Source organism: Stegostoma tigrinum, chromosome 11, assembly GCF_030684315.1.
Source record: "Stegostoma tigrinum isolate sSteTig4 chromosome 11, sSteTig4.hap1, whole genome shotgun sequence".
NCBI classification, from domain to species: Eukaryota; Metazoa; Chordata; class Chondrichthyes; order Orectolobiformes; family Stegostomatidae; genus Stegostoma; species Stegostoma tigrinum.
The window spans coordinates 26,090,123-26,378,480 of NC_081364.1; the positions used below are offsets into that span (position 1 = coordinate 26,090,123).

Genomic DNA, 288,358 nt, shown 5'->3' on the forward strand with positions numbered 1-288,358 from the left:
CAGTCAGGAGAGATGGTATCTTAGAACTTTCTGTAATGAGGCCATGTGGGAGAACATCAACACAAAATGAGGGCCATCAGTTTACTGGGAATGTATTCTAGACCTGTAGTCAGCGAGATGTAGAAACACATATGTAACCAAGTGTCAGAGAAGTGTTAAAATTATAGGGTCATTATAACAAGGGGATTCCCCCAAAGTGTGAAGATCTGGGATAGAGGCTAATTGTTTAAAAAGCTCTCCTGAACACATTTTAAGACCTACAAGGGAAGTGACATGCTGGAGCTGGTTTTAGTGAACAAAGCACACGAGTGATAGGTATGGCAGTGGAGGAGACTTTCAGTGATCGTGACCATAATTCAGCACAATTTAAAGTATTTCTTGAGAAGGACAAGTATGGAATGGAAATAAAGGCCAATTTTGATCTAACATAGGATCTGGTGAAAATAAACTGGGAGCAATGATACTTTGTCATTATCTACTGATTCACTGAACTTAGGGTTTGACCACTTGCCAGGTTCATCCCAGGCTCCCATTACTCTCTCTCTGTCTCCTCCCCATCACCCCAAGTGAATCACTTGGTTTGATCATAGTGCTTAGAAGAGTTACATGGCGTGGGGATGGCGGTGTTATGTGCATTTTCTGTTGTCTGCAGGAGTCCATGCCCGCAGATAACAATCATTAAGTCCATTTGCATGAATAATTCCATCTGATCTGTGATTTTTCAAAACAGATAATGGAGATCTTGCAGGGCCAACATGTTTCCACGAAGCTGAAAGGTGAGGACCGACAAATCCAGAGAACCCTGGATTTTAAGTGATACACAGAATGGTTAAGGGAAAGGAAGCTTATAGCAGGTGAGGTCTCAAAACAGAGAGCAGTACAGAATGTGCAAGGGCTTACCTAAAAATGAAATTATGTGAGCGAAGAGGGGACTTAGAAAACACTGGCAATAAATTTTGAAACTCTGAAGGCAACGTAGAATTATATTAGAGACAAGAGAAAAACCAGGAAACATGTAGGGATCGAAGTGGCAACCTGTGTGTGGATCAAGACGAGATTTTAGATAAATATTTTGTAGATATTCACAGTAGAAGTCAACATAGGTATAGAAATCAGGGGCAGTTTTAGCAGGCTTAAAAGTGGATTAATCCCTAGGCACAGATTAAATGTATCCTAGGGGTATCAAGGGTTATTTGAAAAGTGCAAGAAAGTGAGGAATGCTAGATCAGCCATGATCCTATTGACTGGCAGAGCACTGAATGACCTACTCTTGTCCCTGTTTCTTATGGACATGCTGTGAGAGGTATTAGAGGAGAATGAAAGGGCTTGGACATTAATTTCCAAACTCTGAGAATTAAAAGAATATCTTCCTGTATTACAATAAAGGATCCTTAAGGAGAAGGCCTGATATTCAAACTTGAAATTGAAAGGTCTAAAAAGGCGAAGGAGTACACATTGAATGGTAGGAAAGGAAGTGCAGAGGAACCATATTATGCATGTCTACAGACCCTTGAAGGCAGCGGGACAGGTAGGTAAAGTCATTAAGGCAATGGGATACTTACCTTTGGTCAAGACATTGACTGAAAGAAGGGTTATTATGATGGAACTGCATGTATCATTAGGTCAGCTGGAGTATAGTCAACAGTTCTGTTGCCACAACATAGGAAGGATTGCACAAGAGATGGTGCAGAGGACAATCACTAGGATGTTTGCAGAGTTCAAGTGATTGAGCTGTGAAGATAGTCTGGGTGGTTTTCCTTTGGATAGAGAAGGCTGAAGAGAGGGGTATTGTCAAGGTAGATAGGGAGAAATGTTTTCCTTAGATGGGTCAATAACAAGAGTGTGTGGTTTTAAGGTCAGGAGCAGAAGATTTAAAGGGAATTTGAGGAAAACCTTGCTCAGCAAGAGCATGGCGGGGAACCCAATCCCAAAAAAGGGCAGTAGATGTGGGAACCCTCAAATCATTTAAGTATTTAGATGAGCACTTGAAATGCCATATCATACAAGGGTGTGCAGGATAGTGGCTAGCATTCACATCAACAGCGACGCAGGTTTGATTGCGACTTTGGGCAACTGTGTGTGTGGAGTTTGCATGTTCTCTCCAGGTGCTCTGGTTTCCTCCAACTGTCCAAACGTGTGCAGGGCAATTCAAAATTGCCTGTACAGTCCAGGGATGTGCCGGCTAAATAGAATAGCCACGCAAAATGTAGGGTCACAGGGATAGGGCAGCATGTGGCTCTGGGTGGGATGCTCTTTGGCAGGTTGTTGTGGACTCAAAGGGCCAAATGGCCTGCTTCCACACTGTAGGGATTGTATAAGCTGGAAAATGGGATTTGAATAGATAGATGTTTCAGGACCAGCAAGGACATGATGGGCCAAAGAACCTTTCTCCACCCTGCAAAAGCTTCATAATATACATTAACACTATAAAAGTATCGTGTGGATTCTTATTTTGTTGTTTAGCAAAACTGCTTGTAATAACTAAAATTTTAATGATGTACCAGTTTCCAACTAAAGACCGGATACTGTCCATGAATGTTTAATTACTTGCTCTTGGGACATCCACTAGGAAGTATCTAAGAAAGTGATTGATATGCATGCATCTTCAACAAACCAGAGAAAGTACACAAAAATGTCTTTGGTGACATTTATTATTTGACAATTTTTTTTAAAAAAGACAGTGCATCCTTTGAAAACAAACAAAATACATTAGCAGTTTCACAACAATATCTCCTTATCACTCGTGTTAGTGGTTTTTAAGGCATGTCAGTGATAAACTGAAAATCAGATTCACATGAACAGGTAAATGGGTAGATTAAATTATCCATTATGCCAAGTGTGGTCTTTTCAAGTAAACTTAGCATTTAAGATATGGTACATAATCTTCACATTGTATTTATCACATTTCAACTATAAGCACAATTTTGGATCAGCTGTGCTGAGGTATTATGTCAGTCATAGAAAAGTAAAACTTTACATTTTTACACAGGACCATAATTAACTGTCTGAAAAAGAACAAATGAATGGATGCAATAAATTCACAATGGTTGTATATTTTCCAAATCATACATTATTAAAAAAGATTCTATTTACTGAGGTTGAAGGCTCTTGATCTTCTCTGCAATAATGTAAAAATAAAAACCACAAAATCATCATTTGAAAAAAGCTCAATTTTAAACATTAGCAAATAAAAACTTCTTTATCCATACAATTTCACAAAACTGCAATTTAGTCTTTCAGCTGCTTGAAACAAATATTACAAAATATGCAAATATTTTTAGTTTTGTAAATAAACAACTTCAAAATATGGTCACATATAAAAGGCTTCTGGTGCTTACACCACAAAGAAAATCCAAATTCGCACTGCAAAATTATTAACTACAAAGCATACTTATTTTGAATTCAATTGTTTACAACTAAAGGTAATTTGGTCAAAATGACATTAAACACATTCATCTACCATAAGGTTATTTTTTTTCTATGTGCGTATTCACATATTTTAAAAAAATCATTCATTTCAACATTGAGACAATTTCTTAACGGCTCAAAAGTGTGTTTATTTTTTAAACTGTGGCGTGCAGAACAGTTAAGTACTGGTCTGTGCTCAGTTATCTGCTCGAAGCTGGAATGACACTTTAGCATTCCAGCTGGTCTCTGTGCTCCTCAGTTGAACTTAAAGAAAGTAATTGGCGCTGCACCATGACCCTTCGAGTCATCATGCATAAACACCAGGTCAGGGCTACGCACTATATTGTTATGATGCCCCAATGATTGAACTTCTCGCTGACACAACGATCCGAGCATCATGAGCTATGCAGGATATGCAACACTGAACGGTGCTTGTGCTAACAGAGTAATAGGGGATCAAATGACTTCAGGAGGTAGGGAGTCAAAGAAATTTACAAAACAGAAATCAAGGCACTATAGTTGAGAAAGATTGATAACAGATGCTCCTGAGCTGCATTGTCAGTCCCTTTTTGCCCCTGTCCCCTATCAAGTGCTTCCTGAAGATCCGTTGGATGGATAACCTGTACTCCATAATCTGTTCCGTGGGCTGCTTTTACCACAGGAGTGCATGCTTGTATTGAAATGAGTAGGAGATGGAGAAAACCCTACAGAGAATCAATAGCATTAGAACATTAAATACACTTACATTTTAATATGATAATTCATAAAATGACTGGGTAATTTTGGGTGCATTCATAGAGATATTTATATTCAATTGGTTTGTCATAAGTTAACCAGTGTGACATTATGTGATGGCTTATAAATGGGCAGACATAAAGCGACAAGGAGTGTTGAACCATAACTGCAACATTTAGAGATTAACATGAGTGTCCAGGAAAACTGATTTCCAGTATAGCGCAGATGAGGGTGATAAATATCAATTTTTCTAGCAGATGCAAGATTAGACTGGAAAATAAGTTTTGACTCAGTGGTGGATTTTTGACAAAAACACACGATCAACTTGAAGTGCTAATGTAGTCATAGAATGCAAGGATTCAAATTATTCTCGAAGAGGAGTGAGTGAGCGAGCGAGCGAGTAACACTTGCAAATTGGAGGCAAGGCTGAGATAAAAGGGGAACAGCTTTTCCCACCCTAGCTGCTACTTTGTGATGAAAATGAACACAAACTACTTTTAAAAGTGCAGAATGGTATCCAGCCCTTGCCCCAATTCTTGATAAATAATGGAGTGAAAGTTTTATCAGGGATAGATAGTCATGTGCAACAATCAAATCTACCTTGATCTTCTTGAATGGTGGCAGAGGTTCAAATGACCTATTCACGCTCCCAGTTTGCATATTTATATTTTTCTCTACCAAAGCTTCTTTCAAAGAGGGCGAATCAATTATTTACTCTTTACTAAGGTATTGTATTGAAAGTCATTGACATTCTATCAACTGAATTCCATTGTCTACAAAGCAGAAATTTTCCTTCATAAAAATGTTTTTAACCAATAATGCCAAAAATTAATTTTGTATGGAGCTCTGCAAGTGCTAAAAATGCAAATTCTAAACATTTGCTCAGAAAATAATTAAATTCATAAAATTCTTCATAAAGAGTGGTGAGTTATAATTAATTCTTAAATACTTACAACTATCATAATTATAAATATTTTCCATAATTCACATTTTCCTAACAGGAGTTGTATGTCAATAAAAAGTACAAATTGATGTTGAAACCATTCCATGTAAAAGCAAGAAATTACGACAAGATTTTTCTACCCATCTTAGTCATCTTGCATTTCGATTGGACAAATCAGCTCAAAGACAAGGAGCTCAAAACAGTACTTTTTCAGAATTAATGTTCAAATTAAGAATCTGATCTACAAATTAAACAGTTACCTAATATAAATTTCACACTTTTACAGAAACCTATAATCATAAACATACAGAAATAAGAAGCACGTTGATAATGTTTACCTCCACGAGGCGGGGTCCGAGTAATAAAAGCTGAGTGATACATTGGCTCCTGTGGTGAGACGAATGCATGATAGGCTGCAAACGAAAATTAGTAGTTACTGTACAGATTGTAAAATCATATCACAAAATTTTCAAGCTAGCAGTACTTACCAATAATCATAATAGCAGTCACAGCAAGCAGCGCAAAGAGCGTGAAGAACATAACTTGGTAAGACTGAATGAATTGCTGGAAGAAACCAACACCTTCCCAGTGAGTTGCTGTGCCATCAACTGAAAAAAGGACAAAGTTTAAATATTAAATTTCACCTTTTTGTCCAGTTTGTAACACTGAATTACGTGATAAAATTCACAGATTCCAAGACATTATCATCAAAAACATTTAAAGTTTTGTTTTCATTCTTGCGGTGCACTTAGGCGGCCTCCACTGTTGAAAGCAATACAACGTGGTTCTAAATCAAACGGACACACAAAGGTCTGATCCCTATCAACTAGGCAGTAATGATACAGCAGATCTCAGCTAAACTGATGGTAGAGATGCTGCCATTGGCTTAACGGACCTGGACAAACTTTCCAGACTTATCCCCATTGTAACTTGACAAAAAATATTGGTATGAATATTAGAAGCAGCTTTGGATGTATTTCTGTTCCTGATTTTCCAGTTAAATTGCTCAATGTGCATAGACTATGCGAAGCAACTGGATTAATACAACAGTGACTGGCAACCATGGAATTATCAACTCAAATAAAAATAAATTACCACAGGTGTTGGAAATCTGAAACAAACAAAATGTTGGAGAAACTCAGCAGGTCCAACACCATCTCTGAAGAGAAACTGAGTTAATGTATCAGAAGTGGTGTGAAAGAAGTTATATTGGATTTGAAAAATTAACTCTTTTTCTCTTTCTACTGATGCTGTCAGACCTGCCCATATTCTCTAGTATTTTGCTGTGTTTGTCCCATAGAATCAAACTGTTCAATGCTTACTGGCTACAAGGTGGAAGATAACGTAAGAGAATGTCATTATTAAAATTACTTTTCTCTCTCTCTTTTCCCCTTTTTCCGGTCATCACAGTTTAAGCAGAAACTTGGCAAACACAAGTTCTGAAAAAGTTAGCAACAGCTCCTTTCCTTGGTAACAATTACTCAAAAATAAATGTGACTATACAGTTGGCACATGCTTGGTGGCTGAAGGGCCTGTTCACATCCTTTATTGTATTGCATAAAATGAGAGGTCTGGATTCAATTGCCTGGATCCAGTTAATATTCCTATTGTACAAAGTAACAGACTGCAGAAATTGTTGAGGAGGAATTATGACAGGGTGGCCATTGTTTCAGGACACAGGATCCACGGATAAATTCTCAGTACTTTAATTTATAATTCAGTGACTGGTTAAGTGATCAGCTTGGGGGAAAAAAAATGGATCAACCGACGACCTGGAATTTAACTGGTTAAGACATGTAGTGGGGTTTACGTTGCCAAAGAATTGTAAAAGGAAAACCCAATACAAGACAATAAACGGCAACAAAATTTGGCAGGTGAAGTTTAATCAAGATATTTGCCCGATAGCATTATGATAGTGGCTAGTTCATATCAATCTAAGAAAACAGGGTGCATTACCAAGGGCAAGTCAGTTATACCTCTCAAGCAACATGCAAATTAGACAGCAATGACTCAACCTTGAAGATCAATACATTGTAAATCTTAATCATTTCCTAACTGAAAGGGTGCAGCATTCAGGCTGGTTGGTAAGCTTAAGTCCCATCAATGCAATATATCAAGACAAAATCTTGCCAAACTGTTTATATAACAATGAATGTAGAAAGTGCCCAAGACTGAATATTAATACAAAGGAAAATATAAATCAGGTTCCCATTCATTGCTTCAGTTCAAACTCTGAAGCACTTACTTTACTGTGTTCAATTATATATTCTTGACACCTGCAGCCACAAATCAACATTCTAAATGCACAATCTGAAATGATGCTACACTTTGAACAATTGCTTCAGTTCACAGTTTTATAATTTTGGCTTGTTTCCTGGAAAGGCAGCAGGTTCTAAGTTCCTATAAAGGAACCAAGAAATTTAATTTCTTGAAAATCCTGGTGAGAAAAATAGTAAGTTTCACTCCACCCCACCTTTTCAACTAGAGCACCTGAGCTCCTTCTGTTTATTTCATGATTCCTTCTCTCTCTCTCTCTCTCTCTCTTCCGCCTGCCACCCCTGCCGCCACCACCCCCTCGCCCCCCCCCAACCAAGGTTTTTCCTTCTTGGCATTTTTCCAGATTCAGAGTGGGCAGAAGGCATGGATGATCGCCCATCAGGCTGGAGGCTCAAGTGGAGCAGGGAGTGTATAACTGGGGACCGTTGAGAGCAACGGGCAGACCTGTGTGGATCATCACTGCACTGATCTATTGCAGGCCCCTTAAAAGGCATTGGTCTTTCGAACTTATACTATGAACAACTATATGGTAATGTAGCTTTTTTACTTTTTCTCCTTTATTTCTATACTTTGTATCTAGGATTTATACCTAGCTACTTTGTACCTAAGATGTAACCATGTGGGGCAACATTGTGAACTTTTAACTGTACTCCTGCGCTGGAGTACAAGACAAAAGATTTTCTATTCTGTTTAATTCAGCAAATCAAGGCTCCACTTATCTGAAGAAAAACAAAAATCAGATGCAATCCCTCATTGAGAACTCACTAATACCAGAAAGGTTTGTGAGAAGTAATTATTTAGGAGTCTTAAAAGTAGATAAATCGCCAGGCAGCTCCTGGAGGTGAGAGTCACTGGAGGACAGCTAATGTGATATCATTAACCAAGAAGTGATGAAGGGATAAGCCTGAAAACTAATTGCAAAGGAGGCAAACATCACTGGAAGAGACACTGTTGAAACTATTGTGAGGCACAGAATTAATCTCTACCTGAATTCAAATATAGTCAGCTGGACTCTATCAAAAATAGAGGATACTGAGATTAGCAGGATGTTGCAGAGTGATTCAGCTATGGAGAGATTAGACAGACTAGCATTGCTTTTCTTATAGCAAAGTGCGGGGGGGTGGGGGTGGGGGGAATGGTATTCACTTGATTGAGGTGTACCAAGTTTTGAGGGGCATATGCAGGGTATATAGCGAGAAACGTTTCACCTAGTACAGGAGTCAAAAACCTGGGGCATAGCTTTCAGGTAAAGAGCAGGAGGTTTGGAGGGAACGTGAGGGAAACATTTTACACCCAGACAATGGTAGGTATCCGGATCTCTGCCTGAAAATGGTAGTAAGGTCAGGCCCCATCGAATTATTACAAAGTATTTAGATGACTTGAAATGCCATAGCACGCAAAGGCCAAGTGCTGGAAAATGGGATTAGAATGGATAAACGCTGACCAGATGAGGACACAATTAGTTGGAGTTTAGCACGTTGCAAATCACCTCCAGAGAGAGTGCCTTTTTCTTACTTTTTCCAAATGATCTTAGTCTTGTGTTTTTGTATAATAAAGCATGCACTGAGATTGGCAGAATAGATCAGAGAAACCATGTGGCTTGCCTGTAACATACTGTAGAATCAACTTTTGTCAGAGTACTGCACTTGTAGACTAAATTAGACTAACTTTTAATCTCTAGTTGATCAAAACTTATAAGCTTACATTGGGCTTCTGTACTTTTATCAACAGCGTGCAGGACTTTCACTGGAATGGAGAGATACTGGTCTGTCAATGAATTGGTAATGACAAGAGTAGTTGATATTGGTCCCCGATTTATTAGCCTAGTATCAGACAAGGATACTGTAAACTTCACATAGCTCTGTAGTCCATAGGATTTTTCCTTTTCTTGAATGATTAGGAATGGTGATCCTGGTTTAACCTAAGGGAGAAAAGAGAATATTCCTAAATCTTTAATAAGTAGATTACACACTCATAGACTAAGTATAGATGATAATTTGTCAATCATCATACATCACAGAATCCCTACAGTGCGGAAACAGGCCTTTCAGCCCAACAAGTCCACACCAACCCTCGGAGCATCCCATCCAGATCCATCCCCCATAACCCACCTAATCTACACATCCCTGAACACTATGGGCAATTTAGCACGGCCAATCCACCTAACCTGCACATCTTTGGACTGTGGGAGGAAACTGGAGCACCCAGAGGAAACCCACACAGACACAGGGAGAATGAACTCCACACAATTGCTCAAGGGCGGAATCGAACCCAGTTCCCTGACGCTGTGAGGCAGCAGTGCTAACCAGTGAGCCACCGTGCTGCCCCAAAGAATGATAATTCCTACAAATATGAAGCTGAAAAGCAAGCCTGTACTTGTTTACAATGCAAGCCGTATGGGCAGCTAAACAAAATCCCCTCAAAACTTGCTACACCTCCATCAAGCAAATCCGACATTTTGCACATTTAGGGCTGGATTTCCAACCTCCCATTTCATTTTATGGTCAAAAGCTTTCTAGATAGCTCAGTAAAGGGGCAACTCAGAAACATGGTGCTGGAATCTCTTCTGGAATCCTCCAATCTGTGGAATGGGCAGAGGTTGATAGTTACATGACCAACTCAACAGGGCACATAAATCAGACAAGAATTTTGCCAATGAAAGAGAACAGAGGAGGCAGGAATGTGACTCGTTCAAGAATTTCCATATCACTGCTGTCAGGTGTCCCTCAGTTTCAGGTTGATGCCTACTCAGGGTTGGAAGCTCCTGTCATAGATCTTCACATGGCTGAACAGGCAATTTTGACCAGACCTTTGACCACATGGAACACAATGCCTTAAGATAGTGGGATCTAGACTGCAGATATGTCTCCTATTGATTTTCTGCTATTGCTCTGCATCATGTCCAGACTTGAAGAATGACGCAGCTTGATGACCAAGTTACCATTTCAAATAACTATTAGGGGTAGCACGGTGACTCAGTGGTTAGCACTGATGCCTCACAGCACCAGGGACCCAGGTTCGATTCTACCCATGGACGACTGTCTGTGGAGTTTGCATATTCTCCCCGTGTCTGCACGAGTTTCCTCTGGGTGTTCCAGTTTCCTCCCACAGTCCAAAGATGTGCAGGTTAGGTGGATTGGTCATGCTAAATTACCCATAGTGTTCAGTGATGTGTACATTAGGCGGGATGCTCTGAGGGTTGGTGTGGACTTGTTGGGCCAAAGAGTCTGTTTCCACACTGTAGGGAATCTATTATTCTAACCTTCTCTCAGTAGTTATCATCAGTGCTGCTGTAACTCAAAGAGAGCTTTAAGACTGTCTTTGTACCATTTTATTTACCCTGCCCTGGTACACTGGTTGTTTGAGAATAGAGAAAACAGGACCTGGCAGGGAGACTCTTTACAACTATTTGGACACGCTGTGGGGCAGCACAGTGGCTCAGTGGTTAGCACTGCTGCGTCACAGCACCCGGGACCCAGGTTTGAATGCAGCCTTGGGTGACTGTCTGTGTGGAGTTTGCACATTCTCCCTGTGTCTGTGTGGGGTTCCTCCAGGTGCTCCAGATTCCTCCCACAGTCCGAAGATGTGCAGGCTAGGTGGATCAGCCATGCTAAATTGCCCGTAGTGTTTAGGGATGCCTAGGTTAGGTGGGTTATAGGGGGATGGGTCTGGGTGAGATGCTCCGAGGTTCAGTGTGGACTTGGTGGGCCGAAGGGCCTGTTTCCACACTGTAGAGATTCATTGAGCATCCATCTACTAGTTGATCTAGCAGGAGTTTTGCTTGAATGATCCTTCCATTGAACACAGAATGTGGTGGAAAGCCTTCTTGTGTAATTACTTTGGGGCTTTTACATGGACAACAACACAGGCCAGATCTTACTGCAGTACAGCAGAGTTTGTCAACAATTTCAGTGCACTTAGCATCTTTGGATCTGTGTACCAGGACTCCATGGATCATCACTTTGACATAGCGGAGCAGACTTGCGTGCTCTTAACTTATGCCATTGGAGCTTGTGGCCAGAACAACCACAATGGCAGTAGGGAAGAGTCAGAGAAAATGTAGTTATCAACAGCAGAGCAAGTGAAGAAACACTCTCACCACCTGGGCAGGAGGAAGTCTTCCAATGTGGCACACAAGAAAAGTCATGGCCTTGCCTGTGGTAGGATTCGATAATTGTATCTGCACCTTCACACACTTCAGTCTCCACTGCTCAAGTTTCTGATGGGCAGGTATTGAAAACTGCCAGGCTACTTCAATGGTAGCACCTCCTCTCACCCACTCTCCTGCAAGAATGCAATCCTTTATTCCCAGTTCCTCTGTCTCTACCACATCTGCCCTCCCAAGATGGAGTGTTTCACTCCTGGACATCCCAGACATCCTCTGATTTCAAGGACTGTAACTTGCCCCCCCTCTGGCTATCAAAAATGCCCTCAACTGCATCGCGTCTGTTTCCCACACTTGTGCACTCACACCGCCTCCCTCAACAAAAATAAAGACGAGTCCACCTGGTCCTCACCTTCCATCCTGCCAACCTCCACAACCTCCGCCACTTCCCACACCTACGATCCAAGCCCACAACCAGAGATATATTTCCCTCCCCACCCATCTACCTTTTGTCCCTCATTCGCTCCACATTCCCCACCACCCACAGCACCATTCCCTTCAACCACAGGAAGTGCTATATCTGCTCCTACACCTCCCCCCGCCAAGGCCCAAAGCAATCCTGTCATATCTTACAGGGGTTTACCTGTACATCCGTCAACTCTGTCTAGTGTATCCATTACTCCTGATGTGGCCTCCTCTACATCAGTGAGGCCAAGTGTAGACGTGGCGACCGTTTCATAGAGCATCTGCGCTCTGAACACGACAAGCATCACCAACTTCTGGTTGCGAATCATTTTAATTCCCCTTCCCACTCCCCGAATGACATGTCCATCCTGGACCTCCTCCATGGCCACAATGACACCACATGCGAACTGGAGGAGCACCACCTCATATTCCGCCTCAGCAGCCTACAGCCCAATGGCCTAAACATTGAATTCACCACTTTTAAAATCTCCCCACCACCAGCCTCATGCCATATCCAACCCTGCCTCTCATTCCTGCCTCCCTGACCTGGCACAACCTGCCCATCATCTCACCCACCTATCCGCCCAACCCATCCCACTGACCAATCCCCACCACTCCCTACTTGTATTCACCTCTCACCATCCTACCTACCTTCCCCAGCCTGACCCCTCCTCTCTCTATTTCCCAGCTCCCTTTCCTGTCCCCATTTCTGAAGAAGGGTCCCAACTTGAAACGTCAGCTTTCCTGCTCGGCATGCTGTGTTGTTTCAGCCTACTTCACATGACAATTTTGCTGCTGCTTCACTAGGACAAAGTTACTTCAGTGAGATATAAAGAAACCCAAAACTCTCGCACTTCGGGAAAACAGTACAAATAAAAGATGGGTGCAGAGAGTTAACTATTATTTGTTAATTAATATCTTAACTCCAGCATCAAACAAGTGCACTGAGACATACACATGGAAATAAAGGAACTAAAAGCTGAAGGAAATTCTACAGTTCTGCATACTGATTTTAGATGTTTAGCAAAGTCACAATTAACAATGGTATAAAATGCTTACATGTATAAATTACATACTTATACACCAGTTCCTTACTTCTAGATTCCCAAGGATTTCAGGAGTTCCAAACACTGTGACTTCAGCAGCTGTATATACGTTGCTCAAAACGATCTCCGAGTGATCAGTGTAAAAACCAGGTAAAAATGGAACGTTAGCACCAATTTGTTCGCCATTGAAATGAGCACCAAGTATCGAAGCTTTCACACTGATGGACGTTTTGGCCTTGCTAAGTACTTTCAGTTGGTGATCAGTCAATTTCTGCATTGTAATAGAGCAAGTATAATGTCCTAACAAGGAAAGAAAACAATTATTCAAGTGCAACTGCTTAAAAAAAATAAACAAACTTCTTGTCCCAAACAAAGTTAAGATAGGAAGTTAATGCCAAAACTGTCTGAAAATAAACCTTAATGTTATTTCATAAGCCAGTCAAAAGCCCTTGCTTTCATAATATACATCCTATTTATTACACATGCTAATAAGCTACTTACATGAAAAATGAAATTAAATACCTGCATGTGTGTCAAATCCTGTCTTAACGTGAAACAAATCTTCAGCAGGGATTTCTACTGCACCATTATTGAAATGCAAATTGCAAGTGATACTGGATTCAGGATGCATTTCATCAATTGCTTCAACATGTGCAGCTGTACAAGCTCCTGAAAGAGGACAAAACAAAATTTAAAATGATTCAGACAAAAGACAGCTTATTTGTTTTAACGCGTGAAACATTTCATGATATTTGGTAACTCATTTCATTTACGAAAAATCTTAATATTGTAGAGTCAGAGGTCTACCACCTTCAGCCCAACTTGCCCAGTTTTTCACAATTAAACTAGTCCCATTTGTCTTTGTTTTGATCATATACTTCCATACTTCTCCCATCCATATACCTGTTTAAAATGTTTCTTAAGTGACAAAATTGCACTTGCTTCCACCACTCCCATTCCAGATGCACCACCCCATGGGGAGAAATTGCTGCTCTGGACCCTTTTGTACTTTTCTCCTTTCACCTTAGGCCTATGCCCTCTTATGTACCTCATCAATGCTCATCTCACCCCATTAATGTATAGACCGCTATTATGTCACCCTCGGTCTCCTTTGCTCCAGGGAAGAAAAATCCCAGCCTATCTGACCTCTCTTATAACGTAAACCTTCCAATCCAGATAGCATCCTAGTCAATCTTTCCTGCACTTTTTCTTGTTCAATAATATCCTTTTATTCTAGCTAATTCTTTAACTTAAAACTTGAGTACACTTGGTGTTCCCGCTTGTATTCTCCCAAAGGACCATCCTCCTCCAATAACTGTCCCATAGGGCCAGCCAGCTGAATGACACTGCACTCATCTGATTCTATTCTTAAGTATCAAATAGCCACCAGAGAATAATCTGCAAAGGCTACTCTTCCTGCCCTTGATGTCCAACAAGAATGTAGCTTGGCCTGCCCTTTTTATCTGTGCCTGCCTGTTTGTAAAATCACAGATCACAGCTTGCACATGGCACTAGTGAAACTTGGCTTACTGCCACGTCTCAAACTTGCTGCTTTCTCACAAGTGGCAGACCAGATGCACAGAACCGTGATCTGTTAAAAAATTAGAAAAGGCCGAAGATGTTGTCTTTCATTCCCACCACAAACTGCACTGCTTAGTCTGACACTCCAATACTTTCCCTAGCAAATGATCTAAGATAGTTCAGAATCTTGATTTCATAAATATCCTCAAGATGGGTTTTCACCTGTATCAGGGCACTATCTCAATTGCCAGTCAATTATATCACTGGCCTCTGCTAATCTGCAGTTGAAATCTTCATCCACACCTGTTACATCTAGACTTCATTATTTCAACAAACTGGAGGTCAACTGCCCACATTCAAATAGCTGTTAGACTTGGTGCATCAGGAAACATTAGTAACACTCTTCCTTCAGCCCACAAATTGTGGCTTACAGTTCAACCCCAATCTATCAACACAGTACATAGTAGTCATTAAGATTGGAAAACAAGGCAAACTGACCTGCAATCTAAAAATCCACTAGAAAAATAACCATTTACCTTTTAAATTAGTGCTGCTATCTCCTATGGTAATAAAGACTTTAAATGGTGCAGTATCAGATTGGCTTGTTAGAAAAGCATCACCCTGCACTTGTGCAACAGTCTTCCAGGCACTCTTAACCACCAGCTGAAAAATAGATCAGCATTTAGCTAAGTTAATATTTATAAGAACTATGAAAATGATCAGCTCTTTGAGACACTTTATCTCCAACACCATCATGTCTGGTATTCAACTGTAACTCTATCATTCCACAGAGGTGTTAGGAAGCACTTCTATACACAAAGGGTGGTAGAAGTTTGGAACTGTTTTGCACAAACAGGAGCTGATGCTAGATCAGATTAATTTTAAATGTGAGATGGATACATTTTTGTTAAACAAAAGCTTTAAGGGATTTGGACCAAAGCTGGGTATACGAATTAGGCCACAGAGCAGCCACGATCCCACAGAATGGGAGAGCAGGTTTAAGGGACTGAATGACCTGCTTATGCTTCTATCCCTATATACTCAAATATTAAAATCTGTTGACTTTCCCAGAGAGGGGGAAGGTTGAGCCCAGCATGTCACGGCGCTTACGGACTGTGGTGTTGAACCGTTTCAGTGTTTTTATTTTTCTACATCTTGAACTTTGTTTTCTTTGTTTTTCTACTTCGTGCCAAGATTCTGTACCTAGGTACCTTTCTACCTAAGATGGCACTGTAAGGAGCAACTTGTAAATTGATCACTGTACTCATGAGCACACGTAATGACAAACCCAATTCAATGTATCTATGTTGTATCTGTCAAAGCCAAAATATTCTTTGTTGGGCAAACAGCCCAAAATTGTACCCATTCATGTCACTGAGAACTTAGCTGATTGTAAAATTTCCTTTCATCTTATACTTAAATCCCTTTATAATAAAGGAGATGTGTAACTTTCCAATCATTAGCTTTAAAACGTTAACCTGCAAGTATGGCAATGTACAAGAACACAGAGTTCCAAAATATATATATAAAAAAATTCTTTTCTATTCTCCTGCAAAGTAAATACTTTCACACATCCTCACGGTAATGGGAATGATTTTAATAGAGAGATGTTCAGTCCTGTTTCTCTTGCAGATGGGTGTTGTCACAGTGGTGCCAAAACTACATCCTGCAGACAGAGAGTTGAGAAACTGCTTTGAGCTCTCCCTGGGTGATTTTTTAAAAAAAAAGTAGTAATGTCAAAATATCATGACCGGGCAGGGTCAGACTCTCTCAGACTAAGATGACTTTTAGTTTAGTTTTCAGATAGTCGAGTACGATTTTGTTGGCTGCTGGACCTGAAAGCTCAAGGTCTCTCCTGCTAGGGTGAAGTCTTAGTCAGAGGCATCCGCTTAAAAAAATCAAAAAGGGGCAGATGATTTCTTTAATTCTTTCTCCTGGACTGGACAGACCTAGCATGCGAGAATGATAACTATGTTACTGAATTGCCTCTGCCAACGGTGTGTTTATGGGATGCTGCCTATATTGAACAGTTGATGATGAGTAGAAATCAATCCTGAGGAATAAATTATCTCTAATCTCATGAACCTGGTGCACAATTATCTCTTGCACCTCATGAGATTTTGTTTTTAGTATATTAGAAATCACAAGCAAGGTAAGTGTGGTAGATTTTCAGCTAGTATAAAGTATCTAAACTATATAGATATCGGTAAGATAATTATGTACCTATTTCACAGCTATAGTACAAACACATCCAGGATATATATATTTGAAGATGATGTGTTTTACAACAAAGAAGCCAAGACAGCCATTGGAGAATTGAACAAATCAAGTTGGTAGTCTTAAGCATTTAACACCATCTTAATGCACATTTTCAGGCTGGAATTTTAATCACACGGCATGAAGAATGTTTTTTCAACGCTGTTCTATCACTTCAATTATCTTTTGTTGCCTTTCTTAAAAGAATATAGTTTGCCACTGGTTTTACTTGTCTACATGGCTGGTTCTTGTGTTGGGTTTAGGTGTGAAGAGGCAAGTGTAGGAATCATATATTACTTGTGATTTTATGATGAAATTGATTCCTATTGAACAACAGAAGCCCAAAAAAATTCAGAACGTGACAAATTTACTACTTGCCAATCTTTGAATTGCAAGAATAATCCAACATGTAAAAAAGTATATAAAAATGCTTAACATTTACAAGACAGAACAACCAGGTGTTTTAGTAGTTTTTTTAAAATAAATGACCATTGTTACGGTTTTCGTATTGCTGAAGAAATAAATATGCTTTAAAATGAGAGCAGAATGAGCACTGGTTATATTTCTACGCTCGATAACTCTGCTACTCTATAATTCTGCAGGTTAAGTGGCAGTGATCTATGACCTACGTCAAAGGAGATGGTTTAAGGGGCCAACCAAATGTTTCGACTGCTGAAAGTTAGCTCACCAAAATTAATGCAAACAAATTACTTTAAAGCACTCTTTTCGTCAGAAAGGACATCAGCCAATTTGGTAATGATCACTGATCATACTCTAAATGCAACTTGTCAGTTTGATTGAATCTTCAGTATTTTGAGTCATTAAAATTGCATGTCAAGCAAAATTACATTGAAATTAAACAGTTTGTTCAGTGAGGTCAATGCTAAGCATCCAGCAAGTAGGCCCAAAGTTTGGTAGTGAAACTGTTAACATTTGTCATCATTATTCCACTAACATTAATAGCACATCTTGGGTCCCCACATGCACAGAATGATGTGGCAGCCCAGAAGCTACAAGTGAGTCTAGGCTTCTCTAGAGTTTAGACTGACAAAGTCCCCATCCACCTGTAAAAGACTGTAATATATGGGTGTAAAATTATGAGAACTTTCATTTACAATATTTGATTTGCTGTCACAACCATTTCCAATGTTGCATTTAGGTGAATAAGGTGTAACTGGGTGTTACTGGATGCACTCTAACTTCATTATTACAGCTAAATGCCCTCAGTAGTTCCGAAAAATTAATGCCATATACATCAATGTCAAGTTTCTCCACAAATGATTTTTTTAAAAAAATAAGTTTTCATAACTGAGGCTAATCCAACAATTTCGTTCAATTTCTGAAATTTTAAATTAAAAAAGTGAAGGACATCAAACCTTTTTCACTTCCTGATTTGTTGTACGCAAATACTTTAATGACGATTAGCTCCTTAACTGCTTGCTAACATTATTTCCTCTGCATTAAGATAGCCCCTCAATTCAGTGCAAGGTATAAAGTGCCATTGTGGAAAGTTAACCAAATCAGCGTTTAGTGAGTTTTGATAAGATTTGTAGCTCAGGTTGAGTTTCTGGATGCGAGTTTGCTCGCTGAGCTGGAAGGTTAGGTTTTCAGACGTTTCGTCACCATTCTAGGTAACATCATCAGTGAGCCTCCGACGAAGCGCTGGTGTTATGTCCCGCTTTCTATTTATCTGTTTAGGTTTCCTTGGGTTGGTGATGTCATTTCCTGCGTTGGTGATGTCATTTCCTGTTCTTTTTCTTAGAGGATGGTCGATGGGCTCCAAATCAATGTGTTTGTTGATGGCGTTCCGGTTGGAATGCCGTGCCTCTAGGAATTCTCGTGCATGTCTCTGTTTGGCTTGTCCTAGGATGGATGTGTTGTCCCAATCAAAGTGGTGTCCTTCCTCATCTGTATGTAAGGATACGAGTGATAGTGGGTCATGTCGTTTTGTGGCTAGTTGATGTTCATGTATCTGGTGGCTAGCTTTCTGCCTGTTTGTCACAGTTTTTGCAAGGTATTTTGTAGATGACGTTCGTTTTGCTTGTTGTCCGTTCGAACAGTCAATGGGGAATTTCAAACCAGCGTCTACAGGAAAACAACACATACGGACCAAATACTGAACTACAGGAGCAACCACCCCAACATCCACAAACGAAGCTGCATTAGAAAATTATTCCAACGAGCACCACACACTGCAGCACAGAAGAAAATCACCTACACAGCGTATTCAAAAAGAACGGGTACCCAATGAACACAGTCCGCCGATTTCTCAGCAACAAACCAAAAGAAAACAGACAAAACGGGCTCAGAAATCATAACCACTTTCCCCTACATTAAAGACATTTCCGAAATGACGGCCAGACTACTCGGACTACTTGGCATCAGGGTAGCCCACAAACCAACCAACACACTAAAACAGCAGCAAATGAACCTAAAAGACCCTATACAGATAACAAGCAAAACGAACGTCATCTACAAAATTCCTTGCAAAAACTGTGACAAACAGGCAGAAAGCTAGCCACCAGGATACATGAACATCAACTAGCCACAAAATGACATGACCCACTATCACTCGTATCCTTACATACAGATGAGGAAGGACACCACTTTGATTGGGACAACACATCCATCCTAGGACAAACCAAACAGAGACATGCACGAGAATTCCTAGAGGCATAGAATTCCAACCGGAACTCCATCAACAAACACATTGATTTGGAGCCCATCGACCATCCTCTGAGAAAAAGAACAAGAAATGATGTCACCAACGCAGGAAATGATGTCACAAACCCAAGGAAACCTAAACAGATAAATAGAAAGCGGGACATAACACCAGCGCTTCACCGGAGGCTCACTGATGTTACCTAGAATGGTGACGAAACATCTGAAAACTAACCTTCCAGCTCAGCAAGCAAACTCACATCCAGAAATCAGAGTTTGCTCAGTTTTTATGGACAGGTTTCTTTGAAGTCTGTGGCAAATATTTTTACTTTGTTGCTGACCACAAAATCCCAAAACTGTCATCTACCACAAGAATTTCTATCTATTAAAAAAGATTCATGGAAGAATGATCAAGATGTTCCAGCTCATAGGTGACAAATACAAGGGTCAAGCAAATCTAATGTGTTGGAGGTAAGATTAAGGGAAATCATACTTGACATGGTTAGAGTTAGTAAAATTCCTTCTTCTTGTAAGATAGTCATTACATAGTGCACACTCCAAGATGAAATAACTGATTTGGAGTCAATTAGCATCTCTAAGTACATGAAGGAAGAAAATTAAGGATTATAAAAATATTCACATTGCTTTACTGACAACATAGTCAAGAAAAATAAAAATCTTATAAATTAGGCAAGGAGGGACATTCAGTATAAAAGCTTGACTTTGACACTTTTGTAGCACCCAAAACACTTTAGGACATGGAGGAACCTTGGAAGTGAAGCCACTGGAGTCTTACAGCATGGAAACAGAACCTTCAGTCCAACTAGTCCATCCCAACCATGTTCCCATTGGAACTAGTCTCACTTGGGTGCATTTGGTCCACATCCCTCCAAACCTTTCCTATTTATGTATTTATCCGAACGTTCGAACTGTACCTGTGGCCACCAATTCCTCTTGCAGTTCATTCTACTAATTATTCTGTGTAGATAGAATGTGCTTGAAAACGTGACTGCCTTTTCACCCCACTTGATTGGATGTTTGTGTTAAGTAAACTCCCCCTGCTCCTGTTATTCGTGGCTGAACTCAGTTGCAAGTTCCATGCTGCGTTATTCACCATTTCAAGATGCAAATAGTTCATATAAATTATGCATATTATTGGAAATTCACAAGTACAGTATCAAAATATATTTCCTGTTAAATTGGCTGGGAATATGCCAATTTAAAAGCGAGTAATCTATAAAAGATGGTCAAAACAAAGCAAAACCCATTCTCAACATATGTCCCTCATTACCAAGTGTTTTTTTTTACCTCTTTGTAGGTTTTAAGATGTCCTGGTACTTCATAAAACACAGTGACAGATCCAGAATCTCTTGCAACTGCTGTGCCAGTCTTTGGGTTAATCTGTAGAACATTACTGGATGATGAACTCCAAACTCCTAACTGAACTGCAGGAACAGACAAAGTTCTGATTTTCATCCTGTACTTGTATATTAAGTATACACATGATCTCATACAATGTTTAATGTCCTTACCTTCTTGATTAACCAGATCACTGCTAAAACAGATGACATCACCGACCACAATTTCTCTCAGCAAGTTCGGATAGATGAAATGCTCAACAGGCAGAGGAACATAATCCGCTATTCCGGTATGCTCAGTGTCCCAGACTCTCAGCAAAGTGAGCCCCACATTCACAGTCCTTATTGTAAAAGTATTATTACTGGTTCCTTTGCCAATTTGCAATAGGTCATCCCTTCAGAAATCAAAATCATGAGAAAAAAATGCAATGAAATTAATACATTGTATTTATATTTCGTGCTTGCCATCATTTTCAAGAAAAGTGATTCATCTTCTGCAGTATCAGTTTGAAGTTTGTGTTCAAAAGAATCCCGAGACTCAATGAATTTGTTGGAAGTGTTCAGGAACAGGAACATGGTTTGAGCCAATGACTGACAGGATTAACAGAGACTTAGAGTTTAAAAGGCTTAAGGCAGAGGAACATTGTAAAAATAAAGTCAATCAGACCTTGATCATTTTCCAATCATCGGGCAACATCAACTACTATATTCATTGCCAGTCAATTCCTCAGTTAAAGTATTTGGGGAGTTTGCTGACTTTTAGCCTTTAGTAAACAATAACTACCAAACACAATGAAAAATTACCTTATAAATGCATGACATTAACCTTTTACGCAGGTTCCAAGTTTACATTCAAAACAGAAACATGTACATTAAGTTAATAACTGATGCGATCAATTAAAAACAAACTAATCATTCAAATTGCAGGGCATGTGCCTTTGGTTGGGTAAAGATTATTGGAAAGAAAAATACCATACCTGGAAAACATATACACTTGTAGAAAATGAGAAAGCTTGGTTGGAGGAAAACAATGGCAGAAAGAAAAACAAATAGGTCATTTGACCGTTCAGCTCTCTTTCACCATTCTTTAAGATCATGGCTGATCAAACTGTTCCTGCTTCTTCCCCGCATCCTTTGATCCATTTAACCCTTGGTTCTGGAATCCCCATTCATCAGGAACATCCTTCCTGCATCTACCCTGTCTTGTCCAGTTAGAATTATCAAGGTTTCTATGAAATTCCCCTCTTATTGTTCTGAACTCCAGCAAATAGAATCGTAACTGATTCAATTTTTCTCACGTGTCCGGGAGGGATGCCGGTAATATCTGGTAAACCTCCATAGCAAGAGTGTCCTTTCTCAGATTAGGACACCAGAACTGCAAATAAATATTCCAGATATGGTCTTAGCAAGGCCCTATATACTTACTGCAAGCCATCCCTGTTTCCATACTTCTATCCACTCAGTATGAAGGCCTACACACCAGATGCCTTCTTTGCTGCCTGCTGCACATGCATGCTAACCTTCAGTGGCTACTTTGACGACACCTCGGTCTTGTACATTGACTGAGAATCATTGTCATACAACATGGAAACAGACACTTTAGTCCAACTCGTCCCACTTTCCTGCATTTAACCCATATCCCTCCAAACTATTATCCAAACATCTTTCAAATGTCATAACCGTGCCTACATCCACCACTTCCTCTGGCAGTTCGTTTCTCACAAGAACCACTCTGTTTGAAAAAAAACCTTCCCCTAACATTCTTTTGAAATTTTCCCCCTCGCACCTTAAAAACATGCCCCTCACAATTTTATAAACCTCTAAAGTCACCACTCAACCTTCTACACTCCAGTGAATCAAGTCCAAGCCTAGTCAGCCCTTCCTTACAACTCAAATCCTCCATTCCTGCCAATATCCTGGTAAATCTTTTCCGAACACGCTCCAATTTAATAATATCCTTGCTATGGCATGGTGACCAGACCTCCAGAAGAGGCCTCAATGTTCTGTACAACCTCAACATGACATCCCAACTCCTAAACTCAAACATCTGAGCAATGAAAGCAAATGTGCTAAACGCCTTCTTAACCACCCAGTCTACCTGTGATGCAAATTTCAAACAAATATGTACCTGGACCCCTCAGTCTCTCTTTCAAGGGCACGACCCAGGGCCCCATCATTAAATGTACAACTCTGCCCTTACTTGTTTTACCAAAATGCAATACCTCTCATTTACCCAAATTAAACTCATCTGCTACTCCTCAGCCCATTGACTCAATTTAGACAATAATTCACCTTCCTTTTTGCTCCTTAAGTGAATAACCTAACATTTATTCACATTATTCTGAACGTGCCACACATTTACTAGCTCACGCCACATTCTCAAAATACACTGAAGCATCTCTGCATCCTCCTCTCAGCTTTGTGTCATTTTCAATTTGAGATATTACATTTAATTCCCTCATCTAAATCATTAATACATATAGTGAATAACTGAGGTCCTGGCACTGATTCTCACAGTACCCCACTAGTCTTTGCTTACCATTTGGAAAAAGACCAGTTTAACAATACTTTGTGTTTCCTGTCTGCCAACACAGTTTTCTATCCATTTCAATGCACTACACCCAATTCCATATGCTTTAATTTTTCACGCTAATCGTTTGTGAGAATTTGTTGAAAGCCTTCTGAAAGTACAAATAAGCCATACCCACTTTCTCTCCCTCATCAAATCTACCAGTTACATCCTTGAAGATTTCCTGTAGATTTGTCAGGCATGATTTCCCTTTGTAAATCCATGCTTTGTCTGATCCTGTCACTGTTTTCCAAGTACTGAGCTATTAAATATTTTATCATGGACTCTAGCATTTTATCCACTAACAACATCAAGTTGATCAGTCTACAATTCTCTGTTGTGTCTCTGCCTCCCTTTTATTTTTAGAAAAAAAGAGAGGGGTTGCATTAGCCACTCTCCAATCTGTAAGAATTCTACCTGAGACTAAAAAATCTTGGATGATGACCACCACTGCATCCAATTTTTTCAAGCCTGCTCCCTCATGGACTCTCTGGTATAGATTATCAGAGCCTAGATCTTATTGGCCTTAATCCCAATAATTTCCCCAAGCATCATTTCTCTACTAATACAGATTTTCCTTGGTTCCTCTCTCTCTCACTAGACCGTGTGTTTCCAAGTGTTTTCTGGTATGTTATGTGTCTCCTATTATTTAGCATGTTGGCCGTTAACAAATTCCCCTCTTTCTGACTGCAAGGGACCTGCATTTGTCTTCAATCTGTTTTTCTTCACTTAGAAACTTTTACAATCAGTTTCTGATATGTCCCCACAAGCTTACACTTGTACTCTATCTTCCCTTTCTCAATCAATCCTTTCGTCCTCCTTTACTGAATTCTGAACTGCTCCCACTCCTCAGGTTTGTTGTTTTTACTTACCAATTCATATGCCTGTTCCTTGGATCCAATACTGTCCCATTTTACTTTTGGGACAAAAACAATTAACGTTCATCCATTTCTTCTTTGAAAGTTTGCTAACGTCTTTCTGCTAGCATTCCTTTAAATAACTTCTGTAATCTATCATAGCCAACTCACACTTCGTACCACTGTAGTTTCCTTGATTCTGATTCAGGGACCTCGTCTCAAAATCAACTATGCCACTCTCCATGTTGATGAGGAAATCTATCATAATATTATTGCTTACCCCAAGAGACCTTTCACAACCAACCAATTACTTCTTTCTCATTACATAACGCCTAGTCTAGAAATACGGTGTTCTCCAATTGGTTCTTCAATATATTGATCCAGAAGAAACATCCCATATACAGGAATTCTCTTCCATGGTATTTCTACAAATTTGATTTGCTCAAACTACCAGAATAAAGTTATCCATAGTTGCAAATGTTTCCTTATTGCATGCATTTCTAATTTCCTGCTTCATGTGGTTTCCAACATGATCCGTATTGTTTGCGGGTCTAAGTCTAAGACAAGAAGCCAATTAATAAAAAGTGGTCCTCAATCCACTTCATTTTTCCCTTAGTAGCTGCCACAATAACATGTTAAAATGTAGTCAGGGAATTGCAGACAAGTCAAGTCAGAGAGAGTGTTTGATGGCAAGGTATGGGGCTGGTTTATTGCAGCCTAATGATTCATTACTGGCCACTGAACATATGGGTTCCATTCTTTGGCACAGTCCTCCCGCTCCTGTAGGGATTAAATGCTGCCACCTCCAATTGTGCTAGATCCCAGCAACCAATAATACCATATATTTCCAATGCTCCAATATCAAGTTTAATCCTGGTGGAACTGAGAACTACTAGTGTCCTCACATCCTACCTAATGTCCACTATCAAACTATGACCAAAAGCTAGAACCCAGGTCTCCCACATGCTCACTGATCCACAAAACAGAGTCTAGTAACCAATCATCCCAAAAAGCATGCCCAATCTTTTAGACTCTGAAAAACTCTATTCCCACTGCTAACGGATTCCATTATCTTAGATATGAGGAGCTCCTCTCCATACCTTAAAGAACTTTGCTGCTAGACTGGGTCTGCAACAGGTGATGAGGGAACCAATGAGTGGGGGAACATGTTTATAACTTCATCCTCAATTTGCCTGCCACAGTTACATTGGTCTATGACATTTACAGTGAGAATGACCACCACACAATCCTTGTGGATGACAAAGTTGCACCTTCACATTGAGAATACCCTCCAAGTTGTGTGGCTCTATCAGCTTGTTAATTGGAAAAGACTTTGCACAGGTCCAACAACTCACGACTGGGCATCCACAAAGGTGCTGAGCCATTAGAAGCAGCAGCAAAGTCATACTCCACCAATAATCTGCAACCTTATGGCCCAGCATATACCTCACCATTATACCATTACCATTAAGCTACAGGATCAACCCTTGTTCAATAAGAGTGCAGGAGGACATGCCAAGAGCAGCACCAAACATACCTAAAAATGAAGTGTCAATCTGGTGAAACTACTAACAGGACTACTTGCATGCCGAACAACCTGAGCAGCAAATGATACACAGACAAGTGATTTTAGAATCAATGGATCAGCTCTGTAGACATGCCACATCCAGCCAAGAGTAGCGGTAGACAATTAAACAGCTCACTGGAGGTCCAGATATCCCTATCCTTAATAATAGAAGAGCCCAGTACATCTGTGCAAAAAATAAGGCGAAAGCATTCGCAGTAATATTCAGGTAGAAGTACTGCATAGATGATCCAAATCACCCTCCTTTAGAAGTCCCCAGCACATAGATACCTGTCTTCAGCTGATCTGATCCACTCCACATAATATCTAGAAAAGATGGAGGCACTGAACATGCAAAGGCAATGAGACTTGACAACCTTCTGGTAATAGTACTGAAGACTCATGCTCTTGAACTTGGTGCATCCCCAGCTAATCTGCTCCAATACAGCTACAACACTATCAAGAATCTGATACTGTAGAAAATTGCCCAGGAAAAGCTGAACAAATCCAATGTAGCCAACTGCTGCCCCAGTCTACTCTTGATCATCAATAAAAGGATAGAATGTATCAACAATGCTGCCAAGCAGCACTTGCTTAGCAAACTGCTCACTGATGTAGTTGGAGTTCTACCAGGCCATTCAGTTTCTAACCTTATTACAGCCTTAGTTAAAACATGGACAAAAGAGCCAAATATCAACGGTAAGGTGATAGTGACTGTCTTTAACATCAAGGCTGCATTTGACCAGTGTGGCATTTAGGAGCCCCAGAAAAACTGACATCAGTGGGTATCAGTGGGATAACTCTCCACTGCTTGGATTCAATTCTCACACATCGGAAAGTTGGTTTTGGTTGTTGGAGGTCAGTCATCTCAGCTCAAGGACATCTCTCAGATATTTCTCAGGGTAGTGTGCTCAGCCCCACCATCTTTAGTTACTTCATCAATCTTCCCTCCATCATAAATTCAGAAGTGGGCATGTTCACAGATGATCGTATGATGTTCAGCGCCATTTGCGGCTCCTCAGATACTGAAGCAGTCCATGTTCAAATGCAGCTAGATCTGGATAATAGCCAGGGTGGGGCTGACAAGTGGCAAGTAAAGTTTGTGCCACACAATTGCCAGGCAACAACCATCTGCAACAGGACAATCTGGATATTGCCCAGTGACACTCAATGGCAGTATCACCATGGAATTCTACATTATCAACATCGTGGGGATTATCATTGGCCAGAAACTGTACTGAATTAGCATTATAAAAAAATGCTTAAAAGAGCAGGTCAGAGACTAAGAATCCTGGAGCAAATAACTCACCTTCCTAATCCCCAAAGCCTTTTCACCATCTACAAGACAAGCCAGAACTGTGACGGAGCACTCCCCAATTGCTTGGATGAGTGCAGCTCCAGCAGAACTCGAGAAACTTCACCATTATCCTGGACAAAGCAGCCTGGTTGACTTGCATCAATCCACAAACATCCATGGCCTCCATCACTGATGCTCAGTAAGAGCATACACCACTTACAACTGTACTGCAGAAATTCAACAAAGCTCCTTACAACCACTTCCACCTTGAAGGACAGGGGCAGCAGATACACAGGAACATGAATTCAAAATTCCCCTCCAACCATTCTCAGAAGAAAATATGTTGCCATTGGGTCAAAATCCTGGAATTCCTTTCTTAACAGCATTGGGCTGTACCCACAGCCAATCGACTGTAGTGGTTCAAGGTAGTAACTTATCACCATCCTCTGAATGGCAATTAGTGACAAGAAATAAATATTGGCCTAGCCAACAGCAGCCACATCCGATGAGTGAATACAAAAAGAAAGTGTGTCCCTGGTACTATGTAAGAGGCAAGACTCCACCTCAGTAGAAGACTTTCCATCACTCGTATGGCCAATCCCAATACTGTTGTGTTGGTGACCCAGTAATACTGCCTTCTTGACATCTTGGACTCATCATGAGCAACATCGTGACAGACCCAACAAACTCCCAGAACAATATGTCAAACATACAAAAACACAAAATGATCCAATTTCACAAAGTAAACACAACTAGAGTACACAAGTTGCTAATCCTGTGGTTAACATTGAATTTATGTATGACTCTGAGGTTCTGAAATAAGTTAATTTTTAAATCCACGAATACCACAAATATTAGCTATCAATGTGTTTTAGTTTAATTTAAACATGGGTAGCTAGTAATGACAATCATTTGCTTACCTGTTCGTAGCATAGTTTATTATTATATTCTGTGCATGGAAGATGTCACCAGAATGGTCATGGAAATGAACAGTCAGAGTCAGAGTTATGCCCACGGGTATGGCTGATGGAGGTTCCTTGTTAAGTGTATGTATTGCTGGACTTGTGCTGATTCTTAGGTAAGAAACAGGTGCAACCTATACAGATGGGCATCACAAAAAAAAAAGTGAAAAGAGGGCATCTTGTGGCACATTAGTTATGTCCCGATCTCTGAGCTACAAGAGCCAGGTTCAAGTCCCACCTGTTTCAGAGGTGGTGAATAACATTTCTGGTCAGGCTGATTAGAAAGTCCTAAAAAGTGAACACTTTACACAACACCACAACTTAATTTGTCATGGTACTATTGAAGGTAAAACAAAGCTTAGGATCAGCAAAGTGGAGTTACAGACCTGAGGAACAAAAGCTGTCTGTCTAATTTCTAAAGGTTCTATCGCTTCAAAAGTGTTCTAAATTGTGAGGTTCTAGCAGAGATATTTGTATCATTGATAGCCACAAGTGAGGTGCTGAAGGACTGGACAGTGGCTAATGCTGTGCCTTTACTTACAAAAAGCTGCAAGGAAAAGCGCGGGAACGACAGACTGGTGACTCTGACGCCAGCGGTGGCTAAATTGTTGGAGGGGATTCAGAGACACAGGATCTACATGTGTTTGGAAAGACAAGGACAACATGACAAAGTCAACATGGCTTTGTGCATGGCAAGTTGTGTCTCACAAACTTGATTGAGTTTTTCTGAAGGCGTGACCAAAATGATAAATGAATGCAGAGCAGTTGACATCTACGTGGAACTTAGAAAGGCCTCTGACAAAGTTCTGCAAAGGTAGACTGATCAGTAAGGTTAGATCACATGGGATCCACAAGAGCTAGCCAATCGGATAGAAAATTGACTTGACAGGAGGAGACAGAGGGTGGTGGTGAAGAGTTGTTGGTCAGACTGGAGGTCTTTGACCAGTGCAAGGATTACTGCTGGGTCCACTGTTATTCATCATTCATATTCTCACTAAAATTGATGATCGAAGAGACACGGTTTGTAAGTTGGCAGATGACACCAAAATTAGTGGAATAGTAGACAGTGAAGTTTAGTTAAGCATACAATGGGATCTTTATCAACTGGACCAATGGGCCGAGGAATGGCAGGTGGTGTTTAACTTAGATCAATGGGAGATGTTGCATTTTGGTCAGACAAACCGAGGCAGGACTTATACAGTTAATGGTAGGGCCCTGGGGAGTGTTATCAAACAGAGAGAACTAGGAGCGCAGGTACACAGTTCCTTAAAACTGGCATCACAGGTAGGCTGGTGAAATGCATTTGGCATGCTTGCCTTCATTGGTCAGAGCACCGAGTATTGGAACTGCAACATCATGTTAAAGCTGTGCAATGCAAGGCCATATTTCATGTACTGCATACAGTTCTGGTCACCCTATTGTTAGAAGGATGTTATTAAACTGGAAAGGGTGCATAAAACATTTGCAAGGATATTACCAAAACTGGAGAATTTGAATTATGCGGACAGGCTGGGATTTTTTTTTCCCCCTAGGAGAGCAAGAAGCAGAGGCAGAGGGGTGGCCATATAAAAAGTTTATAAAATCATGAAGGGCATAGATAATGTGAATAACAAGGGTCTTTTCCCCAGGATAGGGGAGCGCAAAACTAGAAGGCACAGGTTTAAGCTAAGAACGGAACAATTTGGAAGGGAATGGAGGGGCAACTTCTTCACTCAGAGTGGTGTGTGTATATATATGGAGTAAGCTGAGAGTGCAAGAGGTAGAGGCAAATACAATTACAACATTTCAAAGACATTTGGACAAGTACATGGATTGGAAAGATTTAGAGGGATCTAGGCCAAATGCAGGCAAATGAGATTATTTCTGTTTAGGAAGCCTGATCAGCAGAGAAGACCCGGGGTGCAGGGTCTGTTTCTGTGTTTATACCTCTATGACTCTAATTTTCTATTGCTCCACCAATTTTATCTTTGCAAAATTATGAAGATCATCATTGCCTCAAATAATTTGGAAAGTCTTAAGCAGAAACTAAGAATATTTCTCAAAAATATTGAGTTATTGAAAAACAGTTCATTTTGTACATTTAATCATAATATATTTACCTTAACAGCAACCGTGATTGTCTGGTTTATTCCAAACTGCTCTTCAGAGATCACTTCAATTGTTGAAATCCCCGTTATAGGACCAGATGTCAGAAGTCCATTTTCGTCCATTTGTACCACAGGAGTTTTTTCCAAACAGTCTTGTACTCGATAACTGAGAAAGGCCACACCATCTCTGCCAATCAACAAACATTGATATAAGGAACTAAAATTAATTCCAAGTTGCTAAACAAAGGTGATTTTTTTTTAAATGTGAAATTCACTTATTTGCAAACTTCCCATTTAAGTATTCACCATTCATCTATGATAATGCACAGTCATACACATTTTCTTCAAAAATATACGCATAGAGTAAGATGTGGTACACAAGTTTTGGAACCTCAGAATTGTTACACTGCAGAATTAGACCAGTGTGTCTGCAATAGCTGAGCATTTCAAATCAGTGCCAATCTCCTGCCTTTTGCTAGTAACCCTTCACATTATTCAAATAGAAACCATTAGTCAATGCACTCAAATGTTATTAGCCTTCATTCAAAGGGCATGAATGACCAAGAAAATTAGCAGTATGTGACAGACAGAAATAATCTGTTTGTTCTGTGCAAAGTCCAGACTTTTGGGAATTTATGTTTGTTAAACAGTATCAGCATTAGAGTCTGGCAATGGGTCTGTTGCCCAGTCTGTCACAGCATAGGAGCAACCTTTGGGAGGCAATAAATTTCAGGAGACAAGCAGAGTTCAGGCATGTGGTAATTTATTCAAGCATCTAATGGTACAATGCAGGAAGAGGCAAAAGATCACCCCAATCTGGCCTCAAACCAAGGGTTCAATTACTCCCTTAACCTGCGGCTCAGATCGGAAGAAAAGTCAATGACACTATCATTTTAAATACAAGCAAACTCTTTTTTTAATACATACTCTCTCCCCCTGTATACTACTGGCTGGGTTGTCAAACTTAGATTGGATTTTTAGTACTAACATAGAGTGATGTAAGTGCATAGTACTGTGATCTGATTGGGCCAATTTGGTATGAGAGAAGTTGAACATTTCATGGTCACCTGTGACTTTTGTCTCTCAATTATGACATCTTTGCCTGCAACAGAGGCTTCTTTGAGATTTCCCATCATTCAACTCACTCAGCAGCCATCTTTGTTGAGAGATAGCAAGGCCTCTCTCAATTACTCAATTAGAAAGAAACGTTTTACAAATTAGTGTTTTGTTTAGTGATTTTTATACTACATACAATATATAGTGTGCATGTGCACTTGTGTTTAATTCTATAATTTATTTGGAAACTATACGTTGAAGAATCTTAATTGATTAGAAAAAAACTTGAGAAACAACACTGATGTGAAATGTTATCTAGGAAGGCAGCACTTAAATCTTACTTAAGCAGACAACTATTGTTTTATGTGCTGAGAACACAAGTCTTTCCCACACACGCTAATTTCTGTTAAACATGTACTACAAAGCTTTTTGAGGTTTTCATCAGCCATTTTATGCTGTTCTGTCATGGGCAGCCTTAACACCTAGAAATTGTCCTGAGGAAGGTATTTAAGTATGGCCTTACAATCCCGCCAGTGAATAATGCAGCTTTATTCGTAAATATCAGGAGATACATTTCACTACTTAAAACTGGAGCTCACCATTTTGGTCATGGGCTTGCCATCTCATTAGCATTCCTTCCTGATCTGCTGAGTATCACAACTGTTGCTCTGGAATTTTCTAATGATCATTCAAACTGGTACTCAAACAATTCTGTGAATTTTAAGTCTAAACTCCTTTCTTCGGAACATGAATGAACTAGCTGACATGAAGTAATGAGGTTGCTGCACAAATAAGTGTTTGAGCATCAAGGTATATATTAACCTTACAAAGGATGGATATTATCCAACAGTTGAAGACAGTCAATATCAATAACTACGTGCTGAACCCAACCGCTTCCTGTATGCCCAAATCATCTTTGCAAAACTGCACATGTATACATTTAAACCACATACTGCATCTGCCAAACCTTCAGCAATTGGAGCATTCAGGTAAGTGTACCACCCTTAATAGGACACTCATTTGCAATTTTTTACTTAATGACCAATGTCGGCATTCATAAACCTTTAAGCCAGTTCCTGCTCTGTGTTCTTAAATCCTTTTCATTGAGAGCCCTTACAAAATTTGATTTACAAGTTTTCTATTTTCTACTTTGAGTTCAATAACTCAGTTGATCGATTGCTTTGTTCTCACATTTCTTGTTGCTCAGGCCCAATTCAAATTTTTGATTTTACTTTTGCACTGGACAGAAGTGAATAAGTGTGCTCTTGCCGGCTTTATTCTATAGCACAGCAAATAGTCCTTAATGTTTCTAGTATCACTAGGCTCAGAGTTTTACTCGTTCGATTTCAGACAGAGAATGCCACCTATGAACAGCAGAGTATGGGCATCTTTTCCACACAGATTGCTAAAGTTGAAGGGGTGAACCACAATATTTTCTCAACAGCAATCACATTTAAGCAATAAGCAGTTTTCTTGTTATGTCTAAATTCCAAGAATGAATTTTTAAAAATTATTTCTCATTTTTGTAATGAAGAACTTAGGAACAGGAGTAGGCCATTCAGCCCTTCGAGCCTGCTCCACCATTCATTAACACCATTGCTGATCTGTGGTCTTACTCTGTATGCCTGCGTTGGGGCCTGTATCCCTTGATGACCTTACCTGACAAATTTTTGTCGCAGGCTTAAATTTCACAATTTAATTTGCACTGACCAAATTACAGTGGATGCTAGATCAGTTGGCGATTTTAAAACAGGATCGATAAATTTTTGTTAAGGTATTAAAGGATCTGGAGTTGGATTATGGATCAGCCATGGTCTTATTGAATGATAGAAAAGGCTCAAGGGGATGAATAGCCTATCCTGTTCAGGTGTTCCTATCCATGGAGAGAAAGCAGAGTTAACACTGAGTCCAGTGACCCCTCTTAAGAATGACTTCAGATGTTCCCCCTCTCAAAAAAAATGCATAGAAAGCAACTAATCAGCCTCAATACCGTGAGTCAGTGTGACAATAAGTGGTGTAAGCCCTGGCTCCCAGTCACTGGGAAGGCGCTCCACCGTGCCAGGTGCTGCCAGACGTGAGTTTCTCCAGCAATTCCTGTTTTTTATTTCAAATTTCCAGCACCTGCTATTGTTTGTTATTTCACATTGTCCATTTTGTCTTGTCATTCTGAGACTCTCCTTCACATTCTAGCTTCCAATCTGCTATTGTAACTGCAGTCTTTGTGTGTGCGCACCAGTCCCCATTCTGGCCAGTGGTAATCCCTGCAATGTGATAGTGGGGAATTCACCAATAGAAATGCTGATGAATGTCAAGAGACATTCTTAGATTCTCTCTTGTTTGAGACAGTCATTGCTTGGCACACGGATAGTTAAACTTGAATGCTGTCTTGGCCTTACTGCATAGATTAGGGCTATTTTCCAGCAGCATTGGCAGCTGAGGGATGATCTCAAAGAAGTTTATAAAATCATGAGGGGCAAGGATAGGGTGAATAAGCCAATTGCTTTTTCCCAGGGTAAGGGATTCCAAAACTAGAGGGCACAGGCATAAGGTGAGAGGAGAAAGGTCCCTTTTAATCTATGGGGCAACTTTTTCATGCAGACGGTGGTGCAGGTATGGAATGAGTTGCCAGAGGAAGTCATGGAGGCTGGCAATAACAACATTTAAAAGACATTTGGGAAGGTACATGGATAGGAAGGGTTTAGAGGATATGGGCCAAATGCTGGCAAACGGGACTAGATTAGTTTAGGGTATCTGGTCAGCTTGGACAAGTCGGACTGAAGGGTCCATTTCGATGTTGTTCAGCTCTACGACTGACTGCCATTTGAAGAGTTCCAAACCTCCACTAATCTTTGTGTGTAGAACTGCTTTCGAATATCTCTAAATGCTCTGGCCCTAATTCTTCGAGCGTGCTCCCAGTTCTAGAAATCTTTATCCACCCTGCCTTTCCCTGTTAATATCCTAAAATTATTAATTGGAATCACTACTTAACCTTCTAAATTCCAGAGAATAAAAGCATAATTTGTGTAATCTCTCATCATAACATAACCCCTAAAGTCCAGGTATTATCTTTGTACAGCTGTGATGAATTCCATGTGGGGCCCAAACATCCTTTCTAAGGTGTCACACCAGATCTGCTCACAGTACTCAAAGTGGGATCTAACTAGCGTTTTGTATCACTGCAGCATAGCATCAGCTTTACTGTACTGCAGCCCTTTAAACACAGGAAAGGTAGAGTGGATTTGCTCCACTATACCATGCTCCAACATAATCTAACATAATCATATCTACACTATAAGATTCACTCTGGATAAAACTGCCTCCTCAACAGTTCATCATTTTCATCTCAGTTTTAAATTTAATACTGTAATGAAGTCTTACGTATCTGCTTGATAGAGGTTTATAGCAAGATTAATCTGATTATAGGTTTACAAGAGTTATTGACCTGTTGCCATCTTACGTTAGGCTCTAGAAAATGTACCAACTTCATTTTTTTTTAAAATGGGCAGCAAATGGAAAAACAATAATATTAAGTGTAAGATAACAAGGTGTCGAGCTGGATGAACACAGCAGGCCAAGCAGCAGCATAGGAGCAGGAAGGCTGACTTTTTGGGCCCAGACCCTTCAGAAAATCCCGAAAAGTCAGCCTTCCTGCTCCTGTGCTGCTGCTTAGCCTGCTGCGTTCATCCAGCTCTACGCCTTGTTATATTAGATTCTCCAGCATCTGCAGTTCCTATCTCTGAAACAATATTAAATGTAAATAGGCAAATGTCAAAGTGACAACCCATATTCTGTTTTTATAGCCCAATAATTTATTTCTGCTCTTTGAAAATGTGTTTTCTTTCCACCGTGAATCTTTTGCTCTTGTTTTTAGTAAAACAAAGAGGTAGATTAAGATTCAGATTTGGAAAAAGTACGAAAACAGAAATTACAGACAATAATTTCACAAACAGCAAAACTGTTATAATTAGGTAAAGCTCATTGACAACCTTTAGCAAATTCACTTAAATAGATAAAATGGAATCCATAAATAGTCACTAAAGGTCATTGATCCATGTGCCCTAATTGTTGTAAGGGAAAAGAGTTGGAAAAAGTTACTTTTATTTCATATAATGAATTATTGGAAGTTTAAAAAACCAAGTTGAATCTGAAAAGGTGGTGATCTGGCACCATTAGTTTCCTCAATATATAAATTTAAAGGCCTGGCTCAGTAATTTACGAGCATTTTGATATCACTGCACAGGAATATTTTGATTTTTTTTTGACTGGGATCATAAGTGAAGCAGAGAAATCATGCTTTACTAACAGTGTATGACATACAACAGAAGTTTGACTCAGGCAGGAAAGCTCAAAAAAAATCCAAGAATCCAAGTTGAAAAGAAAGAAGGGTTCTGTTTGTCATTTAGCTATTGTGTTTAATGCAAATTGCACTAATTGAACCAAAATAACCTGGATCTTAATTAATATGTGGCACATTTAACTCCATGTAAGGAAAAATAAATCAAAAGTCATCTGAAATAATTTTGTAGCATCCAATGTGAACTTTGCTTTCAAAAAAGATGCAAGTGAAACATGTTCAAAATACAGAAACATCTGTTTCAGGTTAAAGGGGTTTCTGTCATAATATCCCAGGTCCTTCTCTCACACAAGGTCATACAGCAATGTGAAACAATTTTCATATATACGTGACACATCAAGGCAGGATACAAGAAAAACTTGTATGAGACCAAACCCAAATATATATTTACGGCAACTCTCCAAGTAATATTTTGAGAAGGAAATAGATTGCTATTCTAATTTCTCCCCCCACCCCACCAATTGCTGTACATTTAGATCATAGAGAAATAATTATAATTTGTTCGTACTTAAACCTTACCGATTTGTTTGAAGTTTCAGGAAAGAATTTGGTGACATTAGTATCTGTTCTGCTTCAACTTTAGGATTGAGCAATTGCAATTTTTCAAATACCTGAAAAGTTAAAGCAATTTTTTTTAACTGACGCACTGTAACACCTAAAACCTCAAGAAGCTCATAGCAAGAAATGCTGTAAAAGTAGAATTGGAGTCAGAGCAGCAGTGCAGACGGACAAGTAGAAAGTAGACTGAGTAGCAATGTTAAAAATATTAAGGAAAATAGCAAGAACTGATCCTGGAATGGTGTTCACTACCATGTACCCCTCGCCAGTCAAAAGAATACCTATCCACTACTGCCCTCTGCCTTCTACACCTTCCACAATTGTATATTCAGTTTTCCACTGACCTTCTAATTACAGGCACCTCACCGTTCCAAATAAATCTATGATTTTGTACTTTATTGTATGCCTTAACTCAGTCCATAAAACCTGCTGTGCAATCTTCATTAACTAGATTTGTCACTTCAAATAGTTCAAAAGAGACACAATGTGATTTTTGGAAATCCATGCCAATTGCCACATAGTTAATTCCTATTAGATGAGACTAGATTACAGTGTGCATGATAACGCTCTTGCAAGAGGAGCTCATTAGGTTAGGACCCCACATCAGGCAGTTAGCAACCCAGACAGAAGAATAGTCCAACAATTTGATGAATGAGAGACTTCAAATAGCGTGACGGAAGGAGTCTGCGCAGGGAGGTGCCTCCTGAAATTGGCTCAATTTAAATTAATTTGTTGGATGTGGGCATCGCTAGCTGGCAAACATTTAATGTATTTCCCTAGTTGCCTGTGAAGAGACTTTGTAGCAATTGGTGCAACTGAACAGCCCTCTAGACCATTTCAGAGGACAATTAAGGGGCAACAACGTTGTTATGAGTCTGGAGTCACATGTAGTCCAGATCAGGTGAAGATGGCAGATTTCCTTCACTGAAAGACATTAGCAAGCCAGATGGGTTGTTCCCAACAAACTACAGATGTTTAATTCCAGATATTTTTTCTGAATTCAAATTCCACCATCTGCCCTGGAGGAATTTGAGCGCAGGTCCCGACAACATTAGCCTGAGTTTCTGGATCAATAATCTAGCAATAATACCACTAGGTCACTACCTCCCCTACTTCAATACAGGGAAGAAGCTGATTTGTGAGCACTGATAAATTTTACTACAACTTTAGCTAGAATAATTTCTTTCCTCCCCATGTTTTAGGAGTTTAGCTTGGCCAAGTGATGTGTACATTCTGCAATGAGTGGGCTCATGGACACATGTGTCCCAGATGAATAAATCTGTTTTCAAGAATCTATTTCAACAGTGAGAAAGGATGACACAGTAAATGAAGCATCAAGTGAAGCCATTTAGGTTTTGGTCAGAAACCACAAGTATGATTCCCACTGTTGGGGGTGTGTGAGGGGTAGAGGAACAAACTGATAGGTACATTCGAATGCAAAAATGATTGCGGAATAATATTTGGGGACTTCAACCACACAAATATGAACTGGGAGATACAGACAATGTGAAAGGCAGAGGGGACAAATTTCTTGATTTGCATTCAAGAGAACTTTAAAAAGAACTTTTATAGCCAGCACATGACACGCCCAACAACAGCAAGTACAATTCTAGATTAATTTTAAGGAAATGAAACTGGACAGGAAAATGAAAGGAAGTGGGTGACCATTTTGAAGACAGCAGTCATAGTACAGTTAGATTCAGCATCATCATAGAAAAGGATAAATACAGAACAGCAATAAAAATTCTAAATTGGGGAAGGCAACTTTTACAAAGCTGAGAGATGATCTGCTAGAAGTGGACTGGTTACAGCTACTTGAAGGGAAGTCAGTGGAAATCATTGAGATCGTTCTCATTTAAAGGGAGGGCAGTCTAATCATATACCAGCAAAAAAGAGAATGGTACTGCTAAATCTAAAGACTTGGTTTTCCAGAAGGGTAAGGTAAAGCAGCAAAACAAAAAAGCAATGTCAATCTCAAAAAACGGTGATACTTTAGAAGCTTAGAGGAGTATAGGAGGTACAGGAGGGAAAGAAAAGAAATTAAGCAAGAAAAGAAGATACAAAAAGATACTTGCAGGTAAAATTAAGGAAAATCTGAAGATGTTTTATCGGCATATCAGAAGCAAAAGGATGACTAGGAAAAGGGGCTTGATGTATAACGATGATGTGCATGGATGTAGATAACATTGGCAGGGTTCTTAATGAGTACTTTGTCTCAGTCTCCACAAAGGAGAGAGGAATTGCTGAAATTTAGTTAAAATAGTGTGAAATATTAGCCAAGTATGCATAGCAAGAAGAGAGGTAGTGAAGGGACTGACCTTCTTGAAAGCGAATAAATCACCAGAGACAGATGAATTGTATTCTGGGCGATTAAAAGGAAGCCAGGGAGGAAATAGCAGATGCACTAAGATTCATTTTCCAATCCTTACATACTTACTTGAGATACCAGTCAATTGGAAGTCAGAAGAAGTTGTACTATTATTCAAAAATGTAAGGGATAGGCCAAATAATTATAGGACAGTCAGTCAGTCAGTCTGACCTTAGTAGTGGGCAATTTACTGGAATTAATCTGGGGAGAGTGGATTAAATGCTATTTGGAGAGGTTCAAGGGAATCAGGGATAGTCAGAATGGATTTGTGAAGGTAAGGTTATGCCTCACTAATGTAATTCAAGTGTTTGAGGAAGCAGCAAGTAAGGTTGACGAGAGTTAGACAGTACGTATTCCTACATGATTTTAGTAAGGCATTTAACAAGGTTCCACAGAGCACACTGCAGGAGTTGGAAATTCTCCCTGCTGCCCTACCTCTCTAGCCATGCATTCATCTCCAGTATGTTGTTTCTGTACTGAACACCACATGGTATTGGGAGCAATCTAGAGATCATCATCTTTTGAGTTTCTGCTGTTTAATATTTTAACCAAACTGCTGGAACTCTATCTGGTGGGCTTTAATCTTATTACTTTGTTCATTGTTTCCAATGTGAAATATGGGATGGCCCACTTCCCCTCACATAATATTCTGCAGTCTTCAGATGATGCATTTTATCCTGGCACCAGAGAGGCAACACACCATTCAGGACAGCGGAAGCTCCTCTTCCTACAATCAAGTCATTTGTAACAAGTGCATCATTTCAGTAGCTCTCGCTTGTAAATAATTAATACTACTTTAGATGCTTTGTATCAGATGATGATAATTTAAACAAATACACCCTTTCAGAGCTTCCCATACCTGTAATATTAGGGTAACTTCTTTTTTTGAAAACTAATATGTATAAAACAATTAATTTAGGATGAATGGTATACCTTCTGTATATAACCAACAAAATTTGAAGTTGTGTAGCACTTTGCAGCAAGAGGTCCTCCAGATTGGTTGTCACTTGCCTTCTATTCCTGCTCAATACTTTGTGTGCCATGACATCATGAATAGTAATGACAAAAAACTGACAAGTAAATCGGAGCAGTACCTGGATCTGCATTTCATCCGATAATTCTCTGACATTACTTTCAAACTGTCCACCTGCTGGATCTGTAGTTTTTACAACTACCTTCAACCCAGTTCTGCCTTTCATGCGACTGTATACATACATTGCAAAGTTGTTACTTGCAGCAAGTTGAATAGATGCCTAGAAACACAAATGCATAATACAAATGTGAAATTCTACTTAAGCATGCCACAGCAAAAAAATTAAAAGCAAATGTTTCAATGTGAGTATATATGTTCCTTGACGATTATATGCAGTTACATGTACATACCAGTAAAACAGTATATAGAGATGTATGCATAAAATAACAACAGCTCAATTTACCTCAGAATGCCTGGTGTCAAGGTCAATAATGTCCCTTTTTGTGACTGACCAATGAAATGTTAGCCCTGGTACTGCATTACCAAATGCAAATGGTGTCTGGTTGCTTGTAATTCCCATTACATAGACAGGCATCTGTGAACGAATAAAATTCATCAAAACTGATGTCACATCAATCACTGTTACCAAATTCAAATAGAGTGCAGATGTAGGCAACTGTATGGATTACTGAAATTTCATTATTTTGAATTCATCAACTTGCTAACTGCATGCATTAAGGTTCAGTCATTCAGTTCATTCGGTCATGGCAGCCTTGAGGAGGGGTTCATCGAATGCATCTGCAATAATTTCCTTGAACAATATGTAATGGAGCCTACGAGGGAGCAAGCTATCCCAGATCTAGTCCTGTGTAACGAGAGAGGAAAAATGAATGATCTCACAGTTCAGGATCCTCTCGGAAGGAGCGATCACAGTATGGTCGAATTTAAAATACAGATGGAGTGTGAGAAGGTTAAATTCAGTACCGATGTCCTATGCTTAAACAAAGGAGACTTTGGGGGGGGGGGGGGGGGGGAAGAGAAGAGAAGAGTTAGCTAAGGTAGAATGGGAGCAAAAACCTTATAGTGGGTCAATTGAGGAACAGCAGAGGACTTTCAAAACAGTGGTCAGCAGAACTATATTCCAATGATAAGGAAGAACTGTAGGAAAAGACAGAGCCAGCCATGGATGTCTAAGGAAATAAGAGGAAAGTATTAGATTGAAATAAAAACATACAAAAAAGCAAAGAGTTGTGGGGAAACTACTAGACTGAGAAATCTTTAAAGGCCAACAGAAAGCCACAAAAAAGTTTTAAAGAAAACTAAGATAGATTATGAGATTAAACTAGCTCAGAATATAAAAAACAGGCAGCAAAAGTTTCTCTCAATATGTCAATCATAAAAGAGTGGCAAAGGTAAACGTTGGTCTTATAGAGGATGAGAAGGCCAATTTAATAACTAGGAATGAGGAAATAACCAAGACATTAAACAGTCATTTTGTGTCGGCCTTCACAGTGGAAGACACAAATAACATGCCGAAAACTAACGGCAAGAAGGTTATAACAGGCAAGGAACTAGAAACTATCATTATCACTAAGGAGGCAGTGCTGGGCAAGCTAATGGGGCTAAAAGGTAGACAAGTCTCCCGGCCCTGATGAAGTGCTTCCCAGAGTACGAAGAGAGATGGTGGGGGAAAGTAGCAAATGCACTAATCATTAAGCAAAATTCACTGGACTCTGGGGCAGTTCCCGCAGATTGGAAAACAGCCAATGTGATGCCACTGTTTAAAAAAGGAATAGACAAAAAGCAGGTAATTTTGGGCCAGTTAACTTTGGTAGTGGGGAAAATGCTTGAATCTATCAATCATTAAGGAAGAAATAGCAAGACATCTGGATATAAACTGTCCCATTGGAAACACGCAGCATGGGTTCATGAAGGGTAGGTCATGTTTAACTAATTTGGTGGAATTCTTTGAGGACATTGGATGGAGGACAATGGGGATCCTGTGGATGTGGTGTTTCTGGATTTCCAGAAGGCATTTGACAAGGTGCCACAACAAAGGCTGCTACATAAGATAAAGTTACACAGTATTACAGGTAATGTATTGGCATGGATAGAGGATTGGTTGAACAGTAGTAAACAAAGAATAGGGGGTAAATGGGTGTTTTTCTGGTTGGTGGTCAGTGGCTAGTGGTGTGCCTCAGGGATCAGTGTTGGCACCGCAATTGTTTACAATTTACATGGATGATTCGGAGTTGGGGACTAAGTGTGGTGTGTCAAAATTTGCAGATGACACTAAGGTGAGTGGTCGAGCAAAGTGTGCAGAAAACACTAAAAATCTGCAGAGGGATATAGATAGTCCGAGTGAGTGGGCAAAGGTCTGGCAAATGGAGTACAATGTCGATAAGTGTGAGGTCATCCATTTTGATAGGAATAACAGGAAAATGGACTCTGTTCTAAATGGTAAAAAACTGCATCACGTTGCTGTCAGAGGGCCTTGCGTGTCCTTGTGCATGAATCGCTATAAGTAGGATTGCAGGTGCAGGTGATTAAAAAGACAAATGGAACTTTGTCTGCCATTGCTACAGGGATGGAGTTTAAAAACAGGGAGGCTATGCTGCAGTAGTATAGAATCCTGGTGAGGCCACACCTGGAGTACTGTGTGCAGTTTTGGTGTCTTTACTTAAGAGATATATTAGCACTGGAGGGGGTGCAGAGGAGATTCACTCAGACGATTCCAGAATTGAAAGGGTATCAGAGATAATGGGAACTGCAGATGCTGGAGAATTCTAAGATAATAAAATGTGAGGCTGGATGAACACAGCAGGCCAAGCAGCATTTCAGGAGCACAAAAGCTGACGTTTCGGGCCTAGACCCTTCATCAGAGAGGGGGATGGGGGGGAAGGAACTGGAATAAATAGGGAGAGGGGGAGGCGGACCGAAGATGGAGAGTAAAGAAGATAGGTGGAGAGAGTGCAGGTGGGGAGGTAGGGAGGGGATAGGTCAGTCCAGGGAAGACGGACAGGTCAAGGAGGTGGGATGAGGTTAGTAGGTAGCTGGGGGTGCGGCTTGGGGTGGGAGGAAGGGATGGGTGAGAGGAAGAACCGGTTAGGGAGGCAGAGACAGGTTGGGCTGGTTTTGGGATGCAGTGGGTGGAGGGGAAGAGCTGGGCTGGTTGTGTGGTGCAGTGGGGGGAGGGGATGAACTGGGCTGGTTTAGGGATGCAGTAGGGGAAGGGGAGATTTTGAAACTGGTGAAGTCCACATTGATACCATATGGCTGCAGGGTTCCCAGGCGGAATATGAGTTGCAGGAACAGCAACTCATATTCCGCCTGGGAACCCTGCAGCCATATGGTATCAATGTGGACTTCACCAGTTTCAAAATCTCCCCTTCCCCTACTGCATCCCTAAACCAGCCCAGTTCATCCCCTCCCCCCACTGCACCACACAACCAGCCCAGCTCTTCCCCTCCACCCACTGCATCCCAAAACCAGTCCAGCCTGTCTCTGCCTCCCTAACCGGTTCTTCCTCTCACCCATCCCTTCCTCCCACCCCAAGCCGCACCCCCAGCTACCTACTAACCTCATCCCACCTCCTTGACCTGTCCGTCTTCCCTGGACTGACCTATCCCCTCCCTACCTGCACTCTCTCCACCTATCTTCTTTACTCTCCATCTTCGGTCCGCCTCCCCCTCTCTCCCTATTTATTCCAGTTCCCTCCCCCCATCCCCCTCTCTGATGAAGGGTCTAGGCCCGAAACGTCAGCTTTTGTGCTCCTGAGATGCTGCTTGGCCTGCTGTGTTCATCCAGCCTCACATTTTATTATCCAGAATTGAAAGGGTTTGTTTATGAGGAGAAACTGAGCAGACTGGGATTGTACTCATTGGTGTTCAGAAGAATGAGGGGAGATCTTATAGAAACATACAAGATTATGAAGGGAATAGATAAGATGGAGTCAGGGAGGTTGTTTCTGCTAGCAGGAGAAACTAGGACTACAGGGCATCACCTCAAAATAAAGGGAAGCAGATGTAGGATTGAGATAATGAGAAACATCTTCACCCAAAGGGTTGTGAATCTGTGGAATTCCCTGCCCAGTTAAGCGGTTGAAGCTACTTTGCTGAATGTTTTTCAGGCAAGGCTAGATAAATTTTTGAACAGTAAAGGATTTAAAGGTTATGGTGAGTGGAAGGGTAAGTGGAGCTGAGTCTCAAAGATCAGCCATGATGTTATTAAATGGCAGGGCAGGCTTGAGGGGCCAGATGGCCTACTGCTGCTCCTAGTTGTTATGTTGTTAAATGCATAGGATAAATGACTGTAACAAACTTGTTCAAGGATCCAGAAAAATTCTGGTTTTGTAATTCAGAGTACAGAATTACCAGAGTGCCTGTCTTCATTCTTGTAATGGGTCCATGTATTCTCACAGCTTTAAGCTGAACCACTTCCACTTCTACTTCATCCTTTAAGGAAATAAAAGTATATTATATACTATTGACCTGTATGAGCCATCAAACAAACTTTTATTACTAATTTGCTGCAATAGTGATAAGCTAAGTGGTTACATCATTACAAAGGTTTTTGTTAAGACAAAACACTATAGCAATATATTCACCTGCATGACTGGCTTCAGACTAAAAAGAATTATACATTTACAGTAGCAATACTGTATCCAAGATCAGAAATATATCTCAACTACGATTATAACGGGAATATGATCAAAATAATATACATAACAGGAGCCAGTTAACTTGGTTGGCTGGACAGCTAGTTTGCAATGCAGATGATGTCAACAGGGCAGTTTTAACTCCTATACTAGCCAAGGTTACAACTGCTTTCTTAGCCTTGTCCCTCACCTGAGGTGTGATGACGCCCAGGATAAATTCACCACCTCAGAGTCATTTCATGGTACTTTGGTGACTTTACCCTGTTATAGTTATAGCTGGGCTTCAAATAGAAGTTAACGTAAAAATCAAACAAAAGTCAGTTCAGTTCATACGACATGACCACTTCCTATGAGATCTTTCCTTCGTGGTTTTGAAGAAGGAACTATTTTGGTCTGCTTTATTGTTGCATCTCTTTTGTTGTCTACTGTAGTTTTTAGCTGAAGTGATATGGTGACCAGACTTAGAACTGTTTGAATTCTATAAAGAGATTGGTGCTGGCAATTCCGCAGTCAGTAGTGAAGCAGCCAAAGAACAACTTTAATTTGGGTCAAGTATCTTCTAACTAAGTTGTATACTTTTACTGTAAGATGGACCGACTGGAACAGACAGCAGACATTCAAAGTGGAGGGTCCAGAATGCATTACAGATGACAGTACTGAATGAGGTTCTGGTGGTAACCATTCAGCAGAATAAAAAATCAACATATTGTTCAGAAAATAGCGTGACGTAGTTTAAACACTTTGCAGCATGATGAGATTGAAGAAAATAGCCTCAGATGGTATTATGTAGCAGAAAAGTAATCAAACGAAAATCAAAATGTTTCCTTCACTTGTATCTTCTATTGATTTACCTCCAATGGCAACAAATTTGTAGAAAAATATATGAAGTAGGCTTTGATTAAAAAATAGTTTACAAATGTATAATATCTTTCATAACCGAACAGAGCTCAAAATGCTTACAGGGAGTTTGTTACTTTCAGTGCAGTCTTTTCCTATCCAAATACAACAGACAACCTATATGCACTACCAGCAACATGACTATTTAACTTTAGCCAGGACCAGTTGAGCATTCCAACTTTTTCAAATATTGATCAAGGAATCTTTTATAAGCACCCAATCAAGGCAGAAAGACAACATGCATACGATAATGTCTACTCTCTCAGTACTACACTCCAAACTTTAATTTTACGCTCAAGCCCAGCAAGGGGTCTGACTCCACAAACTTATGACTTAGTAGCAAACATGACATCATTTAAACACTTGCTAACTGCATAAGACAGCAAATTCAACAAAGTAAACAATACTGCCGACATAACTGACTCAGTAGTTTAAAAAATAAAGGCAGACACCATTGCAAACAAAATTAAAAAGTAATGCACGTGTTCTGATATTGTCTATTAGTTTCAACTTCGGGAGGTCAAAGCTGGGATAAGATCCAAGCATGATTGCACACAAAAGATCTGAATTGATGCTTATTCACAAAGTGAATTTGGTTAACTTTATTAATCTTGAGGGGAGAATAGGAGGGGTGTTCAGAAACTGCACTTCTCTACTCCATATCAAGCATCCCAGCAATTTCTGTTAAGGACAGTTGGATCAGACAGTTAATGGCCAAGGTCAAGAAAACAGACTGGAAGTGTGTACAAAGATGTTGCATTTGTCAGTTGACAGCTTGGTTTGGTGAATTTGTTAAAAACAGTCAGTCAAATTGGAAGAGGTCAAAGTAAATCAATTCCCTGATCAAATCTTCAGAGTGAGGGGAGGGTGTCCACAACGAAAGGAAAGCTTCAATAAACTTAAATATGGAAAAATAATCAAAAATGACCATCAATAATAAATCAAAGTTTTGAGCTGGCTGATTCATCTGGATGAGCCTGAAGGACAACATATGGTGCAAGAAGAGGAAGCAGAGCAGAGCAACGACTTGGCAAAAGCATCACTCAAATTTTCAAACAGGGTGAAAAGAACAAAGAAACCTACAGCACAGGAACAGGCCCTTCGGTTCTCCAAAAAATGGCCATCAGAATTATAACTTCACCAGGAAAAATTTCAGAAGTTTTAACAGCATGCAAGAAAACCCAGAATGCAGAAACTGTGTGGCATTTTTTGTACAACAATCAACTCATTAAAACAAAAAATGATACCTAAAACAATTATTTAAAGTCCTGTTGGGAACCAAGTTCTGACTCATTCTTGCAAAGTACATGGGCTGAAGTTCTCAAGTAAAGATGATTCCAACTGTTCAGGACAGTAAGCTACACTGAAATAAGTTGATCCTTGCCTTATTCTACTTACGTAAGGAAGGAGAGGTAAGTATGTTCACTTTATACTCAGAGCTGTTACTTCCTCCAACCAGTCACATTATTGCCCGTATCACTTATCAAAAAGACATTGTCTTTCATTGTCAGTAGTGTGAATCTGTGAAATTCGATCCCAGAAAACTGTAGAAGTTCATCTGATGAAGTTAGATATGTCTGAATGTGAGTTTCAGACAATTAAGCTTCAGTTTCATAGAGTCAGACAGCATGACAAGTCGCCAGGCCCGGACCAGATTTGTCCTCGGCTGCTTTGGGAAGCGAGAAATGCAATTGCTTCGCCACGTGCGGAGATCTTTGCATCCTCGCTCTCCACTGGAGTCGTACCTGAGGACTGGAGAGAGGCAAATGTAATTCCTCTCTTCAAGAAAGGAAATAGGGAAATCCCCGGCAATTATAGACCAGTAAGTCTCACGTCTGTCGTCTGCAAGGTGTTAGAAAGGATTCTGAGGGATAAGATTTATGACCATCTGGAAGAGCATGGCTTGATCAAATACAGTCAACACGGCTTTGTGAGGGGTAGGTCATGCCTTACAAACCTTAGAGTTTTTTGAGGATGTGACTAGAAAAGTTGATGAGGGTCGAGCTGTGGATGTGGTGTATATGGACTTCAGTAAGGCATTTGATAAGGTTCCCCATGGTAGACTCATTCAGAAGGTCAGGAGGAATGGGATACAGGGGAACTTACCTGCTTGGATACAGAATTGGCTGGCCAACAGAAGACAGCGAGTGGCAGTAGAAGGAAAATATTCTGCCTGGAAGTCAGCGGTGAGTGGGGTTCCACAGGGCTCTGTCCTTGGGCCTCTACTGTTTGTAATTTTTATTAATGACTTGGATGAGGGGATTGAAGGATGGGTCAGCAAGTTTGCAGACGACACAAAGGTCGGAGGTGTCGTTGACAGTGTAGAGGGCTGTTGTAGGCTGCAGCGGGACATTGACAGGATGCAGAGATGGGCTGAGAGGTGGCAGATGGAGTTCAACCTGGATAAATGCGAGGTGATGCATTTTGGAAGGTCGAATTTGAAAGCTGAGTACAGGATTAAGGATAGGATTCTTGGCAGCGTGGAGGAACAGAGGGATCTTGGTGTGCAGATACATAGATTCCTTAAAATGGCCACCCAAGTGGACAGGGGTGTTAAGAAAGCATATGGTGTTTTGGCTTTCATTAACAGGGGGATTGAGTTTAAGAGTCGTGAGATCTTGTTGCAGCTCTATAAAACTTTGGTTAGACCGCACTTGGAATACTGCGTCCAGTTCTGGGCGCCCTATTATAGGAAAGATGTGGATGCTTTGGAGAGGGTTCAGAGGAGGTTTACCAGGATGCTGCCTGGACTGGAGGGCTTATCTTATGAAGAGAGGTTGACTGAGCTCGGTCTCTTTTCATTGGAGAAAAGGAGGAGGAGAGGGGACCTAATTGAGGTATACAAGATAATGAGAGGCATAGATAGAGTTGATAGCCAGAGACTATTTCCCAGGGCAGAAATGGCTAGCACGAGGGGTCATAGTTTTAAGCTGTTTGGTGGAAAGTATAGAGGGGATGTCAGAGGCAGGTTCTTTACGCAGAGAGTTGTGAGAGCATGGAATGCGTTGCCAGCAGCAGTTGTGGAAGCAAGGTCATTGGGGTCATTTAAGAGACTGCTGGACATGTATATGGTCACAGAAATTTGAGGGTGCATACATGAGGATCAATGGTCGGCACAACATTGTGGGCTGAAGGGCCTGTTCTGTGCTGTACTGTTCTATGTTCTATGATGAATATATTCAAGGCTGCAAATCAACACAGTTGCAGGCACCATGGGAAGTCAAGTGTGTAGGGATTAGGTGGGCACGTAGAAGTCAAAGCAAAGAATGTCAAGCAGCCCTATGGTCTCCTCAAGCTTATATATTTATACAACAGTCTATGCAAACTGTCTTGACAAGTTACTTATGCTATCATCACCCCTTTTGAATTGTAGAGTCATCACTTTGCTGTTTAATCTTTCCCATCTTTCACCCTTTCCTAAACCTTGTCTTACTTTTTCCCCTCTCCTCCCACCATTCCTGAGGTGAAAAAGTGGTTGTCTCTAAATATTTCTAAATGATTTTTCAACAGAGCAATCTGAAGCATTAACCCTGTTTCTCTTCCACAGATGCTACTTGTGAAGCTTCTCTAGACATCTACAGTACTTTGATTTTCTTAAGGTTAGAAATAGGTCAGCTATGTAAAATATAAGTTTATTAAAATTTAGGAAAGTAATGCCTCCATGTATTGAAACCTGCAACAATGTCCTGAATACTTGGAGGTGATAATGTAAAAGCCATTGGCTGAAAAATAAGGTGCTACTTTGGATATTATTCATAATATGCATTAAATGCATGTTGAGAAGCCACAGACTAGTGTTTCAATGTACCAAGTTTGACAAGTAAAACTGCAAAATCAAGTGTGAATTATAAATCATCACAAATGTACTGAGAATTACACTGCAATTAATTGTTCATTATGTAGTCAGTCTATATCACAATTAAATTATAGATTATAGACATGGGTTGAGGAAGCAATTCCCAAATGAATTTTGGATAACTAAGTATAATGCCTAGATTGCCAAAAAGGCATTTGTCAATATCCACAATAAAAAGGTTAATTAACGTCAAAGGTGTGGGGATCCCTGAAATTACCTGAAGCAAAATAAACAATTGAAACCTGAAGCAGGAATTGTCAAGGGGTTGCAAAACGAGGGGAATTGGAGAATGAATGAGATGTCGGATTACTTTAATTCACAGTCAATAACTGAGGGGCAATGGAAGCTTTAGAAATAAAACACATGAAATACATGTGAGCAGGCAAAAGACTTTCAGTCTTATGATATTCAGTACTTATGATATGTGCAAAGAAAGGGAATGACAAGCATTTTTCAAGATTGAAATTACCAAGACTGAGGTAGAAAAAGACCTAAAAGACGTAACTATGATCATTTGTATGCTCAATTAAAATGTATAACAAAACAATAAAAACAAGTCAGATGAGTTTTTACAGAAAAATAATCAAATAGGCTCGTGAACAGATTTTGGACATTTTACACTGTGTCCATGTTCTGCAGTTGAGAAACTGGAAAGATACTGAACAAAACATTATGCAGAAGACAGCCAACGGGCTGATAGCTAGTAGTCTCAGAGAATCTGAAGAATGATGAAACATTGGAGAAACATTTCTTTCTGGAGAGGAAACAATGGTACTTCAAGGCCATGTCACAAGAGTGACGAGTATGAAAATAGTAACCATGAAATATAGTTTATGGCAACACTAAGACAAATGGGACAACATTTCACTATTATAGCAAGCAACTATCAAACTGATGATCTAAACTAACCCTATCAATGAACCTTTTTCACCTTGTGTAATCAGCACAGGGAACAGATTTCAAGATTAGGTAGTGGAGCTAAAAACCATTGAGCAATCAAGATATCAAAATATAAGAACTGTAATGCTTTTGTGGAAGAATTAAGGAAGGCTGGCCTAAAATGGCATATCTTGTGATACAATCATGAACTGTTTTGGGTCAAATGTTAATACTTTTTCTGAATAATGATGGTACCATGGCAAAATGGAAAAGTTACTTCATGGCTATTACAAGTGACACAAAATGAATGACACTTCATTAAAATTAGTTTTTCAGCTATGGCATGTATTTACAAAAACTATAGGTTCCACAAATATTTCTAAATTAACATACCTGAAACTGAGAGAAAATTCGGAAAGTAAAATTCATAAAGCAGAAGTACAAAGGGATCTGGGACTGTTGGTCCAGGATTCTCTAACAGTTAACTTGCAGGTAGAGTCCGTGATTAAGAAAGCGAATGTAATGTTGTCATTTATCTCAAGAGGATTGGAACATAAAAGCAGTGATGTACTTCTGAGACTTTATAAAGCTCTAGTTAGGCCCCATTTAGAATACTGTGTCCAATTTTGGGGCCCCACAGCTCAGGAAGGACATACTGGTCCTTGAGCATGTCCAGCGGAGATTCACACAGATGATCCCTGGAATGGTAGGTTTAACGTATGATGAACGGCTAAGGATCCTGGGATTGTATTCATTTGAATTTAGAAGGTTGAGGGAAGATCTAATAGAAACTTACAAGATAACGTATGGCTTACAAAGGGTGGACGCTGGGAAGTTGTTTCCGTTAGGCGGGGAGACTAGGACCCGTGGGCACAGCCTTAGAATTAGAGGGGGTAAATTTAAAATGGAAATGAGGAGACATTTCTTCAGCCAGAGAGTGGTGGGCCAGTGGAATTCATTGCCACTGAGTGCAGTGGAGGCTAGGACGTTATATGCCTTCAAGGCAGAGATCGATAAATTCTTGATCTCACAAGGAATCAAGGGCTATGGGGAGAGTGCTGGGAAGTGGAGTTGAAATGCCCATCAGCCATGATTAAATCGCAGAGTGGACCTGATGGGCCGAATGGCCTTACCTCCACTCCTATGTCTATGGTCTTATGGTGAATAACTTTAGAGAGAGTCACTTGTGTATCTTTGTATTTACATGTCTGATATCTTCTACACTGAGTAGTACTGATTTTTTTTTTAGTGGAAAAGATTTAGCTAATATTTTCATGTGAAGGCAAAAGTTCTTTCCAGTGAAGTAAAATACATATATATATACATAGGCACTGATTTCAATTTTTCTCTTACCTGAGAAATCACCACTACTTTGCCACTTTCGGCATCAACAGCTTGAACTACACCAGTCACTTTGCCATTTCCAACTCTGAGCCCTTTTACATGCCCAATGTTATTTACAGTGGCAAGGTTTTCATCATTTATAGAAAACAGGATGTTGGACTGTGGCTGCGGACCTCCTTCAGAAGTAATCTAAAACACAGTAATGGGTTGAAATAAGCATTTTAAACTAAAACATCAAGCTTGTGAATTAAAAATGCTTTTTAACATTCAAATTTTTGCTCCACAAAACTTGAGTGCTTCCATAGATTTTTGTTCTCAAAGCTCGGTGACAATAAAAAAAAATCTCAGAGCAACTGTAACCTAAGCAGCTTTCTCATCTTGTTAATTTGCTACTTGGCAATACAAGAATGCTATTAGGAAAATTGAAAAGAAGTTTTCTCAACTGCTATCTGACATGTCATGGAGTGAGACAAAGTTTTTTGAAGGTCAAATTTCAGAAATTCCTTCTAGTGACTGCTCAAAAAAAGCATTGCTTTGCATATTGGTCTGGGCATGTACAGTTTTCCTTTACATATCTAATATTGTGTTATTACACTAAACAATGTGAATAAGTTGTAATGTTATGGTAATGTAAGATAGCAATAACATTATTTCTAACATGGACACATTCCAATTTAGGAATTGTTAATATTAATATAACTGCTGACGCACAAACACAATGCGACCAGATTTGGATATCATTTTAACCACAGATTCATCAATATTCTTTAAAGAAAGCAACAGAAAATACAGGCAAATACGACCATTTTGAGGAAGTGCCTGCAGACCCGAAATGTTAACTGATTTCTCTTCACAGATTCTACCAAATCTGCTGAGCTTTTCTGTTTTTGTTTCAGAAAACACATGCACAATTTTGATAGTGCAATTTCAGTTAATTTCAGGGAACTGAACCTAATATTTTCCGATAGATCCATGGTAACTATTTAAAGCAGGGTTTTTTTTAAAACTGTTAGAAACAAATCGCGTCCTTGACACAACATACCTGCATCATTGCGCCCACAATGAGTGTTACTTTTTTTGGAATCAATCGAAAGGGGTGAAATACCTACAGACAGAACATAGTCAAACTGATGTAAAATTATGCTTTTTAGCAAAACCAAAAATTCCAACCACACCACCACCCCCACCTAATTTTTAATCCTAACATTAACTTTTGACAGTTCTATGCATTTTTTTATGCAACCGTGATAAATGAGACATTTTGCATTATTCACATTGCTTGAGAAAACATACTCAACTTACTTCAACTTGCTGAGGTGCAGAACTTAGTTTTCTCCCATCCTTATTCATTACAGTTGCTGTCAAACTGGTCTGCCCTATTGCTTTACCCTGAACCGTAAAACTAGCAGTGTAATCATCAAGGTTTTCATCAAGTGGCCTAAAACACAAATACATATGGTCAAGAAATAAACTATAGCAAGTCAAGCTTTTAAAATTATGAAGGATGAAAAATGAGCTAGCAACTCACTGACATCCATAGAACCCCATCTCTCATCCAAGAATTTTAAAGGCATTGAGCCAATCAATCTTACAAAACTGGAAAAAGCTACTTACTCTAATGAAACTATTTGAGAAGCTGCCTTCAGCTTTAAATTCATGAATTTGAAGTATTTGGAAAAGAAAGGTTTTCTGGAATAATCCAAAACTCGCACATAGGCTTTAACGGTGTTCCCAATCTCCACCTGTGGAAGACAAAATTATGAGAGCATTTTGCATTAAATATTTAAATACCTATTACAATCTCATTTTACCCTATAGTGTCATCCTTTTGGTTTCTGAAACTTTCACCTTCTACATGATTACAGGTGTTCCCTTTTATTCCTTTACCATCCTTCTTTCTCTGCTTTTGCACTTAAGATCTGTTATATTACAAAGTTTTCCAAAACCCATGTATTGCCAACATAATTTTTATTTCACATTTTCCGAACCCATACTATTTTCGTACCTATTCAATACCCCGAATCACTCCCTGTAATATTCCTCCACAAAAAATTAACATAAATTTTCACCTGAAAGTTTGTCTTAGCTATTTGCAACAGAGAACTACTACATTCTCAAACTGCATATTATACAATCAAACTTCTCCAATTGGTTTTCCTCACCTGTGAAATACTGGTAATCTCTTACTATCTCCAGAAGCAGGGAGAAGTTCTATTCTCTAATCAAACCCAGCAAAATTATCATTATTTCCAAACACACTATTAAATCTCTTTCAGCTTCTTTGCTCCAGTGGAACTAATCTTATTATCATATTTTCTTCCCATAACTATAGCTGCTATCTTTATCATTAGTTGAAGGTACACTTTATAATTTCCCTGGCTTTAATGTTCCAATAAAGTGTTGACCAAACCTGCACCTTGACTGTGCTTTAACAATTATCTTCTGCAAATTGAAGCCTATTTGTGTTTATTAACTTTATTTATGAAACTTATTTCTCAATTGCCCTTTTAATTATCCACTTATCTGCATTTAAGAAAAAAAAGCTAAAATAAATTTAATCATTAAGCTAATATCCTTCAACCAACCTTATCCACAACTCGTACATACAATTCCAGTATGTCAGACACATGTACTTCAGCTTTAGCAGATCCCAAAAAAGCAAGACACAAATCATGGACTAAAACAGTCAAAATTCCTGGATGAATTGGAAGCACCTGTTAGAGACAGAAAATAATACTCTTAGATGAAAAGTCTTAAACACTCATGTCAGCCAGAAACTATCTGCGGGTCATGATTTCACCAGTTTAGCTGGTGGGATAACAAATACTAGTGGCCTACACTGCCACCTGTTCGACAGCACGTAGGATGAGTAAGAAGAGGCCATACTTGCATGGGCCCAGCCAATACCCACGTCTTAGGGACAACATATTCAGTTTACCATTTGGAGACAATGGAGCATTTGTCATCAAAATGGCAAGGGGGAGAAAACAAAAAGTGGACTTTATCCTTCCCAGTTTGTCCTGCCTCTGAGATCATTAATCCTGTGCCACAAAGACTACTTTGAATTGTGCCTTAACATTTCTTTGAAGTGTCAAGACTGTTTCATTGTGGAGAACCTTCCATTACCCCAACAACTTGCTATTTCTAATCATCCAACATAAAGAATCTAATGGAAGTCTGGAGATACGATAATTTCTAGCATTGGAAGGTCCTGCCCTCATTATCTACACCTCCAATTCTGTTGCTTTTTTGAGACATGAAGGCTTTGCTCCCAAACAAAAATCACAGGAAACATTCAGTACTTAAAGCATCCAAGTTCTTGCAGTATTGGCTAAGTCACAGTCATGTTGTCAATGTGAAATAAACAACTAATATAAAAACTATTTTAGGCCAAGATGAAATCGTACCCAAAGAAGATATGTGTAACTCAATAATTTTGTCACAGGAACAAATTGTATGCACAGACAAGAATGCAGCTGAATGATTGTTTTTAATCCATATCCATAGATGTTACTTTGAACTCTCATAGAATGAGGAACTTGAAACTTATTGTTAGGAGAGAAGAATTGCACGTATATTTTAGAGATATTACAGGATATTGCAAATGTCATTTTGCAATTCATTCTTCAGTAGTGATGAGTTCATCAGTTTTCATTTTGGTTATCTTGTTGCTGATTGATCCTATGCAAATTGCTGGCTTGAACTTCAAGGTCTTACTGATCTGATAAATGATCTAGCAAAGCTCCAGGCAAATTCCTCGACCTCCTTTCAGTAGTTAAATATACATGGATTGCCTGGCTTTGCTTGAACTCGAAATAAAGCTTGCAGCTTAAAATGGAACTGCTACGCGTTGGTCAGGAGCAAAAAAGTGGCAATTGCTGCTGTGTTAAATTCATATATTTCTGGCACAGTCTGCAGCTGCTGCAACTCAGAACCCGTACTGAAGCTAAATTAAATTAATGGCTGCCTTGTCCATGTAACAGGAGATTGGGTGGAGGGCAGGGAATGTAATTCCACATTGCTAAAAGTAAGTAGCTTTCATGAATTTATTAGTGCAGAACATCAGAAGGAAAGCTACTTAGCTTTCTAGAGTACTGAATTTTCCTCCAACTGTGTTAAACTTAGGTTTGCACAAGCTTTACACCAACCACTATACTAATCTTTAAAACAAATTTTATGTAAGAATTTTCAATTCCTGTAAAATAAGCCATGTTCTTAAAATTAACGTTTCACACCTTAAAACATTTCATATAACTTTGGCCACTGCATTTTAGCCATCCAGTGCTTTCAAGACTACAGATCCAAGTAAACAGAGCTGACGTTTCGGGTCCGGTGACCCGTACTCAGAGGAAGGGTCACCGGACCCGAAACGTTAACTGTTTTCTCCTTCACAAACGCCGACAGACCTGCCGAGCTATTCCAGCAACTTTGTTTTTGTTCCTGATTTACAGCATCCGCAGTTATTTTAGTTTTTATTAAACCTTGGAAGTTCTCCCATCCCCCACACTATCGTATAAATAATGATTCACTCACCTGAGCAATTGCGTGAGCCTCCTGGTAGTTGATCGTTGCTAGATTTGTTGCAGTTGTATTAATGAAAAAATATCCTGATCCTTCCTTGAGTGAAAGCTCTGCCTTTTAACCAGAAAAAGATCGAAAACTCTAAAGTTAACAAAAACAGATCTTATTTGAGCATATATCTCAAAAAGAAAGTAACATATCTTTACCTTAACGTTAGGATGGTTGTAAATGGTGACATTGTCCGGGATAACTTTGACATCTTCCACAAGCAACAATTCAATTGTGGCAGATACAGGGATCAATGGATCATACTATTATAAAAAGAAAGAATCAATAAAGTTAGAATACTCAATATTCGTTGTTTTTAAACTTCTAACCGGATAACAAGTAAACAATGACAATACAATACTAGGGTTTAAATGATTCCTCATTAAAGAAAATACTCAGTTGCCCAAGTCTGCACTGAGTTATTTTACTCCAACTAGTTAACATACCATAGATTTAACATTAGCTGCATTGAGATGTTCCTGCTGATAGCCTGTTGCAGTTGCAGTAATAGACGTAGTCCCAGATTCATGATGAACCAGCACAGTTTGTAAACCTGATTAAAAAGATAAAGTAAAATGCACCATCCAACTAAACAAACTATTCCATTTTAACAATATATACCAACAAACTTTTAATCATGTCAATACCATGTTGTTTCTTTTGTCCATTTCCATGATCTTTTTCATTCATTTGCATAGGCATACTGAGTTCAATGCTGGCTAGGGAAAGTTTTGATGATTCCCAAATAATGCTAAGGGAGGAAAAGTTATCAAATCTACGTCCTTGCTGATCATATGCTTCCAAGTCGAGGACTGGGTTACGATAGTTTGATACAGGGACCTAGAAGATAAAAAGTATTACAATGTAATATTTTGAAACAATTTGAAATTAAAAAGGTCCAACAGAAAAATAAAAGTCCAATTAACTGCACTGACTTGACATGCATACAGCAATTGCAGTTGGCTAACAGTATTGTGACTTGATTAGAAATCAAGAACCTACAGACATGTTTGAATCCTATCATGTGGATGGTGAAGTTTTAGTTCAATCAGTATCCAAAATTAAAAAGCTAACCCAAATGACTATGTAACCAAGGTTGATTATTATAAAACTCATCTGGTTTACTAATTTGCTTAGTGAAGGAAGTCTGACATCCCTCCCTGGCTTGGCCAGGCCTACATGTGACTCCACTCAGCAATGTGGCTGACTCATAACTGCCCTTTGAGAAATTAGGGATGAGCAATAAACTCCGGCTAGCCAGTGACACCCATTTCCCACAAGTGAAAAAAGTAAAAACCAAGTGTATTAAATATCTGATTGGAACATGGTAACCATTTTAGAAATATAAACAAATATTCCCCCCCCGGCCCTTTATTCATTCCGTGGTGTTGGCTGGCTGGACAAGCATTTATTGCCCATCAGTCATCATTAGACTCTCAATTCCAGATATTTATCAAGTTCAAATTCCACCATCTGCCATGGTGGATTCAAACCCAGGTCCCCAGAATATTACCCGGGCCTCTGGGTTGACAGTCTAGCGATAATGCCACTAGGCTATTGCCTCCCCACCATTGCAGTCAAACATTCATTTTTCAATTTTACAGAACATCGAATAGAGACTTACAACTTGTTTATTTTGTTGAAGCAAAGGACATGATAAATCCAGTTGAGGATTCAGATATATCGGAGTCAAAGTGATCCTAGATGGGGGAGCACAGATAAACTTGACAACAGCTGGTTCCACTGCAGGCAAAGTATTTTTTAAACTAGGTTTGTTCCCCACTGTCAAAGCCAACACCTAGGGGAGAAGAAAATACATACAATACATAGTTTAGAGTGACAAACATGAACTAATGGATCTGACATATTCCTTACATCAGGAGGAAAACAGCAGCTTTCCTCAATCAAAGATCGCAAAGAATCAGATAGTACACAGACCAATTAAATTCAGCACTATTTGTACGTGCAGACATTTTCCTTGTATTTGGTCACGAGATGTGAACATTGCCGAAAAAACCCAGCATTTAAGTCTTATTCCAAAAGTTTCTCAAGGCAGCAGCAATGAGTTGTCTTTTCGAATCATATTGTCAGTAAAAACTACAGTATCATTAGCTCCATGGTTTTGACCCAGCCAAAAATCACACAACATTCTGACATGGGAGTGAGACACATTTTGGAATCCTGCACATGGTTTCCATGAGATTTCACAAAATCAAAGAAATTCAACCCAACTTTTTTCCACAGTGGTGTTTTTGCTGAGAATTTCCACCCAATTTTCCTTACTTATATCTAACAATGCAGCCCTTTATGCACTCAACACTTCCGATGATGATTTAAAGAGATGGTCCTTCCCTTGCTCTTTTATATGGCAAACATTGCAAGTGTCAAAGCTTTTGTTGAAGAGCCATTTACCAAGTTGCTATAGTGCATCTTTATATGATATACACTGCTTTCACTGTGCACTGATGCTGTGAGGGAGGAAATTAATGATTAACTAGTGGACAGGGTACCTGTCCTTTTAATAATCCTATAAATATGCCTATTCAATGACAACTGCCTTGGGCTGTGTTGTGCTGCTCTCATTCCAGCAAGTGGAAAACGTCCATTATTCTCCCAAGCTGTACCTTGAAGATTGTGGACAGGCAGTGGAATAGGGAGCAGATTAATTTACCTCAGAATTCCCAGCAACTGATGTGTGTTTATAGCCAGAACATTTCCAGTCACACTTCTGGTCAACGGCAACACTCCAGGATCTGATGGTGCAGATTTATTAATTGTAATTGGCATGGAATAAAAGGGGAAGGTAATCATATTGTTTCCTGTTGAAGACAGTAATTGCCTTGCATTTGTGTGTTGGCAATGTTACTTGCTACTCATGAGCCCAAACCTGTATGATGTGATAGGACAGCACCCCAAAGAATTCCTACAATGTCCTTTGTGCTACTTAGGATTCCAAACATTCGAGGGCACTCTCGCAAAAAATAAATGCAAAAAGACTGAATATAGTCAGCATATTAGTGTATAATTTTACAGCACGGAGGAAACTGCTGTACAGCTTAAGTTTACTAATACAAAATACAGAGAAATATTTTTTCTTACCTGCTCTCCCAATGCTGTACAAGTAGCTCTCACTACATGCTTAGGTTGATTTCTAAATGCTGGGGAGGTAATCAGGTGAAGAATAATACTTCCTTCATTTTCAGCTGTAAGGTCTCTAAAGAACTTTGAGGGTTCCAAAACCCAGGGCCTGGGACCTCCTTCAAACAGCATATCCTTTGAGGATCCCAAAGTTACCAAGGCAACAGATACTGGATCAACAGCCTGAATTTGTTTTTAAAAATAAAGGGCAGATAAAAATGATATGGGTTATCACTGTTTCAAAATTCAAATTTCTGCAAATTAGTAATATGAATGCAAATTAAGTTTTGCACTGAAACTTTATTTCAATGCATTTTTATTTCAAAACCATGGTTTATGAATTACAACTAATGGAAAACCATTGCAGAAATACAAGTTCTGGTCATTTGAATATTTTAGAATAACGCAATATCATGCAAAAAAAACTAATGTTGAATCTAGCAGAGGTAACTTCTAAATATGGCATGTACTGTATAATACACAAAGGTCAGTCCAAATAAAAGAGGACCATGCATTTATCATTCACAATGATAACAAGTAATGTTTCACATTAGAGTTTGTGGAAATTAACTTGACAATAAAGTGTACATGTATGTTAGGAGCTTGCAGCTGTAGAAGCTTTTCTTGTTGTTGTTGACGGGGAGGGATTTAGAAGAAACAATGTTGTGACTTTCAAGTAGAGCAGTCAAAGGGACCAACAGTAGGCTAGACAGCACCTCCAATTGTTTGGGCCAAATAATTTGATCATGATTTGTCTGTTCCTTTGAATATGCAGTTATTAAGAATTGGCAAGTGCCAATGTTTGTATTCCTTCCGTGTTGCTTGCATCCAAAAATCAAGAGGAGTTGCTATTTAATATGGCAAGAGCTTACAGACATGCGAGTAATATTTCTACTCATTCCCTGCATGGATTTCAGTTAGGCAAGTGATGTATCACTAAATTTTGCCTGAACTAGGTTTTGTACTAAGTTGACTGCAGGATTATTTTAGAACTCCACAAAATATAGGTGCAACTGATTGTTAGATACTACTACAAGTCTGAATTTGGAATTCAGAACTGTTTGTTCCAATCATAAAGACACTGGTAACTTGATGCGTTACAATGGATTTACATTCAGTCAATTTTCTTCAGTGCCCTTGGTTATTATTTTGTAATCATGTTCTTAAGCTCTTCCCAATGCTTTCAAGACAGTCCAAAGATGTTTTTGAGTACTTTCTCTGAACTAAACGTTTAAAATTCTCTTCATTGGAGTGTGAATATATGAGCAGTCAACAAGTCCTCTCTTAGTTGCTTTGACTAAGATACATGTATGCATTTAAGATACATTTTATAGAGCTGTTTTAACACAGATCACTAAACACTAGCCAAGTTGATCAATTGTTACAAGTATACTAATTTCAACATATTTAATGGATTAATTACTTCAAATAGAACATTAATGTTAAGTAATCAATAAAATAGTTTTCCTCCATGCCATAATGTATTCTTTTCCTATACAATGATGTTATCTAAATGGAAACCCTTTCCTTGACTGCATACATTAAAAGGTGAACAAAATTAAATCATCTATCACACAAATCAACTGTTAAATCACTTGCACACAGCAAATAAATAGAGGCCACTAGCAAAAAAACTCCTTTACTACTGCTTTCTGATTTGTGCTCCAGACATTGGGTCAGCACTATCTGGTCAAAACATTCACTTCTTTTTCTGTCTTCTAGATCTCTACTTCACCGAAATTAAAGCAGTAGCTGGTATTTCAAATGCTTCCTCTATTACCCTCAATATATGCCCATGCTACATCATAAGCTGTATTATTGACTTAGCAGTCTATGACAGCTATGTTTTTAAGAGGTCCACGTAACAATGAAGGAGTGATCATGTAACGCAACGTCATAACAGAAATCAGTATGCAAATTTTTACCTTCCATTACATGAGTTCTACATAAAAGACATGTTGATCCAAAAAGTTGTCCCACAGTAAACCACAACACTGCAGGTGGTTATTTTTCATAGTACTCTTAATTCAAGATGGGTTAGAGAGCTCCTTGAAAATCCACAAATATTTGTAAAACTGTAAATTTCTTCATGAACATTATGAGCACCATTTCGGATTCAGACTGTTCAGAATCTTGGTGCCCTGATTATTGACATACCGAGCTTTCAACTCGGTATCCGCATCCTCACTCAAGACTTCCCACTTCCAATTCTCTAACAGTAGATACCCTTTCCTCACTTCTGTCCATCGGTCCCTGAAAAAAACCTCAACCTGGTCACCTCCAGACAAAATTAATCCATACTATCTCAATCAGTTCTCCATTCTCCATCAATTATCTCTGCAACTTACAATCCATTTCATGCCAAGACCAAATTACCCTTTGTCTTGGTGTTATTTTGGCTTACTATTTCCGAAGGATTTGAAATTTGTGGTCCACTTTTCAATTTTGAATGGGTTCACCTTACCCCTCATCTCTAACCTGCTCCATCTTCATAATCTCTTCCAAACTTAGTGGCTCTGGCTAGTGACTGATGAACCTGTTATTATCAGCCGTGCTTGAACCTCATGATACTATACTTTAGAACTCACCCCTGCAGCCTCAATTGTACTGGTTCTTTGTTTTTTTGTTGTCACAGCCCTTTTAAAAATAAGGTTTTCATTTTTAAACTTCTTTCCTAACGCCTATTGAACTGGCTAACAGTTTTCCTGGCACCTCAGGATTTGCCTTGGGAGAATAATAAAACTTGATAAACAAAAGATGTGTAAATTTACACAAATGGCAACACTAAAATGACTGCACCTGTGGAGCAACTCAAACATTAGATTATCATGATTTGTACAGAAGAGCAACAGTTGAGGGAGCTGGGCACAGCCATATATACAAACTTTGTATTGTTAACACTTACTTTGAGTGGCACATATGCAACAATAGTGATGGAGGTTGTAAGGTACACATGACCATGACTATAGCTAACCACAAGAGTTGTGTAACCCTGAGCCTCCGCTTGAACTCTTATTCCACTGCAGTGTTTAGGGCCTGGATCCAGTCTCCCTGGTAACAAACAAATTTTATAAAAATAGCCTTCATAAAAACTTTAAAAACACAAATATAGATGTACAACCTTGAGATTTATATGACAGAGGCTGGAAAAGCACAGCAGTATCAGAGCTGTCTGACCTGCTGTGCTTTTCCAGTTTCACACCTATAGACTCTGGCTTCGAGCATTTACAGTCCTTTTGACTCCAACCTTGAGATGCTATGTAACAATACTAAATCTGATCATTTGTTCTAATATTTGGATCTGAGTGTTGAATAAACAGAACACATTTCCTTTTGAGCAAAAGTAAACTCTTCCCATTCAAGAAGATAGGTAATGCTGAATGAAAACGTTGTTTGAATATTCAAGCCCAGTTGCTCCATTGAGCCTACATAAGTCACTCCATGATGGGTAGTATTAATATCATTTAAACTGTAGGAAATTTTTAATGGGAATTTTCTATCCTGCCATAAATTTCCCAAGTATGAAACTGTACAAAGTAAACAGATTTGTACTGATTAAACATGGGTCTTTTTCACATACATCCACCTTGGTTAAACAAGTATGCACAAATTAAACTAAAAATGAGCTCTGTGACTCAAGTCACTGGATGTTAATAGCCAGGGTTAAGCAAAAACACATACTACATTCTATATTGGGAATACTGCTTCACAATTTAGCTATGAACTTTATGATGCAGGTTTCAAAAAATGAAGTAGGTTGGTACTAACCAACAATGGCAAAGAAACTTTACAAGCAGTCTTCAAAAGTACATCTTCCCCTCCTGATAATCCAAATCAATATTTCTTCCTCCCTGCTGAAATACTAGAGCTCTTTGGGTGGGATATGAATTTACAAACAGCAGCACCTCCAAGTACTTCACTGTAGCTAAAAGTTATTTGTATGTTTTTCAGAGTTTCTCAATGAGCTATTTCAATGGGGTTGTTAGTTGGGGAAAGAAGGGAGAAAAAGGATAGCATTGACACCAAAACCAGTGCTCAGTGCAGCCTAGAAAGTCAATAAACAATAAAGATTCTTGGCTAACCTTTGCCTCCCTAAGTTGGGAGCAGGTAGGTCAACTGTCCTGAGAAAGGGTCACCAGACCTGAAACGGTAACTCTGATTTCTCTTCACAGATATTGCTGAGTTTTTCCAGCTACTGCTGGATTTGTTTCTGATTCATAGCATCCACAGTTCTTGTGCTTTTTTAAAAAAAAACTGTTCCTTCATAGTGGTGGCTAGCAATAGAAGCTGGGACCTTCCTGGTTTGCAGGGTTCAGTGGCCTGCTAAGTAAACTTCCAAACACCCACAAAAATAGTTTTCCTTGAAGATACATTGTCAATAAGATATTTTACTTTGTCATCAAGAAAATCATGTAATTAAAACTAATGCTAAACAAACTTACATTACAAATTTAAGTTCTACACAATGGTGAGTTACATTGTGAAAACAGAAAAGATCTAGATGGCATTGACAAGGATGATTCCTAACTTGATGAATATCTGCTACTCCAAAAGCAGCAAGGATCCTGGAGCTGTTTATGTCCCTTTTGTCTGGTTTCAGGAGGTATAAATAGGCTGAATTACAATTACACCTCACTTTTCAGCTCAGTCCAGACCATCAAAAGAACAATACAAATCAGAAATTACATTTTGTGCAGCCCATTACAAAATATATAAAAGGCTGCATTAGTGCTCCTACTGATAAACTTTTCCAGACTTGTAAATTGGGAGTACGGGGGACACAAAATTAAACAATGTCAGATTAAGACTGGACTGAATGAGAAGCTTCTTTCAAAGAGTCGTGAAACTCTGTAGTACGTTACTGGCTGATGTGGTGACTGTGGACTGTGTGCGTCTTTGAGGCTTACATACTTAAAACTCTTGCAATGGAGGGCAATATACCATTTGCTTTCCTTACGCACCGGTGTGCTTGTTGTGTTTAAATACTTGCTCATCAGATGTGGGCACTGTTGGCACTTACTGCCAAACAGTGCAGTTAAGAGTTAACCACATTGCTGTGCGTTTGGAGTTACATAGATTAAACCAGGTAAGGATTACAAATTTCCTTCCCTAAAGGGACTTTACTGATGTTTACAACTGACAAACACTACGTAGTCACCAGTACACTAGTATTTTATTCCAGACTTTTACGGAATACAAATTTCACTGTCTACCATGCTGGGATTCAAACACCTGTCCCCAGAACATCAGACTAGGGCTAATGGTACTTGTCTAATTACTATTATCACTACATTGCTGTCTCCTTGCAATTTGATCAGCAATGACTTTATTAAATGGTAGAGCAAGCTAGAGGGGTTGAATGGCCTACTTCCACCTTATATTAAAATGCATGTACTACACTTCCTGCACAATCACTATTTGGTTTTCCAGTCGCTGTAACATTCATATGGCCAATGATTTACTCAACAGTAACTTTATCTCAACCATTGATATCTTAGTCCTAAATAAAGCCATTACTCACTCAGCTTGGTTATTCCCAGCTATACGACTCACCCCTGACTCCTTAAGCGTTGCATTATGATCCTAAAAGTATCTAGAGATGGTGGATGCACTGGTTGTAATTTTCTCCAGAATCCAATGATTTTTTGGAAGTATGAAACCTGAAAACTATCAACGTGGCACCCCTATTCAAAAAGAGGGACAGCAGCAAAAACCATTAGCTTAACATCTATGGATGGGAAAGCGTAGGTATAGAGTCTCGCAGTGGATTTTCAGAGTATGTACAAGGCACCTCACAAACGTTTAAGACATTAGAGCCCATGCTGTTGAAGGTAGTATATTGGCATGGATAGAGAGTTAGCAAATGGGCAGGGAACAGACAGGACACTAAGCGGCTCTTTTTCAGATTGGTGATCTGTGCCCAGTGGGGGTCCACTAGGGCAGCAACAGTTTACAACATACATCGGTTACTTGGAGGAAGGATGCAAATCTACACAGCCAGATTTGCAGACAACACTAAAATAGATGGGAATTGCGAGAGGCAAGAGAAACAGCTTAGAGAGATATTGATCTGTTAAGTAAAAGGGCAAAAATTTTGCAAATGAAATACAACGTGGGAAAATGTGAAGTTATTCATTTGGAATAGAAAATAAAAAAAGATTATTATTTAAAGGTTGAAAAACTACAGAAAGCTGCAAAGCAGAGCAACTTGGGAACAGTTGTGCATCAGACACAAAGCTAGCATGTAGATGCAGATAATCAGGAAGGTGAATGGAATGGAGGCCCATATTTCAACAGGCACTGAGTGTAAGAATAGGGAAGTTTTACAGCAAATCCACAAGGTTATGGTGAGACCACATTTGTAGTACTGTAAGCAGTTTTCATCCCCTTATCTAAAGGTGTCATTTTGTTGGAGGAAGTTCAGAATGATTCCCAGTATTGAGGGGCTGTCTTAAGAGCAAAGGTTAAAGTTGTTCGAACTATACTTACTGGAATTCAGAATAATTAGAGGTGACCTCATTAAGACATATAGGATTCTTAAAGGGCTTGACAGGCTAAGTGCTCGGACAATGTTTCCTCTCCTGGGAGAGTCCTGGACCAGGGGACATCGTCTCAGAACGAAGGGGGCAACAATTTAAGATCCATATAAGGAGGATTTTCTTCTCTTAGGAGGTTGACTGTGTTTGGAACTCATTACCACAGGGAACCGTGGCACAGAGTCCTCGTGTATATTTAAGCTGAGATGGAGAGAACAATAGTCATGAGAGGAGTCCAGGGTTGCAAAGGAAATAAAGGAAAGTGGATGTGAGGCATGTCAGATCAGCCATTATCCTATTGAACGGCACAGGAGCTCAAGTGGCCAAATGGCCTTCTCCTGTCTTTATGACATATGATCTTATGTTCATAGGTCCAACAGTCATAAACTCAATGGATGTAGTAGACAACCCTTTCAGCCACTCAACTAGATCTGACTGGACCACGTAGAAATGTAACTGAAACCTCCTTACTATTTTCTAAGCATTCTGGGTGCAAAGAAAACCCTGGTTTATTTTTCGACTGCAAATTATCTTAATACCTGCCCACATAATATGCATGAAGAGTTCATGCATTTCTTTGATACTAAAATGAAGATCATCCTACCAACTACTGGACCAGTCTGATTTGGCTGCAGCCTTCAACGTGGTTGGCCATGACATCCTCCTCCAAGCCTCTCTGAGTTGGATGAGATTGCTTTTACCTTATTCCACTTATAATCTCATTGCAGCCATTAAAAAAAATCACCTGAAATAGCTCTCTTCCAGTTTCGACATTGTTAGCTCTGGTATCCCTCAAGACACTATTTCTCATCTACAATCTGCTATGATAATATAAGGCGGCACAGTTTTCATTTTCAAAGTTAAGACATCCAACCTCCCTTGCCATGACCCCTTGACTCCTTTTTTTGCTGCTAAATTAACAGTGTTTGTGAGTCATGCAACACAGGATACAGTGAGCAGAAATTCCTCTTATTGAATACTGCGAAGATTTAAGTCATTGCTATCAGTGCTTGGATAAAATGCTTTTTTGATACTAATTCAAATCATATCCCAGGCAACAGTCTGAGATCATAAATTCACCTGCTGAAATACTCTACCGTGCCTTCGTCCCCTCTAAACCCTGGTTATTTCAACATAACCAGAGCTAGCCTCCCACATTTCATACTCTAAAAACTTGCAATCATCAACAACTCTGACACCTGTGTCTGAGCTCATCAAATTTGTTCACCTTTCTCCTGTGCTCACTGAGCTACACTGGCACCCTAAAGAAATACCTTGCTTTAAACTCCTCACCCTTTCCAACCTCAAATCTCTTACAGCTTCACAGATCCCAGTGCTAGTTTAATTCTGGACTTTATGACTTCAACTGCTCCACTGATGGGCACACATTCAGTTGCCTGAGCTTCGAACCATGAAATCACGAGCCCATCTCTTGGATCATGCTCTGGGACTTAACATTTTATTACATGGTCTGTTGCCATACCTTGTTTTATAAAAGTGCCTCTGAAGTGCCTCGAGACACATTCCATTAAGAGAGCTACATAAAGTATATTATTACTGTGAAGTACTTTACAGCCCACTCCTGTACTTCTTGAAGATTTGTTGTTAACGTGTGGTATTATTGCTGGAGGGTTAATCCAGAGACCCAGACAATATTATGGGGACCTGGGTTCGAATCCTGCCATAGCAGGTAGTAGAATTAAGAATCCAATGATGACCGTGAAGCTACTGTCAATTGTTGTAAAAACCCATCTGCTTCACTAATGTCCTTTAAGGAAGAAAACTGCCATTCTTACCTGGTCTGGCTTACATGTGACTCCAGACCCACAGCAATGTGGTTGACTCATAGCTGCCCTCTGGGCAATTAGGGGTGGGCAATAAATACTGCCTAGCAGTGACAGCCTCATCCATTAAAAGAAAGAAGAATAAAGCCTGAAAAGAATCTAAACAGATATTAACACTTTTCTTTCATTGTTCTTAACTCATTAGAGAAAATGTTTCTCATTACCTTCTACAGTTTTGAAAATACCACGATTTTCAATTTCCACCACGAGATCAAAATGGGAGCAGTCAGTTAACATAACTTTTTCTTCAGTCTCCTCATTCATGAGACCGTAAATTTTGAGTGGTAAATCCAATATTTGTCCTACTCGAGCTTCTACCTGGCAAGGTTCAAATTCCATCTGGATCGGCTCAATTACATAAACCTCAAAAAGAGAAACAGCATTAAAAACTGAAATCAAAAACATCACAACTAAAATTTATCACAAGTTATTATCCAGCAAAGCACTGAACTTTTTTTTAGAAAAAACGAGCACAGCATTACTGGTATTAACTTCACTAACCAGGCAATTGTCTGGAACTCGGTTCATATCTGAATAGGGCCATGGAATTTCATAGTCACCAAGCAATCAGACAGCTGCTGTGTAAATATCTCATCCCAAAGATGATTTATCCAATATAGCTTTGCTTGTATCAACCGATAATGAGACTAGTCTGAAATGGATATTGCACTCAACTCCTTCTGACTCAACACTGATTGCATGATGTAACAAAAATTCAGCTTAACACATTGGTAAAACAAAATTGTGATCACTATTTTATACACAAATATTCAGTTTGAAGTTTATTGAAATCATTCTCATTTTAGTGCCAGTAGCACTTTTAACTTAGTAAAAACAATGAAACAAAAATCTGATACTTATTCTAAAATAAGTGCAAAATCACGTGCTACCCATAACAAATCTCCTAATTTTTGTAAGCTTCATTTGTTAGTCAAATGTTTCAGACTGCTACACCAAAATAGCATACTTTCCTCCTTTAAAAGAGAGACATTTTGTAGGAGGACCTAAACAAACAAACTAAAAATTTTATCATATTGCCAATTTTAACAGTCTGGTTACATTTATCCTGAAAAAAGTGATTAAACAATGAGAACCAGATACACAATAAGCTAATTTTGCAGCACTTTGAGCACAGTTCAAGGTGATGACAAAACTGAGGTAAAGTTTTACTTTTTTTCTTTTAAAAGGGGCTATGCAAGCCTGGTAAAATCTTGGACCATGGAGTATTTTTACAGAATAATGCACATCTCAATCTGAACACCTATTTATTATCCAACATCAATCATTTGAGTATGTTTTTAGAAAATTGAAGTGCACGCATGATTTTTAAGTATTAAAGACACCAATCTTATCATCAGTTTATTATGTTTCCATAAGACCATAAGACATAGGAGTGGAAGTAAGGCCATTCAGCCCATCAAGTCCACTCCGCCATTTAAATCATGGCTGATGGGCATTTCAACTCCACTTCCCTGCATTCTCCCCCATTTCCATTAGTTCAAACTTAGAATGATTTTGACACTGGCCTGCATTGTATTTTAAATTGAAATAGCAGTGCATCACTTTAATAAGAAAAATCGGAGAAGCTCAACGGAAGTGGAGTTTCACCGAGGAACTGTCAGCGTAGTTAACTTGACACAATCCATACACAGAAGCAAAACGATCAGATTGAAACAATGGATTGAAAGTTTGTGCATGCATTTATTTATCGTTTCAAACAAATTTGAACATCTTTAGGAACCAGATTCTGCACTTCAATACAAAGGTCATTCTGCTTGCTTGAGAATAATTAAGATCCATGTCATTAAGAGATAACACGGTGTGAAGCTGGACGAACACAGTGGGCCAAGGAGCATCGGGGGAGCAGGAAAGCTTGACGTTTTGGGTCAGGACCCTTCTTCAGAAATGGGGGACGGGAAGGGATTCTGAAATAAATAGGGAGACAGGGAAGGCGGATAGAAGATGGATAAAGGAGAAGATATTGGCCTGCTGTGTTCATCCAGCTTCACACTGTGTTATCTCAGATTCTCCAGCATCAGCAGTTCCTACTATCTCCATATCATTAAGAGTTTACTTACACTGGCATCTAACTTTTTTTGTCAAATTTAGTTGGGTACCTATGATGCAAGTATTGCAACTTTACATGTTTCAACAATGATTCTCTTAATGATATACTGTTGAACTACAGCTACCAGAGGAGCACAACAAACTATATAGCAACTTGCTACTTTCCACACTTAATTGTGGGAGTCATGGGCAGAAGTTGATGTTCACCGTTACTGAAAAGTAAATTGAGCAAAGTGTTACTGGTTTCGCTTTTGCAGCCAAACTAAATGCTTTACTGCTTCAATTTCATAGAGTCCCTACAGTGCGGAAACAGGTCCTTTGACTAAACACATCCAACCCTCTGAGCTTACCAAATCCCTATAACCCACCTAATCTACACATCCCTCAACACTACGGGTAATTTAGCATGGCCAATCCACATAGCATGCACATCTTTGGACTGTGGGAGGAAACTGGAGCACCCGGAGGAGACCCACGCAGACACGGGGAGAACATGTAAAGTCCATGCACCCAGTTGCCGCAGGGTGGAATTTAACCTGCGACCAGTTAACCCAGTTAGCGGTGCTAACTAGTGAGCCACCATGCCCAAAAACTGAAGATAAGCAATCAGGGCTTGTCCAGGGTTTCAAACTGAGCTCTCTCGCACATCTGCTACATGCAATCCCCAAAGCAAGAATCATACCCCGAGACTAATAAGCCATTGCCACAGTGATTTACATCATTGAATCTCTACAGCATGGAATCTGACGATTCTGCCCAAGGCCACACCGCCCTTGGAACCCATCCCACCCAGACGCACCCACCTCCCCGATAACCCTGCATTTCCCAAGGAAAATCTACCTACATGTCCCTGCACATTGGGGGCAATTTAACATGGCTAATCCACCTAGGCTGCACATGTTGAGGGACTGTGGAAGGAAACCACACAGTCACAGGGAGAATATACAAGCTCCACACAGTCACCCAAGGCTGGAACTGAACCTGGGTTCCTGGTGCTGTAAGGCAACAGTGCTACCCATTGAACCACCTTGCTACGAGAAAGGGAGCCAGTGGGATTCGAAGCTGTGCAGAAAAACCCAAATGAATTTCAAACCCATCACCTTAATGGCTCAGCCACGACTATAGGCCCCAAGCCTACTGCACCCTACCTTCCCAGGCGGTCTCCCATTCAAGTACCAACCAGGCCTGAGTCTGCTTAGCTTCCAAGATCAGACGAGATTGGGCATTTTCAGACTAGGATGGCCGTAGATTAATCAAAATACCTAATTTTCTCAAAACACAAACATTTTCAATTTCATAATTTCTCAAAAGGTAATGAACAAAAGTATTTAAAAATTTTAAAAAACACTTTACCATCATTTGTCCATAGTGTAATGGATTTTGAACATCATGTGCTTGTATTACGCTCAATCCTATATCACTTCCAGTTGTCATAATCCCTTTAACTGTTACTGTTGCCACAGCCTGGTTTGATGATGACCAGGTAAAATTTCCACTCCCGCCTTTAGCCTGTGCGAAACAAAAATTAAACATGTAGCAAAGGAATTATTGTATAAAGTAATTAAAATATAAAACAGCAACTGTGTTCAGAATAATCTCATTTTAATACTTGGCAAAAATTTCTTGGATGTTATATCGCATACACCTTTGTTGAAACAAAATATCAGGACATTTTAACCTTGCCACAAGCACAAAAAGAACTGCTAAATGCCAGACTGACAGAAAATTGACTGCCCTTCAAAGTAAGGCACCAGTCAATCAACTATGGCATGAAGGTGTTTTGGTAACATTTGCTTCAGAAGGGATCAGGGTGAAACTCTCTAGTGCCATACAAAGCAAATCGTTGTAATTGTTGGAGGCTACATCTTTATAGGGTTCATCAAGCTGTGTGCTCAGCCCAAACTATCTTCAGCGGCCTCAGTTGTCTTTCTTCACCATAAAGTCAGAAGTGAGAACGTTTGTCCACAACTGTAGTGTTCAGCTTCATACAGTAAGGCTTGAACAATATCCATGTTTGTGCTGATGAATAGTATACAGGATTTGCATCAAGCATTAGACAATGATCATTTCCAAGATGACGGTATCTCTCTACATTCTCCACCCACCACCGCCCCCCCCGCCAGAAATTCAACAGCATGGTCATAAGAATCCCCCATCATCATCCTGGGCTCACCATGGAACAGAAACCCGACTATACTGGCTGCATCATGGTGTGGATTCTACAGGAGGTCACGGTCCAAGAAAAGTGTACAATTAGACAATAAATAACTACCACGAATTGTTTGAGTAACTAAGTCCCATTGTCTTTTATTAAAGCAAATCAAAAACCCTTCCAAATACAAATTATTGCCTTCTGAAGGTAATGTACGCTATGTCGTATAGTCCTCTGCTGTGTTCCAATGTGATGGTGAAGCCCAGCAGCATTGCATTCCACAGTGTCAGCAAGGTTGAATTGTCTATTTTTTTTGCATAATGTTTATTCTAGTTTACCTTTGTCCTAGCTGCTCAAGGGAAATAATCCTACTACTTGAGATTGTTCTCCAGGTTATCTTGCTCATGTATTTATTTCTCACTGTGATGGACAAGCCACATTTCCTGAGCTTTACTTGCAATGAATCCTCTAACCTTAATCGCATCCAACTTTGCAAATTATATCTAAGTTTAAACAGTAAATACATTACTTCTTAGAGATTTTACCATCATGCATCTGTGCTACATGTCCGTGCCATTTAAAATAGCCTGAAGAGCAGTGCTTCAATACCAGACAATTATGTTCTTCAAAGGACCTCTGCGTAGGGCACTTTAAACTTACATTTAACGCCTATGATGTTCTGGAAGTAACTTGGGAAAATGGATAAATGATGAGCATGCTCTGGCAATTCTATTTAACAACTCTCGATTAATACAAGCATTTTAGGTGTGTGGGCTTCTAAGAGGAAGCTATGTTAAACAAAAGCAATTTCATTTTGCAAGAAACAAAATAAACTCTCAATTGATTTCTACCTGGAACACGGTAACACATTTCATTGAGAACTATTCAGCATGCAAGGAATATCAAAAAGCAGATCACATTAACAGAATGAAACGCACCTTTATTGCATACTGATAAGTTCCAGCCATCTGTTGCCAAGGAAACGTCAAAATACTTGGAGAGAGCACTATTGGATTATAAATTTCGACTTCCTGTTGGTTCCGCACAGGGACGGGCAGGGCATATGTTATTCCATTCTAAAAGATAAAATGAAAAAAAATTGAAAATATTTAGCAAAATTATGAACAAAACTGAAATAACTGAGGGAAAAAAATACAATTTCAGAAAAAGGCGGCAAAGAAAGAAACATCTACAAAGTATTTTTAAAAGTTGCTCCGAGTGAATGAAATCAAAACGTCCAATGTTTACAACATCACTGCAACATATGGCTATGTACTGACATGCAAGCAGATTGAGTAATTTATACAAAAAAAAACTTACTGTGCAACAACCTCAAAACTAATACTGAACTTTCACCAAATTAAGTTTTTAGTAAAGACACTTGGAATCTTAGTATTCAGAATAATAGCCCTATTTAAAAAATGTTTCCAATATTTCATATACTTGCTCATAACTTAATTAAAAATCTTACGGCCTTCATTTAGATGAGATGCCCTCAAAAATTTGAAGATTACTTATCCTTGCTTTATTATGGATACATTAGGAATGTATTTGTTTAAGAATAGCTTAACTGGATTGTACTGAATAAAACATCAAATGAACTACACAAATAATTATCAAAACAAAATGCGAAATAAACTGGGAAATGTGAAATAGCATGGATTTATTAGCATTTCTGATTTATTTTTCTTTATTCATTCATGCGATGAGGGAAATCGCTGGCTAGGCAACATTTATTGCCCATCCCTAATTGCCTAGAGGGCAGTTAAGATTCAACCACATTGCTGTGGGTCTGGAGTCACATGTAGACCAGACCTGGGAACGGTGACAGTTTCCTTCCCTAAAGGGCATTAGTGAACCAGATGGGTTTTTCCAACAATCAACAATGGATTCATGGTCATTAGGTTCCTAATTCCAGATATTTATTGAATTCAAATTCCACCATCTGCCATGACAGGGTTTAACCTAGGACCCCAGCACATTATCTGGGTCTCTGGATGAACAGTCGTGATAATACTAGGCCATCACCTCCTAGTTATACAGCTAAGGCATCATTTCTCTTTTTAACTTCACTTTATAATGGCAAAGTAATACACAAAAAAATTGCATTCAAGTAGTTTAAGTATGAGAAATTCAAATCTCTGATGAAATGCTAATTGATGTAGAACTTAGAGTAGATGGAAGTTTGAACCATTAAAAGGTACACCAGCACAATAAATATCGGATATGTGTAATCTCTTTTGAATGTCAAGGAGCTTCAAAGAGCCACAGCTGAAAAAAATCTATATAAGAGTTGTATATTTTAATTATGAATTTATGGATAAATGGTGGTCAGAACACCCCATAGGTAACTCCTATGCTTTTAGCAAATGAAGTGTGCACTTTTACGCAGTACTTTTCACAACCACATAAGCTTGTTCACATGCAATGTAATAGTGTTGATGTGCAACATTGTTGCAACGTACAAAACACAGCAGCCAATTTTCACCAAGTCTGACGTGCTACCATTAAATAAATGGCCAGGTTTCCTTTCCAACCACTGATTGGGGGATAAAGGTGGATTAAGACACCAGGAGCACTCCTTGAATGCTACTGTGGGAACTTTTACCTCGACTAGGAGGAGGAGAGGTGGGCCTCAGCTTAAGATTTAAAGCCAAAAGGTGATATCACTCACAATTCAGCACTTTCTCAACACTACACTATAGGTCAGCCTACATGATATACTCATTTCAAATGGGGTTTTATCGTGACTCAGAGGCAAAAGAACACTGAACTAAATAAAAAGTGAAACAACTGCGGATGCTGTAAAAAAACAAAGTTGCAGTAAAGCTCAGCAAGACTGGCGGCATCTGTGAAGAAAAAAAAAATCAGAATTAACACTTCTGAGGAAGGGTCACTGGGCCCAAATTGTTAATTCTTTTTTCCTTCACAGATGCTGCCAGACCTGCTGAGTTTTTCCAGCAACTTTGTTTTTGAACAGTGAACTAAGACTGACAACTATGTGTGGAAAAAAAATGCTCGCAAGTCCCACAGAAAAAGTCTTTAACAGCAAGTTTCTTTTAACTCAACATAGAAACACTACAAAATATTTTATAATTTTATATTTTAAGCTCAAGAAAGGCACAGGAATTTAAAGGTGCTTTAAACTGGCACCCGAGAAGTGACAGGTCACAATTTTAAACATTTATTGTTCTACACTAGTATGGAACACATTTTATTATCTAATCTTCAGTATGTATGAGGCATCAAATTTTATTATGTATATTGAGTTGATGCATCTGGATTTGGTGGCCTTCTGCACATTCACAGTATATAATCATAGAAATATCCAAGTTCTAATGTGAGCGATGGATTTAGTGTTTTTGATTGAAGTTTTTTTTGTTAAGAGAAGAAATGCATTTTGCTCTAAAACAACAGATGCAAAACAGACTTGTGATCATCTCACTAATTACAAACAAAAATAGCAGGTCTGACAGCACCCGTGAAGAGAAATCAACGTTCTCATTTTTGGGTCCCATGACCCTTCCTCAGAACTGATGGAAGCTGGGACAATGTTGGCTTATGTGCACAAGATGGGGTGGGGGAAGAAAGAGGGTAAGAAGTAAACGATTGGTGGGGATATAGCCCAAAAGAGAGAAGAACAGTTAGACAGACAAAAGGAGTGGGTAACAATCCGGCTAGGAGGGTGAATAGCTGTTAATAGGGACTGTTAGTGACTAACAAAATTGTGTAATGGCGGTCCTGTGTGATAACAAGGCCTGGATTTTGGGTGTGGGGGGTGGGCTTGGGGCCCAGGACACGGGAGTGTTCAGATCCTAAAATTATTGAACTCAACATTGAGTCCACAGGACTGCAGCCTGCAGCATCCTCAAGCAGAAAATGAGGTGCTTTCCTTCCAGCTTGCATTGAGCTTCGCTGGAACACTGCAAATCTGTAAATGTGCAGAAGTTACATCTTTGGCGAATGCAGGGTAAGTTATCATGGGGCTGTTGGGGGTGGGGGGGGAAGTGAGGGAAAGAGAGATAGAGATGCTGGGGGTGAAAGAAGAGACCAGGGTGCCCCAGTGGGAACAGTCTTATGATCTTCTGGGTGTGGATGCTGGTGGAATGGTAGGTAGGGACAAGGGGCGTCCTATTGCTGTTGTGAGAGGGAAGACAGGGGGTGAGGGCAAAAGTGCAGGAGAGGGGGCAGACCCAGTTGGCAGCCCTGTCAACAAAGGTGCTGGGGAATCCTCGAGTGAGGAAGGCAGTGGATATTTCAGAGGCTCCCTTGTCAAAGTTGGTCCCATCGGAACACATGCGACAGAGATGGAGGAACTGGGAGAATGGAATGGAGTTTTTGCAGGAAGCAGGGGGTGAGGATATATAGTCCAGATAGCTATGGGAGTCGATGGGCTTATAATGGCTATTAGCAGCTAGTCTATCCCAAAAAGTAGAAACAGAGATGTCAATGAAGAGAAGGGAAGAGTCAGGGGTTGGGGTGTTGGAAATTGGAAACAGGAAACAAAATCAAATCAACCTTTCCAATTCTGGATGAGTGGGGGAAGCAACACTGATGATATCGTCGCGAAATCAGAGAAAGAGTTGTGGGTCAGGGCCAGAATTGGACTGGAACAAAGAATATTCCCCCACATACTTCATGAAGAGGCAGGCATCACTGGAGCCCATGCGCGTACTCATGGCCAACCCAATGATCCGAAGAAAATGAAAGGAGCTAACAGAGAAGTTGTTCAGGGTGAGGATGAGCTAGGCCAAGCAGAGGATGGTGGTGGCGGGTCTGAACGATTCAGGCCTTTGCTCCAGGAAGAAGCAGAGAGCCCGAGACCATTTGGGTGGGGGTTGGACATATAAAGGCATTGCATGGCCATACTAAAGAGGAGGTAGCTGAAGCCTGCCAACTGGAAATTCCAAATCTGGCGTAAAGAATCAGAGGAATCATGAATGTATGCGGGCAGGGACTGGACCAGGGGAGAAAAGACCAAGTCAAGGTAGGAAGACACGAGTTCTGCGGGGCAGGAGCAGGCAGAAACAATGGACATGTGTCCGGGCAGTTAAGTTTGTGGATTTTTTGGAATGAGGTAGAAGTGAGCTGTGCATTTATTCCTTACCCCCTCCCCTGACTCTATTCTGCATGGAAACTGTCATTTTCCCAGCTACCATCAGTTCTGAAGGAGCGTCACCGGATCTGAAATGTTGACTGAATTTTCTTCGCAGATGCTGCTCGACCTGCTGAGCTTTCCCAGCAACTTCTGTTTTTGTTTCTGACGTACAGCATCCGTAGTTCTTTTGTTTTTTGATTTGCTAATTACAGATCCGGCTCCAAAACGGAAATCATAAGTCAGTTGTCAAATCTTATGAAAACCTTTTTTGCTGTGAAGTTCAGAGGTTCTAATTGCCAGAAAATTAGCAAGGATATAAACTCTTCACTGAATTAATTGAAGAGAACACTAAAACTCTAACCAGCTAAGGCACGACATTTTGCACATTGATGGGTTCTGTGTAATTCCTCATCGCTAAAGGCAAAATTGTCATTACATTGCAAGGAGTTACAAAATCATAGCAACTGACCTGAGAAACCACATTGGTTAAAGCAGCATCAATTATAGTTTGACCATTCTTCAGTGCTTTTACACGATGATATGATCCATTCACAGATGTCTCCAGTATTTCGAAATACTCTTTTGGGATTTCGGTATTAATTCGGATATCCTACATTACCATAAAGAAGTTGTTTGGCATAAAAACTTAAATGCAAACATGAACAACGTGCATGTATTGAGTGCTTTAAAATGGCCATAAACAATAAGACCAGATAGAAACAATTTTTAAAAGGTGGGAATTTTCAAAATGGAACTCTGACACGAAAACAATGCTTGTTACAAAGTCTGGTAACGTAGGGCAACTCAAACTGTTACAAAGCTTCCTCAGTTACTCCAAGTTATTTCTCAAAGAATTTGATTAACAAATATTTAACAGAAAGCAATAGGAAAACTCCAAATAAATAACTGGAGGATAGGCACAGTCCAGGAGTTAGTGTGAAAATATCTCCTCGTTCAGTGCTTTCATTTTTCTCGTTTCTGTTAGGTCATTTTACCTGGAGCAATAACACTTAAGATTGAAACAGACCTTCAAAATTCTTTCCTTACTTTTTTGATGTTTCCAATTTTTGCAGAAAGATTGTTTCATCAAAAATAAATTGGTTTCAAAGTTCCTTTCATAATTTAGGGAAGTAGATTTATTTGATTAGCACTTGCTGAAACCATCATAACCTGAATGAAGCATAGAGCTATTACAAAAGGAATCAAAGTAGTGGCTTGTCACAAGGCAAAGATTCCTCAACATTTGGCAGGATGATTTTGAGCTTGTTTCATGAATGTAGCCCTTAATTCCATCTCCATTCACACATTACTCTTGACTCTGTGCAAATGCCAACTAAGTAATTCACACTGCAAAAACTATAAAGTTCATGATATCTAAAAGGCTCATTACTAAATGCCAGCTCTGAAATTCAATAATTAAAAGCATACAGCTTCACACTTTGTGACTTGAAAAAGGCAAATTTAACAGATTGTAAAATGCTGCTGATTTCATCAGCGGCCAAACTCCCTCCACTCATTATGCAAGTAGATTTATCACGTAATACTTACATCAGATAAATACAGTTTGTTACTTTCTTTATCATATACTTCAATTGTTAGACCATACACTTTGCCAGTCTCCAAAATCCATCTGTCTCCAGGGTGAACTGTAAAACCTGTGACATTAAAAAATATGTTTATCATCTTCAATACAATAATTTTCTCAGCAGACATCCAAATGAGTGGGCAGCTTCACAATATGAAATTCATAAAGTACTTCCGCCTTAAAATTTTGCATCTTTAAATATAAACTTTGGATCTTGCCGTAACTTCAATCCAGACTTCACTGGTTTCTTTCACCGACATAACAAAGGAGACAATCCCAGATCGTGAAATGAAACTGTGAGCAGTGCTGTCTGATTGCAAATGTCCAGCATTGCTGCAAGCTTTTACGGGCAGTGAACATTATTTGGCATGCCAAATGAACTTCCCAAATTGCGGCATGGAATGCTTCCCTCAGCCCCAAAAATATCTGAACTCACTGTAAGCTAGGCAGTTCCATATACAAGTACAGAAGCAGGCTTTTCAACCTTTTGAACCTACTTTGCCACCCATTGAGACAAAGATTAATCTGATTGTAAGCCAATATCTGCCTCCCTGCCTACCCTGAGAACCTCTCATCTCCTTGCTTAACAAGAATCCACCTATTTCTGCCTTAAAATTTTGAAGAAATTTGCTTTCAACCCCTTTGCAGGAAGACAGTTCCAAAGACACTCAACCTTCAAAATTTTTCTTTGCTTCATCTCCATTTAAAACAATATGGAATTTGTCCAAAAAAGGAAGCATCCTCAGCACATCCAACTTGCCAAAAGCCCCTCACTGGCAGAAGAAAAAAAAAAAAATGGTACAAGCCAACTTGCGCCTGATATCATCGTTTTCTGTAGTTTATTTTTTGTTGCTGTGAGGACCTCAAAGGTCCATGCATGGCAGTAGCTTCCACAGGTGAGAGCCATTCACAGGCATTTACAGGTAACTGTAACAGCTAACTCCCATAATTATCAATTTAGCAATTTATTCTTTACTAAAATGATTTTGTAAATTTAAGTAAACCTGCATTTGTTGAAACCAGTACTGATTATTATGTTATTATCGCACTGCCTTATTTGTTCACTAGACTGGTGGGGGATATATCTCTCTCAAGTATGATTCAGATGGTTTAGTTGAACTGGATGTTTGATAGGATTCTCAGAATTAAGAAATGGATGGAATTTAAACAGAATCTTCTACCTGAAAACGGATTGATCAATTGTCCTCAACTTATTGACTTTTATTGACCACTGTAACAAAACCTCAGCAACTGTTTCAGAAGGTTGTCATAAAGTCTTTGATTAAGCCCATCTATCAATGACATACACTATCACAGGCTGGAGCATCCAGTCTGAGACACATATCTGGTCCATTTCCAAGGTAGGCTGAAATAGGCAAGCCAAGCAGACAACACATCATACTATGAAAGAAAATGTATTAAATCGAATGGTTAACCCTGCTTAAGCAGATAAAAGGATAATCCTTTTAATTTCCCTCCAAGTGGCTACAGGACACAATTACTCAGAACTGGAGAAAAGGACAAGGTTATGATTCATAACGCTATAATCCCATGAAGCCATGTGGCTTTCTTGGCTGCTAAGAAGATATAAAAGAATATACGACAGTGATAATAAAGTATTCATTTACGTATTACTTTATTTCAACATATTTAAAAGCCTAATTCAATCCTAGTACTAATAAAGGTTTAAAAATAAATACATATACCAAATATGCAGATGTAAATACTCAAAATTTGTCTTCAAATTAGTACCATTTGGCTATAAAGGAAATGGACAAAGATCAATTCCATTCCTAGGTTACCTGATAATCAAAGAACAAAATTAAGATAGCCTACTAGATCTCAATTCCACCAAACGTACACATTCTTCCACGAAAAAACCCTATCCACTGACAATGAGACACAACTTCCAAATGTATTTTTTAAAAATATTTTTACATGTGAATCCCAATAACCAAATAATTGACAATACATTTTCAAATTCTAATGACAAAGAGTTGCTCAATTGATAGCTGTCCCACCAATAAAAGTTATTTTGAATACAAACCTAGGTAACGTGGCTCAACAACATAAATTGTGCAGTTTGGCAACCGGGATACACCTTGCATACGAATACCTAAGTCATTTGTTAAGGTCAAGCAAGTTGAAAACTGCCAATCTATTCTCAATATGAATTATTCTTAAATTTATTACGATAGAAATAGTGAAAGAGATTGCTGAAAAGCAGGAGATTGGCACCAGGTAACTTTGTTTGCTTGAAGAGCCCACTGCAGGTATGATGGGCCAAATGGCCATCCTCCATGCCATAACAATTTAAGTATTTTATAGAGATTGCAAACAGTTTATGAATATTATACAATATCCACTAGGCCTTGTAGTCAACCTGACAGAAAAGGGCAATTCTTTAGAGAAAGATTATGCTCATCAGTTCTAAACCTCATTCCAAACTTGCTGAAATGTGAGAAGATTTAAAAGCAAAAGCATCTGGTACAGTTTTGATGTTGCACACCTCAGGTTGTTTTCAAATTCCTTTGGGGTTTCTACAAATTGTACTGCTTTAAGACAAATAAAAAAAAAAGAGGTATAGATGCAATTCTAATGGCCCCAATTTAAAAGAAAACAGACTGCGCTGTGTTGTCACAGGAGCAAAGAAATGATCCTTACTCCCGAACTCAGGAAACAAAAAGTTGCGAAGATCTAGCAATCAGCATAACATTGTTTGCTATTTTTCCTGACACCAATTCATTTCTGCCCTCGGGTGAAGGCAATCATCAAGCGTTGAACAGCTGTGATGTCAACTAACACAGTAAGCAGCCAGTGAAGTATTTTCACTAACAGCAAACTGAAGAGTTAACAGCACTTTCAATTCCTGTTTAAATTTTTTGACAGTGAAATAAGCAACTAAAATCAAGTGGAAACTAAAATAAAGATAAAACAAATGCTTAAAAAAAACAAAAGAAAATCACCATGTAAGTGAATCATAATGGAAAAATCTAACATTCTATAAACAGAAAATTAGATTCTCGAGCCAGTAATTAATATGAAATTAATGCATAATGCAAAATAAAAATCAAAAGCCCATTCAAAACAGGTGCAGCTTTATTTTAAGAAACATTCAATACAAGATTGGACTTTCTTATCAATTCATAGGTTTTCCCAGTGGCTGTACTCAGTGGGGATGCTAATCACATTCTTTAGGAAAGCTGTAGAATTATTTTCAGCAATTTCTGGATTTCTGCAGTACTATGTGTATCTGTGGAATGCACATGCTGATGTCAGTTTCACTGAAATAATGATGTTTAAGAAACTTGACCATTTAACACTGTTGGCAAATAATGTTGTTCTTGAATTCCTGCAAAAAGCAGTCCTCTCAAAAGCAGACTATGGTTCTGTTGAGCAAAAACTGGTGCATCATTTACATCATGCATTAGGTAGGGACAAAAGAAAACAGAATCCAACGGTAGACAACATGTATAGCGAGCCTGTGAGACAGGATGGCATCTACCTTTTGATGGTGTTTATAGAATGCCAGTGTGGAAGCAGGCTATTTGGCCTATCGAGTCCACACTGCCCCCCCAACGATCATCCCATACAGACCCAAGTCCCCTACTATATCCCTGTAACCTTGCAATTCCCACGACTACTTCACCCAACCTACACAACCCTGGACATAATGGGCAATTTAGCATGGACAATCCACCTAACCATAACTGCAGGCATGCAAGGAACCTGAAATGAAACATTTCAAACATATCACAAAATTATATTTTGATATTTGACAGAACAAATATAGATATGCAATCTTTCCTTCTTGCCCTCCAACGTTGAATTTTATATTGACCAATCCAAAGAAAGGGACCAACTGGAATAACATTATGTTCCAATATCTGGTGTCCTGTTTCTCAGAAACCAAAATTTCAATCATCGGAGCACTTTCTGGGTTAATTTATGTAATTTTACAACAAATACAAATAAGAGATTCTTGTTCAATACTAGATTGGAAGTTAGAGCCAGAGACATTTTACTCAGTGGGACATTCAATGTAGAAGTCAGAAATAATTTCTTAGGGAGAGTGGGTTGTTAAAGGCTCAGCTGAGCACAGTTGAATAGACGTTTCGAAAATTGAAATCACATGCAAGGTGTTGGTTGGAGTTTGCAGAGGAACAGCTTCAATGAACCAAGAAAGATGTTCACTACTGGGAATTAGTTGAAGGTCAGAATTAGCAATAGACAAAAAGTGGGATGATAATGTATGAGCTTAAAAACTCAAAGGCTTTTGTTTTTGAAAAAGCATCTCAAACAAGATATTGCGAAGCACTAAGACTGGCATCTTAAACAATCACCCTATAAGGCCCGCTTTGCTAAATAAACTGAAAATAACCAATTACCAAGCACATATATCCTTATGAAAAGTACAGTTGGATATTGTCGATATGCAAGTGTTCAAGTTGCAGAAGTCCGTTATACTGCAAACTGAATATTAAATACAGTATATTAATTGCCTTTACATGTTATAATTCCTAAATAAATTTATTGTTCTGTTTTATTATTGAAAACACTACTTAGTTGCATTAAATGCATAGAAATTAGTATCACAACTGCATAGTATCTGTTGTCCATCAAGGATGACACAGAACACAAACATGCAAAATAAGCAATTAAGAAGGATCTATTAGCTGTAAACATGCCAAAGTTGGAAAAACTAGGCAACTACTGCTTTCTGCATAACGGGTTCATCAAAATGTGGCCACGCCATGCAAGTATACTCAGTGTCATGTTGTATTGGGTTGATTATAATATAATGAGCACGTTGTTGGCTTTGAACATTCTGCAAAATGCCAATCAAAACAATAAAGGATACTTTTATGCATCAGCACCAGGTTTGTTTGTCCATGCTGCAGTGCAGTTACTGTTGATGTGGCTTGCTTCAGTTTTCCCACAGGTTGATTTGCATCTCCCCCTGGACTTACCATGCTATTCTGCAGTTCTAATTCATACTGGTCAGAAGGCATCATTAATTCTGGAAAAGAAAACAGTAACTTTAGCAGGTAAATTTAAAATTGCGAAGTAATGCACTTGGCTAGTTAAGGAGAGTCTTGGATGGCAATGTTTAAATGGAAACCTCATTCCTGCATAGATAGGAAAACAAAACTCCAGCTGGATGGAAGGGAGTTTCTCTTCAGTGCTTCCTGCTTATTGAGGTGTAATCTGAATGTTAAAGTAGTTTCTCAGTCCTAGAAATTGATCAAAATAATGGCGATTCACAATATGATGAATGATACTTAATTTAGACAAAATCTCCTTTGGAATTTGGCTGTTAAAGGTTGGTTGGTGTTGATTTTTTTAAAAGAAACCTCATTCAGAAGTAGAGGTCAGCGTTTTTTTCCTAAAACTGATACACATTCAAAATTTCACCAGATGACTATGAACCCATGATAGTAGTGGGAAGACATTTTATACTGTTGGGTTTAAACAGGTTTAGTAAGCATGTCAAACCATTAGTTTTGCTTCAGTTCAGACGGTAACCAAACTTTTCTTGAACTGTATTAAAATGACAATAGCTATTGAGTCTAGAAGCAAGTTTAGGAGGAGATTCAGGGCAATTTAGGAAACAAGTCACCTCAGTTTAGCTGATGAAACTCAAACCAAGGAAGTCTGGTTAATTATAACAACCTACAGATGAGAGGAAGTTTAGGCTCTAAGATTTGTGCAAGAGTTCATGTTTCCAGATTTGCAAAGGATACATCAAACTGCTTCCCAGTTTATGGGGAACAACCTAGGAGGAACCAGTTGGATGCAAAATTGGCTGGGTAATATGAAAACGAGAGTAATGGTTAATGGATATTTACCAGGCTGGCTAAAGGTTTGTAGTGCAGTACCCAACGAGCCAGTGTTGTGACCCAACAAAGTAATGATCTAGATCTGCGTTTGCAGGGGACATTTTCAAAATTTGTGAATGACACAAAACTTGGAAGAATTCTAAACCAAGGATCACAGCATAGAACTCTAAAAGGACATAGACAAATTGTTGGTGTGGACAGATAAGTGATAGAGGAGGTTCGATGTAGAGAGGTATAAGGTGATACATATTGGTAGGCAGAATATGGAAAGACAACATAAAATAGGGATACAACTTTAGAAGGGGATACAAAAGGACCTGGGTCTGGACTGCACCGATCACTGCATGTGACAGGACAGATGAAAAGCAGTTTAATAAAATAGTCAATATTCTCAGCATTCATATTTGTTAATAGGGACATAAAGTACAAGAACAAGGAGGTGATGTTGAATTTGCATAAGGCACTGTTTAATCTCAGCAGGAGTACTGTGTACAGTATTAAGTGCCACGTTACGAGAAAGATGAAAATGCACTGGAGAGCGTGCAGAAGCAAATTTACAAGAATGGTTTCAGGGTGCGGACTTCAGTTCAGGATAGATGAGAGCAGGTGGGACTGGTCTGTTTAAAGAGAATATAGTTAAGGATGATTAGGTTCAGCAATTAGAATTTTGGATATTTGATGACCAGCAGACGCAACAGGCCAAATGGCATCTTTTCATGCTGTAAAATCTCTGACTCTAAAGTCAGGAGAAAATTAAGGGGTTTTCACAATTATGAACAGGCTTGACCAAAGAGATAGGAAAGAAAAATTCCAGCTCATGAAAGGTGGAGGATTTGCATAAAAGGGCAAATTTGACGTGAGAAAACATTTTTTTACACAGCAGGTCCTTAGGGTATGGAAGTTTGGTGGAGGCAGAATGGAGACGTTCAAGAGAGATTGATGATTTGGATACAAGTAATTTTGTCCAAGGATCTGAGACAAAAAGCAGATTGGTACTAGCTAATGATGCTTATTTGAAAGCCAGTGTAGGCATGATGGACTGAACAGCCTCTTTCTGCAACGTTAACACTTCTGTGAGTCTGAGAGGTAGAACCAAAAAGAACTGAGATAGAGATTTCTCAGGACTTGAGCATCTGTAATAGTCATTGTCAGGAAATCTCCTGAACCTTTGTTTCATGGTGCTGCAAATTGATTCTAATTGTCTCTATATTTAGATAGTTCATTTAATTTTTTTTTTGCGTAAACGTTTCTGTTCAGTCATTCAAGTCCGTAGGGGTGCGTGCGTGGTGACAGGGGGAAATAAGTAAAATAAGTATCACTAGAGATGAAGTACAAGGGAAATTAATTGGACTAAAGACTAAAAATCCCCAGGACCTGACGGTTTCATTCAAGGATGTTAAATGAATGCAGCTACAGAGATGGCAGATGCACTGGGAATAATTTTGTAAGTATCCTTACATGCTGTAAAACTGCCAACATTAGGCTTAATCAATAAACGAGACCACAAAACTGGGCCAGAGATAATGGGAACTGCAGATGCTGGAGAATCCAAGATAACAAAGTGTGGAGCTAGATGAAGACAGCAGGCCAAGCAGCATCTTTGGAGCACAAACCAGATCAAGCATCCATCGCTGGAAAATGTTAGGACCCCGTATAAAAGGATCTAATTGCAGAGCATTTAGAAATACACAGCATTTTGAAACAGATTCAGCATGACTTCATGAAGGGGAAAAAATGCCTGATAAGTTTATTAAAATTCTTTGAGGAGGGTAACAAGTAGGATACGTAAAGAGCCAGAAAATGCAATTCATTTGATTTTCCAAAAGGTATTTGATTAAGTACTGAATAAGGTTAACAGCTGAAGGTGCTGGGGGTATTAAATGAGCATGGACAGACTAAATGAGAGATGGGATAAAGTGGCTTATTCAGGATAGCAAACCTGTAACCAGTGGAATGCCGTCGGTATTACCGTTAGTCTAACATTATTTACAATACCTGCATTAATGAGTCTGAATATATGTTCAAGTTTGGTGGGAAAGACGAGTGATAAGGATGGCATAAATACCCAGCAGAGAGATAGTCGGTAAACAAGTTGGCAAAAACTTAGCAAATGGAATATATTCTGGAAAAATACGAGATGATGCACTTTAGCAGAAAAAGCAGAGGAGACGTACAACTCTTAAATAGGAAAGACTGCAGAAAGCTGCGACCTAGATGGACTGGGGGTCCTTGTGACAAAAATCAAAAAGCTAACATACAAATTTAGTATGTAATAGGGAAGGCAAATGGAATGCTGGGTTTTAATTCCAAAGGAATAAAATAAATAAGGAATTCTTGCTAAAATGAAACAAATCAGACCACATTTAGAACGTGAACAGTTTTGGGCCGTCTTATCTAAGAAAAGATATACTGTCATTGGAGGCAGTCCAGAGAAGGACAACTGGGTTGATTCCAGGTATGGAATGGGCTATTTTATAGGGACAGACTGAATGAGTTGGGCCTGTACTCATCAGGTCTTGAAAGAATGAGCAGTGACCTTATTATAAGACACGAGTCTTGGGCAGCTTGACAGGGCAGATGCTGACAGGCTGTCTCCCCATAAGTCAGGAGTTGAACACTGGGGGCATAATGTCAAAAATAATGTGTTGGTCATTTAAGACCAAGATGAGAAGGGTTTCTTCTGCCAGAGGATAGTGAATCTGTGGGATTCTTCTCCTGCACAGGGCAGTTGAGTCTGGGTCATTAAGCACATTGAAGGCTGAGATACACACATATTTAAACCAGTTAGGGAATCAAAGGTTACGACGTAGGAAAGTGGAGTTAGATCAGCCATGTCAGGGAATAGAACAGCAGTTCTAAATGGGCTAAATGGCCTACTCCTTCTCCCATGTCTTAATTGCGACAAAATATACTTCATAAAAATCCATTAACTTGTTTCAGGACTTTTGTATTTCCAGGGATCAACTATATGACTCTTTGAACTGTTCCAATATTGAATTGTACCTATTGTGTTTCAGTGACCAGAATTAGACATCTCAGAATTGATGAATGGTGTGGAATACCAATTTTCAAACATAAATATCAAGAATAGGCCAAGAAAATGGGCACAATTCCAGAATAACTAAAACACAAATCTGGGGGAAAATGTCAGAAGATACTTCCTAAAATGAGATTTGATTACTACAGAACAAGAAGTGTTCAGGTAGAATGGAGAATGCAAAAACAGAACATAAGAACTGATTGCATAGGGTTCTATAGGCATATAAAGGGAAGATGATTGATGAAAGCTAATTTAGCTCCCTTACAGTTGGAAATAGGGGGAATTTATATTAGGAAATAAAAAATGGCTGACAAACTAAATTCTACTTTACTTGTCTCTTCACAAAGGAGGAAACAATTAACATACTATAAATGGTTGGGAACACAGGGTTTAGAGAGAGGGAGAAATGGAAGGAAACCAGTATTAGTAAGAAAATGGTGTTGAAGAAATTGACGGGAATGAAAGCTGATAAATCCCAGGGTCTGATAATCAACATCGCAAAGTATTTAGGAAGAGGCCCGAGAAATATTGGATGCATTGGTGGTGATCTTCCAAAATTCTTTAAACTCTCTAAGAGTTCCTGCAGATTGGAGCATAGCTAATGTAACCTCACTATTTAAAAATGGAGACAGAGAGAAAACTGGGACCAGCAGGTCTGACGTTGGTAGGGAAGAAGATGCTCAAGTTCATAATCTAGGATTTTATAGTTGAGCACTTAGAAATAATGGTCAAAAATCAGACATAGTGAGCATGGATTTACAAAAGGGAAATAATGCTTCATAAGTTTACTGTAATTCTTCAGGATTAACCAGTAGAGCAGATCAGGAGAACCAGTGAACATGTTTTACTTTATTCATTCATTGGAGGAAGGCATTGCCAGCTAGGGCAGCATTTATTGTCCTCCCTAATTGCCCAATGGGCAGTTCAGAATCAACCACATTGTTATGGGACTGGAGGCACAGTCAGCCAACACCAGTAGGAATGGCAGTTTTATTCCCAAATGGACATTAGGAAACCAGATGGGTTTTTCTTAACAATTGGCAATGATTTCATGGTCATCAGTAGACTATTTCCAGATTGTTACTGAATTCAAAATCCACCATCTGCCACGACAGCATCCAAACATTACTTGGGTCTCGGAATTAACAGCCTACTGGTAATACCATTAAGCCATTGTTGAATGCTTTTTAAAAGTCCAAATGAGTAGGCAAAGTCCCACACAAGATATTTGTGCGTAAGATTAAGGGGCGCAACTGTATTGAAACAGATAGAAAATTGGTTAGAATACAGGAAACAAAGAACAGAAATAAGTGGGCCTTTTCTTCTGACTGGCCGGCAGCGGCTAGTAGGGTATAGCTACCATTCAAAATAGGTGTTAATGATTTGGATGAGAGAACTGAACATAATAAACTCAATTTGCAGACAACACCGAAGTGTGATTGGGACAGGTCGAGCAAATGGGCAAATGCATGACAGAAGTAGACTACGGATAAATCAGAGGTTATCCAGTTTGATACCAATAATAGGAACGCAAATTATTATTTGAATCACTGTAAACTGAGAGGGGAGAATGGTCAGCGAGTCTTGGGTATCCTCGTACACAAGTCAGTGAAAGTGGGTGTGCAGGCACAGCAACAGTAAAGGCAGTAAGCTGTACACAGGCTTTCACAACAAGAGGATTCGAGTACAGAAACAAGAATGTCTTGCAGCAATTAGGGAGGCCACAGCTGGAATATTGTGTGCAGTGCTGGTCTCCTTATCAGATGAAGATGTTCTGCCACAGATGTAGTGTAGCGATCATTCACTAACTTGTTTCCTTCGATGGCAGAACTGACAACCGAGTCACTTAGGACAGCATTCACCGGGGTTTACAAGAATGGGGAGGGTTTAGATGCAAAATGTGTCTTTGTGTGTGTCTGTCCTGAATTAGAGGTCACAGTTTAAAGGATAAGGGGGTAAACATTTTCAGATTGAGAGGAGAAGAAGAAATTTCTTCGCCTAGAAATTGGTTAGCCTGTGGGATTCTAAGCTACAGAAAGTATGTGAGGTCAAAACCATTGTGCATTTTCAAGAATGAGATGGATATAACTCTTGTGACCACAGGGATGAAGAGGAGATATATATTAGGGAATTGAGCTCGATAATGAGCCATGTAATTGAATGGCAGAGCAATCTTGTGGGCTTGAAAGGCCTACTCCTGCCCCAAACTTCAATGTTTCTTTAAAAAGCTTGGATAATATAAAGGATCAAGTGTGACTTTTTACTGGTTAATGGAAGACTATATTTAAATTGCAATTTTATGGCTAGAATGTTACAGGCTTTTGATGTATTTATGCATGCAGATTTGATGTTCACTGTTACTCAGGTTTTAACAAGTCCACAATGTTTAAAAGGAGGACAAACCTGTGATCTTCCCTTGTCTTATCTTCTGCACCCGGTAATGAATGGAAGTGCCCACCATCAAGTATATATCATAAGCTGGATTCAACATAATGTTTTCAAGGATAAGAAGCCGTACCTCTGCTGCTGGCACATTCTTGTAAACAAGGAAAGACAGAATGAAAGTTTTAAAACTCCATACAAAATCAAAAATACTTAGCAAATATCAATTGTGATATTTTGCTAAGCAACAAAATTTGTAAAGAAGTCACAAATCGCCTTGCATAAATGCACAATTAGTGTTGTGAATTTATAATTTTCCAAACTTTTAGCGCACTCTTTAGGAAATTTTTTGCAATGGCTGTGCATAATTTTCAACTGTGAGAAACTCTTAAGGAAAAATAACAAATCCTAAATAACAGCACACAAACTGAAGAAAATAATTTCTTCACATCTGATATTGCAGCATTGAGTTACTTTTTCCTCGACATCTGCAGTACATTCTAGAACAAATGTCAAGGTCAACTTTGTACTCGTTTAAAAACAAAATGAACAACTCATTTTATGACTAAAGATCTTCTCCGCTATTGGGTAAAATAAAATTCTGCACATCCCAACACTACAAAAAAAACTTGTCTACACAAGGAGATTAAGCACTTGACTTCACTGCCATTTGGAAAAACTGCAACATGCAACATCATTTTTCCAATGACATCAATTTGTTGTTGAGCCTTCAAACACAACACACGTATCAGTCCTGGACAGTGTTGCAGAAGTTGCTCAGGATAGGTGTCCAAGGTACAACCATTTAGATCTGGTTCATCAATGGCCTTCATCCATCACAAATATCAAAAGCAGGGATGTTTGCCAATGACTATACAACATTCAGCACCATTCATAACTTCTCAAATACCGAAAGAGCCAGTGTCCAAATGCAGCAAGACCTGGCAATATCTAGACTTGAGCAGACAAATGGCAAGTAACAATCACACCTCAAGTGCTAGGCAATGACCATCTCCAATGAAAGAATCCAACTACCTTGACTGTCATTCAATAGTATTACTGCAGCTGAATCTCCCACTATCAACATCCCAGGGTTATCACTTTATGAAGTGAACTGCTATGCAGACACTGTGGCTACAAGAGTTGGTCAGGAGTTGGGTAATCTTTCGCACATAACTCATCTTCTGACTCCGTAAAGCACGTACCCGGTCTACAAGACAAGTCAGGAGAATGATCTACAATTGCTTTGATGAGTTTGTACCAACTAAAAAAGATATACAACAAATCAAAGATCCTTCGACAGAACATTCCAAACTTGTGACATCTACCATCTAGAAGGACATGGGTGGCCCATTTATGAGGAAACCAAAACTGCATGTTCCCCATCAGGCCGCACACCACAAGATGTCAAACTACTGAGGAATGTAAAAACTGACAATAAGAACTCTTCTATAAAAAGGAAGAGAGAGACCAAAAAGCAAACATGGGACCCTAGAAAATAAATTTGGGGCAAGACAGAACTCGGAAACAAGGAAATGGCAGAGGAGTTAAACAGATATCTTGTGTTTTTGTGTTAATGATTTAATGTTTTCATGATTTAAGATATTATGAACATTCTATTAATACAAAAAGAATACAGAGGAGGAATAAAGCACCATTGGCATCACTAAAGTAATGATCAGTCATTAGCATCACTGTCTCAAAGCACCAGGGACTGGGTTCAATTCCAGCCTCAGGCGAATTGTCTGTATGGAGTTTGCACGTTCTCCCTGAACCTGCATGGGTTTCATCCCACAATCCAAAGACATGGGGGATTGGTGGACTGGCCACGCTAAATTGCCCATAGTGTCCAGGAATGTGCAGACTAGGGATTATCCATGGGAAATGCAGAGTTACAGGAATAGTACTGGAGGAGGGGTACTCTTCAAAAGAATCAGTGTGGACTTGATGGGCCAAATGGCCTTCCTCCAGGCCATAGGAATTCCAGCAGTATTAGACATGCCTAACAGGGATGAAGACAGATTAATCTCCTCTCTTTGATGGATCCTAAATGAACGTAGCTACAGCAATAGTGGATAGACTTGCTGTGCTTTTCCAAAAATTGTTGGATTCTAGAGAACTATCAGAGGATTGGAAAACTGCTAATGGTGACATCCCCATTCAAAGTAGGACGAAGATTAAAAAGCAGGTAACCGGAGGATGATTAGCCTAACACCTGTTGTTGGAGAAGTAATAGCAGCACAAGGGGAGGCAATGGTCTGGCAGCATTTTGGCTCGACTATTAATCCAGAAATTCAGCTTATGTTCTGGGGACCCAGATTTGAATCCTGATGTGACAGGTGATGGAATTTGAATTAAATTAAAAAAATGTGCTATCCTCCGCTGGTCTGACCTACATGTGAATCCAGGCCGACAGCAACGTGGTTGACTCTCAACTGCCCTCTGAAATGGCCAAACGAGCCATTCAGTTTTATCATCTGCTGTGAAGTCTCAACCAAAAAAGTGAAACTGGGCAAACCACTCAACACTAGAAAACACAATGATGGAAACAGCTTTGTTAGCCCTGCAAAGTCCTCTTTACTGACATGGGGGTTGTGGCAAAATTGGGAGACGTGTCTCTCAGACTAGTCACACAACAGCCTGACGTGGTCATACCAATGGAATTATAACTAACAGACAATGTCCCAGACACCACTATCACCATCCTTGGAGGTATCTTATCCCACTGGCAGGGCTGATCAAAGGTGATGACACAGTGGTACAATAATCAGGAGGACGCTGCCTGGAAGTCCTCAACAGTGACTCTGGACTCCATTTTGTCACACAGCTTCAGGTTGAACATGGGCAAGGAATTGATGACCATGTTCTGTCCTCCCTCAGCTGATGAATCAGTTCTCCTCCATGTTGAGCAACACTTGGAGGAAGCATTGAGGGTGGCAAGGGTGCAAAATGTACACTAGATAGAAGATTTCAAAGTCCACTATCAAAAGTGGCTCATCAGCAACACTAGTGATCGAGTGGATCAGGTCCTAAAGGATTTTGCTACTAGACTGGGTCTGCAGCAGCTGGTGAGGAAGCCAACAAACTGGGAAAAGTCATACTTGTCATCATCCTTACCAATTTGTCAGCTACAAATGAACCTGCCAATGACAGTATCAGTAAGCGTGACCACCACACAGTCCCTGTGGAGACAAAGTCCCATGTTCCCACAGAGAATATCCTCCAATGTGTTGTGCAGCATGATCACTGTGCTAAATGGGACAGAATTCAAACAGATCTAGCAACTCAAGACATGAGGCACTGTGGCCTAACAGCAGAATTGTACTCCAACACAATCTGCAATCTCATGGCCCGCATATCCCCTACTCTATCATTACCATTTGGGCAGCAGGTCAACCTTGGTTCAATCGAGTGCATAGGAAGGAGTGTGCCAGGTGCCGTACCAGATGTACCTCAAAATGAGATTTCTATTTAGTGAAGCTAACTAGTAGGGCGTGTTTATTTTAGTACCCACATTCACAAAGGAAAGGGATGATGTGTACATAGTAATCCAAGGGGAGCAGTGCGAAATATTGGACAAAATGATCATAACAAGAGAGGAAGTGTAAGGGGAGTTGGAATCCTTGAAAGTGGATAAGGCACCAGGGGCAGACTGATTGCTCCCTAGAATGTTGACGATGGTCAGCAAAGAAATAACAGATGCTCTTAAGATTTCTTGCACATCCTCATTCAACACAAGGTGACATGCTAGAGGACTAGAGGAATGCAAATGTGGTTCCATTGTTTAAAAGTGCAGAGGAAATTCCAAACAATTGTAAACCAGTTCATCTTAGTTCAGTGGTGGGTAAATTGCGAGGATCAATCCTGAGAGTGCTGATAAACTGTCACCTACAGAGGCATAGGCTAGTCAGGGACTGTCAGCATGGCTTTGTTCAAGGAAGGTCATGCCTTAAAAATTTGATTGAATTCTCTAAGGAAATGACAAGGAAGATTGATGAGGGTAGTGCAGTGGATGTTACCTACATAGATTTTAGTAAAATATTTAAAAAGGTCCCACATGGCAGACTGGTCATAAAAGTAAAAGCCTATAGGATAAACTTATGTGGAAAACTGGATTCAAAGTCAGCTTAGTAGCATGAACCAAAGGGCAATGGTCAATGGCTGCCCTTGCAAATGACAATGTGTTTCAAGTGGTGTTCCACAGAGGTTAGTGTTGGGGCCCCTGCTGTTTGTTTTCCACATTAAGAAGTTAAACTTGAACATGGGGGCTTGGGGGAGTGGGGGGTTAAACTGGGAAATTTGCAGACAACAAGAATTGACCATGTAGTATATGGTATAAAAGGATGGCTGTAGGCTCCTAAATGAAATGGATGGGTTGGTAGTGTAAGTGTAAGTGTGAGGTAATACATTCAGGGACATCAAAGAGTCAAAACGGAATACACTGACAAGGTTGGATGAACTAAGAAATCTTGGTGGGCAAGTGGACAGGACACTAAAACATATTAGTATGGGTAGATAAAGTTATAAAGGTGGCATACAGAATGCACTCTTTCATTGTCTTCTACATCTCTGCCAAAGTAGGGATACAATGAAGAAACTGTACAAGACACTGGTGATGCCAGAACCGGAGTACTATGTGCAGTTCTGGTCACCACATTACAGGAAGGATGAAAATTGCTCTGGAGAGAGTGTGCAGAGAAGATTTACTAGAATGTTTCCAGGGCTGCAGATTTGGAGCAACAAGGAGAGATTGGAGAGGTTGGGTTGTTCTTCTTGAAACACAGAAGGCTGAGGAGTGACATGATTGATGTATATAAAATTGTGTATAGACACTCGTGTTTGTAGAAAGGTGAAAAAATCCAGGGGTCATAGATTCAAGCTAAGTGGGAGAAGAATTAGCAGGGACATGCGCAGCAACGTTTTTTTTTAAATACAAAGGGTAGTGAATATCTGAGTTGATGGTGGAGGCAGAGACTCTACACACTTTCATAAAATACCCGAAATGCACCTTAGGTGCTCTAAGCTGCACTGCTGCGGGCTGCATGCAGGAAGATAGGATTAGAAAAAGCACCTAGGTGTCTTTAGATCAGCAGGGACAAAATGGGCCAGGCAGTCCCCTTGTGTGCTGTATTGTTTTTATGTTTACTGTACGTCACCAGACCCAAAACTCAACTCTGCTTTCTCTCCACAGATGTTGCCAGACCTGCTGAGGATTTCCAACAATTTCTGTTTTTGCCACAAAGACCAAGTTACCCAACTGCAGATCCAATAGTACTTTCACTATTACAGATGACTGGAAAAACAGATCTACAGCATTGCACACTTATGTTTTAGTGAAAGACTAAGGAGCTGGGAGCATAACATTAAACTTTTGTGGACAAAAAAAAAGACATGCACTGAATTACACTTTTTTAAGCCAATTCTTTTTGCACCAAAGCAGGAGAGAATACAATTGACATAATCTTTGTATAGGATGCATGAAAACATGTATCAATATGTTGCCATTAGCCATGTTTTACAGACTTAACTCTGGAAAATGTAAATTTGGGTTTTTATACACACCAAGGTTAACATGCCTCAAAAACTGGATTGAAAAATTAAAATAGCAATGATAGTCATTGGGGCAAATGGTTTAGTAACAAAAAGCTCAAAATATACAGCTTGCCTATTTCTCAGACTTGACCCAAAACTTCTAAGAATAGAAACAATTTATGAAATGATAAATTATAAATTACCTTGTAAATTGCTTCTTGTATTTTTCCTTTCAACTTTGAATTGCCAGTCTTCATTCCTGACACCAAAATTGTATCCCCTTGTTTGCCATGCTTCTCCATCTCTGATATGTAAATAGGTGGTGTATAGGTAGATTCAGAAAACTTAAGTATCCTGCAATAAAAGTTTCTATTACTTACACAAAACACTACTTTTCTACAATAAAGAATCAAAGGTAGACCAACTCTCAAGTTTTTATAACAGCTGAGTCACGAATTGAAAATACCTAGCTCATAATAATTGTCTCTTGTCATAACACCAATTCTATTTCTGATGCTAGACAATAGCTGAAGGCTCAGTTCTAGATTCCTAAATCTGCTTCTCCATTAATTATTTGATGGTCAGTCTTCCCTAATACATTTTGAAAAAATCTAACCAAAGGGCAGGGGGTGTGTGTCTAAGGAATACGAAACCATCCGATGTTGTAAAAATACTTTCAGCAGCTAAAATGAGATTCCTGTTTAAATATTCCATTAAATATCACTGAATCTCTGTATAGTACTTATGCATAAAGTGCTTAGCAAAGTCACAAATATTAAATCCTTGACAATTAATGTCATGCAATCAAGATTACTAACATTAATCAACAAGACATTAAGTGGTAAATAAATAGTGCACACAAGCCACCATAAGTGATTCCAACAGAATTAATTGATACTTAAAAAATGCTCAAACTAGAATAAGTATTAATTGGGATAAATATGCTCTGCACCCTTTAGCAATCAGACTTCATTAATGGTACTGGATCCACTGTTATTCATCATTTATATCAACGACCTAGATGAGAATTTGGGAGGTATGGTTACTAAGTGCACAGACGGCACCAAGATTGGTGGTATAGTGGACAGTGAAGGCGGCTATCCAGAATGCAGCAAGATCTTGATCAACTGGGCCAGTGGGTTGAGGAATGGCAGATGGATATTAATTTAGATAAATGCAAGGTGTTTTGATGGGTCAAACCAGGGCAGGACTTACACAGTCAATGGTAGGGCCCTGGGGAAATCTCAGAATCCCTACAGTGTGCAAACAGGACCTTTGGCCCAACAAGTCCACACCGACCCTCTGAAGGGCATTCCACCCAGGCCCAACCCCCGACTCATTTAACCTACCTAATTTAAATGCCCCTGATCATTTTTGGCACTTTAGCATGGCCAATCCAACTAATCTGCACAACTCTGGGCTGTGAAGAAACCCACGCAGACGCAGGGAGAACATACAAATTCCTCAGACAGTTGCCCGAGGCGGGAGTCGAACCTGGGTCCCTGAGGCTGTGAGACAGCGATGCTAACCATTGAGCCACCATGCCACCTGAATGTTATACAACAAAGAGATCTAGGGGTACAGGTTCGGAACTCCTTGAAAATAGAGCCACAGGTAGACAGGGTGGTAAAGGCAGCTTTTGGCACGCTTGCTTTTCATTAGTCAGAGCACTGAGTATACAAATTGGGACATTTTGTTGCAGGTGTACAAGAAGTTGGTGAGGTCACATTTGGAGCACTGTACAGTTGTGGTCACCCCAGCTAGACGACATGGGTTTCAGGTGAGATGCAAGAGATACAAAAGGTTCCATGGGGGCAATTTTTTCAAACAGAGGGTGGTGAGTGCCTGTAACAGGCTGTCAGAGGTAGTGGTGGAAGCGAGTAAAATTTCGCTATTTAAAAAACATATAGCAAGCTACATGGCAGGAAGAGGTATGGCAGGATATAGACCAAACATAAGCAAATGGGACTAGTTAAATTGTGAAAACTGGGCAGCATGGGCAAGTTGGGCTGAAGGACCTGTTTTTATGCTGCAGATCTCTATGACTAACAATAGCGACTGTCATGTACTTATGGCAGAACCAAAATCAAGTACTAGTTTACAATGGGTACTTCTAAAAAGTGTAGCAGGCTACATTTCAGGACAGATTCATCAGATAACAGAAAAATCAACAACCAAAAAATTATGGTCACTAAGCCTGCCTCACATTACAAATTGAAAGCTCATCAGTGCCAAGCACTTTTCGGCTCACATTACCTCTTTCACTAACATCCAGCAGGGTGAAGCAAAAAAAAAATCACTTTTAATTTCATAGAAACATGCAGACTAAGTAGGAAAAGTCAGCTTGACATTCATTCTGAAAGATTACCCATTTGAAACTGGAATCATGGTAAACTGCCGAGATGGACTTGAACTTTAAGGGGAAAATCATGCTTTGTGCATGAACAGCAAAAAACAGAACTCAAAGCAATGATGAACTACGAACAAAAACAAAAAGGTGCTAGAAAAGCTGAGCAGGTCTGGCAACAGTGAAGAAAAACCAGAGTTAATGTTTAGGGTTCGGTGACCCTTCCTCAGTTCTGATTTCTGACATTAACTCTGACTTTTCTTCACTGATGCTGCCAGACCTGAATTATTCCAGTACCTTCTGTTTTTGTTTCTGATTCGCAGCATCTGCAGTTCTTTCGATTTTTATTTAATGATGAACCATGGTGTGCCAAACATTTATTTGGCATGGAAGCAAAGGTTGGCACTTAACATGTCTTAATGATAACTGCAATATCAGACTGAATTGCAGTACAACAGCGCATGGTGCAACAACTGCCCTTTAAAGCAACTGAGACATTGGCTGATAGAGGTCATTGTAGTACCAGTAGTTGCCTGAAGGATGAAATTATTCTGCATGCAGTTTTGCGGCTTATGTGGAAATCATTCATTGACAGTATGAATATGAACACGTAATAAATATTTCCTTTGTAATCTGCTAAGGATAAATTGGTAAGGGACTGAGCTCTGACAGCCTTTCACATTGGCTTCTTAACAAGAAAATCCATCTTCCCCATTTCAGCTTGGATAATTTCAACGAGTTGCAATCTTAGTCATTTCACCCTTCCTTGAGCTCAATGAAAGAATTTGCACAAAGCAAGGCTTGTTAAATCCAATGGAAAACATCAGGTGTGACAATCCAATGGGGAAGAGCACAGCACTACACCACAATTTAGAACATATATCACGGCTCCACAGGTACATAAACTCTGCTGGATCAAAACATTTAGATCAACATATTGATAAAACCTATGCAGGAAAATCTTAAGACAAAATATTTCTCACTTATCTGTGAGAATTGCTTTATGACTGACCTGTCTGGTGGGGGAAAGTAATTACAGGTGCCAAACAATATGTCCAAAGACATGGTGAAACATTGATAGTGTTACCCTTTCACATGCTCTAGATCAATTAGTACAAGTACAAAGCACATCCTTTTTCTCGAATACTGATTTAATCTTTGCACAACCTCTTCAGAAGTGGTTTGAAACTATTCACATTTATGTGGCATAATCTTTTGAATGTTTTATTAAAGGTGAAGTAATTATAGGTGGATCAGACACTTTAAAAGTTTCTCCATAATATTATATCTGCTCTGCTACAACGACACCACTGATGAAGCAGCAATGCAAGGACTATAACATGACAAGGAGCAGGTACGGTAAAGACCTTGAGGCAGTCACAGTCAGAACTAGTTCCGTTGGAAGTAATTGGAATGGTTCTTCCTCGACCACAGAGAAAGGAGCTGTCTGTTTGAGGCATCTCTGAAGAATGAGATCAAGGCAGAATGCCAGTACAAGATTACGAGAGATTTAAAACAGCATGCAGAGATTTTCAGGTTTGAGAGACTTGTCTGTTAGAAAAGAAAACTACAAGTGAGGGGTCATTTAGAAACAACCTCAAACACACTAGGAATTGAATAACTGCACAAGAGGGGCGAGTTCCAAAATATTCAAGAGTTACACTGTAGGATAAACACATGTTCATTGGGATCAAGGGTGAGGTGTGGACTGAGTGACAACCTTTGTAAGCAAGGGCAGGCAAGATTTTCTACTGCCCAGTTTTGAAGTTTATATGAATATGCATTTAAATTGTAAGCAATGAGTTCAGGCCCCTGGAACTCATTGAATAGTGTTTCATCTACAGGAAGTAAATGGCAAGAGTTAGATGGTATACACCAGCTGTGTAAAAAATTTACAGACTTGCGAGTCATTCCATGACCATGTGTGCAGGAGGTTTAACTGACTTAGATGTCCAAATTTCACCCCGAAGTAGCAGTGATGTCACTGTAGTGTATGCATGAGATTGCAATCTTTGTACATTGTGCATGGTGAGATGGCCACACTGCTGTTAAAAAGACAGCACGGGCAGAAAGGGAATGAATGACTCCCAAGCAGAGTAAAAGCACCAAACAAATACTGCATGAATGCTCTCAGTCCACCTCTAACAGATTTTCTATTTTGGATACTGCTGGGGGAGATGGTTTCTCAAGGAAATACAGTCAGAACCGAGTCCATTGCATGGACACTGGCTCAGCTACTTAGGGCCATTTCTGAGGAAGATGGTACTTGGCAATTCAGAGAGGTTGCACCCCAGAAGGGCTAGGATCAGTATCCTTACAGGATCATTTGCTAATACTGTGGGAGAGGATTTAAGCTGGAGTGGCAGGGAATATGGAACTACAGTGGAGAGACAAGAGTGAGGGAAACAAAACTGGAAGTGTCAGATAGAAAAATAAAAAGCAAAAGTAGAAGGCAGAGGAAATGCGGGTTAGCAGAAAATCAGGGCTGCAAAACAAAGGTGTAAAAATATCAAAAGAAAGGCAAGTCTAAAGCTATAATAACTAATTGTATCGAGCATCTGTAATACAGCAGATGAATCAACAGAGCAAATATTTGTACATGGATAATTAAAGATGTTAACTGAACTTCCAAAGATATTGAATATTTGGAAAGAACAAAGAAATGCAAAAGGAGATAGGGTGTTGTTGTTAGTGAAAGCTAAATATCAGTGCAATTGTGAGAAAGGATGTCAGCACAGGAAATATGGATGTGGAACTGATCTTGGCAGAGCAAAGAAGCAACAAGGGTCAGGAAGTATTAGTGGGAACTGTCTATAGACCTTCAAACGGTTGAGGTAAGGAATGATATTGAACAGGAAATTAGAGATACATACATCAAGGAGACTGCACCAAGAGTAATTTTAATCTACTCAGACTGAGCTATCCACAATAGCAAAAACACAGTGGTGATTTCATTCCTGAAAGCCCAAGATTTAAAAAAAATACATTGAGGAACCAACTCAGAAAAAGGTGATCCGAGATTTTGTTTTCTTCCACAAGAAGTGGTTAAATTTATAAACTTATGTGAGAGGTCTTCAGGAAAATGTGACCATACATGGTAGAATTCTTCAATGGGATAAAAAGCGAAGCTTCCCAATTGAAAACTAGGTCCTTAATCTAAGCAAAATGAAAATGGATTCAATAGCCAGGTTATCTTCATTAACAGACATGACAGTGCACAGACAATGGTTAATATTTAAAAGAATGAATGTAGGCACTACAAAGTTGTGTATTCCTATGCCTTAAAAGGAACATAACACAACAGGTGGCCCTGGAATGGCAGGTTTACCATACAAGAGTTTGGATTGACTGAGCTTGAATTCACTTGAGTTAAGAAGAATGATGGCAGCAATCGCGCTGAAATGTAAACAGTGACAGCGTTCGAGAGACTGGGTGCAAGTGTTGTGAAGTTGGGTAGAATATTTGTGGATTGGGAGGCAGGAAGTTAGAATGTGGTGTTTGTAAAATGTTAGTGGGTAAGGGTTGAGTGATCCCTTTAAAAAACCATGCTTCCATGCTTAGAGATGTAAAGTGGATGTGAGCAGCAGCTTGAAGGTAAACAGAGAGCTCCTAAATTTAAACAGTTTTATTGAGTGGCCATACAGCTAGCAGACTAAGCAGCAGTTTTGTTAACAAGACAAATTTTGAATTTAGCCTATTCGAACCAGGCACTTAGAGACCAAAAACCAATTAAATTTAATTGCTACAAAATTTGTATGTCATCAAGGGTATGAAAAGTGCTAACTAGGCGAAGACAGGGCAGCTAACTGCCATCTGCCAGAGTTAACAATTCTCAGCTCACAAGACAGAATTATTCACTCTCACAGTCGAAGTCTTAGAGAAAGCACCATCTAAAGTAAAGGTACCAATTAAAGACGTTACTTGGTACAGCTATTTAATATTCCTGAAAGAAGGATTGGTAGAAGAGGCATAGAACATTCCAGAAGTCACATAACCAGGCTGTAATTCTGAGAGAGTAAATTCTATGTTTTTTTTTATTAAAGTAAGTGGAACGTGTATTCATTGGAACAGCATGCTATTAGAGTCTTGTTTTATTCAGAAATAGTTAGAAGGGGTTTATTTGGTTTGTTTATAGTTTAGTTAAATTGTTTACTGTTGGAGTTAGATAAATAAATTGTTACTTGCTGATTGTAAGGTGAATGTTAGGGATTTATTTTTCTTAATCACTAGAAGTTGCTGAAAGGCAGATTACACCACTTTTCACATTCTTTTTACAGATTATAGTGTGAGGTGCTTCACTTTGGGTGTTCTGGTTTTAGTTCTCAGAAGGGAAGCAACCTCCACTTTATAACACAAACTTGATGTTCTCTCTGGCTGGGGAGGCCAGAACAATGGGTCACAGTTTCAGTCTACATGGTAAGAGAATTTTCTTCACTCAGAGTGGTGAACCGGTAGAATTCTTAACTGTAGAAGGCTGTGGAGGTATATTCAAATGAATATTCTTAGAGAAGGAATAGATAATTATCCAAAGCGAGAAGATTTGAGAGATATGGGGAGAAAGTGGGAACATGGTGTTAAGACAGGGTAATCAGCCATCGTCATGTTGATAACAGAGTATGCTTGATAGGCTGAATGGCCTAATTCTGTTCATTTTCCCATGTTTAGCAAGAGTACCTACCGCAATGCATTGTGAGAGTCTGCATATCCAGCAGCTTCTGTATCTTTTACTATGTTCCATTCAAATGCTAATCCAGCCAAAGTGCTGAATGTGTTGCCTGTAAAGAGACAAAGACAGCATGAGTATCAAAGCACGAGCTACAAAATTTGTGCTCCTATTGTTGCAAATTAAAGCTAGGTGATGGTGACCGGTGTCCATTTCAGGACATTCAAAATCAAGTCTAGACAGATGCTTGAAAGCTAACAGAAGAACTTCATGCTTCTCAAACTGAATAACGGATCTTGGTGAAAAATACTTATGATTGGAGGGAGCAGTGATTGCTGAGAAAGTGGGACAATTTGCAAAATTCAGTGCAAGTTTGCTACAAACTGTTTGCAGTATAGGACAGGTTGTGTCAGTCAATAAGGTTTAGCTCTTTCTTCAAAGCTCAAAAATATTGTGAACCAAACTAATTTTCTGACTATGCAACATTCTTAGATCAGCCATGACGACTTCTTATTTAAAACTGTAATTCTAAACAAGCCAGATGTGCATTTTTTTTGAGATCTTGCAAATAAGGAAGCGTTGGCAAGAGTTTCAATCTTTTCATTTTCTGTGCAAATGAAATATTGGTGGAACACATACAAATGCAAAAGGTAATTATAATGATTGCAATGATTCTACAACCCAAGAGATACATAATTAGCATGACTGTCTACTTTCCAAATGTGTTCAGGAAACTGATTCCAAACTTTCAAACAGTGACTGATTGATACTTGCACTGCACAGTAACAGAAAATGGACTGAATGGGCAATCAACATGCATAGCAGGATTTCAAGTATTGTGAACAGCCATCATCTAATATGAAAAGACAGAGGCGGCTATTTGGCCCCTTTAGCTTACTCTACTAGTTAGAAAGATCACTGCTGATCTAATTGCAACCTAAAATCCACAATCCAGCCTACCCAGATAATATTTCAACATGAGCTTACAAAAAGTCATCCACCTATGCTTCAAAATATTTCAATATTCTGCTTCTATCATGTGTTCAGGAAGAGAGTTCCAAAGGTCAAGAATCCTCAGGATAATAATCAAATTTGAAAACTGTTTATTGAAAGTAAATATATCTTTATTTCAATGTTATAATTTAAAATCCACAAGACACATGAAAGTTCTGCTCAAGGGAAAAGAATACATCCTTTGCACTGTTACAGCTGTATACACTTTCTAATAGGGATGGTTGGTATTCTTTTTCCCCTTGCTTTCCACCACTTCTCATAAATATTTCTTCAAATTGCCTTCTTCCTTCCCAGTTCATTAAGTGAAGTGTCCAAACAGAATTTAACACTGCTGCTTCTGAATCCTTGCTGTTCCTTCATTACTCAGGAATCCAGCTTCACTGTATTTTTGGGGGACAAGTTCCCAAAGTGGCCCTCCGAGTTGACTGCTCCAAAGTATGACTGTGCCTCAACTGGTGCATTCAGCTCTCACTGCAGCAATAAACCAAATCTGTCATGGCTGATTTTTGGGGGAATTTTCTTAAATCCAGGGCCACAGGAATGAAGTCACTATAATTGCCTCAAGTGTGATTAGCAAAGAAAACAGGGAGAAAAGGAAAACCCACAGCAGCAGCAGCAAATAGCTCACAAAGTAAACTTTATGTCAAGGAAACAAAACAAGTGTTACATCACAGGCAGTAATGGGTAAGAGTGCTCATATCCTGCTGCCTAATTTGTTAGATGTATGCTTTGGTCAAGTTTCCATGGACACAAAGAAGTTGCTTTAAAAATGCACGAAAAGGCAACAAGAGTTTAAAGAAAGCACATCTTGGAGCATCCAAATAGGCCACCTGTTTAACGAACTGACAGACCCCCTGGTTTAATTCACTTCAGCAAATCTGTTATGTTTGAGAACTCAAATCTTTATAGGAATCGATAATAAATCGGTCTGCTTTACCACTTTGCTGGGAAATATTTACTTTACACTAGTGTAATTCAAATAAAGATCTATAATTTGACATTTAAATAGTGAATTCGATGTTCTCGTAATTTAAAGGTCAGCAACTCCAACTGTAAATTCAGGCAGTGTGCTGACCTCTCCATTGATAAGCTTTTTATACAAGTATGTTCTTGCAATAGAGCACCTAAAGCAGCAATCCAGAGGCTAGGGCTGGAGCTCTGCAGCATAGAATCATGTTAACATAAGGTGGGTGTGGGGGGGGGGGGGGGGGGGGGGGGGAATAGAGTACACCATTGCTAGAATACCAGTGAGTCTTAAATAACATTGCTATAATTTCCTAGCAATTACATAAAATTTTCTTGCAATTAAAATCAAACATGATTTTCAAATGCTACTCATAGTAGTCTAATGTCTTGTTTTGGGAATCGATCAGTTCAATTCTCTAGATCTTTCACGTGATGTGAGAAGCACTGTCTCCGCCAGCATTTATTATATATCCTCAATGTCCTTTACAGAAGTGGTGATGTGCTGCTTTCTTGAAATGGTACAATCCCTGACGGAGGTCTGATGGGACAAATGCCCTCCTTTTGCCCCTGTTGGTGGGTAGATATACCTCCAGTGCTGACGAAGGGAAGTGCCAGGATTTTGATCCAGCAGCAGTGAATGTACAGCAACACAGTTGCAAGTCAAAGTGCTCTGCAGCTTGGAGAGGAACTTACAGGTGATGTTCCCATCTATCTGGTGCCTTCCAACTTCTTGGTGGTAGAGGTCACAAGTTTGGAAGGTGCCAAAGGAGCTGTGCTGCATTGCTGGAGAGCATCATGTAGTGGTATACATTGTTACTACTGTGTGTCGGGTGAAGGGAGTGAATACTCAAGCTGGTGAGTGGTTGGGGTGCGAATCAAGCAGGTTGTTTTGCACTGGATGGTGTTGACCTTCTCAAAAGCACAATCTACAACTGGCAGAAACAAGATTAATTACGTTGTAAATTAAGGAAGGTGAAATTCATGGAGAAACACCATGACAAGATTATAGCAGCAAATTTCAGAGTGAACATAACTAACAATGTGGGTTATTAACAGGATTTGGGCACATCAGATGAAATGCTGAGATTAGGCAACTGGAAGCAGAAGGGGACACTAGCTCAAGACAGGGGATAGTGATAGTGATACAGGGTAGTTGGGCTACAAAAAGAAAACTGAGTTATAGTCATGAATTAAGTGTTAGTCTGAGTTGCATCAAAGATTTATTTGTGGAAACAAAACGGTGTGAATGGGTACTCTTCCCTTACCTATTATGTTTTCTTGGTGTAAATACACTGGTCATTTCCACTTTGTCATGCTGCAACTGCCTATTCATTTGGATTACTTTCACACAGCTTATACTACATTTTCTGTCAGGTAGGGAGAAAGGTCCAGGAGGTAACACAATATCTTAGGTCTCCACTGTGTTAGCAGCGGTGAAATGATGGTGCAACTCTTTGAAGCCATTTCTTTTGTGGCCTTTTAATTTTCTTACTCCTGGTATTAGGTTGGTTGCAAAGCATAGGCACAGCCTTTCAGATTCTAAGTATTGAGTGTTTGAGTGGTCGCCTCTAAACCAGCGAGACAAAGCATGGTCTAGGTGACAACTTAACGTTGTCTCCAAAATTCACCCCGAACTTCCGGTTGCCCGCCGTTTCAACACAGTGTGTTCCCTGAATAACAGCTGTGTTGGGCTTGCTATATTACTGTAAATAAACTCAGTGCAAGCTGGAAGAACACCTCATCTTCCACTTGAGAGCTCCGCGACCTTCTGGACTCCATACAGAGTTCAATAACTACGGGATCCGAGCATCTTCACCCGTCTCCTTACCCCAACCCAACAGATCAGGCCCAGTCATCACATGGACTGCTCCCACAAGCTACCCATTGTCAGCCATTCACAGGCTTCATTAGCAACTAGTCATTCTCCTAAGCTGACCTTTAGCCACTTCTTATTCTAGTTATCTTTCTCTCTACCTGCGCTACACCTCCACCCACCGTTAACTCTTTACCCATCCCCTTCTCTATACCAAACATTTTCCTGCAACGGTCAGTTCTGAGGGTCACTGAATTGGAAACGTTAACTGCTTTCTCTCCACAGATAATGCCAGACCTGCAGAGTTTTTCCAGTAATTTCTGTTTTTGTTTTTGATTGCTTATGGTTGGCCATGCAACAATAATATCGTTTGTGGTCCATCCCTGATAGCCCATAAGTTGTCACTCACAGTAAGACCATTGGAGTGAAGGCAAGAATTGAACATGGGTAAAAGAAAAAAAATTTTCACTATATGAAGATTCAGTAACATTGACTTTCTTCATGATTCACCTACTGAAACATTTTGTCACCCACACGCAAATGAAAATTAATACTTAAATATGCAAACACATGCAGATAACATTCACAAAGCACATGTTTTTGAAGTAATTAGAATCTAGATTTTTTTATAGGCCATTTACAGCTACGTCTGAACAACATTTTTGTGGAGTGTGAAATGACAAATTTTGAAAGTGAGATTTTTCCTGACCGTTGCGCTGGTCATGTTTTTTGCCTTTAAAAGAAGATGCAACGAGCCTCACTTTTAAAAATTCACTGCAGTGAAAATCAACGCAAAACTTTAACCAAAAACAAACTACTGCAGATTCCTGAAATAGAGAGCAGATCTCACATCTGTATAGAGAGAAACAGTTAAAGATGACCTCCAGACTTGCTGAGCTTCTCCAGCACTTTGCTGTAAACATAACGTTAGGGGCACTACTATTGCAAGACATGAACCCCAGTCGACAATTTATCTCTGTACAAAATTTCAATGCTGATTGCTAAGGAATTAGGCACCTTCTGCATCCAAAGCTCGAATTCTCAGTTTTAGTGGGGAATCTTCCAAATAAAGTTCACGAGTTGTAGACACAATTTCAATCTCGCTGATGACATCGACGATTGCGTCACACCGTAATACTCGCCCGATTGCTATAGGAGAAAAGTTGGACAGTTAAACACACAAGAGGAATCAAGGGCAAGTAAATTTAAAAAAACATATTGTACAAATACCAAGCACCAAACTCAATTTAAACCATGCAAGGTCTTCAAACTGGAAACACTAATTTAAACACTATCTATATTTCCCTTGAAAAAAAATACATTTAGTTGGCTTTTGCATGGAACAGCAAGCTTAAAAGCTCATTAACTGAAATGTTGAATCTCTTTTTTGAGTGTTTGCCATGATTCAATCATTTCTCACCCTTAATATCCAAAAAAAAAGTTGTAAATCCCCAGTTTCTCAGCCACTGGGGGTAGAAGCAAAGTTAGCAGTGAATGAGGATATTCACATACCAAAGAAAATATAAGAACCAAGGGTGCTGTTCAGTTGGGCCTGTAACAATGACAAAGTTCTCTGCATGTAGCAAGGTGACATGTTGCAAATTACAATGAATCAAAAACTATTCAAGTTGTAAGTTATTATCAGGTACAGCTTAAAATACAACATTAAGCAATCAACACTAAATGTGTGAAGAATATAAATAAAAATCTCATCTGAGGTCGAAACAGCATGGGTACGTGCCAGTAAAAATTAACAAAATTTTAAATTGTCAACTCTGCTTTCAAAAGCAAGCAGAGGCGCTAAATGACCCAAATGTGGCGAATCCAAGCCAAACTCTGTTGAATTACACAGAAATCCAATACAGCTGGAATGAGATGTACTCGTACATCGGCTAGATAAGAAATTATAATGGCTGACCAAACATTTGGCTATTTAAAACTTCATAACAGTCCTTTAGTAAAATCTGTTAGGTACGTATTAAGAGCTAAAAATTAAGAAATTTTTCAAATTGAATATTATTCAGCATAGAATTTGAGGCTAAGCTAACACAATGACAAAGAGAGACTGAAAACAAAAATGTAGTGTTATTGCACAATAGTTAAATTTTAGCATTTATGCAGAAATATTATACCTATTTCTTCAGCAAAGATAATACTGGTGAGACGTGCTGGTTGAGATGCATGTGCCAAAACAACTGCGCTCTGTGAACACTGTCGATCATTTGGGTTTATTGGTTCAATACTTGCAACCTCTGGCCTTGTTGACCACCTGGCAAAAAAGGAGAACGATCAAACTTTTCTTTGATATAGTAATTAAACTGAAATTAAGAGATGTTCACAGCAGCAGCATAAATCAGCACCAATTTGCTACATAACTGTCAGGTTGTGAAATTGCACTATCTTCCCCATCTATATTCAGCTTCACCAACAATCAAATCTGCAAGATAAAGCAAATTGTTTGCTTGGAACCGAACGAGAAGCTATATAATTCATTCTGGCTAGTCACAGAAATTTTCACACCCAAAACTTCCAAGTGGTAGAAGCAGTCATAACAAAAACCCCAAAAAAATTACTGTGGTAAGTTTATAAAATGTGAGGCTGGATGAACACAGCTGGCCAAGCAGCATCTCAGGAGCACAAAAGCTGACGTTTCAGGCCTAGGCCCTTCATTAGAGAGGGGGATGGGGAGAGGGAACTGGAATAAATAGGGAGAGAGGGGGAGGCGGACCGAAGATGGAGAGTAAAGAAGATAGGTGGAGAGAGTATAGGTGGGGAGGTAGGGAGGGGATAGGTCAGTCCAGGGAAGACGGACAGGTCAAGGAGGTGAGTATAGGCCCGAAATGTCAGCTTTTGTGCTCCTGAGATGCTGTTTGGCCTGCTGTGTTCATCCAGCCTCACATTTTATTATCTTGGAATTCTCCAGCATCTGCAGTTCCCATTATCTCTGATACTGTGGTAAGTTTCTTGCTTTTGAAAGTATTAATACATTGACTGATTGGAAAGTGGCACTGAAGGCAATTTTTTAAAAAATTGAAGTCAAGGTTTAGGACTGATATGAAGCACAATCTGATGGCAAACATTTCAACTGCTGTACGGTTAAACAGTATGAATTATTCCAATAACTCCCAAATTCTTCCGCCACACATCAGATTTAACAATAGCCCATTTCATTGTTAAGTCAATACGTTCAGACTCCCCTTTGTCATATCTATAATGCTATCTTGCTTTGATCGCTTTGAGATTTTAGGACATTTTGTCCCAGCCCAAATAAAACCTGGGGCCTGATAAATTGAGCCATAACCAAACAGATTTAATGTTAATCAAAAGGGTACAGCAATAGTTTGGAGTTATTTCCAGCCAGTTTGAAAAGTTAATAGTGTGTCTTAAAGTTCCAATATTGTATGCTATTATTACAGTTTATTTAAAACACAGAAACAGGACTCTCTGTTCAAAATATGGAGGGCAGGCAACATCAGAGGAGCAAGAAAGCTGATGTTTTGAGTCAGGACCCTTCTCCAACCCGAAACGTCAGCTTTCCTGCCCCTCTGATGCTGCCTGGCCTAATGTGTTCATCCAGCTCCACATTGTTTTATCTCTGACTCCAGCATCGGCAATTCTTACTTTCTATTAGCTCAAATGTCCATTTTGGTGTTTATACTCCACGCACAGCCTCCTCTCACCTTTATCTAACCCCATCAAAAATATCTTCTAATCCCTTGTATCACATTTATTTGAGATTTTCCCTTATCAGATTTTAATCACCATTGGCTCTTGTTGCAAGAAATTCCACATTCTAATCATTTTCTGCATAGTTTTTTTTCCTTCCATACCCCATTTCATTTAATAATATCTTAACTTTATCCCCTGCCTCATGAATAGAAATCTTAACATACCTACACATTCTTAACTTGCAATTGTGGTCTCCCAGAGAGGCCTAGACTATTTAATTTTAGGCAATACATATCCTCAGATTTGGTGGTGCTAACTCGTGATTATTTTGTTTACAACTTCTCCCACACCCCTTACGTTTATTCTAAAACTGAGGACAGAACGTCCGACTGTTATTCTACATCTGAATGTAACTTCTCTGCTTTACAATTCTATTATACTTTTTAAAACAACCTTATTAATCTGTAACATTTGTATTCATTTTTACATTGTATCCCCATGTATTATTTCCCTATTCTTCTTAGTAAAGTGTGTCACCTCACATCAATCTGTATTGAAGCACATTCACCAATTACACATCCTATCTGCAAGTTCAAAAATCTTCCCCTAGTTTGTTGCTGCTCCCCCTCATGTTAACAACACTATCAAATTTGATGCAGTCATACAATTTCTTGTAGTATTAAATCTGATTCCTAAGTACAGATCATTTATACAGACATTGTGCAATGGTCTAAATATCACTGATTTCCACTTCCCTCTTGATGCCAGTTTGAGGAACTAATTTTTCCTCAAAAATATACTTTACATACAGAATTTGTTGAAGTATATTACTGTTCAAAACAACAGCATTACGAAAACAGCAATATGAATCATTTTCTTTTCAACCAGTGTATGAGGCGTTGCATGACACTTGCTGCACAACACTTGCCATTACAGGGCATGTTCATATCCTTTGTTTGCAATTCATGTCAAATTTCTCTGTGCATGCATTCTAGAGGTTATTTTAAATAAAAACACGTTCCATCACCTCATTATAATTTGTAAGAGTATGTCAAGATGATGGTCATCCTTCACCGAGCTTTTGCAATTACTGTCTTAAACTTTAGTGCATCCCTCAGAATAATAATAATGCACCTTAGAATGTGTCAGTCTGAAAAACAGGACAGCTTTTTGTACTGAAAGGCAACAGATTTTGAGCAGACAATGAATTTCTTGGAGAGTTGATGGTTTCCCAGTAACAGGTTATCTTGTTGTGCACTCTTAGGAACAGCCTGATCAGTGCTGATCGCCATGGTAGCTGTCTTGAGGTTAACGTGCAGAGGCAGGAAGACTGAGGATCCAGCAATGGATGGCAAACAAGGTTCTTCCAAACACTAACTAAGCATATGCTGGTGTCTATTTGAAAGGCCAGGCAATGAAGCAATCTACCCCAAGGAACTGATGCACTTGTAGAAGCATTTTCATGAAGATCAGGCAGCATAATAGAGCCCAAATGAATGGACTGCTTGCAGTCAGAGTAACTGATAAAGCCCTGTGCTTTGATAATTAAAATCATGAAGCATACAAAATAATTGCAAAACTTAAATGTAAGCTGTGCTTACATTTTCATGAACTCGGGTATCAGTAGACTTCTTTTCCAGTAAGGAAGCACTTTGGATTTGTAAAATGTTATAGTTATGTTAGAGATTAATATCCATCCAAATTACCACCTAGAAAGTTCAGTTTTGTTTATTCACAGAACAGTACAGTGCAGAATGAGACCATTTGGCCCACTGTGTCTATGCCAGCTGTCTGAACATTTTAACTTGGTGCCAATTGCCTGCCTCTCCTCCATATTCCTGCTTATTGATTCTATTTAATTTAAGCATCAAATGCCCTCTTAAATCATTCAGGTGAATTTGCCTCTGACACTCTCTTGTAGTGAAGTGATTGTTTCCCTACCTCAGGGCTGGGAGGCCTGGGTTCAAGTCCCACCAGCCCCAGAGGTGTAAGATAGCAACTCTGAACAGACTGATAAAAAATTCTTTTTTTCCAGCCAGCACATGCAAGATCCTTATTACTCAAAAGGCCGACGGGATTTTATTTTACTGGGCATTTGTTCATTTTTTTTCCCTCCCCCAATATTTCTCCCTATCTATCCCGAAGCCTTAGCATGCTGAGGATTTCTGGCTCTGCCACCCTTTCAAGGAGAAAATTCTGTACACCCTACACTATCAAGGTGCACTTTCTTCATGACTTCACTTTACCTTTTATACAAATTATAATGAAAGCACAACAAATTAAAAATTGGATAATTTGAAACTCCAGTTGTGTTTAATTTTTCAGCTGTTCACATCAGCAGAATTGGAAACCTAATAGAATGCTGTCAGTTCCAAACAGATAACTCTAGATTATCTGAACTCATGCATGCTTATATCCACATTGACCAGAGCAGAACTAGGCCATGCCACAGCACAAAATCACTGGCAAGCCATCATCGACATCAAGGTCACCATGAAACTCTGTGTGGCTAAACTGGAGAGAAAGTTAAAGGTTCTGTCAATTGGAGACAAAGTATAGTTGATTAAACAAGTGAAAAACAGTGATATAAAGCAAAAATGAGCACAGATGAAAAGGTGATTCGACCACAGGGTTTGTCAACCATTCTGAATCACAAGGTACAGCAGTTCAACAAGTAGAAACTCTCTCCAGCAAAGAGAATGAGAACGGCTGACATGGGCAAAGCTTTGCCAATGTGGTTCAAGGAAATTCAAGCAGAGAATCATCTAAGCTTGCAGAGAAGGAAAGCCTGAGACTCAGGGGCAAAAAAAAAGAGTTGACGTGTATTAATGGATGGCTGGACAAATTCAAGTCAAGGAGGAACACGACATTCACTTCCATGCACTAAGTGGCAAGGGTGCAGTAGATAAGCAACGACAGATGACTAGCTGTGTAATGGCGTCATGCATTACTGAACAAGTATCTACCAAATGGGAAAATAGGTAGTAGGTGGCACTGATGATGATTTTGTGGTTGGGTTGGGTTAAACCAGTTGAGCTTTCCAGTAAAAAGTTGCGGTGGCACGGTGGCTCAGTGATTAGTACTGCTGCCTCACAGCACCAGGGACCCGGGTTCAATTCCACCCCCAGGTGACTGTGTGTGGAGGTTGTACATTCTCCCCACATCTGCGTGAGTTTCTTCCAGGTGCTCTGGTTTCCTCTCACAGTCCAAAGATGTGTAGGTTAGGTGGACTGGCCATGTTAAGTTACCCGCAGTGTCCAGGGATGTGTAAGTTAGGTGGATTAGACGTGGGAAGTGCAGTGTTACAGGGAAAGGGTAGAGGGATGGGTCTGGGTGGGATGCTCTTTGGAGGGGCGGTATGGACTTGTTGTGCCAACTGGCCTGTTTCCATATAGTAGGGATTCTTAAGATTCTGTGATACACAGTATGAAACATGGACACATCAAGATACAACTGGATAAATATGAAGACATTTACTGGTTTGGATAATATATCACATGTACTAACTTGGCATCTAAACCATGCAAACGTGATTGGGTAAAGTTAGGTGTGAATAAAGTGTAAATCATTGATTGCAAGTTTGTTATTTGTAAAACTGGTACTTTTTTTGAGATTCCACCTGTGCACCAGTTTTGGATATCTCCCATGCATAAATAAACGTTTAAACAACGAAACCAGAGTCTCATTTGGTCTACATGGAAAGAAAGGATTAATACTCACCCAATACAGGAAGGGACATTTATGTGACAGATGAAAACAAATGGTTTTACAACCTTTTACCTGATCACACGTGTTTAAAAGATGACACTTGTCTTTGCTCTGGTTTGCATCAACATGGATGGCAACAAAAAGCTGTCATTTCTTACAATAGCAAAGTCCAAGAAGCCACGCTGCCTTGCAAATGTATGCTTTGCATACCTTACATCAGTATGTGGCTAACAAAATTGGCTAAATAAAAACAATACTGAAAATGCTGGAAAACTGAAACAAAGACTTCAGCAATTCTAAATGAGTCATATCAGATTTGAAGGTTCAGCTCAGTTTCCCTCTTCACAGATACTGCCAAACTGGCTCCATTTCTCCACCATTTTCTGTTTCTATAACAAAACCACATGGTCAACATCTAACACTTTTGAGACACAGTTCAGGAGGAGAACAAAATGTACCAAAGGAAACAGTAGGTTACCCTCCTTACAGATAATGGCACTGAGCACTGTAAATAAAGTCAAGTTGGTATTCCTGCCTCCTAAAAAACCAATGGATCAGAGCTCATTAGAAAACTACAATCCAACTGCTGACTGTACGTCATCTCTCACGTTATAGAACCCACTGATAAAGAAAGACACACAAAGCAACCGCTTTAAAGGAGAAAGGCCATGCTGGAAACAAAAAAAGGAAACTGCTAAAGCAGCTTGGCAGGTTCAACGGAGAGAAAGCAGAAATAACGCTTCAGTCCTGTGATCCTTCAGACAATTTAGAGGCTATTGCTTTAGGCGTCATGTTCACAATAAAGGTGACGTGGAAGATGATAGAATAGTTAACAGTTGTGACTTCCTTCATATCAGGTTTAAACAGATTACAACTGCACAAGACACAGAATTAGGAGCAGGATGATGTCAACTAGTCCAATAAGAAGCCAACATGGAAACTTATGAAAAATTGGATGATATTGCACAGAAGAACTAACAGATGAGGTAATCAGAGTTGCACATTCAACTGAAAAGCCCAATAATCATGAAGCAAATAATAGATGCCTGGCCACTCACCTACTAGTTTTTTAAGTGAAGTCCCTACGGTCCTAAAAATAATCAGATTATTTGTACTGCAGCACGAAAAGACATTTAACTGCAATGGTTACATGGCAGACTGTCCAAAGAGAACATGATAAGCAGAAAAAGATTACTGAGTTTTTCCCGGGCTAACTTTAAACCTTTTTCAATGCCTCTTACTGGGTTTGGGCATTGCAAGTTATGAACAAATCGAAAATGAAATTTTCTTTTCATATTTTACCGACTTTTAGTTTCTTTTTTGCAAGGGTAAGTTTGTAGGCATAAACAGGATATACAGCACCATCCTCAACCATCTTGAAGCTCCACTTGACACAGACATTCCCCCTGCATTTCAAATTAATGCGATTTTACGGTACTTCAAACTTATGTCCTCTCACCTTCGAGTTAACTTCCGAGGGAAATAGGTCACTCCTATCCAAGAATATCTAGTCCCTCAATTCTACATGCCTCACTTAAATTTCTCTTCATCTTTTCCAAGGAAAACAAGTTCCCACCTGTCATAGCTAAACTTCTCCATTTCTGGCAACTTCCTCTTATAAATTTCTTCTGTACCCTCTCTTGCATGATTATATCCTTCCTAGAATTGTGACCAGAAACACAAAGTTTCAGTTTCTGTTTAACAGGTGTTCTATGCAGCATAACCTCTCTATTACTACAGTCTGTGATTCAGTAATATATCTCTACACTTTCAAAATCATCTACCAGACTTTTTTTTTTTTAAATATTCATTCGTGGGATCTGGACATCACTAACTAGATCATTGCTCATCCCCAACTGCCCAGAGGGCACTTCAGAGTCAGCCACATTGCCGTGGGTCTGCAGTCACATGTCAGCCAGACCAGGCAAGGATGGCAATTTCCTTCTCTACAAAGGGATTAGTGAACCAGAGGGATTTTTGCTTACAATTGACAATGGATTCATGGTCATCGTTTTAATTCTAGTATTTTTACTGGAATTCAAATTCCACCATCTGCCACGCTACAACTCTAACCTATTCCCTATATTACTACTTGGGTCTCTGGATCAACAGTCTAGCAATAACATGCTAGGCCATTGCTGCCCCTTGAGTATGAGGGGATCAAAGATCTTTGAACATTCAAAGTCCCTCCATTTCTCTACACTTCCCAGTATCTTACCAGCTGCCATGTTTGCCACCCTTGACAATTCCTTGACTTCTGCAGATAATAAGGGCATTCAATCTTAGTACAGTATACAGCTTTCTCTCTCACGAGGAGCTTCATAGTTAATCTACGTTTTTTGGAGTGTTGGTCCTCAATGTTTCAAATGGTCTCCATCTGCGCTATAGGAATTCTACAATTCTATATCCAAAACAGAAGCTATAAAGCAACATAACATTAATAGTTTGCTTTACTGATCAATGTACTTTAACAATAGATAAAATACTGTACATGGTAAACAAAATATTCATATTTCAAAATGTAAATACCGTGTTTACCACTATCCCTCTGACTACCTTAGCTCCCTTGTCCTCATGTGATTTCATGTATCGTTTTCTTCCAAAATAATTAACACCTCACCAGCCAACACAAAAAGGTAGTCCAGCTCCTTCTACAATTCGCATTCAAAATCCTACTCCCTCATTTTATGTTCTGCCATGGTACATTAGATGGGCATCTTTTTGCTTTGTCTTTTATGGCCTTACGGCTATGAATTAATTTAATCTCTCTCACTGGTACAGTCCCTAACTTCATTTCCTTAAAACCTCTATTGTAACCTTAAAAACAGTTGGCATATTTCAATCTAACCTTGAATGACACAGCATTTAATGAAAATTGCAGAGAGAACTATATAACATTTTTTGTACTGAACACAATCTGAACTAGTACAGAATGTAGTAAATTTGATTGTGCCACACGAAATATTATTTGTAAATCAGCTTTAGGCTTCAGGCTTTGCCAATTACTACAGCAATCTCATTAAATTGTCAGTAAGCAACGTAGAACATTTTTCTACAAACAATTCGTCTGAAAATGTCGTCCCCCATGAATTGTGAGCATGCAGTTAGTTCACAACACCACTGACATCCATTAGTGATCTCAGCAAACAGGGACTTAATTAAAATAATGATACAAGATATCCAGTTTAATTGTGTTAAAAGAAAATCACTCAGTTGTAGAAAACCTGAACAATGTCTAAATGTGAAATTGTATGATACAGCTCTGATGATCTGAGTGTACAAATTCAGGTTCAGTGTGATAATCGTTAAAATCTGTGACGTAAAATTAGGTTTTTTTTTCATCTTCAGTTAATCTTCCGCTGCACCTTTCCTGTAGCTGTAACACTATGTTCTACATTCTGTTCAATTACCCAGGTGTACTTATACGAAGGTATCATTGGTCTGGTCAACACACAATCTTTTCACAGTATCTCGGTATATGTGACAATAATAAATTAAATCAAAGAATCCTGAAACTCTTAGTTGTATCAAATTAAGGCAATTAAAATAAAAATAAAAAAAACAAACAAACAAATAGCTCTCGCATGCAGAACAGACTTGAAGTGAAAATCATCAAATCCTACAACAATTACAGCAAAGCAGGAAGGCAAGTGATCCACAGTGTTCATATTAGCTTTACACAATTAATCTCACTGCCAAAGCCTTTGGAAGGCTGTTCAGAAACATTTTCCTCTTCAATAATTGTTCATTTCATTTTAAATGTGCCACCACCATACTTTTTGATAGTGAATTCTAGGTCCTTGCCAATCACTGTACAGAAAGGACTTTTCTCCCCCACCCCCACGTCACTCCTCTGTTTCTTTTCCCATCATCTTAAATCAGCGCCATCTGGTTCTTGACACTTCGTGGAACAATTTATTCCCATCTACTTTTCTGTACCCATAACATTTAACATCTCTATCAAATCTACTCTTTCCCAAGAGCAGCCCAACTTTACAAACTTATCCCTGAAACTGAAGCTTTCAGCGTTCTCTTCAGTGAACCTTGTTTAACAAATCCAAGCGGGTGGTTTAAGAAATCCCTATTCCATCTTCCCAACCTCATCCTTTTTTAATCAAGTGAATTGTCACACTTCCTGTATGTCTTTAGTTCTGTGTCCAGGTAGTGGCTCAAGATGAGATTTATACGTCTTTTAATACCAAGGTATTTTACACTGTGTTTTGAACTAGTGGCATGAGTGTTTTGACTTGTGTACAAAGTTTAATAAGTAAATTGCCAGTCTTTCTGGAGTCATTTTTTTAAGGTGATTACAAATATTTGTTTGCCTTGAAGAGTTTGCAAGCAGATAGGCTAAACTTTGAAGAGCACAAACTTGCTTTAGGTGTGCAACTTGTAGCTTGAGAAGTTGTTGTCTTGCCAATTTGCAGAATCATCAGAAGTTGGATGCATGAAGGAGTTTCTCCCAGAAAGAAGGAGTTGTTTCAGAAAAGTTAGGAAATGGACTACATCAATGTAAGGATTATAGTTTCAAAGTTCCAGACTAGAAGTGTTTGGTCAGAAACCAGGAACTGTGAAATCTCAATCAAGGAACAGACTCCCAAACTCTTAAGACAATAAATTGAAAGAAACAGTTATTTCAAACTTACAGATGTAAAGAAGGCAATTTTCTCTGGTGTTTAAGCACTGTAATGTGATGATGTCAGGATAGATCTTTCAGATGAAGAGATAGTAAGAACTGCTGATGCTGGAGTCAGAGATAGCACAGTGTGGAGGAACACATCAGGCAGCAGAGGAACAGGAAAGCTGATGTTTCGTGAAGATGGGTCCCGACCAAAACATAAATTTGCCTGCTCCTCTGATGCTGCCTGACCTGTTGCGATCTTTCAATTTATATCCAACACAATCTGAATGAGGCAGTCTACTGTACCCTAATTTCTTTTAAACATTAGCCTTTTCTTCCATTGTTAAAAGCAAGTGTGCAGCATTGTACTTTGTCTTTCAAACACAAGTCTCAAATAAAGTGAAAACAAAATATGACCTATCAAGGTAGGTTTCAGTCTCATATCTGACTTGCCCAGGGATTAAATCGGGGATAATAAAATGTGAGGCTGGATGAACACAGCAGGCCAAGCAGCATCTCAGGAGCACAAAAGCTGACGTTTCGGGCCTAGACCCTTCATCAGAGAGGGGGATGGGGAGAGGGAACTGGAATAAATAGGGAGAGAGGGGGAGGCGGACCGAAGATGGAGAGTAAAGAAGATAGGTGGAGAGAGTGTAGGTGGGGAGGTAGGGAGGGGATAGGTCGGTCCAGGGAAGACGGACAGGTCAAGGAGGTGGGATGAGGTTAGTAGGTAGCTGGGGGTGCGGCTTGGGGTGGGAGGAAGGGATGGGTGAGAGGAAGAACCGGTTAGGGAGGCAGAGACAGGTTGGACTGGTTTTGGGATGCGGGGGGGGGGGGGGGCGGGGAAGAGAGCTGGACTGGTTGTGTGGAGCAGTGGGGGGAGGAAACGAACTGGGCTGGTTTAGGGATGCAGTAGGGGAAGGGGAGATTTTGAAACTGGTGAAGTCCACATTGATACCATATGGCTGCAGGGTTCCCAGGCGGAATATGAGTTGCTGTTCCTGCAACCTTCGGGTGGCATCATTGTAGCAGTGCAGGAGGCCCATGATGGACATGTCATCTAAAGAATGGGAGGGGGAGTGGAAATGGTTTGCGACTGGGAGGTGCAGTTGTTTGTTGCGAACTGAGCGGAGGTGTTCTGCAAAGCGGTCTCCAAGCCTCCACTTGGTTTCCTCAATGTAGAGGAAGCCGCACCGGGTACAGTGGATGCAGTATACCACATTGGCAGATGTGCAGGTGAACCTCTGCTTAATGTGGAATGTCATCTTGGGGCCTGGGATGGGGGTGAGGGAGGAGGTGTGGGGACAAGTGTAGCATTTCCTGCGGTTGCAGGGGAAGGTGCCGGGTGTGGTGGGGTTGGAGGGCAGTGTGGAGCGAACAAGGGAGTCACGGAGGGAGTGGTCTCTCCGGAAAGCTGACAGGGGAGGGGATGGAAAAATGTCTTGGGTGGTGGGGTCGGATTGTAAATGGCGGAAGTGTCGGAGGATAATGCGTTGTATCCGGAGGTTGGTAGGGTGGTGTGTGAGAACGAGGGGGATCCTCTTGGGGCCGTTGTGGCGGGGGCAGGGTGTGAGGGATGTGTTGCGGGAAATACGGGAGTCGCGGTCAAGGGCGTTCTCGATCACTGTGGGGGGAAAGTTGCGGTCCTTAAAGAACTTGGACATCTGGGATGTGCGGGAGTGGAATGTCTTATTGTGGGAGCAGATGTGGCGGAGGCGGAGGAATTGGGAATAGGGGATGGAATTTTCCCATTATCTCATTAAATCGGGGAGATTTTTAAAAAAAAAATTAAAAATATGCATTAACACATGAAAATGAAAAAAACGATCTGAGAAATTCATAAAGATATACACAATTGTTTTCAAATTTGTGTCGGCTTTGTACAATCCTATATACTCAAAGATATAGCTACAGAATCTCTGGCTACATCTGTGGGGAGAGGACCCTTCTCACCACAGTTGCTATCAGATCTGTTGAGTTTCTCCAGCAATTTCTGTTTTTGTTTCAGAAATAATTCTGGGCTCCCTACTAAAGGAAAGATGTTGTTAAACTTGAAAGGGTCCAGAAAACTTTTAGAAGAATGTTTCCAGGACTGGAGGGTTTGAGCTATAGGGAGAGGCTGAATGAGCTCGTAATTTTTTTTTCCTAGAGCTTTGGAGGCTTAGGGGTGACCTTATAGAGGTTTATAAAATCATGAGGGGTGTGGCTAAGGTAAATAGCCAAGGTCTTTTTCCCAGGGTAGGGGAGTCCTAAACTAGGAGGACATAAGTTTAAGATATGAGAGGAGAAAGTTCAAAAAGGATCGTAGCAACAACTTTTTCCACATAGAGGGAGGTGAGTGCAATTATAACATTTAAAGGTATCTGGACGGATACATGAACAGGAAACATTGGGGATATGGGCCAAATGGGAGTAGATCAGTTTCAGATATCTGGTCTGCATGGATGAGTTGGACTTAAGGGTCTGGTTCCATGCTGTACAACTATGATGAACTATTAAACGTGCTGTAAATACATAACAGATCACAAAAATGGAGTTTAAAGGAATTTCTTTTGCAATATTATTTTAAAACAAAACTGTTTCTTGTTATGATTCTTTGGGTACAAAAGACAAAGTACAAAAAGCTGTTAGTGTTTAAAGTAGATACAAAAGGAAATTATTCATTTTTCTCTTGTATCAAGGAATCTAAGAACTGTGGGAATAGAGCAAGCACGTGGGGTTGAAGTAAATCAGCCATTGTTACATTGAACAAAGGACAAATTCATCAAACCGTAAGGGTGACTCCTTCCTCCCATTTTCTATGTGATGTTGACTGTCTCCAGGTGTACTTTCCAGTATTTTAAAATATTTCTGCTTCAACCATAATAACATGCTTTCCACTGTAACCCCAGAAGTCAAATTCTGACTGTGGCTTCCTCCTCCACAATGACTGCTTATTTCCATATTTTTTAGTGTAGTTACACTATCATTTCAACCCAGAATCAAGAGATAGTGATTTGAGTTTTGCACAAATACTTAACAGAAGAACAAAATGTGTTATCAGGGCCCAAGCTTCCTGCTTCTGACAGGAAGCGTCATTTAGCTTTGCAGCCGATGTGCAAGCAGATTTGTGCTGTACTTTTAGTAACACTCAAACTAAAAGCAAGTTGTACAGATACCAGTCAGGAGATTAAGCCTTTAATATATTAGATTAGATTAGATTCCCTACAGTGTTGTAAATAGGCCCTTTGGCCCAACAAGTCCACACTGCCCACAACATATTTGAGTTACACTTACAATAAAAAAAATTACAAGCTAATGACCCAATGTAGGAACACCGTGTTTCCACTTCTTAGAAGCATAATAACAGGCTATTCAGCCCATCATACTTTTTCTGACTGAGACACGAAATCCTGACCCACTGATCCACCCTGGGATTACATTCCTTAGTACTACTCCATAAGGAAAACTATCCATAAATCAAGTTTTTTTCAACTGATCCCCAGGCAATAATAATATTTCTTCAGACAGCAAGTGAGCTGAGAGAAGAGGCGTCAAATTTGTTATGGGGTCGTGTTTTCTCGTAACTAACGAATAAAACAAAAATCATGAAACCGTTATAATTTACTCAAGTCGGCCTACTTTTCAATGAACATAGCAAGAAAATGTTTTTTTTAAAAGGGGGTGGTCAGTGGCTTTTTGGAACTACAGTAGTAAGCTGTATGCACTGTCCATCAAGCGTTAGGCGCCAACTACGTCCACGTGAAGGTCAAAGCAGGAAGATTTACAACGTTCCCATACATATTAGGCTGTAAATTTATACAGGCCTAATGAGTGGCCGATGCATAGCTACCACGACCGGCTTAGCAAAAACAAGCCCTGGCAGATCATTTGATATTAATGGGGTGGGTGGTTAAGAAATGTTGTATCATCTCCAAGTAAAGCACGTGCACTCAATGGAAGCGACTGCACTGGAAGACAATCCAGTCAGCAATTGTTTTATTTACACATTATGGACAATGGGCGAGAAGAGAATGCGAAGAGCCTTTAATAAAATTGATTATTAGTTGATCAAGCTTACCATTTATAACATCCTTCCGCCGCTTCTAGTGTAAAGTTGACCGTTGTGCTTCTTGCATAGGGGAGCAAAACTTTGGGAATGTTCAGTTTTGAGGCTTCGGAATAAAAACTTAAACAGGTTGCCAGAATAAAAATCCAGTCGTTAAAGCAGAGACCCATATTCCGATCCGTCGCCGTTCAAAAATGAAAACAAACACGTCAAGAAGAGAGACGTCGCATCGAGTTCAAATTCGAATTGAAGCTTGATACAGACTCGGGTTTTGTATCAAATAATTAATAATTTCACAACGTGAGGGCCCAGTCTAAGAATGGCTGTACTCACAGAGAAGTGAGAAACCGGGCGGACATGTTGCAGTTTCAGGGATACAGTGTAACCATGTGTATCTAACCGCCGGGGTTATTCTGATACTGGGCACACTGTCGCTCACACACAAGTTTCGCTGAGCAGCTGTAAAGCGTGGGACGCATATGGAGATTTTAAAAAAATAGGGACACAGCCCAGTGAACGTCCAGCGCCTCCAGAAACACACTCGGCCCTTCACCACGACGCTGCAATGTACCACCAACTCAAATTTCTATCCTTTTAAAAATGTATTTACAAAACGCAGCTTCGACCCTCTACACAAGAACTACCCGCCTTCTCCTACGATTTGATACACATCTCTCCACCTACACGAAAGCGTGTCCGGCTGAAAACTAGCGCATGCGCTTGGAAATGAACACCCATTAACCCAATCGCTGCTGGATTCGGAGGTAACAAGGTGTAGAGCTGGATGAACACAGCCGGCCTAAGCAGCATCAGAGGAGTAGGGAAGCTGACACTGATGCTGCTTGGCCTGCTGTGTTCATCCAGCTCCACGCCTTGATATCTCAGATTCTCCAGCATCACCAGTTCCTACAATCTCTGGATTAACATCGATTCAGGTTCTCACCATACCCCCCCCCCCTCCCCGCCCCGCGTTCTCTGCATGTCACACAAGAGAGGAAAGTCTTGCGGTAAAAATATCGATTCAAAGTGATAAAAATGACGATATGCTCTGCTACTTCCCCACACCCGACTCAAAACCATCATTCATTCGTGTCGTTTACAAACCCAGTCTGATAACTTCCCGGTTATACCAAATAGCAGTTAAACACAAATCCTAATTAAAAACCGAAAAAAACTGCGGATGCTGTGAATCAGGAACAAAAACAAAGTTGTTGGAGAAGCTCAGCAGGTCTGGCAGCATCTGTGAAGGGAAAAACAGAGTTAACGTTTCGGGTCCGGTGACCCTTCCTCAGAACTCAATTTAAACACAAATCTTAGCTTGTTTCAGTTTATAAGAATGAAACAGCAGGAGAGACTCGGTCTCTGCGTTGGACAACTTGCAAGTTCTTGGCCATTAAAATAAACAGCTCTAAAATTGAGGAAACAATTTTATCTTGATTGAATCTATTAAAGTCCCTTTTTGTCTATAATTTGGATGATATTGATACTGGCAAAAAAGAGAACACTTGTTAAATTGACACCTTTATGGTGGACCACTCAATGGTGTGACAGACAAAAATAACAGAAAATGAAGGGAACACTGAGCAATCAAAGAAGTACGTAAGATCTTTTTTTAAATGCTGGTAACCAGGCCTTTCCTCCCATTGAACCTACTCCACCATTTGATCAGCTGGTAGTTGATCTAATGGTGGCTTTATTTCACTCTCCTACTTGTACTTCAAAAGACTTCCTTCTCAATCAGAAGTCTGTCTCGTTCATGCTTGAATTTATTCAATGTCCCAACTTCCAACCTGTGGACTAGAATTTTAAAACCAACAAACCCTGAGAGAAGATAATTCCTCATAAACTCAATGATGGAAGAACTTTTATTTTTAAACTATGTTCCGCTGTTTCCCAAATATCTTTCCAACATTAACCAGCCAAGACCCTCAGAATCTTAAATGCTTCAGTAGAACCCATACAGTGTAAAAGCAGGCTATTTGGCCCATCAAGTCAACACTGTCCCTCCAAACAGCATCACATCTCCCTACCCTACATTTCACATGGCCAAGCCACCTAACTGCGCATCTTTGAAATATGAAAAGAATCCCAAACAGAATGTATGAACTCCACACACACAGTCACCCAAGGCAGGAAGTAAACTCAGGATACTGGCACTACAAGGCAGTAGTGCTAACCACTGAGCCACCATACCACCCATAGGATAGCCTCTCATTCCCAACACCAAATAAATATAGACCCAACAATTTCAACCATTTTTTAATTCATTCATAGAATGTAAGTATCATGGGGAAGGCCAACATTTCTTGCCTAGCCTGAATTATCCTTGAGAATATAGAGATGGGCTGACTTCTTGAACTGCTGTAGTCCATGTGGTGTTTCTACACCCACAGTGATGTTAAGGAAAGAGTTCCAGGATTGTACCCAGTGGTAATGAAATTAATTTCAAGTCAGAATGCTGTTGCCTTGTTATTCGAGGTGGTACAGGTCACAGGTTGGGAAGATGCTATTGAAAGGGCCTTGGTAAGCTGTTGTACTACACATTGTAGATGGTAGACATTGATAGCACCGTGCAATGGTGGCACAGGGAGTGAAAGTTGAATATTGTGGATGGGCTGCCAATCAAGCGGATGTTTTGACTTGGACGATGTCATGTTCTTGAGTCCTGAGCAATCATCCAGGCAAGGGGAGAGCATTCCTTTAACTTCTTGCCTGTGTTTGCCTTGTAGATGGTAGACAGGCTACGAGGAGTCAGGGTGAGTTAATCACTGCAAATGTCTTACTATCTTACCTGCTTTTGTAGTCACCGCATTTATTTGACAGATTCAGTTCAGTTTCTGGTCAATGTAAACCACAGGATGCCTTTGAATTTCAAAGGCGATGGTTGGATTCTTTCTTGTTGGAGATGGTCATTGCCTGGTATTGGTGCAGTATGAATGTTACCTTAAACTTGTCAGCCCAAACTGAATGTTATCCAGATCGTACTGCCTCAAGATCGGAGAAGTCCTGAATTGGTGCTGAACATTTTGCAAACATCAGCAAATGTATTCGTCTCTGACCTTTTGACAGTGGGAAGGTCACTGATGATAAGCCGAAGATGTTTGGGCCAAGGACATTACCCTGAGGAACTCCTGCAAGCATGTCCTGAAGCTGAGATAACTGATCACCAACTATCACAACCATCTTCTTTTGGGATACATATGACTCCAACCAATGGAGTGTATTCTCCCAATCCACATTGACTCAAATTTTGCCAGAGCTCGTTGATGCCACACTCTGTCCAATGCTGCCTTAATGTCAAGAGCTCTCACCTCACGTCCATCCTTGTGTTCAGCTCTTTCATTCTTTTTGGACCCAAGCTGCAATAAGTCAGAAGCTGAGTGAGCACTTTGAACTCAATGTGAGCATCAGCAAGCAGGTTATTGGTGAGTAAGATAAAACAAAAAACCTTGCATACTAGAAATCAGAAACAAAAACAAAAATTGCTGGAGAAACTCAACAGATCTTTCCAGGCTTTCTGGACTCCAGATCAGAGCTCATAGAGTTCCTACAGTGTGGAAATCATTCATTTGGCCCAATGAGTCCACACTGCCCCTCTGAAGAGCATTGCACCCAGACTCATTTCCCTACTCCTGTCTAACCCACCTAACGTAAACATCCCTGGATACTATGGGCAATTTAGCGTGGTCAATCCACCTATCTGCACATCTTTGGAATGTGGGAGGAAACCAGAGCACTCAGAGGAAATCCATGCAAATTCCGGCAACAATCTGTGGACAGAAAACAGGGTCAACATTTCTAGTCTAGTGGCCCATCTTCAAAACTATTTTTGAATAAATTCTGCTTGATAGCTTGGTCAATGACACCTTCCCTCACTTTGCGATGCTTGAGAGTAGATTGATGTGGCAAGTAATTGATAGATTGGATTTGTCGTGCTTTTCATGGATGGGACTTACCGAGGCAAATTTTTGCAGAGTTATAACCTATTTGATAGACCTTAGGGCAAGTTAACGGGGTAAAGCGTTTGCAGTAACCAGTGCCTTCGGCCTTTCCTGGTTGAAGATCCTTGAAAATGCTTCAGCCTTATCTTTTACATTGATTGATTAGGCTCTCTCAAATTCAGAATGGGAATATTCACGGATCTTCTTCCTCCAGTAAGTTATTTAATTGTCAACTAGTCATGACTAGATGAAGCAGGACTACAGAGATTGGATTGTATTCATTGGTTATGGGATTGCATAGACCTGTCTATTGCATGCTGCTTATGTTGCTTCACATGCAAGCAGACCTGAGTTGGAGTTTCACCAAACTAGCACCTCAGTTTTAGGCATGCTTGGTGCTGTTCCTGGCATGCCCTTCTGCACTCCTTATTGAATGAGGGCTGATCCACTGATTTAATGGTAAGGGTGGAGTGGCATCTTCCAGGGACGTGGGATTATTGATTCTGGTTGAATATTTTTATGCTGCTGCTGATGGCCCACAATGTTTCATGGATGCCAAGTTGAAAGTTGCTAGATCTGTTTGAAATCTATCCCACTCAGTACAATCATCATGCCACACAACATGATGGGGCAGGGGTGGCGGTATTCTTAATGTAAAAGTGAGATTTTGTCTCCTCAAAGACTGTGCTGTGTTCATTCTTGCTGATACTATCATAGACAGATGCCTCTGCTACAGATAAACTGGTCGGCATGAGCTCAATTAAATTTTCTCTCTAGTTGGTTCCTCACCATCTGGCTCCAGGATCTTTCCAGCAGCAATGTCCTTTAGGACTTGGCCAGTTTGATCTATTGTGTTGCGACTGAGCAATTCTTGGTGGTAGACATTGAAGTCCTCATTCAGATTATATTCTTTGCACTTACCATCCTTGAGTACTTTCCTAAGCGTTCTATTAAAAACGTTTCAGTGGAGGATGAAAGTTAATGTTTCGGATTGATGATCATTGATCAGAAGTTAGAGGACTAGGTTCTGCAGTCAGCAGCAAACCAATGAAATTTGCTGATGAACACCAAGAAAATTGCCCAAAAAAAATTCCGTGGTTTCTTTTTCACTACTTCCTTTTTGCAGTTTAAATCTGGCGCAGTGCCAAAGGGTTTCTTCATATGCAACACTTCCTTGGATAAATGGTCCTGTGTTGTGGCCTGGAGTATTTCTATGATCTTAAAATACAAAATTGTTCTGAATAAACATTGACACTGGAGGACTAGAAAATATTGGAAATATATTACTAAAATTTTCGTCAATTGAATTGAATTGAAAGAGGCAGATTCAAAAGAGCATCATCAAGACAGAGAGTGAAGCAGAGGTTTAATGAACAAATTTAATATAGTGGGTCCTAGGGGTAGCAGGTGAAAATTGCACATGTGCTAGGAGACAGAACTGGAGAAGTAGAGAGGTCTTGGACAGTTGTAGATCTGAATTAGGTTACAAAAATAAGAATACAGAGATTGTGAAGAGTTTTAAAAACATGGATCAGAAGTTTAAAATTTACCATACCTCCAAAAACCTGGAGTTATTACTATATATGTTACCCACCTTCTCCAAGCTCCCCTCTTCCATGAGACATATCACCTGTCATTATGATCTCTTTGCCATAAGTTCCTGGCACTTAAATTCACCCCTTTACTCCATTCTTGCTAACATTGATCATGGCAATCTGCTCTCAAACAATGTCCCTTTCCCTATTTTTCTAACTGCAGTTTGCATATGTTTCTAATATCTCATTTCCCCAGCCCCACAAATTCACTTCCATGATCCCAATGATTTTGTTTTTGGGTCTGCTATTTCTTAATCCACATCTGCTCCTCTGCGTCACAGGTATAATCAAGGAATTAGTTCATATTTCACAGTTGACTCAGTGTTTCCTCAAAATGAAGTTTCAGAAGACCATTTTTGTCCTTTGGAATTAACTCCACTTCCTGGCTTCTTACTCAATGCCTCTTTCCAAACACTTTACTAGGCTGAGTTAAATTGTTTGAAACATTGGCTAATCCAAAGATGTTTAAGTCCTACATTTTCTTCTGCGCGAAGTCAGCTTACTTTTACCTGTGCAATAACAGACACAATGGCGATGAAATTAATGGACCAGTGACTACTGGTTCAGAATTCAAATCTCAGATGAATTTAACCATATGTGACCAGCAACAGTAAAAGGAATGAGAGAATTTGCATTGGTGCAAATAACAAACACTCGTTTTAGGGAAGAAAACCTACTATCTTTGTTTGCCCTACATGTGATTCTGCTGAATATTATGGAACTAACCCTGATGGTTGTACTGTCCGTAATGTTCACATGGCTAGAGCAATAAAAAGAACATACTTCAGGCACACCTGACTACCTCTAGTCTGGCATTGAAGGAGTAACAATCAATTGCATTCTTGCTGACTTTAAATTTTCAAATTTTCCTTTGGACCTTGAATAAAACACAGAAGGTAGCTCAGAAACTTAGCAGGTCCTAACATCTATTGAAGCATCCCTTGTATCTCACTTTTCTTTACCTGATTGAATCTTTCCTGCTCTAATGGTTGCAAGTGATCTCTAACTAGTTTCTCAAAGGAAGAAAGAGACATTTTTTAAAAATTCATTTGTGGGATGTGGGCGTCACTAGCTGGTCAGCATTTCTTGCCCAATCCCTACTTGCCCTTGAGAAGGTGGTGGTGACTTGTCTTTTTGAACCGCTGCTGCGGGTTGACCTGCAACGCTAATAGGGATGGAATTCCAGGTTTTTGACCCAGCGGCAGTTGTGTAGGCAAACTGATAGCGACTGGGTTACAGGTCAAAATCAGGTGCTGCAATATAGACATAAATAAGCCAACTAGTTTTAAACATAGTTTTAGGATAAGGGTAGCAGATTTAAAACAGAGATGAGGAGAAATTACTTCTCTCAAAGAGTTGTGAATCAGTGGAATTCGTTACCCCAGAACGTGGTGGATGCTGGACCATTGAGTAAATTGAAGGAGGAAACAAATAGATTTTTAAAACAAAAAGACGTGACCAATACTCACTCATCTCAGTCCACATGGGCGAGGAGAACCATCAATTGGGACAACACCAAAATCCTGGGACAAGCTAAGCAGAGACAGGCACGGGAATTTCTAGAAGCCTGGCACTCCATGAAGAATGCTATTAACAAACACGTAGAACTCGACTCCATTATATACCACTACCAAGGAAAACCAGAAGTGAGGCAATCCAGCTCAACGCTCTCCAGAGTTTCTGTATTTAGACTGCTATAGTATACTACTGTGATGTGTGCTGTGTGTAGTTTGAGTATACATAAGGACTAGGAGAGGGAGTAGGCAGTCAAGTTCCTCAAAACCAGGTGGGAAAACACACTGATGCTTCATTGGAGGCTGTACTGAGGATATTACCCAGCATGGTAACAAAACATCTGCAAAACAACAAACCAGCTCGGTGAGTTAGCCAACCTCAAGATTTTTAATTTGTAATGGGTTGAAGGATTATGGAGAACAGACAGGAAAGAGGAGTTGAGTCTGAAATGAGATTATCCATGATCTTTTCAAATGGCAAAGCAGGCTTGAGGAACTTGACTGCCGACTCCTTCTCCTAGTCTTTATGTATACTCAAACTACACACAGCACACATCACAGTAGTATACTATAACAGTCTAAATATAGAAACACCTGCACAATTTGTTTAAAAAGTATTCATCTTATTTCATCTCTACTTCACTCTATCTTTAGCCTTTATACTTGCATCGATATAGAGGCATAAATGAGTGCTTAAGCCACTTATGCAAGAAACATCTGCATAAATAATCAAAAATACTGACTAGATTTCATCATGAGGAAAATATACCTTCATATATGACAAAAAGATTTCTGTGGAATATTAAAAAAATAGTAAAAACTACGCTAATGACTTTTATAATTCATAAACTTTCTGTCGGGTGCAACACAAAGGTAAAGTCACTATAATTTTATCGACCACAGGGCTGCACCCTTATTCGAGAGGGGCAACTGGTGGTTGTTTAATTTGAGGGTCACTGTGTCTCAGGTAAGAGGAGATAGTGAGAAGGAGAAGCCTTTATGGTAACTTCAGCTGGTACAGGAATTGAACCCATGTTGTCAGCATCGCTCTGCATTGTAAACTGGCCAGCTGAGCTAATGAGTCCCTATAGTAAGAACAACAAGTCTAAGAATAAGCCACTGTAACTACAAATTGTAGAAACTTTCAATCCGTCCTGAAACTTTCCATGTCAAGTTTCTGTACAATTGGCAATAAGAGGAAAAAGATTTTTTTGGCCTTTAGGGACACTGCCATCGTGCCACAAGTACCCTCCTATACTGGATATGTATTTAAATTCAGTTACTAAGTAGAAAAAAAACACTAGCAATTCTTATCTAGCAATTAGTTGATAGTGTCCATTAATTTCTATCAGTATCAATTTAACTCTATTCTCCCTATATCACTATTCTTTGTATGTACATAACTCTGAACAATGATTGTTGCTTTCTATGGAGTAAAAGCCACTGCTCAAGAATAATAAATATACAATTCATCTTTTTTATTGCATCACCATAAGCAAATTTCTATATATCTCTTATTGAATGCTTATCAAATATCTTGATGCACAGTGGTAGCATATTTGCCTCTGAGTTAGAAATTGTAGGTTCAAATCCCACTCCAGAACTTGATGGTCATGGACAATATGTTTGTAATATCCTTGCCATACAGGTTGATTATAGATTTGTAAATTTGTTCAATGCACCAAGGGAGATGGGGAAAGAGGCAGTCGGACAGCAGGGTGGGAACCTAAGCAGAAGGGAGAAGGTTGGGTCTGGTACAGAAGGCAAATTAAGTCGGCAAGACCATTGCAAAGAATGAGAGAAGGCTGATTAATTAAACTGCAAGTATATCAATGCAAGAGACCTGATAGTTAAGGCCGATGAACTCAGGGGATGGATGGGAAAATTGGACTGGGATATCACAGCTATTACACAAACATAGATGACTGAGAGACAGGACTGGAAGCTCAATGTTCCAGGGTATAGTTGCTATAGGAAGGATAGAAGAGGGGGCAAGAGAGGAGGAGGAGTGGTGCTTTTGATGTAATTAGAGAGGATATTCCTGAGGGACTGTCCAGTAAAGCTGTATGGATGGATCTAAAAAATAAGAAGGGGGTGATTGCTTTGATTGGATTGTACTATAGGGTCCCAATAGTCAGCAGGAAATTGAGGAGTACATACAGAGGCTGATTGCAGATAGCTGTAAGAATAATATGATTGCACTAGTAGGGGATGATTACTTTCCAAACATAGACTGGGGACTGCCATAGTGTCAAGAGCTTGGATGGAGAGGAATTTGTTAAATGTGTTCAAAAATACTTTCTCAGACTATATATGACCTTACCAGAGAAGGGAAAAAAACTTGACCTCCTTTTGGGAAAGAAGGCAAGACAAATGACTGTGGTGTTAGTGAGGGAGCACTTTGGGACCAGTGGGCATAATTCAATTAGTTTTAAACTGGTTATAGAAAATGATAGGCCTGGTACACAAGTTAAGGTTCTAAACTGGAGCAAGGCTAATTTGATGGTATTAGACAGGAACTTTCAAAAGTTGATTGGAGAAGACTGTCCCTAGGTAGAGAGATGCTGTCAAGTGGGAAGCTCTCCAAAGCTTGATAATGAGAGTTCAGGGTCAGCATGTTCCTGTTGGTGTGAAGGGCAACGCTGGCAGAAGCCGAGAAGACTGGATGATTAGAGATATTGAAGCTCTGGTCAAGAAAAAGGAAGCATATGTCAAGTATAGACAGCTGCGATCAGGTGAATCCCTTGAGAAGAGGTGTAGGAATAAACTTCTGATGGAAATTTGAAAGGCAAAAAGAGCACCAGAAGAGTATCAGTACAGTGTGGAAGCAGGCCATTCCACCCATCAAGTCCATCCTCACCTACGGAAGAGCATCACCCACCCCCAGGCCCACCCTATAATCCTGCATTTCACATAGCTAATCCACCACCTTGCACATCCCTGGACACTATGAGCAATTTGGCGTGGGCGATCTCACTTACATGCGTATCTTTGGACTGTAGGATTAAACTGCGGCACACCCACACAGACACAGGGACAATGTGCAAACTCCACACAGACAGTTCCGAGGGTGGAATCAAACCTGGGTCCCTGGCCCTGCGAGGTAGTAGTGATAACCACTGGGCCACCGTACCACCCTGACTTTAGCACACAAGTTAAAGGAGAATCCAGTGAGATTCTACAAGTATATTAAAGGCAAAAAAAGTAACTAGGAAAATAGAGTGTCTTAAAGACTAATGAGGCCATCAATGTGTGGAACCACAGGATATGGGTGAGATTCTAAATGAATATTTTGCATCAGTATTTACCGTGGAGAAAGATTTGGAAGCAAGGCAGCTTGGGCAAACAAATAGTGATGTCTTGAAAAGAGTTCAATTACAGAAGAGATGGTGTAGTTGGTCTTAAAATGCATAATGTCAGATAAATCTCTGGGACCTGATCAAGTGTATCTCAAGACATTATGGGAAGGAAGGGAAGAAATTGATTTGATTTAACTTGATTTGTTGTAGTCAAATGTACCTAGGTGCAGTAAAAAGCTTTGTTTTGCGAAGAGTACTGGCAGATTATAGCAAACAAGGATATACTAATCACAGGGTGCTTGGACAGAACGAGGCAAACAAGATTATGGCTACACAGGAGGCACATAAAGCAAGATCAACATTAGCAAGATCAACCTTATTGGAGTTAGAGAGTTCCATTCAGTGGTCTAATAAAATCAGGAAAGAAGCTGTTCTTGAACCACTTGGTGCCTACGTTCAAGCTTCTCTATCTTCCGCCTTTTTTTTGTGGGGCCTTGAGTGGGGATATGTGTATCATCGACAACTATGGGTGAGGTGCTGGAGTTGGCTAATGTTGTGCCATTATTAAGCAAGGAAAAGCCAAAGAACTACAGACTGGTGAACCTAACAATTGTGGTGGGTAAGCTGTTGGAGGGGATTCTGGGAGACAGGATCTACATGCATTCGGAAAGGCAAGTACTGACTAGGGAGAGTTAGCATAGCTTTGTGCATGAGAAATCATGTCTCACAGATCTGACTGAGTTTTTTGAAGAGGTGACCAAGAAGATAGATGAAGGCAGAGCAGTAACTGGACTTTAGCAAGGCCTTTGACAAGGTTCCACATGGTAGACTGGTCAGTAAAGTTAGATCACATGAGATCCTGGAAGAGCTATCTAATTGGATAGAAAATTGGCTTGACAGTAGGCTACAGAGGTGGTGGTATGGGGTTGTTGTTCTGACTGGAGTCCTGTGACCAGTGGTGTGCAACAAGGATTGATGGTGAGTCCACTGTTGTTCATCATTTATATAAATGATTTGGACAAGAATATAGGAGACATGGTTACTAAGTTTGCATCTGGCACCAACATTTGTGATATAGTGGACAGGGAAAAAAGTTATCTAAGTATACAATAGGATCTTGAATGACCGGGCAAGTGGGCCAAGGAATGGCAGATGAAGTTTAATTTAGATAAATGTGAGGTGTTGCAGAGGTAAGACAAATCAGGGCAGGACTGACGCATCCCTTTTAATGGTAGGGCCCTGGGTATTATTGTCGAACAGAGAGTCCTATGGGTGTAGGTTGGTAGTTCCTTGAAAGTGGCATCCCAGGTAGACAGATTGGTGAAGAAAGCATTTGGCACATTTGCTTTCATCAGTCAGAGCATTAGTACAGAAGTTGGGACATCATGTTATGGCTGTACAAGACATTGGTAAGGCCACATTTTGGGTACTTTGTACAATTCTGGTTGCCCTGCTTCAGAAAGTACATTATTAAACTGGAAAAGATGCAGAAAAGATTTACAAGGATGTCACCAAGACTGGCAACTTTGACTTGTAAGGAGAGGCTGGATGATCTGGGACTTTTCCCCCTGGGCCATAGGAGGCTAAGGGGTTGCCTTATACATAAGCCGAATAGCCAAGGTCTTTACCCCAGGGTAGTAGAGTCCAAAATTATAGGGCATATGTTTAAGTTGCGAGGGGAAGAATTTAAAAGAGACCTGAGGGTCATCATCTTCACACAGAAGATGGTGCTTATATGGAACGAGCTGCCAGAGGAAGTGGCAGAGATGGGTACGTTGCAACATTTACGACATTTAAAAGACATTGAACAGGTATGTGGAGTCGAAAAGTTTAGAGGGATATGGGCCAAACATAGGAAAATGGGGCTAGTTCTGTGAAGGAAACCTGATTGGCATGGAAGACCTGGGCCGAAGGGCTTGTTTTGTGCTGTATGACTATGAATCAGTCTATTGGTCAGCAATGATTCCATGATTGATGCAGTGTGACACCTCTCAAGCTATAGCTTCTGGTGAGAGATTAGTGAACCATTCCAGAAAAAAAAAGGTTATTATGGAAACAAGAATAAGCACATTCTTTGCCTGCTTTACTGAGATGTGGAAAAGAAATATCCTTATTAATTAGAACATAGAACATAGAACATAGAACAGTACAGCACAGAACAGGCCCTTCAGCCCACAATGTTGTGCCGACCATTGATCCTCATGTATGCACCCTCAAATTTCTGTGACCATATACATGTCCAGCAGTCTCTTAAATGACCCCAATGACCTTGCTTCCACAACTGCTGCTGGCAACGCATTCCATGCTCCCACAACTCTCTGCGTAAAGAACCTGCCTCTGACATCCCCTCTATACTTTCCTCCAAACAGCTTAAAACTATGACCCCTCGTGCTAGCCATTTCTGCCCTGGGAAATAGTCTCTGGCTATCAACTCTATCTATGCCTCTCATTATCTTGTATACCTCAATTAGGTCCCCTCTCCTCCTCCTTTTCTCCAATGAAAAGAGACCGAGCTCAGTCAACCTCTCTTCATAAGATAAGCCCTCCAGTCCAGGCAGCATCCTGGTAAACCTCCTCTGAACCCTCTCCAAAGCATCCACATCTTTCCTATAATAGGGCGCCCAGAACTGGATGCAGTATTCCAAGTGCGGTCTAACCAAAGTTTTATAGAGCTGCAACAAGATCTCACGACTCTTAAACTCAATCCCCCTGTTAATGAAAGCCAAAACACCATATGCTTTCTTAACACCCCTGTCCACTTGGGTGGCCATTTTAAGGGATCTATGTATCTGCACACCAAGATCCCTCTGTTCCTCCACGCTGCCAAGAATCCTATCCTTAATCCTGTACTCAGCTTTCAAATTCGACCTTCCAAAATGCATCACCTCGCATTTATCCAGGTTGAACTCCATCTGCCACCTCTCAGCCCATCTCTGCATCCTGTCAATGTCCCGCTGCAGCCTACAACAGCCCTCTACACTGTCAACGACACCTCCGACCTTTGTGTCATCTGCAAACTTGCTGACCCATCCTTCAATCCCCTCGTCCAAGTCATTAATAAAAATTACAAACAGTAGAGGCCCAAGGACAGAGCCCTGTGGAACTCCACTCACCACTGACTTCCAGGCAGAATATTTTCCTTCTACTACCACTCGCTGTCTTCTGTTGGCCAGCCAATTCTGTATCCAAGCAGCTAAGTTCCCCTGTATCCCATTCCTCCTGACCTTCTGAATGAGCCTACCATGGGGAACCTTATCAAATGCCTTACTGAAGTCCATATACACCACATCCACAGCTCGACCCTCATCAACTTTTCTAGTCACATCCTCAAAAAACTCGATAAGGTTTGTAAGGCATGACCTACCCCTCACAAAGCCGTGTTGACTGTATTTGATCAAGCCATGCTCTTCCAGATGGTCATAAATCTTATCCCTCAGAATCCTTTCTAACACCTTGCAGACGACAGACGTGAGACTTACCGGTCTATAATTGCCGGGGATTTCCCTATTTCCTTTCTTGAAGAGAGGAATTACATTTGCCTCTCTCCAGTCCTCAGGTATGACTCCAGTGGAGAGCGAGGATGCAAAGATCTTCGCAAGTGGCGAAGCAATTGCATTTCTCGCTTCCCAAAGCAGCCGAGGACAAATCTGATCCGGGCCTGGCGACTTGTCAATCTTAATGTTTGACAAAATTTTCAGCACATCAGCTTCGTCTATCTCTATCCATTCCAGCATGCACACCTGCTCTTCAAAGGTTTCATTCACTACAAAGTTTGTTTCTTTCGTAAAGACAGAAGCAAAAAACTCATTTAGGGCTTCCCCTACCTCCTCAGGCTCCACACACAAGTTCCCTATGCTATCCCTGATCGGCCCTACTCTTTCTTTGACCGTTCTCTTATTCCTCACGTAAGTGTAAAATGCCTTTGTGTTTTCCCGGATTCCTTCTGCCAAGCCTTTCTCGTGCCCCCTCCTGGCTCTCCTCAGACCATTTTTGAGCTCCTTCCTTGCCTGCATGTATTCCTCTCTAGCTGAACTTGACCCTAGCTTCCTCCACCTTATGTAAGCTACCTTCTTCCTTTTCACTAGAAGCTCCACCGCTCTCGTCATCCAAGGTTCCCTAATCTTACCCCTTCTTGCCTGTCTCAGAGGGACATATTTACTCATCACTCCCAACAACTGTTCCTTAAACCGTCTCCACATGTCGATAGTTCCCTTACCATGGAACAACTGCTCCCAGTCCATGCTTCCTAACTCTAATTCTCTGAAACGTTGCCTCATCAGCAGTAAGGAATATGAATCATTTGAATAACAATAGTTCCATACAGAATTATCTTCGTAAGAAAATGTGACTGACATTAAGATTCATGTACCTTCTCAACTAAAATAACTACAACCTTGACACTGATGTATGTCTTATGTCACAATATTACTGGTTGGAAAACTTTTGAAGGGAAACATTGTTGAGATTTAGCAGAATAATTGGAATGTATCCAGCAAAGTAAAGATTTTCCTCCACAGAAGTCAAACTCCAGGATTTAGTTTAAGGCAATCTATGAACCCGCAACATCAATAATATTAATAATCCTGGTTGCTGTTTGCTAAGTGCACCCATGATGTGCTTTCATGTCTAACTGAGGAAAAGTATTTGTGGGGAGAATTTGCTATCCTTTTAATTAATTTTTCCATCTGAGTGATAGCTTTGCAGATCTTTCAATACAAAGTTTGGTTGCTGTGAAATAGTCCACTGTTAGGATCAGCTCACATTAACTTACCATGATAGGACTAGTGCATATATTAAAATATAGCAGCATTAAAATTACTTCTTATAAATATTTTTAAGCATGCTATTTAAGATGATATAAAAAGATGATACTTGATTACACCCATAATATGGCAAAATATAATGGTTGACTGAATGTACCAGCATGGTGTGAGGTGATGGCCCGTTAATCCGGAGACTCAGATAAGGTTCTGGGGTCATAGGTTTGATTCTAGCCATGGCAGATGGTGGAATTTGAATTCAATACAATATCTAGAATTAACAATCAAATGGTGACTGTGAATCATTGTTGATTGTTGGGGAAAAACTCATCTATCTGGTTCACTAATGCCGTTTAGCAAAGAAAGCTGCCATCCTCACCCAGTCTGGTCTATATGTGACTCCAGACCCACAGCTATGTGGTTTGACTCTGAACTGCCCTCTGGGCAATTAGGGATGGGACATAATAAATGCTACCTAGCCAGTGGCTCCCTCATCCCGTTCATGAATTTTTAAAAAATCATTAAAATTGATCAGGATTTGAAACTGACATCATTTTGTTGTGTGACTAGCTAGACATTATAAGCCTGCATAACTCAGGAAATGACTCAATAGTTTACTTTTAAAACTCACCACATCCTGTCATATAATACCAACCTAGTCAAAAAAAGTTTACTCCATTGCTGATTTCCAATGTTTGACTTCTTTCATCCATTATAAAGAGGTCTTTACTTAAAAAAAGAAATGTTCGCACTATTTAATTAATTCAATTCTAAAATTCACTGAAAGAGAAAGTATAATGTAAAGCAAAGAGTTAAGAGACCAGGATAATGAAGGATACATGCAGCTAATGTACAAGCCAAAACTGAAGTGGGTTCCTAGCAACTTAGAAGGTTTATTATAACAGGCCTGAGCTGATAAGTGGTAGTAACATTCCAGTCAGATAAGTAACAGGCAACAACCATCAAGAGAGAATCTCATCATCTCCCCACGTCATTCAATGCCATTACCAGGGCAGAATCCCCCGCTTTCAATGTCTTGGTGTGACCAATGACTAGAACCAAATTTGGACCCATTCTATAAATAATGTTATTAGAATCCTTGATAATAAAATGTGAGGCTGGATGAACACAGCAGGCCAAGCAGCATCTCAGGAGCACAAAAGCTGACGTTTCGGGCCTAGACCCTTCATCAGAGAGGGGGATGGGGGGAGGGAACTGGAATAAATAGGGAGAGAGGAGGAGGCGGACCGAAGATGGAGAGTAAAGAAGATAGGTGGAGAGGGTGTAGGTGGGGAGGTAGGGAGGGGATAGGTCAGTCCAGGGAAAACGGACAGGTCAAGGAGGTGGGATGAGGTTAGTAGGTAGCTGGGGGTGCGGCTTGGGGTGGGAGGAAGGGATGGGTGAGAGGAAGAACCGGTTAGGGAGGCAGAGACAGGTTGGACTGGTTTTGGGATGCAGTGGGTGGGGTGGAAGAGCTGGGCTGGTTGTGTGGTGCAGTGGGGGGAGGGGATGAACTGGGCTGGTTTAGGGATGCAGTAGGGGAAGGGGAGATTTTGAAACTGGTGAAGTCCACATTGATACCATATGGCTGCAGGGTTCCCAGGCGGAATATGAGTTGCTGTTCCTGCAACCTTCGGGTGGCATCAATCCTTATTGACTTTTCATTGTTTTATTCTTTTATTAAGTTTGTATTATTAATTGAAAATGACTGACGTACTTTGGGACAGCTTTTTTATTTACTCTTCCATGGGATGTGGGCATCACTGACTGGGCCAACATTTATTGCCCATCTCTAATTGCCCAGACAGCAAGGTTAAGAAAATAAGAAACCGAGAAAGCTTTGTTTGTTAGACCAGGCCTGCTAGTTGCAGGCTGAGTCTTGATTAAAAGATTCTCACATACAATGTGCAGATTTCAACTGCTAGCTCTGAAAGGAAATTCCAAAGAATAATGACGCTCTGAGAGAAGAACTCACTTGCACGCAACCCCCACCCCACCACGGAAGAATATTGTGTTTAAACAGACAGCAGAAGTTGGTATTAACAAGATCAGTACATGGAACTTGGTTCCAGTAAGTCTGAAGGAGACCCTATGTTCAAGCAGTTGATAGCTGTTGAATGGTGACTGAAACTTCAGGGAGAGTTGATCAATCTGTTAGGTCAGAGCGACAATAAAGTTGATTCTTTACAACTGTGTTTTCTGAGAGATGGTTCTGAAAGGCTGCAAAGTCAGCATGAAGATTTGAAAGCTCTCTGCCTAATCTGATACACCAGCTTCCGGAAATCCAAAGAGCGGAAAGCTGATTTAGACACAGTGCTGCCTTTGCCTGGGTGAACAGAGAAGGAGACCCTGATCAATGTTTCATGGAAAACAGCCATGGAGTCCACATGTATGCTTGTGAACAATACGTCATAAAGGACATTTAAGTTACCTGGCCAGTTTTGTTACAGTCTTTTGTTTATCCCTTGACTGTGCTTATTTGTCTGTCAGTCTTTTGTGTGAATGGGGCTGAATGCTTCAGATTTAAAACACAGACATTAATCTGCTTACCCAGCTGTTTAATTTTCTCTCTGCTAGTGTTAATTTGTATTTAATAAACATGTCAATCTTCTATTTAAGATGCAAAACTGGTGTCTGCAAATGAATTATTCACAAAGTCTGGGATTGGTTATTCAAAAATCTGTTGGGGGACTACTGGAGTGACAATGTGGGGGCTTTGATGGTTTAATTCTACTGTGTTGTGAATGGAAAAGTTGAAACCTTGTTTTGGTTCAGTTGTCCATCTCCATGTCACAAAACTACGGCTACAAGGTCAGGTCAAAGGATGGGAATCCAGCAGTGAGTAACTGACTTCCTGTGGCCCAAAGTCTATCCACTATCTATAAGGGCAGAAGTTTAAAGGAATACTGACAAGTTACCTGGATAACTGCAGCTTCATTCACATTCAAGAAGCTTGACAAATCCAGGAGGATGCAGCCTGCTCGATTGGCACCCCATCTACCGTCTTAAATATTAATTCCGTCTACCACTGCTGCACAGTGCCATTTCCATGATGCACTATAGCAACTCCCCAAAGCTTGGGGACAGCACTTTCCAAACCTGCAAAATTTACCACGCATAAGGGCACAGGCAGTAGAAATATGGGAACACTACCACCTGCAAGTTCCTGTCCAAGTCATACCATTCTTGGAAATACATTATTCTTCCTTGAATGTCTCCAGATCAAAATCCTGGAACTCCCTTCTTGACAGCTGCGTGTGTGTGCACTACAGCATTTGGACTGCTGCAGTTTAAGGAGGCAAAACACCACCATCTTTTCAGGGGTAATTTGGGACTGGCAATAAACATCGATTTAACTAGCCAATCCAACACCCATGAAAGAATTTTGCAAAGACTGTTTTCACAGGAACAAAGAGGGAAACAAAAGAATTCCTTGTTCACATCAACAAGTGTAGAAAATATTTATCTAACTGGTTGCCTTTCAATTAGAAGCAGTATGGTAGAAACCATTGACAGTTATCAATAATTTTTGACTAAGGATTAATTATCATTAAATTATTATGAATTGTTGTACTCAATTCTAGGCATATCTGAGAAGTAACATACATTTTGGGAAGTGACACACTTCCCATAAATAGTCTTTCTGCTGAATCAAAATTTATTCTAAACCTGAAGAATATAATCCACATTCAATGAGAATGAGATAGTAGGAACTGCAGATTCAATGAGAATGGCTGTTGATAGAGTTTCTTAATTTAACAAAGGCTTACACCACTATTCTTAAAAATATAAATGGACGCTTAGAAGATACTTGGATAAGTACATAACAGGAACGGTTTGGAGGGATATGGGCCAGGCAGGTGGGTCTGGTTTAGCTTGGGATTATGTTCAGCGTGGACTGGTTGGACCAAAGGGTCTGTTTCCACGCTACTTGACTCTATGACTCTAAACAATTGAAGAATTAATTCACCATGACATCTGCCAAAGATATTTTGCAATTTACATTGGTCCTTTTCATGATTTTGAGCAAGGTAACTACTTAAGTGGGACACAATGACAAACATCTGACAAAGTGAAGACTGTGGATAACTTGCTCCACTATTTAACCTGTATCCTCTATCAAGGCTTCCAAGAAAATTTTTGTCTGCAAAAGATGCCAGTGTGAGACTCATCCAGATTATTTATCATGGCCTTTACATAATAGAATAGGTCAGATGACTCTCAACAGGCCCAAGGTGAGTGGAAGGGCTAAACTGTCTTGCAGATTTAAGACTGACAAGTGTCTCATTTATTCTAAACTTGATGGTTTGCTCAAAAATATCCGGCCTAAAGTTTCTCTAACTTGTTTAGAAAACTTATTTTCTTCTATTCCTTATGAAGTTCCTTTTGTATTGCAAAAAAATGGACTGAATGTTTGTTACTGACATAAGTAGCTTGAGTTGGGAAATTTCACTACTTGGTAGATCAGCCTTGCTGTAAACTGTCAGAATTATGATCCTGGCTGACAGTAACATGGAACAAGTCAGATCCCCAAGTCAGCTGAATTGATGAGGTTTTATTTTTAGAATCTATTTACTGTTATGGTAAACTGAACATAATGTTGTTGACTGGATATATTCACAAGAGGCTGCCAAGGTATTATTAAAGAAACATCAAAGTCTTTTAAGCAAAAAAAAACACTATATAAGAACTGTTTGTTTGAAATGGTCTTATCACAAATATCAAAAATAAAGATTCAACCCATTTATTGCCACCAACAATCTTACAGATACTTGAACTCAATGAAGGGTCACCCTGTTTCTGCTTTATTTTTCTTTGTTTAGTTGGAATGACTGTATTTGGTCACTTTATAGTAAACCTTTGCATTTATTCAATGCTATCTTCTTTAGATAATTTCTCTTCACAAGATTTCTGAAAAACTAACAGAGCTTACCAAGGAAGGGTCACTGGACCTGAAATGTTAACACTGTTTTCTCCCTCACAGACGCTGCCATACCTGATGAGCTTTTCCAGCAACTTTGTTTTTGAACACTTATTGCTTGAACTCATGCAATTACCAGCCTTGTGGAACATCTTCCTCTCTGACACACTAATGTCTGTTTCTAGAGTTTTTCTTTGATTAACTCTGATGCCTCTTGGGTCTTCTGATCTTTCTGGTTAGGACACTAGTAAACTAACAGCACCTAAAATGGTGGCTTTGGTGTTGAGGTGGTTTTGACCTGGCACCTGGCAACCAGGGATTCCATTGAGCAGTTTTTGTGGGACATTTTCCTTCTTGGGATTGATGACAAGATTGGTCCTTGGGATAGCTTCTGTGAAATTTGTGGCCTGGGACTCCAGTCGCCCACGTGGCCGTCTTGCAGTGGTACTGTCTTTTCTTGAACTCAGGAACTGGGAATTTAACCAAGATGGGTTTTGTCTTTTAAAAGTTTTTTTAAAAATTTTCTTATCTATGCCTTCTGTTATTAGTACAGGTGCCTAAGTGTGGCAATTTAAGTACGGCAATTTAAACACTTACTACTTATTTTAGATACAAGTGATGATAAATTACTGTTCTAAATGACCTTTGCTGCCATAGACCTGTTTCTCTTGGACAGAAACTTGCACACTTTCTAAACTTGTGAATTTCTCTTATTCTAAAATGGAACTTGTTTATCTCTATCTCTCAATATTATAGAACACCTTATTGTTAGGCAACAGACCAATTACTTTTGTCTCTTCTAATCTTTATTTTCTAAAGTACTTTTTAAAAAGCCGCACTTGCGTTCTGATAACTCGAAGATTTCATTGAACGGCATGCCCCCTCCCATACGTGTAAGTCAGCAGGCCGAACTTTGCGAAGGGCCGATCGGATGATATCAGAGAGCAGCCCCCTGCTTCAGCCGCCCCTGGTCCTGCTGACGTTGGGCTCTGCGCACAATCGGCGTGAGACGGTGCGTGATGAGGGAGCGTAGCGGCCGCAGCTTATTTACAGTAGAGCCTTCACCTTCAGCGCTGAACAGCCCGAGTATGACCTTTCAAAGGTAATACTGTGGAAACCAAGTGTTGGGAGCGCACATTCCTCTGCCCCTGCAGAGGGAGACGCGAAGCAGGAAACTGGAGTGAAGCCGCCGCTTCCTGGGGCTCTCTCCCAGCTGGAACCTGAACATTGCCAGGCCCCAAAAGCTCAGTTTCTGCACTTGCGAGGGTCTTGTGATTGACAGCGTGCGCTGTTGACAGGTACGTACTTATCTTCCGCTTCAGGGGCACATGGGTTTTACCTGGAATTGTCATGAGACCATTTGCTACAACGTAAATCGCCAATTATTTTAGACCTTGGGCGAAAAAGTTCAACTTGTGCGCAGATGTTGCGTTTGCAGTTCACTTCTCGATTTATGCTTTATATTGCATGTTTTAGGAAGTCACCTGTAGCATTTGAGAAGGACCCTAATCGGTAATGAGCAATAAACTTTTGGTTTGTACAAATAAGACTATAAGAAAGAAAAAGGATCTGATCTGATTGTGGCCTTATCTTCACGTTCCTCCTGTTTCCCAATACCCTCGACTCCCATTCAATTTCAGGAATATATCTATCTTGAATATATTGGGATTGCTTAGCCTGCACAGCCTCCTCGCTAATTACAAAGATTCATCCTTTGTTCTCAAAGTATGTCCCTTAGTCCTCAACCCCAATGAGTGGGTGTTTTCTGTCAATATCTACTGATTCAAGTCACCACAAAATATTGTGTTTCAAGATCATTGCATCCTCCAGAACATCAAAGTGTATGGACCTAACCTGGTCACCCTTTCCTTAGCTGACAATCTGCCCATGCTAGCAACCAACTTGAATGGAACAAAACTTTGTGAATTATAAAATATGTTTCAATGCCTGCCCCATATTACCTTGTTAACCTGTTTCTCTAGTCTGCCTTTGCCACCTTATTGTCTTTGTATTTGCCCCTACTTAAATCAAAGACCATTTCTGAGCAAATTTCTCAACCTCAAATTAAAGTGAAATGTGATATTTTAATGACATGGTTACTCTTACTGAGAGGATCCCTAACCAAATAATTAATCCTGTTTCATCACACATTACAAGATCTGTCAAAACGGCCAATCCCCTGGTTTGGTTTTGTTGTGACATTTTTTGTTCTAAGCTACTGTTTCAACTGAGAACGTGGCCTCAATCTTTGCTGATTTGATGTATTCAAACATGAAGATTAAAGTCACTCATGATTATTGAGTACCTTTCTCTACACCCCCATTTTCTTTGATTTATATTTGTGCTATTGTGTATCTGTTGTCCGGGGGCTGGTGCACTACTCCCGCTAGACACTCAGTTCCCTTAACAATTTTGAACATTGCCCAAATTTACTGTATATTTTGATGCTGTGAGCCAAGATCATTTAAATTACAGCATGAATCTCATTCATTTTTATTTTAAAAAGAACCAAACTTCCTGTTCCTTTGTTCTGTTCTAAAGCTTCAAGCTCTTCCACAGTATCGTCCTGCTTTGTCACTTTATACTGAAATGCCAGCAATGATTATCAGATCATATTTATCCATCCATCCATTTCTCCTTGTCCCATTAATTCATCCAATTTGTTACAAATGCAGTGTGCAATGAAATTAGGGGGCTTTAATTTCGTCTTTTTTGATATTTTTCATTGCTCTGACTTTTTTTTTCCTGGTGTCCTCATGTTTGTACTCTCTGTTCCTTCATATCACAGACTAGTTGACATTACCATGTCACTACTATATGTTACTGTCTTGATCTTTCTCTTCAAGTTTCCCCTCACACAAACTTGCTTCATCTCCTGCAGTCGATGCCTTGTACTATCTTTTGTTATCAGCTTAATTTAGCTACAGTTTATAAATTCGTTATAGCTCATGAAGTAGAAGACCAGGAAACCATGTTTCTTTTGGAAATGTGATGAACCTAGGGCTGATCACATAGCATTTATATCTCATTTGAGATGTCAGTGGTAGCAGTACTGGGAATTGCGAAACATATAGCGTTGTTGAATTTCTTTAAACAAGTGTGGGAGGAGGTGTAGGTGTGGGGAGCGAGTTTTGTTGAAATAAGTTGACATGAAGGCAATGGTCAGAGAACAAAGAGCATTGTCTATCATTTCTGAACAGATGAGATTACAGAAAATAACATAAAACCTTGCATGTTCTTTAAAACCTTCCTCTTAACAGCCTTTTGGTCATGTGTATGAATGTTTTTTACGGCTCAGAGTCAGATTTTGTTTGATAAGCTACAGTGAAATCTCTGGTCAGTTTATTATTTTAAAGAGGCCTTAAATGCAAGTTGTTGGCATGTCTGAGAATCATAATTGGGGATTTTTAGTGAGGTGAGCAGACGGTGGATATACTATAGAATTAAGGGACAGGAAGCAGAATACACGACTAAGTTCTTGGCCTCAAAATGGTGTAAGCAGATTTATTCCTAACTCTCTCTCTAAATTAATTATATGTAGACTTTGAAGGGAAACAAACAGTTTCATGGTTTTTAGGTAAAAGCAGGGAAGTGAGACAAATTGATTAGCTTGTCCAAAAACATGACAAAGGCAAGATGTGTTAAATTGCTTCTGTGTACAGTACAAGTTTTGAATTTTCTACAGATTTTCAAATAATGGTGATGTAATGGTAAGTAGAAACCAGAGAAACCTATCTTGTGGAATACCTAATACATGATTTTAATTTTCCACATGCACTTGGAGAAGCAAAACTCCTCAATTCATAACCATAAATATTCCTGACAGTGTTCTGTAAGAATTCTTTAGAATTGAATTTGCTGGAATGTAATGAAGCTATTTGATCAAGGAGCAGAAATATTCTATTTAGCCAGGCCTGCTTTACCATTTAAGATGATGATCACTGATCTAATTGTAGCATCAAATCCACATGCTCGCATACCGCTTATAACCTTTCGCTTCTTTGCTTATCAGATATCAATCCACCTCTGCCTTAAAAAGATATTCCAAGACACTCTCTTCCTGAAAAGGTGACGGAAGCAGTGCCAACAACCCATTACATTGAGACTTTTTTTTTGCTTCATCTCTGTTTTAAATGGGTGAGCCATAATTTTTAAACAGTGATCTATACAAAGAACAAAGAAAATTACAGCACAGGAACAGGCCCGTCGGCCGTCCAAGTCTGCGTCAATTGAGATCCTCTGTCTAAACCTGTCATCTATTTTCTATGGTAACAAAGTGTGGGGCTGGATGAACACAGCAGGCCAAGCAGCATCTTAGGAGCACAAAAACTGACGTTTCGGGCCTCGACCCTTCATCAGATCCTTTGCTCCTGGCCCATCCATGTATCTGTTCAGATACATCTTACAAGACACTATCGTGTCTGCGTCTACCCACCTCTGCTGGCAACGACTTCCAGGCATCCACCACCCTCTGTTCTAGTTTCTTCCATGGCAGAAACTTTCTCTCCGCTTTTACGCTGTGAAGACTCCACGGGATCTTGTACATTGAAATCAAGTCACCTCTTACTCTGCCAAAATTCAATGGTTATGAAATTGCTTCCAATTCTTCCATAATATTGCATACCACTATTCTGTAATATTCTTCCATAAATAAGCTGACCAGTACTATACGGTAATGCAGGTGCACTCCCATCAGTGCCCTATGTAACTGAAGTTGGGCCTCTCTATTTTTGTAATCACCTGTCCTTGCAATAATTGCTAACATTCTATGAGCATTCTTAGTTAGTATGCAATTACAACGAGTAACTTGTGGCATTCGTGCAGCGGGACTCCCAGATCCCTTTGCATCTCTGAGCTCTGCAAACTTTCACCAAATGAAAAATATGCTGCTTTTTAATCATTTCTGCTGAAAAGGACAATTTCACATTTTCTCACGTTATACTCCAATTTGCGTAATATTTCTCCAGTAGCTGATTGAAATGTCCTCTTTGCAATTAACCTTTCTACCTATTCTTGTGTGATCAGCAAATTTCTCAACTATGCTTTCCATTGCTTCACCCAAAAAAATCTGATAAATTATAAGCAGTTGACCTCTCAGCAAACAATCCCTGTGACATATCATTGAATCCATCTTGCCAACCAGTAAAAGACCCATTCCTGAATACTATCTACTTGCAATTAAGTAGCAAATTTTTCATCCATGTTAGTGTGCTAATTCACACAGTATGAGCTTCTATTTTCTGCCAGTATGTTTGATGTGGCACATTATCAGATGCATTCTGAAAATATAAATCCAGTAGTTTTGGTTTTTATTCATGTGTGGACATTGCTGGCTAACCAGCATTTATTGACCATTCTGAGTTTCCTTGGAGAAGATGGTGGTGAGCTGCTTTTCTTCTTAAAACAGCTGCAGACCATGTGCTACAGGTCGAGACACCGTGCCCTCGGGGGACAATTCCTGAATTTTGACCTTGCAGCAGCGAAGGAACAATGATATATTTCCAGGTCAGGATGTTGTTAACAGACAAACATTTCCTCTGTTAATGAATAGTTGCTTTGTATTGTCCTGCATCGTGTTTTGACTGGTGTTCAAATTGACTTAATAGAAGTCTCAGACGGAATACATTTGTCACCTGCCTGGACATCTTCAGCGTGGAGAGTTTTACCTGATTCACATTGATTCTGGTATTGCTCGAACTCCTTGATGGCTTGGATGGGGAATTTGAACCTTGTGGTGATTCCATAGATTTACTGCTCGTGTCCATCTAGACGGAAGAGGTCGTAGGTGTGGAAGGTGCTGTCTAAGCATTGTTGTCAAATTTCTGCAGTACCTCTTGTAGATAGTACACCCCACTACTGCTGAGCATCAGTGGTGAAGTGACTGACTGTTTGGCTGTGATGCCAAGCAAGTGGGCTGCCTTGTCCTGGATGGTGTTAAGCTTCTTGAGTGTTGTTGGAGCTGCATCCATCCAGGCAAGTGGGGAGCATTCCATTACACTTCTGACTTGTGCCTTGTATATGGTGGACAGTTTTGGAAAGTCAGGATTTGAATTATTTATTGCAGTATTCCTAGCCTCTGACCAACTCTTGTAGCCACTGTATTTGTAAGGTGACTCCAGTTCACTTTCTAGTCAATGGTAACCCCCAGGATAGCAAGAGATTTAGTGATGATAACACCATTGAAAATCAAGGGTTGCAGGTTAGATTGCCCAGCATTTGTGTGGCACGAATATTTCTTGCCACTTGTAAGTTTAAGCCTGGGATATTTTCCAGATCTCGTTGCATTTGAATATGGACTGCTTCAAAATCCAAGGAGTCACAAAGGTGCTGAACAGTACCCAATCAACAGTGAACATCCCCATTTCTCACCTTATGTTGGAGGGAAGGTCCTGGATGAAGCAGCAGAAGATCTTGTATTTAAGATGTTACCCTGTTGAGAACTTGAGACAAATGACCTCCAGCAATACAGCCATCTCTCTAGGTGCAAGCTACAGGCGTCGACTATATACAAATGTCCAACTTATGACCTCTTGTTCTTACAAATATGATCCCCTACAGGGTTGTAATTTCAAATGTCTAACAGACAAGCATTTTTTATGCTTATGAATGGTTCCTTTGTATTTTCCTGTATCATGTTTCGACTGGTGTACAAATGTACTAGTGAAAAGTCTCAGACGGAATGCATTCGCGGCCTGCCTGGATATCTTCAGTTCGTGGAGAGTTTTACCTGATTGACATTGATTCTGGTATTGCTAAATCTCCTTGATACCATGTTGAATCAAATGCAGCTTTGATGTCAAGGGCTGTCACTCTCACATCATTGGAATTCAACTCTTTTTTTTGTCCATGTTTGAGCCAAGGCTGTAATGAAGTCAGGAGCTGTGTGGCCCTGTTGGAACCCAAACTGGGCGTCACTGAGCAGGTTATTGCTGAGGAGGTGCTCCTTAAATGCACTGTTGATGACACCTTCCATCAATTTACTAATGGTCAGGAGTAGATGAGTAGGTTGATAATTGGCTGTGATGGATTTGTCCTGCTTTTAGTGTACAGGACTTATCTGGATATTTTTCTGTATTGTTGGGTTTGATGCTAGGTGTTGTAGCTGTACTGGAACAGATTGGCAAGAGTGAAGTTAGTTCTGGATCACAAGTCTTCAGCACTGTTGCTGGAATGTTGTAAGGGTCCATAACTTTTCCAGTATCCAGTGCTTCCAACTGTTTCTTGAGATAACATAGAAAGAATTTAATTGATCAAAGAACGACATCTGTGACACTGGGGGCCATTGGAGGAGGCTGAGATGGATTATCCACTTGGCATTTGTGGCTGAAGATTATTGTGATTCAGTCATCCCTATCTTTTGTACTGATGTGCTAAGCTCTGTTGTTTAGTTCTTCCTTTAAAACAAGTTAGACAACTCCAACCAGAATGTTATGAATGTATTTGCCGTGGTGTCCCATATTACTGAAGCGGCCAAATCATTACGAAAACAAACCAGTACGAAAGCAAAACTGTCCCAAAAAGTTTTACTGCAAAACAATACTAGCTCTAATCCTGTTCAGCCCCTTAAGTTTATAGTACTTCCCAAGTCTCATGTAGATTGGGCAGCCCTCTCTGCCTCCTTGGGACTTTAAATCTGCTTTCCTTCCACCCAAGGAAACCTAACCAAATAAATAGAAAGCGGGACATAACACCAGCGCTTCGTCGGAGGCTCACTGATGATGTTACCTAGAATGGTGACGAAATGTCTGAAAACTAACCTTCCAGCTCAGCGAGCAAACTCACATCCAGTTCCTTCCACTCTGTTTGGATGGTCAGCATGTCTCTGCTTTTGGCCATGCAGCTCTCCTCCGAGGGTCTGGGAGAGATTGGTCTGCAAGTAAGCCTTGTTTGTGGATGCTTTTTTTCCAGAACCTTCTATAGTTCCGGTCAATCAAAGACACTTGACAGTTTGAAACATTGACAGTCATTTGGATGGCTTGCCACTGTTTGTGTCTTTTGTGTAGCAGGACCTGGTTCCTTTCTGTCTGGGCCTCCTTTCATAGGATTCATAGATTCACCACAGTGTAGAAACAGGTCCTTCATCCTAATAAGTTCACACCGACTGTCAAAGCATTTTACCCAGACCCGTTCCTCTATAACCCTCCTCATCTACACATCCGTGAACACTATGGGCAATTCAGCATGGCCAATCCACCTAGCATGCGTATCCATAGGGGGAAACCGGAGCACCCGGAGGAAACCCATGCAGACACGGGGAGAACAGACAAACTCCATACAGACAGTCGCCTGAGGGTGGAATTGCACCTGGGTCCCTGGTGCTGTGAGGCAGCAGTGTTAATCACTGAGCCACCAAGCTGTCCCTTTGGTGGTAGATAGGTTGTTGGGCTATGTCTGTCCAAGATAATTGTTGCCTTTTTATGTTCTGCTAAAATCATTAGCACCTGGGTGCTGTGTTTGCACTGTGTCTGATGTGTCGGTTTTGTGACTTCAGGCTTTTACTTGGCCACTGTACCCAGCATCCCTCGCTATTTTTGGCCAAGTTAGCAATCCATTTGTGTCTTAGCAACTAGGTGGCTGCTAAAGCTCTTGCATCATTGAGCTTTGGAATATTTGTGGAGTCGTCTCCTCAAGTGGATTATTTAATTGTCTACCACCATTCATGACTAGATATGTCAGGATTGCAGACCTTCGATCTGATCCAGTAGCTGTGGGATCACTTAGCTCTGCCTATCAGTTGCTGTTCATGCTGTTTGCTATGCAAGTATTTCTGTTTGCTAACTTCACCAGGTTGACACCTCATTTTTAGGTAAGCCTAATGCGGCTCTTGGCATGTCCTTCTGCATTCTCTATTGAATCAGGGTTAATCCCCTGGTTTGATAATGATTGTGTGAGGAATATGCTGGGCCATGAGGTTCCAGGTTGTGTGCTGTTTGTGGCTCACGGTTCTCATGGATTCCCAGTCTTGAGTTGTTCGATCTGTTCCAAGTCAGTTCTGTTTGGCGTAGTAATAATTTCACACAATGTGGTGGAGGGTATTCTCGATGTGAAGGCAGCACTTGTTCTCCACAAGGACTGTGTGGTTGACATTCTTGCTAGTACGGCAGTCAACAGATGCATCTGAAGCAGGCATATTGGAGAAGATGAGGTCAAGTATGGTTTTATTTTTCCCTTGTTGGCTCTCACCACTTACTGCAGTTCTAGCTACGCCCTTTAGGACCCGAACAGTCCAACAGTTTCCCCTTTGCCCAACAAGTTGCTTTTTTGAAATCAAAACCATGTTGACTCTTCCTGATTACCTTGAGTTTGCCTATAGTCCTTGTTTACCAATGACAAAAATATTAAAACTAAAAAATGTTAACTAACAGGCTTTTTATTTTAGTTTCATGCTTTCTGGCTCCATCCTTCCTTTTGAATCAGAGTTATGTTTGCTACCTTCTAATCTATTAGGATCTTAGGATCTTAGAATCTGGCGAGCTTGAGAAAATTTATGACCAATGCAACAGATATCTTTATTTGACTATGTTTTGCAAGATTCCTCGATGAAATCCATCAAGAATTGGGCATTATTTAGCATCTGGCACTAATAATTTCTACTCAGGATCACTTCTCTGGTAATTGTAACTTTTTTAACCTTCTCCCTCTCTTCAATTTCATTAGGATTTATAACTGCTTCTGGTATGAATATCCTCCACAATGAAAACTAATACAAAATGTCTGTTATATGTTCTGTAACATCTTATTCACCATTATCAAATCTTCAGACTCACTTTCTGGAGCATCTGTGCTCCCAGTATTAATGCACCTTTTTAAAACAAAAAATATCCGTATTTCGTTTTATGTTTCTGGCTAGCTTTCTCTCGTATCTTAATTTCCTTCTTCCTTACTAATGTTATAGGCTTTTGTATATTCCATCCAAACTTCTGACCTACCACCTGCCTTTTCACAGTTATAGAAATTTTTAATCAACCTGTTCAGGCATGTTGTGACTGCAGTGGAGCAAATAAGACTTCAACCTGGGCCTTCTGACCCAGAGATGGGGTCACTTCCACTGCATCACAGGACCTCACCTAAATTAATACAAGTACATAATTGCGTGCTTTTTCTTTAAGTCTGCTGATGTCTTTAACCTTACTCTCTCTAATTAACCACAGATAGTGAATTTGTCACTTGAATTTTTTTCTGTTGGAATGGCTATTCTGTATACTCTGAATTATTCGTTTAAATGTCTGCCACTGCATCTCAATTGATCTATTATTCAACCTAAGTTCCCATTTCACTTCAGGCAACTCAGCTTTCATGTTTTCATGATTGCCCTTATTTAAGTTTTATTAAAATAGCCTGGCCTCTTCATCTCTCCCTTATGCTGAATGTAAAATTGAATCATTTTATATTAGCAATCATTCGCAATCTGATGTTAAAGAGACATCTCACAAACTTGTGACAATGATATGATCGAATTCAGTAGGGATTTGAGAGGGAAAAGGGAGCATTGAAACTAAGTTGCAGCTTTAATCAATCCAATTTGAAGGCGATACACTGACCACAATAAACAAGCTGAGCTGCCAACTGGAAAACTTACAGAAAACCTCTTCTGAAAAGATGTTCGTTTCATAAAGTTGTTACACTATTGTAGTTGAGTGACCACGATCAACAAATGAGTTGGAAATCTTCAAGTAAATGCTGCAATTAAAGCAAACAGAAGACAATTTAATGACTAAGAGTAATAAAATTGAAATGTTATTTTTAACATGTTGCTCAAGATATTAGTTTGGAACTTGGACTTGTAAATAAAAAAAATGTTCCTTTTTATTATATATATTGACTGTGCTCACTCTTTCTTTTACTTTGGTTTTTGGCAAGTTAGTTAAGATTGATTTGATTGTTTTCATAACAGTTTTGTAACTTCTCATTAGCAGTTTTCTACTGCTGATTGAACTTTTAGCTCTTAGTGTTATTTTTATTGATCCAATCAGCACAGTATTATAGTGAAATAATATTGGAGCCAAGGAATTAAGTGATTGATACTAGAGCTACAGAATTTGATGTGTAATAATGAGAACCTCATTTACTTAAATCTGGCCATAATATTAAAAAATAATCTTATTTGTAATTGTAGAGAGAAATTCATCTGAATAACACTCAGAATTTAATTAAATGGTTAACATCATAATTCACATAATCGTAATGTTTTGAATCAATAACATGATTGTATTAATTGTTTATTGGAGACCCATCACCCAATGTGCTACATGCTTTGCTCTATATCACCTGTCAAACTTGCCAGTTTTTTTTGTGCCCATTACTCTGTAACATAATCATGTAATTCACACTAGTAAGTAAATTTCCTGTTCCTGCAGTAATTTAATAGTGTAGATTATTGACCCTAATGTATAATACATTACAAGAAAAATTGCATGTCTTTAACTCTCAAGAAATCATACAAAAAGAGATTGTTTTGTATTTATAGTGTGCTGCCACTTCATGTAGGACAATTATGTAATGCTTTTATATCATACTTCTGTATTGTTCTTAATCAAAGACAATTATGTTCTTTTTCAGCCCTGAGCTGCATTTTTTAAGAGAATTGTAGTGGATCATGGGTACGTAAGTTAAAACCAATCAAAACGTTGATTGTAGTTCAATGTGTAACTGTGAGAAAGCTTAATCTTGTCACGTTTCTTTGCACTCACACTCCAAGATTCCAGATGATCTCCAACAGATAATCCAACTGTCAATCAAACAAAGAAGGGCTTTGCCAAATGGAATAATTATTTATTTCAATTATAGTGTAATGATACTTTTAGGGCTTTAATAGAACATAGTGTTTTGCTTGGAGTAACGTACCTGTCCACTGCAAAACAATGCACACTTTGACGCAGAGGTAGTAAGAACTGCAGATGTAGGAGTCAGAGATAAGAGTGTGGAGTTGGAGGAACACAGTAGGCCAGGCAGCATCAGAGGAGCAGGAAATTTGGGTCGGGACCCTTTTTCCAAAATGTCATACTCTGACACTCAATGGTTTACTAGTTAGTGAGTGTCAAACCACAAGTGGTCTTGCATTTGGCTTGGGATTATGAAATCCTCCATGAGGAATAAAATGCAATTGAGAACCTGTTGAGCACAGGTTAAGAAGGGGAGGGCGATATATGCAGTGATTCATAGCAAGTGATTATTATTGAAAGATGTGGGGAAGGGAAATGCTTAGGAGTTGCTTGTAAGAGAAGGGCATCCCTGACTCTGCACTGAACAGGAAGGACTATTGTTGGTCTGTATCTTTCTAAGGTCTACCTTTCCCTTGTTATCTAATGATTCAGTGAAAGGACAAATGTACAGATATGACCTTGAAGCACCAGAGCTAGCAACAATGTGTGTGATTTATACAAAGACAGTAATTTCTGAAGTGATCCTTAACCCATGAATTACTTCTGAGGTTCCATAACAGTAGGCGAATACATCAGCAAACTTTTTCACCTGTTTTCTTATTCTTAAGGTGTCATTTGACAACAGAGGCGGAGGGTGGTGAGAGAAAAGGGAGAGAGAGCATGTCTGTTCAGCTTCAGTGGTTGAGCTATCACAGTAAGGTGGATGAGCTTGTTACTGGCTGTCATTTTTGTTTGATTGTATTTAAACATAGGGGTGTCTCAGCAACAGCACTTGTATAACCAGATAATCTTGCTTTTGGTTTTTGTAATGGGTGAATTTATGTAAAGATATTTGGAGAGCCACTTTGTTCTTCTTTGAAAGAAGCGAAGGGATCTTTTATCCAGGTTGAAGGATACACTGCGTTGGTTAAAATTGTGTTCTCCAAAGAGAAAAACAAGGAGGCAATTGTTTACTTTTATTTCGTTGTTCACAACAGATCAGCTTCAAACCATTTTGTTTGATTGAGAAAAGATTGTAGAAATTGTGACTGAAGCTTAATTATTATGTCTTCTGCAGGACTACTAGTCTAAAAGAACATGTAAGAAAGAAGATGTCAGAGCAAAAAAGAAGAAACAAAGGCAAACCGTAAGTTGCAGATATTTTTTGTTTCTAGATCTGCATCTGTTATTGTATATTTTACTGGAACATGAATAAGATCAAATGTAGAATTGAAATTGCCTTTACTAATTACATGAAATAGTAACACCACAACCTGTACAAAACTTTGTTTTAGTTCTATGAGTGATCCTGTCAATTATTTACTTACCCAGAGCTGCAACATGAGTACAAGCTTTTAACTTCTGTGTCTCTCAACTTCATTTTGGAGGGAGAGGGGTTTGGCCATTTGTGCTCCTTTTTATTTGGCTGTTCAGTAAATGCCAAATGTCTGAGGATAATGTGTAGGATTGTGAATGCACTTGCCTGATTTTAACAGGAATTGACTTGACCTTTGTTATTATCTTTTTTTAAAATTCTTTAAATGTTTGATCATATTTCAAGGTTACATAATACCAACTTATACATTGATCTTCCATCAACACAATGGCCTATAGTATATTCTTCTGACTATAATATCTCCTTCCTGGGTCTGGAAAAGCTTCACCCTTTTGATTCTGGAAAGTGGGGGAAAATTGTCCACTTTTTAAAAGGTATGTCTTTTCTAAAACAAAATGGTTTTGCATTTTGATTATTTTAACTGATTTTGTAAGCCAAAGAAATTTTAATTTACTAGTTTGCTCATGCATGGTATTCTGTATAACTGTTTTTTTCAGTAATATTGTTTTTATGCCCAGAGCCTAGGAGCTTCCATGTTCATAAGCTTAGATGTTTACTGTTCTCAAATCCTAGAGAGAGAAAGTGTGGAACTTAAGATATTTCTTGAGACAGGTCCAACTTGAAGAAACTATTTTGTTTGAATAGTTTGCAAAGATAAATGCCTTTTAGGAATTATGGCTGCATATATTTGTTTCTTTTTTCACTTTCAGAAGAGAAACTAATAAGTGATGAAACCATGGTAAAAGCCCGAGAAGCACAGGAAGATGACTTGTTGGTAGTGCACACAAGGCGTTACCTCAATAAACTCAAGGTGATTTTTTTTGTTCATTTGTGTTCTTTGTGATTTCTCATGTGTAGATGGATGCAACTCAGTCCCCTGAATGAATCTGTGTAACAGTCAATGCCTAGTTTATTGAATCAAATGATTATCATGTACCAAAACCTTCAAGATATTGTTTACATCAGTTGAGAGGTTAAATATTTATTGAGGCTTCTTGTTCTAAAAGGTTTACTTTTTATACTTTTAATCTGCCTTAATGTTTACAGAATACCGGAAGAGTCTAGACACTGTAGAAAACCATTTGTTTTTGGTCAGTACCTTTTTTTAATCCAAAAATGGAATCCATTTTGCATTTTTAGTTTATTATCGAAAGAGAAGCTTTGCAGAAGCATAACATTTTCAAGAAGCAGAAGTTGTTGATTGCTTGGTTTTTGCCTCTTTAAACCTTTCAAAATAAATAAAAATCTACCACCCTCACCCTGCCCATGCACCATGCATTTTAGCTGTTGGATTTTATTCAATATGTACATTCCAATTGCTTTGTGCTGAGTAATAAATGAACTACATACAAATTGACCCATCATCAGACATGGAAGTTTCAAAGCCACAAGGAAAGAAGTTGTCACTGCATTAATCAGAGCTTTATTTTGGATATAATGTTAAACTCAACAATTGTCTTATTAAGTAAAAAGCTGATTTATTTAAAATGGTAAACAATATTAGCATGTGGATTGTGAACTCATTCTGGTGATGGTTTTGTTTTCCAAACCTCTGTGCTGCTTTTAGATATCCTTGGAAAAAGTGATTTGTGATCGTTGTGTGTTATGATTGTTTTCTGCTGTTTCAAAACAATATAGGCGATTTTATTTTAAATTCAGTATAAGTCATATTTGGTGTCTCTCATCTGTGTACTAATGCTTAAACTTTTAAGCTACATCATGTGTGAAATACCCAGACAGGCGTATAATGAGAGACTCCTCCAGCTCATAAGATCTGTTGCTGCATTCTGACAACCTGCTGTTAATTCTTTTAATGCTGTTAAATCATTAGTTCCCTTGCTCACTTTCAATTCACTTCAGTCTTTTTCCGTATCACATGAAAACTGCAAGAAATGATTGAGGGAAGGGGAAATGAAAAACAAGGTGAAAAAAATGTGGAAGTAAAATTATCACAGCTTTATTACGATGCAGAGGTGGCCATTCAGTCCATTGTGTCTCTGAGACTCTCTGAGCATTTTGGCTTTGTCTCCATATCCCTATTACTTAATGCCCTCTTGCATGCCTCAGTTGAACTGCCTCAATTAAACTTTGAGGCAGCATATCCCAGGGCCTAACGACTCGCTGTGTATAAAAGCTTCTTTTCCCCCTTCATCTTGCATTTGCTTCTTTTGCAAACTACTTTAAAACTTTCTCTGTGGTTTTTTTAAGTTTAAATGGGATCAGAACTCTCCAACAAACTTAAAAGCTTCACTATTTAGCTTGCTGCTTTGCAAAACAATCCAATATAAATGCAATGCCATTTAGTGCTGCACAAAAAAACCCTCTAAAGCTAGGCCCCAAAAATCTGTTTTTAAAAAAAAATCACAATCGCCATGGCTACAGAAGTACAAATTAATTATTAACTTCAGATAAACCGTAACATCAAGTTTTCTAACTCAAAAACTTTTTTAAAAAACATTAAATATGTATTTTAAATCACATTGTTCACATCACGTTAATACATGTTTCTGATTAGCAAACAAAATAGAAGCAGTGTAGCGGACACTTCTCTGCCTTAATTTTTGTTTCAAGCTAGATTAAAAGTAGGTTCATCTTATACCAAAACTGGTGATCAGAGTATATATTTTAGTCAACTTTCCATTGTTGCTGTAAATTGACTTCAGTTTGGCTGCAGTCACTGTGCTCACAAGTTACTGAAACTCTACTTATTCAGAGAATGGGTGTCGTTGGCTGGCCAGCATTTATTGCCCCATGTGGGCTGCTCTTGAGAAGATAGTGGTGGTGCACTTCCTTACTGAACCACTGCAGTCCATTTTGTAGGTAGACCCATAATACTGTGTGGGAGGGAATTTCAAGACTTGACTCAGGAGCAGCAAAGTCTTTCCAAGTCAGGATGATGAGTGACTTAGAGGAGAATTTGCGAGTGGTGGTGTTCTCGTGTTTTGGCTGCTGAAGGCCTTCTAGCTGGCAGTGATCCTGGGTTTGGAAACTACTGCCTTGGCGAATTTCTGCAGTGCATCTTGTAGATAGTATATACTACCGCTACTGAGCATTGGTAGTGGATGGACATGGCACTAATGACATTGCTAGTTAATCCAATATTTATTGCACATTGCTTATTACCCTGGAGAAGATGGTGATGAACTGCGTTCTTGAAGAGTTCAAGTATGCAAATAAGTGTCATTAGTAAAGATGTTCACCATACATTGTACACAATGGCATGAAAAAGCAGCAACCGTAGCCATTGAGGTGATGATAAAGTCCTATTGACAACATCAAAATTCTTTTTAGCTTTGCAAGTAGGTTCCAAGATTGACATTTCCTGTCACCATGATCCATGCTCATTCACTCATTTTGAATTGATACCCTCAATTGTATGTGAGGAAGAAGATCTCTGTTTAGACTTTAGAGTCAACAACCATATAAGAAAGCCTTACAGTTTTTGTTGAAACTAGTGTTGCCTGCTGTTACCCAATTTTTGCTTGGCTGTGTTTCTGATAAAATTACAGTTGCCTACTACAAGATGTGCAGACTTTAAACTTCTGGCCTGCTGCTGGATTTCCTGTTTTTTTTATTGGCAAGCTGTGGATCGGGGACTTATTTTTTGTTGCCAGCTCAGGGGACTTTACCACCAGAACTTTGTGGGTGCATACACCCTGACACCTGTCATGTACCTGCTGCCTCCCTGATTTGATGCCATGAAAACCTCCTTAAAGTATCTGCCTAATGTTGTGATACCTTCAAATTAGAAATATACTTTGTGGGCGTGGATTTGATTGTGAAACGTGTTTTAATGCATTTTGTGCATCAGCAAGAATATATTTGGTGTATTGTCTTGCTTTTCTGTTTAACATGATTATTGGAAGCAAAAGCATGCTATTGAACTGAGTTAGTTTTTTGTTTGAGCAATAAAGAAGCATTTGAGAAATTTTTTTAGCTTAAGGGGAACTTTTCAATTCTAATGAATATTTAAGAATTGGACTTCAGAATATAAAACTGATCAAAGTTGAGTACACCAATCTGAAATGAGGAATTAAGAGAACTAAAAGGGGTCATGAAATATCTTTAGCAAACAGGCTTAAGGAAAATCCCAAAGCATTTTATTCATACATAAGGTGCAAGAGGGTAACTAGAGAAAGGGTTGGCCTACTCAAGGACAAAGGAGGGAAGTTATGCGAGGAGTCAGAGAAAATTAGAGAGATTCTTAATGAGTACTTTGCGTCGGTATTCACTGAGGAGAGGGGCATGATGGATGTTGGGGTTAGGGATAGATGATTGATTACTCCAGGTCAAGTCGGCATAAGGAGGGTTGGAAGTGATGGGTATTCTAAAAGCATTAGGATGGGCAAGTCCACAGGTCTGGATGGGATCTATCCCAAGTTACTGAGGGAAGTGAGAGAGGGCATAGCTGCAGCCTTAACAACAGATATCTTTGCAGCATGCACAAATGGCAGAAGGTGTTCAATCCAGGCAAATGCGAGGTGATGCATTTTGGAAGATGCAATTCAAGAGCGAACTATATGGTAAATGGAAAAGCCATGGGGGAAATTGATGCACAGAGAGATCTGGGTGTTCAGGTCCATTGTACCCTGAAGGTGACAACGCAGGTTGATAGAGTAGTTAAGAAGACATACAGCTTGTTTTCATTCATCGGTCAGGCTATTGACTACAAGAGTTGGCAATTCTTGTAACAGTTGTATAGGACTTTGGTTTGGCCACATTCGGAGTACTGTGTACAGTTCTGGTCGCCACATTACCAAAGGATGTGGATGCTTTGGTGAGGGTGCAGAGGAGATTCACCAGGATGTTGCCTAGTTATAGAGGGTGCTAGCTGTGAAGAGAGGTTGAATAGATTAGGATTACTTACATTAGAAAGACGGAGGTTGAGGGGGAACCTGATTGAGGTCTGCAAAATCATGAGGGGTATAGACAGGGTGGATAGCAAGAAGCTTTTTCCCCCAGAGTTGGGGACTCGATTACTAAGGGTCACGATTTCTTGGTGAGAGGGAAAAAGTTTAAGGGAGATATGCGTGGAATGTTCTTTACGCAGAGGGTGGTGGGTGCCTGGAACACGTTGCCAGCAGGGGTGGTAGAGGCGGTAGAGGCACAATAGCGTCATTTAAGATGTATCGAGACAGATATGTGAATGGGCAGGGAGCAGAGGGATATAGATCCTTGGAAAATAGGCGAGAGAGGGTCTGGATCAGCACAGGCTTGGAGGGCAGACGGGCCTGTTTCTGTGCTATAATTTTCTTTGTTCTTTGATTTGTTCTTCTACATTGTGCATTGAATATTATGATAGCTGTGCTATTTGGGCCATTCTAAGTTGAAAGTTGAGATAGATGTCACAACAGTTGTTTGAAGAGCCTCATTGATGAGAAGCTGTTTGACAGGATTGTTGGTTTTTAAATTTTGTTAATCCTAAAACTCATAGGCAGTTAAGTGACTTTTGTGAAATAATTACTCTTTAGTTTTAATATAAAACATTTGAGTGGAAACTATTACAAACTATTGGTACTAAATTATTTATTTTCACCATTGCTGTGATGACCAGTAATTTTCTCATGTTCTTCAAGAAATGAAAAGTTTAACAAATTCTTTCTCCATTGTAACTGAAATTTATGTTTCTTTTGTTATATGAAAACTATGAAATTATTTTTTTCTAAAAATAGAATTAATTCGCCCACACTGTTAAGTTCAAATTCATTGTCATTAGACCAATTTTTGTTTTACTGTTTTTTTTTACTGTAATGCTGATATCTGGATTACTTCCTGTGCAATAGAAATCCCATTTTATCCTCCAAATTAGCTCAGTGTGTACACACGATCAATTTGATCATGTTGACTGCTTTCTGAGTGCATCACAGTTCACCAGCTCCCAATTACAGATAACACATTGAAATTAAAATGGTTATAAATGTCCAGAAGTTAAAGTCTTGTTTCCATTTTTTTTAAAGTATCCTCTCACATTCATTTGAGAACTATGTGTGTTAGTTGATAACAAAGTGTGGAGCTGGAATGAACACAGCAGGCCAAGCAGCATCTTAGGACCACAAAAGCTGACATTTCGGGCCTAGAAAAGGGGGATGGGGAGACGATTTTGAAATAAATAGGGAGCGAGGGGGAGTCGGACTGAAGATGGATAGAGGAGATGATAGGTGGCGAGGAGACAGACAAGTTAAAGGGGCAGGGATGGAGCCAGTAGAGGTAAGTGTAGGTGGGGAGATAGAGAGGGGTAGGTCAGTGCGGGGAGGATGGACAGGTCAAGGGGGCGGGATGAGGTCAGAAGGTAGGAAATGGAGGTGCAGCTTGAGGTGGGAGGAGGGGATAGGTGAGAGGAAGAACAGGTTAGGGAGGCGGGGACGAGCTGGGCTGGTTTTGGGATGCAGTTGGGGGAGGGGAGATTTTGAAGCTTGTGAAATCCACATTGATACCATTGGGCTGCGACGTTCCCAAGCGGAATATGAGTTGCTGTTCCTGCAACCTTCCGGTGGCATCGTTGTGGCACTGCAGGAGGCCCAGGATGGGCATGTCGTCTTAGGAATGGGAGGGGGAGTTGAAATGGTTCACGACTGGGGGTGTAGTTGTTTATTGCGAACCGAGCGTAGGTGTTCTGCAAAGCGGTCTCCAAGCCTCCGCTTGGTTTCCCTAATGTAGAGGAAGCCACAATGGGTACAGCGGATGCAGTATACCACATTGGCAGAAAAACAAATACCAGTCACGTTTGGACATCAAGCAGTTTTTCTGCTGCCTCTGCCTCCACGCTTACTTCTCTAACCGTGAGCCTAACCCTCCCTCTACAGACCCCTTCACCCGCTTCCCACACAAGCCCTCCTCCTGGACACCACCCCAAGGCCTCCGACTCTCCCTCGACCGTTTAATCTCCAACTGCCATCGAGACATCAATCGCTTTGACCTCTCCACCCCTCTTACCCACTCCAACCTCTCCCCTGCAGAACATGCAGCCCTCCGCTTCTTCCGCTCTAATCCGAACTCACCATAAAACCTGCGGACAAGAGAGGTGCAGTTGTAGTGTGGCGCACTGACCTCCTACATCGCTGAGGCCAGGCACCAACTCTCCGCCACCACCTCCTACTGCCCCCTTGATCATGATCCCACCCCCAAACAGCAAACCATCCCCAACCTCATCACCTCAGGTGACCTCCCACCTACAGCCTCCAAACTCATTGTTCCCCAACTGTGCACCACCCACTTCTATCTCCTTCCCAAAATCCACAAACCCGCCTGCCCTGGTTGACCCAAAGTCTCCGCCTGCTCCTGCCCCACCAAACTCATCTCCACCTATCTGGACTCCATTTTCTCCCCCTTGGTCCAGGAACTCCCTACCTATGTCCATGACACTACCCACTCCCTCCACCTCCTCCAGAACTTACAAATCCCCAGTCCCCAACACCTCATTTTCACCATGGACATCCAGTCCGAGTACATCTGCGTTCCCCATGCAGATGGCCTAAAGGCCCTCTGCTTCTTCCTGTCCCACAGGCCCGACTATTTCCCCCACCACTGACACCCTCATCTGCCTAGCCGAACTTGTCCTCCCCCTCAACAACTTTTTCTCTTTTTCAAATCTTCCCACTTCCTGCGGACAAAGGGGGTGGCCGTGGGTGCTCTCATGGGTCCGAGCTATGCCTGCCTCTTTGTAGGTTACATGGAACAATACCTCTTCTGCACCTACACAGGCCCTAAACCCCACCACTTCCTCCGTTGTATCGGTGCCGCCTCTTGCTCCCCAGAGGAGCTCGAACAGTTCATCCACGTCACCAACACCATCCACCCCAACCTCAAGTTCACCTGGGCCATCTCCAGCACATCCCTTACCTTCCTGGACCCCTCTGTCTCCATCTCAGGCAACCACCTAGATACCGATATCCATTTCAAGCCCACCGACTCGCACAGCTACCTAGAATACACCTCGTCCCACCCACCTTCCTGCAAAAATGCCATCCGCTATTCCCAATTCCTTTGCCTCCGCCACATCTGCTCCCAGGATGAGGCTCCACTCCTGTTCATCCCAGATGTCCTCATGCTTCAAGGACTGTACCCCCCCCCCCACACCCCCACCGCAGTGGTTGAGAACGCCCTCGACCATATCTCCCGCATATCCCGCAACTCATCCCTCACACCCCGTTCCCCGCAATAACCGCCAAAAGAGAATCCCCCTCGTCGTCCTCACATACCACCCCACTAAGCTCCGGATATAATGCATCATCCTCTGACACTTCCGCCATCTGCAATCTGACCCCACCACCAAAGACATTTTTCTATCCCCACCCTTGTCTGCCTTCCGGAGAGACCACTCTCTCCATGACTCCCTTGTCCACTCCACACTCCCCTCCAACCCCACCACACCCGGCACTTTCGCCTGCAACCGCAGGAAGTGCTACACTTGCCCCCACACCTCCTCCCTCACCCCTATCCCAGGCCCCACGATGACTTTCCATATTAAGCAGATGTTCACTTGCACATCTGCCAATGTGGTATACTGCATCCGCTGTACCCTTTGTGGCTTCCTCTACATTGGGGAAACCAAGCAGAGGCTTGGGGACCGCTTTGCAGAACACCTCCACTCGGTTCGCAATAAACAACAGTTTACCTCCCAGCTGCGAACCATTTCAACTCGCCCTTTCCATTCCCTAGATGACATGTCCATCCTGAGCCTCTTGCAGTGCAGCAACGATACTACCCGAAGGTTGCAGGATCAGCAACTCCTATATTCTGCTTGGGATCCCTGCAGCCCGATGGTATCAATGTGGATTTCACAAGCTTCAAAATCTCCACTCCCCTGCCCACTGCGTCCCAAAACCAGCCCAGCTCGTCGCCGTCTCCCTAACCTGTTCTTCCTCTCACCTTTCCCCTCCTCCCAACTCAAGCTGCACCTCTATTTCCTACCTACTAACCTCAACCCACCCCCTTGACCTGTCCGTCCTCCCCGCACTGACCTATCCCCTCCCTACCTCCCCACCTGCACTGATCTCTACTGGCTCCATCCCTGCCCCTTTTTAACTTGTCTGTCTCCTCTTCACCTATCTTCTCCTCTATCCATCTTCGAGCTGCCTCCCCCTCTGTCCCTATTTCTGCCAGAATTGTCTCCCCATCCGCCTTTTCTGATGAAGGGTCTAGGCCCGAAACGTCAGCTTTTGTGCTCCTGAGATGCTGCTTGGCCTGCTGTGTTCATCCAGCTCCACACTTTGTTATCTTGGATTCTCCAGCATCTGCAGTTCCCATTATCTTTCTCCCTCTAGTGTGTTACATCACAGGTCTGTTATTTTGTATGCTTTAGGCATGTGAAGATTCTTATAATTAACCCTAAATTTTCACTAAGCTACCAATTCTCTCATCATTTGATTTCCAAGAACTATAATGGAATTGCTTGTATTATGTGGGTATATACTTTTGTGCCTGCAGTTGTTTTTTGTCTCCGAAAAATGCTTTTCTACAAACTGGACAAACAAGAGGACTGTTTTGTCATACTTGGTTTTATTTTAATTCCATGTTACTGCGCATATTATTGTTTACAAGTTGAACATTTAACTTTTATAATTCATGAAGTATGAAATGGGTCCTTTTTGACATGGTGATTACTTTTTAACGAATACTTCCGAAATTCTTTTGCTCCGAGTTATTGCTAGAAAATGCCTCTAGTTTAACTTCGCAATATGTAATCTCAAAGTATTCCTTAAATAAATATTGAGTTATTTTAGGGCTGTATTTGTAAATTTTGCATGATGGAAATATCCCTCATCATGTGTGATCTTGTTTGAAATAGTATCCTGGCACCTAAAATGAATTTCTTCATTGTTACATCCATTTATATTTTGTGAACATATTTTCTTTTTTTTCTGCAAACAGAACCATTTCTTGGAAGGCTTACAAGAGGTATCCATGTAAATCTTCTTGTGCTTCTGCTGTGTACTTGCTTGTGAAAATGAATTCATTCAAAAGCTATACTAAAATTGTGATCTTCAGTTAACATTTTTGTTTGCCTGCAGTAATCAGTAGTGATTACAGTGAAATTATTTTGCACAAGTGTTTTTGTGTTTCAACATTATGTAAAAATTGAATCACTTTCCTAGTAGTGATTTAAATTCACCTTTTTTTTTAAAGTGGAATGGGCCCAGTTGCTCACTTTTAGACTGGAAGTGCAAAACTGGCTTTTTGCAACCTTGGGTGAACAGTTTTGTTTTCCTACTTGTTCAATATAACCAATGCCTGACTTCTGGATTCATGTACAAAAGTGCATCTTAAAGGGCATTGGGAAGCTGTTTCGGAAAGAATTTTTCACTTTTGGCGTCCTTCACAAAACATTTCAATTACTCCAGAATTTTATTGTCTTTTAAAATCAAATTCCCAGGTTGTTTGTTTAAATTATATTTCGTCCCTGTGATCATGAGAAACTGGACACATCTTGGGGGAAAGGGAGGGGCAATATTTTTTTCCACCACAGATTAATCGTATTTAAGCACAAATTTAGAAATTACTGTGCAAGGGGAAAAACACAGGAAGTGATCACCTGCTCTGTTTATAACTGACCTGACAATCTAAGTATCAATGCTTTCTTTCTCGTATTGACGTAAATAGTTGAAAAACTGCAAACTCGTTGCCACTTGTTTTGCAATTGCAATGTGTGTAGGCTCTATGAAGCAGTTAGTATTTCCTCCTTGCATGTGGAGGGGGTAGGTAATTTGGCCTTTTTATGTTTTATCCCTGTGTGTGTGTGTTGATTATTTGGCTTATTGTTTGTGCTTACAGAATGCTTTTTGTTTGTGTGTATGTTTTTATGTTCATAGACATTCAGGGTAGAATTTTAGTTCCATTTTTAATGGAAAAATATGTATGGAAGTGATTCTTCCACCATTATTGACATTGATTAGTATTGTGGAAATATATTAATGCCATTTCAGAAGCAGGACGTTGAACTTAATGACTACATTCTATGACAATCAAGGAATGTGGTAAATGTAACTGTTTTTAAAGGTGGGAAAGGAAAGCATTAATATGGAGACGATTCAATTTATTGAAGGTAACAAATGGCTTGCCGCAGTGCTGTAATGTTATCTCTTGTTGCTAATTGGACTGAAATACTGTTTTATTTTGTGTTGGAATAATTCTGTTAAATTTGGTTATGCAGTTGTGTGGAATTTGCTGATGAGATGCATATAATACTAGTGGTCAAAAGTATTATCGCTAAGTGGCTTTATTCAAAAATTATTTGGAAAGCCTTAGATCTGTGGTGGTTCTGAAGTGATGCAATTGCCAATGTATTGATCCCTTAAAGCTAACAGCTTAAAATGTGGAAATCTGCCAGCTAAGATACTATGATGAATTAAGCTAGTTATTTGGATGTTTATTCAAACTCCAAATGTTGAAGCAGAAGTCATTAATGACAGCTAGATGATGGCGTATCTGTGTTTGAAGTGCAAACATTTCTCATCAAGTAAAGCAACCAGGAACTATCCAGGAGATGCTTGAAGCTGGTCAATGAACAGTTTTCAAATGTTGATTGTGAATAAACCATTAACCAAAAACATTTTTAGTTGTCTTTTTAAAATCATTATTGTTGAATGGCCTGAGAATTTTTTTGAAAGGTCAAATTCTGCTTTGATTCAGCCAGCAACTTCAATTAGAGTGTTTTGAGCAGCTCCGGCATCTGCACTTGCGTATCTCCAATTTGTCTTTATTCTATAAACTCGTAAGTGCTATATAATTAAATATCAATTGTGAAGCAAGCCTCTTTTCTAGCTCTTTGAAGTTCACCAATTAATTACTTTTTTTAAGTTTAGCTTCTCTTCCTTCAATTTAAATGTTGCTGTTTTCAAATGTCAAGTATCACTCTGGTTCAATCTAACTGATAGCATCAAAAAAGTATTAATGCACCAAACTTGGACTTGTATAGATAGAAGGAACTTGATAATGGAGTTCTTAGTTTCAGTGAGGGCCATGGCAGAGCAGCTCCGAGGATCGAGGAAATTTCTGCATGACACAAGTAATAGATTGTCGCCATTTCTGAGAAAATGATGTTCTAAACAATGGAGTATTCTTGAAGATATACCATTTACTATGGTATAAATTTCCAGCAATTTTTTTTCCTGAAGTTTGTAGTCTGTTAGAATGTATTGTATTGATGGGGATCAATCAAGGCCTTATTTAATGTTGGTAATCTTTAACTGAGTCAATTTTTATTTGTTTTGGAGACAAACAATATGTGCCATTGACAAATGGTATCCATGTGAATTCTGCTGGAATGAAAATTTGAGGAATAAAAAGGAAATTGTTTGCTATTGCTATTTGTAAAGGAAGTCTTTAAAGTTTTTTTTGAACTACAAGGTAAATTGTCCTTTATTAACTGCTGTATAGATTGGCAGTTCAAATCTTCTGTAACAAAACTAGGTTGTTATTTTGTTCCCTTGTGGAGTAGAATCTTAACCCATGTGCTAGCTTGTATGGATTATCCATAGTACCATAAAATGTAGGAGCAGGATTAGGCCATTCATCCCTTGTGAGTCTTGCTCTTGCTCTTGCTCTCGCTCACTCTCTATTTCTTCATGCTGAGGCTGTGCCCTCGGGTCTTAGCCTTTCCTCCTGGTGAAATCATCATTTCCTCATCCACTCTATATTCAGACCCCTCAATATTCTGTAAATTTCAATCACTCATCCTTGTAAACTCCATGGAATACAGACTTCGAGTCCTCAACTGTTCCTCATATGACGAGCTCTTCATCCCCAGGATCTTTTCTTGTAAACCTTCTATAGACTCCCTCCAATACTAGCACATTCTTTCTTATGCATGGGCCCCACAGCTGCTCACAATATTCCACATATGGTCTGACTAGAACCTTATACAGCCTCAGCAATATATCTCCACTGTTGTGTTTTAGCATTCATCTCAAAAGGGATAACATTGCGTTTGCTTTCCTAACTGCTAGCTAAATCTGCCAGTTAACAATAAGAAAATCCTGAATTAGTACTCCTAAATTACTTTGTTCCTGAGACTTCTGAAGACCTTCCACACTTAGAAAGCAGTCAATGCCTCTATTCTTCCATGCAAAGTGTATAACCTCACATTCTCCCACATTGTATTCCATCTGTCACTTCTTTACCTACTCTTCTAGCCTGTCCAAGCCCTTCAGCAGCCTCCCTGCTACCTCAACACTACCAGTCCCTCCAACTATCTTTGTCTCATTTGCAAATTTAGCAACCATGCCTTCAGTTCCTTTGCCCAGCTCATTAATGTATAATGTGAATAGTTGTGACCCTGACACTGACCTCTGTGGAACTTCATGAGTCACTATCTGCTGTTCTGAAAAAGGCACCTTATACCTGCTCATTTCACCTGATGAGGGGGCTACGCTCTGAAAGCTTGTGTTTTCAAAAACCTATTGGACTGTAACCTGGTGTCTTATGATTTCTGACCTTGATGAAGCTGTGGCGACTCTGTCCTATTTTATGATACACTTGCAAGCACTCCACAATCTCATCCTTAATAATGGACTGTAAAATCTTACAAGTGACCTAGTTCAGGCTAACGGGCCTACAGTTTCCAACTTTCTGCCTATCTCCTTACTTAGGGGTTTTACAATTTGCCATTTTCTAATCGTCTGGGACTCTCCCTAACACTAAATGAATTCTGAAAAATCACCATCAATATCTGTACAATTTTGTCAGCTATCTCCTTCAGCACTTGGGGGTATAGTTCATCAGTTTCAGGTAGTTTAGCCACTTTCAGATCTTGTTCAGCGTCCCCAGCACCACCTCCTTAGTGATGGACACTACACTCAACTGTACCTCCTAGTTTTCTCTTTTTTTTCCATTTGTGGGATGTGGGTGCCGCTGGCTGGCCAGCATTTCTTGCCCATCCCTAGTTATCCTTGAGAAGGTGGTAGTGAACTGCCTTACTGACCCGCTGTGCATCAACCCACAGCAGGGGGACTGCAGTGCTATTAGCGAGTAAATTCCTGGATTTTGACTCTGCGATATTTCCAAGTCAGGGTGGTGAGTAACTTGGAGGTGGTGATGTTCCAATATATCTGCTGTCCTTGTCCTTCTAGATGGAAGTGGTCGTGGGTTTGGAAGATGCAGTCTGAGGAACTTTGGTGAATTTTTGTAGTGCGTCTTGTAGATAGTACACACTGCATCAGTGGTAGAGGGAGTGAATGTTTGTGGATACAGTGCCAAACAAGTGGGCTGCTTTATCCTGGATGGTGTCAAGCTTGTGTTGTTGGGGCTGCACCCATCCAGGAAAATGGGGAGTATTCCATCACACTGCTGACTTGTGCCTTGTAGATGGTGGACCGGCTTTGAAGAGTCAGGAGGTGAGTTACTTGTCGCAGTATTCATAGCTTCTGACCTACTCTTTTAGTCACTGTTTATGTGGTGAGTTCAGTTGAGCTTCTGGTCAGTGATGACCCACAGGATGTTCATAGTGGAGGATTCAGTGATGGTAACACTATTGAATGTCAAGGGGCGGTGGTTAGATTGTCTGTTATTGGTGATGGTCATAGCCTGGCATTAGCATGGCACAAATGTCACTTGCCACTTGTCAGTCCAAGTCTGGATACTGTCCAGATCTTGTTGCACGTGAACACGGACTGCTTCAGCATCTGAGGAGTCGTGAATGGTGCTAAACATTGTGCAATCATTGGCGAACATCCCCACTTCTGACCTTATGATGGAGGGAAGGTCATTGTTGAAGCAGCTGAAGATGGTTGGGCTTAGGACACTACCATGAAGAACTCTTGAATTTCTAGCATCTTCCATTGTGAAAACTGATGCGTAGTTCCTCCATAATTTCTTTTTTCCCTGTTAATATTTCTCCTGCCTCCATTTCCAGAGGTGCAAAGTCTACTCTAGCCTCTCTCTTGCTTTTCAACATATCTTAAAAAGAACTTTCAATCTTTTATATTACTAGCTAGCTTATTATCATATTTCATCTTCTTCACCACCACCCCCATTTTACTTATTGCTTTTTGAGTTAACCTCTGTTGGATTTTAAAGCCTTCTAATTCTTCTGGTTTCTGACTGACTAATCTACACCACATTGTATACTTTTTCTTTTTGCTCTTAAGCTCTCCCTGACTTTCCTTGTTGGCCATGCAGTTAGTATATTTCTCTTCCTCCCAGTGAATTTCTGCTGTGCATCCCAAATTAATCCCAGAAACTCTTGCCAATGCTGCTTCACCATCTACCCTGCTAGGCTCCCAACCAATTCTGGCCAGCTCTTCCCTCATGTCTTTGTAGTTACCTTTTACTCTGTTGTAATATTGTTCCATCTGATTCCAGATGTTTCCCCCACAAACTACAGGGTGAATTATATCATCATGGTCACTGCCCACTAGGGATACCTTCACCTTCAGCACTCTAATGAAGTCTGCCTCATTACACATCACTAAATCAGGAATTGTCTGTCCTCTAATGGGCTGTACCACAAGCTGCTCCAAAAAAAATCTAGATATTCCACAATAATAAAATGTGAGGCTGGATGAACACAGCAGGCCAAGCAGCATCTCGGGAGCACAAAAGCCGACGTTTGGGGCCTAGACCCTTCATCAGAGAGGCTCTCTGATGAAGGGTCTAGGCCCCAAACGTCGGCTTTTGTGCTCCTGAGATGCTGCTTGGCCTGCTGTGTTCATCCAGCCTCACATTTTATTATCTTGGAATTCTCCAGCATCTGCAGTTCCCATTATCTTAGATATTCCACAATTTCCTTTTGTAGGGATCTGCTACCAACCTAATTTTCCCAGTCCACCTGCATATTGAAGTTCACCATGATTATTATATTATTGCCTTTCTTACGTGCCTTTTCTATCTCCTGATTTATTTTCTTTCTCACATACTGACTACTGCTAGGAGGCCTGTACATACCTCCCATCAGGGTTTTTTCCACTTTGCAGTTCCTCAACTCTGCCCACAAAAGTTCCATGTCTTCTGACTCTGTCTCACTTCTTTCTGTTGATTTTATCATCTCGTTATTTAACTTCTGAAAAGAATTTCTCAGTGTAATTTTTATTTTGTATTTGGTGCAATTTTAAATGAATGATTTTTCTCAAATTCACCGTTTTGACTTCCTAAAATTTAGAGTTGTATTTCATTCATTTTGGCTTCTGCACCAATATTTTGTCCAAGGCATGAAATTTATTTACTTGTAACACATCATTTAACCTTCTCTGTATCTTTCTTCCACAGTGGTCATTTATAGTTGCTACTATTACAGAGATACTACCTGTGGCATTCCTCCCTAACTTTATCATCCAGAGAAAAGTACTAAAACCTTTCAGGACACAGACTGGGGGAACAATTATGGTAAGGAAATACCTTTATTTGAAAGTTATCATGCATTCTTAGTTAATCATTTTTTAAAATTAAAATATTCTGCCTGTGTGCATGTATTTGTGTGACAGAGAAAAATTGATTACTTGATTCAGCCCACGTGATTGGGAATGTCTCATTCAAATCTTAAATATTCAATGAATAATTCTTCAAATGTTAGGCAGTATTTAAAAAGTACAGTGTGTTCAGCTGCAATTTTTAAAATTTGTGCATTACCGCTCCCATGCAGTGAAAGATTCATTCCTGTTAGTAAATTATTCAGTGCCTTATGTACAGTTTTGTCTGAGAAAATGCAGTTATTGCTCAATTCTTAAGAAATGTTTCATAATTGTGTTGCTCAAACTAAAAGGTTAGATTGTATAAGAACTTCTGAGTTTGCATTAATTGACTTTGTACATGGACTAAATAAACAATTCTGCATTCTCAAAAAGTAATGCAGGTGTTTGGCCAAATTGTACTGCAAAATCGGATACTAATTTTTAAAGGGGCAAAGAAAATGCTTGTTAAATTTTTGGTCTGTAGTTCAGTTAAGATATATGAACTCTCAATGAATCTGACTGAGTCCACTCTGCCCTCCTTTTCTAACTCATACTTTCAAGGGTTGTAGCCAGTTTGCCTGTCCGCAACTGCAAACATCAAGGGGTGAACAGCATTCTAGACTTTGGCTTTATTCCTTACAAAAAGACAGATGGTGCATGGAAGACTGAGCTTGAAGTCAGATCCTGATAACAATAATTTTTTTAATGCTTATCATTTGCAAGTCAGAGTGAATTTAATCTGTACCCCATAAACAGTATTTTGGACTTCCTTGCTTTCAATACTACCTTTATGAAAGCACTGTACAATAGATTCAAGTTCATATAAGTAGTTAACTTACTACTGTACGTTTTGCAGTAGTGTTCATTAGTCCATCCTTGGAAAAATAGAAATACACAGGCTTTTACGAGATTTGCAGTATTCTGCATGTATAACAAGACTTTTTGATCATACAGTGGTAAGAGTCAGAGGTTGTATGGCCTGGATATTTGGTGGTAGAGTTAAAATCTTGATGACTCTCCGCTGGCAGCAAAAACCAGTGATCTTGAACTCCAGCAAATACCTGTTGTAAACATTTTGAATTTTTTATGACATTACCTTTGTTTATGTAAGAAAGATTTACCAGTGTGAATGTATTTTGAGTCCCTGTATTGTCTTTTAAGGTTGCTAGGTTTGAGACCTGGCTCAGAAAAAAAAGGCAGGCTCCGAAGGACCTGGTAGTATTTTAGGAATGTTAAAATCATATTTGTATTTCTGCATTTTTTTTTTAACAGCACAGCGATCCTGTTTCAGTTGTGACCATGGATTCAAAATAGTTTCTGTTTCAAAATTGCTTAATTTGAGGGAATATTTAAGGAAGAAATTAGCTGTTGATGGAGATTAAAATTTTTGTTTGCTTTTTTGTTGTAAATAACTGCTCAGCCTTGGAATTAGTTTGCAAGATGTGAGGCTATGTTCAAAAGTAAGCAGCAGTTTATCTTCAAGTGATTGTAATTAATTCTACAATGGGGTGCTGTACTAGAAGTGTTTAATAGAATATGCATTCTCAGTCCTCAAATATTATAATAACTCAATTTTAAAATGGACATGTGTTCTCTCAAATTGTCAAATATTCTGAAGCAATACATGTAGCCCTGTCTGACCTGTATTGTAGCATCTTTTCTAATTGACTGGCTAAAATTAACCGGAAGATAAGCCTGTGAGATTTTATTTCAGTGTCTAGCAGTTCTACTTTTAACATTACACAACTCTGGTCTAATGACATGGTAATAAATACAGTGGATAACACCGTATCCTTTAGAGACAAGTAAACAACTGATCCACCTAATCTAACCACCAGATGCCAAAGGACTACTAACTGAATGCAATTATAAATCCAACCGTTGTGAATGCCATTTCCACACATAGCAGTAAAACGTAAATTACTTTGCTGCTTCCAGTTTGCTCTTCCTGTCAAATACCTCTTAGCTAACTATTGGTCACTATTATCTTTTCAAATAATTCTATCTCCAAGATAGTCTTTCATTGCTTTTTATATATTATAGTCTGTTGTTTAATGTGAGTGCTCTGCATTCTCTCTGAGCATTTTTATTTTAAAAGTTAGCTGACACCAGAGCTGGATGGAATATTTGTGATATGGTCTCATTTGAAGCAAGATGTAACTCTAAAATTGCCACTGTTAACTGTCCTGTCTTCTAAGTTTTTATAGCTGTCATTCTACTGATAGGATGACTTCCTGCTATTGATTGCAAAATCTGTTTTTAAAATGACGTCACGAGTATTTTAGTTTAGGCATTTTGTTATTAAAGAAGAATATCATGAATTTTTTAAACTTTATTTTATGCTTTGGATTACAAAAAAAATTTACATTTATTTGAAGAAATTGTACATTTGAATGCTGATAGAAATTTATTATTACTATTGGCCTTCTGTCTCAATGATTGCACTGAATTAGGTGAAGTAAAAATAAAAGGTTGCATGAAATTTACATTTTAAAATTTATTTAAATTAGTACATGTGCATTGATAATCTACAATTAATTGTACATTTTAGTAATTGTAGGAAATCAGTAGGAGCATTTAATATGGGACAAAATGTAATTTAAAATAGAAGCAGGAAGTGTTGGGGATACTCAACGGTTTGGCATCATCTCTGGAGAGAGAAACAAAGTTCATGTACCAAGTTTGATATGATTCTTCTTCAGAATTTTTTTTCTAAAGTTTGGTAGAATAGTCATGTCAGAGTTAAAACATTCACACTGTTTCTTTCTCCTGAGATGTTGCCAAACCTACTGAGTTTCCTAGCACTTTCTGTTCTTATTTTGGATATCCAGCATCTGTATCACTTTGCTTTCATTTGATTATTTTGCCTGTTAGAATGCGGCAAACCCTATTTAATATTTGCTAGTGTTTGCATGATTAATCCTTCATTACTCCTCTCCTTTTTGTATCTGCATTTATCAACCCTTCTCCAACATTACCCTTGAAGTCCACTGAATGAGACTGTGCCATTGGCTCAATTGAGAAGAAAAGTGGTGCTGAAGTGTTAATAAAGGTGAATGGATAGGTAGTACTCTCAGTCAGACTGGATTCAGTTATTTCCAATCAATGGGTAAAATTTAATGGAGGTGATGGGATTTATCACAAAGACTATACCTCTATATACAAGTAAGCAATAAACCTGCTGTAATTTCTAGTTTCAACACACTACCCTTAACGAATTCCCAAATTACAGACTGGAGCTGTGCTGTTAACATTCAAGAATTATTTCTTCCTCTGGAAATTGGTAGATGTGTCTGATGCAACAAGGTTGTGAGCCAAAAATATGACAATTCACAGAATGTGTGCTGTATTTTGCTGATTTGTTTTTAAAGCCCTTGTATCATGTAGCTTAGGAAAGGGTACAGAGGAGGCTAACCAGGATGTTGTCTGATCTGGAGGATTTTAATTATGATGAGAGTTCATAAGATATAGGGGCAGAATTAGGCCATTTGGCCCATCAGTTTCTGCTCTGCCATTCAACTGTAGCTGACCTGCTCCTCACCCCATTTTCCTGCTTTCTCCCCAAAACCCTTCAGCCCATTACTAATTAAAAATCTGTCTAACTCCTCATTGAATTTACTTAGTGCTCCAGCATCCACTTTGGAGTAGCGAATTCTACAGATTCACAACCCTTTCGGAGAAGCAGTTTCTCCTCAACTCTGTTTTAAATTTGCTAGCCCTTCTCCTAAGACGATGACCTTTTGTCTTAGAATGGCCCACAACAGGAAGCATCTGCTTCACATATATTTTAGCTATATGTTTTATCATTTTGAATACCTCAGTTTGATCTCCCCTCATTCTTCAAAATTCCAGTCAGTTTTGGACTAAACAGGTTAATCTTCATCTGACAAACCCTTCCTCTCTGGGATTAATTTAGTGAACCTCCTCTAACCTGCCTCGAATGCCACTGCATCTTCACTCAAATAAGGGGACTAAAACTGTGCACAGTATTCCATGTGCAGTCTCACCAATGCCTTGTATTGTTATATAGAGGTTGAATAAACTCAAGATGACGTTCACTGGAAAGACAAAGGCTGAGAGGTGTCCTGATAGAGATCTACAACTTTGAGGGGCACAGATGGGGTGGATAGACTGTGTAGCTTTTTCCAAGGGTGGATAGGTCAACTCTAAGACTCCACAGGTTCAAGGTGAGAGGGGGGAAAGGTTTTTGCGGGTGGTTGTTGCCTAGAATGCACAGCCAGTGGAGGTAGTGGAAGCGGGCATGTTATCAAGATAACCCTGAAACGTCGCTGGACTCATGAATTGGTGGTGAACAGAGGGACAGAAACCCCTTCTGGTCAATAAGTAGTGGATCTGAATAACAATCCGGAATTGGTGCAAGCATGCTGAGCCAAAAGGCCTGTTTGTGTATTGTATTGTATTCACTGCGTGAGGGGGTGCTGGTACTTAGTTAGCAAGTGGATTGTGATTGGTAAAGATGTGGTCATGGAAACTAGTTAATTGGAAATTTTTTTAAAACCTTAAACCAGGCAAGTTGACTCTCTCAGTGCAATACCCTGAACAATCAAATAACCGGTGAATGGTTGTCACCCATTTTTTTGAGCTGTAATAGATTAAATGTGTGTGTATGCAAGTTCTTTCTATCTACAAAGAGTAGAACCCTGTATATTAATGTATATAGCTTTAATACATGTCAGAGTGCCACACTGCAGACCTGACAAATAATATGATCCTTCAATCTTTTGAGATGTTTGGCTGACGTAGTTGGCATCATGCGCACTGAAATTTGTATACCACATTATTCATTTGCATGATTGATAGAACAGCTGTTATCTGTGATTACTCCTCATTGCTACTGCATAGTAGCAGAGTGAAACAGTTTATAAATTCACCTGTTGCTTCAAAAGACTGATGGATCATATCAAGCATTATGTCCTTTCAGCTATTTGGAACATGCAGCTGACCACTCCACATTTGCAAAACTCGTAACACCCTGTCTTATATTTAGACGCAATTCTGCAGTTAAGCAACATATATGCTGTATAATCCTAATTGTGTGTGGAGTTAATTTGACAACTAACTTTTAGGACTGTAACTTGTGTGTACTACAAGCTACGTGTATGTTAATACATGACACCCTGTTCTCTGCAGCCTGAAGACAAACATCACTATATCAGTTTCAAATCAACAAAATAGGTGACAGTCAATCACTAGTTCATTTCTCATGGCAATTTCTAGATGAATCGTAGTCAATATACCTGGTTCAAAAGTTTACAAAGCCTGGCTTTTTAACTGTTTAATTAGCATCAATTGGTGCATTCTGCATGGTGAACCCCTCAACCATGTCAATCAAGCAGCACTCTCATACAGTATAAATGTTGATTTCTTTTTATCCCTTGAATTTGTATGATCGTGAATTGTTCTGATGAGTAAGAGGTGAAAAGCTTTGAAAACAATGTCTTTTCTCAGCAATAAATTCTGTGCCACCAAGCAACTACTGGCACTGGTTGCTAAAAGGAAAATAGAAAATATTTAATTTCAGTCTCATCCTGGGTTTATATTTTGTTGTGTTACTAGTCACTGGAGCATTCTAAGTATTGCTGAACCTGTTAAACAAGAATTCTCTTTGCTTCCCAAGGTGACATTACGCTTTAAGGGAGTGGCACAAAATTGCATGAGCCAAGATGTATATTGTTATTGTTTAATATCAGAATGATGTCTTTATTATTTTAAATTATAAAGTTCTGTTGGTGCATTTAAAAATGGCAAATAATTCTATTTGTGACACTAGTGGTCCTGGGCAGAGTAGAGCTGTGCTGATAGAATAACTCTACCGTCAATTATGTCTGGAGATTGGATATGGAATGGGTGTCTCTGAGAGTCTGTAACATCCCTTGTGGATGGCATAAAGTCACTTGGTAGCTGACCATACATAGACAAGGAAACTTCCTGCTTAATACCACCTGCTGGCCTACAGTATTCCTCAATGTTCCTTATTACTTGGATAAACACTAGCAGTACTAGAGGATGAGCTCAAAATGGGGAAATCAGTGTTTATCTCCAAAAGTGGCTTGGTTTCATTACCAGTCCTGAGAACTAACCAACCCTCTCTAGGCCCATGGCAGTGTTGGTGAAAGAAACAGCAAGAAGAGAAACTTGCTCTTGACAGCTTATCTGTCATCTGTGTACCTGTCTATGACTTTTGGATACCCTCAATTGTGTTATGTAGTCCTATCATCATGATAAATGGGATAGATTCAGGATGGATTTCGCAGCTTAATATTGGGCATTCGTAAGGTACTGTTGATCATCAGAATTGTATTCAATCACAATTTCCATTTGCCGTTTTTAAATTCAGTGCAAAATGAAATTGCTGACAAGACCAATGTTTGTTGCTCACCCTTAGTTGCTCTCAAAGATAGTGGTGAGTCACAGCAGTCCATGTGGTGTACATTGACACGCATACACGCACACGCACGTGCACACAGACACACACCTGCTAGGAAGGAAGTTCCAGAGGCTTGATCCTGTGACAAAGAAGAAATGATAAAATAGTTCCAAGTTGAGATGGTTGTGGCTTGGTGAGGATCCTACAGGTGATGTTTCCATGTAGCTGTTGATCTTGTCCTTCCAGATCAGGAGATTACCAGCTTTGGAAGGCTATGTCAAAGGAGCATTTGTGAGTGGCTGCAGTGTGCCTGGTAAATGGTGTATATACTGCTGCTGTTGCTGATGGAGGGAATGCTGATCAAGCTGGTTGCTTTTGACAGAATGTTGTTGAGCTTCTTGATGGCTGCTGCTGCTGCTGCTGCTTGGAGCTGCATTCATCTAGTCAAGTGGGGAGTACTCCATCACTTTGTTGACTTGTGTCTCATAAGTGATGGTCAAGGTTCGCAGATGCAGGAGGTGAGTTACTTACCTCAGTCATCTGTCCTTGTAGCTTAATTATTTATAACTGTAGTCCAGTTAATTCCATGTGAAGCTGGATGAACACAGCAGGCCAAGCAGCATCTCAGGAGCACAAAAGCTGACGTTTCGGGCCTAGACCCTCAGCTTTTGTGCTCCTGAGATGTTGCTTGGCCTGCTGTGTTCATCCAGCCTCACATTTTATTATCTTGGAATCTCCAGCATCTGCAGTTCCCATTATCTCTGAGAAGGGTCTAGGCCCGAAACGTCAGCTTTTGTGCTCCTGAGATGCTGCTTGGCCTGCTGTGTTCATCCAGCCTCACATTTTATTATCTTGGAATCTCCAGCATCTGCAGTTCCCATTATCTCCAGTTAATTCCAGTTCAGTGGTCATCCCTAGCAGGTAAACAGTATGGGATTCAGTTACGATAGCACCATTGAATGTCAAGCTCAACACCATCCCAGCCAAAGCAGCTCACTTGATTTTTGTGACTAGACATATGCTCTGGGAAAGGCAAGAATATTTCTTCTGCCCAATGCCCCCTAAATGCCATTGTGACCTTGGGAATGTTCTGAAAGAAGATTAATTTGTCTCCTGTTTATTACATAATAAATTCAAATACATGCCAATGTGATTTGAACTTAAGGGAAGCTAAGAAGCTAATTACACTTAGGATTGTGTCAGCCTGTGTTTTCTATTTAGCAGTTTACTGTCCTCCTGAAAAGAGGACATGAGCAATATTCCCTCCAAGTGCAATGGTTTTCCATTTTGTTCATCTTCAAGCAGATCTTCAGCTTAAGCAGCTGTGGAAATAGTGGCAACGAGGTGTTATATCATTTGAAAGTACAGAGAATGGAAGAAAGGATCAACAAGAGATTATTGATAGGACAAGATCCATTGCTACTGATAGTGTTGCTGGAACCCAGCAGACTGACAGATGTCAGAGAAATGGCTCTCTGAAGATTCTGTGACATCAAGATTGTTGTGAACAAAGCGAACAGCATTTCCAGGATGTGCACCTTGCTAGAGGCAACTTCTTCCCTCCCCGCAGTGTGTTTGCGTGGAGTTGAGCTGATGATGACTTGAGGGCCAAAGCAATTGAATGGGAAGTGAGAGACCATACGCAGTGGAGGCAGAGTTGAAAAGGCTGTATGATTGTGCCTCGTGACATGTTAGTATATGAAGTAATGTGTGTTTGTAATCACATGTAATGTGAGTTGAGTCTTTCTATATTGACGTAATAAAAATGAAGTTTATCTCTTAGGCTTAATCTTCCCAGGTTAGTGCGGAATGAAATCGCTGTTAGATTGCCACTCACTCCTGCTTAATTAACCAACAAGAAAGCTTGGCATTTTTGGCAGAAACTTCTGCCAGCCTCTTCCAAAATGTAGAACGGTCTTCTGTCAGAGTTCATTTTTTTTTAATCATGCTGGATTGGTTTTTATGAGGTGGGTGGGCAGAGACAAGCCACACGCAACTTTTATGCGCTAGTTGTGGTATTCATGTATGTTTTCATTCACAGACTACACAACTTGTAGCTCAGGTTGAGGTTCTGGATGTGAGTTTGCTCGCTGAGCTGGAAGGTCAGTTTTCAGACGTTTCGTCACCATTCTAGGTAACATCATCAGTGAGCCTCCGACGAAGCCAGACTACACAACTCTCGAAGTTTTTAAAAATCTTTACAGAAAGTTAGTAAGTTAGTGAGTGGGTTTGAGTGGTGTGGTCGAGTTTGGTGGGAGTCAGATGGTCAGATGGGTGATTTTGGAGTGGTTCTGAGAGTTGGCAAGGTGACAGGGGACTGATTTGTTTGCATACCAACATGTCCTGGGTGATATGCCTTTCAAGTCTCAAACTTTAACTCTTGACCTACTCAAGGGATTGGTAAATGCTCATTGGAGATTTAAACTTCCAGGTATCTTCTGGACAGTCATTGTGTTATACATCTGATCTCTGATTATCGAAACATCATCTGGGCCTTTGTTTGAAATATCCTGCAACTCTTAGTTAAGATTTTATGTTGATTTTTAAATTGATTTGTTGAAAAGAAAGTGCAGTAATGGAGTCCTTCTCCAATAGTTTTTCTTTCATTCCCATTGTGAGAAACACTTTATTTTATCAATCTCTCCAGGAGTTCGTACCCCATCCACCAAATTAAATATTCACTCCTTCCACTGTTGGCACAAAATGGCTGTGGTCTATACCATCTGGAGGGAGCACTCTAAAAACTTGTCAAGTCTCCTTTAGCAGCATCCTCCAGTCCCTAAATCTGCAAGTGACTAGGATTGACTTTACATATTCATTTTGTATGTAGTTGTCCTTGACTCCCTGGATTTTGCTGAAGAAAGGTTTGTTTTGTTTGCTGTAGAAAGAACTGCTGAGTCTGTCCTGCCTAAGCCTGAGTTGGATTCCCACTGTTGGCTGATTCATTGACCATAAATATGATTAGAAACTGCCTTTGTAAATTTGTCGTATTGTAATTATATGTTCTGTTCTATGACTGTCTTGTGTAACACCACTACTCCTGGGTAGGATGGAAATGAATGGGTAATTAGGTCTTGAATTTATACTCCACCATGAAACTGCAGCACCTTCACTGATGAAAGGGTGTAACATAAAATGTGATAAATTTACACCATTTCAATGCCGACATAGGAGTTTATGTAGGAAAAGTTGAAAGGAAATCCAAATGCAGAGTGTTTAATTTAAGAGACTGGTGCCCTGTGTTATTTTACAAGGCTGTAAATTCTTTGAGCAAAAGGGAGGTGAAGCTTGTCACATGAACTAATAAATTTGAGAGATAAAGAAAATAACTCCTACAACCTATCACATTTTCTAATATACACCTTGGAACATCTACTATGTATGTGCTGGTTTGGAGGAGAACATCTGTCAAGAATTGTAACTCTTGGAATTGCTGACAGTTGTCTGCTTGGATTATGTGCTGCAGGATTGTGTAATGTTGTTCAGCTACAGTTGTGTTAAGTCATTTGAATATTGCTAGTGTCCTATTTAATATTTAAATTATAAACTAAGCCATAAAATAAATCATGCAAGTAAAGTAACACATGAAAAGTTGAGATTGCAATGCATTTGATCTTGCTGATGGAAGAGGTATCATAGAACAGTGCAGCACAAGAGCAGCCTATTGGCTAATTAATGTGTTGGTGTTTGCGCTCAGTTTGAACCCATGATTGTCTTTCCTAATCCTAACCGTATCAGCATGACCCTCTGGTCCTTTTCTTTCAATTACACTTATCTGTAAAACAGCCCTTTTGTTTTTCTCTGAAGAAATTTGGGACTTTTTTTTCCTTTTTAAAGGTGTTGTATAAATGGAAGTTGTTTTTGCAGATTTCATGTCTGTCTATCTTTCCAAAAGTTTTTGTCATGCCACTTGGCAACTTTCTAACTGTCAGCCTATCAGCCTCATTTGTCATGCTCCTGCGTTTCAATACCATCGCAGTCTGGTTTGCTATTTCATACCCCACCACCCAACAAACTAATTACAGTCTTGTCTACACGATAATGTTGCAATTTGTCTCTCTGAGGTTTCAACACATTTTATTTATTTTTGTTCTGTACTGCTTTGTGGTTTCTCTCCTCCTCTTTTCCTTAACATTTTCCCCCTCCCAAACCCCAACATCTGTAGCTAGACCTCCTTTTGAGGACATTGCTTCCAGAGTTGACTAGACACAACCTGCTTGTATATGTTCCACGGCGCAGAAATCTAAAGTTCTTTCCCCCTGCATTAAACAAAGCAGTTGATTAGTTTGTGTTTGTTTGAAATGGGTACGAAAACAACAGCAGTATGTTAAGGATTAGTCTATTAGGGTGAAATGAAATATTAAACTTGTAGTTTTAAAATTAGTTGGAAATGAGCAGTATAGAAATTTAGATCAAGAAGCTGAAGCTGTGTGGGGTAATAATGCCATAAGAAATGGTTAGCAAGCATTTAATTTCATTTTGGTAATTAGCCAGAACCTTTATTTAAAACTGAATACCTGCCTTGCCAGAAACGAGAAAGTACTTGGGGCTGCTTTGAGGCTAGCACTGGGGCCTCATTTAGTCAGGAGTTAGATCTTGCCAGATTGTGATGTCAAAGTGAAATTGATCTTGCATGAACTGAAAGGTGTGCCTGGAACTTGCAAAATCCGAGAAGCAGTCGTCAAATGTGCTGAGCAGATTCTCGAACCACTCCTTCTCAAGCTGCTGATCAGAATTAGCCCCTAGTTTTGACTGAAATGTTTGTATGTTCCGTGTCCAGTTACAAATCGACATTGCTTTTCCCTGATGTTAAGGGTTTGTTACATTCAAATACTTGATTATGTCACCCAGAATGCACAAGTCATATTGCCAGACTTCAAAAAGTCACTAACAGCACCTTGGCGATAAAGGTCTTGGGCTAGACTGAGCTGGACTTGTTGCAAGACCTTTCCACATCAGCTTTCATACATTTGTAAAGTAGGTCTATTTCAGTGAAATCTGACTCCACCTCCTCAAACATTTTCACAAATTGTTGATTATTTCGAGCACTAGCCTGAATAAATTAACTATTTTGACAATTGAGATGACAAGGTGTCGAGCCTTCTTCTAAGGGTCCGGACCCAAAACGTCAGCTTTCCTGCTCCTCTGATGCTGCTTGGCCTGCTGTGTTCATCCAGCTCTACACCTTGTTATCTCAGATTCTCCAGCATCGGCAGTTCCCACTATCTCAATCTATTTTGACAACTGCTTGTTAAATATTCAGAACGTCTTCCCAGCTATTAGATCACAGAAATAATTTTGATGTACACTTCAGAGAATGAAGCCAACCATCACCATGAAAGATGTTTACAGTCAAATGCTGCTTGAGCAGATTTGTTGCCAATCATTGTCCAGTCATTAGTGATGCACCATTCCTTCTGATTTGAAGCTAGATTTGAACCTCCATTTTCCATGTGCCCGATTCACTGTTTGTGACATGGTGAATGTAAGAATGTGGGGAGAGGGAGCTGGAAAAAGTGCAGCGTCCAACCTGGCCAACAAAGTCCGAGCAAAAAATAATGGGAATCCAAGCCAATCACTGCATATCTCTCTTTGTAGTTGGTGCCTCTTTTCCAAGTGTTTCCAGCGTGCTTCCGTTTTGTTTCCAGTTGTTTAAAAGGAAAGACTTGCTTACAAATTTGAGCTGGTGTCTGAGAAAAAGTCGCCTCGATTGTTCATTACAGGCTCTAATATATTCAGGCCAGATGTTTTTAAATGCTGTGATCTGCATCTAGAGGCCAATGTGCTGACCATCTCCTTAATTATGTTCACTCAGAAAGATGGAATTTTAAGCTGGGCAGTAACTGAATGAGGCAGAGGCATGTCCTTACTTAGGATGGGTTGCAGTATCCACAAAGCTCCCTGAGAAAGCAGGACAAGTAGTAAAGCCTCCAAAAAGGAACTGGTTGCTTGACACACTTGGTGCTGTCAATGCATTGTGCATCTCCAATAATATTGCCTTTTATTGTCCCTGTGAGGCAAATTGGCACGTAATGTGCGCAAACGTAGAAAATCCAGCAAATATTGCTCCTTTCAAAGTAGTTGATTGTGTGAAGAGGGAACCAAAAGCCACAGTGCCTTGATTGTGCTGCACCCTGCTATTGGTGGCATGAGCTGAGCACAGTGAGCCCTTTCCTGGTCTCCTAAGGATGGACAGCTGTATCATTCTAATGTTTTGCCACCTGCTTACAGTGCTGTAGGAGTTTGGAACATCAGTGGGAGGAAATGACTGGAGAATAATCATGAGGAGTTGGAGCACGGAAGAAGGCTTTACCATGCCCATGCTGCACTGCACAGGTGCAGGAGACCAGGTGCTGCCCTGTTCAGGTGACAGTGCAGCCTCCTCATTTAATCTGTGCCACTCCCATGGAACGGAAATTGTACCAGTCTCAGTAGGTACTTAGCTTTGACAGGTCAAGGGGCCAAGAATTTTCAGGAGAGACATTGGAATGAAAATTGCAGCAGAAGAGTCAGCAATAGCCAAGAACTGAAGAGGACTTCAATAATCTTCAGCTGAGAAGAAGGAAGTACGAGATTGTCACAGGACATAACTGATTCTGACCTCTTCTTTATACTTTTTGACAGTTTTGTTCTGTGGCGATTTCCAGGAATGATCGTACAAGAAAGGTGCCTTTTATCGGAAGGCTGTTCAGGACTTTTGGAATCTGGTTGAAACCTCAACAGTTATGCTAAAGATGGTAGCTCTTCCCCTGAGGTCTGTAACATTCTTGGACTAGGATGTTTCATAAAGGCAACCTCATCCTCCTGTTCCTTCTCACTGAGATTCTTTGTTGAGCTCTAGCATAGCAAAATAGAGTTTTACTCTTTTCTGTAGTCAAGGTCTCTGGTCTTGACCCTTCATTTCACAGCAAGGCAACATAACAAGGGCTGTGAAGCTGAAATAATACCAAGAACTAGTTACTGGAAATTTGGAACAAAAGCAAAATGCTGGAGAAACTCAGCAGGCCCGGCAGCATCCGTGGAGAGAAAAAAACAGCATTAACGTTTCAAGTCCAATGCCTTTTTTTTTAAATGAAGGGTTGCCTCTCCAAGAAGAGATGAATTCTGTCCTTCAGAATATTATTGCAGTAGTTTTCCTCCTACTAACATTAGACTCACCGGTCTGCAATTCCCTGGTTTATTCCTACCACCCTTCTGGAACCATTTTAGCTTTCCTGCAGTCCTTTGGCATCTTCCCCTGTGGCCGGAGAAGAAATAAAAATTTGGGTCAGCGTATCTGTAGGTTCTTCCTTTGCTTCCCACACTGAACTGGAATACCACTCATTCACATCTGGGGATTTGTCCATTTTTAAGTTTGCCAAAAAGCTCAATACCTCCTGGCTCCCTATATCAACCTGCTGAAAGACCTCTGACTCTCTGTCCCTGATTTCTCTATAATACAGTCGCCTTCTCCCAAGTAAAGAGATAAAGATGAAGGACTTGTCTGACACGTTGCCAATATTCTCCAGCTCTATGCACAGATTTCCACCTTGTTCCCTAATTGGCCCTGTCCTTTTCCTGGTTATCCACCTCCTCATAAAGTATCTTAGGATTCTCCATAATGTTGCCTGTCAATGTTTCTACATGCCCCTTCTTTGAAGTCTGAATTGCTTTCTTAACTAACTCCCTGCACTTTCTACATACCACCACCAAGGCCTCTTATTTGCAAGCTTTGCAGTTGCTAAAAGTCTCTCTTCCTTCTTATCTGGTTCTGCATTTCCTGGACGTCAATGGGTTTTCTAGGCTTGTTGCCCCTTCATTTCACCTTAAAGGGAGCATGTTGGATCTCGACTCTTTTTCCATTTCCTTTTTGCGTGCCCCCTACTGTTCCACTATAGATTTTCCCACAAGTAGCTGTGCCTTAGTCAGAAGGCATCCTGATGGGGTCTGGATCAGGCAAACAAAGGATTTTTCTCAAGCGAGATGTAAACTATAGGCTTGATTCCATATAACTAATGTTTGTAATGACCTGATGCCAGTGGTATAAAAAATCTCTGCTTCACAATCTTTGATCTGTACATGTGTTCAAATTAAATGTTATACTTCAGTTTAGAAATTGCCACCCAAGGCTTCCTGAACATGATCAGTTTTTGAATCAGACTTTCTTGGAAATTTACGATTATAAATGATGGCGGAACAAAAGCAATACTGGAAAATTTAAAGTTAGGTCAAACTGCTATTAATTGAGACAAAGTAAAATAGGTTCGGTATGTGATGTGACATTTTAGATTGATATAGATTTTTAAAAATGTACATTCTCTGGTTTCCTGTGAAGCAGTAACAATTAGGTAATATGTTCAGGTCAGCTGAATTCTCATAGTGTCCAGGTTCATAAAACATTGCATTCTGCAGTGTAGTGAAACAATATAAAATCCCAGTTAATTTTGTACTATCTCAAAGTGATTTATATTTTTAGGAAAGACTAGTTTTTGTTCTAAGTGTTCACTGATCTCTGTTATACCATATTAGGCACTGCCCCATCGCAATTAATAGGTCACTTAAAAGTGACAATTCACCAAAAGAATGTTGCCCAGGGTTTGGTGCCGTGGTCTGCTCTGACAAGTCCTCCATGAAGCGAACACTCCAAATCTGGGCCACCCTGTCAATTAGGGCCTCCGGGTCCCTGCCAAAGAATTCTGGCATCATCTATCCCTTCTTTGACATCATCTGACTGACTGCCTGTTACTGAGCAGGGCAGTTTTAAAGTACCACTGCTGGCCTGGGTACAGAGTGTCTCTGAAATACAGCTGCTGCCAGGGATGCTGATCTCTCAATGAACATTTGATGAGTGGTGAGCTGTTCTGGGAGTTGCATGTGATCATTTGGGGCTATATTTTGGCAAGAGCACATGTAGGGGCAAGTTAGTTAATTACCAATGCATGTTTGATAAGATATCGTGTCCGACCTCCAAGCAACAAACCTTCCAGAAAAACTTGACCAAAGTAACACTTGGCCAAAAAAAAATTGGATTCAACCTGCTCATTCTATAATCTACTCTAATTTCTTTCTAAGAATTGTGTTCTTTTGAATGCACATCTGAAATGTTTTACTTGAAACTGTGTTGCATTAATAGATAATGATTAATAATAGATAACAATTTATTTCAACAGAATAGATTATATTGATCTCTCTGCAAATCATATTGTTTTAATAAACTATTAATCATGCATTACAGTTTCAGTTTTGAATCATTTGATTTGTGCAAGTTTTGTTGTAGTAGTAACATTTCCCTTTGTGTTTCTATTGCTCAGGCTGGAAAACTTGCTATTGACAGAGGATGGGCGATCAATGTTGGTAGGTAGTAGAAACTTCTTTTCCACAAAGATTTGTGGGCCACATACATATGATTTCGATTTAAACTTCATATAGGGCCATACTACTGATGTGACAGTAATTGCCTTTATAGTTAATCAATCACTTAGCTGAACATAAAGTTAAGTGAGATTTATTGCAGTGGCAGAGCTTCTAATATGAGGTTACATCATGCAACGTCATATTGGAAGCTTTGTCATTGCAAATTATTTTCGACAAACTACGACTGTTTTGAATGTAAGTTGGCTGACTTTTTTAGAAGCAATCTTATTCACCACCTTTTTACTGCAAAACCTGCAAAGGTTTGCATCCAACTTTAATTGATATGGATCTCAATTTAGAGTTGAGAGAGCAAATCTAAAGGGCTACTAGTCCTGAATTATTATAAGACCCATTCCAGGTATAAAAGTCATAAGTACAAAAGAAGTAACACTTAATAAAAGTGATTTGTTTGTAAAGCCACTTGGGAATGCCAGTTTGTGATATTGCACAGGTCACTTGTTCTATTAAATCTGTCGATGTAACTTCTCTCTTCGGTCTTCATCCTGATACAGCAAACAATTCACGGACAATCTCATATTGGCTAGGTAGTGCTTCATTAGTTCCTAATTTGGTTCCTTTCAAAGTAAACATAAAACCATAGAAAATAGGAACAGGGGTAAGCCTTCCTGCTAGTCAAGTCTGCTTGCAGTTAAGTTTGGTCATGGCTGGTTGTCCAACTCAGTACCGATTTCCTGTTTTCTCTCCATATCCTTTTAATCCCCTTTAGCCCGAAGAACTAAATCTGACTCCTCCTTCTAAACATTCCAGGTTTTGTCCTTAAATGCTTTCTGTGACAAAGACTACCACAGGCTCACTACTCTGTGGGAAGATATTTCTCCTTTGCTTTGGTTGAAAATGGCCTACCTAATTAGTCCTCAACTGTGACCTTTTGCTTCTGGACTGCATTTATCCTGTCTGCTTCTCTTAGAATTTTGTAGATTTCTATGAGATCCCTCACCCTTCAATTCTTCTAAACTCTAGTGAATAATATGGTCCTAACCAATTCAGTCTCTCTCCTTATGTCAGTCTTGCTATCTCAGGAATCAGTTTAGGAAGCCTTCATTACACTCCCTCCAGAAACCAGAAAACTTTTCCTCAGATAAGGAAACTAAAACCGTACAAAGTTCTCCAGGTGTAATCTCACCGAAGCCCTATACATCTGCAGCAAGATTTCCCTGCTTCAGTACTTAAATCATCATCTTCTGAAGGCCAACAGACCACGTACATTTTTCACTTGGTTAGAAACAAAAAAAAACTGCAGATGCTCAAATCGAAGATAGACAAACAGGACGCAGGTGAAGCAGTCAGTGAAAAATGTCAACAAACAGAAGGCTGGGAGAAGCCAGGCAGCATCAGGACTGAAGAAGGGCAGTACCCAAAATATTAACTACTCATTTCCTCTAGGTGTTGCCTGGCTTGCTGTATTCTTCAAGCGTCCTGTTTGTCTATGTTTTTCACAGCCTGCTTCACCTGTAAGTTTACTTTCAGCGACTGGCATATAAAGTCCTCCAGGTGTTGCTGCACTACTCCCTTTATGAATCTGTTCCCATTCCGATAATCTGCCGCCTTGTTTTTGCTACCAAACTGGACAATCTCACAATTTTATCCACATTATAATTTTTCTGCCATGCATTTGCCCACTTACTCAACTTGATTGGATCTCACCAAGGCATCTCTCTCATCTTCCCCTCAATTCACCCTCCCAGCCAGCTTTGTGTCATCTGTAAACTTGGAAATTTTTTTTCCATTATCTATATCATTGATATATTTTCTGAATAGCTGGGGTCCAAACACTGATCCCTGTGTCGTCCCAAGAGTCACAAACTGTTACTTGGGGTTGAGCGGAAAGACCCATTTATTCCTACTTTGTTTCCATCTGTCTATCACTTCTCTATCCATGTCAGTACACTACTCCCAATCCTATTAGCTTTGACTTCAAATCTCTAATGTGGGACATTATTGAAAGCTTCCTAAAAATCCAAGGAAACAATATCTATTTGCTTCTCCTTGATGACTCTCCTATTCGCATCCTCTCAAAATTCCGGTAGATTTGTTAAGCATAATTTCCCTTTTATAAATCCATGTTGACACGGTCTATTCCTCTCATCAAGCTTTATCAAGTGCTTTCCTATAAATCTTTTATAATGGACTCTAGCATTTTCTCGAATACTGAAGTCAGGCTAACTTTCCTAGAGTCACAAGAGATGTACAAAAGCAGACCCTTTGGTCAAATTCATCCATGCTGACCAGATATCCTAAATTAATCTAGTCCCATTTGCCAGTATTTGGCCCATGTCCCTCTAAACTCTCCTATTCACGTCCCCATCCAGATGCCTTTTAAATGTTGTAATTTTACCAGCCTCTGGCAGTCTATTCCATCCACACATCACCCCCTCATGAAAAAGTTGCCCCTTTGGGCCCTTTTTATATCTTTCCCCTCTCACCTGAAACCTATGCCCTCTCATTTTGGACTCCCTACCCTGGGAAAAAGACCTTGACTGTCAACCTACCTATGCCCCTTGTGAATTTGTAAGCCTTTAAGGTCACCCCTCAGTCTTCAATGCTCCAGGGTAAAATGCCCCAGCCAATTCAGCATTTCCCTATAGGGCAAACTCTCCAACCCTGCCAACATCCCTATAAATCTTTGCTGAAGCCTCTCTAATTTCACAACATCTGTATTGTATCAGGGACACCAGAATTGAACACAATATTCTAAAAGTGGCCTAACTCCCAACTCCTATACTCAGTGCACTGACCAATAAAGGCAAGCATGCCAAATACCACCTTCACTATCCTGTCTACCTGTGACTCTGACTCTACTTTCAAGGAGCTGTGCACCTGCACACCCAGGCCTCTCTATTTGGCAGTCCTCCCCAGGGCCCTACCATTAACTGTATAAGACCTACCCAAGTTTGCCTTACCAAAATGCAACACCTCACCATTTATCCAAATTAAACACTATCTACCATTCCTTGGCCCATTGACTCATCTAATCAAGATCCAGTTTTGCTCTGAGATAATCATCTTCACTGTCCACTACACCACTTATTTTGTTGTCATCTGCAAACTTGCAAACCATACCTTATGTATTCACATCCAAATCATTTCACTTGATTCTTTTAAAAAAAAACTTTATAATACCACACTGCTAATAGGCTTATTCAATATTCATATTATCTAAATTTTACATCATGTAATTTTGGTTAGTAAATGTTAAACATAAACTTGTGTAGACCACTGTTGTTTACAATTACTAAATTCATATTTAAGTGCTTTGTGGTGATCATTGAGTTTCTTCTGTCAGGCGGAGGCTTTCATCATTGCTCAAGTGAACAAGGAGGGGGCTTTTGTGCTTATGCTGACATAACTTTGGCAATCAAGGTGAGAATGTATGATAAATGAAAACAAAGTTTTTGTATCTTATTGTCAGATGCAGTTAGAACTCTCGGTGATTCTCATTTTATGAAAAAAAAGAACAAACGAACTGATATTTATGTAACCTGGCCTGGAAGTTACTTGCAAGTTGGTTCTTATTCAAAGAATACTGTAGACGTTTTGGCTCCAAAAATACATTATGCTCAAGTGTTAGCCAATAATAACAGGTCATCACAGAGAAACCAGTGCCAACTAATCTAACAAAAGGAATATTGAATAAAACAGAAATATGAAAAAAAGTGATCTTTTTTGTCAAAAGGATTGTGGCTGTGAAAGTTACTGAGGTTTGATTACTCTTTGGTTATCCTCCCATTAGCTACTTATTGGAAATTTGGAGAATAGAATCCCATTTATAAGAATTAAGGGTACAGTCCCTCAGTCAACTGGAAGCTATTTGTCTGCACTGGTCTCATCCAAAATCAAGCAAAATACAATCCTGTATGTCTGTGATGCAATGAATCATTGAAACGGTTTATGTGAACTGGCCAATTGCATCTCTTTTATTTTTCCTTTAATTTGCTCCTTAATTCTGTCTGTTTGAGATCGAGGGCTAGTTTGGATTTAAATCATAGACAATTGGATTACCTTATTGTCTAACTTTGCTCAGCTAAATATAATGTTTTGATAATAAATTGTTAATTATTTTTCTTAAGCTATAAGCTTGGTATTTGTTATCAGTTATTCAAAATCTTGTTTGGATCCGTTGGTGCAATTTTGAGGGTCATTGAATGCTTTGTGTTGCAAATACAGGGATTGGCTGGCTGTCTCCATGTTGTAACAATATGATGAAACAAAATGTGAAAATAATCCAACGTATTGCCAACATTTAGTTATAATTACCAAAATCATTTTATAGTCATTACAAAACCAGGTAATTTTTAAGCATTAAATTCTCAACAATAACAGCCCATGGAAAGAATATGTCATCCTCAATTGTATTATTTTAGCACTACATTTGGTGGAATGAAACTAATACTGACTTAATTGGTGTATTTCAATTATTTTATTTATGTAATTTCTGTAATACTAAGCTCCTTAAGTATCAAGGAAAACATTTCAAAACCTCTTGTGAACCATTTAACAGTTCATATCCTTTACACCCTGTCATCTCTATTTTGCTCTAATAAGCTGTTTATCACCGCAAAGCAAATTTTCAGGGACATTTTCAATAAAAAATGAGCAGTCTTCCAAATGTTATCATTTTGCTAAGCACTAAGGTTAAATTGTGCTTACTTTCTTGCTTTACAATGTAAAAATGTTTTGTTTTAGGGTATTGCTCTGAATGATGCTACGATACATGCTTAATCCATTTGTATTGCATTTCTGTCTTCTAAGTTAATGTAAATGCTAAAATATTCAGTGAACAGCTGTATGCTTCTGCTAAAACTGAAGTGGAGAATGAAATTCATTAATTTCCAGTCTTTCTTAAATGTGCTATCCGCACTTGTATGTGCCTTGTCTTTTCATTGAAGTCTGGGTGTATAATGAGTAATTATCTGAATTTTGTCAGTCTTATTGGAAGTTTGTCACTTCAGACAGCATTTTATCTTTTAATATCACTTTTTCACATCCCACATATGCATTTAGTTCAGATTTATACACAGTGTTTGCTGGTTATTCCGTTCTGCATGCATCAGCATTTGAGAGGTCACATGCCTGCTTTATACCTAACCGCCATTATTTTGTAAATATAATGGTATCATTATAATGCATTTTGCTCAAGGATATATGTGCTGAGAAAGGCAACTTAGTCATTTTTCCACAGATCCCCGGGCAAAAGCCTATACTCTGATTACATTACTCTCAATGTATTACTCTCATTTGGAGAGGTGATAATGTAGCTGTATTATTGCTAAAGTATTAATCCAGAGAGTCAGATGATGTTCTGGCTATACAGGTTTGAAATCTGTCTTGGCAGATCATGGAATTTGAGTTCAATAAAATCTGGAATTAAAGGTCCAATAATGACCATGATTATCAAGAAAATCTCATCTGGTTCAGTATTTTCTTTAGGGAAGGAAATTGCCATTCTGCCCTGGTCTGGCCTATATGTCACTCCAGACCAACAGCGATGTCGTTGACTCTTAACTGCCCTCTGGAATGGACAGTAAGTTCTGGCATAACCGGTGATGTCTTCAACCATAATTGAATAAGAGAAACATATTATTTTCACTTGCCGTTTTCCTCTATGGAAGTCCATTCGTTCTGTTGATTACATTCTGTTTTTGAGGCGTTTACAGTTTTAGTTCTGAATGTACCCAAGTCCAATTGGAAGCACTATCGCCTTTTCCTTACTGGAAAGTCTAATGAAGTAAAATTGTGTTCCAGATTTATTATCTTTATTGTGCACTTAATTATTCTGTCTCAGCTTTCTTTTTCCAAAGATGAAGCAGCATATGTTTTCCCAATCTTTTTGTGCAACATTTCCCTACCCAATAGGAACAACCTTCCCTCTGAGTTTTGAGTTTTTGCTACATTTTACCTATAGGCCCCTACACAAGGCTGTACTAACTAGAGCCAGGTCTGGCAATGGCTCCATTGTTGTCAATGACCAACTTTTTAATTCCAGATTTTCAAAAATTTAATTCACCTTTCAGTAATGATTTTGGGGTTCAGAAGCATGTCCAAAAAACATTAATCTGAAATTCTGGATTACTTGTTAAGTGACATTACCACTATTAAACTACTACCTCCATAATTAAATGGTCTGCTTCACAGTGTTTGTTTTTGTCCAAATATTCTATCATGTCAAATATTTTCAAACAGTTTTGAATTTTCTTGTGTGGTGATACGCATTTGTATTTCACCTTTTATGATGCACTCTTCTTTCTGCCCTAAGTTTTAATTATTTCTTTTATGAGTACTTCACACTTGTATGCATGTTTTTTTTTCTCATTCACAGGATGAGGGCATTGAAACAGCTCCACTGAGGCCAGTGTCCTGTCACCAAGTGACCCTTTATTTGCACATAAAAATACCTGATGCAGGTCTGGCTTCCTCAGAGCCAGCTCTGAGTGAACAGGACCCATTTTCTGAAGAAGGGTCCAGACCCAAAATGTCAGCTTTCCTGCTGCTGTGACGCTGCTTCATCTGCTGTGTTCATTCAGCTCGACACCACCTTGTTATCTCAGATTCTCCAGCATCGGCAGTTCCGACTGTCTCCGATACTCCTGTTTGTATCTGTCAGCCACGGCTCCCTGATTGGACCAGGTTAACGGCTCAACCAGGGAACTGCTATTCTCTGGTGTCCAACTGGCTAATCTTGGTACAATCACTGCCTAGGCTGGCACTTACTGCCCATCCAAGAGGGTAGTGAAGAGTCAACCACGTTCCTCTATTTAAAATTAACCTGTGTTAGCGAGTGTATGGAAAATGTAGAGTTTTTTAACATTAATTAGGGATGATGGACTGAAGATTTTAAGTAAGATACGGACTGCTCGAGCCCCTGGAGAGAAAGTTGTTTGTGTTGCCCGGTGACCCCAGCACAGTTATTGGCTTAGCACAAAGAGGAAAAGAGTCAAATCTGTATCAGCAAACAACTACCAATGGTTAGTTTAGTTAAAACAGACATAAACTTCACACCAATTGGTTAAGAAAGGGTTAAAAGCAAGCACTCAATTCATACAAGACTAAAATCGATGCACAAAATCCACTAGGTTTCTCTCTTGACATTCCCTGAACAATCACAGAAAATAAGCGCTAGTACCAGAGAATAGGAGTTCACACTGCTCAGCAAGTCCTTGATGTAGTCAATTGCCATTACCTTAAAGTTGCTAACATTATGTGGAGTAATTTGAAATGTGTAGTTATGCAGCTAATTTTGCTCTTAAGTGTCATTTTGATTGTATCTTTGGTACAGTTTCTGTTTGAGAGAGTGGAAGGAGTGTCTAAGGCTATGATCATCGATTTGGATGCACATCAGGTAATTTCCCAAAATCTCTTTATGTGAAAATGAAAAATATCTGCTCTTTATCTCCCTCCTGTTTATGAAGAGAAACATGTAAATTATTTGCAGATGTAATTTTATTGTAAACATTTCAATCTTGAAATGGGCTGATTAACGTCAAGTGAATACTGTAGATGCGCTGCCTATTTTTCAATAGCAAAGTAATTGTTGTTAACAAAGTAGGGTAAATACTTTCTGATGCAGCAGGTTGACTTGTGATTTGATATCAGGAAAAGATTGTTTCTGATTCAGAGCTATTAGAATATTGATGTCCATTTTTAATCCCCCATCCTTGGGTTCCCAAGTCAAAATGAGCGTAAGATTTATTGTGCTTAATTTTTCCAGTAGTGACTGTAGAGCTCGTTGGTTATTTCATTTGGGAGGCATACTTGTGGATCGATGAGGGAGGGAAGTGGAATTTCCTAATTCTTTTGTGACCATAAAAATGAAGTAAAAATAAATTTACATGGAGCTGTTTTGAACTGATTCCAGCTGTCATGTGAAGTATAGTTGCTGAGACTGCTCAAAGTTTTGTATAATTAGCCAGAAAATGAATGGCTTACACTCAGCCTGTTTGTTCCTGAACATCTCAACCATGTTCTGGAACCTCTTGGAGCTTTAGATTTCATGTTTGAGAAACTTTATGTCTGTTTCAGGTGGAGGGGCTTCACCCCTATTTATAAGCCAGCTTGAATCTGACATTAAGTGGGCTTTGCGCAACTGCTGTCCATTTTTCAGGCACGTAACAGATGGGCATGATTTAATTCTCATCATTAGTTTACTGCCTACTGCTGCCGATCAGCAAATTCCCTCTATTTCTAGAGGAGATGCTGAGTTAAGGAACTTGGTCTAAAGAGAAAGCGAAATAATGAAGATGCTGGAGATTTTAAGTAATAGTTAAAAATGTTGGAAATGATGAGCAGATCTGGCAGTATCAGTGAAGAGAGAAAGAATGAACATTTCATGTTGATAATGAAAAGCCATACTTCAGTAGCTGCTGAGTATTTTCAACCTTTTCTGTTTTTACTGTGTGGTGAATTGTGGTCAGCAGGCATTTTCCTTCTATCTCAGCCAGTAGGTTGTGGAAGGATTTGTTGAACATTTTTTTTTCAGTTTTTGTGATTTTTTTTAAGTCAAGTTTTTCTGTTGTTCTAACCAAACATAAGTTGCAACTTTCTAGTATACCATATATTGTTAATAAAAACAATGTTACGCAGCAAGCAATAATGGGAACATAACACTGAACTCCTTATACAGAAGGACAGACTAAAAGTAGATGGTGATTTGACCACGCCTTGAGTATTGTATGTTGCTTTGGTCAACTATTAATTAATAAAAAAAATTGCAACGGTCATTCTCAGTTTCAATTCACTGAGGATTTATCAGTGAGATCAAACTGGAGAAGCTGGTATTTTCACCCTGAAAGCAGATGATGATTCTAGGACAACCCTTCAAGATGAGACACTGCATAGATTAGCATTGACAAGACTGGAAAGTAATGAGATGTTGAGAAATACTCGTCCACTGAATTTTATATTGTGCATAATGAAACACCAATTCATCATCCATTTACATTCAAACACTAATATCACATTAGATTGCAATTTAATCGGTTACTTTCATGTTTATTCAGTGCAGTGTGTTTGTTGCCTTTGGTAGGGAGGTAAGACTGCATTGTACTAAGGGCTAATGAAAACTTTTGCAGAAAAGTTTGTTCATTTTGTGGTGACCAAATATGAGGTTGAAAGAGAGGAAAAGCTTAACGTTAACAACCTACTAGATTATAAATTATCATGTGCCAGTCAGCTGTGTTCAGTTGTCTACTAATTTTACAGGGCTAGTAGTATGATGCCAATAGCATTAAGTTTCATTGGACAATACATCCCTTTTACCTGGAATTAAGGCATTGTTTATGCACTCCTTGCATGTGGCATAGCGTAATATCATTGGGACGGGCCTGTGCTTGTCACATTAAGGCCTGAAGAAAACATATTGAACTCTCTGAGACCGACTGGTCTGTCCTTAGTAAAGGGCTCTCATTCATGCCCCTCTGCCCCACTTCAATGAGTCCGACACCTGCCAAAGCATGGAACTCTTCTTTCGCTGCTGCTGCCTCCATACCTCCTCCTTTGGTTAAAGACTCCCAACCACCCTCCAGGGACTCCTTCTCCTGCCTCCAACTTTTTTCCCCCTCTTGGACATCCCCTGATCTCTTCATTTCCAACTGCCAATGAGATATCGACCATCTCTATATCTCCACTCCCCCCTCACCCACTCCAACCTCTCTCATTCCAAATGTGCAGTGCTCTACTCTGTCTGCACCAGTCCCCATTTTACTATCAAACCTGTTGATAAAGGTGGCAGTGATGGTAGTCTGGAGAACGGACCTCTATGTTACAGAGGTCAAATGCCAACTCTGTGACACCATGTCCTACTTCCTCCTTGACCACAACCCCCTCATCATTCACCATCCCCCATCCTGTCCATGACTCATCACTTCTTCCATTAACCTCTCCTCCACCGCCTCCAGCCTTCTAGTCCTATTTCAAACAATGTTCTTTTCCTCCCCACCGCCCTCTGTCATCCAGATAGCCTTCCACTATGCCTCCTCCATTTCCTGCTCCTTGACTCCTAACCACCACCGCCTCCCCACCAAACGTAATAAAGATAGGGTCCCCCTTCTCCTCACTTTCTGCCCCATCAGCCTCTGCATCCAGAGTATCATCTTCAAACACTTCCACCAATTCCAATTACACCCTGCCACCCAGCCCATATTCCACTCCTCACCCCTCTCTGCGTTCCGCAAGGACTATGCCCTTTGTCACGCCTTAGTTTGCACCATACTCCCCACCCCGGTACCTTCCCCAGTAGCCATAAAAGATGCAACACCTGCCCACACACCACCTCTATCCAGGGCCCTAAACAATCCTAAAGAAAGCTGCACCCACATCTCCTCCAACCTAGTCTGCTGCATCCAGTGCTCCTGATGTGATCTTGCCTATGTCAGTGAGACCAAACATAGACTAGGTGACCATTTCACTGAGCGTCTTTTGCTGGCCTGTAACAGCCAACATAACCTTCCAGTCACCATCCATTTCAACTCCCCACCCTGCACCCCCTCCAACATGTCCGTCCTCCAGTTTCGGAGTGATTTGGAATGCAAATTTGAAGAACACCCACCCTATCTTCTGCCTGGGCACCCTATTGCTGAAAAGACTCAACATTTGAATTCTCCAATTTCAAATAACCTTCCCACACATTTCCCCCAACCAGCTCCTTTTCTAGCCCCACCACCTCCCTTCCATTCCACCTTCTGACCCTCCCTTCCAGCCACCAAATGGATTCATCCCACCCATCAACCAGTCAGGTTGTACCTAGTACCAGTGTCCACCTATCGCCACCATTCTGCTACCACCCCTCCCTCATCCAGTTCTGAAGAATGCTAATACCTGAAATGTTGACTGCTCCTTTCCTCCAGATGCTGCCTGGCTCGCTGTGTTCTTCCAGCCTCCTGTTTGATTCCAACATCTGCAGTTTTTTTTTATTTCTAGTATTGATACCTTCATCCCTTTTGCAGTAATCCTCAACTGAGTATTGAGTAATTTGCCTAGCTCCACCTCCTGTGAGCCTAGCATCACAAATGCTAATTTTCATTCCATTGCATTTACTTCTTAAAATAACAAGAAATATCTACGTGTACAGGAAATGGCAGACAATACAGGTTCAAAATTGTTGAGGATTTGTGCTCCAGAGCTGACTGACTTCTAATTAAACTATTTCATTGCAGCTATGATACTGGCATCTAATTGACAATGTGGAAAATTACCCAGTTATGTCCTGTGCACAAACAACAGTACAAATCTAATCCAGTGATTACTGTTGTTTCAGCTTCCTCTTAGTCATCCGTGGTGATGGAAGCAGTCATTAAAAGTGCGATGAAACGGCACTTACCTACTCATTGATATAGCACAGTGTAGAGCTGGATGAACACAGCAAGCCAAGCAGCATCAGAGGAGCAGGAAAGCTGACGTGTTGGGTCAAGACCCATCTTCAGAAATGGCGGAAGGGAAGGGGATTCTGAAATAAAAAGGGAGAGAGGAGGAGGCCTACTCATTGATACTCAGCTTGGGCTTTGCCAAAGCTATTCAACTCTAATTCACATTACAAACTCTTAGTTAAATAGGGACACAGGGCTAAATCTTTAGGATGACGGGCTGAAGATACCCTCGTATAATGGCAATATTGAAATGAGTTTTTGATACCAAGGAGTTGTAGTTAGGTTGAAGTCAGTGGCGTGCAGGCAAAAATGCTCTTCCAATGTTTGAAATCATGCCTGACCGAGAAGAATGTGATTGTTGGAGGCCAGTTAGCCCAACCCCAGGACTTCACTGTAGTAATTCCTAAAGCATGTGTCTTAGCTGCCTCATTGATCATCCTCCCACCGTCACAGAGTCAGATATTTCACAAACATTTGCTCAGCATCCAGTTCTATTCTCAACTCCTTAGATACTGAAGCAGCCCATTGGCAGCACGTAGGAGGTCTAGGCAGCATTCTTACATGTTCTGACAAATGGCATGTAACCTTTCCTGCTAGCTAGTTATCATCTCCAGCAACAGAGAGTCCAGTCACTTCGCTCACACTGTCACTATTAAGTTCCCACTGTTAACATTATGAGGAGTACAAGAAACTTGCATGGAATAGTTACATAAATGCCATGGCTACAAGAGCAGATGAAAGGAATGCCTTGTGGTGAGTTTTCAGCCCTTAATTCACAAAATTTTCTCTGCCACATATAAGGCTAAAATTGTGAGTGACATGGAGTGGACTCCTCTTGTCTGGATTGTTGTAACTACAACATTCAGCAAGCATGACGTTATCCATGACAAATTAATCTATTTGGTCGTTATTTCTTGTACTGGCCTAATCATGCATCACTTCCTGTGCACCTAAGGCCAAAATCTTGGAACTCACTACTGAACAAGCTTTTAAAAGCAATCTGTGTACATGAGCAGCCAGTTCAAGAAGGGTCATTGATGCTGTCAGGAGTGCAAATGGGGATGAAGATGAATTACAAATGATGCACATTCCAAAAAATTGATTAAAAAAAAATGGAACACTGAAGCTAAAGTGACCATGCTGCTGTCTTTTTGGGGGAATCCACAGCACTCCTTGCTGGCTAGTGCCATTCCTGAGGGTCTCTTCAGGCCACTGCTTGATGGAGCTGCTCTGTTTGCTTGCCTGCTATGGGATTGTAGCATTCTTCTCATGCTGGCTGTCCGGGTGTTTGTCGTGGCCGGTCTTGTTAGCTTTTTCTCCCTTCTCTTGCTGTGGGGTGGTGATTGGGGTCAGCGGGCATCCTGTGCCAGATTGTGGCTTACAGCTAGTCAGGCAGGATGGGGTAGCTGCTGGATTTTTGTCTAGGCTGTCAGGTGGACAGTAAAGGCTATCTTTGTTCAGTTGGAGCTCTGCAGCTCCCTCACATCATTCCGCTGGCTGTGAAGTGAATGGCAGATGTCACACCTGATTGTGGCTGGTGTATTGCTGTTTGGAGTCATGGGTTGAGAGTTAGGACCTGGTGGTGGCAGAGGTGGCTCAGTTGTATCTGGGGAGATCTTGGGCGATGCCTGCAGCATGGTTAAGGGCAGGCAGCAGTAGTAGCAAGTAGCTTGCGGATCTATGGTCTAGCGGGTGGGGTTCCTTGGTACAGACTTCTGGCAGGGAAAGTAGGCTTAGGTCCTGGGAGCAGTTTGAAACCTAAGACAGTGAGAGTTCGTACTGAAATGGAGTCACATTGATCATATACAGTTCCACGGTAAAGCAAGTTAAAAGTATTCTCTCCAGGATCAGAGAGATTTCTGGTCCCAGCAACTTGCTGACCTTAAAGGTAAAAATGCTATTCAGGGCAGTGTTTAAACGTAGACACCTTTTGTTGAGGACGGCATCATCATAGTCCACAGTGAGACTTCCAATAGCAAGAAACTTTAATAAAATTGTATGAATGGACTTGAAGGTAAGGGATAAAGAAACAATTCAATTAGACTTAGCCAATCTGTAATTGTATATAATAGGTAGAAAAGAGTAATAGAGGGTGAGGTAATGACAAAGTATATAGGGTCTGGAATGGGAGCTCTGGCTAAATTCCAAACTCTCAGTAGTGGTGGTGGGTGGTAGACTTCTCCAATGATGAATTCAGGAATGTGTGTGAAAATATTCGTATTGAGTATGTGGAAGAAATCCTGCACTAACAGTTTCGGATCTTTTGTAAAATCTAGTAGGCTAGGCAAGTTGTAAATTAACATCTACCGTGCCTTGGCAGCCCATGTGAAGAACTTGCTGCAGATAATTTGGGGGCTGTGGTCCATATCGATTGACCTTAAGGAGAAACCCAAACAATCCTTTGTTAAATGAGTGGTCGTTTCCTGTTTTGTTGGAGGCGTGTAGTTCGATCCACTTCTTTTGAGTGCCCTACATGCAGGATGAAGGCTGCTCGTTAACGCTGAGGCAGAAAATGCAAGAAACCTTGTGGCATTATGTATGAGGCCATCAGAAATAAACTTTAATACAGGCGACATGGTATGTTACAAGAGAAAAGGTTAGAAAGAATGACAAGGTCCTCGTAAGTTTATAGATCACGGTGAGAAAACAGTCATTTTACAGAATGACTAACAAGCTCCTTGAGTGTAATTGGCACTGGTTACAGGCTTACAGCATCTGAAGTCAGAGAAAGTAATAAGGTGCCATGTATTTTGCATACATGTATATTGGGTAATTATGGCCGATTGAAGGGCTGACTGAATAGGGTCAAAGTGATGCAAAGATTCAGGACCTATCCAAGTGGATAACACCACAAGTTGGCACCACTATAATTATATAAGCCAAAAAGGGCCAGTGAATGGAAGAATGCCACCATTATGGAAAGAGCAGGAAACTGCATTTGCAAGTACAAAGATTGGCTAATTGTCCAAGGTGTGAAACAAAGAGGTACGATCCATGGATTGGCAAAATGAGGAAAAGATGAGGAAGGCTATAATAAAAATGCAGAATGATTTTGATTTATTATTGTACCAAGACACTGAAAATTATTGTTTTGTGTGCTAACCAGACAAATCATACCTTACATTAGTACATCAGGGTAATAGTACAGAATGCAGAATATAGCCTTACAAGTACAGAGAAGGTGCTGAGAAAGAATAACTCTGATCTGAGAGTCCTGTTCGTTAGTCTGGTAACAGCAGGGAAGAAGCTGTTAAATCTGTTGGTCTGTGTTTTCAAACTTTTGTATCTTCTGCCCTGTGAGAGAAGGTGAAGAGAGTATACCAGCGTGGGACGGGTCTTGGATTATGTTAGCTGCTTTCCTGAGGCAGTGGGAAGTTCTGAAATTGTACCTGGAATTGAGCATGGCCCTCAGAAAAGATTGCAACTTGCAGAAGGAGTTCTGGTCAGAGGATGGGCAGATCTTGTTGGAGTCCAGAACAAGATAGTAGGATGAGTAACAGACCAACGTTTGCCAAGAATAACAACTGTGGAACCAGCTGGAAATATTGAGAGAAGAAGCCCTTATGATTGCGACCTTTTGGAAATGAGTGCTGTGTTAAAAGATGCTATTGATGATGAGGCTGAGAGCAAGTAAAACATTTTAAAGAAATCAAGTCCAAGGAAATATACACTCGTTTCTAGCCTTGTGTGATCCAGAAGATACATCGTTAGTCACGTTCTTTATGATGATTTACATGCTAACCTTGGTATTATAGTATGGCTAGATTCATCCTCCTTTTTGGTGGGAAATAATAATATGCTGCCCGTTTGTATGGGAAGCCATGAAAATAAAAAGGCTATTTAAAAGTACTGTGTCTGCTGAACCACTGGCATTATCATGAAAACTACAGCTATCAAGGCGTACTTGTCTAATGTTCTGAAGGAAATGTTGTTATACAAGTGAAATGTGAGAGATATTTGCCAATGGTATATGGATAATTGTTCTGTTTTGGACAATGTTCACTTGACAAAGTATGTTGAGATTTTTACTTTTCCTCATGTGAAGGAAAGAATCAAAAGAAAAGAGATTTCTATAATAAAGTGGATTGATGTCGCAAATTGCCGGACTGCGTTGAGGTTAAAAGGGTCAAATATTTATTGCTAGTATTTGTAATAAGACTCTGTTCCAACTAGCTTTATAGTGTGAAATAGCTTTTTAAACGATGCATTAGATTGTGATGTTCATTTGTTTAAAGTACACAGGCAGCATCTTTGAATATGTTTGGTGTTTGGCAATATGGCTACCAAAATACTGAAATAAAACTTACCGTTTATCATATTGGGTTTCATACTGGGATCTGATTTGTCCCGTACTAGCATCAGCTGAGATCATAAGTGTGTAGAAGGGAAACACTTGTACGTTTAGGGTTGAAGGAGCGATTAGGCTACATTGTCAAAAATATTACCCAGAAGAGAAGGTGTCATGGTTTACTGTCTCATTGACTGGCTGACCAGAAGAAAGGCCTGCAAGGAACGAGTCACTCAGCAGGAGTTAGTTGGGAAACTGTAATATATGACCCATTTAGTTAATTGCTTGAAATACAAAGCACAACATGTGCTCAGTTCACTTGCCAAATGAATCCTTCATAAGACATCTCGTCAGAAACACCCAAGTTAAAAAAAAGAAAATGCCAACCAACAGGTTCAAAAGCTGACATTGTAAAGCTTAAAGACAAACTTAAGCATCCTTGAATAGAAGTCTATGGCTATGATTGCAGTTTCAGAGTGACTGAATAAAGGAAAATTGCACTTTTTTTTTAATTCTGGAAGATTTTGGAATCATTACCAATGTTTCTCAGAATAGTTGTTCTCCCTTTTTTCTGTGAGAATAAAAGATATATATATAAAAGGCCACTTCCCTATTCAATCAAAAATTACTAGCCTTGGCTGTTTTCAAAGTTACTGTGAAAGGTTTATTCATAGAATAAGAATATGTCCAACAGTACATTCACTAAATGTTGCTATTCTAATACGTGCCCTTGCCAGTGCCCAGTACTTCTTTAAGAATTGCTGACAACCTTTTGAACCTAGTGTTCTTCAAGTGCCACTGAATTATTTAAGTGAGCTGAGTTTTCACTTTTGTGCAGTCAGCTCTCCGCAGTGCAGGTTTGTGCAATACCCAGAGTCTGTTACTGGCATCCTGATGTTAACCTGTGCTCAGCACCTGGTTCGATGTTTATGTCAGTAACCTAATTCCTCTGCTGCTTCTCAGTTCTTCATTGATTTTTTTTTTGTTTGTGATAATGTATGCATTTAATCATCCACACAAGACTTGTTTGCATTTGAACACAGTAAAACATACTAGGTTAAGTTTTTTTGTTTTTGAGCACAATTGATGGAAATAGCGCAGATTGTGTCAAAAACTGTATGTGGTTTGAGAATTGTTTCTCTTCTCTTTTGAGTTTGCAGTCAAGCTGATGAAAAATCTGCAATGCAATGATGCAGGCAGGCAGCATTTTTAATGCTCATTTTAAGTTCTGCTTAAGAGTGCTAACTTACTACACAGCTAAAATCAGATTGTTTTCTCTCCGTCTCCCTGCCTCGCATTCAATCTGAATGTGGTAGGCAGAGTGACAGCAGGCTCAGTGGGCCGAATGGCCACCTTCTGTGCTCTACTATTCTATGATTCTTCACGAGCTAATCTAACGTATTTCTAACTTCTCTAACATTGTCCTGGGATGAAACTGACCCAAGATTTATTTTGCTTTACGTTAGCATTGAATTTGGGTAAATTATACTGCTTATCTATGAAAACATTTACCGATGTACTACGGTCACGTGTGTGTGTGTGTGTGTGTGTGTGTGTGTATGTATATAATACCTCAAATATCTTGATGCTCAAAGTGGATTAGTTTAGCCACATGGTACTGCCAGTTTATACTCTGTGATATACCTATTGTTGTGTGCATGTATGTAGAGATTAGACTCCCACAATATGAAATGCAGCGCAGCATGTTAACTCAAGCGATGTACAAATAACAGCTTGCTATGTTATAGCTCCATCATGTGGTTATATTTTTCCTAAATTACTATATATTGCCTGAAGTTGCATCCTGTGGATGTTTTGCTGAATGTTTCTTAAGGTTGAACAGCATTAAAAGATGACTGGTGAAAGGGAAATTTATTGGATATGCTACTTTATAAAATTAAATTTCAAATGTATAAAAGAATTAAAATCAAATTGAGTCTGTGACATTGTTTTCTTTGTCTTAACTTGAAGTCACATTTAAGTCTGAAGGTGTCTGAATGTCTCCATGTATTTTATTGCTGTCATTGTGAAAGGCATATTGAGAACAAACTTGCATGTATACTTCATGGAGCAAAGCATATTCTTAAAAAATAAGATAAAGGAAAAAGGAATGCTTTTATTTATTTAGGTGATATCTGTGCTGATGTTACTAGAACACCAGATTTATGCATTGCTGAGGATTTTTTTTTGTTTAAAACAATTCTTGCTGTGTTTGTGAATAAAAATTTGAAATTGGAAGAATTATTGAAATGTTCTTGCTAATAAATGGATCAATCTTCAATATTTATGCCTCAGAATTCATGGGAGGGGATAGCAAAAAAATGATCCCATCTCAAAGGGTTTGCAAAAGAGAATCAAATCCAGGCAGTTTAAATTAATACACGGGGGTTTAATTTGTCAACTACTGCAGTAGGGAAGGGGATGAAATGCAGGTAAATCTTGAGGTGCCCTTGTGGTCTTGGCTTTGTCAGATGTTGTGTGATTTTGTTGTGGCATCTATATCCTACCAGTGGGATGTGATTAATGAGTATTGCAAAATACCTTTACACTGCAATTTATACTGTGGTAAACACAACGAGGACAGAATTTAAGTAAGCAGTTTACCATAGTGGGAGTAATAAAGTTTTATTATGTAATAGTGTAGAAATAAAATGCACACCATGCCATTAAATGGATTAGGGAGATAGACTTTCTAGGCATTAGAGGACAAGGGAAACTAATTAATTTCTGACTCCACATCCTCTTGATCACAAAGGATGCATTATTCTCACTGCCTTATCTACTTTCTTCTCTGCTCAATCGACCATAAGAAATAAGAGCAGCAGTTGGCTTAATGTTCCTTCAGCCTGTTGTGCATTCTGTAAGAACATGGCTGATCTTCCACCTCAAATCCACTTCCCTGTCTTATCTTGTATTCCTTAATTTCTTAAGTTTGCAAGAATCTGTCATTCTTATCTTGAACAAGTTCAACAGCTGAACATCCACAACCGCTTGAGGTGGAGAATGCTTGAACAGATTCCTGCTGAAACAGTCATCCATTCTTTTCTAACCTGCAGACTTGTCTATTTCAAAATTGCCCTGGCCAGGCTGGCATGCTCCATGTGCTGTAAAAGACAGTTTGTTCTGTTTTTGAGCTGTATCATTTCTTACGCCAGGTTTGACTCACTTATTGTACCAGTCTTTGACCTCTATTGATTCGCAGTCTCCTAACATTTTTAAATGTCATCTGTGGATTCCCTCTCCTTTCTTCCTTGATGTTCACTCTACATCTCTTCTGTTTTTCCCTGATCATGTGAACAATTTAGGAGCCCCTAAATTCCTTTGCTGGTCAACTTCTTCAACCTTTTGAATAATGTTGTGGGCAAAATACACATTTCTGCCCAATACTGTATGTTTCTCCGTTATGTGTTACATATACACTCTGTATTGTCTTGCATCCTTCATGGTGCTTGTGGTGTCACTGCAGTCTTTAGAGCTGTTCTACCTGGATGGTGTAGTTATATCTCTGCAAGCTGTAACTACTATTTCCTCGCCTATCGTAAACAGTGTGATAAGACAGTGGCAACTTGTTCTTGTATCAAGCATAAAATTAATAGAATCTGTTCAGGTTAATGGACACATCTGTCAAATTCTGATTGATGTAAGGTCACTAGTTTTCCCTCGCAATGCATTGAATATATCTTCTAACGCTGATAGGTCTACCTTGTTAACATCTGAGTAGCCATATTCTGCTCTGTAACTGTGTCCTGGGCCTGAAAATTGCCTATATTTTTACATATATAGCATTTTTTAAAAAAGCATAAATGGGTACTACTTGTGCTTGTGAGGTTTCCTCAATCCAAAGAGCTGACACTGACTCTTTGTATCTGGTATCTGGCCTATTTGGCTTGTCAAGTATACCTTTTAGGTTTTTTGTACCTTTTTTTTATGGATTTTGTTGGCCTCCTGTGTTAACTTTGTCTTGCTACTCCCCAGATTTATCTATGATGCTTCATACTTTTCTGCTTCCAGCATGTCAGTAGTTTCCTCCAAAGTCAAATCTTATTTGGCCTGTGATGAACCTAACAAGACTCATCAATTCCAACAACAGTTCTGTCGATTTTATGAATTCTGATTTCAAAGCTCTATTGTCAAAACTTCCCACTAACCTTTTGCAGGCCGTTAGAACTCCTCTACAAACTGAAGAAGAATCACTGCACCTGAAATGTTGACTCTGCTTTATTTCCACAGATGCTGCCAGCGGCACCTGTTTTTGTTTTGATTTCCAACATCCGCGGTTCTTTGGCTTTTTAGCATTTTTGCTTGTTTGGCCTGTGTTTCAGTATTTAGGTAATTCCGTCTTTTAAAAACTTTTTTCTCCAAGAAGTCAGTCCTGTTTGGCCCTTCTCTGGAATTAAATCTGCAAGGAAATTTTATTTCTGTTACTATTTCTTCCTAATGTGGTTGTGTATTATTCTTACTGTAATGCTTTTTTAATTCTGTAGTATTTCAGTGCTGCTTTAATCTCTTTCCCAGGCCACTTCTTTTCTTCATTATTTCAGCGCTGTTTTATATTCCTTGTCTTATGGCTTTGACTTCTGTAATAAAACAAAGCTCTTTCTCAGCACTGCTTACTGGGTGTTTCCCAGGATTTTTGCAGCTAAAATGCAGATTTCCTGCCTTCGGTGGCCAAAATAAAAGCTTACCATGTCCTGCATACAAAGATCTTACACTTGTTTGTGGCAAAATGGATAATTTTTACAGCTTTCACAGTCTAGTAAACAGTGTCTCTCCTTTTCCATAACTTTTCCACACAATGTCTAGTGTCTATGGTCTTACAAAGTTCTTTCCACCTGAACTATGGCTTAAATTGTGGATCGATTGCATAACCTTCTTAGTTTAACAGAAGAAAACGGTGAGAAAACTGTTTTAGACTGGTAAATTGCCTCTTTATGTCCTTAATTCTGATCACTGCTAAACCACCTCACTGCTTGACTGCATTCAGAACTGCATGGCTTGCCACTTTGCTCAAGAATGAGGCAAAGAGTGAAGTGGTGTTGAAGCGTTGATCGCTCTTTCTAAATATGTCTCTGAGACAACGGTTTTCTCACTAATTTCAGGGGCACTGCTTGCATGGATGCTTTAACAAAACCAACAAAGAAAAGTCAGTTCTGCCAGACTATAATGTCCCTGGACTTCAATGAGTTTCCACATATGTGATGCCTGCACCACCTACTCATGGCCTTGACAGTAAATACAGTCCTACCGTTTAAGTCCAGTTTTTCCCTTGTTGATCTATCCATGAGCCTATCTTTAACTTGTTTGACAGTTCAGCTTCTGTGGCTGCCAACTATATGTATGGTTGTTCTGAATAACGGGAAATCTTTAAAGTTGCGAATGTCCAGTGTTGCTCTTGGGTCTACTGGAATGCTCAATGTTACATTGTGATAGGAATCAATGACACCAATTGCTAGCTGTTCTGTTGGATGTGCTGTGATGCCAATTATTACCAGCTTGTGGTTGGGTAGTTTGCTGCCACTATCTTTCCTTCATGGAGGAGTGTGCAGCAGGTCAATATCACTGTGATATAGACTGACAGTGAACCTATGTGGAAAGGGTCGTGGTTGTGGGAGATATGGCCGGAAGCAGAGAGCCTGTTCAACATGTTCCTACTAGTCAGAGCCAAAATAACCTCACTGGAAAATAGATGGGATTGGTAGGTATTTCTTCTCTGTCTTTTTTGATTGGCCAATTGATTTAAATAAGCTGAAGAGTATTAATTAATTAAGTAGAATACAAATTGTTGAGAAAGTGATGGGTTGCACCAATAGTATATGGGCATTGTTGGATACTGAAACACTTCACATCTGCAGCAATTATTGGCTGTTTACTGAATTTCAGCATAGCTGATGAGCTTGTTTCCAAGCTTTGGACACTGACAGATTGAGGCAGATTGTTTTGAGGGTGGGGAATTATTTGGACACTGCTTGAGTCGACAGTCACGTCTCAGATTAATTGCGCCAAATTTGGTCCATGGTCACTAAAGGGAATGGAAGGTGTGACTCATGATACAAGTGTTAACATCTAGCACAAAGCTTTGGGGGAAGCCTGTGTCAGTGCTTTTCTCCAGTAGGTTTGATGTTCTTGCTTCTGGTGTGACCAAGTAACTAGTGGAGTGCCACAAGGATCAATTTTTTGGAGGAGTGGATAAAGTGTAATGTATCCCAATTTGCTGATACAAAAAAATGGACGGGAGGGCATGTTGGGATGAGAACACAGGAAATCTGCAAGTGGATATTCATGGGTTGAGTGGGCAAAAACATGGTAGATGGAACTTAATGTAGAAAAGTGTGAGGTCATGCTTTGATCAGAAGAATCAAAGGGCAAATGTTATCTAAATGGGGAGAGACTACAACTCAGAGGGTCTGCGTGTTCTCTACCCCAGAAAGTTGTTGAAGCTAAATGACTGCAAGTTTAAAAGAGGAGGTAGGCAGACATTTGAAATATCAGAGTTGAGAACTGTGATGTGCTGAAATGAAAGAGGAGTTAATGTCTGGGGAAGATTAGCCACGATCTTGGAAAATGCTGGGCCAGGATTGAGGGGCTGAATGTCCTATTCACAACCTATGGTCTTGTGGAAGATATAGGACTTATCTAAACCCAGTATCCACCTTCATAATTGTAATGTCTCCCCCAGAGCCGCCTCCCTATATTCTTTCCATACCAACTGATGATGCCCTACCAGCCAGTATTCTGCTCCTGTTCAACTGCTACTTCCATTTTGGGTAATACAGTTGAAGTCAAGGGAATTGGTCCTTTTATTGCCTTGACCGCCACTGTTACTGCCTGCCAAACCACACATGCAGTTTAGCAATGGTTCATGGTTAAATTTGGACTAAAGTATCAATTTTGCTACAGTTTTAGGGCTCTTGTAGTTTATTGGTTATATTAAGTATACTGTATTTGCAAATGCAATTTGGTGTTGCCTGTTTATGTTTATCCATAAAACACAGCGCAGCCAAGTAATGGCTGTATTGACAGTCATAACATTAGGCTATCCAGGCAGTAATGTAAAAACACAATACTTACCCCAATTAAATGTAATTATAAAACAGTAGGCTAAAAACAATGACTGAATCTAAATGCTTCAACAAATCAGAATTCAATCACTGTACTCTACATCTTGCATGTACTTCTCCATTAAGCTAGCCAAAAAAACTTATTCAGCAATGTTTTTATGAGTTCTGAAAACAACAATCTTCTTTTTTAAAATACTCATCAATCTTTTCACTCTTAGGGGAATGGACATGAGCGAGATTTTATGGACGACAACAGAGTCTATATTATGGATGTTTTTAATAGATACATCTACCCAGGCGATGGATTTGCAAAGCGTAAGTCAAATTACTGCTGTTAAATTTCCAGTGTAATTAGCATTGCATACAGTTTACATGCAATGAACTTTTACCGCTGTAACAAGATATAAAAATAAATTGAATGCACCTTTTTGAAATTGATCTGGCATGTGTGACATTTGAGTGATTGCTATGGCATGGAATTTGAAACAATAATTCATTTGCATATTTCACATACCTGCTTAGATTCTGGAGAAACTACACACTGAGTAGACACATGAAAAATGTCAAAGTTATCTCCTTTCAATCCCTAATTCTGTAAAACATGCTCAGTGCTTAAAACGTCTATCAGCTGTTACTATAAGCTCTCAGTGCAACCATGGACCCTGCCTGTTTGTTTAGGATTTAGGCTATTTATTACTTGGGTTACTCCTAAAGTAAATATTTAGGACAAATTGGGTCATATGCCATGTACTGAGAGCAAATTTCTACACTGAGCCTTGTCCTATTCTGAACTGAATATTGAACCAAGAGTTTATTGTTTCACAGCAATCTTTTCTTACCGGTTGGTGGATTGGTTTCACTCTGAAGTCAAAGTATATGTCATATGTTGTAGTTTGAGACTTCACGTGGTCTTGTACTCTCTGATCTGAATCTGATGCTTCTTGAAGCAGGCAACATGGCAACAGGGTGAGTTAATAGGGAGCTGAGATTAAGAAGGCGAGTTCAGACTGAACATCAATCATTTGTGTGGTAGTCACATGACGGTCCTCCTTTTCCTCCCTCACTTTTTAAAACTTTAGAACGTAAAGTGGGTTTCCCACTCCCATTACAAGAGATAACAAGGTGTGGAGCTGGATGAACACAGCAGGCCAGGCAGCACCCAAAATGGCAGCCTTCCTGCTCCTATGATGTTGCTTGGCCTGCTGTGTTCACCCACCTTGTTATCTTGGATTCTCCAGCATCTGCAATTCCTACTGTCTCTGATACAACCTTCCCACTCCCATTCCCTGGCTTTCCATGCAATGTATTATGGGTGAGGCTAGAGTAATATTGAGCTTTTAACAAGCTCAGTTGACTGTTAATTATTTTATTTAAGTATGAAAGGCTTCCAGTGGGGTCAGCCTGAATGTGGATGGGAAATTCAGATTCGGGAAATTCAGAGTCTGGAGATCCCAGCCACAACCCCTCCCTCAACTCTGCCATATCCCTAAAGTTCTTATTAAAGGGCACAATTTCCCAGACTTGAAATGAGGTCCTGCTGGGTAAAAGTATGGTCTAGAATCCATGCAGCAAACTTTGACAGAAATGGAGATAAGGTCAAGGAAGAGATGGTGCTTCCGGACAGACTGTTTGGGGCCCAGGGTGATGGGATAAGTTTAAAGCAGAGGCAAGACAAGGCACATTGTGATGTTGGGAGGCATGATGTTGATGAGAACAACTAAGGTGACAAGGGGAGTGTGCAGGGTCACTGGTTGCCATTTGAGGTCATTTATACAGCAATATCGGCCAAGTCTATGAACTTAGTAATAGCTGCCAGGAGTGCAAATCCAACTGGGACAAGTCCAGTATAGGGTGGAAAAAGTGGAAAACCTTGTAGCTCAACAGCTCTCAGGATGAAACCCATGGACACTCAGGTTCTCCAACTGTATCACTGATTCCCTTTTCCTCACAATTCACTTGGTGAGCTATCTCACATGCACGCATGATATTTTTGCAGCTTAGCAGGCAGTAGGAGCATATGTAACAAAGGTGGTGAGGCACCAGAGGGACAGGCTGATCAGGAGATCCTTGTGCAAGGTAAGCATCAGCGGTACGTCATGGGCCCATCAGTACATTTTCAGGGCACTGACAGACTTCTTCAAGATACCAGAGAGGCAACGTCACAGGATGTCCTATGGAAAACTGTCGCTGACACGTGCCAGATCCTACAGCAAAACTTGCAGCCTCATGGGTTTAGCAGAAACCACACATCAGTTGCCCTCTGATTGTGATGCTCAGTTTTTGTCATGGCCTACTTCCAGGGCTGTACAGGTAGCTGGTGAGGTACTTCATTCAGCAGTATCAAAGAAATGATAATTGCTGCTTTGCGTCATCTTCACTGCAGATGAAGAAGCCAGGCTGTCAGATTTTGAAGCATTGCTCATTGGTGTGCAAAAGGAATTAATCGTATTTATGGTGCTAGTTGGCTCCCTCAGATCAGCCACTAGCATTTGTGAACCAGAAAGGACTTAATTCACTAAACATCCACTGCAACCAAAGATTGGCAAATCATACAAGTCTACACTGTATTCATTTCCCAGGGAGCACTCCTTCTCATATCCTGTGGAACTTGCAACTTCCTGAGCTTTTTGAGGCCTCAGCTCAGATTGATGGCTATATCCTTGGTGATGAGAGTTATTCCTCTGGACCTACTGTCCCCAGTGCACCACCCTTTTAGAGAATGACAATGCAGCCTCATTTGTACCAGAGTTATCATCAAACAGACAACTGGCATGATCAAAATAAACTTACACTGCCTTAAGCCTGGAGAGGCTCTGTAGAATGCACTGCACATGTATCATGGCTAATTATCGTGACTTGTGCACTGCACAATATGACCATATTATATGGTGAACGCTTGCTTCAGATGATAAGAAGAAATTGCATTCTTCTTCATTGGAGGTAGTATGTTATGAGTTTGAGAAAAGGGACATTAACGTACATGAGTCTCTATTGGATGCTAAGGCCTTGGAGAGACATGTCAAAGATATCCAAGAGACAATGGTCCAGTAGAATAATTGCTAGACTGTTATTCTAGAGATCCATTTAATGTTCTGTAGACCTGGGTTCACTTGCTGCCATGGCAGATGGTTCAATTTAAATTCAATAAATACAATCTGGAATTAATAGTCAAATAACATTCATGACTCCATTGTTGATTGTCACTGAAATCACCTCTGGTTAACTAATGTCCTTTAGGGAAGGAAACTGTTGTCTGTGCCTGCTCTGGCCTACATTTGACTCCACACCCACATGAATGTAGTTTATGCTTTACTGCCCTTTGGGCAATTAGGGATGGGTAATAAATACTGACCTAGCCAGCGATGCTGTCATGCTGTAAATGGATTTAAAAAAGCAGAGATAATCTCGTGTAGACAAGATTTTGAGATCTTAATGGCCATTGAAACGTCACCCGAACATGTTTGCTGGCTCAATATCTACCAGTACCTGTTGCTTTCCTCCGCTGGGTCACAGTTTCGATGTCATCTTCCACCTGGAATGGCAAGGCCAATGGACCTTGTCACAAGCACTGACTATGAAGGACTCTTATCCCAATCACAGTGGCAGTGAGCATATGTCATGCTGAGATCCCAGAACCTGCTCCATCATTGCAGGTCCTTTTATTTCATCCAAGACATTTCATTTGTCCTGGTGCAACATAATCTCAGATAATATTCTTGACAGTGGAAACATTGCACATTCCTCTGTATCCCACAGATGGACACACCAACTTGGACATGAACATTAATTATTTTTAAAATTAACACAAATAATACCATAGACAATACCGTTACAGTGTAGGTGACTAATATTTCCCTGCAGCCTTCTTTGAGTACCAACCATTAGGCAGGCCAAGATAGTTAAGTTCTTACTAAGGACAATGATGCACGTATGAATAAAATGAAAGCTATGTACTTTGTAATGTTTTCATATTACAAAGTGAATCTCACATGGCGTGGCATGGTGGCTTAGTGGTTAGCACTACTGCCTCACAGCACCAGGGACGCGGGTTCGATTCCAGCCTCAGGCAGTTGTCTGTGCGGAGTTGCACGTTCTCCCTGTGTCTGCGTGGGTTTCCTCCGGGTCCTCCGGTTTCCTCCCACAGTCCAAGGGTGTGTAGGCTAGGTGGATTGGCCATGCTAAATTGCCCCTAGTGTTCTGGGTGTGTGGGTTATAGGGGGATGGGTCTGGGTGGGATGCTTCAAGGGGTGGCGTGGACTTGTTGGGCTGAAGGGCCTGTTTCCACACTGTAGGGATTCTAATCTAATCTAATTGACATGTACACCCATGCCACCTTTTTGTGTGCTTATAAATTTAAAGTTTTTTTTCCTATCATTGTGTCTTACAGTATCACAACAGTGGTGGAGGTAGGCAACTGAGTCTGATGCCCTGCTGCCCCTGTCCCAGGACAGAGGCAGACGCTTCCTGCCCTGCATTTGGGAGGCAATTAATTATTTGACAGAGTGGGTGAGCAGAGGCTACTGACTGTGGGAGTGCTCTGAAGGAAAGTTCCCAGAAGAAAAGCCCCGCAGGGCAATTGAGACATGCTTCTCCTCGCTCCTCAAGTTTAAATTGTGGGGACCAAGAAGAAAAGCAATTTGGTTCCACAAAAGCTATAAGCACAGCGTAGTTCTTCACAGGATTCTGAGCATCCATTACGCCAATACCAGGCATGATGCATTCTGACTTTAATACATTGCTTTCCAACCCTCCTACACTCGCAAGGTTTCTTCACAATGAACACAAGGCCAAGCTATTCAACAGGTCCTTGTACAACAGCCCCTTTCCCCCGGAATCAACTTGATGAACCGCCTCTGAACTGCCTCCAGCGCCACCATATCCTTCCTCAAATAAGGAGACCAAAACTGAACCCAATATCAGGTCTGGTCTCGCCAACACCTTATAATTGTAACAAGTCATAATTATAAGTCAGCCTTTTTGCAGTAAATGCCAGGATTCCATTTGCCTTTCTTATTACATGCTGCATCTGCTGACCCACTTTCTGAAACTCATGCAGAAAGATGCTCAGATCCCTCTGCACTGACATACTTTGAATCTGTTTACTATTTAAATAATAATTTGCCTTTTTTTCCTGCACTTATCGACATTAAACTTCATCTACCAGATCCTGGCCCATTCTCCCAGCCTGTCAATATCCATCCGTAAACTCTATCTCCTCATCACAGCCTGCTTTGTCACCTATTTTGGTATCATCCACAAATTTTGCTGTTGCAATTTTCCCTGCTTGCAGATCATTTATGTAGATTGTCAATTTAAAATGAGAATTTTTTTATTACTCAATGGAAAGTATAAGATTTTCATGTAAAAAATATTAGGAATATCATATTGCAGATAAATTTGGTTGGTGCTGATCTACTGGAAAGTTTTAATTTGAAAGTGAAACTCGGAGTCATGTTCCAATAGAGTATGTCTCTGTGAGTTAGACAAATTCTCATTTGTATATAGGTAGTTTTTGCAGTTCCTGTGAAGTTCATTTTTTTTGGAATTTGCTGTTGAAGACATCGTATAATGTTGCATAGTATGATGGATGAGATTTTGTGTAATCATCTGACAAAGCGTATCAAACTGAAATCTGAACTTTCAACTGGCTTCACAAACAAAGTGGTTTCGAGTACAAAGGCCAAAAGACACTTGGTAAGCTTACATAAAACTGTTTGACTCACATGATCTAGAAACAGGAGGAGCACCAGTGCTCGATTCCTCCTTCATGACCCTGTTTACTGCTGAGGAATTATACCTCCTAGATTGTACTTCCAAGTCCAAGTATTTTACTTTCAAATATGTGATAACTTTCAAGCAATGTTCATATTCCATTGCTGCTGTTGAAGAGACACACAGTCATGGAGTCAGACTACCCTAGGTCACACAGAATGGATAGTATTGACGCTTTTTTTGTTAACACCAGATCCGATAGGGAGGCCGTTGTTAATGTTTAATTATATACAGAACCACACTACGGAAACTTGAATTGATATAATTTCAAAAGCACCCTACTGACATTATATAGGAAGATCAAATTGGATCACCTGTGAATTTCTAGCTCTGTGATGGTATTGACTATCAAGAATAGTTGCCCATGAAGAATAAAAGAAAACATTTACTTGGATCAGTAGGTAGTAGAATTCTACTCCAAGCATTTTGTAATCTACAAAAGGGGCAGTTAAGAGGGCAGCAGAATGAGCGTTGGGCAGGCCGAATCCCAGAGTGATGGGGCAGGCCGACAGCAGCTAGGGAATCTCATTATAAAAATTTTTCACTGTACTCCTGTATTTCTGTACTGGATACAAGTGACAATAAAGGATATTCATATTCATAGATTTGAGCAGAATGCCACTGATGTAGGTTTTGACTCCACCAAATTGTTTAGGTTGTTCCTTGTAATATAAGAATCTAGGTGTGGATATCATGTATTGAAGAAACCAAGAGACACTCATTACAGCTCAATAATATGTATAAATATTGCATTCACTGGCACATCAGTGTCTGTGCTTACATTATTTAGTTACAAAAAACAATATGATTCCATTGGTATGTCATGCTTTAAGTAATCTGAGTGAAGATACATGATGCAACCTTCATACCATGAGGCAATATGCTATATGGCACTTATGATTTCATGAGCATGTTTCAGAAAATTTATTGATGGCAAGACATAACACCACGTTGCCCTTTTTTTCTGAAAGATAAAAATAACTATCCAAACAGCTATATGTACTTGCACAAAGACATAAATCATCAATTTGATAATTATGCAAACAGTTAAAACAGAGTTTCCAAACCTACCATTTTAAAGTTCCCTTTATGGGAGTCTGACAACTCATCATGATCTGGCGATTGTAAATCCATCTGGAACACCATCTTCAGTTCCAACTGTTGACAACTTTGTCTTGCAGCTGGTGGCTGTCACTCAAGTTAACCATACAATCATTTCAACTGTGCTGTCTCTCTCTCTCTCTCTCTCTCTCTCGCTCTCTCTCTCGCTCTCTGTAAGGCTTGCTTGGTCTGAGCTGGTTTCTATTCCATCACAATGTAGTGCTATGATCAGTAGTGGCTGAGTGTGATCTGGGCTAGTTGTATATTCTATAAACCACTTAATGATCATTGATTTGATGGTACATATGTTTAGTTCTGCTAACCAGTTGAACATGGATAGTGGGGTGACAATTTGATATGGGTCATTGTGGAGCTGGAGGAACACAGCAGGCCAGGCAGCATCAGAGGAGTAGGAAAGTTGTTGTTTCAGGTCGGGACCCTTCTTCAGAAATGGGGGAAGGGGAAGGGAGCTTTGAAATAAATAGAGAGGAGAGATGAGGCTGGGGAAGGTAGGTGGCGAGGGCCAGGTAGGCAGTGGTGGGGATTAGTCAGTAAGGTGGGAGGAGCTGATAGCTGGGAGAGAAGATGGACAAGTTATGTCAAGTCAAGGAGGTGGGGATGAGAGGAAGGGTTGATCATGCAGTGACGCTAGGGATGGGGAGATTTTGAAACTGGTAAAGTCCACATTTAGATCATTGAGTTGTAGGTGCCCAAGGCGAAACATGACGTGCTGCTCCTCCGGTTTCTGGGTGGTATCGTTGTGACATTGGAGGAGGGCCAGGATGGACATGTCACCCAGGGAGTGGAAGGGGGAGTTGAATTGTTTTGCTATTGGATGGTGTTGTTGTTTGTTGTGAACAGAGCGCAGTGCTCTACAAAACTGTCTCTAAGCCTCCGCTTGGTCTCAACGATGTAGAGGAGGCCACATTGGGAGGAGCAGATGCAATAGACCACATTGGCAGATGAACCTCTGCCTGATGTGGAAGGTTTGTTTGGTGCCTTGGATGGAGGTGAGAGGGGAGGTGTAGGGGCAGGCGTAGCACTTCCTGTGGTTGCAGGAAAACGGTGCTGGGGCTGGTGGGGAGTGTGGAGCAAATGAGGGAGTCAGAGGGCAGCCCCTACAAAAGGCAGATAGGGGTGGGGAAGGAAATATATCTTTGGTTGTGGGGTCGGATTGCAGATGGCGGAGAATGATGCGATGAATATGGAGGTTAGTGAGGTGATATGTGAGGACGTGGAGGATTCAGTCTTTTTTTTGTTTCGCGGGAGGGGATATGAGAGCAGCAGTGCAGGAAGTGCAAGAGATGTGGTCAAGAGCATTTTTGACCACTGAAGGGGGTGGGGGAGGATGTTGCGGTCCTTGAAATAAGAGGACATCTGGGATGTTCAGGAGTGGAACGCCCTATCTTGGGAGCAGAAGCAAGAGAGGCAAAGGAATTGGAAGTAGGGGTTTGCATTCTTGCAGGAAGGTGGGTAAGACCTGACAAAACCTGTCCATCATCTCTCCCCACCCTCTGCTCCTCCCACCTCACTGACCAATCCCCACCACTGCCTACCTGCACTCACCTATCACCATCCCACCTATCTTCCCAAGCCCCACCCCTCCTCTCTCTACTTATTTTTGAGCTTCCTTCCCCCTCCCCCATTTCTGAAGAAAGGTCCCAACCCGAAGCGTCAACTTGTCCACTCCACTGATGTTGCCTGGCCTGCTGTGTTACTCCAGCTCCACAGTGTGCTGTCTCTGACTCCAGCATCGGCAGTTCTTAGTATCTCAGATATGGGTCATTGTCCACTTAGCAGATGTATTGACATGGTTCATCAGTACAGTGTAGTTTGCTGTCTCACCAAATAAACTGAAAGCAGTGTTCATTGTGTCGATAATGGATGTGCTGGTTGTGTTGCCAAGCAATCACACAGTGGGAACTTTAGAGAAATGATCTGTCACAAGGATTTAACTTACCTATGTGCTGTGAATAGGTCTGTGGGTGCCTTTTTCCAAGGAGCAGATGTATGTATCCATCAGTGTTAGCATTGATACATTTGGCCTGAAAACTGTGTTCATGGGTCATTGAATATCCTGATTCAGTCCTGGCCAGCATGCAGATTCATGCGTTAGCTGTCCTGAGGGCTTAATATCCAACACTGTGTAACGGACGTGATATCTTGACATAATGCTTTTTGGTATGATGACTTTGTCTTTAAAAGTGTCTTGTTGTGATAAAGTTTTCTCTGTATGGCCAAAATGAACAAATTTACTCGGGTATGTCTTTAATATTATCAGGCCATCCTTGGATAATAGTCTTTTGCAACTCTTTATAGTTGTTTATATTTGGCAGTTTTTTTGGTTAACATGTAACAGATTAACCTTGAGGACTTCTTCAGTTTCACTTGACTGTTATAATTGCATCGCATGTAGTCTGTCCCACTACAGTCGGTGTAGCTTGAATCTGGTGAGCTGTGGCTATAAAAAAAATTGTGCACACTTGTAATGATGTGACATCTGGACCAATGGTAACCAAACAGGTAGAATATTTCAGATTTTAGAAGATGTGATTTGTGTGTTGACTCTGCAGTGTGATTGTGTTTGCACACAGTATTAGTGATCTGTTATATGCTGTGAGACGTATGTTGTCCCATGGACCACCATTTGTTTTAGATGCTTGCCTTTCAGGATGTGTAATGGTAATATATTTGTATTAGTTCCCATGTCAGTTTTAGCTTTTAATGCAAACCAGTGATTGTGGGACAGAGGATACTAATGGTTTAAAATATTCTGATGTCCTGGTACCATCAACATGGTGTGTGATGGAAGTTTTTTGTTCATTTTCTGAAATTTGCCTTTTGCTTGGTTAACTGAGCTTGGTTGTTGCATTTGTTTATGTGTCATCTTAACAGTTTATTTTTGTCCTTAGCAGAGTTGTGGTGTTGTGCCATCTTGTGGATGACCTGCCTTTTGATCTGGTGTCCAGTTTGGTCTATGGAACAAAACTTCCTGCAGTGTCCTCGTTGTCACATGCTTTGCAGATCCATAGAATCCCTACAGTGTGGAAACAGGCCCTTTGGCCTAACAAGTCCACTCTGACCCCAGACCCATCCCTCTATAACCCACCTAATCTACACATCCCTGAAACACAATGGGTAATTTAGCATGGCCAATCTACCTAGCCTGCACATCTTTGGACTGTGGAAGGAAACCAAAGCACCCAGAGGAAACCCGTGTAGACACTGTGAGACTGCTAACAATGACTGTAACAATAGTATTCGTTGTACCTAAAATTGTAATTGTTGGTCTGCTATTATAGCTTCATACTTTGCATAATGAGTAATGATTTAATTGTATGACCCTTTTTACTCCCTCAGATTTTAATGTAGGTTCTAATTTGTGTAGAAGTGCTAATTAATTCATTGAGCCTCTCTTATGCTTTGTTAATATTACACTCATACCTTTTTACAGAGGTGTCTTGCGGCAAATTACTTGATGGACTTTTGGGGTTTCTGTCCGAATGTCCTGCAGTGGGATTCATGAATCCTGACGTTACGTCCAGCCTTGAGCTGGTCTTTGAAATATTCCAAGTTATTTCCTGGATCTTTCAGGTTGTTTGCTGAGAGAACAGATGTATTAACTCTGCAAAAACCCTCAGTGCTGATGGCAAGCGAGTTCTCCAGAGGTCTCTTCTTGGGATGATTTATTGCGTGCTCTGTAAAATATAATTGCAAATGTTGTTTCAACATTTGTAGTTCAGTGAAGGTGTCACTGGATAACTAATTCATAATTGTGTTCACCTTCCATTTCTCATCGCCTGCTTTTATTTTAAAGAAGAGTGTAGTGCCATATTTGCTTATTTCTTTTACTGGCATTGCTTCTCTCTCCTAATTTTTTTTCTGCTTCTTTCCTTTTTGTTGTTGCCTCTGTGTTACTGATCTTGGTCGCATTTTACGAGTTTTTTGTTTTAAAAGCTGTAGTTTGTAGTTTAGAAATTGCAGACTTGGAGTAACAGGTTTCTGCTTTAGATGACATTCACACCAAATTAGGAGAGACTATGACATGCAAGCTGTCTTGACCCTGATTTGAAAAAAAATGGCAAAACTAGCCAATGTCTAAAAAGGAGTAAGCCTTGCTAGTGTAGCAAAACACTTTTTATAAGATGTTTTAAAATCAAGTAGTATTTTCCTCCAAGAATGTGTTGGAACTTTTAGGAGCATTTAACGCTTGTTTTTCTTAAAAAAAAATTGACTTAAATTGATGTAATAGGCTGCTAGTGCTCTTTTAATGGAGAACTCTGAGAGACAGGATTGTATGGCCTTTTGTTTTGATTGTACTTGTAACTTCAGCCTCATTAAAACTTTAAATAAAAGGATTCTTATGGGAAATTTACCACATGAGCAGACTGTAATCACAAGATGCGTCTTTTGATTGATCAGTAGTAGCCTATTTACAGATCTGTATGGATGTCTGTATTCTCAGAAGCTGATCCTGTTGATTCTCTAAAGTATTCAAGGTTTGGAGCTGCTGATCAATTTTCTCTTCAAGTAGTTTTCAAGACCTGTTTCGGAGATCTTGGAGTCTTTTCTTTTAAAAAGACAACCCTGTTTGTGGGTTTTGCGCCCAGCAGGATATTTTTTCATCTGAACGGCAATGCTTGTAATATCCATAAGAAACAAGATGTGGGTAACAGGCAGTTGAAGAATCCGACTGTTGTTCATGACAACCCAGTAATGCATGCAGATATGAAATTCACAGGCACATCTATTTCAGGGCTGACATTATGCTATTCAGTTACAAAGAGTACTATGCTTCCATCAGTATGTCATTCTTTATAACATTAGGTCGCATGTTGTAATACAGTAATGTGATCATGAATGTGTCAGTTTAAAGGTATGCTGTCTGTATGATGATAAAACATTGTATAGATTGCCTTTTTAAATGTTGTATCCAATCCAAAATTCTTTGTCTCTGATTCTTGTGATTGTTGCTTTAAGTCTGTGTCATCTGCCTATCCCTGCTTTTGTCACTGGAAACCATTTCTCCGTATTTACTATATCAAACACTATTTTGATTTTGAATGTTTATATTAAATAATGTGCATCTATTTCTGTGTTGTTAATTGTGTTGATGATACGTTACCAAGGCCATTCATTCCAACTTTGGTTATGTTTTGGGTGTTTGGAATAAGTCCAATATTAATTTAGTATTCATTTAGAGCTTAATACTAATCTGGGTCAATTGTGGATGATTGAGTCTTCTGTAATAAATTTGCAGTTGGACACTGGGGAAATCATACACTTGATTTACTAATTTATTCAGTTTGAAATTTGTAGCCATTGATGTCTAATTGCAACTTTAATTTAGTTCCAGTGATGTCCATACTATGTGGTACTTTTCAATGAGTTCAATTTGTTGCATATGAAAATGTACTGATAGAATTGAAGCATTTGGATCAAGGGCAAGTTAGAATAACTCCACAGAGGCCAGTATCCAAATTACCCTTCATTTACTGTAGAAAGTCCTTGACACTGATGGAGTTTCCACAAGAGTTTGTTATTAGAGTGAACAGAACTTCTGACACTCCTGTTTATGTCTGTCAGTCAGGGCTCCCTGATTGGACCAGAATAACAGCTCCAATCAGGGGACTCATTCTGTGAGGTCCATGCGGCTGACTTTGCTACAATCACGACAGAAGTTCTTTTTGTTCTGTTTTTCAGAATTGTAAATGATGAGTTGAGATGAGCTTTCTTCATTGGATCTCCAGCTTTATGTCATTGTCCTTTCATATGATCTTCTGCTCAGTGACTGTATACACTGCAAAGATGAGGAGCTCCCAGTTCCAGCATTGTTTCATTCACAATTAATTATCATTTTGCTAAGATGTCGCACAGCATACATTCTACATGAGCCACCACAGCATAGTCCTCATTTCAACAATATCTGTGGAAGTGGGAAAGCTGTTCACTTTTCATGTTCTGGGTGACTTATTAGAAAATGGATTTGCTCACTCTTCCTGAACTTGTTCTTAAATTTTCGTTGGTTTCTTTCAGCTTAGGATCTCAATGTCATGTTCTATCGCCTTGAGATTTCATAAATCCAAATTACCAGATATCATTTGTGTTTTTTTTATTTTAAACTTTGTTAAATCAAACTCTGATTTAAAAATGGTGAAATATCTGGTAAAATAACTGTGTGTGGCCTGAATTTTCACAGATTTCGGATGTTTCCTGGTTCCATGAATCTGTTGGGAAAGAGTGGTCTGGGAGTTGGATTCTTGTTGTGTAGTGACAAAAGTTTTTTTTTTCTTTGGGGTTAGTGATGCCAATTTGGGCTCTCCTACCTCCCATGAGCCCTCCAATACCCTTTGCTCCCCACCCATCACCAATAGCTTTCTACTCATTATAATAATCCTTTATAACCCCGTGCCAATTTAATTCCATCTCAAACCAACTACTCACCACCCTTATCTTTAGCCCCTTCCTTGTCAAATCACCTTGTGCCACTAAAGACAGACTGGATGAGCCGTGCTGACGTAACCTTATCTGTCACTGAACATCTCACAATTTTAAAGAAAGCTGTCTTTGAATCATAAAAATAATGCAGACATTGAAAGTTTTCAACTAATCTCTTATAAAAACAAAATTTAACTTAAGTCCTTAATTCCTTTCCTTATGAGTCTACTAATTCACTTGAAACAAATATTCTATCTACACTCTTACTGAAGTCGTCAATCAAGCTATAATTTAAAAGGGACACTGATGTAATAATGGTAGGTTGTAAAATCAGTCATGCAGTGCAAGCGATGATGGATGTATGTCAACAAGCAAATCAAAATAACAGCACTTTATATTAAAAAATCTCCACGCATATTTTAAAAAAATTTCAAGGCCAATAGATTTAAATCTCTTGATAGATTTAACAGTTCCAATGAGTTTTAACAATTAGACTTGTACAACATGGAAACAGACACTTTGGTTTGGCCAGTCACCCAGTCCATGCCAACTGTGCTCACAAACTAAACTAGTCCCACCTGTCTGCCCTGGCCCATATCCCTCCAAATCTTTTCTATTCATTACAGTTCTGTCTTTTTATAGCTTTGATGGTTTGTCGGCATCTTGTTTTTTTTTAGACAGTTTTAACAATTCTTTGACAAATCTGAATGAGTTTATGCAGTTTGCACACAAATTCATGGTTACCTTTGTGGCATTGTTAAAGGATATTTTACCTTTCCCAAGGGGAGGCTGGCATTTTCCAGAGGTGTTTTGGAACCATGTTAAAGGGGGTACTTATTACTCCAAGGTGAACCCTGACTACTGAAACAAAGCCATAAGGTTCAGATGTGATTCTGCCAAATCTAATCTGTATACTTCAGATGTCAAACACCTACCTTGCCAAAATCATGAGTGGAGGCAGCTGCTGATTTACTCAGACAGCTACCTCCAAGAACCAAGAAAGTGTTATTGACAATCTGTGCCGCCTCCTATCAGGTGAAATTGACAGGCTGGTTTCGGTGTGGGAATTCTGATTGTGAGTCTCTGGCATTTTCTTAAAATGCAAAAAAAAATTTCAGGCTTCAAGTTTCTATATCTTCAACTATGATCACTATAATGGAAACTTAACATGAATAACAGGAGGGCTAAGAGTTTTTATTTTACTTTATCGGCTGAATTTTGCCCTTTCCCGCGCTTTTGTATAAAGCTATTATTATTGATTTTCAAGTCAACTAAAAACAGTACAAAGGCTATACATTTATAAAGTGCAATCTGATCTCTTCACTCGGTAACAGGAACTTAGTCTGCATTAGTTGAACACTATTTTGATGAAAATGAAAATCAGTTGGTTTCTGGCCGTTGATCCACAATGCCAGTTTTACATACAGGAAAGAGGCTGAAAGTTTAAAACATTCTATCTCATAGTAAGTTCTTTGGATTCTGCACTCAAGGAAATTTAAACTTCTGTAACCTTCATATCAATCCTTTAAACACTACAGAAGTAGTGGAAGTGACGTGTGGTCAACTATTGGGAGAAAGGTTGGAAATTGTTTTAAATGCATGACGCCAGGTAACTTTCAGAATGAGGGACATAATACCAAAATTAAGATTATTGCACTCATCAAAAGAGAATTAATGAACATTTTGTCTTAAGCATGTAACTATAATCTACATGCCTCGGTGATAATTGATTTCAGCTGAAAAGGGTCAACAAAGGCCAGACTGAAAATGCAGCAATGTTTTGGGATGCAACTTCTGCTTGTTACTGTTATTTGCATGCATAATGTTGCATCATGATTCTGATTGTCAACTCAATGATATTTCTGAAATCTATCTGCCTCATTTATGTACAATGAGGTCCAGCCTCCACAAACATCTGGAATAGAGATTTACATTCACTGCCCTCTGTGAAGAAATTCATTTGCATCTCAGTTTTAAATTAGTGTCCTGTTATTTTGCAGCTATGGCCCCTAGTTTGAGAATTAGCCTCGAGTGAAAAACATGTTTGTCAACATCTACCATGTCTAGCCCCCTCAGAATTTCCTAATTTCTAGTAACATTACCCCCCATTCTTCTAAATTCAATGAATAAAGGCCAAACCTGTTTCCGTTCTTGATAAGACAACTCTTTCATCTCCGATGACAAAGTGTGGAGCTAGATGAACAGGCGAAGCAGCATCTTAGGGGCAACTCCCATTCCACAGATGACATATCCATCCTGGGCCTCCTGCAGTGCCACAATGATGCCACACAAAGATTGCAGGAACAGCAACTCATATTCCGCTTGGAAACTCTGCAGTCCAATGGTATCAATGTGGATTTCACAAGCTTCAAAATCACCCCTTCCCCCTACTGCATCCCAAAACCAACCCAGCTCGTCCCTGCCTCCCTAACCTGTTCTTCCTCTCACCTATCCCCTCCTCCCACCTCAAGCCGCACCTCCATTTCCTACCTACTAACCTCATCCCGCCCCCTTGACCTGTCCATCCTCCTTGGACTGAGCTGACCCCTCCCTACCTCCCCAACCTACATTCACCTCTACAGGTTCCATCCCCGCCTCTTTAACTTGTCTGTCTCCTCTCCCGCCTATCTTCTCTCTCCATCTTCGATCTACCTCGCCCCTCGCCACCCACATTTATTTCAGAACCCTCTTCACCCTCCCCCTTTTCTAATGAAGAGTCTAGGCCTGAAATGTCAGCTTTTGTGCTCCTCAGATGTTGCTTGGCCTGCTGAGTTCATCCAGCTCCACACTTTGTTATCTTGGATTCTCCAGCATCTGCAGTTCCCATTATCTCTTTCATCTCAGAATTCAGCCAAGTGAATCTTTTCTAAACTGCCTCCAATGCCAGTATGACCTTCCTTTTAATATAGGAAGCAAAACATTTATGCAGTACCCCAAATGTGACACCACCAACATCCTGTATAGTTGGAACAAGAATTCCCAGTTTTTAATCTCTAACCAGGTAGTATTAAAGGCCAAAATTCCATTTGCCTCCTTAATTGCTTGAGGAACTTGTATGCTAATTTTCTGTGTCATGCACAAGAACATCCAGATTCCTCTGTATTGCACTTTTGTGGAGTTTCTCTCCATTTAGCTAATAATTTGCCTTTTGATTTTCGTTACCAAAGTATATGACCTAACACTTAGCAACATTAAACTCTGTCATGTTTACACTCTCTCCATTTTTCAAAGTAATTAATGTGGGTAGTAAATGATTGAAGATCTAGAACTAACCCTTGTAGCACACCAGTAGTTACATCTTACCAACCAGAAAAGTACCCTTTAATCTGACCCTGTCTTCTGTATGTTATTCAATCTAAATGCTGATACGTTATGCCCAACTCCATGTTGATTCTGTTTGATTGTGGTAAGCATTTCAGACTGTTCTGCTATTTCTCCATTAATAATGGACTCTAGCTTTTCTCCAAGTGACATTTTGTAGGTGTATTTACACAGCTGTTAAGAAAGGAGGGCCAAGATTTTTGAACGAAAGACAATGAAAGAGCTCAAAGTCGTGATGGCATCTGGTTTGGAGAGGCATTTCCTGTTGATGGTGTTGCCATGCACCTGCTGCTATTGCCCTTCAATGTGGTAGAGGTTGCAAATTTGGGTGCTATGTAACCATAGAACATTACAGCACAGTACAGGCCCTTCGGCCTTCGATGTTGTGCTTGATCTGAAGCCCATCTAACCTACACTATTCCATGTACGTCCATATGCTCATCCAATGACGACTTAAATGTACCTAAAGTTGGCGAATCTACTACCGTTGCAGGCAAAGCGTTCCACTCCCTTACTACTGAGTAAAGAAACCACCTCTGACATCTGTCCTATATCTTTCACCCCTCAATTTAAAGCTATGCCCCCTCATGCTCACCGTCACCATCCTAGGAAAAAGGCTCTCCCTATCCACCCTATCTAACCCTCTGATTATTTTATATGTTTCAATTAAGTCACCTCTCAACCTTCTTCTCTCTAATGAAAACAGCCTCAAGTCCCTCAGCCTTTCCTCATAAGACCTTCCCTAAATACCAGGCAACATCCTAGTAAATCTGCTCTGCACCCTTTCTAAAGCTTCCACATCCTTCTTATAATGCGGTGACCAGAACTGTACACAATACTCCGAGTGCGGCCGCACCAGAGTTTTGTACAGCTTTTTGTACAGCTGCAGCATAACCTCTTGGTTCCGGAACTCGATCCCTCTATCCCTGCCTTCTTAACAGCCCTGTCAACCTGGGTGGCAACTTTCAAGGATCTGTGTACATGGACACCGAGATCTCTCTGCTCATCTACACTACTAAGAATCTTACCATTAGCCCAGTACTTTGCCTTCCGGTTACTCCTACCAAAGTGCATCACCTCACACTTGTCTGCATTAAACTCCATTTGCCACCTCTCAGCCCAGCTCTGCAGCTTATCTGTGTCTCTCTGCAACCTACAGCATCCTTCGTCACTATCCACAACTCTACTGACCTTAGTGTCATCTGCACATTTACCAACCCATCCTTCCACGCCCTCATCCAGGTCATTTATAAAAATGACAAACAGCAGTGGACCCAACACCGAACCTTGTGGTACACCACTAGTAACTGGTCTCCAGGATGAACATTTCCCATCAACTACTACCCTCTGTCTTCTTTCAGCAAGCCAATTTCCGATCCATTTGCTATATCTCCCACAATTCCATTCCACCGCATTTTATACAATAGCCTACCATGGGGAACCTTATTGAACGCGTTGCTGAAATCCATATACACCACATCAACCGGTTTACTCTCATCTACCTGTTTGGTCACCTTCTGAAAGAACTCAATAAGGTTTGTGAGGCACGACTTTCCCTTCACAAAACTGTGCTGACTATCCCTAATCAATTTATTCTTTTCTGGATGATAATAAATCCTATCCCTTATAACCTTTTCCAACACTTTACCAACAACTGAGGTAAGGCTCACTGGTCTATAATTACCAGGGTTGTCTCTACTCCCCTTGTTGAACAGGGGAAACCACATTTGCTATCCTCCAGTGGTCTGGCACTATTCCTGTAGACAGTGACGAGTTAAAGATCAATGCCAAAGGCTTCGCAATCTCCTCCCTGGCTTCCTAGAGGATCCTAGGATAAATCCATCCAGCCCAGGGGACTTATCTATCTTCACCCTCTGTTGGATTTCTAATACCTCTTCCTTGTGAACCTCAATCCCACCTAGTCTAGTAGCCTGTATCTCAGTATTCTCCTCGATAATGTTGTCATTTTCTAGAGTGAATACTGTTGAAAAATATTCATTTAGTGCTTCCCCTATCTCCTCCGACTCCACACACAACTTACCACTACTATCCTTGATTGCCCTAATCTTACTTTTGTCATTCTTTTATTCCTTAAATACCTATAGAAAGCCTTAGGGTTTACCCTGATCCTATCTGCCAACAACTTCTCATGATCCTATACGCCAAAAACTTCTCAACCTTGGCGAGTTGTTGTACTGCACTTCATCTTGTAGATGTTTCGTGCTGCCGCCACTACAGATATTTTCTAATCAAACTGCCCAGCTATGTTTTTCACATCTCTGGCCTCCTGGCTCAGAGGTAAGGACATTATCCATTGTGCCACAAGAGACGTCCTGCTGCCACTGTTCATTGGAACTCCATTCACTATCAATCAAGCAGCAGCTTTATCCTTGATAATAACCAGCAGCTGGAGTGTTGTTAGAGCTGCACACATCCAGATAAGAGGAGAGTCTTCCATTAACCTCCTGATTTGTGTCTTGATAGTGTTCAAGCTTTCAGAAGTCAGGAGGTGAATTATTTACCACAGCATGCCCAGCCGCTAATCTGCTGTTGTAGTCACAAAATTTATATGGCTGGTCTTGTTCCATTTCTGCTTCATGGCACTTGATAGTAGTGTTTCAGCTGTGGCAATGCCATTGAATGTTGAGGGGAGATGGTTAGATTCTTTCTGGTTGGAGATGGTCTGATTGGTTCTCGTGTCATAGCCTGCCACTTGTTAGCCCAAGCCTGAATGTTACCCAGGTACAATTTTAGTGTCTGAGGTGCTGAATGTTGTGTAATGATTAGCGACCATCTCCACTTCAGATTTCATGATGGAGAAAATGTCATTTGAAGTAGTTGAATTTGGTTGGGCCTATGAAACTGCTCTGAGGAACACCTGCAGTAGTGTCCTTCAACTGAGATGACTAACCTCCAACAATGCAGCTCTTTTCCTTTTGTGCCAACCAGGTTTGCTATAACCGGTAACAAAGTTTCCAATTATTCCCATAGAATTTAATTTTGCCAGGACATTTTGATGGCACACTCTGATGAACTCCTGTCTTCATGTCAAGTGCAGTGACTCTCACCTCACTTCCAGAAATCAGCTGTTTTTGATCATGCGTGAACCAAGGTTGCAATGAAGTTGCGAGTTGAATGGCCATAACAGAAACCAAACTGAGCAACACTGAACAGCTTATTGTTGAGTACGTGCCACTTGATAGCACTATTGATGACACCTTCTTCACTTTCCTGATGATCAAAAGTAGACCAATGGGATTGGATTTGTCCAGATCTTTCTATACAGGACATACCTGGACAATTTGCCAAATGTCTGGGTGAATGCAGATCCCATGTAATAGCAACATGACAGCAGTTACCAGTACTGCTGCAGTATCCTGTGCCCTCAGTTGTTCTGTTGTCTGGTGGATTTAATTGAATTAATCATTGACCAGCATTTGCCGTGCAGGGGACCTCTGACTGAGGCTGAGATCAGTCATCTACTTGGCACTTCTTCCTGAAGATGAAACATTTGTGACCGTCCTTGGTTTGTTTTTGTATACTGATGGGCTAGTTTCCTCTACCGTTACGGATGGAGCTATTTGTTGAGTGGCCTGTTAATTACTTAATTATTGTTACCATTTAGTGACTGGATGTGGCAACCGTGGAGCTCAGATTTAATCCCTTGATTGTGGGAACACTTAGCTCCGTTTGTCATTTGGTGCATCAAACTACATTTGTGTGCAAGCATTGTTCCCAAGGTCAGAGTCTCATGACACCAGGTTATGGTCCAACAGGTTTGTTTGAAATAGCTTTCAGAGCATTGCTCCTTAGTCAGATGAAAACTTGTGATTTCAAATAAACCTGTTGAACTATAACTTGGTGTCATGTGACTTCTGACCTTGTCCATCTCAGTCCAGTGCTGGCGCCATCTCATCATAGCATTGTAACTGTTAGAGCTGGGTCATCAGCCTGCTTCCTCTAGGGAGGCAGTCTAGATGACTGGGGACAATTATACTCCTCACTGCTGTGTAGATGTAGCAGTGGCCCTGGGAGTGGTGGGCACGAGTGGGACAACAGCAAGTCCCACTGTGCCAGTGAGCCCACACTCCTAAGTCTGGGCTATTATTGGGCCTAGGCATGATATACGAGGAGGCGTTAGAGAGACATTTGAAAGATCAGCAGCTGAACTCTAGTGGTGCCTGAGTAAAACAACAAATCACAAAATTCTAAGGTAATATCTGCAGTGAAGCCTCTTTATGTTGCCCATTAACTAATTAACATTAATTGAAATGGTAGGTGAATAGGTGTCCTTATCCCCAGCTACTCACTACTCAATCACTGCTCAATTTCTCCCAGTGATGAGTCCTCAAGTTTCCTTCATTGGTGCCATGCAATAATAGAATTGGACTCTGCTTTGTAGTCATCTGAACGCATACTTGTTGCACCATTGCTTTAATTTTGGCCTAATGGTCTTTCCACCAGATTGTATGATATTTTCTAATGACTGTTGTTTGTAGACCCTGACAATTTATCATACACCATGTCAGAAATATCTCTAGTTAACTATAATAGCTTGTATGTATATAGCATCTTTCATGTAACTAAATATCCCAAGGTGGTTCCAAAGGCATTATAGAAGAAAATATAGCATCAACCTGTAAAAGATGATATTAGGTTGGATGACTAACTGCTTGGTGACAGAGATAAGTTTCAAGAATATCTTAAAATGAGGTAGAGAGGTGGACATGCTTAGGGAGGGTTTTACAGAGTTTTAGGGTTTTGGCAGCCACAGCCAACAATGGTGAAGCAATTAAAATTAACAATGCTTAATATTCAAGGGGACAAGACATCCCACAGGGCTGTTGTGCTGCAAGATGTTATAGAGATAGAGGTGTTAGGGCCAAGGAAGGATTTGAAAACCAGGAAGAAAAAGTTAAAAATTGAGGCATTGTTTAAACAGGAGCTGATGTAGGTCAGCAAGCTCGTGGGTGAGTTAGGAGCTAGCAGCAGAGTATTGGATGAACTCAAGTTTACAGAAGGTAGACTGTAGGAAGCCAGGACTCAAAGATGTGGTTGAAGGCTTTGTCAGAAGAGTTGAGGCTATGGCAGAGAGTAGCAATGATAAATCATGGAAATGGTCATGGCCAGTGATTGCGGAGATGTGGGGGGGCGCGTGGTGTTAAAATAGTATCAGAGATAATGGGAAGTGCAGATGCTGGAGAATGCGTGGTAACAAAGTGTGGAGCTGGATGAACACTTGCTTGGCCTGCTGTGTTCATCCAGTTCCACACTTCATTATCTATGGCCAATGATGGTACAGTTCTGTTGTTGAAAGATCATCATGATACCAGATGTTGTAAATCGTCTGGCTAAGTTTCAGATATTTGCCAGGGAGTAAAACAAAATTAGTGGTGAGGGAGTGAATTTGTGGTGGCCACCAAAGATAATAGCCTAAGTTTTCCTGATGCTTAATTCGAAGAAGTTAGCACTCATCCAATTCCATATGCCAAATGGCAGTTTAGAAACAGAGGAGGGATCGAGTGAGGTAATGTTGAAGTAGACATGGTTGTTTCAGCATATATCTAGGAACCGTGATTGTGTTTTAGATGCTATTGCTGAGGGGCAGTATATTGATGTGAAATAGGAAGGCATCAAGGATAAATTTTGGGAGAAACATGGGACTGTATTGTAGATTGTAGTGTGAATCGTGGTGTAGGTCTGGAAGGAAAAGCTATTGAGGGCCATACACTGGCTGTCATTAGAACATAGAACATAGAACATAGAACAGTACAGCACAGAACAGGCCCTTCAGCCCACAATGTTGTGCCGACCATTGATCCTCATGGATGCACCCTCAAATTTCTGTGACCATATGCATGTCCAGCAGTCTCTTAAATGACCCCAATGACCTTGCTTCCACAACTGCTGCTGGCAACGCATTCCATGCTCTCACAACTCTCTGCGTAAAGAACCTGCCTCTGACATCCCCTCTATACTTTCCACCAACCAGCTTAAAACTATGACCCCTCGTGCTAGCCATTTCTGCCCTGGGAAATAGTCTCTGGCTATCGACTCTATCTATGCCTCTCATTATCTTGTATACCTCAATTAGGTCCCCTCTCCTCCTCCTTTTCTCCAATGAAAAGAGACCGAGCTCAGTCAACCTCTCTTCATAAGATAAGCCCTCCAGTCCAGGCAGCATCCTGGTAAACCTCCTCTGAACCCTCTCCAAAGCATCCACATCTTTCCTATAATACGGCGCCCAGAACTGGACGCAGTATTCCAAGTGCGGTCTAACCAAAGTTTTATAGAGCTGCAACAAGATCTCACGACTCTTAAACTCAATCCCCCTGTTAATGAAAGCCAAAACACCATATGCTTTCTTAACAACCCTGTCCACTTGGGTGGCCATTTTAAGGGATCTATGTATCTGCACACCAAGATCCCTCTGTTCCTCCACGCTGCCAAGAATCCTATCCTTAATCCTGTACTCAGCTTTCAAATTCGACCTTCCAAAATGCATCACCTCGCATTTATCCAGGTTGAACTCCATCTGCCACCTCTCAGCCCATCTCTGCATCCTGTCAATGTCCCGCTGCAGCCTACAACAGCCCTCTACACTGTCAACGACACCTCCGACCTTTGTGTCGTCTGCAAACTTGCTGACCCATCCTTCAATTCCCTCGTCCAAGTCATTAATAAAAATTACAAACAGTAGAGGCCCAAGGACAGAGCCCTGTGGAACCCCACTCACCACTGACTTCCAGGCAGAATATTTTCCTTCTACTACCACTCGCTGTCTTCTGTTGGCCAGCCAATTCTGTATCCAAGCAGCTAAGTTCCCCTGTATCCCATTCCTCCTGACCTTCTGAATGAGCCTTCCATGGGGAACCTTATCAAAACCTTATCAAATTAGTTAGGTAAAAATAGATCCAGAGAAGTGGGTAATGGGTAGAAAGATCATTGGAGGAGGATAGTGTCGTCAACTGCTAGAAAATACAGGCAATTTGGAATCTGATGGTTTAACTTTGTTAAGATTAAACAGAATGTCACTTATGCCTTTAAGAACTGTTTGAGTTTTGAGGCAGTGGCAGAAATTTGTTTGGAGGGAACCAAGAAATCGCAATGGACTTGATATTATATTTGTTTGTTGTATTCCAGTGATCAAGTTCAACACATTACTATTTAGGAAGGTGATTGAGTATTAATTAAAGATATGTTTTAGTGTAACAATTGTTTCGGTTACATAATGTTACTTTTTTGTTACAGTTTTTTGAAACCCGGGTGTTATCTTACATATTCTGATGTTTCTTAGCAATAGTAATTTGTCATTGAAATATTTTTGTATTTTCTGTAGAGTATTATGACTGGAAAGGATATTTACTTTTATAATATTTAAGTAAAAAAATGTAGGCTGGGTTTTGATTTCATGGTGTTTGATTCATTATTTGATGATATGTCATATAGAGTTAACTGTGTGAAGTGATTGATTGCTTTAAATAGTTTATTCATGAATTGTTACCAGGAGCTATCAAATGGAAAATTGAGCTGGACTGGGACACAGAGGATTCGGAGTATCTGCAAAAAGTGGAAACACAGATGTCAAAAGCATTACAGGAAGTCACTCCAGATATCATTGTGTACAATGCTGGCACTGACATCTTAGATGGTGATCAACTAGGAGGATTGGCTATTTCACCACAGGTATGTAAGACAAATTAAGAGTAATCTGGATCTTATGCTTTGCAAATGTATTACTGAAAAAAATTAAGGCAGCTTATTTTTGAAGTGTTAAATATTCAACCTGTTCAAAAGCATACATACATAATTCAATTTAGATGAATGCAAGTCTTTCACCATGTGGAAAACTTGAGAAGAACATTTTGTTCTACTTGCTTGTGTGTCCAAGAGTTTCAGTTCTATTGGTGTCTGTCCCAGAAATGTCATTAGTTTGATCAAATTGTGTTTTATAATTCTGACTTCACAATTGTGAAACATTTTGCGTCAGTTCTACATTTGCAATTTTTGGCTTTTTTTTATCCTGCCCAGTTATTATATTGAATTAAGACGAGAATTACTTAATTTCTAATTGGCTTTATTAGGTTATGGTTTAACTCTTTGCACCTAACTGATATGTGATACCCAGGTGGAAAATAATATTTATCATTTCAAAATGAGTAATTAATTTGCATAAGAGTATTTACTATTTGCCTAAATGTGCTTAATTTAAAGCTTTTTTAAAATTTTGAATACTTTTGCGTATGATTTGTAAATAAATAGAAAACTGTTGCTCTGTTGTCCATCTTACTATGAAACTTCTAACATGATGTTCAATACTGAATCATTTAAACTGAAATAATATGATTCATAACTACTCATCTGCGACATTGAATAAATTGCTTTGCTTCTATTAAATTGAAGTCGTAGTTGTAAATGTCAATGCTTTTAGATTTTGTTTTCCCATCTTTTGAGATTGTTGTAAGAGATCCCAGGAATTATAGTGGAGAAATATTTACCATGCTTATGTTAAGCTGAAGGTAATGTGTAACTCTTTTAGTATTGTCATCTGTTATTGAGGGGAATGCTGGCATTATATGTTTCCTTGAAATGTCATAACTCAAATGATTAAAATAAAACTGTCCTTATTATTTCCTCATTCATTTTTTTTGTCTAGGGAATCATTAAAAGAGATCAAGCAGTTTTTCAGGCAGCCCGCAAGCGTAAGATACCCATTCTAATGGTGACATCTGGAGGCTACCAAAGGTCCACGGCCCGGATCATAGCTGATTCTATTCTTAACTTGCACCAATTGCAACTAATAGACCAAAAGGTGCTTTAGGTGGAATGGATGAATCTAACACAGCTTTTCTAATTCAGAAATCTGTATTAGTTGTAACATCGCTGCTATCAATGCAAAGAACTTCCACTAGTTTGGAGAAAAATCTAATTTAAATTCTAAAGTAACAATGTTCTATAATCTGACTAAAAGTTATAAATATAGATTGGATAAAGAAATGAGCAGGTTTACAACACTATTTAAATCTTAAAGGAACATTCCTCTCTGGTGCAATAAATAACTGATTTTAAAAATCAATATATATTTACTTGGCTGTTAGAATCTAAAGAAATATGAAGTTCGAAATAAAACATCCAGCTCAATACATCCTGATTCTTGAATAATTTACATGATAGTATTTGTACAATGGAGAATCAGAGGTGTGAAGTATCAATCACTATTCTCAACATATTCCCAAAAGAAGTTAAGGTGAAAGAGGTTAACAGAATGTAATTCAGATTTGTTTTGTAACAACTATTGGAGCAATTGTAAGAGAAAATGATTAACTACAGAAATATCATGTAAAATTGCATCAAATTAATATAAAAAGCAATTTTATTGCCCAGAAAACCATTTGTAAAGGAATGTACCTTTAAATACAAGGTGTCTAGTTATCAATTTTCAATTTCTATCTGAAAGCGCTCTTGTGTTCTTGTGCGATGGCATTATCCATAATAAGTATTGTTCTATTATGGCCGGCAGAAAGTATTTTGTACTGTAGATTAGCGTGCTTAAATAACTAAATGCACCATTCACATTCTTAAAGTAATTTAAATATTATTAGAACGTGACAATTACTTTTTCACCTTTCTTCTTTTATCTGGTACCAGTGGCATAATTTATGTTTGGGTGATGAAGTATATTCCAGTGCGCAATAGGTCACACTGATTTTTATTTGGAGAAAATCAGATTTTCCTCTGCATTCCTGATCCTGTCCATTTTTAAAATTCCCTCAAATGTTTGGCCATCTAGAATGCTTAGTGTGTAAACCCCACCCTCACTTCTTTGAGCTCAGGTTCCCCATTTTAAACAAGGGTGAAATTTAATTCCCTTCCTTTTACCATTTTTATCTGGTAGTGAGGGATTTTGGAAGTCCACTAAAAGTATGCTAGTTTTTGACTGTGTGTGAAGAGAATGAAAAACCTTTAAGGTTTTGAGAATGGTCTGAAAGAGAGGTGTGAAATGTTTGAATGCCTTCAAATGTTAATCTAAGTTTTGTATTCAAATGTAAATATGTTTTTAATGCAGTGATTCAGCATATGAGACTGACTGGCAAAAGTAAGTTGATCTCTAAATGATAAATATTATGCAGATGTTTGCATGCATTACAGTACTTTTCTAATAGACAAAGTACCATAATGTATTAAAAATAATGTAAACCAAAACATTTTTTGTGTTCTAATTTAGTTGAGTTGGTAGATTTGCCTTTAAACAAAGATCCCTTTTAAAGCTGAAAATGAAATCAACGCCTGCAAACCACACCCCCCCCCCCCCCCCCCCCCCCCGCTTAACCCGCGAGATTGATGTGCCTTTACCTCGAAATGAGAATTATTAATCGTTCTGTCAGTGGGGCTGGAGGCTTTTGTTATTAGAGCTGTTCATTATTAATACTTGGTTAGATTTCATCAACTCCATTTCAGGAGGGGGCATATTAATGCAAGAAATATTGAAACTTTTCTGAACCTTTAAGAACAAGGGTTTGACTTTGATGTGGCTTCTTGATTGTTTACAAAAAGTAATAGGCACTTCATGTTTTTCCCTTGTGATTATGGTCTGACATCAATGTACTGAATTTGATTTCATTGATTTCCAATTAGTTTAAAATATTTCTCATGGCTGTTATATGGCTTCTGAGAACAGTAAAGTGTATAAAAGTGGGTGCTCATAGACAATTGGTAGGGGCAGAGCATAGCGATGACATAAAACTGGCATGAACAACATGAGATGGAATGGCTACATAAAGATGGTATAGGAAGATCCGAGAGGGATGGGTTGGTATCAAGGAATGTGTCGTATGTGATGGTGTGGAGCATGAAGTTTATGGGTCCTTTTTAAGCAATATTGAAAACTGGTTTGTTTTGATGGAGAACCAAGGTGGATCTTCTGAATTACCACAGTACCCATGCACTCCATTGTAAGTTGCAAGTTGCAGTGAAAATCTTGATCCTTTTTGGAAAATCACACATGGGTTGATTCTGTATGTTGCAAGCCAAGAAAGTGCATGGGTGTGGATTTCCCAAACCCAGCCAAAAATTCAGCCCTATTTCATTTTAAGAAAGTAAGAACTTGCTAAATGATGTAAAACCTATGGTTTGTCACAGTCTGCTTTTTGAAGCTGATCTTATCGAAATCTATTACTAACAACATGAACAGCCGCAAAGAAAAATTGCAAAATGAAACAGTGAACAGGTGGAAATGCATAACCAATCTGGTATCAATAGTCTTCTGGTGAAAAGTAAAATCTGCCTTTTAGGATGTACAAAGTTTTATGTTTAAACTGTACAGTGCTGTGGTATGACCATATTTTGCACTCACTTCCAGTCAACAGAACAAAAGTACCTGGGGATGCTAGATAGAATGGTCAGAAAACAAATATACGACTGAGTTATGAGGAAGTTTGGCAAAATTCTGAGATTTGGGTGATTGTCCCCTTTCAATGTGGAGACACCTAAAACAGTGAGTGAAATCAATCAAATCAATTTTAATTCAAACGTCAAAACGATGGGATAAGGAAAGCTTTGTTCTAATAAAGGGAAAATTTAGTTTAGAAAAAGGACCTGGATGTTTACAAAGATTTTTATGGCCTCAGGACACATGTTAAAATTTATAAATGGTTTGGATTGATGTCAGGAGGCTCCTCGTATACAGTAGTCAACATGTTGATTAGATTTCTTGTTTACACATTGGAGGAAACAAAGGCTAAAAGAATTTTATAAATGTTGGGATGCTGTGATGGTGAGATGGCAGGGTGTTGGGGCAAGACTAAAGGTTATTCCAATCTAGATGTCCCAGGATTTGCTAAGTGTTGAGGCCAATTCAGTAGCTATCTAGTCTTGTTTAAAGAAGCAAGATGTAAAACCGCAATATAGTTGCAGATTTCTGACTTATCCTGTTAACGAGGAACCTCAGATGTTAATATTCAGAGTGGAAATTCAGGCACAAACTGTAGATGAAAGGATTTCAGTTAAGCTTTGCAAATATTTTGAAAATTTTGTTGTCCACTGCAATAGCACCACCACTTGCAAATTCCTTTCCAAGTCTTGCACCATCCTGACCTTCAACCACATAATTGTACCTTCATAGTTGCTGGGTCAAAGTCCTGGAACACTCTCCCTAATAACACTGTGGATGAATCTACCCCACGTGGATTGCAGCAGCTTAAGAAAGTAGCTCACCACCACTTTATCCATGGAATTTAGATATGGGCAATAAATGTTAGTGATGCTGACATTCTGAGAATGAATTCATTTAAAAAGCTAGATATCTGCATTGAAGTGCTGACTGACTTCCACAGCTCAACTCCAATCACCATGAAAATAATTTGTTTTGATACAGTCATCTGAGTGTGGAAGGAAACTAGATGATCACTTTTACACTTCTGAGAAAATGCTTCCAGTGCATTTAAGGAGAAGTTAGCTCATAAAGAAAATGATGGGACATGTTGATCGGCTGGGATTCAGCAAATAGGGTAGGAAGAGAGCCCTTTTTAGGTTAAGCACCAAATGAATGGCACATCCGTGCTGGAAATTCAGAATAATGATTTAACGATGTGGCTTTGACCAAGGACAAATATAACATAATTTGATGAGGAGACCCATATGTGCATCACTTGTTGATTTGAAAAGATCATTGAAAAAGAACAAAGATGAGATTTTGTTAATTTTCTTTTAATGTATTTTGAATAAATGTGATCTTAATTTCATTAACTTAATATCCATTATAATGCTAGCCAAGTTCATTGAAACCATTTGAAGAACATTGAATTCTAATGAAAATAAACCCATATCATTATATTTGTCTTCAAAAATAAACTTTTAATGGAGAGATGCTAAAGAGAAATATATATTTGATTTATTATTGAGATTGCAGTAAAGTTATACAAGTTGTAGATGTAATTCTGTTTATATGAAGATGTTATCAATTGAACATTGGCTTGGATTTTGTGGTTGCAATGACCGCAAAACTGTCAATGTTTGCAACCATTATAATCATAAAACTGACAGAAGCCTTTAGAGTCTGCATGTGCACAGGTAAATGCAGAAATTTGAAGTTGCTGTCAGTGACTGGTGTGCTGTTGAATTCCTCACAGACGGAAATAATCAAAAAACAGTGATTTGGTACAAATTTCCTCTTAACATGCCATGTTGAATGTAATATAACTGAGTTTTTAAACAGTATACTTAATCATAATTCTTGCTGAACAACTTTCTGGCCCTGAGAGCTTAAATTTATATGTGTGGAATGTCAAATTTCTCCATTCCATCATAAAAATCCAGAGTCCCTCTAAAATAAATAAATGCATAAAAATACTTCTTTTGGTATTTCAACAACTCCCTTTAATTCCATGCATGGCCTCAAATCTTAACTTTCTCTCTGTACAGTTACAAAAACTACTTGATAAAACCTACTTGTTACTTTCTGGTTTGATGTCTATGAGAATTCTTCAGTATGACTGGCTGTATAGTCTGCTTCATACTAGAGACACTTGTGATTTGACACGAGAGTGAAACTCAGGGTAGAAGTGAAAATCTAGTGAAAGTGGAATTTAGCCCACAGAGCTCATGAGGTCTCGGTAGGCAGTTTTCTTCAATGTCAATAGCAAGGTGACCATGAAACCCTGGCCAATATGTTTAATTTTGCATGTTCTGCTTAAACTTTATTATTGTTGACTAATAACTTCTGAATGTATTTTTGTACTGCAAAAAAATCAGCAATTCAACATTAAAATTGAGGCAAATGATACAGTGTGGAAATATTGATTTTAGTATTATTAATTGCATTCTGTTAAATAAGATTTTAAAGATTTGTTTCCCTGTTGATTACTTTGTAAATTAATGAAATTATGTTATTATGAATATTGTTCCATTTATTATGGGCTAGTTTATTTTTATGGTAAATTTAATCTTTTAGTAGCTGCCTTTGTTTACTGTTGTCCACAGCTACATGATGAGTGCCAAGTTTAGTCATGTGTGTATCTTGCACAACACGTCAGTTCTGATAGCTGGTGTTATATCTGGTTTGCAAAAATCACTTGTCCTAATGAAATATACTCATTAACTAATGATCTGTAGTTGACAATTATTTATTTTTTCAACTGTTGAAAAAAGACACATCATGTTGAAGTCTTGCACTCATCAGGACAATTTCCTGGAATGTCACTGCCGAGTGAAAACTGATAGTAATACTTTTGAGAGGGGTGTTCTGATTGACAAACTCTTCTTGGTAGAGTTATTACAATGGAGAATGCACCCAACTTTGTTTAAATTTTAAAACAAGCGGGTTGACTGATTGGTCAGGACATTGTTCTGGGAAATGTCTGTCATCTATTTTGTTGAATTAAAACAGGCACAGTGTAAGGATTTTTTTTCTAGCTGTAAGGAACAGGGCCCCATATATTGACATATATATCCTCTTGAACATTCCAGTCCGAATGACAATTCTAAAAACTATGTCAGTGTCAGTATTTGCACAGACAGGATTAAATAACACATGCTGTCCAATTGCAGAATCACATCCAATGTTAAACACGTGAGTTTTGCAAGTGCTGGCTGGTTGGGTACAGATGTTACTTGCTTGTTCTACAAAGCTGAAGAGATATTCCAGCAATATTGCAATAACTATTTGTTTAATTATTTATCAAGGGTTTTACAGATTGATGCAAATTATTTATCAAACTGGAATTTTTTGTATATATTATCTTAGATTTAACTTGTATATTAACCAGTGACTTTATTTTTATTAATTCGTGGTTGTGGGGGTCACTGGCTAGATCAGCATTTGTTGCTAATCCCCAATTGCACAGAAGCTGTAAGAATCGACCACTTTTTTTTGCCACAGGTAGGTCAGAATAGGTAGTGACATCAGATTTCCTACCATGAGAGACATTATACATTTGTCAAAGATCACAGTAGAAAATATAATAATAAAATTGATTTTCAAAAGTCTGCACTGCCACTTGATTTTTTTGGTGATAGCCTCACTATCTGTGCTTTATAAGATTGCACTTATCAATCCTGATTAATAAAAATTACAGTCAATATTATATTGAATAGTTTGCATTGGAAATATCTGCACTTTTTTGTCAAAATCTTGGCCAATTCTGAATCTATTCCACATGTAACATTGACATACTCTGGTTCAAGCTGGCTGTTATAAAGTTTTATCTTCATGATAGATTTGACTTTTGTTATGTGTGCTTGGAACGTGAGCATTGCAGGCCCTTTATAATTATTTATTTGCTTATAGAGTCTGTGCGTACCTAATCACCCTTGAGCAATTGGGGGTGAGCCACAAACTTGTTGTTTAGTTTTCTTGGCATCAATTCAGAGGACACTTAAGTATAATCACACTAGAATCATGTGCCAAACCTATACAGTTAGAAGACTTCTTATTCTGAAGGACCAAGTGATAGTGATCACTTCTTCTTTACAGTCCATTGTTAAAAATGAAATCAGCATTTGACTTTAGATTTATTGATTGAATTTAATTCTTCCAGCTAGTATGGTGGTATTTGAACTCTTGGCTCCAGATATAAGTCTAGGCTTTTGCATTAATAGGCCACTAACAATGGCACTGCGCCACTGTGCCCAACATGTTAAATGTTTGTATTTTGCTGTATAAGTACTTAATGCCTCTCTGTTTTGCTTGATATGTCTGTGAGGAGAGAATTTGCATTCTTTTCAAAACTCTATAAAGGCATGAACTAATATGAGTAAAGATAGGCCATACCAATTTTAGCTCTGAATCAGTTCGTGTTTTGGAATGCAGTCTAAACTCCTCTTTCTGGCAGATATACTGAAAAGTGAATTTCTTGGTAATTATTCCAGGAAGTAAATTTTAGATATGAACTCTTAACAATCATTCAACTAATCTGTATTATTTTTGTACTTTAATATGTCAGGCATTATTTAGCTGTCATTATTCAATGTAGCATATTTGAGGTGCTGTGGATTCGAATCCTAGATTCAACAGATAATCCAGCCTGATATTACAATAAAGCACTAAACAAGTGTCATACCTTTTGGAAATGCTGTCATTTGGATCTGAGACATAAACTGATCTCCTTTCTACTTAGTCAAATGGCTTGAGTGAATATTAAGGATCCCATGTCATAATTCGACGAAGGGAAACCCATTTGACATTTTCATCTCAACATTAACAAAACATCGTCAAATGTTGATCCGAGATAATGGGAACTGCAGATGCTGGAGAATCCGAGATAACAAAGTGTGTAGCTGGATGAGCACAGCAGGCCAAGCAGCATCTTAGGAGCACAAAAGCTGACGTTTCGGGCCTTGAAATGTTCACTGATCTCATTGTTCGTTTTAGCTCCATAATGTGCTGTGTTACAGATTATTTTCACAGAATGGAAGTTTACTAATCTATAGTTGAAATGTTTAACATAATAAATTAGTTGGCGACACTATTATAGTTGAGTTTTAATTGCATCATACGTTACATGCAATGAGATTTACTCCAAGATCTATTTTTCCTCCAAAACCAAGCTATCATCCAGATATGAAAAGCTTATAAAACTGTTGTAGGGTGTTGTCTACAATTTATTTTCAAGTACAAAAGCTGCTTCATGTTACTTTGCTGAATTAACTTGACAATGTTAAAAGACTAATGGGATCCATTATGAAATTTCTGTCCTCTTATCAACTCAACAATCATCAGTAAGCTGATAGTTTTTCACAACACAAACTCGAGACCTATTGTGAGCTAAACTGTGCCAATTTGTGGAAGAATAGCACTGTCCTTGAGCTATGTTTAACATTGCGAAATGAACTGTAGCTTAATTGAAGATACTTCTTGTTCTGTAATTATTGTCAAGTTTGAATAATTAATATTCAATAACTGCTGATAGGCTACAAATATTCAATGTTTAACAAATGACCCTAGTGCTAAAATAAGATGATCCATGGAATAAATACTGTACCATTTTGATAAACAGGGCAATTATTCTATGGTAGTATGATTTTTGTATAAATCATATACCATAGCATCTCATTAACAAAAAACAAATTAAAATGGTATTCACTAGAGAATTTTTTGCAGCCAACAACAATTGTGTGAATATCTATAGCTCAGCTTCAGATAGTAGATTGGTGGCTGCAGGTTAGATTCCAGGTAAATATTTTGTTTCCTCTGTTGCCTGTCTCGTAGAAATCTATGTGATCAAAGAGCTAAGTGAGCAGTGTTTAAATATATAATCCCAGATAGTAAAACAAGTTCAGAAGTTCCAGGGAATCTTAAATACTTAAAACATAATTTGACAACAGTCTGGATTTATGCCTTGTTCAATGTGAGCCTACTTTCTGCAGTGGGCCTTGCATCAGTTGTGGATTTATGTATCACAATTTTAGCATCGTAGTTTTCAGCAATCCGTATAAACTTTTATTTTGTTTTCTGATGCTTTATCCAAGGACAATCCTAAAGTAGTGGATAAAGCTTTACCAACCTATTTTTGAATATTTGAAAATTTCAATCAACTCTTTATAAAGATCTTTTACATTGATTTTTGTCTTTTGAAATACTTTTTCTGCCGTATTTAATCCACATGGGATAATTAATTTGTCTTTATAAAATAATTTTGTTTATCTCATCAGAATTAGTGTTCCAGTTGAATTGATTTATAATATTTTCAGTATAAGTATTTGAAAATCTACATTATGATGGCTACCAGTTTAGGCCCAGATTTTAACCAGGTCAACCATGCATACAGGAAATGCTAATCTAAATGAACAGCTATGTATGAATTGTATCAATTGATAAGATACAGATACCATTAGAGACCTTTCCAACCAGCAAAGGGAGTAGTGAGAGATAATGGGAACTGCAGATGCTGGAGACTCCAAGATAACAAAATGTGAGGCTGGATGAACACAGCAGGCAAAGCAGCATCTCAGGAGCACAAAAGCTGACGTTTCGGGCCTAGACCCTTCATCAGAGAGGGGGATGGGGGGAGGGAACTGGAATAAATAGGGAGAGAGGGGGAGGCGGACCGAAGATGGAGAGTAAAGAAGATAGGTGGAGAGAGTGTAGGTGGGGAGGTAGGGAGGGGATAGGTCAGTCCAGGGAAGACGGACAGGTCAAGGAGGTGGGATGAGGTTAGTAGGTAGCGGGGGGTGCGGTTTGGGGTGGGAGGAAGGGATGGGTGAGAGGAAGAACCGGTTAGGGAGGCAGAGACAGGTTGGACTGGTTTTGGGATGCAGTGGGTGGGGGGGAAGAGCTGGGCTGGTTGTGTGGTGCAGTGGGGGGAGGGGACGAACTGGGCTGGTTGAGGGATGCAGTAGGGGAAGGGGAGATTTTGAAACTGGTGAAGTCCACATTGATACCATATGGCTGCAGGGTTCCCAGGCGGAATATGAGTTGCTGTTCCTGCAACCTTCGGGTGGCATCATTGTGGCAGTGCAGGAGGCCCATGATGGACATGTCATCAAGAGAATGGGAGGGGGAGTGGAAATGGTTTGCGACTGGGAGGTGCAGTTGTTTTTTGCGAACTGAGCGGAGGTGTTCTGCTGGGTTTTCTCAGTGAAGACAATGGCTAAAAGGCTGTGTTTCAACTTTTAGAGCTAACAATTCCAGCTTGTGTTTTGTTAATTTACAGCTACTACTTGGCATTCATTATGAACTATAATGACATTACATGTTATGAAAGGCATGTCTTTTTGTTTTATTTATGAGGTTACTTACAAGTTAACAACTTTTATTGGTAAACCAGATCAGTTGTCACATCTTTACTAAATTATTTCTCCATATAATATTCACCCTTCATTTTAAATCTACTGTTTTAAAATCTGCACTGTGCATTTAGAGAATATGAATCACAGACTAAGAAGTATGTTTGATATAACCAAACCCACTCTTAACTCTGCTTTAGCACAATTGGCTATTTTAAATTATTTTTCTTTTAAAACTCAACTTGTGATCAGAACAGCATACATTGCTTTGTAGATAACAATTCCACCTGCATGTAAAATATATAACTCCATCTCCCTGGATAAGTGTGCAACATGCTGTGTTAAAGTGAAAATATCTGATCAATCTATTAATTATCAGCATATACTATGTGGCGAATGTAAAAGGAAGTGGACGTAATGGATACAGACAAAGGAGCAGTAACACAAGACCATATTTATTTCATGAGTAATGAGACTGAGCGTTTGATTTTTCCCTAGTTGATCATCATAGCAATAGCATAAACAAGCATAGGATGATTTCCTTCAGTCTGTATTTTTAGTAAAGACCAAAAATGTATCGAAAAATAATACTTCTCTGGAAATATTGATACTGCTCCCTTTCATTGTGATCATGTCATGATCAGAAGCCACATTAAGTAATAACTGATAAAAATCATAAAAACCTTAGTTGTGGATTGAAGCTGGCGTTTCATGCCCATTGTTCATGCTATATATGTTTCTGAATAATAAGTATTTTTATGTTTGAAGAACTTCTTTTGTTTTAGTATTTACACTGGGATTTTGCAATGCAGCTGTACTGACGACAAATGTCGATTTACAGTTAATAAATGCAGTATTAGAGCATGTAGCACTTTTTCATGCTTGTCTTGTCATTTAACGGCAATGAGTGAAACTCTCATAGCTGTTCAAGACAACAATGTGCTTCAATTAAAGATGCACAGGAGTGGTGATTTCAAAATAGAATCAAATTTAATATTTAAAAAAAGAAATTGACACTTTTTCAGAAATGTTAGGGAAGACTATATATAACATTGAGAAAGCCAATGCACTACTAGCAGATACCAACACCTACCAACAGATGGCGATAGACCCAATACCACAGTTACAGAACCGGATCACAACAACCCTGAAGAAATTACGCAGATCAAGAGACATCAGCAAGACAGACTACCAAACACTCCTTCCAAGAGTTCATCAACAACATCACGGCCACAAGAATAGAAGAGGATGAGATAATGATATCCTTCCACATTAACAGCACTATTTACATCCATAAATATCGAGAGACAATTTCCACACTGCTGGACAAATCAGAAAGACAAGCACCCCATGACATCAACAGTATCAACAAGGACAGCACCCTGAAACTACTGGATCTGTGCCTCACAACCCACTTCACCTTCAACAGCCTTTTATTTAAACAAATCAAAGGAACACCAATGGGATTCCAATATCAGGACAGATAGCAGAAGCTGTAATGCAAAGATTAGAATGGACAACACCCTCCACAACCCAACCCAAACTTTTTCAAAGGAATGGATACCCATAAAACACAATCACCAATACCTCCATGACAGACCACCACAAGACACAAGATGGTCAGACACACAAGTTATTCTACACCAGAGACACATCAGAGATGACCACAAAACTACTCAGATCCCTAGGTATCGGAGTAGCCCACAAACCAACATCCACCTTGTGGGAGCTGCTGACAAAAGTAAAAGGACGCTATACCCACAACAAATAAAACTAGCGTAATATACAAAATACCATGCAAGGACTGTGAGGAACATTGCACGGGCAAAACTGGAAGAAAATTGACAGTAAGGATATTGTCAGTAGCGAACACCATGAGACATGACCAATTCTCACTGGTCCTCATACAAATGGATAAAAGAGGACATGAATTTGACTGGGACAACACATCCATAACAGCTTGTGCCAAACGGACATGCCAAGGAATTCCTGGAGGCCTGGCATTCCAACTGGAACTCCATCAACAAACACATTGAACTGGATCCTATATATAAACTGGTATAGAATAAAAATGGAAATGATGCCAACCACCCCAGCAAACCAAGGCATGTAAATAACAAGTAGGACAGAACACCAATGCCTCCCTGGAGGCGCACTGACAACTGCAGAAACGTCTACAATCAAACACACACCAGCTTGGTGAGCAATTCTATAACCTCAAAGACTATAACTGCTAGAGAACATAAAAGGAGAAGAATGATAAAAGATTTGTAAATAAACAAAAGGGAATTGTAAGCATCCAGATAATACTGTGTTTCTAGTCTAACCAGGAAATAAGTATTGCTTAATTTAGTTCTGAAAATTGCACCAGGTTGATAGACTGGTGTGACTGATGTGAGAGAGGCTAACAGTTGAGAATGAAGTTTGAAATACAGTTACATAGAAAGTAAATATGATGTGAAAATATATGAAAAGAAAATGGCTCAGATTCTGCAATTGATATGGCAATATCTGACATACATAAGTGTGTTTAAAAGTGGAAATCTCAAAGTTTTATTGTTACTGATTCCTTACTTCTCCACTGGGTGTGTTGTTGAAGTGGCCATAGATGGTGATTATTATAAATCATTGATATATAGGTTGATTTGTAAAACAAAAGTTCAACACAGACTCAGATCTGTATCTGAAGAAGGGTCTAGGCCCGAAACGTCAGCCTTCCTGCTCCTCTGATGTTGCTTGGCCTGCTTTGTTCATCCAGCTCTACAACTTTGTTATCTCAGATTTGTATTGCACCCTTGATGACTTCTGAATGTCAAAATGGTTTTTCAACCATTTATGTACTTTGGAAGTGTTGTCACTGTAGTAATATAGGAAAAGTGGAAGTCCGTGTGTATACAAACTCCCTCAAATGTCAATGTGATAGACTGTGTGTTTTACTGATGGGTTGAGTGAGAAATAAACACTTATGCCAGGATATTGAGACCATTTCTGGGTTTTATTTGGAATAGTCCTTTGGGAGGGCAGGTGGAGATTCGATGTAATGTCTCATCTGAAAGATGGCACTACCAGAAGTGCTTGAAAAAACCCTAAAAGTTGCACATTATCGAATGAGGGGTAACTTGGTTTTCAACAGCACAATAAATCACAGTTACTAATGAATAGCCTCTCTTAACAGGGGAGGTGATGGCTCGCAAGTGTTATCACCAGGCTTATAATGTTGAGACCCAGATCATGTTTTGATGACCTGGGCTTCGAATCCGTCCATAGCCAATGGTGGAATTTGAATTCAATAAAAATATGGAATTAAGAGTGTAATGACATCTGTGAAACGATTGTCAATTTTCAAGAATACTCATCTGATTCACTGGTATCCTTTGGGTAAAGAAACTACTGTCCTTACCTGGATAATAAAATGTGAGGCTGGATGAACACAGCAGGCCAAGCAGCATCTCAGGAGCACAAAAGCTGACGTTTCGGGCCTAGACCCTTCATCAGCTCTCTGATGAAGGATCTAGGCCCGAAACGTCAGCTTTTGTGCTCCTGAGATGCTGCTTGGTCTGCTGTGTTCATCCAGCCTCACATTTTATTATCTTGGATTCTCCAGCATCTGCAGTTCCCATTATCTCTGATACTGTCCTTACCTGGTCTGGCCTACATGCGAAGTCAGACCCATAGTAATGTGGCTGACTCATAACTTCACTCTGGGCAATGTGGGGTGAACAATAAATTTTGGCCTCGCCAGAGATGCCAACAACTAGTGAATGAATTTCGGGAAGAAACATTTTAGGAATATCAAAATTCATCATCCGCTGTTTAAAATCTGGAGAATTGTAAAACAAAATCTTAAATAAAACTTTGCTTGATAGACGATAAGTTTCATTTTGAATATTTGGGTAATTGGCGGTCGTCAGTTTACAAACACATTCATACAAGGATGAAATGTACTTTATGTCTACTCAAGCCAAGTAAAATATCACACCTATTTAACTCTAATTTCTTGCTGAACTGCTGAGGCTGCAAGCATTTCAATGATTTTGTTTTTTAAAACTAGAACAAAAACAAGTTGCTGTAGAAGCTTAGCAGGTCTGGCAGCATCTGTGCAGAAAAATGAGGGTTGAAGTTTCAGATCCAGTGACCCTTTCTCAGGGTCATTTTTTTTTGGCTCATTCACCAGACGTGATTCCTTCTTTATCTCTGAGATATGCATCTATCTCAGCTTCTTCCAGTGATCCCACATTGCAGATACCTCTCCAGCCAATCAAGTTCACTCCACATGATATCAAGACATGGTTAGAGTCAATGCTTACTGCAAAAGCTGCAGTCCCTAAGACTATTCTGGCAATTTTATTGAAGACCTGTACTCCAGAACTTAACACACACCTCATGAAGCTGTTCCAGAACAGCTACAACACTGGCATCTATTTAACAGTTTGAAACATTGCCTGGGTATGTCCTGTACACAAAAAGCAGGATAAATCCAACACAGACAATTACAGCTCTATCAGTTCACTCTTGATCATCAGTAGCGCTATCAAGTAGCACCTGCTTAGCAATAACCAGCTCACAGATGATCAGTTTGGTTTCTGCCGGGTGCACTCAGTTCACTTCATTGGCTCAAACATGAATGAAAGGGCTGAATTCCAGAGGTGAGGTGAGAGTGACAGCCCTCTATGAAAACATTATTTGACTGAGTGTGGCATCAAGGAACTTGAGCAAAATGGGAATCAGGGAAGTCTCTGCTGGTTAGAATTGTACCTCACACAAAGTTAGATGGTTGCATCGGTTGGTGGTCAGTGACTCTGCTCTGGGACATCTATGCAGGAGTTGTTAAAGTACTTGTCAAGTAACCATTTCAGTGCTGAAGTTTGGAATCAACTTCAGGTAAAAATCAACCCACGCCAATATACCATCAAATTTTGCATTTTGCATTTTGCCTTGGGCACAGAAATTCCAAAATAGCTCTTATTTCTTTGTTAGTTGTAATGTGGCTTTGGCCCACAGGGTGGCCCAAATAAGTCACTTTTACTTTGGCAAATTCACTTCTAACAATCTTAGGAAATCTTATTGAAACATCGTTGTTAAAAGATACTGATTTGCGCTTTTGGTTTTAGGTGGGGTCCTACATGATCTATTAAGATCCTGCTAGGTGGTTATTTGAAAGCTGGCATTGGAATTAACTGTGGATTAAGCTGACAGTTGGGCTTTCCCACTACTGATATATATTGCATGTTTTGCAAAATTTAGTCATATTTTAGTAATCCTGACCAATTAAAAAGGCATTAGTACTTTTAATCTGTATATTTGTAATACCTTATGATACTCATTCAACTATTATCTGGTCAATTACTGCCTTTTCTCATTGACTGGCATTTCAGGTTGTTTTCATTTTCTGGTTAACACTTCTTAAAAGTAATAACACTCATGTATTCATAATTCCATTTCTAAATAGTTTATTTGATGCAGCTCTCTCAACTGAGGATCCTTAAGTTACCTTTCTACAATAAAATATGGGCTAAATATTATTCAATCTTCTTGCTTTATTTTCAGAAATATTATAGGAAAACTGAATTCAACACATCTCCTCCTCTTTTCATAAACTGTTCCTCTTGCTGTTTAGTTTTATGGGCCCAACACATCACATTGAGAGAATCTAGGGTTTCCAGCCAGTAACAGCTTAATTTCTGTCACTTTTTAATACTGGTTGCTCCAGCACCTCCAGTGAGGGCCGTATTTTTGAAATAGGTCATTCAGAGTCATCAAATTGTAGAGAATGGAAACAGAACCTTTGGTTTAACTTTTCCATGCTGACCATATTCCCAAACTAAACTAGTCCCACTTGTCTGCATGTAGCCCATATCCCTCCAAATCTTTCCTATTCATGTACTTATCCATGTGGCTCTTAAAAGTTGTAACTACCTGCATTCACCAATTCCACGTCAGTTTATTCCACACACAAACCACACTTTTTAAAAAAAAATGCCTCTCCTGTCCTTTTTAAAACTTTCTCCTCTCAACTACCTTTGAACTACCCCACCCTAGGGAAAAGACCCTTACTATTCACCTTATCTATGCCATAGAGATATTTAGCAGACCCTTTGGTCCAACTCATGCTTGCTGACCAGATATCCTAAATTTGTCTATTCCCATTTGCCAGCATTTGGCCCCAGTCTCTCTCAACCCTGCTTATTCACATACCAATCCAGGTGCCTTTTAAATGTTGTAATTGTACAAGCATCTACCACTTCTTCTGGCAGGCCATTCCATACACGCACCACCCTCTGTGTGAAAAATTTGCTCCTTAGATCCCTTAAACCTTAAACCTATGGCCTCTAGTATTGGACTTCCCCACCCTGGGGAAAAGAGCTGGTCTATTTACTCTATCCATGACCTTCATGATTTTATAAACCTCTATATACCGTCAACCTCAGATGCTCCAACAAACGTAGCCTCAGCCTAGCACGGTGGCTCAGTGGTTAGCTAGGCACCTGGGTTCTATTCCAGCCTCGGGTAACTGTCTGTGTGGAGTTTGCACATTCTCCCCGTGCTTTGGTTTCCTCCTGTAATCCAAAGATGTACGGGCTAGGTGGATTGGCCATGCTAAATTGCCTGTAGTGTCTAGGGATGTTTGGGTTAGATATGGGGAAATACATGGTTGGGGGAATGAGTCAGGGTGGCAAGCTCTTTGGAGAGGCAGTGTGGACCCGTTGGGCCGAATGGCCTGTTTTCACACTGTATCCATTCTATGATATACCTCAAACCCTCTAACCCTTGCACACAGTATTCCAACAGTGGCCTAACCAATGTCCTGTACAGCTGCAACATAACCTCCCAACCATTACACTCAATCCACTGACCAATAAAGGCAAACATACTGAATGTCCCTCATGATTTTATAAACCTTTATAAATTCACCCCTCAATCTTCCATGCTCCAGTGTAAAAAGCTCCAGCCTATCTAGCCTCTCCTTCCAACTCCAACCTGCCATTCCTGGGCAATATCATGGTAAATCTTTTCTGAACCCTCTCCAGTTTAATAATATCCTTCCTGTTGCAGCGTGCCCAGAACTGCACACGATACTCCAGAAGAGGCCTCACCAATGTTCTTCCCAAGACAAATCAATTCCTTCTATAACAAGACCCTTCTTCAGGGTCCAGACCCAAAATGTCAGCTTTCCTGATCCTCTGATGTTGTCTGCCTGCTGTGTTCATCCAGCTCTACACCTTGTTATCTCAGGCTCCAGGATTGGCAGATCCTACCATCTCTCAATTGTTTCTATAGTGTTTTGAAGTATTGTACCAGTTACAAATTCTGCACTTACTTTATCGCTCCAATCCAGTTTATATAATGGGATCAGTTTTTAACCTCCATGTATAAGCCTCCTTTTAGTATGTTTTCTTTGATTGGTACTTCTGTAAGAAAGTTATATCATCAGCCAGCATCATGAATAATCCAGTGTCTGTATATATCTTTCTTTGTTTGCCACTTTGATTGGAAAAATATGGACATAACTCTTGATTTGAAGTATAATGTTCAGAACCTCCCATGATCTGATTCTCTTTGTCCATAGTCAAAGAAGACTTTTCACGACTGTCCCAAGTTATCTCTCTTCCTAATAGATTTCATGGGAATGCATGCTTCCTATACCACTTTGACAATTTTAAGACCTATTTCCTTTCTTGATACATCCTTTTCTAAGGATTCCTTCGTTGTTCCTCAATTAGTATCCCATTTAACTTCCAGCAATTGAATGTAGTATGTCCAGTCTTACTTCAACAAAAATATTGTTACTTTCCTGATACAATTTTTGGGTCTGAACCTTCCTGCTTTATAATTTTAATGTCCTTCTGCTTGCTCACTAAAGGCAATAATGTTCCATCTGCAGTTTTGCTATTCCTCTGGTTTCCTTGTTGATTGCTATATGACCCTTTCTTCACATTAACTGTTTGAGAGTTCATAGGTATATTACTGTGGTGCTGTTTCTTGAATCTTTGATACTTGACTTTCATATGAGTAAGTCTTGAGAGTTACCACAATACTATGCTTTTCTTGGATTTTTTCCACAAACATGATTTCCTTAAATTCTCTCAATGGTCTCTAATATCAGTGATTGAAACCACTGATCCTCCAGCATTTCTTTTTCAGTTGCAAATTCTACAAATGTCTGATTTAGTTTGCTTTCTTATAGTCCTAAATTTTAAGTGATAAGACCATGGATCAGCTCATAAGCTTTGAATATTGCCCTTTTAGTAGTTCTTTTGTCCCTAGATTGCTCTTCTGGCAAACAGTGTACACTGCCATAGCTGTACCTGTCAAAACACTTGGAAACATTAATGTCTAAACATCCTTTGATCATTTCAACTTTATGTCTCTCTTTTGAATGAGGTGGAATATCTTTCCACTCCATCTCTGTAAATTTTGCCACAAAACAGATTTCTACTTCAATCAGTGTAAATCCCTTATTGGAATCAGAATCATCTTCTGAGTTACTCTCTCTTCCTTTCTCACATGCTGTTTTCAACTCCTCCTGCTGAGCGCAGACTCTTCATCTAGCAGGGTGGCCCATCAATATTGATTGCAGACCAAATGATACAACCAGTTTACTCTACTTAAAGGCAAATTGCGTCTTTAAAAAACAGCTGTACAAAAATCTTGTTGCAACGTAAATTAGAGCCAAATGAATATCAGGGCAAACATAAGGGTCTATACTGTTGAATACAAAGCTGGTGGCACTACAGTAGAGGAGGAAAAGCATACTGGTACATTGATTTGATTTATTATTGTCATGTACTGAGAAAAGTAAATTGCTTTGTATGCTACCCAGGCAAGTCATATCTTACACAAGTACATCGGAGTAATGGAACAGAATGTAGAATATAGTGTTACAGCCAATGAGGAGATGCAGAGAAAATCAAGTATAATTTGAGAGGAACATCCACAAGTCTGATTACAGTCGGCATTGCTGACATTGAGGGAGAGATTGTCGTCTTTACACAATGCCACTAAGCTGCATACCTCTTTCCTGTACTCTGTCTCATTGTTTGAGGTCTCACCCACTATGGTAGTGTCATCAGCAGAATTGTAAATGGAGTTAGAGCTGAATTTGGTCACAGTCATGAGTGTATAGTGTATAGGAGTAAGGGGCTGACTACACAGCCTTGTGGAGCACTGGTGTTGAAGATTATTGTGCTGTAAGTGTTTTTACCTAACCTTACTGATTGTGGTCTGTGGATCAGTAAGTCAAGGATCCAGTTTAGATTAGATTTCCTACAGTATGGAAACAAGCCCTTTGGCCCAGCAAGTCCACAACGCCCCTTGAAGCATCCCACCCATCCCCATCCCACTATAACCCACACACCCCTGAACACTATGGGCAATTTAGCATGGCCGATCCACCTAGCCTGAATATCTTTGGACTGTGGGAGGAAACTGGAGCACCTGGAGGGAACCTACACAGACATGGGGAGAAAGGCAACTGTTGTGTGGAGTTTGCACAGAGTTTGGAATTGAACCCGGGTACTGGGTGCTGTGAGGCTGCAGTGCTAACCACTGAGCCACTGTGCTGCCCCAATTGAAGAGGGGCAGCACAGCCCTAGGGTTGGGGGGTAAGCAATTGTAAAGGCAACCCTCAGGATAAAGTGGAAGTGGATGACCTATAATCTGGACCCAGGATATGGCAGCAGTTTCTAAAGATGACTAATGATCTGGTACGATAGTCAATGCCACTGAATACATTATCACATGACATTTGCCATTCACCTCAACATCAGTTTTTCTCTCTCGCTGATATATCTATTAGAGACGTCTGCAGTGTGAACAGGTAAGGAGAGTAGCATGGAAATCTAGGAAGGAGAGAAAAGGGTGAAGTGATTATATGACTAAAGGCCTTCATTCCTGAGGTATGTTTTTGATAGAAAACTGGAGACATTGGGATTCTTCTTCCATTGGATCACAGAAGGCTAGCAGGACATCTGTTTTGAATGTCCAGAGAGCTTTTGTTATGACTAGTCAACAACTATTTTGCTTTAGTTAGGGACTTAGCGGTTCATGTTGTAACAATACTAAATCAGATCAGCATCTGTAACTCTATATTCATAACACAGCAAATTTAAGGCATTCAATGATTCTCAAAATTGCCTCAATGGTTCCTAATCAGATTTTTTTCTTGAATAAGCGATATGAAACACCAAGTTTATTGCTTGACCAAAAGAACTAATAATTTATTATTAATACAGAAGCCTTATCAGAACAAAGTTTAAATAACCAGGTAATGCAATTAATATCTATGATTTAAACTCAATCTTCTTTGATTTCAGCCCCCACTTGCTCACAGACAGATAGACAGATATAGTTAAGAGCTAAACTAAAAGAAAAGTAGAACATATAACTGGCCAGTTCACCATAAGCAGTTTCAACAACATGAGTATTACAAGCACAGGATTGTGTATTCGAATAACTTTTAGCAGGCTCTGAGATTCTGGTCAAAGGTAAGATGTTCCAATAAAACTGCTTTTACTATTCAGCGGAGGGAGAAAAACTGAAAATGCTGACTGATGTATCTATTTGATACATGCATGAACAATGTATTGACTCCTAAATTCAGATGATCTCTACTTGCTGGCCTGGAAATAGATGAAGTCAAGATGTTAATGGAACAAATAAACCTTGACCATTGCTGATGGATGCCCATCCCATCGTATCTGTTGGCTGCAGGATCCTCCAACTGATCATTCGCTACCTCACCACATTAAAATTCATTTCTTCACTCTAAGGAAGTTTATGGATTTGAAATATTAACTCTACTTCTTCTCTACAGATGCCAGGACTCTTCACTATTTCTGGCAAGTCTGCTTTAAATTCAACTTTATCATTGCTAGATAGATGTGCCAATGCCTGCAAACTTGATAAAACATGATTGGCAGCTCAACATTCCCACTTATAGGATAAGAACATAAAAAAAAGAGCAAGAGTAGGTCACCTGGCCCATTCAGCCTACTTCACCATTCAATAAAGATCATGGCTGGCATTTTTGTAGACTCAGCTCCACTTACCTGCTTGCTCACCATATCTCCTAATTTCTGTACTGTTCAAAAGTCTATCTGTCTTTGTCTTAAAATCATATAACGAGGAAGCCTCAACAGCTCCATGGGGCAGAGAATTCCACAGATTCACAACCCTTTAGGTGAAGAAGTTCCTCCTCAGCTCAGTCCTAAATCTGCTCCCCCTAATTTTTGAGGTTATGCCACTAGTTCCAGTTTCACCTACCAGTAGAAGCAACATCCCTGCTTCTATCTTATCTACTCCCTTCATAATTTTATATGTTTCAGTAAGATCCCCCTCATTCTCCTAAATTCCAATTAGTGTATTCCCACCCTGCTCTGTGTCTCTTCATACCCAACCCTCTCAACTCTGAAATCAACCTAGTGAAACTCCTCTGCGCTCTCTCCAGTGTCAGTAAGTCCTTTCTCAAGTAAAAAGACCAAAACTGTATACAGTACTCGAGGTGTGGCCTCACCAGCACCCTATACAACTGCAGCAGAATCCCCCCCGTGTTTTTAAGTGTCATCCCTTAGTAATGAAGGATTCGAAAGGTATTCAGATGAGATATAGAAGGGCATAGGAAAGGGGGTTGCAAAGTAATTAAGGAATCAATTATAGCAGTGAGGAAGGATGATATATTGAAAGGATCATCAAATGAGGCTATATGGGTGGAAATGTTTAAAAAAAAGCTAAGCATACTTTTGGGTATGCACTACAAGCCCCCAAAGAGTAAGGAACCCATTTGGTCCACTGGACTCAGAATTGGAGCCCTTGCTTGGTGGTGTACATTAATGATTTGGACTTGAATACAGGGATAAGATCAAGACGTAAATGGTGAGGAGGATTGTCATAAACCACAGGAGGGTTACAGCAGACTGATCAGCAGTGGCAAATGGAATTTATCACAGAAATATGTGAGGTAATGCACTTGGGGGTGCTCACAAAATAAGATTACACAATGAATGATGGGACCCTGAAAAGTACTGAAGATCAAAGGGATGTTGCTATGCATATTCGCAAATCTCTGAACGTAGCAGGATGGGTAGATAAGGTGGTTAGAAGGCACATTGGACAACTGTCCTTATTAGTAGAGGCAAACAATTAGCAGCAAGAAGGTTAACTGGAACTGTACAAAACACTGGTCAGGTCACAACTGGAGTAAATTTATAGGAGGAATGTGGTTGCACTACACAGGGTGCAGAGTAAATTCACCCAGGATGCCGTTAGACTGGAGGGTCTGAACTTTAAGGAAAGGTTGGGTAAGCTGGAATCAATTTGGTAAATTTTCTCTGCACTTCCTCTGCTTCCCATCTTTCTTAAAGTTTAGTGACCAGAATTGAATGTAATTCTCTAGTTGTAGCCTATGTAGAGCTTTATAAAAGATTCAGGACCTCTCTTCTTCTTTTTTTCAAATCCAGTTGGCTTTGGTAACCACTTTCTCAGCATGTCCTGTCACCTTCAAGGATTGATGCACGTGCAACCGCATGTCCGTCTACTCTGGAACAGACTTTTGAACTGTACCATTATACATATAACGTCTGTTCCTTTTGCTTCAACTTCCTGACAAATTGCATCCCTTCACATTTCTTTGTATTAAAACCAATTTGTCACTTGTGGGCCCATCCTGTGAGCCTTTCTATATCCTGCTGTAATGATCAAAGAAAGTGCTTAACCAGCATGGCTACTCACTCCATATAGCTGGTGATAATGGGAAGCGCTTGGATATCGTTTTGCACTTCAGTTATGCACATGGGTGCAAGTTTGTTGTTTCACCTTGTTGTAATGCTTTAGTCTATCCCCTGTAACATGGGAAACTAAGCATAGACATTGTTCCAGGTGTTTGAGGAAAACAAATGACATTTATTACAGCTAATTATTATACACAAATATTACATTTATTGGGCAAGAAAGTGTCTGGGCTAAACTTCAGTTATTAGTTTATAATAGAGCAGCAGATAAAAAGCCAATGCAGGATCATATATCAAGTGATCCAAGGTAATATGGAGCATGAGACATTTGTAACCTACGGTCATGTGCAGTGATACAATGAAGAGATCATGCGCATTATCTCCTAATGGTACACCACCAGTGAGGCCAAACACAATATCCCCTTTCTTCCAAAGATTAAAAAATAACCATCCCAAACAGATGGTTAGACACTGGTAAATAATGTCAATTTGATAATTATACTAACATAGTTTGAAAGACAAATGTTTCAAACTTCGATGTAAAACTTTGGAGGTTGACAACTCATCCTGATCTCATGAGCACTACCTGCCTAAAGTGATGCATGTTGTTCTCTGTCAGTGGTTGACAACTTCATTGTGTTATCACTCAGCATTATCTCATAAACATCACTGTTGGAGCATTCTTTCTTATTCTTTTCATGCATAATTGGTGTGTTGTGCATTGATCTGGATAGGCTTCTATTGATTTGCAATATAAAACTATTATCAGTAATGACATGGATGCACATTTTAGAAGCTCCTAATCATATTCAAGTACCTGTAACTGTATTTCTAATTCTCTTCGTTATGCATTTTTAGTAATTCCCTACCTACAGTCTTGTGTATCCTTGTTAATCTCTTCTGCCTTTGAAGATGAATGCCCTGTGTCTTAGAATGGTTAGACAACTGGTTCTAAGCAAGGTTGATTGGACTGGTGTCGCCTGAAAGTGCAGCTGTTCAGTTGATCTTTAAGTAGTTAGCAAGATAACTGCTATAAACATATTGAAATATTGTTTAGACAGGAACTACTGCTACCATGGCTTGAGAAAAGTGTTTCATTTGATGCAGCAGTCCTCATGTTACCTCTTTTACCATAAGAAGCTGTACCTTGAATATTATGGTATTGAAGAATCCAACAGGCATTCATTTAAACTGACTAGTATGTACAAACATTACTTTCCTCAGGTATCTACGTGTCTGGACTAATATTAGCTATTAGGTTATAGCAGAGGAGAATGCTTCACGCTGTGTCATGCTTGAAGTCATTCAAGGTAAGATAAACCATGAGATCTTTATACCATCAGTGATGATATCATGAACATATCTCTTAAATGTATACTGGCATATTGGCAATGTGATGTAACACAGAACATATACGCTTAGTCCCCACTTTAAAGTGTCAGACACACAATCCAGAGTAAAATAAATGTAAATATGCGCTCCTGAGATGCTGCTTGGCCTGCTGTGTTCATCCAGCCCCACTCTTTGTCATCATAAATATTGATCAAACAGTTTAACTTTGTCAGTTATGCCTCCTGATGTTATAATCTTCAGGTTAATGTCACTAATTTTTGAAAGGATATCAGAACTGTTTTGCATATAATATTACAGGAATGTGTCCAACAAGAAAATATTTTCATAGCAGAACATGAACACTGAAATGGTAACGGTGATTTGCTAATGACAGGATTTGAAACTGAGCAAACTATTCCAGCTGCTGTTACACATTTGAACATGTTTGTTGACTTGAATTTTGCAGCAAATTGTAAAGGTTTGAGTGTGTATTCATTTTCAGCTTTCTATTTTTTAATAATGAACATTACCTGATTACATTTCTGTTACTTTTAAATAATCTTTTAATTAGAAAGTACATGTTCACTGGAGATGCATCTTTAGAAAGTTCCAATATCTTTTCTCTTTGGTTGATTAGTGTTCATATCACATGATTTGCGCTACTGCAGTGTTATGTTCACGGGTGAATAATGAGGAGATCAGCAAGGACACTTAATTACAGAAATATTACCCACATACTTAATAGCATTGTTAACATATCTTGCAACATTAGTCATTATTAGGAATGTAAGGCATCAATTTGGGATAATTCTCTGCACATGCACACAATGCTGAGATGTGGTGACTGATTTTTTTCTTATGTGCCAATTTAAAGTGAAGAGGATGGACATACATACTGCAGCCTCTGTAATAAGAATCAAATAATTCTGTGGTGTCCTGAAAATTTAACGAAAAAATACAAAAATCAAACAGTTTGTTGTCCTTGAAGAAGGTTACTGCAGAAAGGCACAAGTTTGAATCAATTTGTGCTATCTACACTGACAAAAACCATTATTTTCTATTAAAGAGCAAACCAATTTCCATATTGTCAAGATTCAACACTTTTTTTTACAGACCTTTAAAAGCAGATTATAAACAAAGCATCTACAGTCAATTCAGAATGTCAGTAATTTTACCATTTATTTACTGCCAAGCAATAAATCACTCTAACTATTGAACTTTTCACTGCATTAAATCCATTTCTTGTAGCCAAATTTATTTTTTTCCACAGCAATAAATGATTATAAATTGGCAGAAGTAAAAGCACCAATTTCAGTGGTTTGTGTGGATAAATCTAATTGTTCTAAATGGCACCACATTTATGTCTGAAATGATCTGAGAGTCACGTTCAAACCAGATCTTACCTTTGTTAATGATGTACTGCTGGGGTAATTTACAGGCCCCATATTCCAAGATAGAAGATAAATAAACAACACAAGGAGAGCAGAAATATGGTACTTTCCTTCTGGGTTGCAGCTCAGCAGTCTTCAACTTTTAGTGCATGTATTATTTTGTACCTTTGCCTCATTAGGTCCTAGTTTGGTGCAAAACATTTTGAATGAGTACCTTATTCAATTCTGCAGTATTTGCTTCAGATCTTTTCTTGCCTGTATATCCTTGTGCAATGATATGGAAAGCTCTTTTACTATCACAGTTTGTGCATGTTCTTTGCAGTATTTATACCACTTTTGAGCACATGGTTTTACTAGATTTTGTCAATTCTTAGTAATTTCTATTGTAAGTGCCAAGCATTTTCCCCCTTTTACATGTTTACTTTTGCATGCATATACAAATGAAACAGGGGATGCAAGGGAAGAAGGCAGGCAACAAATCCAAACTATAGACCTTGAGGCATTAGTTTCTAATACATTTGGACAATTGTTTCAATTTGCTCTGAAGCTACAGGGAAGAAGTTAGTGAATCACAGCAAAAATACTTATAGTCAGCATTAAGATTGACACTAGCATAAATGTGAAAGTCAACTCCCTGAAACTGTTTTGTTTATGCACTTAATTGTCTAATTTACTGCTCACATATCTGTCAAACTGGTAATACATCAATCAGCACTGATAAGTGTTTACATCTGCTCTCATACTGAATAGAATGATAAATTTGTTCAATGTCAGCATACTGGCATCCTTTCAAGGTCAGGACGTTTTGAACTGGGTGTCCCTTTTTAGAGCCATGTATTGGGGTCCACTAGAGTTGGTGCCCTGAATCCCCTCTATGTCATAGACTTGATTATTCTTAAACAGCAATTATTCATTGCTCCATGTTTACATGTCTCCTAATATGCAGTATAGGTAGTTCTCCTATAACACGATAGTTGCGTTCTTGCGTGACCTCGCACTCTGGGAAATCGTGTAGTAGGGAAAATGCTATAGAAAGTCACTATAACTATACAGTAGAAAGTTTCTGTTATCTAAATAGTGTCCGTTATTCATCAATCACATTACAGCCAATTTGTGTTAACGAAACACACGTTATAGCAGAACCACCTGTATAAGGAAAATGTTTCTGCCTAATGGATTAATTATAAGCTGCAAACTGCTTTCTTTGCATACTGTTGCTTGGTTCGTCACGTGCAATAAGCATGGGACTGAATTTTGTGGTCACCAAAGTGATAGCCCAACTCACTGATCTCAAAGAAAGGTACCACAAGGACATGATCTCTGTACATGGGTTTCTTCTGTCCCAATGTCAGTTCAAATCTTGTGAAAGTCATGGAGAGCTCAAAGTATCCAAAACTGTGATGCCAAAAGCAAGGTAAACAGCTCATCACATTTCAAGTGTTCTCATGGACAGCAAATCTATAGATTAAACAAATGCATTAATTAATGGAAGAAATCAGCATCTGTAGACAGAAAAGGAGTTAGTGTTTAGAACCTAATATGACTCTTCTTTGGTCAAAGGACTCAAAACATTGGCCAAGATCTTTAGGTCAGAGTCAGAAATCAGGAGTTGGAATTCTACTTATGACTGACCAGACACACACAAAAAAATAAACTTTTGTATTGTTGCCTTCTAAATTTTCTGAGCAATCTTATGAAACAACTGTGAGTGGCAAACGTCAGACAGACCAGTATAGAGAATTCCCAGAGGAAACCATGGCCCCTTTTCCAGCACTAGGTGCCGTGTTCTGGTGAGTAAAAACTGTAAGTGTCACAGAGTTTTTTGAAATGACATGGAAAGAAGCCAAGTATGAAAGATAAAAGTGTGAATAAGTGAGTGGGGTGGGTCAGGAAAATGTGCAAGATGGTAAGGTGAGTGAAGTGAGTGGCTAAGGGAGTATGGTGGCAGGCAGGTAGGGTGGTTGGTTGGTAGGTAGTGTGCCCGGTAAGTAGAATGACAGGCAAAGAAAGTAGTAAATAGGTAGATGAATGGGTGGTGTGGGACGGGGCAGGGGTAGCTGGGTAAATGAGGTCAGGAGAAGTTGTCAGATAAAAGACTAGTCAGGATGGGTGGAAGGAGTTAGATGGTGGGGTCCAGTTGGCTCAATCATGGTGTCAAAATGATAGTGAGGTGTCAATTGAGTTGTTGGATGGGGTGGAAGTAGTTGGAAGTGAGGTGGTTTTATTGATTAGAGAGTCATTGGCATATTTACCATGGAATCTCAGCATAAAGGACAATTTTTAAAAAAATCAATATTTTTAATCATGGACTAAAATGGGCAAAGAACTGTTTTCAAAAAATAAGGCAAAAAATTATTTCATTTTAAAAAGCCAATTCCCTGACCCTCATTGGAAGTGCTGTTTAAATAGCTATTATTTCAAGTAGTGGGAAAATTTAGTTACAGACAAGCTGAAGCTGTGTACGAATGGAGATTTGGCTGGCAGCAAGTAGCTGATGGTCTGTGACCAGTTTTCAATGACAAAGGTTTTCTGCCTACCAACAACAATGTGATTGGTTCCCAGTAGGCTGAACAGCTTTGTGGGTATGAATATTTGGGTTAGAAGTTAATAGAACCCAGGAAGGGAAGGAACTGTCTTTGCTTGGCAATAAAAGCACCTCAGGCCTGAAGTCAGCCAGTTTATTTCCTCTCATTAGTTTCTGTAAGCTGTGACTTATATAAAAGGTCTCCAACTTATTATTATATGTGAATCAGTCACCCTGTGCTTGGAACAGACAAGTGGCAGTAGCAGAGAAAGTAAGATCAAAAATCAGAATTCAGATCAGCAGAAAGATCATCTTAGCAAATCCTGTGGATACAGACCACTGAATTGTTTTCCCAGTCTTTCCTTCTGCAGAGAACACCAATGCGTTTTTTTTTGTGTCTCTCTGTATGTGTGTGGAGAGGGGGTGTTTAGCAGTTGGGTAAAGTTTGTGATTTGTATGTTGACAGTTCAAAATTGTTTACCTGTTGTTAGAATCTAGATATTTGCAATAGTACATAAGTTCTGTAATAAGTACTGAAACATAGTCCATGCTTTCCATCCACCTGATCAAAAGACAGGTAAATTAGCATATTCTGCACACTTTTGAAAGCTTTAACTGTTGCGACAACTGAGCGAATAGCAGAGCTTGATTTCCAGCATGCTACCCCAGTGAGGTGTAACACTATGTTCTAATGTGTCTAATGTTCTAATATTGTCATGTTTCCTGGGCAGCCACCTAGGCAAGTACATCAGAAGTCTCTGACTTTAATTCTGAGGGTCTTTGGGAGCAGGTTAAATTGCCTAAACGTCTCAGGCTATTCTCATAGAATATTTTCTGGAGACCAGGATATCTGAGTCATTAACTGTGTTTCTTCTCTCTACCGATGCTGCCAGACCTGCTGTGTTTATCCAATGGTTTTTGTTTGTATTTCAGATTTTCAGCATCCATAGTATTTTGTTTTTATAAAAGTAAAATACAATATTTAATTATCTTTGAATTTAATGAAATTTCATGAAAAGTAAAATAAATAGTTGGATGCATTACAAATAATGTAGAGCCTGAAATTTCATTAACATATATATAAATGTTAATTTAAATATTGGCTTTGTTAATTAGTTCCTCCATGGGATTAACAGTAAATAATGAGAAATCAGAGACTCCCCAAGTTTTGATCAACCAGTATCCAAGCTTTGTCTATGACGAGGCCTTGACCAATCAGAATTGATTTGGCAACCAATTAGCATCTTGTCTCTTGTAGTGGAAATTGTTGTGCTTATTTGAAATTTGTGTTCTTTTTATCTTACATTTAGCAGGATGACATAAGCTTTAGCACCATGACTTTCTTTTTCAGCAATTTTCAAGTACTTTACTAATTGGTGATGATAATCATGTGTGGGAGTACATGATAACCATTTAAAATAGTTTTAACACATTGGCCCAGTAATAAGGCATGACATAATAACTATCTTAATTGAATATGGGAAACCTAAACATACCAAAGAGAGATAAATTGATGTTAGAAGTCAAACCTGATATTCCAAGGAGTAGCCAGGCAACAACGTTCTTGGATCATCATGATTTCATTTGTGGAAATGCCAATGGAAGTTATTTGATGCATTACACTAGGAGTGAGCTTTACACCTACATGGTGCCAAGATCACTCCGGCTGCACTTTTTTAGTGGTCAGCAAAGACTGCTATTGCTCAAGCTTCACAATGGCAGCACAGTATAAGCTGATTGGAGGCTTCAATGTTTTGTTGTTATGATCAGGGCTTCCAAGGACTTGTTGTTGTAAAATTTTTGTCCTAGAGAATTCCTAAAATTATGGCAGCAAAGCAGAAGGAGGTCCAAGGAAATTCTAGATAATGCCATTGTGCTAGGCAAGATGATTGCTAACCCAATCTCCAAATGTTTAGCTTTACTTCAATTTTGTTGTGAACAACGTATCTTAAAAGATAGAAATGCTTTTGGCTAAGTCTCAGTTAGCTGCTTGTTTCTGCTATTCAGTTTTTTTGGTGCATTCCACAAGTAGCTTAATTCCATTTATTCACTCACCTTTCACTATTGATCCACCTTAAATTGGCAGATATGTGTTTATTTTGTAATCGCGGTATTCTTCAATAACCAGAAAAATTACAGGAGCTCCACAGGAATATCTAGAGACTTGTCTTCATTGTTAGCTTTATCTGACATTGTAGATCTCAACATGATTATGTTGTCAGTGATTTATCCCCCCTTTGTAAGGAAAATGAGCATAAATTAGTCATTTCCTAAACATGGTTTACCAATTTAATATAGGAGAGTGGCCAGAGAGGCACAGTTTTTGAGAACTTATTTGCATCCTCCTAATTTTCTAATGGAGATCTAGAGCTACTTGAAGCTAAGAATTGTAGTTGACAATGGAAGAACAGGTTATGATGGATTTAAACACCAGGGATTGGAAACCAATATAGGTCAAAAGGCTCAGCAGCAATGGTGACTTTAATACTAGCAATAGAGGTTTTGATGGGCTAAAGTTTATTCATGTCAGACAAACCACAAGAGCATTGCAGTAACTAACTACCAACTGGCATCCTCCTCTTGTGCATTCTAAATTCTTGGTACATTTTCGATTTGGTAAATGCAATTGTGTCTTGATGTGTGCAATACGAAAACCTTTGTAGCATGTCACTTTCTTCAGCATTACTTAATGATATGAACACTACTTCTAGAAACAAAAAAGCACAAATACTTAGTGGCAACATGACAAGTGAAGTAACTTAAAGCTGGTTGTTTATTATGAACTTTTGGTAATCTGTTGTCCAGTTATGATTTTAACAGTATTCCCTCTGAAAAGCTTCAGAATGAGGCTGCTCCCAAAATAAAAAACAAAACTTTATTCCAACAACAGAGTAAGCATTCTCTGATTGTTTAACTGACTCCATACTGAATTAAAACTACTCTTTTTCAATTCTTCAATTTTTTCTGCAGTTTATCAGTGATATTGAATTGATTTTCAAGTATTTTTGAAAAAGATTGAAACATGCTTTGGAAAAGCATATGCTGACTCTTCCAAAAAGTTCAAGAAAGTGATGGGGAAAAATGTGGTTTTCATTTTTTCTCTCCAGTTGGATAAGTTTGATCTTTCAAGATAAATAGATATGTTTCTATTTAGCATGTAAGAAGAATATATTTTTGAAAAGTCTTTTCTCAAAACTTCAATGGATGTTGAGGCAAATTCTCTGGTTTAATTTCAATGTGTGAAACATTTATCCTTCACTATAAAAGATTGTCTAAGTATAACCATTTTATACATTATAAAATCCTGCAGCAAAAGATGCATGTCCATACAGCATTAAAAAAAACATTGGTTGTCTCTGGCAGTTGAACTCAATGATTTAAGTGAATATATCTTTTCTTATTGCAGAAACTGATATAAAAACACGACATATTGCACTATGGTAACAGACTGAATGGATTCTATGGATTTTCCATTCGTTTCTTCTTTAAGATCAGACTTTCAAGCATCAGAGAGTGATTAAGACTTATCAAATGTAATAACTCAGTCACCATGACTTCCAATTAAAAAATTAGAAATTGCTAACGCAACAGGATTGGATTACCTGATTACTTGCAAGTTTATTTCTGCAGTGTCTGCTTTATGATTTGAAGTAAACAATTTAACCTCAAATGGCTTTTGGGTCATAGCATGCAATTCTACTGCTAGCTGAAGTGGAGACTACTTCGTTTGGGTCATTAGTGCTCATGCAGTGTACATCTGCCAGAAGTATGCAGAGTAGGCAGATGTCTAACGCTGATTTGACCGCACATTTTGGAGCTCAATTCATCAGCTAACACTGTCTGTTAAACATACACCGAAAAACACATGCTCAGCAGCAGGAAGGAAACCACACCAATGCCATTGAAATAGATTGTCAACTCTTTCCATGTTAGTTACTGTTCGTTCCAGTTTCAACTAAAACAAAAGTGTTCGTTGGTTTCCAAATATGTGTAGAGTTGCTGACATCCACAGTGAGTGATGTGGCACCAGCTGAAGAACCCCGTTCTGACGTTAAGGATCCTGCACAGCCAATCACTCCTGGAGATGGTGCAATTACTTGCACAGGCGTTGGTCATCAGCATGACAGAGAAAATTAGAATACATCACACAGGGTGTAGGGTGTGGGGCACAGCTATCGGATTAGGAATGGGGGAAGGGAGCAGGGCCCTTAATAATAGACAATTTCCTTGTTGTGTTTTCTGGAAGAAATTCCTCTACCTGCACCTCAATAATGGAAAAAAAAATCAATCCCAATCGCAGCCACAGAGGAGGTCGGCCACAGCACAGGCAGTGGCAGTGGACACAACCATGGCCATGAACATTTATGCACCAAGTTCTTCTGTCTGGGCCAAGGTAGGATTCAATATCTCCCAGTTCAACCCCACTGTTCTAACAGGCAATTCCCTCAGGGTCTGCATGCAAAGAAAGCTGAACACAATTTAATTCTCTCTTGCCAGAGAGAAGCAAACAGTATGAACGAGGATTGCCAACTCCCCATGTTGCCGGGTGGTGTGGATATACATGCATCCCTTTTGTGGGTTTTACCTGTTTTGAGATACTTGAAAGCTCAAAGGAACTATCTATTCCTTCATACTGCACCCAGTGTACAAATGAATCCCATCATCATTGATGCCAGTCTTCAATCAATTTGATGCATGCTATTTGATATCAGGATAAGGCAGAAGTCAATCAATACTGCCAGGGCTGTTGGCTGTAATGAATTCTGGCAATGACACTGAAGACTGTGCTCCAGTGCTAGCTGGGCCATTAGCCAAGCAGTTCGAATGTAGCTATTGTCAAATGTGGAAAATTGCCCCGGTATGTCCTGTGAAAAGAAAGTAGGTCAAATCCAATCTGGCCAGATACAACCTTATCAATCTTCTCTCATTAGCCAAGTAATGGAGAAGGTCTTTGCTGAGGATTAACTCTTATGATGCAGTGGTAATGCCCCTATCTCTGAGCCAGGGGACTTGGGTTGAAATCCCACCCGATCCAGAGGTGTATAATAACATCTCTGAATGGATTGATTAGAAAATGTTTACTATCAAGCAGCACTTGCAATGGAACAGCCTGCTCACTGACTCAGTTTGTATTCCGGATCTTGACCTCATCACAGCATTGGTCCAAACATATAGACAAAAGAGCTGCACTCAAGCAATGAGGCAAGAGTGACTGCTGTTAAACCAGGCAGGATTTGACCAAGTGTAACATCAAGAAGCATTCACAAGTTGGAGTCACTGTGAATCAGAGAAAGTCCCAGGTCGGGGAAGCCTCTTTTCAGAGGCACTCAGGGATTGAAAGTCTCAACATTAGAAAGGGGATGCCTGCTGACAGCTATCCTCCCCTGTGCCATTTTTGCCAACTTCCGGCTCAGCACCCTCTGTTCCTGCCATTGCTCACCTTTGCTTTGTAATCGAACGATGATACATGGTCTCTTCTACGTGTCACACTGGCAGCGGCCACCACTTACCTAATGGCACTGTTGTTGAATAAAGCTGCTGACCTCTTCATCCCAGGGGAATAACCACTGCAGGTCCTTAAGTAACTGAGTCACACAAGAAGTGCCAGGACTTCTCAACGAATGAACGCAAGCTCTTGGGGTGGCATTGACCCCTATCACTTACCCAATATTTTTCCTTTAAATGCAATGGTAGCAGTCTGTACACTATGAATAGATTACCTGAGTCTCAGAAAGGTGTTAAGAGAATGTTTGTTGTAAATAATTACACTTTAAACTACCCACTGAGTTTCAAGATGATTTGGACTTCCATAAATACATTCATCTGGATAAAAGGCCCAGTGATATATGTTGTTAAGGTTGTAGAGATAACCCATTATAAAGATTGGTTTCCTGGTGCTCTTCAAACATCAGTGACTATAACAAACAGGCTAGCCTGCCAGGATCCAGGAGAGAACATAAAATATATTTTTCTTTTGTTGTGAGCCCAGTTGATGGTATGGATGTTGCTGGGAATAGAGGGTTTGAGGTAGAAAAATAGACAGGAAAGACTGAAGTGTTCTTCACAGGAGCTTAGGAGGTTGAGGGGTAACCTAACTGAGGTTTGTAAAATCATGAGGGTCGTTGATAGTGTGAATGACAATGGTCTTTTCTCTAGGGTGGTGGAGTTCAAAACTAGGGGCCACATTTTTACTGTGAGAGGAGGAAGATTTAAAATGAATAGGAGTAGTAACTTCTTTTCACAGAGAACAGTTCGTGTGTTGAATGAACTGTTAGAGAAAGTGATAGATGCTGGTATAATTACAACATTTAAAAGATATTTGGATAAGTTCATGAAAAGGAAAGCATAGGAAGGCTGGACTAGTTTAGTCTGGGAACATGGTTGGCATGGACTGGTTGGACCGAAGTGTCTGTTTCCATGTTGTCTGACTCAATGGCTCTATGAGCATATGTCAGATCCAAGAATTAAACCTGGCTTCATAGACAACAAATTTAATTTTTGCAGTTGGTTGAGCTGGTTACTGGTTAGTGTAATGTATTTATATTCACAAAAGAATATAGATGTTATTTAACAACAAAACATTAGTATATTACATAAAAGGAAAAACACAGATAAAGCTCTCTACATAAAGAAGACTGAAAGATCTTTTACACTAATATTAAAATGAAGTTTCAAACTATTTCCCAACGCCATCTGTTTCAGAGCTCAACTCCAGAGAAATAACAGTGTTATCTCAGCCTTTTAATTCTTAACTGCAATTTTTCAGGTTCTTTCTCTTGGATGGTTGAGCCTTTTTTTTTCATGATTCCTTTCTGAGTCTGCTGGCTTGAAATTTGCAATTCTGGTGGCCTGAACATTTCCAGTTCTAACAACTTGAAGACTTCTTTTCTAGCTTCAGAAACTTGTGGTACCAGGAACCATTTCAGCTAAAGTGAATTGAACAACCTGGTTCTCCTGGGAGAGAAACTATTCTCTTCTGAATTGATCTATGACTTCTTCTGGACTAAAACATTAATCCTTCTGTTCTGAAGTTGCAACTAAGCTAATTGCCTTAAAGTAGCAATTCAGCCCATCCTAACCTAAATAGTGTAAACATTTTATCTATTAATAGTGTGGTGATCCTCTCACACACACTATTGCAGCCACTTTCTTTCTTGGTACTGATGTCACCATTCAAAATTGACTTTTAAAACAAAACTTAACAGAACTGACCAACATCCATCTAACTTTGTTTTGAAATCCAAATACCAAAATATAAACCTTTCAACGTGCTTTTCAAGCTTCTCTTTATGGTTACTTTTTGATTTCAGTGGGCTATGTTTTGGTGTTCAGGGACTACTTTTACCATTCTCACAAATGGATTCATTGGTGCTGCATTCATATGGTAGCATTTCCTTCTGTATTTAGATTAGCTTATTGGGCATTCTGACTCACACAGAAGCAGAATTAGAAGAATCCATCAATATTCTAAATAATTAACTGTCCTTTAAATTTAAAGCAACATACTAAAGCATTAATTTCCTAAACACCTCACTATTTAAACTGGCACTTTTTTTTCAGTATAATTGACACAATTCTACACACAAAAACATTCACTTTAAACAGAGCTTCCAAACTAATGAGGTCACAGCTAATACATTTCCATCTGTCACGGCCCTGGTGGAATTCTGCACTAGAAATCAAGACTCACTATTCCACAAATAATCACAAATAGGAAATATGACCAAATTAATCCCTAGGATGGCTAATAACCTGACAATGATCATTTACTGACGTAGAAGAAATTCCTACCAGGCTTTATTAATAAAAGGAAAAACATATTGATGAATTACAAACTTAACCTCTAATCTGTGGCACAAACAGGTTATTAATGATTATTTTGAAAACTTAACCTATAGCTGCTTTGAATCCAAAAATACATATATATGTTAAAAAGTAGGATGGACAAGGCAACAGAGGCAAACAATTTAGAAGGAAAGTCTTAGGTAGAAAATAAGCAGGAAAAAAGCCTGTGGATCAGTGTCCAAGCCATGGAGGCTGGAACGAGGCAACATTCTCACAGTCTTATTTTGGTTTTTGGCTAGGATATAATGTTTTTGTTGACTGTGGAGTGATCCTCAATTTGGTAACTGATTGGTTGGAACTAGGACTTGGCGTGTATTAGAAGCACATGTCTTTTTTGCAAAATTTTCGAGTGTTGTTACTTTACCACAAAGAGGGAGAGAGAGCAACCTCACTTACTGGCAGACTTTTGCATGAGTCCCAACTGCTCTCTCTTCTCAGTTCTGAGTTAAATTGCTACTTTAAACTAGTCCAAATGCCGTTGATTTCTTTTCTCTCCAAATGTGTGCAGATAGAATACTTTAAAAATTATATTACTTTATTCTTATTCACACTTAATACAGGATTTTTGCGATTTCTTGTCACTTCCTTTTCAAATTCTCAACCTATTCCAGTATTCTCACATGCTTGACAATGTAAATACAACGGACAATTTTGATATTTTCAGTTGAATGAATAAGCTCTTGAAATAATTTTGTATTTCAAATTTTAATATTTTCAACAGAGGCTAGGGTCTATGGTCATTGTATAATAATGTTAGTGTGGTTTTGCCAGACATAAACTTCAAAATGTTTAAGAGCCAGTAACAATCTCACAGTCTACTTTTCCACTGTTTTGTACTTCTTCTGATACTGTTTAACTTTTTAGAAAAGTACCTTTTCTGTTTCTGACTCATAATGTTACAATAATACTGTGCCCTCCCCCAAATCACTAGCATCAATTGCTTTTTAAAAACATTTAGTGAAGCTAGGGGAAGGCCAATGTCAGTTCATTTATTAGGATTATATTCAGCTTTTCAAAACATTTTGACAACATTACCTTTGCATGTTTTCATACTAAAGTTGCAGCTACAGTTACATAAATATCTGATAACAACCACACATCCCTAGAAATCTCCTGATTTTCCATTTATTTTAGGAGAGGGGAAGTCTATCAGTGCCTTTACTTCAGATGTAGTTCACAATGCTTGCTTGTGGTCTACAAACATCATAGAATCCCTACAGTGTGGAAACAAGCCCTTCGGCTCAAGCAATCCACACCGACCCTCAGAGCATCCCACTGGACCCATCCCCCTATAACCCATCTAATCTACATATCGAACACTATAGGCGATTTAGCATGGCCAATTCACCTAGCCTGCACATCTCCGGGCTGTGAGAGAAAACCAGAGCGCCCGAAGGAAACCCACGCAGACACGGGGAGAATGTGCAAACTCCACACAGACAGTTGCTGGAGGGTGGAATTGAACCCGAGTCCCTGGTGCTGTAAGGCAGCAGTGCTAATTTGTCCTATGTAAGTTATTCTCACTTTTGCAAGCTCACTCTTGGAAAGATACAGCACTAGGTAAGCTAACTATAGCTTAATTAGTGCTTAACTTCATCTTGCAAATGTTTTACATGTTTTGCTCAACTGTTGGTAAATGTTATGGCATTGTTAAAATAAGGTACACAATTAGGTTCTTTAGCTATGACTTCATTTATACGTTTTTGGAATGTGGCTGGAACATATTAAACCCGAAAGGCATGACCTAACCTTGATATGACCCATTCGGTGTAACAGAAGCTGATATTTCTTTAGTTCAGATATTAATGCTACTTGTCATTACTTGTTCAATACATGAATCTTATAAAGATTAGATTATCAACAGTGTGGAAACAGGCCCTTCGGCCCAACAAGTCCACACCGCCCCTTGAAGAATCCCACCCAGACCCCTCCCCCTATACTCCACACACCCCTGAACACTATGGGCAATTTAGCATGGCCAATCCACCTAGCCTGCACATCTTTGGACTGTGGGAGGAAACCAGAGCACCCGGAGGAAACCCATGCAGACACAGGTAGAATGTGCAAACTCCACACGGTCGCCCGAGGCTGGAATTGAACCCGGGTCCCTGGCGCTGTGAGGCTGCAGTGCTAACCACTGAGCCACCTTCCCGCTAAAAAAGAATGAAGCATCTCAACACTGTCATTGATTGCATTCTCTAATCAAGGAATTGGCTATGAATCTGTTTTCTGAAATTTACTTTTCTGTAATCCATGTGCAATCTAGGTGATGCATCTGATCTGAAACAAACAGCATTCCTGTTGCAGTGATAATGGGAACTGCAGATGCTGGAGAATCCAAGATAACAAAGTGTGAAGCTGGATGAACACAGGCCAAGCAGCATCTCAGGAGCATAAAAGCTGATGTTTCGGGCCTAGACCCTTCATTAGAGACGGGGATGGGGAGAGGGTTCTGGAATAAATAGGGAGAGAGGGGGAGGTGGACTGAAGATGGAGACCTGGTTTGCTTCAGGACATGGTCGAGCAGTTTCAAGGCTGAAGAGATTACAAGAGAGTTGCAGTGGGATAATGATTCCCTGTGGTTGGTCCAGAGGGAGGAGGGTAACTTCTTCAGATTAGGCATCCCTGGAAGAGGTTTCGCAGTGAGGTTAAAATTGTATCAGAGATAATGGGAACTGCAGATGCTGGATAATCCAAGATAACAAAGTGTGAAGCTGGACGAACACAGCAGGCCAAGCAGCATCTCAGGAGCACAAAAGCTGACATTTCAGGCCTAGACCCTTCATCAGAGAGGGGGATGGGGAGAGGGTCTCTCCGGCATCTGCATTTCCCATTATCATCGAATTGAATCTCCATTTCTACCTAATCATACTTTTCCTGGCTTAAATAAAAAAGCTGTTCTTTTATTGACATTGATTGTCCCATATCCTCAGCATGCCTCACTAACATTACGTATTAACACGTATTTCTATTGATTTCCTTGAATTTTCTCAGTAAATTGACAGGATCTTCCCATTGTCCAAGTACAAGGAGGAACCTTTTAGGAATCTGAGTGACCTGGGCTATGGCAAGATTTTCAACATCAACTCTTGTATGGACCATTCAATCTCATTTTCAGAGGTTTGCCTTGTAAAAGTAATAGCACTAACATTTTTTCTTATTTGAAATCTTCCAGTTGCTGATTGTTTGCCTCTACATTCTTTCATCTTGGCTTAACTTTTCAAATGCTGCTGTGCTACTTTGCATGCTCCTGTGAGTGTCTCTAAAAGCTTCCCCTTGATAAATTAATGAATCAATTACCTCATGACCCTAGATTAATTTGAACGGACCAAAACCAATAGATTCATTTGGGGAATGTCTGATATTGAATAAAAATAAATCCAAACCTTTCTCCAAATCCTGGAAGTATTTGTGACAATATGATTTAATCTTTTTCTTGAGACTCTGATGGTATCTCTCCAAATCTTCCTGTGCCTATGAATGATAGTTAGTAGACTTCAATCATTCACGTGTCCTGTGTCCTCATAAATGCTAGACATAAAATTGGACCATTTATCCAACTTCATTTCTATTGTTAGTTCATAATTAATTTTAAAAAAGCCAAATTTTATTTGTCTTGCTAAAATTAAAATCATTATTGTCAGGGAATCCAGCAGTCATGACTGTAACTGTAAGGATATATTGATGACCTGCTGTTTTTAACCTTGGTCCTAGACAGTCAATTATCACTCCACCAACAGCCTATGCAACTGTGCAGCTAATCCTAAATTCCACTGAGATATTTTACGTGCCAATTGACATGCCAACACATAGCCTTCTGTTTTTGTATCTCGGACTCTGAACACTGAACAAGAAAATTAGTGTGTTTTGCATTCTACTGAATGGTTCCTTAAAAAGTGGTATTAAGATTGAAGGTGCCAACTTGAATACATCTTTGTTTTGCAAATCAGTACGATATCCTTATGAAGTCTTGACCAGATGAAATGCCTACTCATCAATGCATGAGGTTTCTGACTTCCTACATATCCTACCATTGGAATTTTACAATATCAGCTTGTGATATCTGGGACATATTACTACCTGATGAATGAGCATCCACTTTTCATTTGCAGGTCCATTACTAAAGGTAAGGGTAACGTTTACTGTAGTCCTGTTAGACCATAGGGCTACTTTCTCATTAGAAAGCAAGAAAGGGACAACTGGATGGAATGTCTCCACTTATTTATTAGAACATAACATAATATTACTCTGGAGCTCCTTCAGTCTCAGTTTTATTGTGAGCTCTGTTAACTCACCTAACTCTGGAACTCTTTCCAATCCTCATTAAAGAGGACATGCTAAACATTTCTTTTGAATTACGCCATCCTTAAAGAAAGTTTTGAGTGCTTTGGCATCTGCTTGAAAGATTATGTTGACTTCTGGTGATGGACTTAATTTAGCTATTTCTCTGGTTACCACTCACAATTTTAAAAAAAAAGTTTCTTGTTGCAGAGAATTCCACAGGCTCCACGCTTTAAGTGAAGAAATTTCCCCTTGTCTCTGTCCTTAAAGGCCTACCCTGCATCCTTAGACTGTGACCCCTGGTTCTGGAATTCCTGGTCATTAAGAACAAATTTGCTGCATCTATCCTGTCAAATTGTGCTAGGAGTTTATAGGTTTTTGAGATTCTCCCGTCCCCAACGTGCTTCTAAACAGCAAGTGCTGACCAGTAAAATTCCACCTTTTGTTCCTCCATTCCTTGTAATCTTTTAGATGATATTGCCTCTCCTCATTCTCCTCACCAAAATGCATGATTTGCAGTTCTTTGCATCAAATTTTATTAACCGTGTGCCTGAGCTTTTTAACAGTCCTACTACATTCCAACCAGCGATTGATGCTACAAATCTAACATAAATTCTATCCATTGTATTCCTGCCCCTGCAAGATTATGTCTAACATTCCATTAACCTGTTGTGGCTGTCCGCTAGCTTTTAGTGATTTCTGAACTTGGGCTATAACTCTCTCTGCTCCTTCTTAATTCCTAACCTTCCACTATTTAGAAAATGTTTGGACCGATCTTTCTTAAGCCCCTAAAGCAATGTGTTTCCAATGTTCCATCATTTAAATGCTTCAGGAATTAGTAGGAGACATACGAATCTGATTCTGCTGTTTCGTTGACCACCTGTTTCATCTGTGTTGCAACAGTACATTGGGGGGTGATTCAGAGATATAGCCAATCTTGATGGCGTGCTAATTGCTGCTTTGGTTACAACAGCCAGGCTGAACATCAATACCAGGGTCCCCGATTAATGAACATCTGACTTATGAATGAGTGCATTATAAATGCGATTCCATACAGGGCTTTAAATTTAAAGACTGGCCATGTGAACATTTACAGCAATTATGAATGGCAGGTTTACATTTTGGTCTGACTTGTGTCCAATTTGATTTGCAAATGGACTCCAAAAGAGAACCCAATTGCAACTCAGTATCTGTGTGTATTGCACATCGTTTTGTTCAAGCAATGTGAACAACTGTGTTGGGAGGTAAAATTAGGCCGGTGTAGACTCAAAAAGTAGAGTTTTGTCATTTCTAAGCTGGAAAAAGCTCTGGTTTATTGATAACTTGTTCATACTATCAGCAGCAGCCAAAATCTCCCTATCTCATAAATCCTGTAAATGTTGTATCAAACAGGATTAATAAAATTGCTTCAGAGATAATGGGAACTGCAGATGCTGGAGAATTCCAAGATAATAAAATGTGAGGCTGGATGAACACAGCAGGCCAAGCAGCATCTCAGGAGCACAAAAGCTGACGTTTCGGGCCGAGACCCTTCATCAGAGAGGGGGATGGGGAGAGGGAACTGGAATAAATAGGGAGAGAGGGGGAGGCGGACCGAAGATGGAGAGTAAATCAGATAGGTGGAGAGAGTATAGGTGGGGAGGTAGGGAGGGGATAGGTCAGTCCAGGGAAGACGGACAGGTCAAGGAGGTGGGATGAGGTTAGTAGGTAGATGGGGGTGCGGCTTGGGGTGGGAGGAAGGGATGGGTGAGAGGAAGAACCGGTTAGGGAGGCAGAGACAGGTTGGACTGGTTTTGGGATGCAGTGGGTGGGGGGGAAGAGCTGGGCTGGTTGTGTGGTGCAGTGGGGGGAGGAGACGAACTGGGCTGGTTGAGGGATGCAGTAGGGGAAGGGGAGATTTTGAAACTGGTGAAGTCCACATTGATACCATTAGGCTGCAGGGTTCCCAGGCGGAATATGAGTTGCTGTTCCTGCAACCTTCGGGTGGCATCATTGTGGCAGTGCAGGAGGCCCATGATGGACATGTCATCTAGAGAATGGGAGGGGGAGTGGAAATGGTTTGCGACTGGGAGGTGCAGTTGTTTGTTGCGAACTGAGCGGAGGTGTTCTGCAAAGCGGTCTCCAAGCCTCCGCTTGGTTTCCCCAACGTAGAGGAAGCCACACCGGGTACAGTGGATGCAGTTTACCACATTGGCAGATGTCCAGGTAAACATCTGCTTAATGTGGAATGTCATCTTGGGGCCTGGGATAGGGGTGAGGGAGGAGGTGTAGGGGCAAGTGTAGCATTTCCTGCGGTTGCAGGGGAAGGTGCCGGGTATGGTGGGGTTGGAGGGTAGTGTGGAGCGAACAAGGAAGTCACGGAGAGAGTGGTCTCTCCGGAAAGTAGACAGGGGTGGGGATGGAAAAATGTCTTGGGTGGTGGGGTCGGATTGTAGATGGCGGAAGTGTCGGAGGATGATGCGTTGTATCCGGAGGTTGGTAGGGTGGTGTGTGAGAACGAGGGGGATCCTCTTAGGGTGGTTGTGGCGGGGGCGGGGTGTGAGGGATGTGTTGCGGGAAATACGGGAGACGCGGTCAAGGGCGTTCTCGATCACTGTGGGGGGAAAGTTGCGGTCCTTAAAGAACTTGGACTTCTGGGATGTGCGGGAGTGGAATGTCTTGTCGTGGGAACAGATGCGGCGGAGGCGGAGGAATTGGGAATAGGGGATGGAATTTTTGCAGGAGGGTGGGTGGGAGGAGGTGTATTCTAGATAGCTGTGGGAGTCGGTGGGCTTGAAATGGGCATCAGTTACAAGCTGGTTGCCTGAGATGGAGACTGAGAGGTCCAGGAAGGTGAGGGATGTGCTGGAGATTGCCCAGGTGAACTGAAGGTTGGGGTGGAAGGTGTTGGTGAAGTGGATGAACTGTTCGAGCTCCTCTGGGGAGCAAGAGGCAGCGCCGATACAGTCATCAATGTACCGGAGGAAGAGGTGGGGTTTGGGGCCTGTATAGGTGCGGAAGAGGGACTGTTCCACGTAACCTACAAAGAGGCAGGCATAGCTGGGGCCCATGCGGGTGCCCATGGCCACCCCCTTAGTCTGTAGGAAGTGGGAGGAGTCAAAAGAGAAGTTGTTGAGTGTGAGGACGAGTTCAGCTAGGCGGATGAGAGTGTTGGTGGAGGGGGACTGGTCGGGCCTGCGGGACAGGAAGAAGCGGAGGGCCTTGAGGCCATCTGCATGCGGAATGCAGGTGTATAGGGACTGGACGTCCATGGTGAATATGAGGTGTTGGGGGCCAGGGAATTGGAAGTCCTGGAGGAGGTGGAGGGCGTGGGTGGTGTCACGGATGTAGGTGGGGAGTTCCTGGACCAAAGGGGAGAAAATGGAGTCCAGATAGGTGGAGATGAGTTCGGTGGGGCAGGAGCAGGCTGAGACGATGGGTCGACCAGTTCAGGCAGGTTTGTGGATTTTGGGAAGAAGATAGAAACGGGCCGTGCGGGGTTGGGGAACAATGAGGTTGGAGGCTGTGGGTGGGAGGTCCCCTGAGGTGATGAGGTCGTGAATGGTGTTGGAGATGATGGTTTGGTGCTCGAGTGTGGGGTCATGATCAAGGGGGCGGTAGGAGGTGGTGTCGGAGAGTTGGCGTCTGGCCTCGGCGATGTAGAGGTCAGTGCGCTATACTATGACTGCACCACCCTTGTCTGCGGGTTTGATGGTGAGGTTGGGGTTGGAGCGGGGGGAGCGGAGGGCTGCCCGTTCTGCGGGGGAGAGGTTGGAGTGGGTGAGAGGGGTGGGGAGGTTGAGGCGGTTAATGTCTTGACGGCAGTTGGAGATGAAGAGGTCGAGGGAGGGTATGAGGCCTGGGAGTGGTGTCCAGGAGGAGGACTTGTGTTGGAAGCGGGTGAAGGGGTCAGTGGAAGGAGGGTTAGGTTCCCAGTTGAAGAAGTAGGCATGGAGGCGAAGACGGCGGAAAAACTGCTCTATGTCCAACCGTGACTGGTATTCGTTGATGTGTGGTTGTAGGGGGACAAAGGTGAGACCCTTACTAAGGATTGACCGTTTGTCCTCAGTCAGTGGGAGGTCTGGGGGGATGGTGAAGATGTGGCAGGGCTCAGTGTGGCTGTCTTTTCTGGGGTTGCTGGCTGTGGATGTTGTGGGCAGAGCGATGAGGTCGTTGGCCGTGGGCGGGGTTCCGTCGGCCGTGGGCGGAGTTCCGTCGGCCGTGGGCGGGGTTCCGTCGGCGGTTGGAGTATCGGGGTGGGCGGCAGCAGCTGCGGTGAGGGTGGTGTGTGGGGTGTTGTACCTGGACGTGGAGGTGGTGACTGCAGCAGCGGTTCCGGACGTTCTGTGGCCGACAGAGGCGGATGTGACGTCATCGGTGGGGTCTCCGGCCGTGTCCTCATGGTCAATGGCGGCGGGTGCATGGTGGGGGAGGGGCAGGGACAGAGACGGGATTTGGGAGGCGCAGGAATCCTCTTGTGGGTGGCAGGGGCCCGTGAGTTGGTTGTACTTACGATTTTTGGTGTCCAGTAAAGCTGAGTGGAACTGGGTGTTCAGTCTGTGGATCCTGCGGAGGATAAAAAACAGCAGGGGTCCTTTGCAGGTCTGGGAGAAGGAGGCTCTGAGCTGGGGCAGGCTGGATTGCAGTGTGTGGAGGTGCAGGCGCATGGTTGCAAGTGTCTGTTTCAGGACTCGCAGGGAGAAACGCTTCTGAAGGGTCTGAATATTCTGGGTGTAGAGGTGGTCACGGTTGGGACCAAATTGGGAAGGCTGAAATGTGGACTGTAGTCCCTTGGGGATGATCTGGTTCCGTAGGCAGGTGCTGAGGAAGGTGATGTGGCTGTGGTACCTGGTTTGCTTCAGGACATGGTCGAGCAGTTTCAAGGCCGAAGAGATTACAAGAGAGTTGCAATGGGAGAGAGATTCCCTGAGGTTGGTCCGGAGGGAGGAGGGTAACTTCTTCAGGTTAGGCATCCCTGGAAGAGGCTTCGCAGTGAGGTTAAAATAGTATCAGAGATAATGGGAACTGCGAGAATTCCAAGATAATAAAATGTGAGGTTGGATGAACACAGCAGGCTCCCCTGTTCGCTCCACACTGCCCTCCAACCCCACCACACCCGGCACCTTCCCCTGCAACCGCAGGAAATGCTACACTTGCCCCTACACCTCCTCCCTCACCCCTATCCCAGGCCCCAAGATGACATTCCACATTAAGCAGAGGTTCACCTACACTTCTGCCAATGTGGTATACTGCATCCATTGTACCCGGCGCGGCTTCCTCTACGTTGGGGAAACCAAGCGGAGGCTTGGAGACCGCTTTGCAGAACACCTCCGCTCAGTTCGCAACAAACAACTGCACCTCCCAGTCGCAAACCATTTCCACTCCCCCTCCCATTCTCTAGATGACATGTCCATCATGGGCCTCCTGCACTGCCACAATGATGCCACCCGAAGGTTGCAGGAACAGCAACTCATATTCCGCCTGGGAACCCTGCAGCCTAATGGTATCAATGTGGACTTCACCAGTTTCAAAATCTCCTCTTCCCCTACTGCATCCCTAAGCCAGCCCAGTTCGTCCCCTCCCCCCACTGCACCACACAACCAGCCCAGCTCTTCCCCCCCACCCACTGCATCCCAAAACCAGTCCAACCTGCCTCTACCTCCCTAACCGGTTCTTCCTCTCACCCATCCCTTCCTCCCACCCCAAGCCGCACCCCCATCTACCTACTAACCTCATCCCACCTCCTTGACCTGTCCGTCTTCCCTGGACTGACCTATCCCCTCCCTACCTCCCCACCTATACTCTCTCCACCTATCTTCTTTACTCTCCATCTTCGGTCCGCCTCCCCCTCTCTCCCTATTTATTCCAGTTCCCTCTCCCCATCCCCCTCTCTGATGAAGGGTCTCGGCCCGAAACGTCAGCTTTTGTGCTCCTGAGATGCTGCTTGGCCTGCTGTGTTCATCCAGCCTCACATTTTATTATCTTAATAAAATTGCTACTATATTATTGCTTGAGCTGTCATTGGAGCACAGGCCATTGGGAGAGATAAATGTTTGCATATCTACATGATTTATTTTAAGCTATATTCATAATATCAATTTTATCTTTCAAAGATTAGAGTTACCATAAGGGTTGTTCCCTTAGATTCAAGGGAAATGGAATCCCATAAGCTTATAAGTTTACTGAAGTCCAGATCACTAATATTCCAAAATAATTATTTCGACTTATCATTTAAAATATCCAATGGACCTCTAGGATCTTCTGAATGATACAATTTACAAAACAAATCTTGGTGACAAACTTGAAATCTTTTGAATTAATGTATCTTCAGAAAGCAACACACAGCTGCCAGTGTGCAGAATTACACATTTCTGAACCTTTGTTAATGTAGCTCACTTTGAAGGAAGTAATTTCCTGGGGTTTAATCATAAGAGAAGTTATTCATTTCATAATCTAACACAAAATGATACCATTCATAATTGGGAAGTAAAATATTGCTCTGGACACATCTGCCATGTTCAAATTCTTCAGTCAAAGAAAAATACTGTTGCAATTATAAAATAAACATCAGATGGAATGACGTATGGGTGAGCGTCATTTCCTGTCATGATTTTACATTAGGTTTTTTTATTATTTAAAAACAAGTTTTATATTTCCGCGCTTTGTGCTCATTTAGCTTCGGCTATTATTTGCTGAGAAAGTCTTTTGAATCTAATGATGTGCTTCACTCTTCGACAAGTGTCAAATTCGCAGGATGGGTTTGAAGGCTGGGTGTGGGAGCGAAGTTGGAGGTTCCTCATCTACAAAATGTCCACATGCAAAAACATACCTTTCCACAACCTCTTCATTTATAATTCCACAGATTACAGGCCCAAGGAAAGGCAAACACAAATGAGAATTTTAAAGGCACTGGAGAATATTTTGTTTTACTACTGTCATTTATTGAAAAAGACAGACAGCTGTTAAATGTTCTGTTTATAAAAGACAAGTTTACAGTCATATTGTAGAGGTTTGATGGAAAGGATTGACATTATCAATAAATAATTTCTGAAAATATTTGATAGTAATACCATTCATGTCAAATGTCAACACAATTTTTACGATAGTGGAGTTGATGTTTTATTTATCTATCTGTGCGAATTAGAGATTGGTGGGGAAAGAGCCCTCAATTTTACAGCCATTTGTTGCATTGGATATTAAATTATTAACACCTTTAATAAGGGCATTTTACCTAAAAGCCCTTATAACCCTGCTGATAAAGATGAAACTCTACTCAATCTATTTGAAATAAGTTCAGTATATATGATGCATTTTAAAATAAAGGTTTTTTTGTGAATCTTTCATTGTTTTGGTTCTCGAAGTAATTAACCAAATATTTTCAGGACTTATGAGAAATTGCAAAGCAGCAGATGCTGGGAAAGGAGAATGGGCATGAAGAACAGAAAGAGAAAGCTATGTCTCGGGGGAGATGCTGTGCAACAGGCCTGAATTGTGTAGTGGAGACATGAAAATGAATAAATATTCTTCTTCTTTTAGAATCAGACAGTATTCTACAGACATTCCATCCAGATTACGTCTGCTTTTTCAGATGGATGGAAAGGAGTGCCACTTGGAAAAATGTGGAGACTTCTCTCACTATCTTGGATAGCTTTCTTCCCCCAAATGAACACCATCTCAATAGTTTAAATATTCACCATCTCATTCGCTATTTCCGAGCCCTGAGCTGTGTATAAAGTTGGCTGTTATATTTTCCTGGATGATGGGTGAATGCACTTTCAAAGGTAATTCCATGGAAGTTCCATGAAGCCTCCTTTCCCCACTGCTGCCAAAGCATGTAGAAACTGGAGAACTTTATCACTTAACCAGCATTATCCTTTTTTAAGTGACTTGAATTAGCTGGCTACTATCAGACTGCTGTTTGTGGGACCTTGCTGTTTGCGAGTTGGTTACCTAACACTTCAAAAGTATTGATTTGGTTGTAAAACACTTTGCAAAGACCCAATGTTGTGAAAGGCACTTTACAAATGCAGATCCTTCTTTTAATATAAGAGCATAGATTTCCTAACCATACGGAGAGATGCATGCAATTAGATTACAGTAGGCTGAGGCTAAATGGTCTAAATAAGATTATGGCCTCATTGTATTATCACTGAATTGTTGAGTTAGAGACCCAGCTAATGTTCTGGGGAAAATGAGATAACAAGGTGTAGAGCTGGATGAATACAACAGGCCAAGCAGCATCAGAGGAGCAGGAAGGCTGATGCTTTAGGCCTAGATACTTCTTCAGAAAATGTTCTGGGGAGCCAGGTTGAATCCTACCATGGCAGATGGTGGAATTTGAAATTGATTTTAAAACAATCTGGAATTAAGTGTTGAAGGATGACTGTGACCACTCTCGATTGATAGAAAAACCCAACTGGTTCACTAATGTCCTCTGGGGAAGGAAACTGCCATCCTTACCTGGTCTGGCCCACATGCGACTCCATGCCCACAGCAAAGTGGTTGATTGTTAATAATGGGCAATAAGTGAAAGCCTAGCCAGCAGTGCCATCATCCTATGAATGAATAAACAAAAAGCTTATCACTGACACATGCCAACTACTGCAGCTGAGCATCAAGATGTGATGAGGTATTCAGGCTGTTTTGATACAGGCAGGTAGAGTTAAAGCTGTCTTGAATTTCTACATAGTGAGATCATTCCAATAGCTAGCAAGAAATCTGCTAGTGCTTAACCAGTTTATCATCCAGAGTGTCTTCAGGGAGTCAATGAGAGTGGCTGATTGACAGAGAAGATGAAAAGGTGCATAAATCACTGAAAATCTCAACCAGCAATGCTACAGGACGGACTGGTGTCATTTTCAGTGTACAGCTGCATGTGTCCCAACTAATAAGCTGGCATTGGAAGGTCTGAACCGGGATAAATAGTAATTCTGTCACAGTTTAAAACATTTAGAAGCTTTTTTCTATTAATAATGGGACTGACTTATCATCTTAAACATACGTCACTGTCACAATCTTGCATCTGCACAAGGCAGAATCCATTTTCTCGGGGTACAGCCTTTTAATTATTGACACTCTTTCCAACTGTATGTTTCAAAATCAAAAAAGCATCCGATCCATAGACGAGGCAGTGGCATATGGCCGGTATTACACCACACAGCCTTGATGTATTAGTGCTTTTTGATTGGGGTGGTATTGGGACGGTCATGATGGCTGAGCTGTATTTATAGCAGTGACCCAGATATTCATTTTGTAGAGAATTCCTTTCAAATGGTAGAAAGTGAAACAGGCCTTTCTGCCCACCATTGTCTGCACTAACCGTGATGTTACTCTAAACTAGCCCCATCTGCCCGCATATGGTTCATATCCCTCTGTTCCCTGCCTATACATGTGCTTGTCTAAATGCCTGTTAAACATTGCTAACATATCTGCTTCTACTATCTTCCCTGGCAGGATGTTTCAGGTACCTACTACCCTGTGTGTAAAAAGATTACCTTGCACATCTCCTTCAAATTTTCACCCCTCAACTTAAACTTATGCTTTCTAGTTTTGACATACCTACCAAGGGAAAGCCCTCTGACTACCTACCCCCTCCATGCCTCTCGTAATTTCATGTACTTCTATCAGGTTGTCTGTCAGCCTCTGATGCTCTTAAAAAAAAATGCCTCTCCTTACAATTAATGCACTCCAATCCTTGCAACATCCTGGTATACCTCTTTTGCACCCCCTCCAAAGCCTCCATATCTTTCCTATAATGTGGCAAGCAGAACTGCGCGCAATACTCCGAACTAAAGTCTTATACAGCTGCAACATAGCTTGACAACTTTTATACTCAATACCCTGACCAGTGAAGACAAGCATGCCATGCGCCTTCTTCACCATCTAACCACTTGTGTTGCTACTTTCAGGGAGACATGGACTGGCATCTCACTGTGTATCAACGCTCCTAAAAGTTCTGCCATTTACTGTATACTTTCTGTTTTGCATTTGACCTCCCAAAATGCATCACTGGTTGTTCTGAGCTCCATTGTAAATAATTCCAAACTTACCATTACTGGGCACCTTCAGTGGTAGGCCTAATTCAAAATACATTTGGTATTTTGTCAGTGTTTTACTTTCTAATATAAGGCTGCCAACCTCATTTTCATTACTTTACGACCTTGATAATGCCAATAAAATCAAATAGGTATCAACTCTTTTGGTCTGTTTTTGTGTGTTTAATAGTTAACACAGCACATGGGTTTTATATATGCTATAAACCTCCCTGTTCAATTCATGGCAATGACTTAACTTGGTGCCTTTCGTCCTGTGTTAAAAATACCACACTTTAAATCAAAATTGTATGTTTTAGTATTTCTACTTTTGGTAAATGATTCGTGGCACATTGTCTATAAATGGGGGTGTTTGACATTCCATGAAAATACAGCTCCACAATTAATCCTTCATGGGTTAAGCTACATATTCTCTCACTGTAGCAATGTCTGATTGCTGAGAGGGCAGACTGTGGAACATGTTTTTGTTATTCAATAAGCTCTCAATTGCCCAATTTATTCATGGAGATTAAATCCCAACTTTACCTAATCCCTAGATCTGCTGGGCTTCATGCCTCCCCCCCAAAAAAAAATTACATGATAATTTGTCTCATTGACAGTCTCAGTTTAGATGTCCACGACTCACTGGCAATGTAAATATTTTTAAATTGGCAATTTGCAGTGAACTGAAAAGTTGTCCAGTTACATACTGTTGCAAGTACTGCTCTTTGTCAGTACTAATAAAGTTTGTTGATATTTTTGTAAGCATTATGAGTGCCAAAACATCAGGGGAGTAGGAAATTTAAACTCAACCTTTGACAAGGTATTAAAATTCAATATCATTGGAGATGCAACTAACTACAAACATAAAATCTACCTGACCAGAGCTATGATGTGTCTAATTGTTTCAGGCAAAATAGTATAAAATGACAATTTTATGAGCTAGGGGAAGATTACAAAGCAGAAGTGGAAATTGAGTATCTCAGCAAATGAGACCTGGCAACTGAGATGCTTGAATCAGAAAGAAATGTAGCTGAGTTTGATTTTCTAGTCTTTGGTGCTGGGTTTGCACAGTGCTTTGTTCATGCTCAAGTTTAACTGGGCTGTATGGGTAGTGGGGAAAGTATATTGATAGTACCTTTTTTCAGATTTTTGAGGCTGCAGTGTAAGTACATGTTTCACAGTATGTCTTTTATTTTAGGCACGGCTTTGTAACTGTTAATGTTACGGTAAAGATTTGACACTTTTTTTTGCGGGTCACTTCAACTAACAGCACTGATGTTAATTGAAAAAAGAAGAAAGATGATACTTCATTTCTATATCACATCATCAACGATGTCCCAATTCACTTTACAATCAACAGTTTACTATAGTTGAATGTCCAGTGAAATAGGTTGATCCAGAGACATGCTTATTGCATCAACATTGCCTTTCAATCTGTAGATATCAATAAAACATGTAGTGGGATGGACTTTGGGCTGAAATTTCCAACTTTAGGCTCTTTCTGGGAGTTTCATGGAGGTTTCCCATTGTGCTCCTACACTCTTTCTGCTGTTCACTTCATTAATTTTGTATCTAGGCTTCACATCACTTCCTCATACAATTATCCAGTAGCAAAGCTGGAAGAGCTTGCCGCTGTCTTGACATTGTTATGTTCACACCTTTGGCATCATACCTAAACCACTGCTGTGCATCACTTTAAGTGCTGTAAGCCGGGAACACTCCTTCATAGTCTTTGCAAATGCTATTAAGCTATGGAGAATAGTGAATTGTGAGGATGGTGCTGAGTGACTTCAGAGATACTTTGACAAATTGGCTATTTTGTCAGACAACCAGCAGATGAATTTCAATGCAGAGAAATTTGAGGGAATGCATTTTGTTAGAATAAAAATGGAGAGAGAATAAAGGCTCAATGGAATAACTATGAGTGGGTTAGAGGAGCAGAGGGACCTCAGGGTTCACATGCATAATTCTCTGAAGATGGCCAGACAAGTTGAAACGGTTATTAAGGAAGCTTAAATGGTCTTTGAATTTAGAAATAGCGAGGCACAGCGTATTAAAGTAAAGACATGATGTCATACCTCTACTCATTGGTCACACCACATTTGGAGTATTGTGCTCAGTTCTGTGCAACGTATTTCAGGAGGGATGTTAAAGTTAAAGTCCCAGAAAGAGTGAAAAGAGGTTGCTAGAATGATACCAGAAATGAGGGATTTTAGGTACAAGGAAAGATTAGTGAAATTGGGCTTATCCTCCTTGAAACAGAGAAAGAGTAGGTATTCAAAACGATGAACAATTCTGACAGGGTAAAGAAGAATGCTCTGTTTCACTAGATGGTATGTCAGGATCTAAGGAGTCACAATTTCAAGACTATCAGCAAGAGAGCTAGGAGTGAGATGAGGAGAAATCTTTTTTATTCAGAGTTGTTAGGATTTGGAATGTGCTGCCTGGGAGAGTGGTGGAGGTGGATTCTATGATGATGTCTCAAAGAGAGCTGGATAGGTATTTGTAAATGGCTAATTTAAACAGCTGCAAGGAAAGGGTGTAGAGTGGGACTGGCTTGGTAGCTCATTTGAGAGCTGGTACAGACACGATGAGCCAAATAACCTCCTTCTGAACTGTAACCATTTATGACCTCAGAGACTGGCTGGACAGAGTGATGGAAAGGAGGGCCATTCTTTTATTTTGGACTGGTAAAGAGGCCATGGCACCTGGCATGTTATTTTAAGGCTCCTGTGAGTTAATTACACATTTTGGCTGATAGTCATGATTCCACGCTTGCACCCACCATCAACTTCCTGTTCAATTTTCTGGTTCTATTGCCAACTCCATTTGGTTTCAGGCTCCCCATGTTCCTGTCTACCCTTTTATTTGACAGTCAATATCTTCAATTGTCCCTTTCAGTCCTTGACAAATTGTAATATTGTTGCCACTGTTCTTCCTGATCCCCGTCCTTCCATTGGAGTTGTGTTGGAGGTGACTTGTGAAGGGCCTCACTCCTGCTGATCCCTCTTTCCTCCCCTGCTGTATCAAAGTCAGTTCTTACATTTGTAGTTCACTGTCATCATTCCCTCAGTGTCACAACATGAATGGAGCCTA

General features: G+C 39.9%; 2 protein-coding genes and 1 pseudogene across 4 annotated transcripts; 1 reads left to right on the forward strand and 2 right to left on the reverse strand.

Moving 5' to 3' along the window:
* Positions 1–2,633: 2,633 nt before the first annotated feature.
* Positions 2,634–122,372, reverse strand: nup210 (nucleoporin 210). The gene is made up of 40 exons (XM_059649854.1): positions 121,698–122,372; positions 107,772–107,908; positions 106,657–106,788; positions 101,862–101,958; positions 95,040–95,190; positions 89,326–89,458; positions 82,904–83,062; positions 80,090–80,158; positions 78,006–78,112; positions 76,927–77,067; positions 72,298–72,435; positions 70,561–70,716; positions 67,305–67,503; positions 61,666–61,811; positions 58,722–58,943; positions 57,247–57,420; positions 56,270–56,462; positions 56,069–56,175; positions 55,781–55,885; positions 55,587–55,688; positions 53,639–53,767; positions 52,668–52,795; positions 52,356–52,491; positions 52,096–52,158; positions 51,063–51,242; positions 43,794–43,874; positions 39,884–40,015; positions 39,542–39,700; positions 36,041–36,132; positions 30,124–30,298; positions 27,983–28,158; positions 20,950–21,170; positions 20,726–20,862; positions 15,037–15,163; positions 13,502–13,648; positions 13,029–13,279; positions 9,068–9,284; positions 5,575–5,694; positions 5,425–5,499; positions 2,634–4,112 (listed from the first exon to the last, which is right to left on the reverse strand). Exons 1-40 carry the CDS (start codon positions 121,853–121,855, stop codon positions 3,994–3,996), a joined length of 5,691 nt encoding a protein of 1,896 aa, XP_059505837.1. The 5' UTR covers positions 121,856–122,372; the 3' UTR covers positions 2,634–3,993.
* On the reverse strand, positions 70,339–70,457 carry LOC125460620 (5S ribosomal RNA; annotated as a pseudogene).
* A 20,328-nt stretch (positions 122,373–142,700) lies between the features above and the next one.
* hdac11 (histone deacetylase 11) lies at positions 142,701–242,770 on the forward strand. Of its 3 annotated transcripts, XM_059649855.1 has the most exons (13): positions 142,701–143,013; positions 153,275–153,315; positions 154,655–154,723; positions 155,138–155,286; positions 155,623–155,723; positions 164,783–164,809; positions 171,113–171,229; positions 186,973–187,015; positions 190,380–190,456; positions 194,370–194,432; positions 210,018–210,114; positions 233,939–234,117; positions 235,088–242,770. In XM_059649855.1, exons 3-13 carry the CDS (start codon positions 154,689–154,691, stop codon positions 235,250–235,252), a joined length of 1,053 nt encoding a protein of 350 aa, XP_059505838.1. In that variant the 5' UTR covers positions 142,701–143,013; positions 153,275–153,315; positions 154,655–154,688; the 3' UTR covers positions 235,253–242,770. The 3 variants fall into 3 exon arrangements, with proteins under 3 accessions (XP_059505838.1, XP_059505839.1, XP_048404200.1); XM_059649856.1 differs by lacking the exon at positions 153,275–153,315; XM_048548243.2 differs by lacking the exon at positions 164,783–164,809 and having other exon boundaries at positions 142,705–143,013.
* Positions 242,771–288,358: the final 45,588 nt, after the last annotated feature.

What these genes read in the sequence shown, in the direction of transcription:
- hdac11 (XM_059649855.1), top strand. Translation starts at nt 154,689, where the DNA reads ATGTCAGAGCAAAAAAGAAGAAACAAAGGCAAACC. An exon ending in TCTTGGAAGGCTTACAAGAG is followed by an intron (nt 164,810 to 171,112) that starts GTATCCATGTAA and finishes TTTCTTCCACAG; the next exon opens with TGGTCATTTATAGTTGCTAC. An exon ending in TCGATTTGGATGCACATCAG is followed by an intron (nt 194,433 to 210,017) that starts GTAATTTCCCAA and finishes TTTCACTCTTAG; the next exon opens with GGGAATGGACATGAGCGAGA.
- nup210 (XM_059649854.1), bottom strand. Translation starts at nt 121,855, where the DNA reads ATGGGTCTCTGCTTTAACGACTGGATTTTTATTCTGGCAACCTGTTTA. An exon ending in CTTATCAGTATGCAATAAAG is followed by an intron (nt 70,717 to 72,297) that starts GTGCGTTTCATT and finishes TGTTTCGCACAG; the next exon opens with GCTAAAGGCGGGAGTGGAAA. An exon ending in CAGCTAATGTTAAATCTATG is followed by an intron (nt 55,886 to 56,068) that starts GTATGTTAACTA and finishes TTTTTATAATAG; the next exon opens with TATGATCCATTGATCCCTGT.